This window comes from Dendrobates tinctorius, unplaced genomic scaffold (assembly GCF_039654945.1).
Source record: "Dendrobates tinctorius isolate UK_male_01 unplaced genomic scaffold, ASM3965494v1 ptg000107l, whole genome shotgun sequence".
NCBI classification, from domain to species: domain Eukaryota; kingdom Metazoa; phylum Chordata; class Amphibia; order Anura; family Dendrobatidae; genus Dendrobates; species Dendrobates tinctorius.
Genome location: NW_027361775.1, coordinates 20273186 through 20561543, shown reverse-complemented (window position 1 = coordinate 20561543; position 288358 = coordinate 20273186). Strand labels below are relative to the sequence as shown.

The window sequence follows — 288358 nt, the reverse complement described above, 5'->3', positions numbered from 1 at the left end:
TAAGTGACATCGGTCATGCTTTGTAAATCTCAAATTTAGGTGCTCCACCCATATGATTACAGCCAAACATAAGATATGGAATAAATGGCGCTTTAATAAGAAATAATAATATTTATCAAACCCAGAAAAATAGCAGTATAACTAAGTAGCTATCCTTTTACAGTGGTGAAACTTTGCACAACATATTAGGCACTGACGTGAAAAATGTATAAAAAAATTGCAGATATTACTTTGCAACGGTTACTCACCTGTCATGGCACAAGTGTTGGGCCTGGTTTCCTTCCTCCATGGCTGTCATTCTTTGCATTGCACCCTCTATGCTGGATTTCTCATATAACCTAGCAAGCTCCTCTGACATCGTCACAATAGGCCTGTGGCAGAGGTCAGGTGCTTGTTTATTAAGTAGCGTTGTTTCAGTTGCTTCAAGTTGGTCAGGATATTTCATTTATTTCACTTGGCTGAGTTCCAGCTAGGTGTCAGTTGTCTCCTCTTCTTCTCCTGACTTGCTACAACCAGCTGTTATTCCAAGTTCAATCCAACTTACTAGGTGTTGTCCACAACAGTCTCTCAGCACACAAGAAACTTAAGCCCCCATCTCACATAGCGAGATCGCTAGCAAGATCGCTGATGCGTCACCGATTTTGTGACGCAACAGCGATCTCGCTACATGTGACACATAGCGGCAACTGGCCCCCCTGCTGGATATCGCTGGTCGTGATCAAATGTCCTGGTACATTTTTTCATCGTTGGCGTCCCGCTGGCCAGCATGCATCGCTGTGTTTGAAGCAGACAAGCGACCTCGTTGGTGACGCAGAACTCAGGGACGCAGGCTGGAATCATTCAGAATAGCTGCTGTGTGACAACACACCAGCGATCCTTACAGGTCGCATCGTTGTTGGGATCACTGGTGCGTCGTTGAAGAGATCTGCCTGTTTGGCAGCTTACTAGAGACCATGTAGCGACACACCAGCGATCCCTAACAGGTCATATCGTCGGGATCGCTGGTGCGCCACTATGTGAAACGGGACCCTTACTCCTCGCAACTGTTCTCAATCCTGCTTACACCTGGCCTCTGCAATCAATTTATTGAAGTGTGTCTCCAGACTGCGATTACTTCTATGTTGCTTTGCTGCTATTAACCATTTCTCTGCTGAAAGATATTAGACTGCATTTTCATTTCTGTTACATCACGGCTATTGACCATTGTCCTGCTGTTAGGGCTGGCGGAACGCACCAAATTATAAAATAATAGTAGGTGCGTTCGCAGCCCGGGGTCCACCGTGCAGAGGTGTTACACTGCTGCTAGGTAATGGCGGAAGAATAGAGCGGCATAAAAACAGTCACACGTGGGTTACGTCACCCAATGTGAACAGGTGCGAACTCTGTTAATGCACAGAGTTGCACAACCGCTGAACGTAGATGCCGGAGCCTGTTTAGCTCACAGAGCCCGGCCAAAAGAGCGCACAGTGTACGGCCACAGAACTTTACCACAAGGACACGGGGCTAGAGTCCTTCTAGGCCCATTTTGAGCGCGCGGCATCGCTGCTGCGAGCGCCGCTATGGACGCTGGCTATGAAGTGGAGCATGTGCACTGCGGCGTGCCGAGTCCCTGGTGAGAACTGATGCCTGTGTCAACCTCTGTCCTACCTACACCTAAGCCTGGGCGCTAGCAGGCTAGGCTGCACAACACATGCGTACCAAGGGTAGGGGTTTCTTAATGAGTCATTCACCAGAGACATTCATACGTGCATACATCACTCACTCCACATAGTCTGTAAATACAGTCTATCCTAGCGCATGGCCGAGCGGCCATGCAAACCTTTTATAGCCGCAAGCGTCCAGGACCTTCCTGGCTTCTCGGATGGGCCAATCCGAACACGAGCAGGACCTGAGCACGTGACCTTCGATCTCCAATGGGAGATCACTCCACGGGCATGCTCATTGGTCTGACATGGGGACTTAGTCCCTGGAGAATCTCGCTGCTGAGCAGCATGTATTGCCATAGATGTGCCAGAGGTGGCAGCAGCAAGCAAACCAACAGAGCTTCTCTGGGCAGAGCGCCTGGACCGATGAGTTTGCTGAGCAACCTCCTCTGTGGCTGGAGAGGAATGGGAGACCGCTGGAAGGAAGGCTCGGGAATCTCACTGTGCAGCAACAGAAATCCAACACCTGCTATAATATACCAGACTGCATTTACTTCTCTGTTAGTTAACCATTTCTCTGCTGCAATATACCAGAATATATTTACTTCTTTGTTACATTCATGTTATTAAAGGGAATCTGCCAGCAGTTATTTGTCACCTAATCTAAGAGCAGCAAAATGTAGAGACAGAGACTGTCACGCACAGTGTGGGAAAGACTAAGTGCAACACGCAGGGATGAGTCAAAGGGAGACCAACACTAGGGAAGAAGGGAGTGGAGACCCCTAGGCAGATCAAACTCACCCTTTCTACCCTAAACATCCCTATATAGGTTCTGCACCTATAGCCGAGTGGGAACCTAATCCCTTCCGGACCCTGGCAATAAGCCCTGCTTAGGGAAGGACAAGTTGTGTACTGAACAACCTTACAAAAGCACAAACGACCATAAGTCCCAAGGAAATATTGTTTATTAAGTCATTATAAAAAATAAAAATTATTAAAAACGTTCCATAAAAATAGATGTATGATACATATACTGAACTATTATTCCAAAAAGGGGGTCATGCCAACCAGATATGAGGCATACAATATGTGTAAATAAATATAAAAGAATAAGTGATAATAAACTCAAGTGTTATTGTATTATAATAAGAAAAATGAAAAACAATAATACAGTGCAGAAAAAATATAAAACAACAACAGTGTGTGACCATAAACATAAGTGTGAACCACTGCCACAATAAACCAGTATACATCACAGTATGCCAATATAGTGCATCTATATAATATCAAAAAAAAGGAGAAAGAGGCACAATATGTGTCGCCATAAAATAACAATGCCTACCGACCAGGAAAGGGAAACCAATGTGGAAAAAATATAAAAATTATATGTGGATGTAAAATACAACCTCTCCTGGTCTCCTGGGATAGCTGCCCGGTCCCGACGCGCGTTTCGGCGCTAAGCCTTCATCAGTTTCTGCTGCGTTGTACAGTACCGTTAAAATCAATGGAAATTAAAAACCGCAGTGCAGACAGTGCAGATTTTTCAACACGGAATTGCTGCGGTTTCAAAACCGCAGCATGTCAATTCTTTGTGCAGATTCCGCTGTGGTTTGGCACCTGCTCCATGGCAGGTTTCAAACCGTAGGGGAAAACCGCAGGCGAATCCGCAGAAAAACTGCAGATAAACCGAAAAGACCTGTGGATTTACCTGCGGTTTTTGACAAATCCGCGCGGAAAAATCCGCAGGACAATCCGCAGCGTGTACACACACCCTAAGGTTGTTACAAATTTGTACACATGTATGTAATGTTTGTGGATGTCTTCTGCCTCTTATCAAAGCAATATAACATGTAGCAGGCTTTGATAGTAGAATGATTCCCACTCAGAGATGATGACAGCAATTCAGGTGTACACAGATGACAGTTCAACAACCACAACCACAGTGAGATAATTAGCTTGATGGTTACAGTCTTACATAATGAAAAAAGCTTGGTGGTTTCCAAAGTCTCATAAGAGGCAACAGCTTGGCTTGAACAGAGTTATGAAAACTAACACATACAATGGTGGGTTAACACTTGAGACGCTTTACTGATACTTGCAACACTTTGCTGACACTTTAGGTAGTCTGGATGCAATCTGCTCAGCAGCAACCATAAGAGGTACTCGAATATGCAGTGTCTGCAACTCAGGACTGCCTCAGTGTCATTCTCTATGAAGCTCAGCAAACACTCACAGTGCTTGTTACATTTTCTCTTACTGTCACATACCTTGTAAATACTTATGTCCCAAAAAATTGAGAAAAGTATTCAAGGAGTGATACCTTTTTGGGCTAACCAGAGAAATTACATTTGCAAGCTTTCAGAGCTCAAACGGCCCCTTCATCAGGCTTTATTACAAGTTAAGAGGCCTTTTTTGCTCTGAAAGCTTGCAAATGTAATTTCTCTGGTTAGCCAATAAACGTATCACTTCTTGAATACTTTTCTCTATTTTTTGAGACATAAGTATTTACATTGATTTTTCTGGCTAATGTGGTACCACAATATTATTTTGTATTGTACATTGTCACATACCTTGGCAGCAATCTTTACGCAATCTTGCCACATACTTAGTACAGTTACTGGGTAGCAATACTTTACAAACTGTGGTATAGTGACCACTGTGTCCGCTAGGGGGCACTGTGTGGGTGTCCCAGGACAGGCGTATAAGCATTTCCAGTGTCCTGATAGGAGTAGGATGCTGAATGATCGCAATGTATCTCAAGGTGGGTGGCCTTGAGATGAAGGCTTGCTTATGTGCTGATCAGCAGAGCTGATCTTTCGTTCCAATGTGTCAGGGAGAAGTCTTCAGGTAGCTGGAGAGACGGGCAGATCTAGCTACCTACAAATCCACCCAGGGGTGTGTCTAGAACGCCATACAAAAGAATGTATGAATGCTTGTAGGACCTGTGATGAGGTCATAGCCATGTGACCCGGTGGGTGTGGCTATGGCCCATATAAGGTGGCCAGGGTAGGGCACATGAGTGAATGCTGGGACCTGGTTGGTCCGTTATGGAAGGTCTCACCAGACTGACTGAAGGAAGATGGGTCTGCCTTCCTGTACACATGAGACGTGTGTATGAGAGTTGCCTGGAGGGAATGAATGTCTGCACTGAGAAGCAGCCATGAGGTAAACCCGGACAAGGGATATACAGTAACTCTGAGACTAGAGAGCAGGGCCAGACTGGGACTGAAAATCAGCCCTGGCACACCAACCAAAGCAGCCCACGTGCTATAATAATATTATAATATATATATATATATATATATATATATATATATATATATACACACATACATTTTTTTTTTTTTTTAAATGGGAGGGTATCTTCAATACAACCTTTTCTCTACAGTTTGTTAAATCAGAAATATCTGGGAATTCTACAGATCCACAGAAACATGTTTTACATAGAACAGACGTCTTTAAAGTATGGTCCCACAGGATAGATTCACAACGCTTTTTTTGGTTGCAGGTTTGCGTGTGGTAATTTTGCTTCATATTGCCTTTCTATAAAGGTGGATTGCTCTTACTTGAATCAACCACAAAGCTACCATTTGTAATTATATTAGCATTGCGGAAAAACAAGTGGTGGAAAACATACATGTACATCAAATAGTTTAGTACTGTAGCTGGAACTTCCCATCATAACACACGTGTAATAAACTTAACAGGAAGAAGTCATGATAAGAACAAATTTTTTTTTTATTAAGTTATAGTATTTCCACTACAAAAATTAAATATATAGTGAAAATACAATCTCAAAACATTGAGACAATGAAAAACATTAACCAAAAAAATCTGTGCAATCTTTGAGCAAACTTTGGTCTGCTGATTGAGGTATTTTACGTTATTAATTCACAAGATGAATAAAACATTCATTATTCATAAAAATGCAGCATGTCAGAAAAGATAAATAACATAAGAAAATTGCAATATACAGTGCCTTGCAAAAGTATTCGGCCCCCTGGAACTTTTCAACCTTTTCCCACATATCATGCTTCAAACATAAAGATACCAAATGTAAATTTTTGGTGAAAAATCAACAACAAGTTGGACACAATTGTGAAGTTGAATGAAATTTATTGCTTATTTTAAATTTTTGTGGAAATGCAAAAACTGAAAAGTGGGGCGTGCAATATTATTCGTCCCCTTTACTTTCAGTGCAGCAAACTCACTCCAGAAGTTCATTGTGGATCTCTGAATGATCCAATGTTGTCCTAAATGACTAATGATGATAAATATAGTCCACCTGTGTGTAATCAAGTCTCCATATAAATGCAGCTGCTCTGTGATAGTCTCAGGGCTCTGTTTGAAGCACAGAGAGCATGATGAAGACCAAGGAACACAATAGGCAGGTCCGTAACCGTAATACTGTTGTGGAGAAGTTTAAAGCCGGATTTGGATACAAAATGATTTTCAAAACTTTAAACATCCCAAGGAGCACTCTGCAAGTGATCCTATTGAAATGGAAGGACTATCATACCACTGCAAATCTACCAAGACTTGGCAATCCCTCTAAACTTTCATCTCAAACTAGGAGAAGACTGATCAGAGATGCAGCCAAGAGGCCCATGATCACTCTGGATGAACTGCAGAGATCTACAGCTGAGGTGGGACAGTCTGTCCACAGGACAACAATCAGTCGTACACTGCACAAATCTGACCTTTATGGAAGAGTGGCAAGAAGACAAGAAGAAAGCCATTTCTCAAAGATATCCATAAAAAATGTAATTTAAAGTTTGCAACAAGCCACCTGGGAGACACACAAAATATGTGGAAGAAGGTGCTCTGGTCAGATGAAACCAAAATCGAACATTTGACAACAAAGCCAAACGATATGTTTGGCATAAAAGCAACACAGCTCATCACCCTGAACACACCATCCCCACTGTCAAACATGGTGGTGGCAGCATCATGATTTAGGCCTGCTTTTCTTCAGCAGGGACAGGGAGAATGGTTAAAATTGATGGGAAGATGCCGGATGGAGCCAAATACAGGACCATTCTTGAAGAAAACCTGTTGGAGTCTGCAAAAGACCTGAGACTGGGACGGAGATTTGTCTTCCAACAAGACAATGATCCCAAACAAAGCAAAATCTACAATGGAATGGTTCACAAATAAACGTATCCAGGTGTTAGAATGGCCAAGTCACAGTCCAGACCTGAATCCAATCGAGAATCTGTGGAAAGAGCTGAAAACTGCTGTTCACAAACGATCTCCATCAAACCTCACTGAGCTCCAGCTGGTTGCCAAGGAAGAATGGGCAAGAATTTCAGTCTCTCCATGTACAAAACTGATAGAGACATACCCCAAGCGACCTGCAGCTGTAATCGCAGCAAAAGGTGGAGCAACAAAGTATTAAGTTAAAAGAGCCGAATAATATTGCACGCGCCACTTTTCAGTTTTTGAATCTCTACAAAAATTTAAAATAGCCAATAAATTTTGTTCAACTTCACAATTGTGTCCCACTTGTTGTTGATTCTTCACCACAAATTTACATTTGGCATCTTTATGTTTGAAGCATGATATGTGGGAAAAGGTTGAAAAGTTCCAGAGGGCAGAATACTTTCGCAAGGCACTGTACTTTCAAGGGTTATCCAATACTCAGACAACCCTTTCTCAATTATTATATCTCACCATGTAAAATAATAACAGTCTACACTCCTCTCTGGTGCTGTTGTTCCAGCAACATCGCTACTGAGTCTCCTGGGGCTTGCATGACATTATGTCGCATGAGCCTTGCAGTTAATAGGCTGCTTCACACTTACCTACTTTAGAGTAAACTGACATCCAGAAGAAGTGAGAACTGCTGCTGCTGCCCTCTCTGAATATCAGTTACGTTAGAAAGTAAGAGTTCATTTGCCCATTATCAGCTGCTGACTGGTTGCAGGGCTTATGTGACAAAAGTTTGTTGCAAGCCCCAGGAGACCCAGTGCCGATGTTGCCGATTGGAATGTTGCCAACACCAGAGATGAGTTCAGGCTGTTATTATATTACATGGTGGAATATAGTAATTGAGAAGGGGTTATCTACTAGTGGTCAACCCCTTTAAAAACAAAAGTGCAATGCTTAGTCGTAAACACTCAAAATTATTTAGTCACGTTCCTTGTAAACCACATAACTTAAAACATCTCTGGACACTTATTGCATCAGTGTTCTGACTGTAATACAGTTTAATACACCATAATGCCCAGAAAGTTGCCATTCCCAGCTAACAAAACTTTAACTTTTTTTTTCAGCACTGTGTTTGCTGCTTTAAATTTAAGTCCTCTGTCCATGTTCTTAGACTAGTCACTCTCCTGCGGCTTGTTTTTCAGCACTGCTCCGGTCCTGCGTTGCGATCTTGTGATTGTAACATCTGACTGGTTGGAAGTCAGAACAAGTCATGTCACAAGCTCCCAAAGGCTACTCAGGCAGAATGAGGCACTCGGATATGCATTGATTTGTGACCTCTGGCTCTGGCGCTGAATGTCACACTGGAGCAGCCGGCAGGTCACCACTTCAGAACGGTATTAAAGGACCCTTGCTCCCCAATTATAAACCTATGGCTATGCTGTACCTTTCCAGTAAACTTCATTTCTAAATTTACAGTACATATTAATGTAAAAAAGAAAACCTCCTACAGCTATTGCAGTTTGTTTTCTAATATAACAAACCAAAAAGGAATGGTGATGCCGTTTTAATTACCTAAGGCTTCTTGACAATAGGTTGCTTTTTTCAGCCACTTTGTCAATAATATCATCTCCATCAAGTTTCATCAGTATGTCCTTTTCAGTAGCCATTAACATGAAAGATTCTAGGTGACTTTGATTCATGCTGTTTCTTAATCTGTTTTTTATAAATTTTAATGTAGAGAAGCTTCGTTCACAAGCAACTTGTGTAATGGAGAGACTTAGAAGAAATTTGTATGCCTGTCCAATTATATTGTAAGCATCAGTAAGTAGATTATAGCGCTGTAGTAATTGATAGACACACAAAGAACAGTTCTTGCATGATGAACAGCTTTTCGTCACTAGTTCTGTATCATCAATGGTCTCATCTTGGCTTGTGTCTGTTGCCACTCTAATATTATATTCTTCTAAGGGCGATCTTTTCAATTTCTCCCAGTGCAAAGTCAGGCTGCGCAGCTCACTGCGAAGATTCTCAGGTGTTGCTCTGTCATCAAATTTAATCAAGCGTTTGCTTGTCTCATCCAAAGTAGGGCTATTTAATCCATTTTCTCTTATGGAATTAAAGTTTCGCGGATCAAGGCAGGCAAGGTCTGCATATATTGTTCCATTTGCGGTGAAACGTTGTTCCATGCTTTGTGTGACAGCATCCAAGATGACATTATGAACTTTCACCTTGTATGCGATTTCTGCATTTGCATGTACCTCATCTTGGGCTACTTCACCTGCCATTAGTTTTCTTCTTCTAATTCTTTTCTCAGGCAAAGAATTTTCAATTTCAAAGCTAAATTCTCCATATTTTTCTTGAAGTTGGTCATTTGCCCATTTTACAAAATTATTTGCAGCTTCTTTGACCTCATCAAATGATCGAACATAACTTTTTAGACTCTCCTGCACGTCCATCACCATCCAATAACCTGTTAAAATATCCATGCCAGATGTTTGCAAATACTTAGATAATGGAGAGGTGAGTTCAAATATGCGTAAAAAAATTTGGGCTGTAATGATTGTTTCGTATCTAAGCAGGCAGTCACAGTATCCTTTAGCTTTTGCACGAGCATCAGCGTTATGCTTGCTTGAAGAATAGAAAATTCTAAGCATGACAATGAGACTGACATATAAAGCAGAATCTGGCTTGTCAAAGGATCCAAAAACCTTTTTCAAAGCAACATCTTTTGACCACCAACGTGTTTCAGCTACTGTTGAAAGCCTACGATGGAGTGGGTCCTGGCTTACATTGTCCCACAAATCCATTCGAACATATGAATCTTTAATGAACGTTGCTACATCGTTGAGAAGCATAAATAATGATGCACTTTGCAAAGTTGTCTTGGTGCTCTCTGACAAAACTAGGTTTAGGATATGCGAATAACACCACACATGTATTTGGCCAGGAGAGACAGTTGTTAACCAAGTTGAAAAGCCTTTGTAAGTCCCTTGCATATTAGCTGCCCCGTCAGTGGAATTGCCAATGCATTTTGTAACGTCTATGTGGCATAAAGTGAGAACGTTCATTAGAAGCTGGTGTATTGCTTCACCGGTGGTTAACTTGCAGTCTACTATTGCAAGCAGCCTTTCATGGATTTGGTTAGTGACATAACGGATTATAACGCTCATCTGTTCTCGTGAAGTTATATCTTGTGATGTGTCAATCTGGATGGAGAAAATTCCAGCGTCCCTTACTTCTTTTTCAATAGTAGTTTGAATAAGTTGCTTGATGGCATCAAGGATTCCATTTACAGTGTTTTTTGACAGCAATGTTAATAGTGATCCTCTGCCTCTAGCACCTTTGGAATGCTGCTGTTGGCTTTTTTCAATGCATTCACTTACATGCTCTTGCAGACAAACATCATACTTGCTTAACAGTAGAACTAGTTCCAAAAAATTCCCATGACCTAAAGTCACATTCTTTAACATATATGCTGCTTCAGCTTTGTCCCCTCTGTAGCTGAGTCCACATTTTCCAATCACCTTTATTATGTCTATTACCCTATGAAGTACTTGTCTTCTTTTTCGAACTTGCTCTCGGCGAATTGACATTTGATTATGAAGAAGGCGGCTTCCAATATCTGCACTGGTTGCCTTTAGAAAATATGCTTCAGCACAACCTCTGTGACTATTACTTTTCTCATGTTCCTCTAATCTTTGATAAACGTGCCTTCGATCTTTCAACCCATCTATAAATGGACCAGTTGTAGAAGGCTTTGAAAATGCGAGACAGACAGTACAAAATAATGATTTGTTCTTAATATTGTATGTCAGCCATCTTCTGTTTGATCCATCTTTGCGTAAGAAGACTTTTTGGAAGTTAGGATCTTCTTCGGTATCTTGTTGTGGGTGATTTTTGAAAAATAAAGACAGTTGGCCTGATGAAGGGCGTGCAAAGTAGTTGATGCTTTCTCCAGAGGTGGTTTCTACACTGAAAGAAGCACTATCTGATGGTGAAAACTCAATAGAACATGATGGAACAGATTGAGAAATTGAAGCCACAGGTACAATACTGGATACGGATGTGACTGGCTCTGGCTCCGATCCAGTACACGATGAACAGGCATCTCCTGGTACAACAGTAGTTAATGTAACAACCTCAGCTTCAGTATCACTTGAAGAAGGGTCAAATGCAGGTACCGATTCAGATGTTATTTCGTCTTCCGTCACTGTCTGAGGAATATTAGCTGTTGTAAGTGTTGTGGCTAGAACAGTTGTGCGGGAGAACAAGTCTGATAACTTTGCACATTTTGCTGCATCAGCTTTCAGACTCCTCTTCTTTTTTTCCCTGACCTTCTCTGCACCACCTTTCCTTTTTTTGGCTGTGGTTGTATCCATTTTGCATCAATAACACCAATCTGTGAATTAATGAAATTGCTTTGTGTAGTGTAACCCAAGTTGTAACTCTACAAAAAGTCTAAGCTATATTTTTGTTAGGTTATTTGTGAAATGATGCTGCTTAATAGTAATAACTCATGGTATAATATTTGATGTATTTATTACTTAACCTAAGATCATAAAATATACCTATGTCATGTTGACAGTGAACATCTCTGAGCTCCTATAGGCATGCCATGCATAAATCTGGAGAGAATTCTATATGATGTATAAGTAAAATGTCTCACTTAGGCCCTGTTCACAAGCTTTACTTTGGCCCTGTTCACAAGCTTTACTTTTGCAGTGCATCCTAGGTTTGTCTGTGTTTCTTCAGGGTTCTAACACATTTCAAATACATACTGATAGGGAAATTGTATTGTGAGCCCCAATTGGGATAGTAAAGATAATGTCTGTAAAGTGCTGTGAAATTAGTGGTGCTAAGCGACTAACAAATAAATGCTGTTTGTATAATTTTAACTGTTAAAGGGAACCTGTCAGCTGTTCTGGCCGCTATAAGATGCGGCCACCGCCTTTCAGGGCTGATATACAGTATACTATAATGCTGTAGATAAGCCCCCCCATCCGACCTGCAAGATAAGACAAATAAGTTTTATTATACTCACTCAGACACCTGTGCAGGAGCGCGATGCTGGGTAGACACGAACCAAGCAGGATGGCGACATCGCAAGACGGGAGGCGCCGGACCTGGAGCTGCGACACCCATCGGACCGGACTGCATCGGACCGCCCCCCCAAACTTATTTTTCTTATCTTGCTGCGGCAAAAAGAGGTGACAGGTGCACTTTACTAAAAAGTAGTAAATAAAAATATAAAAACAATACAAAACAAATACAATAACAAAATGTGCATCACCACTCAAATACTCATGAATCCATGTCCACTTTTGAAAATATTTGATGATGCATCCATTTTGAAATTGTATCACAATCCAAATTTTTTCATTCGTTTATGCAAAATAATACTGCAGGAGACCTTTCACTCACCTTCACATGTAGTATAGTGCTCTCTTTCCTGCTTTTTGACCCTTCGGATTTTGGTGTACACATCTAATTAAAACGAAAAAAAATTAAATGACTTTAATTGACGCACACTTCCACCACCACTGTATGTGGAAGGGATTACTTTGGGTGCCATTATTCTGTGTTGGGGAACAGTGTAGGGACCATCATACAGTGTTGGGGTCACTGGAGATCTTAATGTGTGTGTGTATGGGTGGGGACTGTGTGTGGGCATCACTGTGTGTGGGCATTGAATGGGAATCATGCTGTGTATGTGGAGGGTACTGTAAAGGAATTCACTGTGAGAGAGTATCCTGTGTTTGTGGGAAAAATGTGTTGCTTTATGGTGGCCATTAATGGGTTACCATAGTGAGTGAGAACACAAAGGGGGTTCAATAGGGGAAAATTACTTTGTAAGTGCTACAATACAAGTCCCTCTCACTGCCTTTAATATGTGGGAGATTCAGTCTTCTGTGACTGTACCTATAGTATGTGCTGTGACCCCACTGACACTTTTTAGTTTTGTAAGGGGAAACCCCAATTAAGATGTCTGCTAGACCTTTTGCCCCCAGACATGGATTAAGGCGTATGACAGAACGATGGACAGGTATAGTATATTGTTGTTTTTTATTTTTTGTTTTATTTCAGGAGAACGAGGGCTTTGGTGGAATTAGGCATTAGGTGAGTATAACTGTGCTTGTTATCTAATATATAAAGCTCAATGTGTGTGTATGTTTGTATGTATGTGTGTGTGTATGTGTGTATGTCCGGGATTGGCATCTGCACCATCGCAGCTACAGCCACAAAATTTTGCAGTCACACGTCTGGAGCCCGAGAGTGTCCTATGTTGCAAGGCGAAATTTTAACTTCGCGCGTTCCAATTCACCAAACAATTTTGCCTATTCATGTCATTTCTATGGTGTTATTGTCCTTCTGTAAAGCTGGAAATAACATAATTTATTACCGTGCCAACACAGACCACCCTCTGACACAGACTGCAGGGGGAGCCCACAGCCCAGTATCACACAGGATAGGATTAGATACACGGCCCAGCAGTCAGTATCACACAGGATAGGATTAGATATACAGCTCAGCAGTCAGTATTACACAGGATAGGATTAGGTACACAGTTCAGCAGACATTATCACACAGGATAGGGTTAGTTACACAGCTCAGCAGTCAGTATCACACAGGATAGGATTAGGTACACAGCTCAGAAACAGGATGTGGCAAAAGAGAGGACATTTTCATGCCAAGAATTCCACTCATTCCATCTGATTAGTTTTTTGATTTTAAATGCCTCCAGTTTCCAGTTCAACTGCTATTTGCAATGTCTATTAACAAGGCTCAGGGACAGTCCTTTAAAGTAGTAGGGATCGACTTGCAATCTCCATGCTTTTTTCTCATGGTCAACTTTACGTGATCTGTTCAAGAGTCGGAACTGCCAAAAATCTGTTCATCTTTGCACCGAAAGGAAAAAACAAAAATCTTGAATGAGTTGAAAATAAAATACTATCAATACTTGGGTAATCAATTAGTTAATTTGTGTTACAAATCTGTAGTGTTGAATATATGATGTGAAATGTTTTTATGAGCAATATAATCATTATAATTTGTTATAACTAACCAGAGTTGGTTACTATGCTCAGGCAACGCCGAGCTCTTCAGCTAGTTTTTAAATAAAAAAAAGTGTTTTGTTTCATTTATAATAAAGGATTTTTATTTCATATGTATATGGAGGTGCTGGGGCTGATATATACAGGTGCTGGAGTCTGGTGTATATACAGGGGCGGGCTGGTGTATACACAAGTGCTTGTGGAGATACATTGCTGGGGCTAGGTATATACAGGTGCTGGGACTGTTGTATATACAGGACCTGTATACACATCAGCCCCAACAACGTATATCCACCAGCACCTGTGAATACACACCAGACCCAGCATCTACATCCCCCCAGACCTTGTATATACATACACATCAGCGCAGGCAGATGGCGGCCCCCCAGTCCTGCCCTGTATATGCCGTATATATCTCATGCTGGAGGCCGGCCTCAGTTATATATATATATATATATATCTATTAGTGTGCTTCTGTACATGACATCTCTGGGAGGTGAACCTATTCCTCAGCTATAAATCCTGATGAGCAGCGTCCTAGAGACCCCCTGCCCTGTAGGGACACATGAGGCTGCTGTGCCCCATCTGCCCCCTGCCGTGTCCTGTTGGGGTGGGGCTGCCGTGACCTTTTGGGGGGCTGCCGTGTCTTGTCGGGAGGGGCTGCCGTGTCCAGACAGGGGGGGGACTGCCGTGTCCAGTCAGGGAAGCTGCCGTGTCCTGTCGGGGGGCTGCCGTGTCCAGTCAGGGGGCTGCGCTGCCGTGTCCTTTTGGGGGGCCACCGTGTCCTGTCGGGGGGGCTGCAGTGTCCTGTCGGGAGGGGCTGCCGTGTCCAGACAGGGGGGCTGCCGTGTCCTGTCGGGGGGGCTGCCGTGTCCTGTCGGGGGGGCTGCCGTGTCCTGTCGGGAGGGGCTGCCGTGTCCAGACAGGTGGGCTGCCGTGTCCTGTCGGGGGGCTGCTGTGTCCAATCAGGGGGGCTGCGCTGACGTGTCCTTTTGGGGGGCCGCCGTTTCCTGTCGGGGGGGCTGCCGTGTCCTGTCGGGAGGGGCTGCCGTGTCCAGTCAGGGAAGCTGCCGTGTCCTGTCGGGGGGCTGCTGTGTCCAATCAGGGGGGCTGCGCTGATGTGTCCTTTTGGGGGGCCGCCGTTTCCTGTCGGGGGGGGCTGCCGTCACCGTGTCCTGTCGGGGAAGCTGCCGTGTCCTGCCAGGGGGCAGATTGGGCTCAGCACTCAGCAGCCTTATGCTTCTCTGCAGGGGACCGTGAGGTGTGACCACACACTGTTTAATCAGGCAGGGTCTATAGCTGACACAGTGACAGACAGCAGGGCCAGGGTCAGGCGGCCCAGCGCCAGCCCAGGGCAGTATTTTTTTATCAACAGAGAGAGTCACTCACTCACATCATCATGGGCCCGCCACCAGCGCCAGGCAGCTCGGCCCCAGCCCCAGGGCGACTCCGACTCGCCCAGTCCAGACGCCCGCCACCCACGCCAAGCGGTGCCGCTGCCTCATTACAAATGGCCGCGGCCGCCAGGTTTCCTCTGCTCCTGCTGCGGTCCGGGGGCGGGGCCTTGTCAGCGTCACCACGTCGCGTCACGTGTTTAACCCCCGCTGCCTGCCGCCTTGCCAGAAAATTTAAAGGGCCGGCGGCAGGAAAAAAAGAGGCCGATCCGCCGCCGCCGCCAGCGGCCCATCACCTTTTGAAAATGGCGGCCCAGCGGGAAAATGCCCGGTTGGGTAAATGGCCAATCCGGGCCTGCTAGAGAGCCTGTGTACTGGACATTGCACAACATGTGTGACCACAGGATAAGCAGAGTGAAGCTCTGTCATGGACGCTAAGCTGTTGACACGAACTTTCTTTTGCTGTTCCTGGTTTATGATGCCTAATAAACCGCATGGAATTATGCTAAGAAACCCATGCCGGATGTGATTTATTGGCTGCGAAGGGAGTGTCCCCTATCTGAATAACAAGCGTTACCTTACAAAACATACACCAAAACTCGAAAGTTGTGCATTAAAAAGTCTGTGCACAACTAACTAGTATTTCAAGTTTCGATATTATAATACATAACATTCAATATTGAACTTGGAATATCAAATGGATATGCGCAACATTATTCATTTGCAAAAGCTAATCCGAACATTCTGAGCTATTCAATAGCTTTCATAAGGCAGAATAACACCTCAAAATAATTCTCCACAGACAGGCAACCAAGGTGATATCTAAACCACTACAGGTGTAAGGTAACCAATTTTGACCAACACAGGATCTGAAAGTCCTAGAGAGTTCAGAACATAACAGCCGCCAGTACTTGCGACCAGAGCGCTCCGCTGCATAGAAATACGTGCAGCCGCACATTCCGTTCCCGAGTGCCGGCGGCAGTGCTGGGTATTGAGATGCGAGACTAGTGCGAGTTTCTCGCAAGCGTGACCCCGGCCTTAAGGTCCCCATACAGAATACACTAAATTCAGGTGACCTTGCCAATATCAATGGGATCATCTAACAGTTCAATGTGTTTGGAGCTCCTCCAAACTCTCTCTCAGTTAATGATGTCAGAAAAGAGAAGGATCTGGTCAGTTGGATTTCAATGGCAGATCCATTTGTTCTTCCTCAAGATGAGACACCACAAGAAGAGTCTAGTACCGGCTCTCTTACTCACGGGAGTGCTCAGCCGTAATTTCAGGAGTTGGGAGAGATAATCAATGGTCAAAAGATGAACAACAGTTATGGATGTTTGGAGCATCTTCACTTAGCCTTTGGAAGACCACATTTTTTTTCATATATACAAAAGCTTATAAGGATCAGGGCGCTGCAGCTGTGGCAGCTGTGCAGAGCACTGCAGATGTTTTCGGCAGAAAACATGCACTTTGAAGTGCTAAGTGTGATAATCTGTGTACTCTGTTTTCAGTGACACCTTTTAATGCGAGGACATGAAAGTTCTCCTAGGAGATGTTTGTACATGAGATTTCCAGACCTCAAACAACCCAATGTTTGTAAGGATAACCCAGGAGGTCTTGAAATCTCACACTTAAACAACATATTTGCTGAATGTCCCACTCAACACCACCCAGATAACAAACTACCGTATTTCTTATTTCCCCCATATTTCATGTTGCTCAGTTCTTTCCCCACTATTGTCATTATACATTCCCATTTGGATTTGTGTTATTAGATTTTACACTTCTTGATAATTCAAAGGTCGACATTCGCTTGTCAAAACAAAGCTATTTTCAGATACATCTCTGCCAAGAAGGGGATATCAAATGAATGTAAAAAAGATAATTGTCCCTAAATTGTTTCTAAATCCTCTGTCTATATCATAAGCATATCTGTAATTTCTCATAATGTCACAGCCAATGTATCTATAATATGATCACTTAATGCCATGAAGGTGCTGTGGGAGAAAGGGTCCCCGCCGAATGTCCGGGTAGGAACTAAGGGGACCGTCACCTAGGTTCCGGGGGAAACTGTTTCCGGTGGATAGAGTTCAGGGACGGACTGGTACGACTGACAGATGGGCTGGGGGAGGAGCCGGTATAAAAGGGGCGGGAAATGAGAGTCACAGTGAGTCAGCAGAACAGGACAGAAGGAGCAGGAGACCGTGGGAGCAACTGAGACCCAGAGCGACTCACCGGAGCCAGGAAGGAGGCCAGAGACAGGAGAGACACTCCCCCTGGACATCAGTGGGACAGCGCCGAGACAACCGCCGAGAACCGCTGCGCCGCATCGACCAGTGGCCGCTGCCGCCTTACTCCAGCCCACGGCTGCGGCCTGCCCGTGGTCACCAGCAGCCACTGCCGCCTCCCTCCAGCCCGTGGCTGCGGCCTGCCCGTGGTCACTCGCGGCCGTTGCCACCTCGCTCCTGCCCGCGGGTCCCAGCGGCCAGTGCCGCCTCACGTCAGCCCACGGCTGGGGCCTGTCCCCCACCGCCCGCAGCCGCCCCGCTTCTACCCGTGGCCATGGCTAGTTCAGTGCCATTTGCGGCCACCACTCTCCCGCCCCACTCTGCGGCAAGGGCCGCGGGTCCTCCGTTGCAGTCGCTGGCTGTGCCGGTGGCCTGCCTGCCGCCGCCCCTCATCGCCGCTGTTTGCCCCGATCCGGGGGCTGCGGCCCATCTGTCCAAGGACTCTTCCGGGGCCTGTCGTGCCCCTGCCTCACCGGAGCGTCGGAACAGATTTGCAACAGATTCAGCGGCTCGGCCCAGCGGCTGCTATGCCGAAGAACCAAGGTCCGGGACACCGAGGGACGTCGAGCCAGTTAAGTGACACTATATAGTTAAGGACCCGTAGTCGGTCATACCGCGGCCCTATAGTGACCGGCTTTGCCGGACGTAGCCGTGTTCTTATATTTCCGTGTTTGCTTGTATTGAGTCCCTGCGAGGACAATTCCTGTTATCTTGTTTGGTTGCTTAGACTGTCCCTGCGGATAGTTACCTATAAACCTATAAAAGTTGTTACCAAAAACACAAGACCGTCTCGCGTCTCGTCATCCTGCATACCTGCTAGTACCACAGTGCAACAGATAAAAACCCATCCAATGAAGCATATAGCCAAAACTGACAATTAAGGCTATGTTCACATGCAGTATTTTGCTGTGTTTTTTCTGTATCCAAAACCTGCTCTCATGTCAGTAAAAATGCTGCGTTGAAAACACAGGTTTTGCTACATTTTTGCGGCTGTTCTGGGCATATGTCAGCTGTTCAAAACAGCTGACATATGCCGGGAAAGATGTGGGCTCACCGTCGGAGTCCACATCAAAGCGAGGGAGTCAGATGAGGTCGTACTATTATGCCCAACGTCAGAAAGGGGTTAATATAGTTTGTTTTTATTCACCAAAACGTTTTTTGCAGTGTTTTTGGACTGAAAAAATGCTGCTAAAGCGCTAAAAGAATTGACATGCTGCAGATTTCAAAAACATTGCAAAACAACATTTAAAAAAATTCGGTCAGCCAAAAAAAAAAAATGATTTCTGAAATGTCATAACTTTTGCTGCTGCTGTAAAATGCAATTTAGTATTTGCAAAAAAAAAGCTGTAAAAATGCTACATGTTAACATACCCTAATATTCTCTACTAACAAAAATAATCACAATCATGCTCTTTAACCATTTAAATGCTGCTGTCAGTCATAGACAGTGGCACGTGAACAGCTTGTTGGATGCCATCATGAGAAATCGATGGGTTACCATGGCAGTATGGGTCACCTGTTAGTCCTCCTATGACGCCTCAGGCTGGACTTCAAAGGAGAATGTCAGTTACACTATATATTTCAATACTGTTGCCCAGCCCTATAGTATAGTAGGTATACAGTATGAGTGATCAAGCAAATCCCCTAAAAAGGACTTAGTTTACTAAATTGGAGAATGCTACTGTTAGGTTATTGTTCTTCAGAACCTCACATAGTAAAATGAATAGTGCCGTTTACGCTACAACTTGTCCCACAAGTAACAAGCTCTAAAACTGCTATGTCTATGGAAAAATAAAAATATGGCTTTTGAATGAAAAGGAGGAAAAACAAAAGCAAAGGAACCAAAATCGCCACGTTACTTAATATACATATAGGAAATAGTTCCTTTGCTTGGGCTGGTTAAAAACAAACATTTAGCCATTAAGATCTTCATTCTAAACATCTATAAATTGCACAATGGTATTTCCTTCTCTTGTGACCATTATTTCTCATTCACTGGTGTACTGCTCAATCTGTAAAGCTGATGTTTTCTACAATGGTTGTTGTGGGACAGATAAACATGTCTCCCATTCACAGTTAGGTGTCACTTCGGGAGCTCTATCTATTTGTGTCTCACTCATTTTCTTGGTTAAATAAAATGCACTAACTAGCAGAACAGTGGCATAAATAACAGTGTGTAAGTGGCATTGGTTCCCAGGGTCTATTACTTTAAACTTGGGCATACATGTAATATACTGAAATTGATAGCCACAAAAAAGGGAACCTGACAGTACTTTATTTCCTAAACAAATTCACTTTTTTATTGTTATCTCTTAAGAGATAGATACAGTTATAGTTACGTTCAGAAATATTTACTTAGTGACTGAATCTTTGTGATTTGGCCGCTGCGTGCCGCTATCTTTATTTAAAATGAAACAACTGAGATGTCATTGAAGTGTAGACTTTCAGGTTTAATTAACAGGATTGAACAAAAGTATCCTGTGAAATAAGTAAGAATTGCAACGTTTCTTCAAAGTCTCATCATTTCAGGGGCTCAAAACTGGACAAATGAACTTTATCATAAATAAAATTATCATTTTTATTACTTTGTAGAGAATCCTTTGCAGGCAATGATTACCTGAAGTCTTGAAGCCATAGATGTGACTAAACGCTGGATTTCCTCCTTTGTGATGCTGTGCCGGGCCCTCACTGCAGTTGACTTCAGCTGCTGCTTTTTTGTGGGTCTTACAGTCTTAGCTTTTGTCTTAAGCATGACAAATCCATGCTTGATGGGGTTGAGAAGTGGTGATTTGCTCAGACATTGCAGAAAAATCCCCTTCTTTGCTTTAAAAACACCTGGGTTGCTTTCACAGTATGATTTGGGTCATCGTCTATCTGTTTTGTGAAGCGCTGACCGATCAATCTTGCTGCATTTGGTTGAATCTGAGCAAAATGTGTAGCACTTCAGAATTAATCCAGTTGCTTCTGTCTTCAGTCATATTATTAATAAACACTAGTGACCCAGTTCAATTGAAAGCCATGTATACCTATGCTATCAAACTGCCTCCACCATGTTTTACACTGGATGCGGTGTGCCCATGGATCATGAACCATTCCAAGCCTTCTCCAATCTTTCTTCTTCCCATCATTCTGGTACAGGCTGATCTTAGTTTCATCTGTCCAAAGAATGCTTTCTCAGAACTGGACTTGCTTTTTTAGATGTTTTTGGCAATGTCTAACCTGGCCTTCATAATTTTAAGACTGATTAATGGGTTTCACCTTGTGGTGAGCTCTGTAATAGAGTTCACATCTTTTTCACTAAGAATGGTGTGCTGCCTCCGATTTTTTTGATTTCTACATTGAGGTTTGGTCTTTGCCTGGGGGCCCTTGCACACTATTTTGCTATTTGCTTGTGCTGCTCTAGCTCCTTTTCTTTTTTAGATAGATAGATAGATAGATAGATAGATAGATAGATAGATAGATAGATAGATAGATAGATTAATGGAGAGGTCTGTAATTTTTATCGTATGTACACTTCAACTGTTAGAGACAGAATGTTAAAAAATCCAGAAAATCACATTGTTTGACTTTTACATAATTAATTTGCATTCTATTGCATTATATACTGTAAGTATATGATGCAATAGAAAAGCTGAACTTAATATTTGGAACAGAAAACTTTGCTTGAAATTACAGAGGTCAGACGTTTCCTGTAGTTCTTGACCAAGTTTGCACACACTGCAGCAGGGACTTTGGCCCACTCCTCCATACAGTTCTTCTCCAGATCTTTCAGGTTTCGGGGTTGTTGCTGGGCTACATTGAACTTCAGCGCCAAAGATTTTCTATTGGGTTCAAGTCTGGAGGTTGGCCAGGCTATTCCAGGACCTTGAAATGCTTCTTACGGAAGCATTGCTTAGTTGCCTTGGCTGTGTGTTTTGGGTCATTGTCATGCTGGAAGACCCAACCATGACCTATCTTCAATGCTCTTACTGAGGTAAGGAGGTCGTTCGCCAAAATAACATGGCTCCTTCCGCCATTCAATACAGTGCAGTCATCCTGTCCTCTTTGCAGAAAAGCACCCCAAAAGTGTGATGTTTACCCCACTATGCTTCACGGTTGGGATGGTGCTCTTGGGGTTGTACTCATTCTTCTTCAAGTGGAGTTGATAGCAAAATGTTCAGCTTTGGTCTCATTTGACCACATAACCTTCTCCCATACCTTCTCTAGATCATCCAGATGGTCATTGGCCAACTCCAAATGGGCCTGGATATGTGCTGTCATGAGCAAGGAGACCTTGCGTGCGCTGCAGGAATTTAAACCATGACGGCGTTGTGTGTTACTAATGGTAATGTTTAAGACTATGGTCCCTGCTCTCTTCAGATCATTGACCAGGTCCTTCTGTGTAGTTCTGGGCTGATTTCTGACCATTCTCAGAATCATTCTTAGACCATGAGGCAAAATCTTGCATGGAATCCCAGACCATGGAAGAGTGACAGTCATCTCTTGTTTCTTCCATTCTCTAATAATTGGGCCAACCATTGTTGCCTTCTCACCAAGCTGCTTGCCTATTTTTCTGTTGGCCCGTTACAGCCTCGTGCGTGTCTACAATTTTGTCCCTATTGTCTGTAGACAGCTCTTTGGTCTTGGCCATGTTGAAGAGGTTGGAGGGTGATTGAGTTTGGGGACAGGTGTCTTTTATTCAGATAACAAGTTCAAACAGGTGCAATTAATACAGGTAATGAGTGCAGAGTAGGAGTAATTTTTAGATTCTGCCTCTCACAGTTAAAGTCTATCTACGATAAAAATTACAGACCCCTCCATTCATAGGAAAACTTGCAAAAACAACACTGTATCAAATACTTATTTTGCCTGTTGTACATAGATAGGAAAAAAGTAAATAGAAATGCAGCACCAATCCATCAATGCGGGTGCAGACGCCAAAATACAAGTAGCAAAAATCTTGTACGTTATGCATGTCCTTCAATGAAAGTTAGATAAATATTTATTCCATGCCCAAGGTATACGATGTTTATTATTAATAATAATGATAATAATTTAAATAATAATAATTTTATTTCTAGAGCGCCAACATATGCCGCAGCGCTTTACATTTTAGAGGGGACTTGTACAGACAATAAAAGAAATTGCATAATAGCAATTATCACATGAAGCAACAGATAGAGGAGGAATGAGGAACCTGCTCGCAAGCTTACAATCTATGAGGAAATAGGGGAGATATGAAAGGTGGATGGTAACAATTGCTTTCATTGTTCTGATCAGTCATAATGTAAGAATCCAGGTGTTCGTGTAATGCTGCATGAACCGGTTACCAACCAGAATGTGTAAAAGTACAGACACAGAGGGCTATTAATTGCATAAAGCATGTGAGAACATGATATAAGGGTCTTGGTTATGAAGAAAATTTTGAATGGGCAACACAGGGGTAGTGAAATAAGTGAGGTGAGACAGTATGCCAGTCTGAAGAAATCAGTTTTTAGGGCACGCTTAAAACTGTGTGTATTGGGGGATTAATCAAATTTTCCAGGGTAGTGCATTCCAAAGAATTGGTGCAGCATGCGAGAAGTCTAGGAGACAGGAGTGGGAGGTTCTGATTATTGAGGATGTTAACCTTAGGTCATTAGCAGAATGGAGGTCATGGGAAAGGTGGTAGACAGATGAGGGAGGAGATGTAGGGTAGCGCTTTGTGGGTGAGAGTGATAAGTTTATATTGAACTATGGAGTGGATGGGTAACCAGTGCAATGACTGTCACAAGTTAGAGGCTTTGGTGTAACAATTGGTGAGGAATATGATCCTGGCTGCAGCATTCAGGACGGATTGGAGAGGGGAAAGTTTAGTAAGAGGAAGACTGATTAGTAGTGAGTAACAATAGCCCAGACGAGAATGAATAAGAGTAAAAGTAAGCGTTTAATATTTATGATTTCATATTAGTTATCCATAAAATGCAACAAAAAGCATAGGAAACTCACTGCTTAAATGTTTAATACCATAGTAGTCCTTAGTTAAAGAATGTCTTCTTTAGGACACAACACATACACTGCCTGCTAGGATCACAGTGCCAGTGACAAGTACACCGCCAGCAAGCACTGATGAGTCAGCTGACAGTGATGGCACAGGGACAGGAAGAATAAAGGAATTGAAGGGAACCTATCATTTCCCAAGACAATATTTATTTGCGCTATAGTGATGATCTGCAGGTAAATAGTGTTTAAATCATGTCTGGCAAATTTACTGTCCCAGAGGCTAAAGAGAGAAAATAATGTTATATTGTCTCTGTGGCTGCTGATTTTAAGTCATGGTGTAATGTTCCAACACGGTGCTACTATTCAAGGGAAGTTGATTTGTAGATGCTAAATCATAAAATGCAGAAGAAATACGTTATTGTATAAGAAACAACACATTAAATTAGCTTTTTTGCGTATTCTAAGATGTAAATAAGACTTTCTTGAATGAAGCCGTAATTATTCCTCTTTTATTATCTATAGATATCATTGTGGGACATTTTTAGCCTTTGCTTTTAATGTCCATGCACTAATAAAATATTTTCAAAGAAAAGTTTGGCGATCAACGCCTACATAGTTCTCAATAGAAGAAAATTGAGTAAAGTTGAATGAGACTAGTCAGCATGTGACTGCATCTATGAAATCCCATACATGTGGTCTTGAGACCACCCACGGGCATACATGGAAATATTTTCACTGAGTGCATCGCATACTATCTTGATTCAGCAGATTTGTGTCACAGAGTGACTGCAGACTTTTCATTTTCTACTGGAAACCTCCTTCACACATCCACAGCATGCTATTACCATTTTTAGTATATGTTATGAGTATGGATGGCCAGAAGAGGGGGCTCACACTTAACAGTCACCCTTTGTGGTTATTATGTACAGCAGTACACATCATTGCATTACGTCTGTAAGACTCTGTTCACATGTCCATTCAGATATTCTATTGGTCTCTTTACAAAATGGAAGCTGGAAATACGTTGAATGGAAAAGTTAAAAGTAGTCTAATGCTCTGTTCAATTCTGTTTTGGGAGTGAGAGGGAGTGATTGGGTCTGTTCACTAGTTTTAGAACAGAAGGAAAAGTTCTGCCATTTTTATTTTAATTAAATTCTTAATAGCAAACATCAAATGATCCTTATAATAATTACTGGTTCCCTCTGCTTTTTTGCACAACTGATGTAACAGATCACTTATTGTATTTGTCTTTTATTTTAGCATTCAATGTGATTACAGCTCCATCACCCAGATATTACATCTTGAGATTATCTCCAGATCAGGTCCATTTATCTTTAGGTTGCAGTTTTTCAAAGTACTAACAAAAAATAATATTTACGTTTTATGATGCATGTGAAATGCCAGTGAATGGAGAGAGCCCAGGAGCTGAGCTTACGCCACACATGGCACTCCACACACCTCAGCAGCGACCAGAGCTAGCACTGATCACTGCTATTAACCTGATAAATGTCACTGTCAATCCCTGACAACACTTAGGGTACGCTATTATAATGTCATGCCATTTTGGTTGCCTATTGGCAGGGTGCCACTGGGTTGTCATTGCAGTAATGACACTACTGAAGATCCCAATGGCTAAAATATGCCCCCTTCCTTTGACCATTGTTGCCTTCATTTTGCATCGCCTTCATTTTGCATTCTGAAGCTTCCCCACTGCCTTTTATCGGACCGGTTGTTGAGCAAGACCCGCGATACAGGGGGAGCTGAACCAAACCGGGAGCAATCATGCTCCGAGTAGCTTACTGATACCCGCCAGCGCATACGCCACTATGACAATTACTTCTTGTTGGGATAGGACCACCCGGACTCCTCTACGGGTGCGTACTTCCCACTTTTCTCACATGCTGTGACATTTTGCAATTTGGAGCGCAATGACCGAGACTCTAGCCTACCAGGTCATCGTCAGACTTCCTCCTTTCATTCTGGGGTTGTAGTGATACTCAGGACCTGACCTATGGACTGCTGTCTGTTTCAATTCCACACATTTTTTGTCCCTCCAGTTTAAATTAGTCATGGTCGGTGTCTTCTCTGTCACCTAGTACCCGGGACCTGTTGAACATTTGCCATTTTTAATTTAAAAAAAAATAATTTTTTTTTAACATTTCAAACCAACTATATATGCCATACATAGTGTTTACTATACTATGTTTAATACTACTACTTTTAAAGATTTTTCCTCTTAGCATTCTTGAGTAAAGCATAACATTCGTTATATATTTTCCAACAAACATAAACATTGGTGCTCCCCCTTCCTTTCAGGAGAGCACTCCCCCACACGCATCGCCGGCACATCAAGAGTAGGCGTATTTTACCCGCTTTGGGGAAGTAGAACTGTCCCCAGGCTGTACAACAGCGCACAGCAGTCCCGGCAGTCCATTTTGAAGGATACTCCGGGCCACCTCCTGGCGGCCGATGTTTCGCCAGTCAGCAGGGAACTCCACAGCCGCGAAGTCCCCGGGATGCTTGAACTGTTCTGGGCCCAAGTGTCCCTGATGCCCCGGACCCAGGAGTCCTCTTCTCTTTTTATGGGGGCTCATACCCCTCGGGGTAAGCGATGACCACCACCGCATAGTAGCCATGGGGTCAGTGCTCCATGTAGTAGGAGACCAGATCTCCCTCCCTCAGAGCCCGCCCGTGTTTTATAGAAGCCACATTGAGGTAGACTTTGTGGCCGGTTGCGGTGTCCCGGATGAATTCATAGCCTTTACGGTGTAGGTATGCACGAGCTGCCCATACGACCGCAGAGTAGACATGGCTGCCTCCCCCTTCTCGTGCAGCAGCGCCCACACCTCCCGGTCTTTGGTCTTGTTCTGCTCAATGACCTCCGCAACCCAGGTGGATGGTCCGGTGTAGGCTGCAGAGCCCAGCGAGCGGGCTGCGGGCAGAGTCAGCAGCGGGGCAGGGGCGGCCTCAGATGTCACCGCATAGGCCACAGTGGGGACCTGGCGTGGGGCAGAGACGGACATGGCTGTCAACGGGCAGGCTGCGGCTAACACCAAGAGTGGAGCTGGAGCGGCCGCGGAGTAGGCCGCAACCGGGGATGCAGACGGAGCAGCGACGGCCGCGGCTGTCAGCAAGTAGGCCACGGAAGCTAGTGGCCCAGCCACCACGGCGGACTGGAGTGGGATTGTGACGGTGACAGGCCGAGATGGGTAGGCCGCCGTCAGGGTGTGGAGCGCGGCAGGAGTCACCACGGGTCTGTTCCACACCAGCGACACGGGACGGAGCGCCACCGGGCGGGGTGGCCCGGGGTCGTGGACGGGAGCGGAGGTTGGTGTTATGATTTGGTCACCGAGGAGGAGAGCAAGCCCAAGCTAAGCCACAGAAAACCAGAGAGGTTGGTAACTAAGCAGATTGCAGACCCCTGATCCTATCCACACAACTAGCAGTAGCCGTGGAGCGTGCCTACGATGATCCTAGATGCCCAGCAGGAGAGCTAACTAAGCCTAAAGCAAGAAAGGGGAAATCTAAACTGCCCCGGAGCAGAATCCAAAGGAATAGATAGCCCCCAAACATATATTGTCGGTGAGACAAGATGAAAACACAAACTCAGGTAGGAAAATAGACAGAGCAAACGATAGGGCCCACACTGACTAGACAGGACGGGAAAGGAAAGAGACTGTCTGCAATCACACAAAAAACCCTGCAAAAAGGTCCAACATGTCTGATGCAAAAATACTGAAGTTGCACGACTTCGCCCACTATATCAGCACTCTGGTATATTCTGAAAGCAGAGCAAAAAGAGGCAATCTAATAAGGGACAAAAACAAACTGGCACAAGCAGTAACATATGGATAGTGATTCAGCACAGCCCCAGTCGGAGCTGGCTGACCCACACAAAACTGAAATAGACAAAACCAGATCAAATGTGAACAGAATAGCAAACGAACACTTAGCTGAGCATGCAGGGACTGAGCTGGAAACTAAGACCTCAGAAGGCAGGAAAAAATCACCAGCAGGGATAGAGGGAGTTGGCTGTCTTAAATCCAGTGTGAAACCCCCGATCTCCCATCGTCGTCCTCATTATCAGGTGGCAAGCCTCTGTTAATCAGATCAGCTCCATTACCTCCAGTAACCACCAGAGGGAGCCCAGAAAGAGAACTTGCAACCCCTCTGTCAACCTGACCAGCTCCACCACCTTCAGCAGTAACCAGAGGTAGGCCAGAAAGCGAATTCACAACAGTACCCCCCCTTGAGGAGGGGTCACCGAACCCTCATCCACGCCACCAGGCCGATCAGGATGGGCCCGGTGAAAAGCACGAACCAATCTATCGGCATGAATGTCAGAAGCAGAGACACAAGAATTATCCTCCTGGCCATAACCCTTCCATTTGACCAAGTACTGGAGTCTCCGTCTAGCCAAACAAGAATCCAATATTTTCTCTACCTCATATTCCACATTGCCTTTAACCAATACAGGGTCAGGAGGTGCCGCCATAGGAATTACCGGCTCCACAAACCTCTTCAACAGAGATTTATGAAACACGTTATGGATCTTAAATGTAGCTGGAACAGCCAATCGAAAAGAAACAGGATTAAGAATCTCCAAAATCTTATAAGGTCCAATGAATCTTGGCTTGAACTTTGGAGACGCAACCTTCATAGGAATATTCTTTGATGAAAACCAAACCATATCACCCACATTAAACCAAGGACCAATGGTCCTATGCTGGTTGGAAAACCGTTGGGCTTTTTCCTGAGAGAGGGACAACTTATTCACCACTTGGTCCCAAATCTGCTGCATTCTCTTTACCACAGTGTCCACACTTGGGCAGGTCGAAGATTCCACTTGCCCTGAAGAAAATCGAGGATGAAACCCAAAGTTACAGAAAAAGGGCGACATCAAAGTGGCAGAACTAGCTCTATTGTTTAGCGCGAATTCGGCCAAGGGCAAAAATGAGACCCAGTCATCCTGATCAGCAGATATAAAACATCTCAAATAGGACTCCAAAGTCTGGTTTGTTCTCTCAGTCTGTCCATTGGTCTGAGGATGAAATGCAGGAGTAGTAAGATAACTGAATTCCCAGTTTGGAACAAAAAGCTCTCCAAAATCTAGAAACAAACTGGACTCCTCTGTCTGACACAATGTTCTCAGGAATCCCGTGCAACCGAACCACCTGTTGTAAAAACAAGGGCACCAACTCAGAAGAAGATGGCAACTTTGCTAGTGGTACTAGATGGATCATCTTAGGAAATCTATCACAAATCACCCAGATAACAGTCATTCTCTGAGAGACAGGAAGATCGGAAATAAAATCCATTGAAATATGGGTCCATGGCCTCTTGGGCACCGGCAGAGGTATCAACAACCCACTAGAACGAGAAAAGGGTTTGGACCGAGAACAAGTCCCACAGGACTGCACAAAATTCCTGACATCACGAGATAAGGCAGGCCACCAAAAAGACCGACTCACCAAATCTCTGGCACCAAAAATACCTGGATGACCAGCCAACGCGGAGTAATGAATTTCAGACATCACTCTCTTCCTCCACTGGTCAGGAACATACAATTTTCCCATAGGGCAACGCTCAGGTTTGTCCTCCTGAAATTCCTCCAGGGCACGTCTCAAATTTCGAGAGATGGCGGAAAGAACTACCCCCTCACCTAGAATGGCAGTAGGCTCGGTCACAATAAGAGAATCTGAAAAGAAACTCCTAGAAAGAGTGTCCGCCTTAACATTCTTAGTGCCCGGAAGAAAAGAGACCACAAAATTAAAATGCGTGAAAAACAAGACTCACCTAACCTGTCTAGGATTCAAGCGTTTGGCTGATTCAAGATAAATCAAATTCTTGTGGTCGGTGAGGACCACAACTTGATGTCTATCTCCCTCCAACCAATGTCTCCACTCTTCAAATGCCCATTTCATGGCCAACAATTCCCGATTCCCCATGTCATAGTTACGTTCAGATGGGGAGAATTTTCGAGAAAAGAAGGCACAGGGATTCATTTTAGAAGTCACCGGATCTTTTTGGGACAAAACGGCTCCTACACCAATCTCAGAAGCATCTACCTCCACCTGAAATGGGAGTGAGACATCAGGTTGCCGTAGAATTGGAGCAGAAGTGAATCTCCGCTTAAGCTCCTGAAATGCCGAGACTGCCTCTGGAGACCAATTCACCACATCAGCGCCCTTTTTGGTCAGATCAGTCAGTGGTTTGACAATACCAGAAAAATTACTTATAAATTTACGGTAGTAATTAGCAAAACCCAAAAACTTCTGGAGAGCCTTCAAAGAAGTGGGCTGAACCCAATCATAAATGGCCTGTACCTTGGCCGGGTCCATTTCAATAGCCGAAGGGGACAAAATGAATCCCAAAAATGAAATCCTCTGTACACCAAAGAGGCACTTCGATCCCTTAACATACAGGGAATTTTCCTTCAAAATCCGGAACACAGTTCAGACATGTTTCACATGAGAATCCCAATCACTGGAAAAGATCAAACTATCATCCAGATAAATGATCGAAAACTTATCCACAAAGTCCCGGAAAATATCGTTCATAAAAGATTGGAAGACAGAAGGGGCATTAGTGAGCCCAAAAGGCATCACCAAGTACTCAAAATGTCCCTCCGGAGTATTAAATGCCATCTTCCATTCATCCCCATGCTTAATACGAATAAGATTATACGCCCCCCTGAGCGCAAGCTTGGTAAACCAACAGGCACTTTTAACTCTGGAAAATAAATCAGAAATCAGGGGTAACGGGTACTGATATTTAACAGTGATTTTGTTAAGGGAACGATAGTCAATACAAGGCCTTAATGAACCATCATTCTTGGCCACAAAAAACCCCCAGCACCTAAAGGTGAAGAGGATGGTCTAATATGACCCTTCTCCAACGACTCCTTGATATAAGATCAAATAGCATCATGTTTGGGTACCGATAAGTTGAAAAGCCGACCCTTGGGAAATTTACTCCCGGGTATTAACTCAATTGCACAGTCATAACTCCTATGAGGAGGCAAAGATGCAGACTTACTCTTACTAAATTCATCAGAAAAATCAGCCAAATAATCAGGAATATCATTAGATTGAGGAGAGGTGGAGAAAACAGGAGTGTCACTAAGAACACACTGACAACCCCAACTCACCACAGACACAGATTTCCAATCCAAAACAGAATTATGAGTTTGCAACCAGGAAAAACCTAGAACAATAGTATCATGCAAATTGTGCAACCCCAAAAATTTACAATTTTCTTAGTGGTCCGGGGTGAGACCTGCGTTATCACCTGGGTCCAAAACTGGGGTTTATTCTCCACCAAAGGAGTAACATCAATACCCCTCAAAGGGATAGGGGTCCGCAGGGGTATCATGGGAAAACCACAATGTTTAGCAAAGTCTAAATCCATCAGATTCAAAGCTGCTCCTGAATCTACAAAAGCCTTAGCGGAAAATGTAGACAAGGAGCAGATCAGAGTAATTGCCAAAAGGAACTTAGGCTGTACACTGCCCATGGCAAATGTGTGAGCAAAGCGATTTCCTCATTTAGGGCAGACAGAAATAGTATGAGAGGCGTCTCCGCAGAAAAAACACAGCTTATTACGCCTTCTAAACTCCTGACGTTGTGCCCTAGAAAAAACCCTATCACATTGCATGGGTTCAGACGTTCGTTCAAAAGGCGGCAACGCCTCTCGTGTAGTTTTACATTCACATAAACGCCTATCAACTTGAATGGCCAATGACATTGAATCGTCAAGACCAGAGGGAACAGGAAATCCCACCATAACATCTTTTACGGTTTCTGCCAAACCTTTCCGAAAGAGAGCTGCTAGGGCATCGTCATTCCATTTAGTAAGGACCGCCCACTTTCGGAATTTTTGACAATATAACTGCAGAATCCTGACCCTGGTTCAATGCCAATAAGGTTTTCTCAGCTTGATCAGCATTAGGTTCATCATACAACAACCCCAATGCTTGAAAAAATGCTTCCACATTAGTCAGAATAGGATCTCCAGGTGTCAGAGAAAAAACCCAATCCTGGGGATCGCCACACAGCAAGGAGATGACAATTTTAACCTGCTACACAGAGCTCCCCGATGAGTTAGGCTTCAAGGCAAGAAATAGTTTACAATTATTCTTAAAATTCAAAAATTTACACCAATCCCCAGAAAAAACATCAGGAGTAGGGATTTTTGGTTCAACAGCAGATGATTGAGCAAGATAGGAAGAAATTCCCCGCACTTCAGCAGCGAGCTGCTCAACACAATCAGACAATTGCTTAATCTCCATTAAAGAAAAAATCCTCCTACGACCCCAGAGAAAAAGAGGAAAAAATAAAAATATATATAAAAAAATTCTGACACTTTTTCTACAATTCTTTCCTTCTTTTGAGTACCCTAGAATCTGCGGTTTGGGTGGTGATTCTGTTATGATTGGGTCACCAAGGAGGAGAGCAAGCCCAAGCTAAGCCACAGAAAACCAGAGAGGTTGGTAACTAAGCGGATTGCAGACCCCTGATCCTATCCACACAACTAGCAGTAGCCATGGAGCGTGCCTACGATGATCCTAGATGCCTCGGCACAGCTGGAGAGCTAACTAAGCCTAAAGCAAGAAAGTAGAAATCTAAACTGCCCCAGAGCAGACCCCAAAGGAATAGATAGCCCCCAAACATATATTGTCGGTGAAACAAGATGAAAACACAAACTCAGGTAGGAAAATAGACAGAGCAAACGATGGGGCCCACACTGACTAGACAGGACAGGAAAGGAAAGAGACTGTCTGCAATCACACAAAAAACCCTGCAAAAAGGTCCAACATGTCTGATGCAAAACTGATGCAAAAATACTGAAGTTGCACGACTTCGCCCACTATATCAGCACTCTGGTATATTCTGAAAGCAGAGCAAAAAGAAGCCAATCTAATAAGGGACAAAAGCAAACTGGCACAAGCAGTAACATATGGATGGTGATTCAGCACAGCCCCAGCCGAAGCTGGCTGACCCACACAAAACTGAAATAGACAAAACCAGATCAAATGTGAACAAAATAGCAAACGAACACTTAGCTGAGCATGCAGGGACTGAGCTGGAAACTAAGACCTCAGGAGGCAGGAAAAAATCACCAGCAGGGATAGAGGGAGTTGGCTGTCTTAAATCCAGTCTGAAACCCCCGATCTCCAATCGTCATCCTCATTATCAGGTGGCAAGCCTCTGTTAATCAGATCAGCTCCATTACTTCCTGTAACCACCAGAGGGAGCCCAGAAAGAGAACTCGCAACCCCTCCATCAACCTGACCAGCTCCACCACCTTCAGCAGTAACCAGAGGTAGGCCAGAAAGCGAATTCACAACAGGTTGGCCCCGTCAGGGTCACAAAGTCATCCAGAGCTGAGGTCGCGGGAGGGCAGGAGGCCAAGCGATTAGGCCGGGGGCCGATGGCGGGGCCCCAGGGCCTGGCTCGTGCACCAGGCGGGGGAACAGGGGCTGCCTGCGGTGCCGCCGACTGAGCCGGGTGGAACGCTCACCTTCCCCCGGCACCGCGGCTCCCGACAGACCATCCCGCAGCTCCTCCAGCAGCCGATGATCTTCACCCCGCCGTCCAGCAGGGTCAGCCTCCAGGCCCGGTGGTTCCGCGGGGAGTCTCCGTGGCGGTTCTTCCAGCGGCCGTTTCAGCAGGGTCCGGGGTCGCTCCTCTTCCTTTATAGGCGTCCGGGGTTCCCGACAGTGGCTCCCAGGGGCAGCTCTCTGGACGGGACTCGATTTCCTGACGACACTTCCATTCCAGGCGTCTGACGCCACGGCAGCTGCAACGTCGCATCTTGTTCGATGTCCAGAAGCTCAATGGCGCCAAGCACTCGCACCCAGCCTCTCCACCTGGGCAACTCCTGTCCTTGGGTGGGGCATTGGTCGGCCTCTCCACCCATCTTCCAGGGTCCAGCATGAGTTGGCGGCTGTCTCCAGATGTACGCTGCTCCCCCCAGGGGCGGGTTCGACATAGTCCCAGATTGTCCAATGTAGCTGCAAACTCCTGTGATTCTTTCTGTATATGTGATTCTTTCTGGTATATCACAGCCATTCGGTCAAGTTCTTTTCCGCTCCGGATCTGCCTGCTGAAAGCCAACAATCCTGGTCACTGTCCAATTTTGTAATCCACAGGGAAAATCTTCAACCCGTTCAGCTTAGGTCCTTTGGATCTTCGGTGCAGGCTTACTGCTGAAGATGGTGTTTTGGTGGTGATGATCCTGCCGACTACACCAAATGTAGGTAGGGTACGTGAGCCGACTGGGGGGTGGTCCTCCTTCCGCCGCGAGCAGACTGAGACAGAGACTGAAGTGCGTCCAACAGGTCCTCTTTATTGGCCATCCTCTCGACAACCCGCAGCACCACACAGCAGCTGCTCGACTCCACAGCACCACACAGCAGCTGCTCGACTCCGCGCACAGGCCCGGGTACCTTCACTTCCTTCCTTTTCCTAATTGACGTCCCTCGTGGCTCTTTCACTGTGGCTGCCCTAGGCCTACTACCACAGCGCTTCACCCGTCCGAGTCTGTCCGTTTGTGGTACCCCAGGCTGTCTCTGTTCTGCGGCTCCTCCTGTCAGGGCCACCCCCCTGACCGTCCCTCTCACCAGTCCTTCTTGGAGCTTCTTCTTGTCCTGCCTTTCCTTCCAGTCTTCTTCACTCCTGAGCTCCTCTCCCTGGACTGACTTTCTGGAACTCTCTCCAATTATATATATCCCCTCCCTGGGAATTCCCCCTAGAGCTCCTGTAACCCCGCCCACCATGACTTTGTGGTTTCGCAGCCATAAACTGATGTTAAGCCCTGCTCTCACTGCTCCTTGCTCCCATCTCGTTGCCAAACTGCAGTACTACACCTTCCTTCATTTCTGCTGTCCTTGGTCTCCCTCTAGTGGCAAAACCCAGTCCTTCACCACCCTGCTCCTCAGTCTAGCTGTCTCCCACCTTAAAATACAGCAGTCCATGTCCAGCATATTGTACATTAACCCTTCCTGCTGCAGACAGGTCCATAGGTCAGTCCACTTCCCCTACACCGTCACTGGCACAGGCACTGGGCCTCCATACCGCGCAGGTGTCACCAATGCTGGCCCTGCCTAGGGTCCTCATTAAGCCGAAGAACTGGGGTGGTTAAGCTTCGTGTACAGATTCCTAACTGCTGTAGCATTATTATTTATATTTTTAAACCTCCTTTAACTTAGAGTGCTGTATATATGAAAAAGGGGCAGACATTGTTTGTAGTAAATTACATGAGTATGACATAGTAAAAACATTTGCAAGGCAAAGAATGAGAAAAAAATGTTGTGGTGGAAAGCCTTAGGAATCCTATTTTAAAAACTGTAAATATTTTCCTAAAAAGTTCGTACATTTTTAAGATTAGCAGTATTTTGGACATCCAACATAAATTCCGGACATTTAATCACAATGACAAAAGTACCGTAAGTGCATTTCCATTTTCTCTCTGCCTACTAGAGAAGGTGCGGCCTGTTTGTAAGTTGAGTATTAATGCTGCAGCAGAAGAGCTTTCACTTCTATATTTCTATATTGTGTAAAAATATCGGCATTCCCTACTCAGCAAGCTTCGGATGTGGAAAGAATATACAGTTGAAACCAGAAGTTTACATACACTATATAAACAGGCACACATGCTTGTTTTTTCAAATATATGACATGAATTCAGATTAAACCTTTTCGGGTTTTAGGATAATTAGGATTTCCATAATTATTAATATTTGCCAAATGCCAGAATAATAAGAGAGAGACTGTTTTAAGGCATTTTGATTACTTACTGCAAAGTCAAAAGTTTACATACATTTCATTAGTATTTGGTACCATTGCCCTTAAACTGAATAACTTGTGTCAAACGTTTGGGATATCCTTCCACAAGCTTCTCATAATAGTTGGTCGGAATTTTGCCCATTCCTCCTGACAAAACTCTATGAATAGTGACTCCAAAGAATTTGTTGTGTATTTAAAGGGTTATTCTGAAGTTGCGTCTTAAGCAGCACACAGCTCTCCAGTCTCTTTCACTTCCCTGTTGCTAGGGGCGGGTGCTCCTCCTTGAGTGACAGGTCTGTTTCAGCAGCTTTGTCCTATTGCTGAGCTTCTTCCTGTAAGTGTAAATTGTTTCTTCAGAGTGGAAAAGGACTAGAACTCTAGTGCCACCTATAGAAAGTAGCAATCCTAAAGTCAATATCAACTCTCTAACGAGCCTTGTCGTATGATTTAGGATAAAAGCCAAAACTAAAATCTCAATTTGCAGACAGTGTGTTTCAGGATACTGCTCCTCGTCCGTGCAAAGTGTGAGATCTGGTTTGGTTGGGTGAGAGGCATCTGACCAGGATCCAAGGGGTAACATTTCAAGCCTGACATGCCGAGGTGAGGAGACTTTTAAGCCTTCGTGCTCCTCTGGGAAATATGCAAGTTGTCTATCAGAGAGGAAGATGACTAGAACTGTAGCGCCACTTATAGGAAGCAGCAATCATAAATGTCAGTATCAAATCTCTAACGAGCCTTGTCACATGACTTAGGATAAAAGCCAAATATTGTTATTGTGTTTACTGACCGTTTCCTGACAGACACTTTAATTGTCTGTCAGTGCTTGTTCTGAAGTCTACATTGTTATCGCTATATTTGCATATACAGATAACAGGGCATTTGAACAAATGAGCAACAAATAGGATAACTGCTTAGCAAACTTCCAATCATGGTGGGAGGTGGAGGGGTTGGGATTTTGAATGACTGATAAATAAGGGGGAGGTGATCAGCTATTTGCTGTGTAGCAAACAATGGGAACCTGGCAATTGGTTCATGCTACCCAATCCATGGACAGCATGAATCAGAACCTGCAACCAGTTATATTTTTCTCTAAAACGCTCCAACGTTTTGTAGTGCCACTAGAGATGATTGACAGGTCTCTCTTGCTATGTATACACATGACAGAGATACAGTTGTGGCCAAAAGTATTGACACCCCTGCAATTCTGTCAGATAATACTCAGTTTCTTCCTGAAAATGATTGCAAACACAAATTCTTTGATATTATTATCTTCATTTAATTTGTCTTAAATGAAAAAACACAAAAGAGATTGAAGCAAAAAGTAAAACATTGATCATTTCACACAAAACTCCAAAAATGGGCCAGACAAAAGTATTGGCACCCTCAGCCTAATACTTGGTTGCACAACCTTTAGCCAAAATAACTGCGACCAACCGCTTACGGTGACCATCAATGAGTTTCTTACAATTCTCTGCTGGAATTTTAGACCATTCTTCTTTGGCAAACTGCTCCAGGTCCCTGATATTTGAAGGGTGCCTTCTCCAAACTGCCATTTTTCGATCTCTCCACAGGTGTTCTATGGGATTCAGGTCTGGACTCATTGCTGGCCACTTTAGAAGTCTCCAGTGCTTTCTCTCAAACCATTTTCTAGTGCTTTTTGAAGTGTGTTTTGGGTCATTGTCCTGCTGGAAGACCCATGACCTCTGAGGGAGACCCAGCTTTCTCACACTGGGCCCTACATTATGCTGCAAAATTTGTTGGTAGTCTTCAGACTTCATAATGCCATGCACACGGTAAAGCAGTCCAGTGCCAGAGGCAGCAAAGCAACCCCAAAACATCAGGGAACCTCCGCCATGTTTGACTATAGGGACCGTGTTTTTTTCTTTGAATGCCTTTTTCTCCTGTGAACTCTATGTTGATGCCTTTGCCCAAAAAGCTCTACTTTTGTCTCATCTGACCAGAGAACATTCTTCCAAAACGTTTTAGGCTTTTTCAGGTAAGTTTTGGCAAACTCCAGCCTGGCTTTTTTATGTCTCGGGGTAAGAAGTGGGGTCTTCCTGGGTCTCCTACCATACAGTCCCTTTTCATTCAGACGCCGACGGATAGTACGGGTTGACACTGTTGTACCCTCGAACTGCAGGGCAGCTTGAACTTGTTTGGATGTTAGTCGAGGTTCTTTATCCAGCATCCGCACAATCTTGCGTTGAAATCTCTTGTCAATTTTTCTTTTCCGTCCACATCTAGGGAGGTTAGCCACAGTGCCATGAGCTTTAAACTTCTTGATGACACTGCGCATGGTAGACACAGGAACATTCAGGTCTTTGGAGATGGACTTGTAGCCTTGAGATTGCTCATGCTTCCTCACAATTTGGTTTCTCAAGTCCTCACAGTTCTTTGGTCTTCTTTCTTTTCTCCTTGCTCAATGTGGTACACACAAGGGCACAGGACAGAGGTTGATTCAACTTTAATCCATGTCAACTGGCTGCAAGTGGGTTTTAGTTATTGCCAACACCTGTTAGGTGCCACAGGTAAGTTACAAGTGCTGTTAATTACACAAATTAGAGAAGCATCACATGATTTTTCGAACAGTGCCAATACTTTTGTCCACCCTCTTTTTTATGTTTGGTGTGGAATTATATCCAATTTGGCTTTAGGACAATTCTTTTTGTGTTTTTTCATTTAAGACAAATTAAATGAAGATAAGAATAATAAAGAATTTGTGTTCGCAATCATTTTCAGGAAGAAACTGAGTATTATCTGACAGAATTGCAGGGGTGTCAATACTTTTGGCCACAACTGTATCATCACTTGCAGTGGCACAAGAAGAAGCCAGCCAGGGCAAACTTAACATAACTCCAAATCCTACTATTCATGCAATAATGACTCCAGCACCTGCGATGCCTCTAGTTTGTGACTCTGAGTCATATCTCATGGACAAGCGGTGAGTCAGGGTAGTCATGTAGTCTGAGGTCAAGAGCCAAGTGGGTATACAACCTCTAGAATTGAATTGCGCTGGTGAAGCCCTGGTCTGTGGTCTGACTGCCCTGTGTGGGCAGCCAGACCACACTGCTATCATGCTATCAGCGCTGTCTTCACTCCTTATTTCAGTGACCCTGGAGGTCCCTTTTCTGAAGCCCTACGCTGTACAGCTGCCTGTTCTAATTTTGGACGACTCAGTCCACATATGCTTTCCAAACGCCAGCCATTTAACATTTCCACTGGCCATCCAGACTCTCTACTTTGTCTTTCTTTTGGCTACCATTGCAAGGATTTATTTATTTCAGTAAACGAGATCTTTCTGATGAAGGTCCTATGCTGGACCGAAAACGTTTAAACCTTTCTGTCTGGATGCACAAAATAAAAGTGTCTGAATATTTCACATATTGAGTGCCAATATTTTTGTCATTTTTGATTGATGGGTTGGATACCCGACTTGAGCACCAACAACCAAACTATTCCTGAGTGCCGTGCTCTCTTAATAGACAAGCACATCTAGTCATGCTCCTTTTAATGAATTAAATGCCTCTGACTCCACTATACCCCCTTATCAATACTGGCATGAATAACACCGGTCTTCATTAATTGAGGCCAAAAACTTCAATTTTGGCTTTACTTTATGAATATTTTATCAGACAAATTAATTACCTCACTTTTTTTGTCCTTCGTTGGGTGAAGTTCAATTTTTGTGCTTTGTGGATACTATTCTGGTGTCCATGTCATGTGGTTCTACTATATGGTGGTTAATGGGTACTCTATTTAGGTCATTGTGGACATTGTGGACATTGTGGTCATTGTGGTCATTGTGTAGGGCAGCACGGTGGCTCAGTGGTTAGCGCTGCAGCCTTGCAGCGCTGGGGTCCTGGGTTCGAATCCCACCAAGGACAACATCTGCAAGGAGTTTGTATGTTCTCCCCGTGTTTGCGTGGGTTTCCTCCGGGCACTCCGGTTTCCTCCCACACTCCAAAGACATACTGATAGAATGTGAGCCCCATCGGGGACAGTGATGAAAATGTGTGCAAACTGTAAAGCGCTGCGGAATATGTTAGCGCTATATAAAAATAAAGATTATTATTATCTTGGTTACACAGCATGTGTATTGTTATAGGATGTTTCTGCAACAGATAGTCTTTATTATGTAAGCTAATATTTAATTATTACCAGTGGTTAGCACTGCAGCCTTGCAGCTTTGGGTCCTGGGTTTAAATTTCACCAACGACAATATCTGATAGGAGTTTGTATGTTCTCTCTGTGTTTGTAAGGGTTTCCTCCCACATTCTGAAGACATATTGATAGGGAATTTAGATTGTGAGATCCAGGGGGACAGTGATGACGATCTATGTACAGTGTTATGGAATTAATGAGGCTAAATAATTAATAATCAAGTGTAATTTAAAGGTGCACATTTTTTCTCTTTGTAATGAATTTCTTGGTTATTGATACTAGGTATAATATCTTTATGAATCATGGTGTATGTATTTTTATGATCCAATTATAATGTGAGCATTATGAGTTGTTGTTCTGTGCAGTTTTTGGGATCTTTATACCCACTTTGTTTATATATTTATCTAATCATTGTGATATTTTCTTTACTACGCCTTTGTTGGATGTGTACATGTGACCACACGGCACCAATTTGGTTTTACTGTAATTTCTTTTTATTCTGAGGCATTTGCTGAATGTTTTGTTGTGTATAAAGTCTGTAATTTTGCATAACTACGGAGTCATGTTTTTTTTAGTCTATTACATAATAGGTATTATCGGTATTATCATGTGGTTTTGATACTCATTAATGGTTTCATAGTACAATAGTTTATTAGTATGGGCCCTATAGTCCAATATTTGGAATACCTTTAAGTTGTCAGCTTGAAATGTAGCTACTGTGCACACTAGGCCAGGCTCTGCTTGCAACACATTATATACTATGGACAATAAAGCTCTTAAAGCTGGAGATCCACCGAAAATAGAAAAAGCAAGTCAAACGCAAACTTGCTTATTTTCATGCTGTCTGACTAATTATACCAATATCATCACATGAGCATAACCTTTTAACCGTTTTAATGTATAAATGCAGTTAAAATAAGCTGCAAATAAAACTATATCACTTGTCACAATCATTTCACCCCAGACCGGAATCCGTTGTTAAAAATGTAAATCCTACCCCTCATCCCACCCATTTTGACAAATTTATAGTTCAATCCTGCTCATCCAGTTTTTAGAAGGTGGGGCTGCTGTTTCAAAAAGGTTACAAGCATCCTAGGATGTTTCACAGGATCTTAGAATTGCTCTTGCAAGAACTACACACTTCAGACAAATAATTCAGAGTAATTTTTTTTCACTTATACTATTTTACTGTAGGGTGAGTTTCAAACAGTTCTATCATTAAACTGAAAAAAAAACACAGAAAAGAAACACAGAAAAATCCATGAAGAAGAAGAATACTGACTTATTCCCTATTGTCCAATGCAAATACCCAAAGATGAGATGTAAAAATGCAAAGTGAAGGCTGGTGACAGCAGAGTGTTACTGGTACATGGCTGAAAGATCGAGGGTATTTGCATGTATAACTGGTCTGTAGGAGACATTTCTGTGGCTTCAAATTGGATCATTTGTCATCTGAGTGACATTGCTTGCTTGTATACACATGGATATCTTCAAGACCTATTTAGATGAATGAATTAGTGGCACAAATTTCTTCAACAATTCTGCCACATGTCAATAATACATTCTCTGTTGGTAGCTATGCCAAGACTCAAGCTCCCTCTATTCTTCTCACACTAAAGGGCTTAAAAGGGTTTTATATGTCTCTGCTAACATGGCAGCAGCAGTGATGTCATAACTGTAGTACATAATAATAATAATAATTTTAATTCTATAGCGCTGACATATTCCGCAGCACTTTACATTTCAGAAGGGACTTGTACAGACGATAGCTGCTACTCCCAAAAATTGGGCCCAGGGTTCTTGTGAAGTCTAAATAGTGTATATTTTAGGCTCACAAGGTGAGGTGGATCCTCCTAAACCAAGGTCTAGGTGGGCACATGGATATCTGAGGAGCAAACTTGTGAGGCATGCAGGACACGGATAGCTGGGATACTGGAAACCACAGGCAGGCGGGAAACATCCAGGAGGCTGCAGCCAGCTGGGATGCTGTAAACCACAGGCAGACAGGAGACATGCAGGAGACCACGAACATGCAGCTAGAATGCTGGAAACTGCAGCCAGTCGGGAGACGTCAAGGAAACTGCAGGAAGGCAGCAAGGATGCTGGAAACCAGAGGCAGACAGGAGACATCCAGGAGACTGCAGGCAGCAGAGCAGGTCAAGGTGCATCTAAGATTATTAGGAACACTGATGTCTTAATACCAAGACCAAGGTGTGTGTCTTAGTGAGTTTTATATAGGCCCAGGCAGATGATCACATGGGTGCATACCTGGCCATCTGCATAGCGCAATATGGATCACCACAGAGTCTATCAGATCAGTGTGCTCTGCTAATGTCACCAATGATCATTTTTTTCAGTATCCATGCAGTATACAAATGATACCAGATAAAAGTAGTATTAACACAAATATACCCTCTATATATTTCAAGACACAGAGGCACTCATGTATATACTTTCTTCACTTGTATACTGCGTGGACACTGGAAAAAAATGATCATTGGTGACATTAGCAGAGCACACAATAGTGGCTATATCTGAGAATGTAGTGTTAAGTAACCATTACAGTGTACAGGGCTAGTAATGGAGCGATTTTTGGGATAGAAATAAATTGTTATGCTATTCTTCCCACATCTCAAGCATACCAGGCAGGGAACACAGACAATTTTTTTTTTACTTTATTTTTTTAAAATAAAATATAGAAATGAAAGGGAACAAACTACAGGCTTGATGACCCAACTAGTAACAAACCACACCTTTTGTAACAATATTACTTACGTGATAGCAGCAGTATAATCTAACTTTATGTAGGGTGTACCAAAATGTCAGACATCTGAACCATTGTACAAAGCTTTTTATTACAGTATTTACTGTTTTTAAAATAGTTTTCTATACGTAACAAAATTCAAGATCACACAGAATATAATCAGTAAGGCCGAGGTCACACTTGTGAATGTGATGCGAGAAACTCGCATCACTACAAAGCACTGTTGCCGGCACTCGGACCGGAGTGTGCAGCGGCATGTATTTCTATGCAGCTGCACACTCCAGTCCCGAGTGCCGGTGGCAGTGCCGGGTATTGACGCGAGAGACTCGCGCAAGTTTTTCGCATCACATTCACAAGTGTGACCCCGGCTTAACACTAAGATTTGTGCTTTATTAAAGCTGAAGATAGACAATAAGTGTCTGATTGGGGAAAGGGGGGGCTGTGGGAAAAGGAAAACTGGTTGGGAGACTGAAAGCATGCCCAGAAGAATCATGTGCGTAAACAGGAGATTCCTGGACTACTGAGTTTATTTTTCCCCATTTTAATCAAACTTTATTTCACATTTTCACAGCAAGGGAATGAGAGCAGTTGCTAAATGTATTGTAATGTGAATAAAGACATGAATAAAGATATTTTGCTGATGAAAAAATAAAATGGAACAATAAAAGAGTATACCTTTTTTTCATTTGAGACCAGCACAATGTTAATTTTTTTTACGTAGGCAGCTATGGATCTTGTTGTCTTGCTTTGTACTGTATACCATAACAAAAACAGTGATGTTTCTGTCATTCTCTCTTGTTATGTGCTACAAAGTCCAAGGCCTCTAAACACATTTCGTGTACAATTACCCCCTCTTCTGTAAGCTTTTGGTACTACACATAGGCATTTCCTATGACTGTCATCAGTATATTAAAAGAAAAAAAAAGTTTTCATACCGTTGTAAGTAGTTGAAAAAAGATTGTTCTCAGTGGGAGAAACCAAATATTAATCTTGTAGTAAACCCCGAATGGTCTGGGAATATAAATTTATGACAGACATTGATTCCCTCCTCACAGGACTAAATCTGCCAAAAGGATTTATTATGATTTAATACAAAATCTGAGGAATCTGTTCCAGAGACCGTGAGGGCACCAGGTCCCTGATCTTACATGGATATTGGGACAGTAGGACCTGCACACCACTTATTTAAGCTGATGAAGAGTCATTCTTTGATCTCAGTTTGTTTTTTTAAATGTTAATTTATTATGTAATGTTTATGCTCCTTTTGTGCATATATTCGTGTTTCTTCAGATATTTCCTTATACCAAAACTGATGAAGAGACCTAAGTAGTCTGGAAAGCTTGCTTTGCAATATTACTTATTTTTATTAGCAAATAAATGGTATCATAGCTACAAGATTATTATTGTGTTTCTTCCACTGAGAGCACTCAATCTTTTGTCAATATATTGGAATTTTTTTTTACATTTTTAAAACATTATGTCAATATTAAAAGGTGTTAAAAGGCTGATAATGTTTTAAGATAATGTAATAATCATTACTTATCGATTCAAACTCCTGCTGTGATGGTCTCCGCTGATGTCCCATACTAGTATGCATTGAAACGAAGCGAATTACTAGATTCCCTTGTCACATGCCATCCATGAAAACATCACTATTGAGGCCAGTGATTGACAAACATCACTGCAGCTCTGACGGAGACCATTAAAGCAGCCGTGAATTATCGTCAGTCTGTTAGTACAAACAGACGTTATAACTAGTGTTGAGCATTCCGATACTGCAAATATCGGGTATCGGCCGATATTCGCTGTATCGGAATTCCGATACCAAGTACCGATATTTTTACAATATCGGATACCGGAATCGGAAGTTCCCATAATGCAATGAGCCACTGTTGTGGCTGTGATTGGCTGCTGAAATAATGTCATGATGCGCGGTCTGTGCGCATCATGATGCGCGGTCTGTGCGGGCCTGCCGGGGGTCTGTGCGGGCCTGCTGGGGGTCTGTGCGGGCCTGCCGGGGGTCTGTGCCGGCTGCCGGGGGTCTGTACGGACCTGCCGGGGGTCGGTACGGGCCTGCCTGGGGTCTGTGCCGACTGCCAGGGGTCTATGCCGACTGCCAGGGGTCTGTGCGGACTGCCGAGGGTCTGTACGGGCCTGCCGGGGGGTCTGTGCCGGCTGCTGGGGGTCTGTGCGGGCCTGCCAGGGGTCTGTGCCGGCTGCCGGGGGTCTGTGCGGGCCTGTCGGGGGTCTGTACGGGCCTGCCGGGGGTCTGTGCGGACTGCCGGGGGTCTGTGTGGGCCTGCCAGGGGTTGTGTGTGTGTGCAGGCATTGTCCGATGGGACTACAAGTCCCATCGGGCTATGCCTGCTACAATGACAGTGATTGACACATTAGCCAAGGATGGGACAGTAGTAGTCCCATCATAAGGCTAATGTGTTGAATGTAAAAAAAAAAGAAATATACATACTACATACATACTACATATATACAACATACATACATGCTACATACATACTACATATATACAACATTCATACAACATACATACAGTCATATGTTAAAGTTTGAGCACCCCTATTAATGTTAACCTTTTTTCTTTATAACAATTTTGGTTTATGCAACAGCTATTTCAGTTTCATATATCTAATAACTGATGGACTCAGTTATATTTCTGGATTCAAATAAGGTTTATTGTACTAACAGAAAATGTGCAATCTGCATTTAAACAAAATTTGACCGGTGCAAAAGTATGGGCACCTCAACTTAAAAGTGACATTAATATTTCGTAGATCCTCCTTTTGCAAAAATAATAGCCTCTAGTCACTTCCTGTAGCTATTAATGAGTTCCTGGATCCTGGATGAAGGTATTTGTGACTATTCCTGTTTACAAAACAATTCCAGTTCAGTTAAGTTTGATGGTCATCGAGCATGGACAGCCCGCTTCAAATCATCCCACAGATGTTCAATGATATTCAGATCTGGTGACTGGGATGGCCATTCCAGAACATTGTAATTGTTCCTCTGCATGAATGCCTGAGTAGATTTGGAGCGGTGTTTTGGATCATTGTCTTGCTGAAATATCCATCCCCTGCGTAACTTCAACTTCGTCACTGATTCTTGCACATTATTGTCAAGAATCTGCTGATACTGAGTTGAATCCATGCGACCCTCAACTTTAACAAGATTCCCGGTGTCGGCATTAGCAAGTAGCAAGTGTTTTTCTTGGAATGCTGTGTTTTTTAGCCTCCATGTATAACGCCTTTTTGCATGACCAAACAACTCAATCTTTGTTTCATCAGTCCACAGGACCTTCTTCCAAAATGTAACTGGCTTGTCCAAATGTGCTTTTGCATACCTCAGGAGACTCTGCTTGTGGCGTGCTTGCAGAAACGGCTTCTTTCGCATCACTCTCCCATACAGCTTCTCCTTGAGCAAGTGCGCTGTATTGTTGACCGATGCACAGTGACACCATCTGCAGCAAGATGATGCTGCAGGTCTTTGGAGGTGGTCTGCGGATTGTCCTTGACTGTTCTCACCATTCTTCTTCTCTGCCTTTCTGATATTTTTCTTGGCCTGCCACTTCTGGGCTTAACAAGAACTGTACCTGTGTTCTTCCATTTCCTTACTATGTTCCTCACAGTGGAAACTGACAGGTTAAATCTCTGAGACAACTTTTTGTATCCTTCCCCTGAAAAGCTATGTTGAATAATCTTTGTTTTCAGATCATTTGAGAGTTGTTTTGAGGAGCCCATGATGCCACTCTTCATAGGAGAATCAAATAGGAGAACTACTTGCAAGTGGCCACATTAAATACCTTTTCTCATGATTTGATACACCTGGCTATGAAGTTCAAAGCTCAATGAGGTTACAAAACCAATTTAGTGCTTCAGGAAGTCAGTAAAAAGTAGTTAGGAGTGTTCAAATCAAGAAAATGATAAAGGTGCCCATACTTTTGCACCGGTCAAATTTTGTTTAAATGCAGATTACACATTTTCTGTTAGTACAATAAACCTCATTTGAATCCAGAAATATAACTGAGTCCATCAGTTATTAGATATATGAAACTGAAATACCTGTTGCAAAAACCAAAATTGTTATAAAGAAAAAAGGTTAACATTAATAGGGGTGCCCAAACTTTAACATATGACTGTACATGCATATGTGAGTGTCCCACGACTATCTCCTGCACTGCATCACTGAGAGGTTACTATGGTTCACTGGTCTCACTTTATGGCAAAAGCTGCCTGGGAACTTTCTCCCACAGCAATGCCAAAAGTGAGACTAGGGACTATTTTTTTACAGTGGCGGAGGAATACAGTGCGGAAGGATACCTACATCCTGTCATTGGATTCCTGGGGCCCCTAGAGAGTGGTCGCATCAGCTGATGCTGCTGTTCTCCACGGGAGATCGTCGTGGGACACTCGTGGATTTCTGTGGATGAGGGAGTATATTGCTTGCTTGTTTTTTTCATATTTTTATAGATAACACTGGCTTCAGGGAACAAAGTGACAAGTGATGGTGAGTATGTACTCTATGTCTATATGTATGTATTGTATGAATGTATGAATGTATTGTATATAGTATGTATGTTGTATGAATGTAGTATATATGTAGTACGTATGTAGTATGCATGTATGTATGTTGCATGAATGTAGTATATATGTAGTATGTATGTAGTATGTAGTATGCATGTGTGTATGTTGTATGAATGTAGTATATATGTAGTATACATGTAGTATGTATGTAGTATGTAGTATGCACATATGTATGTTGTATGAATGTAGCATATATGTAGTGTGTATGTAGTATGTATGCATGTATGTTGTATGAGTGTAGTATGTATGTAGTATGTATGTATGTTGTATGAATGTTGTATATATGTAGTATGTATGTGTGCTGTATGAATGTAGTATGTATGTAGTATGTATGTATGTTGTATGAATGTAGTATGTATGTAGTATGTATGTTGTATGTATGTTGTATGAATGTTGTATATGTAGTATGTATATATATATATATATATATATATATATTTTTTTTTTTACTTTCAACACATTGGCCGGATGATGGGACTACTACTGTCCCATCATTGGCTAATGTGTCAATCACTGTTATTGTAGCAGGCATAGCCCGATGGGACTTTTAGTCCCATCGGACATTGCCTGCACACACACACAACCCCCGGCAGGCCCGCACAGACCCCCGGCAGTCCGCACAGACCCCCGGCAGCCGGCACAGACCCCCGGCAGGCCTGTACAGACCCCCAGCAGTCCGCACAGACCCCCGGCAGCCGGCACAGACCCCCGGCAGCCGGCACAGACCCCCGGCAGGCCCGTACAGACCCCCGGCAGTCTGCACAGACCCGCGGCAGCCGGCACAGACCCCCGGCAGGCCCGTACAGACCCCCGGCAGTCTGCACAGACCCCCCCGGCAGTCCGCACAGACCCCCGGCAGGCCCATACAGACCCCCGGCAGGCCCGTACAGACCCCCGGCAGGATGTGCAAGTAAAGAAAGGGGTTTTTTTAATTCCGATATTTCTGTCCCATTGACTTGAATGGGACTTCCGGTATGGGAATCGGTGATACCCGATACTTTTTGGGCATCGGCCGATCCAATCCGATATTTCTCAATATCGGATGGTATCGCTCAACACTAGTTATAAGCTAAGCACAAATCCTTGTAGTTAATATAACTGCTATAAAAATGACACTTTTAGTGTTCTAATTGCTGCTATGTTCTGCAGAAACTACAATTTAATCAAACATGGTAATTATAGAGCTCAGTGTACCCTTGGTGTAGCCAAGAGGCTCTGTGCAGAATTCCGTGGACTGATTTTGAATGTCCCCGCCCCGTCATTGGTGATTGAGATTGCTGGCTTGTCTAAGCTTTCTCTGAAGACACTGTCCACTATAGGTAAGCCAGCCATTCAATCACCAAACTTGCATAGACTTATTTTTAACTGGAGAAAAAAATTTGAAGTCAGTTAAAAAAAATTATGGCTTGTGTTGAGACCTGTAATGTTTTTATTTTTCCATCGATGAAACTGTGTGATATTTTGGGAGACACACATGACATTTTGATAGCTTTTTGTTGCATTTTTTTAGGGAGGTATGGTGATTATTCATGAGCGAGTGTGCTCACTACTTGAGTTTTCCGAGCATGCTCGGGTGTTCTCCGAGTATCATGGGTGTGCTCGTAAATTATGTCTGAGTCCCCTTCAGCTGCATGATTTGCGGCTGCTAGACAGCCTGAATACATGCAGGAATTGCCTGTTTGTTAGGGAATCCCCACCTGTACTCAGGCTATCTAGCAGCCGCAAACATGCAGCTACAGGACTCAGACATAATTTATAAGCACGCCCAAGATACTCGGAAAGCACCCGGGCATGCTCGGAAAACTCGAGTAAATCGCACACTCGCTCATCACTAATGGTGACCAAAAAGCTACAATTCTGGTATTTAGATTTTTTTCTATTTACAACATTTATCATATATGTAATTTAATTTTATATCATTGGAGTAGAGAGTTTTAGAGAGCATTAAGGCCATGAAGACGATGCAAGGAAAAACCTTTTTTCTTGTGAATTGGAAGAGATTCGGACCTGAATAAAGATCATGGGAATGTGGCGCCCTGTGTCTTTGCCGCCACAAAATGGTCAAATATTTACTGTTTTGTAATCAATGGGAGTTATGCTTTCCCTGCTAGAGACCACTACACACACACACAATTTTACCTCACTACCTTACTTCCCTGAAGCTTAGAGCTTTGAAGACGTACCCTAACTGGGAGGGGGAGGAGTCGAGTTGTTGTTCTGTGAGGAAGATGGTGGAGAGGAAATGGAGAACGCTCCTGGAAGCCATAACATGTGCTCCCTCCAGCAGCAATGCTAAGAAGAATCAGGGAATCAGCCCCTAGGCCATCTATGCTTTTAGAGCAGGACAGTAAGCTGTGAGACTGTGAGGTTCATACAACCAACAGCAGAGTGTCTTCTCCCAGGAAGACTACAGCAACCGAAGATCAGTGAAGGATTATGCAAGAAGAAACTTGTGCTTCACACAGGATGCAAGCTGCAAGTTGCCAGGGGAGAAAACACAGTGAGTATGAATTGAGGCTTGCAAGAGATGTCAAAAACAATAATAAAGGATTTTGGGGATATGTCAAAAGTAAAAGAAAAGTCAAAGATGCTATAGGATTTTTACAGAATGAAAATGATGAAATGGTAAGACAGGATGTTGAGAAGGCTGAACTTTTAAATTCCTATTTTGCATCTGTTTTCTCTCAGAAAGGAAATGTAACATCAACTGTTATTCACTGTCCTATTAAGGGAATAGAAGAATCCAGGATATCTATAAACAGAAAGATAGTGAGGAAACACTTAGCTAACCTAAATGAATTCAAGTCTCCAGGTCCAGATGAATTACACCCCAGAGTACTGAAGGAGATAGCAGAAGAAATTTTTGAACCCCTCTCCATAATCTTTGAAAATTCTTGGAGAACAGGAGAAGTGCCAGAAGACTGGAGAAGAGCAAATGTTGTTCCTATCTTCAAAAAGGGGAAGAAGGTGGACCCAGGTAACTATAGGCCGGTGAGTCTGACTTCTATACCAGGAAAGATCTTTGAACAAATTATTAAACAACATGTATGTCAATACCTGGATAAGAATGAAGTGATTAAACAGAGTCAGCATGGGTTTGTAACTAATAAGTCATGTCAGACTAACTTAATTTCCTTCTATGACGGTATCACTGATTGGGTGGATCAAGGAAATGCTGTAGATATAGTATATCTTGACTTCAGCAAAGCATTTGACAAAGTCTCTCATACAATCCTTATTGAAAAAATTATGGAATGGACAAGGCAACTGTTAGGTGGATTCATAACTGGCTTAGTGATCGGACCCAAAGAGTGGTCGTAAATGGCTGCACATCCAGTTGGAAGAATGTCTCAAGTGGGGTACCACAGGGCTCTGTCCTGGGCCCTGTATTGTTCAACATCTTTATCAACGATTTAGATGAAGGAATTGAGGGTAAACTGATTAAATTTGCTGATGACACAAAACTAGGAGGGATAGCTAATACTAGAGAAGAGAGAGAGAGGATTCAAAAAGATTTAAATAAACTGGAGAGTGGGCAGCAACTAACAGAATGGTTTTTAACAGGGAGAAATGCAAAGTACTACATCTGGGCAATAAAAATGAAAAAAGCATATATAGAATGGGAGGAATAGGGCTAAGTGACAGCACATGTGAAAAAGACTTGGGTATACTAATAGATCACAGACTGAATATGAGTCAACAGTGTGATGCAGCAGCAAAAAAGGCAAATGCAATTCTAGGATGTATTAACAGAAGCATACAGTCTAGATCACGTGAAGTCATTATTTCCCTCTACTCCTCTTTGGTCAGACCTCATCTGGAATATTGTGTCCAGTTTTGGGCACCACATTTTAAAAAAGACATCAACAAACTGGAGCAAGTTCAGAAAAGAGCGACCAGAATGGTGACCGGTCTGCAAACCCTGTCTTATGAGGAAAGGTTGCAGGATTTGGGAATGTTTAGTTTGCAAAAGAGAAGACTGAGAGGAGACTTAATAGCTGTCTACAAATATCTAAAGGGCTGTCACATTGTAGAAGGATCAACTTTATTCTCATTTGCACAAGGAAAGACTAGAAGCAATGGGATGAAACTGAATGGGAGGAGACACAGATTAGATATTAGAAAAAACTTTTTGACAGTTAGAGTGATCAATGAGTGGAACAGGCTGCCACGAGAAGTGGTGAGTTCTCCTTCAATGGAAGTCTTCAAACAGAGGCTGGACAGACATCTGACTGGGATGATTTAACGAATCCTGCTTTGAGCAGGGGGTTGGACCAGATGGCCCAGGAGGTCCCTTCCAACTCTACGATTCTATGATTCTATGATTCTATGATTCTATGAGTAAATGTTATGATTCCACCACACGGCAGGGGAAGAGGGTGCCACTGAGCTCCACCCACCACTGACCCTACCTACTTGCCGGTCCCACCCTAGCCGGTGGGCGACAACTGGGCGGCGGTCCCTACCTCGGCGTAAGTGCAGGGAGCTACAGTGAGGGTAAACCGAGGGTGGAATGTGTACAGGACAACCTAAGGGAGACAAGCAGCAGCAAGGAGGACTCCTAGAGTGAAACTAAAGAGTGAATGAACCTGAAGGGTAAAGCCACGAAAACCCCAAGCTAACACAAAAAATACTAAGATTACAGCAAAGACCAAAGCGAAAAGCTGGAGTCCCAGAGGTACTCAACGAAAGAGAGACCGGGAGGCTGTCAGAGGTTGTGCCGGACAGCGCTGTAGGGAAGACAGGAATCCGTACCACAGAAGAATCACCGGCAGGGAGTGAGAGCCCTGTGGAGTGCTAAATAGGAAAAAGGCGGGACATAAGCACAGGAAACAGTGAAGCAGCCAATCACCAGAACGGAGGAAGAACAATGAACGAAAAAGAACTAGTTGATCAGAAACTGTATATTACGAAATGGTTGTGTGGCACAGCAAGTAAGGCAGCGAGACTTGCTGTGGAACACAGACTAGACCCCGGTACGAATCCTGACATTACCCCCTCCCTTATGAGGGGCCTCTGGACCCTCACACAGGGAAGGCTTCTCAGGAAAATTGATATGGAACCTCTTACATAACCTGGGAGCATGAACCTCAGAATGAGACACCCACGACCTCTCCTCAGGGCCATACCCCTTCCAGTCCACCAGGTACTGCAGGACCCCACGAACTTTCCTGGAATCCAAGATCTCTTTTACCTCAAACTCGGGGTGACCAAGTACAACAACAGGAGCAGGAGGTGTGTCAGCTGGACAAACTGGAGGTACATAAGGTTTTAAGAGAGCGACATGGAATACCTTATGCACTCTCATCGCCTGGGGGAGATCCAATTTGACAGAAACAGAGTTGATTATCTGAGATATTTTAAAAGGACCAATGTACCGGGGAGCCAGTTTACCAGAGGGGACTCTTAGTTTCAGATTTTTAGTAGAAAGCCACACTTTCTGCCCAACTTCAAAGGAAGGACCTCTCCTCCTTTTCATATTAGCAAAGTGGCATTGTGACTCCTGAGCCTTTTTGATGTTGCTTTGGACTTGCTCCCAAACTGACCGCAGATCAGAGGAAACAATCTCTACCTCAGGATTGTCCGAGGGGTCCTCAGAGAAAGAGCTGGATTTAGGGTGAAATCCCATGTTGCAGAAGAAGGGAGATATCCCTGTGGAAGAGTTTACCCTATTATTTATGGCAAACTCTGCCAGAGCAATAAAAGATGCCCAGGTCTCTTGCTTATCAGCCACATAGCAACGTAAGAATTGTTCAAGGGCTTGATTGGCCCGTTCTGTCTGCCCATTGGTCTCCGGGTGGAAGGCGATGAGAAAGCAAGGGAAACGCCAATTTTACTACAGAAAGCTCTCCAGAATTTGGAGACAAATTGGGTACCCCTATCTGACACAATATTAGAAGGAATTCCATGCAGCCGCACCACATGATTTAGAAACAAGGGGACCAATTGCTTGGCAGATGGCAATTTGGGTAAAGGAATAAAGTGCGCCATCTTACTAAAGCGATCCACCACAACACACAAGGTAGTCATTCCCAGGGAGGAAGGTAAATCAGTAACAAAGTCCATGGAAAGATGGGTCCATGGCTTGGAGGGAACAGGTAGAGGACATAGTTCACCCAAAGGCCGTGAGCGGTTAACCTTAGACCGGGCACAAATGTCACACGCCTTGACATAGGCAGTGGCATCCCGGCGTAAAGTCGGCCACCAAAAATTTCTGGAGATTGACTCCATAGTACCAGAGATACCAGGGTGACCTGAAAGAGGAGAGTTGTGGTGTTCATTCAGCAGTCTCAAACGCAAATGACAGGGAACGAACCATTTATTATCAGGAGAGCCGGACGGAGACAAATGTTGAAATTGCTTAACTTCAGCAAACAAATCAGAGGAATTAGCAGCCAAAAATACTTTATCAGGTAAAATGGGAACAGGTGGGATGTTTGACGGTTGTTCAGTCAAGAAGCTTCTAGATAGCGCGTCTGCTCTGGCGTTTTTGCAGCCGGGTCTGAAAGAAATCACAAAATTAAAACGTGAAAAGAACAACGCCCACCTTGCCTGTCTTGGATTAAGCCGTTTGGTCATTTTGAGATATTCAAGATTTTTATGGTCGGTGAGGACAGTAACAGGATGTTTGGCCCCCTCCAGGAAATGTCGCCATTCCTCAAAGGCCAATTTTATAGCGAGCAGTTCCGTATTCCCAATATCATAATTTTTTTCAGCTGGGGAAAACTTCTTTGAGAAGAACGCACAGGGTTTCAAACGAGTCAAAGACGAAGTCCCCTGTGAAAGTACTGCCCCTACCCCTGCCTCCAAGGCGTCAACCTCAACAATAAAGGGTCTCTCCTGATCGGGCTGGGTAAGAACAGGAGCAGTGGCAAAGCTCTCTTTAAGAAACGTGAAGGCATCCACTGCATCCTTACTCCAGTTTACCAAGTCGGAACCTTTCACAGCAAGATCTGTGAGAGGTTTCACCACAATGGAGAAGTTTTTTATAAACTTGCGGTAAAAATTGGCAAACCCCAGAAATCTCTGAAGAGCTTTCAAAGATGCAGGACGAGCCCAATTAAGAACCGCTTTTACCTTCTCCGGCTCCATTGTGATGGCCTGGGGTGTCAAAATATGACCCAAAAAAGATAGACTTTGGACCCCGAAAATACACTTTTCTTGCTTGGCGAAAAGTTGGTTATTGCGGAGTACCTGGAGAACATCCCTTACATGATTTAAATGTGAGTCCCAGTCAGGAGAGAACACCAAAATATCATCCAGATAGACAATTACATAGCGGCCAATAGCATGTTGGAAAATATCATTGGTGAAATTTTGAAAAATTGCCGGAGCATTGCACAGCCCAAAGGGCATAACCAGACACTCGAAGTGGCCCTCGGGGGTATTGAAGGCGGTCTTCCACTCGTCGCCAGCCTTTACACGAATGAGATTATACGCCCCTCTCAGGTCCAACTTCGAGAACCATCGAGCCCCCTGAACCTGGTTGAACAGGTCCGGAATCAACGGTAGAGGATATTGGTTACGGACAGTTATTTCATTAAGACCTCGGTAGTCTACACACGGCCTAAGTCCTCCATCCTTTTTACTGACAAAAAAGAAACCTGCGGCCAGAGGTGAGGTGGACGGACGGATATGCCCCTTTCTTAGAGCCTCTTGTACATATTCACGTAAAGCTTCTCTTTCAGGAGGTGATAAATTATATAGGCGTTCCTTCGGGAATTTACAATTGGGAACCAACTTGATAGTACAGTCATAGGAGCGATGAGGTGGCAACCGCTCAGACTCCTTCAAAGAAAAGACATCTGCGAATTGGCCCAAAAGATTCTGAAGAGAAGCTTGTACGGAGACGATACCACAAACGTGTGTTAACAAGCATTTCTGTGAACAATCTGCACCCCACTTCTCCAATTCACCAGAAACCCAGTTAATGTTGGGGTTATGGAGCTGGAGCCATGGAAGCCCCAGTATGACACTAGTTGGGAGGTCATGCATAACCAAAAATGACAGCTGTTCCACATGCAGTACACCAACCTGAAATGATAGCAATGGAGTACAGAGACTAATCTCCCCATTTGCTAGTGGGGTGTTATCAATACCAACCAATTTAGTGGCGTGAGCGAGTGGAATTAAAGAAATACCCAATGAGACAGCAAACTCATAACACATAAAATTAGCAGTAGCCCCTGAATCAATCATGGCAACTCCTTCTCCCTTAGAGGTGGTGAAAGCAATAGAAATTGGCACTAAGAGTCTCTTAGAACTTAAAGGAGTTACCTGTCCACCCACAGGCCTGGGTGGTGTATTCCGAGAAGATTCCTGTGGAGTGCCAGGGCGCCGCGGGCAATCCTTTATCCAGTGCCGAGGATCTCCGCAGTAAAAACAGGTTCCAAGTGCGTGGCGTGGACGGCAAGGACTTGGATCTCTGGTAGCTTGCATGGCTCCCAATTCCATAGGTTCGGCAGCTGGCAGATTCGGAACAGCCGGAGTGACCCTAGAGAAAACGGGAACTTGTGCTGCTGCCTGCTCCGATCTCCTCGCCCTTAACCTGCGATCTATTCTGACCATTAAAGCCATCAGCTCCTCCAGAGACTGGGGCAGAGTGTAGTGTACCAATTCATCCTTTAGGGCTGGTGAAAGGCCCCGCTGAAATTGATTCCGAAGTGCGGGATCATTCCAACGGGTAGCTAAGCTCCATCTACGAAACTGGGTGCAATAAACCTCTACCTCCTGATCACCTTGGGTCAGGGAGGTAAGGTTTGCCTCGGCCAGAGCGACTTGGTCAGGCTCATCGTAAATATTCCCTAAGGCTTGAAAGAAGTTGTCTACAGAATCACGGAGATTTGAATCTGGCGGCAGAGAGAAGGCCCACTCTTGGGGTCCCTCCCGTAAGCGAGAGATTATGATACAGACTCTTTGAGCTGGGGGGCCAGAAGAAATAGGTCGTAATTGAAAATATAATTTACAATTTTCTCTAAAAGAAGCAAATTGGCTTCTATCTCCGAAAAATTGCTCGGGTAAGTTAACTCTAGGCTCAGAATTAGTTGTCCCTGCAACGGCAGCTGCTTGAATTTGCTCCTGATGCTGGACCTGCGCAGCAAGATCTTGCACCAGCTGAGTAAGACCCTGCATTTGATTGACTAAAGAGGTCATAGCATCCATAGGGTGGGCCGGTGATTATGTTATGATTCCACCACACGGCAGGGGAAGAGGGTGCCACTGAGCTCCACCCACCACTGACCCTACCTACTTGCCGGTCCCACCCTAGCCGGTGGGCGACAACTGGGCGGCGGTCCCTACCTCGGCGTAAGTGCAGGGAGCTACAGTGAGGGTAAACCGAGGGTGGAATGTGTACAGGACAACCTAAGGGAGACAAGCAGCAGCAAGGAGGACTCCTAGAGTGAAACTAAAGAGTGAATGAACCTGAAGGGTAAAGCCACGAAAGCCCCAAGCTAACACAAAAAATACTAAGAATACAGCAAAGACAAAAGCGAAAAGCTGGAGTCCCAGAGGTACTCAACGAAAGAGAGACCGGGAGGCTGTCAGAGGTTGTGCCGGACAGCGCTGTAGGGAAGACAGGAATCCGTACCGCAGAAGAATCACCGGCAGGGAGTGAGAGCGCTGTGGAGTGCTAAATAGGAAAAAGGCGGGACATAAGCACAGGAAACAGTGAAGCAGCCAATCACCAGAACGGAGGAAGAACAATGAACGAAAAAGAACTAGTTGATCAGAAACTGTATATTACGAAATGGTTGTGTGGCACAGCAAGTAAGGCAGCGAGACTTGCTGTGGAACACAGACTAGACCCCGGTACGAATCCTGACAGTAAATGACTGTACTGGAAGTTTCAGACTCCAGGAAGCCTTGGTCCCTGAAAGGATTAGAACAGCAGGAAGTTTACACTGAGTCACAGCAGAGAGAAGGATAACTCCCATCTTGCAGAGCAGACTGTAACCCTGGTGAGAAAGTTGTATTTTATCCTCTGAACTGCATCTGAACTACAGTAAATGATAAAGTGACTTTCCTTGCCTCCTGCTTTATTACTCCGTGCTATCTACTTCCATCACAATCTCTGGGGGTCAGCCCTGGTTGGAGGGGGTTAAACATCTGCACTACCATCACCATCTACTCCCCATTGATCATCTGCAGTGCCGGCTATCCTACAGTCGAACAATCCAACTGGCGTCACGTACTCTTTTTCAAATTTTTTTTATTTTTACTTTATTTTTCAACCCCCATTTCACTGTCCCTGGAGCACAGGCACCGGGCACAGCTGCCAGCCCCGTGACCTCCTGAATCTATCGCTGCCCGGCGACCTGAGTACCCCGCTGTGGTCGAGACAAAACTTGGTGTCACGAACAGGATCCTGTGTGTCTAAAGTCCTACGGGAGCAATGATCTGCAGCAACTGAAGCGGTGAGTCACACCCCTGTAAGGGTTAACTGGGGGGAAGATGTTTAATCCCAGCAATGCTCAGGGTGCAGCAGCTGCAGCTCCCATATTGCCGCTCACCATGCCTTATATACCGGGTGGGGCATAGCTACCACAGTACACTGGCAAATCGCACACCTTAAGTGACTTCAAAGAGAAGCTGCGCAGCACGTTTGAAATTTACCCTATGTCAGAGGAACAGAAAGTCAGCATACTTACAAGTTAGCTCAGTGGCGCTGCTCAGAGAGAAGTTAAATCTTGGCCAGTGACTGATAAAAAGACTGTAAAAGACATTTTTGCTAAACTAAGGGATACTTTTGAAACCCATACTGATTCAGAAATAAAGATGCGATTTTTCGGCCGCAGACATAAATCACAGGACACTGTTAAGAGACTATGCCCTAAACCTGCAGGAGGCGCTGCAGGCCATTAAACAAATCAATCCGGACAGTGTAAGAGATGAGAACAAAATGCTGAAAGAGCAGTTCATTGAGGGTCTTTTGTCTGATTCCAGTATGGCTCAACTGCGCATGATGTCATTGCAGAACACTGACAAGGACTTTGTTCAGTTTAAGGACAGATCCATGCATATCCTAAGAGAATCTACCCATGTCTGCACTGAGCCAGTTAAACATCCAGCATTTACGTACCACCAGGGGGCAGTATCCTCACCCCAGGTACCTGCAGTGCAGCATGTGCAGACTCCAGTTGATGATTCTATTGCAGATTTACGGCTGCAAGTACAGGAACTGACTAAAAGTGTGGCTGCTTTATGTAAAACTGTTCAGACTCTCCAGACTTGTTTCCCCACAGAGCGGATCCAATTAGCATCGAGCCCGGATGATCTCCCATGGCGACGGCCAAGGAGGATGCCACAACAGCAGCGACGACTGACCCACACCGGCAGGAGATCCACAGACTGATTTGACCCTTCTGTTAGACCTATCTGCCGACGGTGCCATAAGGTTGATCATATTGAAAGAGAATGTCCTTTAAATGGACGACCCCTGGGACCAAAGACCAACCCCCAGGAGTAAGACAATCTGGTCCAAGTTACTGGAGAAACAGGTATGTTGGAGGATGTCCACTTATACCCGTGGTAGTGGATGGTATCCCCTTCACCGCCCTCATGGACACTGGATCACAGGTAACCACAATGCCTCACACACTGTACCAGAGGTATTGGACTGATGCTGATTTCACCCGACTTCCTGATGGTGACTTGTCAATAATAACAAGTAATGGTCAACAACTGACACAGATGGAGGTTGTCATTAAAGTGGGAAAGGTGGAGCTCAAAGCTCAAGGTCTCTTGGTGGACAGAGGAGAGTGTCAACCTATCGTAACATTGGGCACAAATGTGATTGAAAATTGTTTAAGTGAGGTCATCACCATTTTGCAAGACATAGCTGAGTCGGCCCCATACAAAGAACAGCATGCACTCAATAAATAAATCAAGGCCCTTGTGCAGCAACAGCAGGTGGAGTTAAATGGTGGAGAGATTGGTAGCGTAAGGGTGAGTAATCCCAACTACATTATGCTTCCCCCCAGGAGTGAGACTCTCATCTGCTGTAGAGCAGCCATAGGCATCAGAGGACGGGACTACCAAGCTCTCCTTGAACCAGTCTATTCAGATAGCAAACCTACTGTGCTGACGGCCAGGGGAATTGTTGATGTTAAAATGGGCAGGGTCCCGCTACGTGTTCTGAAATGTGGGGAGGAGGAAGCTCTCTTGCCCCATTATGCAATGTAGCCAAACTATTCACAGTCAGCGACAACATTATTCAGGCTGTAGAACCCTTGGATCCGTCCGAAGTGACGGATGGCAATGGCTCTTCGGTTCAGATGGAGGAATGGTTCCAAAAAATACATGTTGGCACCGACTCCATTCCTGTACATCAGAAAAATGGAGTGCAGCGGGTGGTACAAGAATACGAGAGGGTTTTCAGTAAGCATTCCTTGGATTTTGGGCAGGTAAAAGGGTTTCAACATAACATCCCCACCGGAGATCACCCACCTATCAAAGAAAGGTATCGTTCCTTACCTCCAGCTCTTTATCATTGCACAAAAGGTATGCTAAAAGAAATGAAACAAGCAGGAGTAATCAGGGATAGCTACAGTCCTTGGGCAGCTCCCCTGGTGTTAGTCAAAAAGAAAGATGGCACCATGCGCATGTGTGTATATTACAGACAACTTAACAAAATTACTCACAAAGATGCATACCCCTTACCGCGCATAGAGGAGTCTCTAGCAGCATTAAAATATGCTAGGTACTTCTCCACTCTGGACTTAACCAGGGGGTACTGGCAGTTTCCTGTTGCTGAGGCAAAGAAAAAACTGTGTTTACTACCCCTATGGGGCTATGTGAGTTTAATTACATGCTGCTCGGATTGAGCAGTGCCCCTGGGACCTTTTAAAGAATTATGGAATGTTGCCTGGGACATATGAACTTTGAGACCGTGCTATTGTACTTGGATAATGTGATTGTATATTCCAGGACCTATGAGGAACATCTGCAACACCTGGCTGAGGTCTTGGAGGTGTTGCCAACTTCGGCTTAAAGGTAAAACCATCCAAATGTCATCTCCTAAAGCCCAAAGTACAGTATTTAGGCCATGTCATGAGTGCAGAAGGAGTAGCACCCGACCCAGACAAAGTGACTGTCATCAGAAAATGGCAGGTACCCACCAACATCCAAGAGGTCAGACAATTCCTAGGCCTAGTGGGATACTACAGCCACTTTATCAAAGACTATATTATATTGGCAGCCCCCCCTTCAAGCAAGATCTCCTAGTTGGCCAACCCAAAAAGGTCAGAGGCAAGAGTCCCTTGATAGAGTGGAATGCTAGGTTGGATGAGTCATTCAACAGCCTTAAGCAAGCACTTACTGGAGAAGAGATCTAAGCTTATCCAGACTATGATCAGCCGTTTATCCTGCACACCGATGCCAGCAATGTTGGGTTTGGAGCTGTCCTGTCTCAAGAGCAGCAGGGTAAGGAGAAAGTCATTGCTTATACCAGTTGGAAGCTTCATGCTACTGAGAGGAACTCTACTAACTATAGCTCCTTTAAGTTAGAATTCTTGGCTATCGTTTGGGCAGTAACCGAGAGGATCAAGCACTATTTGGCCTCATCTAAATTTACCATCTATATGGACAACAATCCATTAACCCATCTGGAGACCACCAGGCTCGGCGCCTTGGAACAATGATGGATGGTTCGGTTGTCCAATTATGAGTTCGTCATTAAATACTGAACTGGCACTAAAAACACCAATGCTGATGCTTTGTCCCGTATGCCAAATGCTCCTGATCCAGCACAAGATCTAGAAGACCTGGAAGAAATAGAGATGCCAGCATTCCACCGCCACGGTGCCACCCAAGACTCTAATCACGTGACAGGGATAAGTCTTGCCGTTCACGAAGTTTTCCTTAATCCACTACCCCACAATGGTTGGGCAGAGATGCAGAGCAGTGACCCAGCTATATGTGTGGTCAAAGAACTCCTTGGTGAAGCAGATTCGTCTCCAGCTCCTGATGCGCCTTGCAGAAGTCCAACAGTTGTGGAAAGAGAGAATGATGCTGTTCCTTTTTGAAGGCAAGTTGATCTGAAGAGATTTTAACCCACGTTCGCATGAACTGGTATGGCAGATCATGGTCCCCAGAAAAGATGTGCCCATGGTCTTGGAAGCTTACCACAATCAAGCAGGACACTTTGGTTGGAAAAAGCTAGAAGTAGTCATCCACGACCGCTTCTTCTGGACAGGTGTGAGACGGTCCATTGAACAGTGGTGTAGGGAATGCGGCCCATGTAATCTCAGAAGAAAGAATTCTGCCAATCAAAGGGCCCCCTTGCAGCCTATCATCACTTAACAGCCTCTGGAATTGGTGGCCTTAGACCACGTGCAACCATCCTCAAGCTGATCAGGGTATACCTATGCCTTAACAATAGTGCATCACTATTCCCGTTTCCTAGTGGTCGTTCCGGTGAAAGACCAAACAGCAAGAACAGCTGAAAAGGCATTACAAGAGTATTTCTGCAGACCCCATGGCTACCCAGATCAAGTGCTGACAGACAGCAGTCCAGCCTTCGAAGCAGAGGTCTTCCAAGAATTTTGCTCCCTCTGTGGATGTAAAAAGTTCAGAACTACACCATACCATCACAAGGCAATGGTCTTTGTGAAAAACTGAATCATCTGGTGATTAATTTATTTCAGATTCTACCACTAGAAGAAAGGAACCAATGGCCTGAGAAATTTTTGATCGAAATGTACTATCATATCCCAACCAGCTCAACAGGATATGCCCCAGCTTACTTGATGCGTGCACAGCCAGGTAAACTGTCCATCGACCTAGAAATGGGAGTCCTAACTCCTGAAACCATATCCAGCCAAGTGGATACTGATTGGAACTGTTAGGAGTCAGATTTCTGCCATACTATGCAGGAATCTAGACCCTCACACTCTGCAGTCTCCTGCTCATTGTCTACTGCAGAGGATATTGCAGACGAGATTGCCTTGCAGTAACTCTCTCCGGAGGCTAAGTCCTTCTTTCCATCTTCTGAGCATGCTCGTGGAACGAGTCCCCATTGGTGTTCGGATGTCAGGTGCTCAGGTCCTGCTCCTAATCCCATTGGTTCAGCTCAGAGATTTGGAGACTTCCGGAAGGTCCCGTTTGCTATAAAAAGTGTGCATGGCTGTTTAGCCATGCGCTAGTATAGTCATACTTGCTGCTGTGTGTATGTTGATGGATGCATGATCTGGTGAATGACTCATTTGAAACCCCATTCCTATGATATTTCGTCTGTGTGAGGGAATGAGTTATAGCCAGTATTAGCGCCAGCGCGCCATTGCTCCACAAGCACACCTGCTAGCGTCTAACATCGCGCCTGCGTTACTGCGGTGTTATCTTGCGGCAAGTCCCACGCCGCGCTGCTGTAGCAGCTTTAGTGTGCGTTCACAGTTGCAACGCTGTGCTCACGAGTGTTTGCAGTAGGTCTTTGCGGATGTAGTGCCGTCATCTTGAACTTCTCCGGTGACCATTTACCGCTTATGTGTCGCTGAGTCTCTGTGCCTCTAACAGGCTCAGCGCAATTATATTTATTATTTGTATTAGCAGCTCTGTGAGTACAACAGAGATTGCTTTTGTGTACCTGGGTGATATCTAGCCCTGTGCACGCTGCCGCCAGATTGCTCTGCCACCATCTAGCAGCGGTTTTAACACCTACTGCACGGTGGAGCCCGAGTGGCGAACGCACTTTATTTATATTTTTTATTTAGTGCATTCCGCCACTCCTAACAGGAACACAGAAAGACAATTGCAGTATCAAAAAGTTCAGCAATGTGTAGAGGAAAGTCTTGCTCAAGCCAGGCAAAACAGGAAAGAAACTTTAATAGACATGATGTGACAACCCCCTTACCACCAGGTAATCATGTTTTAAAGAAAAAGAGAAGAAACCACAAGTTTGATGACCAATGGGAGGCCCAGCCTTACACTATTCAACCATCTAGTTATGACAACAGCAAAGTGTGTACTATCTCCAAAGACAGCGGAAAAATGTGTACTACCGTGTCCAGAGACAATCTGAAAGTATGTCCAGCACAATTGCGTGAAAGAGTTGAGACTAAGAGTTGTGATACTTGCAAAAGGGGGAGCTACTAGGTACTAACCATGCGGAATGCCCAAACTTTTACATTGGCAAATTTTACTTTTTGTAACTTTTAAAATGTAAAAGATGAAAATATATATTATATAAAGTACTTTTTAGCCTAAAATACAAGGGAAATGTGTTATCTTTAACTTTAGGCCATTTAGAGATCATTTCATCTTCAACTTGCTTAACTGTTTACAATAACAGTGATTTTGACCAGGGGTGCACAAACTTTTACATGCCATCGTAGATAGACTGTACTGTATATATAAAGCATATGGAGTTTTCATCTCTAAATCACTCAGGTTTTGACTTTACTAATTTCAGTGTATGCTATGAGCATGGTTGGCTAGAAAAGGGAGCTCACACACAACAGTCATATCACAAGCAGCTGGTTTCTAAATCTATTCTTTATGCCACAGCAAATATTATTCTACTTAGTTCAGCGTCACACTATCGCATAATACAGCCGAGTGCTATGAGAAAACATCGCATAGCACTCGGCCCAGTGTTAATCTATGGGGCAGCTCACATCACCGTTTATTTTCTCAGGCATATTCAGCGTGCATGTACAATCGCAGCATGCTGAGATTGTCGCCGAGACTCGCCAATGCAAGCCTATGGGTGTGAGAAAAAATCACACAGCACTCGGACCATTCGAGTGCTGTCCGATTTTTACGCACCGGTGCCCTTTGAAAACCCGGCAATTCATGTGCTGCATTCAGTAAAATCACACTGACAGGTTAGAATAGAATAGACAGAATAGCTATATACACATACTGTAGAATACATAGATATATAGATGTATATGATATATGACACACACATATATATGTATTTATATTGCATAAATAGATAGATACAAGAAAAGCCGACAATTCATCTGCCGTGTACTGTAAAATGACTGCAGGAGCAGACAGGATAGAAGAGATGGATTACATACAGTAAACACAAATAGAATTGGTAGATATATAGATGTCAGTGAGTGACAAATACAATTAGTACAGTGTATATGCAGCTTACTGTACGTATATTTATTTAATAAAAGATTATTTTTCTAAAAAAAATGGCATGGGCTCCCACACAATTTTCGTAATTAGCAGAGGGAAAGCCGATGGCTGGGGAGCCAATGTTTATAGCCTGGGAAGGGGGTAATACCCATGGAGCTTCCCAGGCTATTAATATCAGTTCACAGCTGTATACTTAGCCTTTACTGGCTATTAAAATGTGGGACCCTAAAAAATGACAAAGGGTCCCCCTATAATTAATAACCAGCAAAGGCTATGCAGACATCTGCAGACTGATATTAATACCCTAGGAAGGGGCCATGGATACTGACCCCCCAGGCTAAAGATATCATCTCTCAGCCACCCCTGAAAAGGCGCATCTCTAAGATGTGCCAATTCTGGCACTTAGCCTGGCTCTTCCCACTTGCCCTTTAGCGGTGGCAAGTGGGGTGATAGTTGGGGGGTTGGTGTCACCTTTGTATTGTCAGGTGACATCAAGCCCCGAGGTTAGTAATGGAGAGGCATCAATAAGTTGCCTATATTACTAACCCGATAGTTACATTGTAAGAAAATACAGATACCCAGAAAAAAGCCCTTTAATTGAAAGAAAGACATAGACTCCTTTAATAATCGCTGAAAATATGTTAAATTGTTGGTTATGGTAGCTAAAGTAAAATTTTCAATGTCACCCTGAAATTGACATTTTCAGAATGCTACAGTAAATTTTTTTACCACTTTAAATTTTTATTATTTTGGCATTTTACCAATGTGTTGTAACATTGATGTGAAAAGCAACTTTTTTTTTAATTTCAGCATTTCTATTGATTTTACATATTGTGTAGTATAAACTATTACAACTCTTTATAAACTATTTTTTATCAAAAATGAAAATTTATGCACCTTACACAAACATATAAAACATTTACACCCAATTAACAACATAGTGCAACCCTTCCCCTCTCCCTCCAGTGTAATCTATAAGTAGTTCCCGGACAAAAGAGTAAAATTGGTTTACAGTTAAACAACTATCTATTGTAGTGCTTTTAGGTAAACAATGTTTCTGTTTTTACCTTCAGGTGCATATATGAAAAGATTTTGGGGGTTACCCACTCTAGAGCAAGTAACGTACAACTGTCCATGTGAAAAACACGGGCTCTCCAAATTAATGTCGGCTTTAAGTGATTAACCTTGTGCTTTGTTTATAGTCATAGCAAATGCAAGTCGTATTCGGAACTGCAGACGCTTAAAATTGAAGGGCATGTCGCTTGGTACCAAAGGAATATGTGGAATGAAAACATTTGCTCTCTTAAGGTACTGTCACACTTAGCGGGGCTTATTCACCTGCTCCCCCCGCTCCCTGTCTTGCTCTACGCATTTCTTCTTGTGTAGAGCAAGACAGGGAGGGGGGGAGCAGGTGAATAAGCCCCGCCCATCGGACCAGACTGTGGCAGTTTACATACATCTGAACCGATATAAAAAAGGAATTTATGCATGAAAGGTGCTGCGGGGTCAGGGGGAAGCAAAAGTACTAAGAGAATCCTTATGTGACACACAATTGAATGATATCATTATATGATATCTCAAAAAAGGGGTGACAGGTTCCCTTTAAGAACAGGTAATGTCTGGCAGAAGTCACCTGCAAAAATTACAACAATTCCCCCCATTAAACGATCAGTTCCCCGCAGATCTTACAAGGTGCGATCAAGGGCTTCGAACGCTTTCTTGTGCGCCATGGTACATTCATCCCAAAACAATTACTTTGAAAGTTTGTAATACCTTAGTTTCCCAGACCCCTTAGTGATATTACAGACTGGAGTTTCTGACAGCGCTAGATTAAAGGGCAATCCTAGTGCTGAATGAGCCGTGCGCCCTCCATCTAAAAGAATTGCCGCAATCCCAGATGATGCAACAGCCAAGGCAATGTCATTGTTTGAGTGAATTTCTGCAAGCAGCAAATTAATTAAAAATGTTTTACCATTACCTTTTGATTCATCTAGGAAAAATAGTCCCCCATTTCCACTGGAAATCTGAGCCGTAATTGCCATATAGGCCGATCTTTGGTCATCAACCAAAAGAGGCTTATTTAATATGACAGATTCTTTACATTTTTCCAAATCATAGCTTTTTTTTTGTAGAATATCTCTGTTCATAATATCAAAGTCTTGTCGATTTGGTGCTGGTAAACCTAATTCTATTAGAGTTTTACTATTGATAGATATGCACCTTTCTTCTAACATGAAAGAAACACACAGACACTGGGTATAGTATATAGCAATATAATATGATACACCAATCAGTCATTAATAATAATAATAATAATGATAAAATATACCACCAGTGTTCAGTGAAATTAGTGATTGCACACTAGTTAAGATAGATTACACCAACCAACCAACCAATCAAAAGACCTATTAACCATAGAAAACCAGACAGGGTGTACTTATTAAATATTATTTTTATTTATATTATACAAGTGGGTATATAAAACCAATTAAAAACAAAAAAGTGCACGTATAGGAACAATTTAACAAAATTGTAAAATAAATAGGACCCATTTACATATCAAATATGCATACCTCATATATTATAAAGTGACCATTTTCCAAAAGGATCATAAAAAAGTGCAAATGCATAAAAATAATTATAATACCATAACAAAAAATGAATCACAATCATAAAAAGTGCAATGTGATGGGGGTCGGTGATGACGTCATTTCCGGCCCGGCGGCCGGAAATGCTATTTAAATGCCCGCTGTCAGCTGGATTTAACTAGTTAATAGGCGTGGGTGGACGGCGATTCCGCTCGCCTATTGCGGGCACATGTCAGCTGTTCATAACAGCTGACATGTCCCAGCTTTGAAGCGGGCTCAGCGCCGGAGCCCTCATCAAAGTAGGGGAGATTCTGATGAGGGGTTAAGAATAGAGAAAAAAAACTCATGCGTTTTTTTGCGCAAAAAAACGCAAGTGTGAAACCAGCCTTAGCTTTTGGTGCTTGTGTTGTGTGTGTCTAGAGTGGTCTGGTGTTTGTGTGGTGTGTTGTGTCATTTGTGTGGTGTTGCGCTTGTGGGTTGGTGTATGTGTGATGCTTGTATGGTGTTTGTGAAATGTTTGTGTGTTGTGTGTGGTGGTGCAGCCCCTTTAGCAGCGACTCTTTGTCTGTTGTTTTCCCCTCAGCACTTTTACTTTCACCTTCACATGTCTCCATTATATGTATAGGGCCTAACTTCGGGGCCCCAATATCATGACGGGGGACGCTAGAGAGATTTATCGTGCGCAGTATTCTGCTCCTGTGGGTGGAGAGTGGTCATACCAAATGTAGAACTGTGGATTTGTATAGAGCGGGCTACTACAGATTTTGCTTTTTACCTAAGGGTCTCACACATTTCAGTCACTGAATCTGAGTATAAATTCTGTAAGTGCAGTACAATGGTAGTGAAAGGGGTTTTAACAAATCCCATCCACTCCCAAAGTAAAAAATCCACAGCAGAATATTGTTTGCTACAGATTTTTTAATTCACAGCATGCTGTATCTGATGCATTAATGCATAGAAAAGTTGCAACTGAAGGCTGGGCAAAAAGTGTGAGAATTTTGGCATTTTCACACCCAAATCTCCAATAAAGTGGGTGAACCTGGGGTGGGATGGGGGCACTGTAACACCCACTCATCAAAGTCAGCATTCTTTACTCCTCAAGTCTTACTCCAGTCCAAGACATAAGATTTGTGGCGAGGTGCACATGAAGGCACATGCCACTTTGCCTGATTAATGAAAAGGAATGTACCTTGTTCTCCACCACATCCACTGATCAAGTCCGGCCTTAATCTTCAGCTGGAGCAGTGTAACTAGGCAAGCTGCTTGGTTTTGGCTTTGATACTCTTCATGGATAAACGCCAAATACAAACACTTGTGTAGCAACTCAATTCTCCCCTCGTCTGGCTAAAAGGGATTGTTTGGCCTTAAGCTATAAGCCTGCAGTCTCTCTATGTGACTGCAGGCTTCTCAATCCTCATAAAGCGCACTGTGAGGATTCTCCAGTCCCAGATGTGAGAGGTCATGTGACAGCAAGCATGCGATTTGCATTCTTCCGGCCACATTCCATGCTCAATCCACTTGCATTGTGGGGATGCGCCCATTTAGTCGGCATATGACTTCATGTTTACAAATCATATACTTGCAGTCACTGCCACCGGAGAATCCTCACAGTGTGCAATGCACGTGATGTGAGGATTCAAAAGTGTGCAGTCACATAGAGAGCTTAGGATGAGACAATGATTAGTAAGGAGGGAGTCTCTCTCTCCACCTGCTTTGATCTCCTTACACAGGAAGCTGCTTGCTCCAGATGTTGTCTAAAGTATAGCACACTACAATTTCTCAGCCTCTACTGTAGTAGTGGGGGCTTCTGGTGCAGTCTGTGTCTCACAACAGCAAGAGGGTCAATTTACACTTTACAAGCTCACGCCTAATTCCTCAAGCACTGCTAAATACTCCCCTTCTTATAGGCAGAATCAACAGATAGTGGTCGCACCTTACATACTGGCAATCAATAAAACAGCTGGTACTTTTTATTTTCAATATTTTGTTATAATAAAGTCCAGCCTGTAGTGTAAGTTCTTATTTTATATATATATATATATATATATATATATATATATATATATATATATATATATATATACTAGCTATGAACCTGTTCTACACCTGGGTGGCGGGCATTTTTATTGGTATATGGTCTCCCATCCTGGTATGTGCTGCACCCCTCATCCCTATCCCGGTATGTAAGGTACCCTCACCCCCCAATCCTAGTATGCATGGTACCCCCTTATCATATACTGGTATTCATGATTCCTTCACCCCCCAATCCTGGTATGCATGGCACCCCCTCATCCCTATCGTGGTATGCATGGTACCCCCCTCATCCCTATCGTGGTATGCATGGTGCCCTCACCCCCCAATCCTGGAATGCATGGTCTCCTCAACCCCTATCCTGGTATGCATGGTCCTCTCACCCCCTATCCTGGTATGCATGGTCCTTTCACCCCCCAATCCTTGTAAGCATGGTCCCCTCACCCCCCTATCCTGGTATGCATGGTCCCCTCACCCACCTATCCTGGTATGCATAGTCCCCTCACCCCCCCTATCCTGGTGCATGGTCCTCTGACCCCCCTATCCTGGTATGCATGGTCCTATCACCCCCTTATCCTGGTATGCATGGTCCTCTCACCCCCCAATCCTGGTATGTATGGTCCCCTCACCCCCCTATCTTGGAATACATGGCCCCCTCACCCCCCTACCCTGGTATGCATGGTCCTCTGACCCCCCTATCCTGGTATGCATGGTCCTATCACCCCCTTATCCTGGTATGCATGGTCCTCTCACCCCCTAATCCTGGTATGCATGGTCCTCTCACCCTCCTATCCTGGTATGCATGGCCCTCTCACCGCCCTATTCTGGTATGCATGGTCCCCTCACCCAACTATCCTGGTATGCACGGTCCCCTCACCCCCCTATCCTGATATGCATGGTCCTCTCATCCCCCAATTCTGGTATGCAATGTCCCCTCACCCCCCCAATCTGGTATGCATGTTCCCGTCACCCCCTATCCTGGTATGCATGGTCCCGTCACCCCCCTATCCTGGTATGCATGGTCCCCTCACCCCCCTATCCTGGTGCATGGTCCTCTCACCCCCCAATCCTGGTATGCATGGTCCTCTCACCCCCCAATCATGGTATGCATGTCCTCTCACCCCTTATCCTGGTATGCATGGTCCCCTCACCCCCCAATCCTGGTATGCATGGTCCTCTCACCCCCTATCCTTGTTTTCATGGCCCTCTCACCCCCCTATCCCGGTATGCATGGTCCCCTCAACCCCTATCCTGGTATGCATGGTCCTCTCACCCCCTATCCTGGTATGCATAGTCCCCTCACCCCCCTATCCTGGTGCATGGTCCTCTGACCCCCCTATCCTAGTATGCATGGTCCTATCACCCCCTTATCCTGGTATGCATGGTCCTCTCACCCCCCAATCCTGGTATGTATGGTCCCCTCACCCCCCTATCCTGGTATGCATGGTCCTCTCACCACCCAATCCTGGAATGCATGTTCCCCTCACCCCCCTACCCTGGTATGCATGGTCCTCTGACCCCCCTATCCTGGTATGCATGGTCCTATCACCCCCTTATCCTGGTATGCATGGTCCTCTCACCCCCCAATCTTTGTATGCATGGTCCTCTCACCCCCCAATCCTGGAATGCATGATCCCGTCACCCCCTTATCCTGGTATGCATGGTCTTCTCACGCCCCAATCCTGGTATGCATGGTCCTCTCACCCTCCAATCCTGGTATGCATAGTCCTCTCACCCCCCCATCCTGGTATGCATGGTCCTCTCGCCCCCAATCCTGGTATGCATGGTCCTCTCACCCCCCCTTTCCTGATATACATGGTCCCCTCACCCCCCAATCCTGGTATGCATTGTCCCCTCACCCCCCCTTTCCTGATATACATGGTCTACTCACCCCCCTATCCTGGTATGCATGGTACCCCCTCATCCCTATCCTGGTATGAATGGTCCCCTCACCCCCCTATCCTGGTATGCATGGTCCCCTCACCCCCCTTTCCTGGTATGCATGGTCCCCTCACCCCGCTTTCGTGGTATGCATGGTCCCCTCACCCACCAATCCTGGTATGAATGGTCCCCCTCACCCCTATTAAACTGCACACATTAAAAAAAAACATTTATACTCACCTTTCTTCCCTGTGTCCAGCGCTGTCCTGTTTTGGGCGTGTTGTGGTGCTGGACTCGGCGCCTGCGCAGTCCTCACTTTCCGCCTCCATGTTCTTGAAGACACATTCCACAGTCACCATGTTCTTTCTTGCTATTGCAGTGCTGGAACACAGGAGATAAGCAACACAGTGCATCGCCTGAAACCCAATCTGGTCTGGCGGTTCTGCTTTCCGTAACTGCTGGTTTCCTGTGCTCCGCCACTCCGGTAGCAGGAAGGTACATGGCAACTGTGGAGTTCTCAGCATGTTTATATAAGAAAAATCTCATCTCACAAGGACATACTGAGCCAAGGTACAGCTATGATTTTCTTTATGGGCGTTTGATTTTTCGTTATGACGTGACAATGTCTTTATTGGCCAGTGTCATAGATTAGAAATAACAAACACCCACGGAGTTCTGTGGTATACGCCCAGTTCGTTGAAGGGAAAATTTGCATTTTGGATGGTCTTAATTATGATGGGGGAGGGGAAAGGAGCAAAACTTTGCAACAAAGGGGTACAAAACAAAAACTATTTCAGAATAAATGACACAGCAGTGATAATTTTACGAGTTACTCAGTTTAGATTACAAAATCCAGTGAAGGACCCTCTTTAAGCAACAAACTATTGTTTTGGTTGAAATTGTTCATTTTCATTAACTAAAATCTACAGACTATGGTCACCTTTGGATAGGAAATTCAGAGGTAACAGGTTCCCTCTAAATATTTGAGTGACATTAGATTTGGTTACATTCAAATGTTGTAATACTAAATTAAGTAGCGGTGACAACTCCAATTTATACAGCATTCACTAATGTCAAGGAACAAAAATTCTCCAAATCTATATCTACGACTGTCGCTAAAAGCTGTGTAGCTGTGTACAACAAATGCATATTCGGTGACAGAACAGGTCTTCGTGGCAGCCTGTTCCACTCATTGATCACCCTCACTGTCAATTTTTTTTTTAATATCCAATCTGTATCTTCTCCCTTTCAGCTTCATTCCATTGCTTCTCCTGTTTCCATGTGCAAATGAGAATAAGATCCATCTACACTGTTATATCCCTTCAGATATTTGTAGACATCTATTAAGTCTCCTCATAGCCTTCTTTTTGGAAGCTAAACATTCCTAGATCCTTTAAACGTTTCTCGTAGGACATACTTTGAGGTCTGTTTACCACCTTGGTAGCTCTTCTCTGAACTTGCTCCAGTTTTTCATTTTTTTTTTTTTTAAATTTGGTGCCCAAAACTGGACACAGTGTTCCAGATGAGGCCTGACCAAGGAGGAGTAGATGGGGATAATTACTTCATATGAAGTAATTACTTCTCTAAAAACATCCTAGAACTGTGTTTGTCTTTTTTGCTGCTGCATCACTGTTATGAATGGGTCACCGAGGAGAAAAAAAGCAACACACGCTAAGTCTCAGAAAACCAGAGAGGTTGGTAGCTATGCAGATTGCAGATCCCTGATCTTAACACACAACTAGCAGCAGTCGTGGAGCGTGCCTACGATGGTCCTGGACGCCTCGTCACAACCCGAGAGCTAAATAAAGCTAAAGTAAGAAAAGAGGAAAACTAGCTCCCCCAGAGCAGACCCCAAAGGAAAGACAGCCCCCCACATGTACTGACGGTGAAGCAAGATGAAAACACAAACAAAGGCAGAAAAATAGGCTGAGCAAACGATGGGGCCAAACTAACTTGAAAGGACTGGAAAGGAAAGATACTGTCTGCAATCTGCCAAAAAACCCTACCCAAAATAATGTCCAACACTTCTGATAACAAAACTAACCCTGAAGTCACTAGACTTCTCTCAGTATATCAGCACTCTGAAATATTCTGAGACAGAGCAAAAAAGAGGCCAATCTAATAAAGGACAAAAAGGCAAATTGGCAAATACAGATAAATAAGAGTGGAAGTTCAGCACAGCCCAGTCGGGTTGGCTGACCACAAAAAAACTGAGTTGACCAACAAGAGCAAGTGTGAACATTAGCAAAAACAAACTTAACTTGAGAAGACTGGAGCAGAGCTAAAGTCCAAGACCTGAGAAGCAGACTGAATCACCAGCAACTGGATAGGGCGTCGGCTGTCTTATATCCAGTCTGATACTCCAGAGATCCAATCATTATCCTCCTCGTCAGGTGGCAGACCATTACCAATTAAACCAACCTCACTACCTCCTGTCACCACCAGAGGGAGAACGGAAGGAGAACTCCCAGCTGGTGGAGCAGAAAATGAGCTCATTACACATCACACTATTGACTCATGTGCAGTCTATGATCTATTAGTATACCCAAATCTTTTTTTTCAAACGTGCTGTTGCTTAGTTCTGTTACTCCCATTCTTTAAATGTAGTTTTCTTTTTCTTGTCCAGATGTAGAATCTTGCATTTCTCCTTGTTAAATAACATTCTATTAGTCACTGCCAATTGTTGCAGCTTATTTAGATCCTTCTGAATCCTTTCTTTGTCTTCTCTAGTGTTAGCTATCCCTCCTAGCTTTGTATCGTCTTCAAATTTGATTAGTTTACCTTCAGATCGCTAATCTGGGTCATTTATAAAAATATTGAACAACACTGGGGCCAGGACAGAATCTTGTGGTACTCCACTTAAAACACTTTTCCAATTAGATGTGCAAACATTTATTACCACTAGAGTTGAGCGATACCGTCCGATACTTCAAAGTATCGTATCGGATGGTATCGGCCGATCTTTAAAAAAAGTATCGGTATCGCCGATTCCGATACCGGAAGTCCCATTCAAGTCTATGGGACTTCCGGTATCGGAATAAGAAAAACCCTTTCCTGCCCTTGTACAGCCTCTCTGGGGTCTGTACGGGCCTTTCGGGGGGCTGTGCCGGCCTGCCAGGGGGTCTGTGCAGGCTCCGGTGGTCTGTGCCGGCCTGCCGGGGGGCTGTGCAGGCTCCGGTGGGCTGTGCCGGCCTGCCGGGGGGCTGTGCCGGCCTGCCGGGGGGCTGTGCAGGCTCCGGGGGGCTGTGCCGGCCTGCCGGGGGGCTGTGCCGGCCTGCCGGGGGGCTGTGCAGGCTCCGGGGGGCTGTGCCGGCCTGCCGGGGGGCTGTGCCGGCCTGCCGGTGGTCTGTGCAGGCTTCGGGGGTCTGTGCAGGCATCGTCCGATGGGACTACAAGTCCCATCGGGCGATGCCTGCTACCATGACAGTGATTGACACATTAGCCAATGATGGGACAGTAGTAGTCCCATCATCCGGCTAATGTGTTAAATGTAAAAAAAAAAAAAAAAAAAATTACATGCTACATACATACAACATGCATACTACATACATGCTACATTCATACTACATACTACATACATGCTACATTCATACTACATAAATACTACATGCAACATACATACTACATATATACTACATACATACTACATATATACTACATGCATGCTACATACATACTACATGCTACATACTACATACATACTACATGCATGCTACATACATACTACATGCTACATACATACTACATATATACTACATGCATGCTACATACATACTGCATGCTACATACATACTACATATATACTACATGCATGCTACATACATACTACATGCTACATACATACCACATATATACTACATGCATGCTACATACATACTACATGCTACATACATACCACATACATACTACATGCATGCTACATGCTACATACATACTACATATATACTACATGCATGCTACATACATACTACATATATACTACATGCATGCTACATACATACTGCATGCTACATGCATGCTACATACATACTACATACATACTACATACATACCACATATATACTACATACATACAATACATTCATACAATACATACATAGACATACAGTACATATAACATAGAGTAACATACTTACCAATACTTGTCACATTGTTCCCCGAAGCCATTGTCGTCTACGGAATAAATATTAACATAACAAACCACAAAAATACTCACCCACGATCCGAAGCAGTCCACGAGTGTGTCCCACGACGATCTTGGGTAGAGAACTGCAGCATCAGATGATGCTGCCGTTCTCTACGGGCTGCAGGAATCCAATGACGGAAGGTAGGTATCCTTCCGCACTGTATTCCTCCGCCACTTAAAAAAAAAAAAGTCCCTAGTCGCAATGGCATAAAGTGAGACTAGGGACTTTTTTTTTTTTAAGTGGCGGAGGAATACAGTGCGGAAGGATACCTACCTTCCGTCATTGGATTCCTGCAGCCCGTAGAGAACGGCAGCATCATCTGATGCTGCAGTTCTCTACCCAAGATCGTCGTGGGACACACTCGTGGACTGCTTCGGATCGTGGGTGAGTATTTTTGTGGTTTGTTATGTTAATATTTATTCCGTAGACGACAATGGCTTCGGGGAACAATGTGACAAGTATTGGTAAGTATGTTACTCTATGTTATATGTACTGTATGTCTATGTATGTATTGTATGAATGTATTGTCTGTATGTAGTATATATGTGGTATGTATGTAGTATGTATGTAGTATGTATGTAGCATGCATGTAGCATGCAGTATGTATGTAGCATGCATGTAGTATATATGTAGTATGTATGTAGCATGCATGTAGTATATATGTAGTATGTATGTAGCATGTATGTATGTGGTATGTATGTAGCATGTAGTATGTATGTAGCATGCATGTAGTATATATGTAGTATGTATGTATGTATGTAGCATGTAGTATGTATGTAGCATGCATGTAGTATGTAGCATGCATGTAGTATATATGTAGTATGTATGTAGCATGCATGTAGTATATATGTAGTATGTATGTAGCATGTATGTATGTGGTATGTATGTAGCATGTAGTATGTATGTAGCATGCATGTAGTATATATGTAGTATGTATGTATGTATGTATGTAGCATGTAGTATGTATGTAGCATGCATGTAGTATGTATGTAGCATGCATGTAGTATGTATGTAGCATGCATGTAGTATATATGTAGTATGTATGTAGTATGTATGTGGTATGTATGTAGCATGTAGTATGTATGTAGCATGCATGTAGTATGTATGTAGCATGCATGTAGTATGTATGTAGCATGCATGTAGTATGCATGTAGCATGCATGTAGCATGTATGTAGTATGTATGTAGTATGTATGTAGTATGTAGCATGTATGTAGTATGTATGTGGTATGTATGTAGCATGTAGTATGTATGTAGCATGCATGTAGTATATATGTAGTATGTAGTATGTATGTGGTATGTATGTAGCATGCAGTATGTATGTAGCATGTATGTAGTATGTATGTAGTATATATGTAGTATGTATGTAGCATGTAGTATGTATGTAGCATGCATGTAGTATGTATGTAGTATGTATGTAGCATGCAGTATGTATGTAGCATGTATGTAGTATGTATGTAGCATGTAGTATGTATGTAGCATGCATGTAGTATGTATGTAGTATTTTTTTTTTTTTAACATTTAACACATTAGCCGGATGATGGGACTACTACTGTCCCATCATTGGCTAATGTGTCAATCACTGTCATGGTAGCAGGCATCGCCCGATGGGACTTGTAGTCCCATCGGACGATGCCTGCACAGACCCCCGAAGCCTGCACAGACCACCGGCAGGCCGGCACAGCCCCCCGGCAGGCCGGCACAGCCCCCCGGAGCCTGCACAGACCACCGGCAGGCCGGCACAGCCCCCCGGCAGGCCGGCACAGCCCCCCGGAGCCTGCACAGACCCCCGGCAGGCCGGCACAGACCCCCGGCAGGCCGGCACAGACCCCCACAGGGTGCACAGACCACCGGCAGGCCGGCACAGCCCCCCGGCAGGCCGGTACAGACCCCGGGCAGTCCACACAGCCCCCCCGGCAGGCCGGCACAGCCCCCCGGCAGGCCGGCAGAGACCCCCGGAAGGCCCGAAATGACGGCGCATCATGATGCGCACACACCGCGCATCATGATGACGTCAGTCTGTCAATCAACTTTGAACTTCCGATTCCGATGCCGAATTCCGATATTGAAAAAATATCGGAAGTCGGTATCGGAATTCCGATACAGCAAGTATCGGCCGATACCCGATACTTGCGGTATCGGAATGCTCAACACTAATTACCACTCTTTGAGTACAATCTCTGAGCCAGTTATGAATTCACCTAACTGTAGCCTTCTCAATCCCATACTTGGTCATTTTTTCAATAAGGATAGTATGAGATACTATATCTAATGCTTTTTTGAAGTCAAGATATACTATAGCTCTGGCAAAAATTAAGACACCACCACATCAAAACCCTGTCATGGGCAGTCCATTCTCCAGACCTGAACCCCATTGAACCCCATTGTCAGAAGTTTGTAGACTAAAAGAACAATTTACATTTTACTCACAAATATGCCTACAAAGAGAAAAATCAGACAAACTGAATATTTGAAAGTGGTCTCGTAATTTTTGGCAGAGCAGTCTATCTACCGCACTTAACTGATCCACCTAGTCAGTAATTCCATCACAGAACGAAATTAGATTCGTCTGGCATGACTTGTTTGCTATAAACCCATGCTGGCTCTGGTTAGTTACTGTATTTTTATCCAAGCACTTACATACATGCTGTTTAATAATTTGTTCAAATATCTTTCCCACTATATACGTAAGGCTCATTGGCCTGTCATATTCTGGCTCCATCTTCTTTCGCTTTTTTTATAAATTCTTTATTTTTAATAATAATAATAATAATAATAATCTTTATTTTTATATAGCGCTAACATATTCTGCAGCGCTTTACAGTTTGCACACATTATCATCACTGTCCCCAATGGGGCTCACAATCTAAATTCCCTATCAGTATGTCTTTTGGAATGTATTTTTGGAAAATTACAGACATGTCAAAGTTGCAATCATAGGACATAACAGTTTATGGTTGACTGACATGTAGGACAAAGTGTGGGAAGGGATGAGGGAGGGGGGAATTGGGTATGGAAAAGTAGGAAATTATTTTGTTTTTTTGAAGATAGGGACAACATTAGCCCTTTTCCAATCTTCTGGGACTTTTGCTTTCAAGGATTTTTCAAAGATTCTGGCTAGTAGTTCTGCAATTTCCTCTGCTAACTCTTTCAGTACTCTAGGATGTAATTAATCTGGACCAGGAGATTTAAATTCATTTAAATTATCTAAGTGTTCCCTCACCATCTCTGTTTATGGTAGTGTAGATTCTTTTATTCCTTTGATAGCACCGTGAAGATCAGTTGATGTTACAAATGCTTTCTTAGAGAACACAGATGCAAAATAAGAATTTAAAAGTTTGGCCTTCTCAACATCATTTTTGGCCACTTCACCATTTTCATCTTGTAAAAATCCTATAGCATCTTTTACTTTTCTTTTGCTTTTGACATACCTCCAAAATTCCTTTTTACTGCTGTTAATCTCCCTTGCAAGTCTTACGTCACTATTGGCTTTACCTCTTCTAACTTTTGCCCTGCATTGCCTGCAAACAGCATTATATTCTTCTTTAGGCATGCCCACCTTCTTTCCATTTAATATACATTTCTTTTTTCCTTTTAAATAAGAGATTAAATTCTGTGTCCATCTATCCTGGTCTCTTTAAATGCTTCCAATTCTTCCTTCTTTTCAGGATTGTTACCTATTGTGTGGTGAGAATTTCATTTAGCAAAATCTCTCATCCTCCTTGCACATTTCTGTCCTTTAGAAAATCCAGCCATTGGACCTTTCCTACTCTCTTTCTGAGTTCATTAAAATCTGCATTTCTGAAGTCCAACCTGAAAGTCTGAGTCCTTGCTGGTCTTCTTCCTCTTGTAATCCAAAATTTGCCTCCTAAATTCTCAGCCACCTCTACTTCCTCAACCATTTCCTTTCTGTTGGTAAGAATTAGGTCCAAGGTCACAGATCCTCTTGTTCTTTCTTCTACCTTTTGAAAAATAAAATTGTCAGTAAGAGAAGATAAAAATTTTCTGGACCCAGTACTCTAGATGGACACATTTGTATAACCATACAAAAAGTTTGCCCTTAGAAGTAAAAATGCCATAGAAAATATATTCAAAATCTAAGGTTGTTGTCACACAATATTATGGCAAATGTCATTATTATGGAAAGGCAATGGTGTTCCTGTAGGTTACTGTTATTAGTGTATTCATGCAGGTGTGCAGAAATAAAGTTGGGAGTCTAGCCATGGCCTTAATGTTGCCCCTACATATTCAAGAATTCAGGGGGCAAGAATTTAGTTTGTTCCCCCCAATTTGCACACTTAGTCACGTGTTGGTGAGGTGCTCTTCCTAATTCTCTCAATGTTCAGTGAAAAACTGAGAGAAGCAGGAACAAAAGCTCGTTGTAATGGGGCCCTAAGTATGAAAATCGCATATGAGGACGTGGCCATGTGATGTCTGCTGGAACGAGCAAGCAGAGCTGAATCCTGACAGTGAGTTTATTATACTCTTTTAGGATTGCTACAGGGCTTTCATTTGATAATTAAAGGGCTTGTCTAGGTTTTAGATTAACCCCTTCACTACCAAGGGTGGTTTGCACGTTAACTCCCGGGCCAATTTTTACAATTCTGACCACTGTCCCTTTATGAGGTAATAACTCTGGAACGCTTCCATGGATCCCGGTGATTCTGACATTGTTTTCTCGCGACATATTGTACTTCATGTTAGTGGTAAAATTTAATTCATATAACTTGCGTTTATTTGTGAAAAAAACAGAAATTTGGTGAAAATTTTGAAATTTTTGCAATTTTCCAACTTTGAATTTTTATGCCCTTAAATCAGAGAAATATGGCATACAAAAAACTTAATAAGTAACATTTCCCATATGTTTACTTTACATCAGCACAATTTTGGAACCAAAATTTTTTTTTGTTAGGAAGTTATAAGGGTTAAAAGTTGACCAGCGATTTCTCATTTTTGCAACACCATTTTATTTTTACGGACCACATCACATTTTAAGTCACTTTGAAGGGTCTATATGATAGAAAATACACAAAAGTGACACGATTCTAAAAACTGCACCCCTTAAGGTGCTCAAAACCACATTCAAGGAGTTTATTAACCCTTCAGGTGCTTCACAGGAATTTTTTGAATATTTAAAAAAAAATGAACATGTCACGGTCACACGTGACCCTGGATACACCGCCTCCAGTTGGGCGAATTTAAATAATAGGACGTGCAGCAGGATACACCGCCTCCAACTGGTGAATTTAGATATTACACGTATATATAAAGTAGTCTGGAAACCCCGCCTCCAGTAAGGCGAATTTAAATAATAAAGGGGAAACCTGGGTAACATTAACAATGGTGGGCCCTGCAATAGGGAATAGGGAAGTGGAGATCTCCTGAACTCCCTTGAGCCAGTGTCCCTGCACTCCTAAAGTTCCCTATGCCGGTTCCGTACTGGGCGATGCACAGGAACCTAAAAACCCGAGCTCGCCCTGAACCTAAACCCTCACTAGGGAATTGGTCGGTGCGGAAACTAATCCCACCACTGCACTAAACACACATGAGGGAAAATGACAATACTGGGGAAACACCACTTAGCTTTGCTCTGTTGCGTATGCTCCTAGCAACAGAGCCCACCACCTGTGTGCATCTTCTCCTCCACCCGGATCCATCACCATAACTGGATCCTTCACCATAGTGCAGCCTTGGAGCAGAGTCCACCACCAATTGCAGAAGTCCAGTAACAGAGTCCCAAAGATGAGTTCAGCTCCTGCCCAAAAAGTCAAGCATGCTTGAGTCCAGCTCTCAGCAACCAAGTCCCGCATGCTGAGTGCAACTCTCTCCATAGTCGCCACTCCACCAAGCCATGCAAGCACTTCCTGCCGACACCATAAACTGTGACTCCACCATGCCATGCCAGCCCTTCCAGCAGACCACATAGCTGCCACTCGTCCCCTCTGGCTGGGCTGCGCAGGACACATGTTCAGCTCCTTCCTTCACCCAGGCTTCCTTGTGAATGACTAACACACAATATCACCAACCGTGATTGAAACCTGGCTCCCTTTTATAGAGCCTAACACCTGATTTGTAATTAAGTGCACATTAAACCAAAGAAACTAAAGTGCACTACCGCTCACCACCACCGGGGCAACTTAGAATGAACGACACCATGTGTAATAATTCTAATGGCCACCGGGGGCAATCAACCCACTTTGGCACCAAGCCAAAGGGAAAAAAGTTCACTTTGTGCATTTAAACTGTCAGATCCACCTTGGATCATGACAGAACATTTAACTTTTTTTCACAAAAAAAATACTTCAGGTTCAATTTTTTTTATTTTACCAAGGGTAACAGGAGAAATTGGACTGCAAAAATTATTGTGCAATTTGTCCTGAGTACGCTGATACCTGATATGTGGGAGGAACCACTGTTTCGGCGCATGGCAGAGCTCAGAAGGGAAGGCGCGTCGCTTGACTTTTACAATGCAAAATTGGCTGGAATTCAGATCGGACGCCATGTCACGTTTGGAGAGCCCCTGATGTACCTAAACAGTGGAAACCCCCCACAAGTGACCCCATTTTGGAAACTAGATCCCCCAAGGAACTTATCTAGATATGTGGTGAGAACTTTGAACCCACAAGGGCTTCACAGAAGTTTATAACGTACAGCGGTACAATTAAAAAAATCATATTTTTTCCACAAAATGATCTTTTCACCCCCAATTTTTATTTTCCCAAGGATAACAGGACCCTAAAAGTTATTGTGCAATTTGTCCTGAGTATTCTGATACCCCATGTGTAAATTACTATTTGGGCGCATGGCAGAGCTCGGAAGGGAAGCAGCGCCATTTGACTTTTTTGGCTGGAATTGAGATCGGACACCATGTCGCGTTTGGAAAGCCCCTGATGTACCAAAACAGTGGAATCCCCCCACAAATGACACCATTTTGGAAACTAGACCCCCCAAGGAACTTATCTAGATGTGTGGTGAGAACTTTGAACCCCAAAGTGCTTCACAGAAGTTTATAACGCCCAGGCGTGAAAATAAAAAAATCATATTTTTTTTCCACAAAAATGATATTTTTGCCCCCAATTTTTTATTTTCCTAAGGGCAACAGGAGAAATAGAACCCCAAAAGTTGTTTTGCAAATTGTCCTGAGTAGGCTGATACCCCATATGAGGGGGTAAAATACTGTTTAGGCGCATGGCAGAGCTTGGAAGGGAAGGAGCACCATTTGACTTTTTCAACTCAGAATTGGCTGGAATTGAGATCAGACGCCATGTTGCATTTGGAGAGCACCTGATGTGCTCAAATAGTGGAAACCCCCAATTCTAACTCCAACCCTAACCCCAACACACCCCTAACCCTAACCCTAGCCCTAGCCCTAATGGGAAAATGGAAATAAATACATTTTTTAAATTTTATTATTTTTCCCTAACTAAGGGGGTGATAATGGGGGGTTTGATTTACTATTTATGGCGGTATTTATATTTGGCAGCTGTCACACGCTAAAAGACGCTTTTTATTGTAAAAATAGTTTTTGCATCACCACATATTGAGAGCTATAATTTTTCCATATTTTGACCCACCGAGTCATGTGAGGTCTTATTTTTTGTGGGACGAGTTGACATTTTTATTGGTACCATGTTCAGGCATGTGACATTTTTTGATCGCTTTTTATTTCATTTTTTGGGACGCAGAATTTACAAAAACCAGCGTTTCATGAATTTCTTTTGGGTGGTGCGTTTACGCCGTTCCGCGTACGATAAAATTGATAAAGCAGTTTTCTTCTTCGGGTCAGTACGGTTACAGCGATACCTCATTTATGTCGTTTTTTTATGTTTTGGCGCTTTTATGCAATGAAAACAATTTTATATAAAAATAATTATTTTTGCATCACTTTCTTCTGTGAGCTATAACTTTTTTATTTTTTCGCTGATGATGCTGTATGATGGCTCGTTTTTTGTGGGACAAGATGACGTTTTCAGCGGTACCATGGATATTTATAAGCGTCTTTTTGATCACGCGTTATTGCATTTTTTGTTCGGCGGTATGATAATAAATCATTATTTTTTGCTTCGTTTTTTATTTTTTAAGGGGTTCGCTTAAGGGGTTAACTAATGGGACAGTTTTATAGGGTTTGTCGTTACAGATGCGGCGATACCAAATATGTGTACTTTTATTGTTTTTTTTTTTATTTCCAAAAAATGAATTTATTGGGAAATATTTTTTTTTTTTAATTTATTTAGCGATTTTTTTAAAATTATTTTTACACTTTTTTTTTTTACTTTATTACAATGTCCCAGGGGGGACATAACTGTCACATCACAGATCGCTGTGACAGATCAGCGATCTGTCACAGGCACTGCTGCAGGCTTTCTCATGCCTGCGCTCTGCGGGCAGTGAAGAAGCCAGCTTCCTGCAGCCCCCCGCTGGTCCCCGCCGCCATATTGGATCCGGGGACCTGCAGGAAAGGAGCCCCATGCAGCAGCGCTGCACATTGTGCTGCCGTGGGGAGCTCAGGGAAGCACGGAGGGAGCCCCCTCCCTGCCGATGCTTCCCTTTAACCCCCGGTACAACGCGATCGTGTTTGATCGCGGTGTACAAGAGGTTAACGTGTCGGGGGCGGTCCGTGACCGCCCCTGACACATTGTGCCGGGTGTCAGCTATGATAATTAGCTGACACCCGGCCGCGATAAGCGGCGCTCACCACTCACCACGTGGGCGCCGCTTATAGCTATGACGTAATATTCCGTCCATGGTAATTAGGGCCCAGGGCACATGGACGGAATATTACGTCCAATGAAGGAAAGAGGTTAAAGTCTACAGTCACACTTGGCTGCAATCTTGTAAATTCTCACAGCACATGCAGTGTACATTTTTAGGATTATCCCTTGGTATTGGGAAGAGTGGACGGTCATGTCAGCAAAAGTATGTGATTTGTATACTTCTGGCCATGTTCCGACTAGATGTGTCCGGCCTCGCTCAATTAATTTTCATTGAGTGAGGCCATGCATGTCTAGTCAGCTTGTGACTGCATGCATGCAAATCGCAGACACCAGAGATTCCTGACAGTGTGCAGTGCGCACTGTGAAAATTCACAAATCTGCAGTCACATACAATGACTACAGACTCATCACAAACTTGGGCAACTCCTTTAATGCTCCTAACATTAAAAAATGATAATTAGTCAATATCACAAAACAACACTTACATTCAGGTACCTGTTAAATGACACTGTCTCTGGTTGTCCTGAGTCGTTCTTTCCTTTCTTCAGCTTGTACAGATGCTATGATGACTTTTCACAGCCACAGCCCTTTACTTCAGATTGCCATCTTAATAAAAATAATAATCTTTATTTATATAGCGCCAACATATTTCGCAGCACTTTACAGTTTCAGACACAACAGCCATAAGTAACAACATTAACAATAATACAATAATTAAAGCAAAATAAAATGACCCTGCTCATGGGAGTTTACAATCTACAATGAGGTGGGGGAGATACAAAGTACAGGTGTGTATTTAAAATGATGGTCCAGCCATCTTGAGGGCGTGGGGGATAGATAGAGATAGTTATTGGGCTACACACACACACTTACCTAAAAAATTACTTTGATTGGGGAACGTGATAGGCTGCTCTGAACAAATATGTTTTGAGGGAGCGCCTAAAACTGTGCAAGTTGTGACTGGTCCTAATTTATTGGGGTAGAGCATTCCAGAGGATTGGCGCAACGCAGGAGAAGTCTTGAGTCTGGAGTGGGATGTACAGATTAGTGCAGAGGTTAGTCAAAAGTCGTTCGCAGAGCACAACGATTGGCTAGGCCAATATACAGAAATGAGGGAGGAGATATAAGGGGGTGCCACACTGTGAAGAGATTTGTGGGTGAGAACAAGTACTTTGAATTGGATCCTATAATGAATGGTCAGCCAGTGTAACGACTGGCAAAGAGCGGACGCGTCCGAGTACCGATTAGCCTGATGGACGACCCTGGCTGCTGCATTAAGGATTAAAGATGGACTGGAGAGGGGAAAGTCGAGTGATGGGGGGCCAAATAATAGAGTGTTACAGCAGTCCAGGCGGGAGTGGATCAGGGCGACAGTGAGGGTTTTTGTTGTTTCCATGGTGAGAAAAGGGTGGATTCTAGAGAAGTTCTTTAGCTGTAAGCAGCAAGAGCAGGCAAGAGATTGTATATGGGAGGTGAAGGAGAGATTGGTGTCAAACATAACACCCAGACAAAGTGCCTGCTGCTGGGGTTTTATTATGATGCCACCCACAGAGAGGGAAATGTCAGATTTAAGGAGGTTAGTAGACGGCGGGAGCAGAAGAAGTTCAGTTTTGGAAAGGTTAAGTTTCAGATAGAGCGCGGACATGATGTTATAGACTGCGGACAGAGTCACTAGCGCTCTGTAGGAAAACGGGGTAAGGTCAGGGGATGACGTGTATAGTTGTGTGTCATCAGCATAAAGATGGTATTGAAAGCCAAATCTGCTGATGGTCTGTCCAATTGGGGCTGTGTAGAAAGAGAAGAGAAGGGGGCCAAGGACTGAGCCCTGATGTACCCCAACAGTGAGAGGAAGAGGAGATGAAGTGGAGCCAGCAAACAAAACACTGAAGGAGCGGTCAGAAAAGATAGGAAGAGAACCAGGAGAGAGCAGTGTCCTTATTGTCTAGTGACTGGAGCCTAGAGAGTAGGAGATGGTGGTCAACAGTATCAAAAGCTGCAGAAAGGTCGAGAAGAATGAGCAGAGTAGTTCACTGTTACATTTTGCTGTCAGAAGGTCATTGGTTACTTTGATGAGTGCAGTTTCTGTCGAATGTAGGGGCAGAAGCCGGACTGTGAAGGGTCTAGGAGGGAGCGAGTGGAGAGGTAACGAATAAGGTGGGAGTAGACCAGGCGCTCCAACAGCTTAGAGATTAAAGGGAGATTGGAGACTGGTCTGTAGTTGTTTGTGCAGGATGGGTCGAGAGTGGGTTTCTTTAATAATGGAGTAATAATAGAGTGTTTGAAGGAGGAGGGGAAAATGCCCGAAGAGAGAGAGAGATTAAATATTGTAGTTAGTTGAGTTGTGATGACTGGAGAGAGAGACTGGAGGAAATGTGAGGGAATGTGGTCAGTAGTGCATGTAGTCAGATGAGAAGAAGAGAGGAGCCTGGAGACTTCATCTTTTGTGATGGGATCAAATGTGCAGAGTGCGTCAGGGGAAATTCAGGGAGGAATGGAAGTCATGGCACCTGGTGGCTATGAGCGGATTTCCTGACGGATATTATCTATTTTCTCTAAAAAGTGGGAGGCCAGGTCATCAGCACAACTGTCTGTGATAGGGGCTTGTGCTTTTGGCTAGAGGAGAGTGTGGAAGGTGTCAAAAAGTTTCTTGGGGTTGTTGGATAGTGAAGAGTTCAGGGTGGAGAAGTAGGTCTGTTTGGCAAGGTGAAGAGCAGAGTTATAGGTTCTTAAAATAAATTTGTAGTGGATGAAGTCTGCTGGTGTGCGAGTTTTCCTCCATAAGCGTTCAGCACTCCTAGAGCATTGCTGGAGAAATCGAGTTTGCGATGTGAGCCAAGGCTATTTTACTCTGTGCTTGGAGGTTCTGAGGGTGGGGGGTGCTACCTGGTCAAGGGTGCTTCTAAGAGGGTTGTTGTAGTGATGTACAGCCAGATCAGGACAGGAAAAAGAGGAGATTAGGGAGTCTGAGAATGTATGAGGGTTAGTAGCTTGTAGATATCTGAATGTGTGGTAGATAGGAGTGTGCTGGCTTGGGCAAGGATTTGTGAGCATGAAGGAGAGAATGTTGTGGTCAGAGAGGGCAAGCAGTGACTTATCTAGGTAGGAGATTGAACAGAGCTGGACAAAGACCAGGTCAAGGGTGTTATCTTTGTGTGTTTCAGAGGTTGGAGCAGTGAGAGGCCTAGAGAGGTGGTTAGTGATAGAAGCTGGGATGCAGATGTGGAAGTAGGGCTGTTAATGGGGATGTAGAAGTCTCCCAGGATAAGAGTTGGTAGTTCTGAGGACCTGAAGTGCGGCAGCCAGGCTTAAAAGTGGTCAAGGAAGTGGGTGGGTGAGCCTGGGGGCCGGTATATGACTGCTACTCTGAGGGACGGAAGAGCCTGATGGTGTGGACCTCAAAAGAAGGGAATGAGAGTGATGGAACTGGGGGATGACCTGGAAAGTGCACTGTGGGGACAGGAATATGCCAACTCCACCACCAAGTCTGTTTGTGGGTCTCGGGGAATGGGATAATTGTAAGCCACCATGGGAAATGGCAGCAGGGGAGACAGTGTCAGAATCCTGAATACAGATTTCAATGAGGGCGAATAGATTAAGAGAGTTGTTTAGAAAGTAATTGTGCAGGAAAGTAAGTATGCAGACTGTGGATTTCAGAGGGCACAATTAGAAGAAGGAGTGCGACTAATATTAACCCCTTACTTACAATGGACGTAATATTCCGTCCATGTGACCCTGGACCTAATTACCATGGACGGAATATTACGTCACAGCGATCAGCGGCGCCCACGTGGTGAGCGCCGCTGATTGCGACCGGGTGTCAGCTGATTATCACAGCTGACACCCGGCACAATGTGTCAGGGCTGGTCACGGACCACCCCCGACACGTTAACCCCTTGTACACCGCGATCAAACGCGATCGCGGTGTACCGGGGGTTAAAGGGAAGCATCGGCAGGGAGGGGGCTCCCTCCGTGCTTCCCTGAGCCACCCACAGCAGCGCAATATGCAGCGCTGCTGCAGGGGTCTCTTTCCCTACAGGCCCCTGGATCCAAGATGGCGACGGGGGCCTTCGGGGGCCTGTAGGGAGCTGACTTCCTCACTGCCGGCAAAGCGCAGGCATGAGGAAGTCTGCAGAACTGCCTGTGACAGATTGCTGATCTGTCACAGTGATCTGTGATGTGAAAGATCAGCGATCTGTCACAGGACAGTGATGTCCCACCTGGGGCAAGGTAATAAAGTAAAAAAAAAAAAAAGTGTTAAAAATAATTTTTAAAAAATCGCTAAATAAATTAGTAAAAAAAAAAAAAATATTCCCCAATAAATCCATTTTTTCAAGATAAAAAAACCGAAACAATAAAAGTACACATATTTGGTATCGCCGCGTCCGTAGCGACCCGGCCTATAAAACTGTCCCATTAGTTAACCCCTTTAGCGAACCCCTTAAAAAATAAAAATAAAAAACGAAGCAAAAAATAATGATTTATTATCATACCACCGAACAAAAAGTGCAATAACGCGCGATCAAAAAGACGCATATAAATATCCATGGTACCGCTGAAAACGTCATCTTGTCCCGCAAAAAACGAGCTGCCAAACAGCATCATCCGCAAAAAAATAAAAAAGTTATAGCTCGCAGAATAAAGCGATACAAAAATAATTATTTTTCATATAAAATTGTTTTCATTGCAAAAAACCGACAAAACATAAAAAAACGACCTAAATGAGGTATCGCTGTAGCCGTACTGACCCGAAGAATAAAAGCGCTTTATCAATTTCACCGCACGCAGAACGGTGTAAACGCACCCCCCCAAAAGAAATTCATGAAACTCTGGTTTTTGTTCATTCTGCGTCCCAAAAATCGGAATAAAAAGCGATCAAAAAATGTCACGTGCCCGAAAATGGTACCAATGAAAACGTCAACTCGTCCCGCAAAAAATAAGACCTCACATGACTCGGTGGGTCAAAATACGGAAAAATTATAGCTCTCAATATGTGGTGATGCAAAAACTATTTTTACAATAAAAAGCATCTTTTAGCGTGTGACAGCCGCCAAACATAAAAACCGCCATAAATAGTAAATCAAACCCCCCGTTATCACCCCCTTAGTTAGGGAAAAATAATAAAACTAAAAGAAAATTTATTTATTTCCATTTTCCCATTAGGGTTAGGGTTAGGGCTAGGGTTAGGGCTAGGGTTAGGGTTAGGGCTAGGGTTAGGGCTAGGGTTAGGGCTAGGGTTAGGGCTAAGGTTAGGGCTCAGATTAGGGTTAGGGGTGTGTTGGGGTTAGGGTTGGAGTTAGAATTGGGTGGTTTCCACTGTTTGGGCACATCAGGTGCTCTCCAAATGCAACATGGCGTCTGATCTCAATTCCAGCCAATTCTGCGTTGAAAAAGTCAAATGGTGCTCCTTCCCTTCCAAGCTCTGCTATGCGCCCAAACAGTGTTTTAAATTCCAAAACATCTTTTGGGGTCCAATTTCTCCTGTTACCCTTAGGAAAATAAAAAATTGGGGGCAAAAATATCATTTTTGCGGAAAAAAATGATTTTTTTATTTTCACGCCCAGGCGTTATAAACTTCTGTGAAGCACTTGGGGGTTAAAAGTGCTCACCACACATCTAGATAAGTTCCGTGGGGGGTCTAGTTTCCAAAATGGGGTCACTTGTGGGGAGTTTCAATAGTTTAGGCACATCAGGGGCTCTCCAAACGCACATGACACCCGCAGACCAATCCATCAAAGTCTGCATTCCAAAACGTCACCACTTCCCTTCCGAGCCCCGACGTGTGCCCATACAGTAGTTTTCTCCCACATATGAGGTATCAGCGTACTCAGGACAAATTGGACAACAACTTTTGGGGTCCAATTTCTCCTGTTACCCTTGGGAAAATAAAAAAATGGGGACTAAAAGATGATGTTTGTGGAAAAAATACGATATTTTTATTTTCACGCCCGGTCGTTATAAACTTCTGTGAAGCACTGGGGGGTTCAAAGTGCTCACCACACATCTAGATAAGTTCATTAGGGGTTCTAGTTTCCAAAATGGGGTCACATGTGGGGGGTTTCCACTTTTTAGGTACATCAGGGGCTCTCCAAAAGCAACATGACACCCGCAGACCATGCCATCAAAGTCTGCATTCCAAAACGTCACTACTTCCCTTCCGAGCCCCGACGTGTGCCCATACAGTAGTTTTCTCCCACATATGAGGTATCAGCGTACTCAGGACAAATTGGACAACAACTTTTGGGGTCCAATTTCTCCTGTTACCCTTGGGAAAATAAAAAAATTGGAGACTAATTGATCATGTTTGTGGAAAAAATACGATTTTTTTATTTTCATGCCTGGGCATTATAAACTTCTGTGAAGCCCTTGGGGGGTTAAAAGTGCTCACCACACATCTAGATAAGTTCATTAGGGGGTCTAGTTTCCAAAATGGGGTCATTTGTGGGGGTTTCCACTGTTTAGGTACATTAGGGGCTCTCCAAAGGCAACATGACACCCGCAGACCATTCCATCAAAGTCTGCATTCCAAAACATCACTACTTCCCTTCCGAGCCCCGACGTGTCCCCATACAGTAGTTTTCTCCCACATATGGGGTGTCAGCATACTCAGGACAAATTGGACAACAACTTTTGGGGTCCAATTTCTCCTGTTACCCTTGGGAAAATAAAAAAATGGGGACTAAAAGATGATGTTTGTGGAAAAAATACGATTTTTTTATTTTCACGCCCGGGAGTTATAAACTTCTGTGAAGCACTGGGGGGTTCAAAGTGCTCACCACACATCTAGATAAGTTCCTTGGTGGGTCTAGTTTCCAAAATGGTGTCATTTGTGGGGGGTTTCTACTGTTTTGGTACATCAGGGGCTTTCCAAACGCGACATGGTGTCCGATCTTAATTCCAGCCAAAAACGTCAAATGGTGCTGCTTCCCTTCCGAGCTCTGCCATGCGCCCAAATAGTGGTTTACCCCCACATGTGGGGTATCAGCGCACTCAGGATAAATTGCACAATATCTTTTAGGGTCCTGTTACTCTTGGAAAAATAAGAATTGAGGGTGAAGAGATCATTTTTGTGGAAAAAATATGATTTTTTAATTGTACGGCTGTATGTTATAAACTTCTGTGAAGCCCTTGGGGGTTCAAAGTTCTCACCACACATCTAGATAAGTTCCTTGGGGGGTCTAGATTCTAAAATGGTGTCACTTGTGGGGGGTTTCCACTGTTTTGGTACATCAGGGGTTTTCCAATCGCGACATGGTGTCCGATCTCAATTCTAGCCAAAAACGTCAAATGGCGCTGCTTCCCTTCCGAGCTCTGCTATGCACCCAAATAGTCATTTACACCCACATATGGGGTATCAGCGTACTCAGGACAAATTGCACAATAACTTTTAGGGTCCTGTTACCCTTGGAAAAATAAAAATTGGGGGTGAAAAGATCATTTTTGTGGAAAAAATATGATTTTTTAATTGTACCGCTGTACGTTATAAACTTCTGTGAAGCCCTTGTGGGTTCAAAGTTCTCACCACATATCTAGATAAGTTCCTTGGAGAGTCTAGTTTCCAAAATGGGATCACTTGGGTTGGTTTCCACTGTTTAGGTAAATCAGGGGCTCTCCAAACGCGACATGGCGTCCGATCTGAATTCCAGCCAATTTTGCATTGAAAAAGTCAAACGTCGCTCCTTCCCTACTGAGGTCTGCCATGCGCCGAAACAGTGATTCCCCCCCACATATCGGGTATCAGCGTACTCAAGACAAATTGCACATTAACTTTTGCAGTCCAATTTCTCCTGTTACCCTTGGTAAAATAAAAAAAATTGAACCTGAAGTATTTTTTTTGTGAAAAAAAGTTAAATGTTCATTTTCTTTTTAAATGTTCAAAAAATTCCTGTGACGCACCTAAAGGGTTAATAAACTTCTTGAATGTGGTTTTGAGCACCTTAAGGGGTGCAGTTTTTAGAATGGTGTCACTTTTGGGTATTTTCTATCATATAGACCCCTCAAAGTGGCTTCAAATGTGATGTGGTCCCTAAAAATAAAATGGTGTTGCAAAAATGAGAAATCGCTGGTCAATTTTTAACCCTTATAACTTCCTAACAGAAAAAAATTTTGGTTCCAAAATTGTGTTGATGTAAAGTAAATATGGGGGAAATGTTATTTAATAAGTTTTTTGTGTGCCGTATCTCTGTGATTTAAGGGCATAAAAATTCAAAGTTGGAAAATTGCGAAATTTTCAAAATTTTCGCCAAATTTCCATTTTTTTCACAAATAAACGCAAGTTATTTGAATGAAATTTTACCACTAACATGAAGTACAGTATGTCACGAGAAAACAGTGTCAGAATCACCGGGATCCATGGAAGTGTTTCAGAGTTATGACCTCATAAAGGGACAGTGGTCAGAATTGTAAAAATTGGCCCGGGAGTTAACGTGCAAACCACCCTTGGTAGTGAAGGGGTTAATAAGGTTAGTATGGCTTCGATGTGAGGTAGGGTAGGGGCTGAGGGATGGTTGACCAGGGGGGAGATGTCCCCCGAAATCAGTAGGAGTAGGAAGATAAAGAGCAAGTAGTTATTGGAATTGTAAGAATTTTTTTTGTGTGATGTGTTTCGGCAAGATGGGCTGAGGTTTTTCAGGAAGGTGAGAAGTGCATGGGAGAGGGAAGTATAGAGGGATTTATGTATATGAGTCGTGATGGAGGAGGGATGGGGAGGTGAATGTGGATGGCAAGGAAACACAGGAGGATAGAAATAAAGCACATGGCTAAAAGTGAGAGCAAAGTGTGGATTACCTGTCTCCTGCCCTGACTAACTGCCATGGATTAACTGCTTCTTCTAGATGCTTAGCTGCTGGGATGCTTTGCTGAGGGGATGCATGCATACACCTCGCACTGCGTGCACACCTTAAATGCTTCTAAATTTATTAGGCCACACTACAGGGTCAGGAGAGTCGGATTGTGGGAGCTGGTTTGGGATAAATAAACAGCTACTCAACACACCATGGGGTGGATAGATGATCAAAGACACTAGTCCTGGCACCATCTCTATGCTATAACACCTTTTCCAAGATAATATCTACAGTGACCCCAGCCATGGATATACAGCAGTGAGTATTGAGTACAATGCAACAGATGAATTATAACAAGGATTCAGCAAGCAGAGTTCTATACCATTAAAATTGTTGCAGGAAAACAAGGCAGTAGATGATAGACAGCAAGCAGAGTTCAACATCTGTGTGAAGAGAGAAGATGGATGTTAATTCCTTGCCATGGATTAACTGCTTCTTTTAATTGCTTAGCTGCTGGGATGCTTTGCTTAGGGGATGCGTGCATGCACCCCACACTGCGTGCACCCCTTAGAATGCTTCTAAATGTTATCTTATCCCATCTTGTGCAGCACACCTCAACACACTGCCCTTAATGATAGCAGTGTCATTATAATGCTCCTGAATAAAAATATCTACCCTATAATGAGCCCCAGAACAAATAGTTACCCTTCACTTTATTTCCAGCACAAAATATGACCCCACACTGTCCTTCCTATGATACATACCCTCCACACTGTCCAGGTCCCCTCTTTACACTGTCCTTTCACAGTGTTCCCCCTATGGGGCCCAATCTCTAAACTGTGCCCTCTCATCACACTCGCCCTTCCTGGCATACTGTCCCCTCCTTAGGGTCAAAGATCAGCCCTTCCATTGGTCCACTCTCCGGGAGACATTTTTTAGTCTGCTGTCCCAGTTTTTCCAGGGGTGACAGCTATGAACTGAATCAACCATCATTAGATAAAATTTTAAAACATTAATATGATAAAATTCATTTTATCCTCAAATAGGGTAAAGCTGGAACTAAATATTGCTTAATACAATAATCACACTATAACATAATGGAAGAATAAATACAAATAAAACACACAAACCTTCAAGTATTTACACAATGAAGCCTCTCTGTTAGGATCATACCTTAATTCTGCACAGCCTCCATAGTTTGTACTTAGTGCCTACTATGCTTGTACAGATCTACTGTATCAAGAAAAGAGAAAAAGCATCACTGTATGATATGCACACAACCAATGTTATCATAAAAGGGAAAAGATTATTAACACACACTGGACAGTTAAAACATAAGTAAAAAAAATATGGGTCCGACCCTTAATGTGAACAGTCCATACAGAGTACATACAATTCATAAACAAGGAGATTGCATATCCCCAATATGTGCATACACCATCGAAATAAATACAAAAGCACAATAAACGTGGTGGTCAATATGTCAAATACATGGAACATCCAAGGTCCCACATACCATCTAACCTGCATGTTGTTTGCTCCAGTGGAAGGAGTGTCCAATAAACAGCACCTGGACAGACCTAGAAAGTGCTAGCCCTGTAGTACATGTGGACCATGATACCACCGCTAAGTACAATTGCCCCCCAATGACCCACAGTATGCAAGTGAAAAAAATCTCTGTAATGAAAGTGCTGAACCAGCACATGGACCGGACCTCATAAAATAAGCCCTTGAAAGTAGATAATGATAAATAAAAGGCAACTTGAGACCCGTCCAGGCTGGAGGACATGAGAGGGGGACCGTTCAAGCCCCATGCGTATCGCTGAGCTCTCAGACGGGGTAGCAAAAATCTGGTAACAGATTCCCTTTAATGGAGCCCACAGTTTATGCGAATATACAGGGTGGTCCAAAAGTAGGTGAACAGAAAATAATAATATTTAATTTGATTTATATATAAAATTATATTTACTAACACAAGCATAATATTGACAATTACATTTTATTCTGAACAATAATACAAAAGCCCTTAAATTTTATCAACGCAGGTGCTCAAACTGTTTTCCATCACAATTTGCACAGCTTTGAAGTCTGCCTCTTACTCTTTGACAAATATTTTTGCACAAGTCTCTTCGGGTATTAATTTCTTGAAATGCATCTCTTATGTAATTTTTCAAATCACTGACACTTTTTGGTTTTCGACTATAAACTTTGTCCTTGAGTACTCCCCAAAAGAAAAAATCCATTGGGGTCAGGTCTGGTGAACGTGCCGGCCAATCAAGTGGGCCTCTTCGGCCAATCCATTTATTAGGAAATGTTTCATCAAGATACTCACGGACTACTCTTGAATAAAGTGGAGGGGCCCCATCTTGTTGGAAATAAAGATCATTTGAATTAGGCTGTTGCTGTAACTGGGGAACAACTTGATTCATTAGAATTTCAAGATACTTATCTCTTGTGACTGTTCCATCAAAAAAATAGTCCAAAAAACACCAAAACTTGAAATACCACCCCAAACATTGACACCAGGCTCATTTAGTTGTTGCTCTAATGTTAAATGCATGTTCTCATTATACCAGTGAATACAATTCTGTCTGTTAATATGGCCAGATAATTTGAAAGAAGCTTCATCACGCCACATGTTATCTAGAATTACTGGATTTTCTTCAATTTCGTTAAGCATAATCTCACTAAATTGCAGCCGCCTGTCTGGATCATCCTCCAATAAACCATGAATTAGACGTGGACGATAAGCTTTCCACCCAATAGATTTCGGTATTCGCATGATGGAAGCTCGTGAAATTCCCTTTTCTAAAGAGACTCTTCTGGTGGACTGTTTTGGACTCTGAACAAATGCTTCAGCAACAAGTTGTTTATTACTTTCTGTACAGGCTGTTTTGGGTCGACCAGTTTTTGGAACATTAAGGATTGAGCCAGTGGCATCGAATTTGTCACGAATGCAGTAAATGGTTTGTCTCTTTGAGGTTTGAGTACCAAATGTTTCAACCCAATTTGCTCTAACTGTTTCAGCATTTTGAGATTTCCAATACTTTTAAAATCCATTTTCTTTGATCTGTATTTAAATTATTTGCCATTATGGGTTATCTGAATTATCTGAAAAGAAAACAGATTTGGGGGAGAATTATCTGTGAAAACTGGATCTGTGAAACTGACTCAGTAGTCCTTAGCAACCAATCAGATTCCACCTCTCATTTTCCAAAGAGTCTGTGAAGAATGAAAAGTGGAATCTGATTGGTTGCTAAGGGCAACTGAGTCAGTTTCACTTTACACCTTGTTTGATAAATCTCCCCCTTCATAACCCTATTACACATACTGTCCACCTACTTTTGGACCACCCTGTATATTTTGTATATGTTCTGCGAACAATTTCTTAAATATGAAATTAAAATACCATATATATTCTTCAGGGTTATACATAGCTCTCTTTAGGGAGCATGGCTAGAACAAGCCTGTACTTTCCGAACACCTCCAGGATGCAAATAACAGTGAGCTGGACTATATGTCTCAACATTGACATATACAAATTCTTTTAGCTGTTATATGTGCTTCAGGTCTGAACATAAATTGTCATTCCTTGTTAAATTTTATGGGAAAGAAACTGATTTAAGTTCCCAATATATAGTTATTAATAAAGACAATAATTCGATGGGATACCAAATTTCTCCTTGGATGGTGACAATTGTATCTTGCTACACCTGCATCATGAAGAACATTGTGTGCTATAGAATAGAATAATATGCAAATTGCCTCTTCAGAAAGAAAGAGGACTTTTACTACAGCGCCACCTATTGGTAGTAGCGATCCTACAAGTCACAATCAACCCTTTAACGAGTCTTGCAATATGACTTAGGATAAAAGCCAAATCAGAGTCTCAATTTGCAGACAAGGTGTTTCGAGCTATTGGCTCTCGTCAGTGCAAAGTATGAGATCTGATTTGGCTAGGTGAGAGGCTCTGGACTGAGGTCTAAGAGGTAAGGTTTCTCCTTGCGGAGAGTGACATGCCAGCTCTGGCTTGTCAAGGTAAGGAGACTTATAGAATAGAATAGAAATTGATACAGTAAATGGCCTTCTTTCCTCCTTTTGTTCCTCCCCCAGTATCATGACAGCCGGAATGTCTCTGAGATCTGTTTTCTGTCACACATAGGACCACAGTCTCATTTTGCCCAATGCCCTGATATCTTTCAGAACAACAGGATGTGAAGATTTCTTTTCCTTGGCAAGGATTTGGGACTGAGTTTACTTAGTTTCTTATTAGACTGAGACCCTGACACATTTCTTCATCCCTTACCTGCGGTTGCTGTCAGCATTACATCTGACCTTATTTGAAGACTGTTAATTGTATTTTTCAAATCTTTCCTTTGGGAGTTTTATGAACGAAACCTCCTCAATGTTACAATCTTTTCCATAAATAAGATCTTTTCCAAATTTACCACTCCACTATCTTCTAAACTAGTTCTCTCTTTTACTATATAAATGGACCTGGGACATGGATATATGTGCTTCCAACAACTGAACAATGGGAACAATGTAAGAACTGGCTGGGGATGGATGTAAATCGTAAGTATTGCAGAATCATCTAATTTTCTGTCTGTAAGATTTACTGTAGATGCTTTCGAATTTGCATCATCACTGTTTTATATCAAGAAGCTACACTATAAATTACTACTAAATGAATAATTTTTATAGTAATCCATGTCTTTGCTTTTCAGCGATGTGGGCCTAATAAAGTCCACTTCATATACTTTTTTGCTACATTTTCAGTGTTGCTTCCCATTTTTTTGTTCTTAGATAGATAGATAAATAGATAGATGATTTATAATAGATAGATGGTTAGATAGATAGATAGATAGATAGATAGATAGATAGATAGATAACAGCTTTAAATAAAATATTATTTCTTCCGAACTTAAGGGTTATTTTGGTCCGAACATCTCTGCCATTACAGTAATGCATACTTTGCCAGAATTGCAAGTTCTACCATGTTTTTGGCCCATCTCATCAATGGATCTAATAAAAGAGAGCATGTACTGCAGATTTTTTATATTTTTGCTGTATGTCAGGTTGCTTCTGTCATTTTAACAATTGCCAGAGAAAAATTAGCGATCAAATTTGACTTTTTCTGAGTTTGCAAATGTTTAGATGTGAGTTTAAAAAGTTTATTCATAAGAATTTGATGTAAATGGATGGATTTGGCAAAGTATCAATTGCAATTTTGATATTACTGATTATTCCCTAAGGCCTGTTTCACATTTCCGTTTCTTGATGGAAGGCCAAATCTGCCAGAGCTGTTAAAAATGGATCCGCTGCCGTTGTGGGCCAAACAGTCGTCACTGGATCCGTGTTATGTACGGATCCGCTGGAGTCGGCATGTGGGCGAAATTTAAAGGAACCGCGGTCCGGGAAGATGAGAGAGAGAGAGAAAGAAAGAGAGAGATTTTTTTCGGCGCTTCCACAATGGTATTTAGGGTTAATATGCTCGGCAGGGGAAATCTGCCGGGCATGAGCACTATAAAATAGCGGACCGTCGCTGGGAAAAAAAGTTGCATCATTTGTCTCTTCCGCCCGGGAGCCGCTAAAATTTTCACGGATCCATCAAAAAACGGATCTGACAGACGAACTTCAGTCAAAATTCGCCGCTAATGCAAGTCTATGGGGGAAAAAACGGATCCGCCAAAAAATGGGCGGATCCGTTTTTTTCTAAAAGTGGCGGATTTTGAATGACGTCAAAAAAATGAAGTGTGAAACAGGCCTAAGTCAATACTTCCCAGATCTCTAACAAAACATATTGCAAAATTAAACCTGAAATAGGTATAGATATAGAACGCTAGCTCTCAAAAATGGCAATAAAACTGGCTGGATGCAGCTGATAGGAGTGAGTCCTGGTAATAAATAAGTGAATAAACTGATAGTATTGACCTAAACACCTAGGAAAATGGGGCATAGAAAAAATCAGAGCCTACATAAAATACAATGCATGATTCAATACAAAATTGCAAAATAAGCTAAATACTGTCTGTTTGGATGTGACAATTGAGAAATTAACACTTGATGGATGATAAATTAAATGAGTAATTTTTGGTTAAATGTTCCAAGTCATCACAGGCCAACTTCAATGGAGAGTACAGTTTGATATGTAGTTAGGAATTAAAGGGAATGCAAGTTATTTGCACTAATCAAAACTAAAAAAAATAGTTACCATACATAGGTTTTTTTAAAGATTTTGTAGATTGTTTTTTATTTTATTTCTGTGGGTTTGGGGTGACTATCTTGTTAGTGCTGTTCCTAGGTGAACAATGGTTCAGATTTACTTTACAGCAGAGACATGAACAGAGGAAACTGATGTCTGCAGATGACTCATTGATTTCAATGGGAAAGTTTTGTGTGCATACTCCATGACCTTTGCTATCATTCATTCTGTTGGTGGTCTATTATATAGGTCCAGGAGAACCACTTTAATTACTGTAAATTAAGCTAAAATAGATGCTGATGTGCCGAGAATAAACTTCATGGCCAATAATTGCCAGATGTGGCATTACCCTTGGATGAGACAAGGCATAGAAGCATTATAGTATCGGCACATTGCTTAAAAATGAAACAAAATCATGAGAAAAATAATATTTGTCCCACAAATAATATTTTCACATTGAGCAGGATGTAGTGCTCAGAGGAAAGCCTCACTTGTTCCGTGTACTTATGCACACTAACCGCTAAAGGTCAATGGAAAGATAAGCAGCATCCGCTTATAGAAAAGAATGGGATCAGAAAGCAAATCTTAAGAATTTCATTCAGCTTCAATCTCTAAACCAGAAAAATTAACAGGTTTAATCAAATGAGAAGAAGGTAAGTAGGCAGAGGTGCAAATTTTCTGGACAGGCTGGTTGCTCACGGGCCATATATATATTTAGAGATTTGCTATAAACACTATTAAATTGAGAAGAATATGGTAATGTCCTGGTGTGAACTTGTCAAGTTGTGCAATGCTATAGCAACGACATGGGTACTATACTTAAAGGGAACCTGACAGCAGAATCTACCCCTGTATTATGAGTGGTATATCAGCCTCTCCTTCATGCTCTCCCTGCACACGCTGCAATGTCAATCGCGCCGCTTTGTGTGTGTGATACCAGATCACTGTTGGAATAATTGACAGCGGTCCTGGACTAGTCCACTACTTGAACCTAAGATAAAAACACAATGTGACATAATGCTAAAAACTACACCCCTCAAAGTCCTCAAAACTAATTTCAAGCTGTTTATTAACCGTTCAGGTGCTTCACAGGAATTAATGCAATGTGGAAGGAAAAAATGAACATTTTACTTTTTTCACAAAAATGTTATTTTACCCCCAATTTTTTAATTTTTACAAGGATGTGACGAAAACGTGAAGGAGCCACACCTCACCACCCCGGCTGACTCCAATATTACCTCAGCGGGATCACGTGGTAAGGTCACCCCACTTGTACCAAGGTGACGTTCCACACTCCCTAGGGACACGTAAGGTCAGCTTGGCACAATTTTTCACAGACCCCCCTGTCCACATGGGACAGGAAGGTACAGGGAGTGAAAGAAGGTGGCTCATGTCACCACACACTTGCCCACAACCCTGAAAGGTTGAAAGGCCCCTTTCACTAGCCCCAGTAAAACAGCAACCTTATCAGCCTGGTAAGACTGCCACCAGTTCCTTGTTCAATAAATGCCTGGTCCGTTAACAGATTTATATCGGGGCATGGACCAGCCCCCCATTAGCATGTGAGATTAGGCTGAGAAATGGAAGAGTGGATTATTGGATCGAGGTAACAGAGTAGCCCAAGGATAAATTATATATTTAGTCGCCTTAAGGGCACACTAGACAATACACTGTATATACATAATGGTTATATATGGTACCGGGCCGGTCTCTCACAGGGGAATGTCACAGCAGTGGTGACCCGGTCCGTGGCCCTGGGCACCAATGTAAAAGGGGTTAAGTGATGGAATAAAGTTTATGAGTGAATGATTCGTGATGCCACCTGTGGTGTTCGGCAATGAAGATGTTAAGCCGACGCTGCAGACAGTTCCTCTGGGACAGATGGTGTGGTGCAGTAATGATGTTGTGGCCCTCCACAGGTAGGGCAGTAGTCCCAGGGCAGTGTAGGTGAAGAGGTAGGGGAGAGACGTGGATGGTGCAGTGTCAGGCACAGAGATGTAGCAGTGTTGAGGGTGTTGCAGAAAGAAGGCACGGACACAACAGGGTGCAGTTTCTTTACCTTTACTTTGCTTGGCAAATGCAGTCCAGGGTCCAGATTACAGATGGCACAGGAGCTGGCTAGCCTGGAAGCAACTTAGGAATCTCTCTATGCAGATGGGTTGTGTAGTCTCCTTCCTAGCGCTTATTTTTAGATACTTGCAGTATTGTGTTACACTGAAGTTCCACTTTCTTATTCTCTTTAGAACTCCCTCGCATGGCAGACAGCTGTAGCCTTCTTCTTCTGGCTCACACGTCACTGTTGTGCCTCTGAGTCTTATGTGGGAATAGAGCATTTACAGCTTCCTATTCCTCCGGTTTCTGTTGCAGGACCATCAGTGTCCGTACAGCCTTGGAGACCAGGCTCCAGATCATGCACTATAGCTGGGAATGAGCCTGAACTCTCTGCTCAATCTCCCAGCTCTTCTCCTCCACGTCCACACACGTTGCCCTCCTCACACGAACTCCTCTAATTTTCCTTCCTGGCCCCCAGAGAGTAGCTCCTCCCCCAGTTTTGGTTCAGAGCTCCCTCTGCTGACCTGGAGTGGAAACTGTGTTGTGTGTTGTGGTTAACTGCTAGAGAGATCCTTTATTGCTTCCAAGCATGACATCACACTCCCTAGGAAGAAGGCAATGCCACTGTGGCGACCATAATCCTGGGGGGCCACATTCCCCCCTAGTGCAATTCAGTACTCCCGAACTGAAGAGAAAACATGTAAACATATTAACAATTATAAATATAACAAGATTTTCAAAAGTGAAAAATACAAAAAACACAAAAAGAAAAAACCCAAAGCTCAAAAATAGTCCTGATGATGATTAGTCCAAGCGTCAATGTCCATTGAAACAAAATAAAATATCCAAAAAGTCTTACAGAATCTCTGTAGGCACAAAACTTGAAACGTTGCATATTTACAGATTAACATTTACAAAACTTATCTATATGCAGAACCTTAGGGGTGGAATACCTTGGGTACTACGGATAGACCTACGCAGCACTGGTATGGGTAAACTGGGTAGTAGCTGTCTGCGAACTCTTAGACTCGCTGTGGGTATGACAGATTCACCACTGGCAGGGCGAAGATTCTCTGACTCCACTGCTGGTGTGGCATCCACTGCCTGAACTTCCTGATTTTCAGAGTTGTCTTGAGTCCTACTTCAGTTGCAGTAGGCTGGGGAAAGATTAGGACAGGAACTACGATGGCTTGATCCATTCTTGTCCAGTTTGCAGGAAATTCTCAGAGTACAGTGCTGACCTTTTCTTCTTCTTCTTGGGGTTGAAGGTTGTTTTGTTCTCCCATCCTTTCCTTTAGCTGGTCAGGGCACAATTTCAGATGATCCCTCAATACTGCTGATGAGGTTTCTCCTCCATCCTTACTGATAAGGCACACTTTGGTGTTGTCGAAGTTTGATGGTAAGACGGTGTAGGGTTCAGCTTCCCATTGGTCATCCAATTTATGCATCCTTCTTTTCCTCTTTAGGACTTGTTCTCCTGGTGACATGGGAACTGCAGGTGCATGTTGATTGTAGTTCTTTTCCTGCTTTTGTCTCGCCTGAGCTAGACTCTTTTCTACACACTCTTGTACTCTACGGTACTGTTGCTGCCGCTCTGTATCCCAGTGAGCATCTGGTGATGTTACCTCAGGTGTAAGGACTCCAATATCCAAATCAATAGGCAACTTGCCAGGCCTCACTCTGATTAGGTAGGCTGGAGTGTAGTTGGTGGCATTCACAGGAATGTGATTGTAGAGGTCTACCAGATCTGGCAACTTCTCTGGCCACAGAATCCTCTCTTGCAAAGGCAAAGTCTTCAGTAGGTTGATCACCACCTGATTCATCTTTTCACACATGCCATTGGTCTGTGGATGGTACGGTATTGTCCTGATCTTCTTGCAACCGTACAAGTTACAGAATTCCTGGAACACTTCTGCCTCAAAGGCTGGACCTTGATCTGTAAGCCTTGCTCGGGATATCCGTGTGGTCTACAAAAGTACTGTTGGAATGCTCTGGCTGCTGTCCTCGCTGTTTGATCCTTGACAGGCACGACTACCAGGAATCTCGAGTAATGGTCAACGATGGTAAGAGCATAAACGTAGCCTGAATGGCTTGGGACCAGCTTCACATGGTCCAGGGCGACCAACTCGAGTGGCTGTTTGGTTATTATTGGTTGCAAAGGAGCTCGCTGGCTGTTACGGTCCTTTCTGTGGAGGTTGCATTGTCCACACTCCCGGCATCAATTTTCAATGGCCTTCCTCATTGCAGCCCAGTAGAATCTCTCCCGGAGCAAGGCTTCCAACTTCTTCCATCCGAAGTTTCCAGCTCCATTGTGATAGGCTTCTAAGACCATTGATGCCTCCCTCTTTGGGACTACCACTTGCCAGACCAACTCATGAGTGCAGGCATTGATACTCCTCTGACACAGCTTTCCCTCATAGATGAACAGCCGGCCTCTTTACTTCCACAACTGCTGGGTTTCTTAAGGAGCATCTGGATCTGGGAGTGAGTCAGCTTGTGACAGTAGCTCCCTTACCAGGTGGATGGCGGGGTCGCTATCCTGCATTTCTGCCCAGTCATGGTGAGGCAATGGATTTAGCGTGGCCTCTTTCATGATAGACCGTCTGTTTCTTACTCCTTGGGCACATTGAGCCGCAATTGGCCGGTGGAAGGCAGGTAACTCTATTTCTTCGAGTGCCTCAGGGTCTTCTCCTGCATCAGGCAGATTAGGCATTCTGGACCGCGCATCAGCATTGGCATTCTTGTGCCCCGCTCGGTACTTGATGGTGAATTCATAGTTAGACAGCTGGGCCATCCATCGCTGCTCCAGTGCACCTAGTTTGGCAGTTTCCAAGTGAGTCAACGGCTTTTTGTCCGTGAAGATGGTAAACTTGGCTGAAGCTAGGTAATGCTTGAATCGTTCAGTCACAGCCCAGACTATGGCGAGGAACTCCAGTTTGAAGGAACTGTAGTTGTCAGGGTTCCTTTCAGTGGGACGAAACTTCCTGCTGGCGTAGATCACTCTTTCTTTGCTATTCTGTACCTGTGACAGTACTGCTCCCAGTCCCACGTTGCTGGCATCAGTATACAACACAAATGGTTGGTCATAATCTGGGTAGGCCAGAACTTCATCTCCTGTGAGAGCCATTTTCAGTCGAGTGAAGGACCTCTCCAGTTCCTCATTCCAATCAAATGTAGTACTCTTCTTCTTTGCTTTTTTGGGCTGGCCCACCAGAAGATTTTGCATAGGGGTGGCTATCTCAGTGAAGCATTTGATGAACCTTCGGTAGTAGCCTACCAACCCGAGGAATTGACGTACCTCATGGGGGTTGCTGGGCTTCTGCCAGGCCCGGATGACAGTGACTTTGTCAGGATCCAGTGCCACACCTTCTGCACTCACTACATGATCGAGGTACTGTACCTTGGGCTTCAGGAGGTGGCATTTGGATGGCTTCACTTTCAGGCCAAAGTTGGACAAGGCTTCAAACACCTCAACCAGGTGCTTCAGATGGTCTTCATAAGTCTTGGAGAAAACAATGACATCGTCAAGGTATAACAGGACTGTCTCGAAGTTCTTGTGTCCAAGACAGCACTCCATTAACCGTTGAAATGTCCCAGGGGCGGTGCAGAGCCCGAATGGCATGTAGTTGAACTCACAGAGACCCATTGGTGTAGTAAACGCTGTTTTCTCCTTGTCTGCCTCTGCCACGGGAACCTGCCAATACCCACTAGTGAGATCTAAGGTGGAAAAATAGTTAGGAGTTTTAAGTGCGGCTAATGACTCCTCAATTCTGGGTAATGGGTAGGCATCCTTATGGGTAATGCTGTTAATTTTTCTGTAATCAACACACATGCTCATGGTACCATCTTTCTCTTTCACATCGCTGTTGTGCCTCCGAGTCTTATGTGGGAATAGAGCATTTACAGCTTCCTATTCCTCCGGTTTCTGTTGCAGGACCATCAGTGTCCGTTCAGCCTTGGGGACCGGGCTCCAGATCATGGGCTATAGCTGGGATTGAGCCTGAACTCTCTGCTCAATCTCCCAGCTCTTCTCCTCCATGTCCACACACGTTGCCCTCTTCACACGAACTCCTCTAATTTTCCTTCCTGGCCCCCAGAGAGTAGCTCCTCCCCAGTTTTGGTTCAGAGCTCCCTCTGCTGACCTGGAATGGAAACTGTATTTTGTGTTATGGTTAACTGCTAGAGAGATCCTTTATTGCTTCCAAGCATGACATCACACTTCCTAGGAGGAAGGCAATGCCACTGTGGAGACCATACTCCTGGGGGCGCCACATATACATTAGTGATGAGTGAGTATACTCGTTGCTCGGGTTTTCCCGAGCATGCTCGGGTGTCCTCCGAGTATTTTAGCGTGCTCAGAGATTTAGTTTTCGTTGTCTTATCTGCATGATTTACGACTTGTAGACAGGCTGAATACATGTGGGAATTCCCTAACAAACAGGCATTCTACACATGTGTTCAAGTTGTCTAGCAGTCGCAAATCATTCAGATAAGACGAAAACTAAATCTCCGAGCACGCCAAAATACTCGTAGGACACCTGAGCATGCTCGGGAAACCCGAGCAACGACTATACTCACTCATCACTATTATACATATTGTGAGGATTTGCTCTAGTAGGTAATGGCAGGCCTGCAGTAACGAGGCAATACACAAGCTTAAAGTCCAATTTCAGTGGTTTAATGTCACGTTGCAAACAGCAGATTAACAGAAAATAAGGAAAAATATAAATATACTCCAGCTTGGAGAACCCCTGGTCCCAGATTCACCCCTTGCACGGGACGGGCTTAACTAAGTGGCTGCCAGGACCGCGGCATCCGCCAGGTGCCATTCCCAGGGTTCTTGAGAGTCTTGCTGCTATAGTCCTGCAGCACGGGGATCCTGTATACAAGTTCCGGCTAAGTCCAGCCAAGCTCCTGTAACTTCCAGACACACTCGCCATGTGCCAAATACCAACCTCCATTACATAGCCCATAACCCCTCCCACAAGTGAGGTAGACATCACATGGGCTGATCACGTGACCATGACATCATCGCAGGTCCTGTCTTTAGGGAAAAACCCGGCCAAACATTAATCTGCTGGGAGAAATGTATCTCCCATCCAGTAAAACACCCTTTACTGTACCAAAATATATAATGGTCAGATATGCAAATACAATAATGGTAGAACAAAGGTATAAACAGAACATATAGTCAGTTACCAGTTAGATAAAAGGCCTGGCTTGCAGAGGAGAAACTGTCACATGGGAGGCTTGTGTTCCCCTCAGTGTGTGACTTGTCCTCACACGATGACCTCCCAGAGAAAAAGCAATAGGATATGTTGCGCACAAGCATTTAACCCTCTGGGTCACTCCCTGTCTGCCCTCTGGGCTAAGCCTAAATCTCTTCCCTTGGAGGTTTGGAGATAAATCTCCTAAAACCTATTAAAGATCATAACTCCTTTCTGGGTGGTTCTAGGGCACCGGTTCTGGTGCCATCGATCCAACCGAGCCCCTGCTACTCAGAGACTAAGCACAATTTTGCTACCTAGCTGCTAATGGCTGTTCTATGTATCTCCCTTCCTGTGCATGTTAGAATGACTTGAGACACAGAAAGGCATTTGTCCTGGTCTGGGGATCTCGGAAATATATATAGGTTGCCCGCCAGGGCCGTGGGGTACTCGGTACCGGGCCCATTGGTTTCAATAGGAGATGTCACAGTGGCAGTGACCCGGTCCGTGTCCCTGGGCGTCCATGTAAAAGGGGTAGAGTGATGGGAATAAAGTTGTTGAAATGATTCATGACGCCACCTGTGGTTTCTGGTCAGTTTGACCAGCGCTGCAGGGTTGCTTCTCTTGGACAGATGGTGTGGTGCAGCAATGATGGTGTAGCCCTCCACAGGTAGGGCTGTAGTCCCAGGGCAGTGTAAATAGGTGTTGAGGAAGAGGGTGTAGTGTCTGGCACAGAGATGTGGCAGTGCTGAGTGGGTTGGCGCAGAAATAAGCGGAGGACACCAGGGCATGTAGTTCCAAAGCTTTACTCACAGTCTGTTGTGCATACAGGTGCCCGCATCGGTGCTGTGTCCTCCAGGTCAGGGGCCCAGCCAACCTCCAGGCAAGATGAAGTACTCCATTCCAACACTCCGCCAACATATGCCTTTCCTGAACGTCTCCTTTCTAGCGCTTGTAATGAAGTACTTGTGGTTGTGTGTTAAACCCAAGTTCCTCCTTTAAGATGTTCCTTTGAACTCTACTTGTACGGGGACTCCTCGCTACTAAGTCCCAGCTCACTCACGTTGCTATTGTGCCCCCAAGTCTTGTGTGGGAATAAAGTGGTGACAACTTCTATTCCTCCGGTGTCTGCTGCAGGACCATTAATATCCATACAACCTCAGGGACCGGACCCCAGCCATGCACTTAGAACTTGAGGAAGGGTTCCACTCCGACCCTATTCCTTAGTTCTTTTCTTCTCCTTACGTTCCGCACCAAACTATCTTCCTTTTGGAGAATCAGGCTTTCTATATCTCTTTCCCGTGCCAGCAGCTCAAGGTCACAGGAGACTGCTGCAGCACCTCCTTCCATCCATCCCACTCAGGGGATCTCCTCTCACAGACTGACCCTGTCCTAATCATCTCCCGCTCTCTTGTGCAACTAAGCTCCACCCACCTCCCAGCACTCTTCATGTTCCAAGCAGGGAACCACCAAAGGTGCTTTGCTACACTACTATGTTGTGTGGGATGCAGGTGTTGGAGTGTGGTCAGATGTCTCCATCTTACCTGGATGGTGGGGCACCACACCTCAAGAGGAGGTGCAGTACCTCTGTGGCGACTGAACCCTCAGGGGGGCCACATATACGATGTATAGCTAGGACATATAGTATTTCCATAACTCCTTTATGAAATCCTAGCTGGCTGAACAAAGGACTCAGGCCATATGGCTTGGATCCACAGGTCATCTTCCTGCAGAAAGTTGCAAACCAGCTCTAAAGGGGGTGGGAATCTTTTTTTTTGAAGCTAGACAGGTGTCATGTTACTATGGCATGTGCTCCAGGATTTTTTATAACTCCATGCCCAATAGTATACAGATGATTGACATGGAATTATGTCTCCAATATTCTTCACAGCTCACTCCTTTTGAGGGCGATAGTGGGCAGCACTTTCAGTTGTTACCCCGTGCGCTAGTCCGCAACCTCCCCTGGCGGGATAACCCGTTGGCATTGCCATGGTCATGGCCCTTCTTGTGGCGAATGGCGAATTGGTGCTGCTGGAGTGCAATGCTCCAGCATAGCAACCTCCCATTCATTCTAGATACCGTGTGTAACTAGTTGAGTGTGTTGTGGTCTGTTTCCATACTGAATTCGTGTTGTACAAGCATGGCTGCATATGCTTCAGAGCCCACAAAATTGCCAGACATTCATTCTCCATGGAGTAGCCAACCTCCCTTGGCAGGAGCTTCCGTCTCAAGTACAAAAAGGGGTGTTCATGGACTGTAGTGTCAACCTGGCTGAGCACAGCACCGAGTGCAAAGTCACTGCTGTCGGTCTGTGCTTCAAAGGGCCAGGTAAAATCGACTGCCTGTAAGTCCTCAAAATTCCTTTCAAAGTGTTTATTAACCCTTCAAGTGCTTCACAGGCGTTAATGCAATGCGGAAAGAAAAAAATAAACATTTTACTTTTTTCACAAAAAATTTATTTTAGCCCCAATTTTTTTAACTTTTACAAATGGACCATACAATTTGTTGTGCAATTCTCTGGTGTATACCGACACCACATATGTGTTGGAAAACTACTGTTTGGGTGCATGGCAGAGCTCGTAAGGGAAGGAGCGCCAATTGAATTTTGGAACACAAAATTGGTTAGAATAGATAGAGGATGCCATGTCACGTTTGCAGAACCCCTGATGCTCCTAAACAGTGGAAACTCCCAAAAAGTAACCCCATTTTGGAAACTTCACCACTCAAGGAACTTATCTAAAAGTGTGGTGAGCACCTTAAACCCACAGGTGCTTCACAGAATTTTATATCGTTGAGCCGTGAAAATGAAAGAATACATTTTTCCCCAAAAAATATTGCTTTAGACCCATATTTTTCATTTTAACAAGGGTAACAAGATAAAATTAACCATACAATTTGTTGTGCCATTTGTCCTGAGTATGTTGATACCCCATATCAGGTGGAAAACTACTGTTTGGGCACACCGAGCTCAGAAAGTTAGGGGTGCCATTTCTGGAGCGCAATTTTGGCTAGAACAGATTGTGAATGCCTCTGACATGCCAAAATAGCAGAGACCCCGATAAGTGACCCTATTTTGGAAACTACATGTCTTGAGGAATTCATCTCATGGTTTAGTGAGCATTTTTAACCCTCAAGCAAATCAAAGAATTATATAACATTAGGCTGACTCAATGGAAAATTACCATTTTTTTCACTAAAATGTTACTTTCGCCTCAAGTTTTCAATTTTCCAAAGGGATAATAGGAGAAAATGGACCAGAAAATATGTTAGGCAATTTCTCCTGAGTGCACCAATAACTCATATGTGGTTGAAACTACTTTAGAGGCACAGTGCAAAGCTCTGAAGGGAAGGAGCGCCATATTGTAGAGCACATTTTGCTGGAATGATTTGAGGGTGCCATGTCACATTGGCAGAGCCCCTGAGGTGCCAGAATAGCATAATCCCCTTTAAGTGACCTCATTTTGCAAACTACACCTCTCAATTAATTCAACTAGGGGTGCAATGATCCCATTGACACCACGGGTGTGCCACAGAAACTTACACCATTGTACGGTAAAGAGAAAATAATTATAAAAAACCCTAGATCACCCTAAACACAAACGGTGGGATACAGAAAAAACACACACATACATAAACACCCAAAAAGAAAAACCCCTGGTGGGGAGACATAAACTGTCTCATTTGGGAACATGAAAGCGCTAATGTGCTGTAAACTTACCGTATATACTCGAATATAAGCCGAGATTTTCAGCCCGTTTTTTTGGGCTGAAAGTCCCCCTCTCGGCTTATATTCGAGTCATATACACCGGGGGGGTCAGAGGGTGAGGGGGGGCGAGGGTGTCAGGTCATACTTACCCGTCCTGACGCTGTGTATTGAGCCCCCAGCTTCTCCGCGCTCTCTCTTCCTGCCTTCAGCGGTCACGTGGTGCCGCTCATTAAAACTCATGAATATGCGCATATTCATGAGTTTTAATGAGCGGCACCACGTGACCGCTGAAGGCAGGAAGAGAGAGCACGGGGAGAAGCTGGGGGCTCAAGACACAGCATCAGGACGGGTAAGTATAGCGATACTCACCTGTCCTGCGTCCATGGCTGCTTGCTGCTGTCTGTCATCGGTCAGTGACTTCAGACAGCAGAGGGCGCGGTGACGTGATTAGTGCGCGCCGCGCCCCCTGCAGTCTGAACGTCACTGACTGATGACGTGGCAGATAGCGGTGAGCAGCCATGGACGCAGGACAGGTGAGTATCTGACACCCAGCGACGGAGAGGTGAGTATGTCATTTTTCTTATTTTTACATGCTGCAGCAGCGGCAGCACATGGGGGAATAATTTATGGAGCTTCTAATGGGGGCAGTATATGGGGGAACAATATGGAGCTTCTAATGGGGGCAGCATATGGGGGAACAATATGGAGCTTCTAATGGGGGCAGCATATGGGGGAACAATATGGAGCTTCTTATGGGGGCAGTATATGGGGGAACAATATGGAGCGTCTAATGGGGGCAGTATATGGGGGAACAATATGGAGCTTCTAATGGGGGCAGCATATGGGGGAACAATATGGAGCTTCTTATGGGGGCAGTATATGGGGGAACAATATGGAGCTTCTAATGGGGGCAGCATATGGGGGAACAATATGGAGCTTCTTATGGGGGCAGTATATGGGGGAACAATATGGAGCTTCTAATGGGGGCAGCATATGGGGGAACAATCTATGGAGCTTCTTATGGGGGCAGTATATGGGGGAATAATCTATGGAGCTTCTTATGGGGGCAGCATATGGGGGAATAATCTATGGAGCATGTCCCACCCTAGGCTTATACTCGAGTCAATAAGTTTTCCCAGTTTTTTGTGGCAAAATTACGGGGGTCAGCTTATACTCGAGTAAATACGGTATCTCGAAGTCAAAAATATTGTAATATTATAGACTTATCTCGGAGTAAAAAAGGCTGAGAATGCAGCAAAAAAGACATCTCGTAATAGAAAAATGCTTTTATGCTGCAAAAAGACAGACCATAGGGTTAATACCCAAGTAAAAATAAATGACAAAAAATATGCCTCAAAAAACGTATACAGAGAAATCTATCCCTTTGGTAGATAAGCCCTTTAGTAGATAAGCCACAAGATTGAAAACACCTTTAATAAACAGCACTCAAAATATCACTATTCCCCCCAGAATTATAGCGCCCACAAGGTATATTAGTTGGTCCCAGCAAAGCTGAAAATAACAGAATGAGAATACATCAGGATATAATAATTCATCTGGAAAAACACATATGTTGCAACAGTTTAAAGGTGCTTAATACGCCATACCCAGATGAGACAAATACTTCTCACCCAAAAAAAGTCTGTAAACATGTTACAACAACAAAATAGGTCTGTCAGCCATAAATATATAAACAAAGACCAATACTTATCAGCCATAGATGAAAGGAGAACCCGACGCATTTCACCCTCTAGATAATTGAGGGTTCATCAGGGGTTAACAATTGGGGTCTTGTCACCCTCAGGCCGAAAGAACAATGCAGTGTGCGGCGTGTTCCATGCACGTATAACGCCATGATTTAAAGATTCCCCATGGTAAAAAATGGGCGTTACTTCCGATCACATGTGCTAGAATGGAATCCTATGGAATACATCATGCTTTCCAAATACCGTAAGTAGGTCAAATGGGGGGGTTTGGAGCGCCAAATGCATTCCACACAAAGGAAATGTACTCCAAGCTGTTGTCATAGACACTTCCGGTCACATGTGACAGAAAAATATATGTAATGGAACACATCAGCAAAATATAAATGTATGGTGTGGGGAATAGATAGCTCAGCTGGGATCTTTGCTTTGGCACAAGCGTGTGGCTATGAAGTCACTTCAGCAGACTAGCAAGTTCCACATGAATATGGACACGGCATATTTATTGTGCACACTTGTTATTCAATGTTACACATGCCAAACATGAAATAAAACATCTAAGGCCGTCTGGCCACTAACTAACAATAGCAGGCTAACTACAAAATAAACCTATATAACAGCAAACAAGTCCATGTAATCTTACTGTGTCAGCTCCCAGCTCAGCAGACGAGATAGACTGAGAGATCCCAGCTCCTCCTGATTATATCAGCTGGACCAGTCAGGAAACCAAAACCTGGATTGAATAAGTGGAGGGGGAACTACCAGTCCTTTCCATGCTGATCATTAAGGAAACCAGGACTGGATTACAGTGAAATAAACTGGCTTCATCATCAGTACAGGGAGACATATGAAATGAAACGGGGAGAAATATACCTGTTTTCTAGTACCTCTCCCCTTGGCACCTCACACACCCCCCTCCTCTGTTCAAGCCCGTGGGGTCGGACACGACGAGTCACCAAGCAGTGCGTTCTAGACAACGCATCTGCATTTCTGTGCGCTGTGCCCGCCCTGTGCTCAACGGAAAATTTAAATGTAATGCTAAGAACCAGCGTGTCACCCGCACATTGCCTTCTTTTGCCCGGGACATCCACGTTAAGGGCGAATGGTCCGTCACTAGTCTAAACTGGCGACCTAGTAAATAATAGCGCAAGGTGCACAGGGCCCATTTCACAGCCAGGGCTTCCCGCTCAACTACACTGAAGTTCTTTTCTGCTCTCGTAAGCTTTCTGCTTAGATAGGCCACTGGGTGTTCCTCGCCATTTACTTCTTGAGACAAAACCGCGCCAAGGCCCACCCCAGAGGCGTCCGTTTGGACAATAAACTCCCGTTTAAAGTCTGGTGCAACCAACACTGGTTGGTCACAGAGGACTGTTTTCAATCGCTGAAAGGCCTCCTCTGCTTCTGCGTTCCACTTTATTGTGACAGATTTCGACCCCTTAGTAAGATCTATGAGAGGAGCTGCGATGGTCGCAAAATGTTTTATGAACCACCCATAATAACCAACGATCCCTAAAAAAGCTCCAACCTGTTTTTTGGCTACCGGTCGTGGCCAATTTTGAATAGCGTCCACTTTATTGGCTTGAGGCTTCACGACGCCTCTCCCTATGCAATATCCCAGATAGCGAGCCTCTTCCAATCCCAACGTACATTTCTTGGGATTGGCAGTCAACCCAGCTGTTTTTAGGGAGTCTAAGACGGCTTGTACTTTTGACAAATGCGTGTCCCAGTCATCGCTATAGATAATGATGTCGTCCAAGTACGCGGATGCATACTGGCCATGGGGTTTTAGGACAATATCCATTAGACGTTGGAAGGTGGCTGCGGCACCATGCAACCCAAATGGCATATCTCGGTACTGGAATAATCCCTGGGGCGTAACAAAGGCAGTTTTCTCTTTGGCTGATTCCAGGAGGGGAATCTGCCAATAACCTTTTGTTAAGTCAATAGTGGATATGTACCTGGCCGAACCCAGTCTCTCTATCAGTTCATCGACTCTTGGCATCGGGTAGGCATCGAATTTCGATACTTCATTTACTTTCCGAAAATCGTTACAAAATCGGATAGTCCCATCGGGTTTGGGCACCAGTACGATAGGGCTAGCCCAATCACTCCGGGACTCCTCAATGACCCCGAGCTCTAACATCTTCTTCACTTCCTGGGCAATGGCTTGTCTCCGAGCCTCCGGAATTCGATATGGTTTTAGCCGTACCCGTGCCTGTGGATCAGTAACAATGTCATGTTTAATTAGGTGAGTCCAGCCAGGAAGTTCCGAGAAAATATCTGCGTTCCTCTGTATGAACTCCCTGGTCTCTCGTTTTTGGCTTTCGGATAGCGTGTCTGCAATACCCACTTCTGGCGGAGCTACCTGGGGGTCCTTTACCTTAGAAGGTGTTGCCCCTCGAGGCCCATCCTCAAGGGCAGCTCCTGCCACCAGACTCTCCCTGTCCCGCCAGGCCTTAAGCAAGTTTATGTGGTATATTTGTTCGGGTTTTCTCTTGTCTGGTTGGTGTATCTTATAATTTACTTCACCTATTCGTTCCAGCACTTCGTATGGTCCCTGCCATTTCGCAAGAAATTTATTCTCTACGGTAGGCACCAATACCAACACCCTGTCTCCGGGTTGAAAGACTCGTGTTTTTGCCGCGCGGTTGTATACCGTGCTTTGGGCATGTTGTGCGCGCTCTAAACACTCTTTAACTATTGGCATAACTGCTGCAATTCGGTCCTGCATAAGTGTTATGTGTTCAATTACACTGCGATAAGGAGTCACCTCTTGTTCCCAAGTCTCCTTGGCAATATCTAACAGGACTCTAGGACACCGCCCATAAACCAACTCAAAAGGTGAAAAGCCTGTGGAGGATTGGGGTACCTCACGTATAGCGAACAGGAGGTATGGTAGTAGGGCATCCCAATCTCTCCCGTCCTTATCCACCACCCTTTTCAACATTCCCTTTAAGGTTTTGTTAAAGCGCTCCACCAAACCGTCAGTCTGAGGGTGATATACTGAGGTACGCAAATGGGAGATTTTTAGTATTTTACATAAATCCTTAAGTATACGAGACATAAAGGGGGTCCCTTGATCTGTAAGTATCTCTTTCGGAATGCCGGTGCGGGAAAACATATTAACCAGCTCCTTTGAAATTGATTTCGCATTGGCATTCCGCAAGGGCACTGCTTCGGGATAACGCGTGGCGTAATCCAATACTACCAAAATGTACTGATGACCCCTGGCAGATTTAACTAATGGACCGACTATATCCATTGCTATCCTCTCGAAGGGCACCTCTATTATTGGTAAGGGCACTAAGGGGCTTCTAAAATGTGACAAAGGTGTGGTCACTTGACACGTAGGACATGACCGACAGTACTGGGTCACGTCTCCCACTAGACCCGGCCAAAAGAAACGTTGCAGAATACGGTGTTTTGACTTTTCTACCGCCAGGTGTCCTCCCAAGGGATGTTTATGTGCCAACTCCAAAACTACCTGGCGAAAGGACATAGGTACCACTAGTTGTTCTACCACCACCCCTCGCACCTTGTCTATGTGATACAACATATCCTGCTGCACCGCCACGTGTGGGAACTCATTTTGAGCCCCTGGGTACAATGGTCTTCCCTCAGAGACCTTTATGTTTTCCCACGCCCTTGCTAGAGTAGGATCCTGGTGCTGAGCGGTCCCGAACTTACCACGGGCCACCTCAAGATCAGGCATTTCTAAAACATCCTCTAGCTGGTCTGCCTCGCCTGCATACACAGCCAGAGGAGAGTCCGCAGATTCTAGTACTTCCTCTGAGATGGGTTCTCCGTCATCTTGCTGCAATGGTTCAGGGGCTATCTCCGTAGTACCGTCTGTAACTAGAGGGTTCATGCCACTTTTGAAGTTCCACAAGTCACAAAATAAGGGAAAGTCTCTCCCCAGGATTACACTGTGTCCCATAGACTTCATGACTGCCGCCTGATGTCTTTTGGTCCCTACTGGCGTGGCAAGAGTAACCCAAGCAGTGGGGTAGTTCTTAGTATCCCCATGGATGCAACTAATGCCCACGATTAAGTTTGTTAGGGCGCTAGAGTCCACCAAACTGGCATGTACCAAAGTTACTTGACTGCCGGAATCCAAGACGGCATTCACACTATAACCGTCAACCTCGACGTGGCACACGTGTTGTTCATTTCCCGTGAGGGTCTCCGCCACACAGACTGACTGCACATATAACGAAAGGCGCCTCATAGCGTTACAGTCCATTGGCTCTGTAGTCATTGGGCAGTTAGCTGCTACATGGCCAAGCCCGCGACATCGCCAACATTGTATAGGCCCTTGTCTCCTCGATGGAGATCCCAGGCGAGGTCTGCTGGCTTGATGTGAGCCCGTACCACCTCCATAGTCCTTTGTAGGTCTGCTACCCTTCATTGTGACGTTCTCTTCTTTTGAAGATGAAGTAGGTTTCGCAGGACTCTCCAGCGATTTCTTGGGGAGCCAGTGGGGTGCTAACGTCCCTTGGAGTAGGCTTTCAGATGCATTGTAGCGTTCGACCATATTCACCAACTGGTCAGCGGTAGTTGGGTCACCCTGTCCAACTCACCTCTGGATCTTAGCGGGTAAGGACCGCAGGTACTTATCTAGAACAACATGCTCCACCATCTGTGCAGACGTCAAAGCCTTTGGTTGCAGCCATTTTTTTACTAGATGGATGAGATCATGCATTTGTGAGCGGGCTGGCTGATGATCCACAAAATTCCATAAATGCACCCTCTGTGCGCGTACATACGTGTTTACTCCCAGCCTTGCCAGGATTTCGCCTTTGAGTTTGATATAGTCCATAGCATCCGCTCCACTCAGATCGTAATAGGCCTTTTGTGGATCTCCGCTCAAAAATGGAGCAACTACCTCAGCCCATCTGTCCAGCGGTAAGTGCTCACGTTCTGCAATACGTTCAAACACGGTGCGGTATGCTTCCACATCATCGTCTGCGGTCATTTTAAGCAAAGTCTTCTGTACGGCTTTCTGCGCACTAGCAGTGCTTTGTGCACGGTCTCCCTCATCTCGGGGTTGCCGAACCAAGGCCTGTTTTATTGCCTCCAACTGCTCTTGCTGCATCTGGTGTTGCTGCTACAGAGCCTTCTGGAAGCAAGTATTAGTCTGCTGTTGTTGCACATTTGCTTGCAATAACTGCTTCACTAGTTCCTCCATATTACTGGACTCTTGGCTCTTCAAAAGCACAGAAGCTTTCAGCCAGGACATGCACAGCGTTTTCTCTGCAGTCACAGTCCAGCAGCCACAGTTGCCCGCATTCGAAACACCATTTGTGGGGAATAGATAGCTCAGCTGGGATCTTTGCTTTGGCACAAGCGTGTGGCTATGAAGTCACTTCAGCAGACTAGCAAGTTCCACATGAATATGGACACGGCATATTTATTGTGCACACTTGTTATTCAATGAGAAAACTGAGCCTGTATACCCAGAACATGCTCCCTGACACGAACCTTAAGATGCCTAGTAGTTAGGCCAACATATATCAGGGAGCATGGACAGGTGGCATAATAGATCACATTTTTAGTAGTGCACGTAATAAACTTATTTTATATTGACGTGATCCAGTAGAATCAACGAAAGAATTACTGCGCTCGATATTGGTACAGGCCACACAGTGGCCACAAGGGACGCATCCACACCTAGGCACAACCTGACTCTGAAAAATAGGGATAGGGTCAACATTGTAATGGCTATGCACTAATTGATCGCGTAGATTTCTTGCTCTGCGATACGTAATCAGTGATCTAGAGGGGAGTATTTTAGCCAGAATGGGATCTGCCATAAGGATTGGCCATGATTTAAATAGAGAAGTACGTAACTTCTATGATTGGCAATGAAAATCAGTTATGAATCTGATAGGTTCTAAATTATTATCCGATTCAGGACGTTTATAGAGTAATGAGTTCCTAGAATTATATTTGGCCTTATGATAGGCCTTTTTTATAGCTCGATTACTGTGGCCATGATCAATGAGTCGTATTTTGAGTTCATCTGCACGCTTCTCAAAATCTGTTTCAGTGGAACAAATTCGTCGTAGACGAAAGAACTGGCCTGTTACCACCGCACGCACCATATGGCCAGGATGAAGAGAGGAAGCATGCAGTAGCATGTTGGTAGCCGTTGGCTTCCTATAGATGTCAGTCTGTACATACCCCAGGGAGTCCCTCCTTAAAGTGACATCCAAAAACTCAATCTGGTTGGAGTAATATTTAAACGTGAGGTGTATGTTACGGTCATTACTATTCAACTTGGAAATAAATTCATCAAGGGAAATTGGGGTATCCTGCCAGATCAAGAGGATATCGTCGATGTAGCGAGTCCATAGAAGGACACGCTCCATCGACCCCTGTTGATCTGACAGGAAGAGGTCCCTCTCCCACAGCCCCAGGAACAGATTAGCATAGGCTGGCGCAAAGGCCGCGCCCATGGCTGTCCCCTGGAGCTGTAGGAAGAAGGACCCCTTAAAAAATGCTCCCCTCACTCATCACGCCCCAAGATGAAGGAGTAACCCTCCGAAACGATCGTTGGGGTGGATTGCTGACTGCTGGAGCCTCTGCCCGCCATTTCATTAGGTAATTTATGCTTCCTCTCTTATTACTATGCTTCTTAGGCATCATATATCTGTCTAACCATGGTGAATGGTCACCTGCTACCTGATAATGATCTGTGTATCTAGCTGTTTACTTGATGGATGGAGCTGGTATAAAGAGATATATATCTACATATATACTGTTTGGCGGTCTATTCCTAATTGCCATACATTGCCATGCACTATATGCACTCTGTGATAATTTAGTAACTTTATGTATGCTTTGTTACTGCATAGGTTCTGGTTGTACAGCAATCCTTTTTTTATCCATGCGGTGTGTGGTTTCGCACTTTATCGCCCACTCCCCCCCATTTGTATCTGGATGTGTCATAATTAAAATAAAAACTTTTTTGACCTTACTCTGGACTTATAGTCGCTTTTTTGGAGCTTTGCTCAGTTTTCTCTTTAGGTAGTTTGCGATTGTCCTTATCGTCCATTTATTTTCTGTCTGCTATTGAATTATTATGCTGATTTCTTGATATTTAAAATGCAGACACCTGTCAAAGGTACTTTTATTACTTGTTATTCAATGTTACACATGCCAAACATGAAATAAAACATCTAAGGCCGTCTGGCCACTAACTAACAATAGCAGGCTAACTACAAAATAAACCTATATAACAGCAAACAAGTCCATGTTATCTTACTGTGTCAGCTCCCAGCTCAGCAGACAATAGACTGAGAGATTCCAGCTCCTCCTGATTATATCAGCTGGACCAGTCAGGAAACCAAAACCTGGATTGAATTAGTGGAGGGGGAACTACCAGTCCTTTCCATGCTGATCACTAAGGAAACCAGGACTGGATTACAGTGAAATAAACTGGCTTCATCATCAGTACAGGGAGACATATGAAATGAAACGGGGAGAAATATACCTGTTTTCTAGTACCTCTCCCCTTGGCACCTCACACAGGTCATAGAATTAAATGCTCAGAATAAAGTCATATATATCACAAAATCCTGAAAAAAGATAGAGGCTCATGATAATTTCAAAAATAATGCAAAATTTATTAGTATAAATATTGTGACAAACAGAGTGTCTGGGTATGCACACACAAAAGGCAGGGAAAAGGGGAAAGGGGGAAGGAGAAAATGTCCGGGATAAAGATGCAAGGTAACAAAATCACAGCGAAAGTACGGTATCCAGAATAATAAAGTTACATATAAGTTGATATAGTCATTTAATTATACCTTCATGTGAACTGGTGAATTATAAACATATACCGGACATACAAAAATTAAGAGAAAGCAGTCATCTAAGCTCCTAAATAGAAACACACCATAACCATGCAGGATTTAGTAATAATACTGATCCAATGAATCAGAATCCATTTCTGTTAAGCCACCCATATCTCAATGAGGGCATATGTGACTGCATATAGGTCCGCATAATAGAAGGCAAAGCACTAATACAAAAATCACATTATGTGTGTGAATGTATTACCTTCAGACATGGTAGGACGTGAGCGTGGAGACGAGAGCAAGATGGCGCTTCCAAGGGCCTCGATGCGCGTTTCACCACCCTTGTGGTTTCATCAGGAGGCGTGACTATGGTGTCGGCGTCAGGGGCTTAAGTACTCCAGCCTTGATGGGTTGACAAATCGGCGCACGTCCCGCATGTTGCGCCCGCCCATGGGAGGGGAGGACACGTGCGCACTCCAGTGATAGGCAGGAGGATCTGACGATCATCACTACACATCGCATTGGCGCCGCACGCGCCACCCCAACACCATGGCGGGGTCACAGCGCATGCGTGGAGTGCGTCTGTGTCATAATGGCCAGATGAATCGGCACACAGCCGGTATATTTATTACTCCCTGTTGAAAGAGCAGAGGGGCAGATCCACAAATCAACACCGCTCGCCACCCGGGCACTGCATCCAACATCTCAAAGCCCAAAAGGGATCATACTAACATAAAAGTAATATCCAAACTAGGAAAAATAAAGGAATCCTAACTGGGAATGAAAACTAAATAAGAAAATATATGTATGATCAAAACTGTATAACGAATTACTAATACATTGTTAAACAGAGCCATAAAAAGGCCCTGAATCTAGATGCAAAGCGTCATATATACATCTTAAGGATATTAAAGTATAAACGATGCATATAGATATGGATAATTAATGTAGCCATTATTATACCGAACACACAAATTACACACATATGTGAATCATATAAAATATTTGAATTAGACGGGCAAAAAAATGTGTCCATTGTCAAAAATTCTCTAGGACAGAGGATATCTGTGATGACGAGTGGTTCTAATTGGTTGCAACGAAGGATCCGTTCCAAGGCGGAATAACAATCAACATCAAAGGCATGTAGATACTGTAAGGAAAATAAAAAGAAGTTAAAAACCATAAAAATACCCTGACAAAATAGTGAAAGACTAAAAACAAAAAACATGAAGACTAAAGAAAAGGCTTGAAGCTGATGGCCTCATTAAGACCTCTGGGAGAGAGCGTATCAAGGATTGTCATCCATCTGGTTTCTTTTTGAAGCAATTTCTGCTTCACATTGCCGCCACGAATTCCCAAGTAAACATGATCTATACCCCGAACTATAAGACCTTTCGGGTCACAATTGTGTTTTTCAAGAAAGTGTTTGGGAATTGTTTTAAGGAGATGGGGATCGGAACAGTTTGATGCATTTTTAATATCTCTGATATGTTCCTGCATGCGTTTTTTAAGGGGTCTCGTTGTCATACCTATATATATAAGCTAACAGGGGCAGCTAGCATGGTATATCACCGCCTCTGTGTTACAGGTAATGTGATGAACGATCTTGAATTTTTTCTTTTTGGAAGAATCTAAGAATTCCTTAGTCCGCAGAATGTTAGAATAAGCTGAACACTGGCCACATGGGAAACAGCCCCATGGTGGTCCTTTACTGGATGTCAAAAAGGAGTTGTTAATGGGTGGAATATAGTGACTGCGACATAGGATATCACTCAAAGAGGGAGATTTTCGCCATGTAATAGATGGATATGTGGTCAGATGTTGTCGCAAATCTCTATCAGTTAGTAATATAGACCAATGTCTTCTAAGAATATCATTGATATCCTTCCAATTCGAATTGAATTTGGTAATAAATCGTGGTATATGACCGTTACTATCATTCGTTCTTTTGATAGGTTTATGCAAGAGCGTATCTCTGTCGGCACGTGCTGCTCGAGAGAGACCTCTATGAATGTCTCTAATGTTATAACCTCTGTCCTTGAAGCGGCGGGATAGTTCACCTGCTTGATGGCAAAACGTAATTTCATCAGTACAGATGCAGCGCGCTCTCAGAAATTGGCCAATTGGAATAGAACTTTTTAGTTTTGGAGGATGAGAAGATGTGTAATGCAACAAAGCATTAGTAGCCGTACTTTTTTGGAAAATATCCGTATGGAGTAACCCATCATGGCCTTTGGAAATCAAAAGGTCCAAAAAAATCAATTTTTTGTTGACTATACTTCCAAGTCAATCTGATATTATAATCGTTGTTATTAAGATGGCCAAGAAAGGTATCAAGTTGTGACGTGGAGCCCTGCCAAATAAACAAAATGTCATCGATATATCTCAGCCACGAGACAACATGATTATGGCCCGGTGTGTCAAGGACCGTATCCCTCTCCCACAGCCCCAGGAAAAGGTTTGCATATGAGGGTGCACAAGCAGCCCCCATAGCAGTTCCCCGGAGCTGTAGGAAGGGGCAGTCCTTGAACACGAAAAAATTGTGAGTCAAAATAAAAAGTAACAAATCCAATATAAATTGTACCAAGTTGGGCTCCAAGTTAGTCATTTCAAGAAAAAATTTACTAGCTCGTATCCCGTGGCTGTGACATATCGATGAATATAAGGACTCCACGTCGCAAGTGACCAGCCACATATCCTCATCCAAGACAAGGCCATTCAATCTTCTGAGAACGTCTGTGGTATCCCGCACAAAAGAGGTAAGTGTTTCTACACATCTCTTGAGATGAAAATCAATAAATCTGCAAGCTCGTTCACAAAGACCCCCCAGGCCCGAGACGCAGACTTACTCTCACTGAAGACATCAGAAAAATCAGCCAAATAGTCAGGAATATCATGAGACTGGGGAGATATGGAAAAAACAGGAGTGTCACTAAGAACACATTGACAACCCCAACTCACCACAGACACAGATTTCCAATCTAAATCAGGATTATGAGTTTGCAACCAAGGGAAACCCAGAACAATAGTATCATGCAAATTATGCAACACCAAAAATGTACAATTTTCTTGGTGGTCCGGGGAGACCCGCATTATCACCTGGGGCCAAAACTGGGGTTTATTCTCCACCAAAGGAGTAGCATCAATACCCCTCAAAGGGATAGGAGTCCGCAGGGGTATCATGGGAAAACCACAACGTTTAGCAAAGTCCAAATCCATCAGATTCAAGGCTGCTCCTGAATAAACAAAAGACTTAGAGGAAAATGTAGACAAGGAGCAGATCAGGGTATTTGCCAACAGGAACTTAGGCTGTACACTGCCCACCGCAAATGTGTGAGCAAAACGCTTTTCTCGATTAGGGCAGAGAGCAGTAGTTTGAGAGGCGTCCCCACAGAAAAAACACAACTTATTACGCCTTCTAGACTCCTGACTAGAGATGAGCGACTTTGCATTTTTTAGAGTCGAGTCGGGTTTCATGAACCCGTCTTTCGCAAAAGTCGGGTTGAACGAAATCGGCCGAATACAGGGAAAAGTCGGAGGCCGACTGAAACACGAAACCCAATGCAAGTCAATGGGGAAGCAAAGTCGGCAGGGAGTGGAGGACAGTAAACACACCTACAGTGCCCATTTCAATGCCAAAAACGTCAATTCTTATTACTGAAGCTTGTGAACCTTAATTTAATTCATAATAATAGTTACGCATTGAAAACTGGGGGTTATTTGACTAACGTTGTGGGGGGGTAGGGCTGGCTCCAGGTTTTCGTGTGCCCTGGGCCAAAGAGTGTCAGTTCGCCCCTTTAATACATACCACAACTCATGATGCTCCGATACAGCACAGAAATATCGGTATAGTACAATGACAAATACTTCACTGCTTACATGACATGACTGATCTATTTTAAATTGTACAATAGCTCAAAAAAAGGACAGCATATTACTCCATACAGTATTATGGCCACCACATTGTGCGCCATACAGAATAATGAGCCCCATATATTTCTCCATACAGAATAATTGGTCATTCACATATAATGTTCCATACAGTATATGATGAGCTACACATAATGCTCCAGTATATGATGGGCCTCATGGATGATGCTCCAGTGTAATATGGGCCCTAATAATGCTCCATATATAATGGGCTCCATTTCTAATGCTCCAGTGTATAATGGGCCCCATAAATGCTGCTCCAGTGTCTGATGTCCCCAATCTGGAATGCTCCAGTATATGATGGGCCTCATGGATGATGCTCCAGTGTATGATGGGCCCTAATAATGCTCCACATATAATGGGCCCCATTTCTAATGCTCCAGTGTATCATGTGCTCCATAGATGCTGCTCCAGTGTCTGATCTGCCTCATTTATAATGCTCCAGTATATGATGGGCCTCATGGATGATGCTCCAGTGTTTAATGGGCCCCATAAATGCTGCTCCAGTGTCTGATGTCCCCAATCTGGAATGCTCCAGTATATGATGGGCCTCATGGATGATGCTCCAGTGTATGCTGGGCCCTAATAATGCTCCATATATAATGGGCACCATTTCTCATGCTCCAATGTATAATGGGCCCCGTAAATGCTGCTCCAGTGTCTGATGTCCCCAATCTGGAATGCTCCAGCATATGATGGGCCTCATGGATGATGCTCCAGTGTATCATGGGCCCTAATAATGCTCCATATATAAATGGCCCCATTTCTAATGCTCCAGTGTATCATGTGCCCCATAGAAGCTGCTCCAGTGTCTGACCTGCCCCATTTATAATGCTCCAGTATATGATGGTCCCCATGGATGATGCTCCAGTGTGTTATGGGCCCAAATAATGCTCCATATATAATGGGCTCCATTTCTAATGCTCCAGTGTATAATTGGCCCCGTAAATGCTGCTCCAGTGTCTGATGTCCCCAATCTGGGATGCTCCAGTATATGATGGGCCTCATGGATGAGGCTCCAGTGTATGATGGGCCCTAATAATGCTCCATATATAATGGGCCCCATTTCTAATGCTCCACTGTATAATGTGCCCCATAGATGCTGCTCTAGTGTCTGATCTGCCCCATTTATAATGCTCCAGTATATGAGGGGCCTCATGGATGATGCTCCAGTGTATCATGGGCCCAAATAATGTTCCATATATAATGGGCTCCATTTCTTATGCTCCAGTGTATAATGGGCTCCGTAAATGCTGCTCCAATGTCTGATGTCCCCAATCTGGAATGCTCCAGTATATGATGGGCCTCATGGATGATGCCCCAGTGTATGATGCACCCTAATAATGGTCCATATATAATGGCCCCATTTCTAATGCTCCACTGTATAATGTGCCCCATAAATCCTGCTCCAGTGTCTGATCTGCCCCATTTATAATGCTCCAGTATATGAGGGGCCTCATGGATGCTGCTCCAGTGTCTGATGTCCCCAATCTGGAATGCTCCAGTATATTATGGGCCTCATGGATGATGTTCCAGTGTATGATGGGCCCTAATAATGCTCCATATGTAATGGGCCCTATTTCTAATGCTCCAGTGCATAATGGGCCCCGTAAATCCTGCTCCAGTGTCTGATGTCCCCCATTTGGAATGCTCCAGTATATGATGGGCCCCATTTTTAATTAACCCAGGCCTGGTATGTGAAAAGCACTCCATGGAGTAATCTGAAGTGTGTGCTGCTGCATCCTTCACTTTTGGGGTGGGTGAAGGACACAAGGAAAGGGGTTGCTCCTGACCAGAAGCCAGCACTTACGACTCAGTGCTTGCATTTTTTTAAACTTCAAAAGAGGAGGTGATAGAGCTGGAGGCTGTTTCAGCAATGTAAGGCAAAAACAGTTCCTGATGCCCTGGCTTTAAAAGCAGTCTACCTACTCCCAGGAAATGGAGCCTTACAGGCCTTCCAGAGCGACACCATGGCGCAGGCTCAACACCTCCTGCCTTAGCTGCTATTGTGTTTTTGGCACAACAATCAGATGCACCACCACCAACATCAGTACCAGGTGGCCCCCCCACGCCCACGTCCACATCCTCTTCCACCATACTTCCTCATGTTTTGGAAAATGGACCCAAAATACCAGCAGATATATGGTACTGTATCAGAAGCGTACAGCTCTATACAGTCTATGGATAACAGTAAATCTCCGTATATATTTCATGAGTCATTCACAGATGCTCACAGGCTCAGTATGGATTACCCAATAAAATAAAAAGTTGAAAAAGGGTTCAGTATCACCAGATACAAGGTATATATAGTATAGTGTAAACATTCTGAATCTCCGTATACATTGCAGGAGGCAGACACAAATGCTCTCAGGCCCAGTATGGATTACACAAGAATATGAAAAGCTGTAAATGGGTAATGTAACACCAGCGTACAGCTGTATACAGTTTTGGGGTAATCTTAAAGTTCCTAATATATTGCCAGAGTAACAGACAGACGTTCACAGGCTCATTATGGATTACACCAGAATCTAAATAGCTAAAAAGGTTACTGTATCAGAAGCGTACAGCTGTATACAGTGTTGGCCAAATTTGAAATCTCGGTATATATTTCCGGAGTCACCCTCAGATGCTCACTCAGTCTGGGTTTGACCATAATAAAAAATGTTGTAAAAAAGGTACTGGATAGCAAGATAGCAAGTACATATATTATGGGGTACAATTGAAATCTCTGTATACATAGTCCCGTATTCACTCTCAGATGCATACCCAGTATGGATTTAACCGTAATACTAAATGTCGAACAAAGGTACTGTATAACAAGATACAAGCTGTATCGTGTATAGGGTAAAAATTGGTATCTCCGATTCACCGTATATATAGAAGGCGTAAACCACACACGCTCACTCACTATGGATGATACTGTAATACAAAATTTTGAACAAAGGTACTGTATCAGCACATACCAGGTGTATGCAGTCTAGGGGTAATTGTAAATTTCCATCTATACTTCCGGAGTCAGACACAGACACTCACAGGCTCACTATGTATTACACCAGAATTTAGAAAGTAGAAAAAGGGAAAGGTAGTCGAAGCGTACAACAGTATACAGTGTTGTGGTACTTTTAAATCTTCGTATATATTTCATTCTTAGTAAGCCAGTCCAGACTCTCCGCTACTGGAAACTACATGGATGCAAGTACAGACAGAAAGTCGAGTGTTAGCAGAAATTTGGGAATTACTCATCGCGGGAAAACCTCCCGGTACATGCTTCAAAGGCGCGATGCAGACCCTCAATTACTGTGTCTGTGGAGACAGCAAAAACGGTTCTTTATGAAGAAAGGATTGCTTTATCGCAGTAGCGTGGATCACATCACCGTTACTCGTCTCCATCAAATTGTGATCACAGGGAGTGATGTAGACATGGTCCTCACTGCCTATCATGATTTGTCTGGTCATTTTGGAGTGCAAAAGACAGAAGCCACAGGCCGTAGGCGATTCTATTGGATTGGCATGAGAGGAGACATTGAAAAATGGTGGCAGGAATGTCACACGTCTGTGACTATCACAACTGTGAAAGGTGATCATAAAGCAAGACTGCATCCGCTTTTAAGTTGACGTCCATTACAAATGGTAGCCATTGATCATCTGAAGGTAGAGGCCAGCAGGACAGGCCATAGCTACATCTTAACAATCATCGATCGATACACCAAATTTCTAGTGGCCATCCCTGTGAAGGATTTAACTGCCCAGACTACACAGCGGTGGAGCAGGGAGAGGTAAGTATTGCAACTTGCAAGTGCTGTGGCCATGACCAAGCAAGGGGGGCACACTCATGGTAGACGGTACTGGCACAGGGCCCCTGATAGTACGCTGGTGTGTCTGATGGCGAGTGGGCCCCCCACCATAAGAGACACTGTATTGTACTATGAGGGGCCCTGTGCCAGTGCCGTCGGCCATCAGTGGGCCCATCCATCTGTTCAGAGCAACAGCACTTGCCCGGGTGCGCCAGGTGTTGACCCCAACCATTGGAGGGTGGGTGGGCAGCCCACTTAGGGAGGTTTAAAAAATGGCATATGTTTATGTGTTGGCTGGACATTCAGCTGCTGCAAAGGGCAGAATTGGGCAAGTCCGAGGAAGAGGAGGACAAAAGCGAGGCAGTTTTCTGGCAACCTATGTGTCATCAGGGGAAGGTGGGACAAAATCCTTTGAAACCCATGCATGGTTCATTTTAATGAAGGTTAGATCATCAACATTTTGGGTCGACAGACGGGTCCTTTTTTCTGTCAGGATTGATCCAACAGCACTGAAGACTCTTTCAGATAACACACTAGCAGCAGGGCAAGCGAGCTCCTATAAGGCATATTGTGCCAATTCAGGCCAGGTGTCCAGTTTAGAGGCCCAATAGTCAAAGGGGAATGACCTGTGAGGGAGAACATCGATATGGGAGGAGAAGTAGTTTGTAACCATAGTTGACAACTGCTGTCTCCTGTCACTTTTAATCGATGCAGCATTAGCAGTCGTGTGAGCGGTACTTGAGAAATCTTTCCACAACATGGTCATTAAACCCCTGTCTCCAACGCCACTTCGGCTGTGTGCACCACGAACACCTCTTCCATTGTGCCCACTATGGCTCGTGGGAGAACCAGCACCACTGCTCTGTGCTGGGAAAGCCTCAAACAAACGGTTTACCAGAGTTGTTTGTTTGTTAGCCAATATTATCTCTAGGTTCTCCTGTGGCATGATGTTGTGTAATTTGCCTTTGTAGCGTGGATCGAGGATGCTGGCCAGCCAGTAGTCATCATCCCTCATCATTTTGGCAATGCGGGGGTCCCTTTTTAGGATCCTCAAGGCATAATCGCACATGTGGGCCAATGTTCCAGGTGTTAATGATGCACTGCTACTGCCGGGTGGAGGAGCACTTTCTGGCAAATCCACATCTCTACAGTCACGCACAAACATTGTACCTGACCTTGGAACACCAACATTTTCTCTTGCCCCCTGAGAAGCATCCTCCTGCCCAAAATAATCATCCCCCTCCTCCTCCTCCTCCTCCTCTTCCTCTTCTTCCTCCACCTCGTCCAGGACTGTTCCCTGACCAGACAATGGCTGACTGACATCAAGGCTTCCCTCCTCCTCCGCTGCAGATACTTGATCCTTAATATGCGTCAAACTTTGCATGAGCAGATGCATATGTGGGATGCCCATGCTTATGATGACGTTGTCTGCGCTTACCAGCCGTGTGCATTCCTCAAAACACTGAAGGACTTTACAGAGGTCTTTCAGCTTTGACCACTGCACACCTGACAATTCCATGTCTTCTCTCAAACTGCCTACCTGTGTATCCTCACACAAATGCATTACAGCCTGCCTCTGTTCGCACAGCCTCTCAACCATTTGCAGGGTGGAGTTCCACCTTGTTGCAACGTCTATGATTAGGCGGTGCTTGGGGAAGTGGAGCAATCGCTGCAGCTTCTGCATACGAGTGGAATGGATGTTTGAGCGACGGATGTGCGAGCACAGTCTTCGCACCTTATGGAGCAGGGATGTTAACTCCGGATAATTATTAAGGAGGCACTGCACCACCAGGTTCAAAGTGTGAGCCAGGCAAGGTATGTGTGTGAGTTTTGCACGGGCTATGGCTGCCACAAAATTACAGCCATTATCACTGACTACCTTGCCTGCCTCAAGATGTAGACTGCCCAGCCATGACTCAGTTTGTCACTGCAAGTAGTCGGCCAGTACCTCCGCGGTGTGTCTGTTGTCATCCAAAGACATCATCTTTATCACAGCCTGCTGATGCTTACCACTAGCTGTTCGATAGTGGGACACCTCGTGTGCAACACTGCCAGCTGCGGATGGAGTGCTCGTGCGACTGTGCTCTGTTGGACGAGTTTTCGCTGATGGAGGAGGAGGAGGGTCGAAAGCCTACAGCCAACTGTTTCCTATATCGTGGGCTAGGCAGCACTGTTCCACCGCCGCTATCCCCTGTGGAGCCTGCATCCACCACATTAACCCAGTGTGCAGTGATGGACACGTAACGGCCCTGGCCATGCCTACTGGTCCATGCATCTGTTGTGAGGTGCACCTTTCCACTCACTGACTGTTTTAGTGCATGGACAATGCGGTCTTTCACATGCCGGTGGAGGGCAGGGATGGCTTTTCGAGAAAAGAAGTGCCGACTGGGTAGGTCATAGCGTGGGACAGCGTAGGCCATGAGCTCGTGGAAAGCTTCGCTTTCAACCAAACGGTATGGCATCATCTCTAATGAGATTAGTTTGGCAATGTAGGCGTTCAAACACAGTGTACGCGGATGAGAGGATGAGTACTTTCTTGTCCTACTCAGAGTGTCTGGTAGGGTGAGCTGGACTGGAGAGCTTCATATGGGGGAAGTAGCAGCTGACCGGACGGAGTGAGAGGGGGTTGGTGATGGTATTGGTGGTGATGGCCTAGATTCAGTGTTGTGTTGCAAAATCATTGTGATTCCCTGAGTGCTTTGGCCTTGCAACAACACCTCCACATTTAGTGCTGGTGGTGTGCTTAACGGTGGCCGTGGTCTTACAGTGGGGGAAGCGATGAAGCGTTGCTGGCTACCTTCAGTCGGAGCAGGTGCACATATGCTACCTGAGGTTTTGTAGTCTGTCCACGCTTGCAAGTGCATGCTGATTAAATGTCTAAGCATGCAACTGGTATTCAAATTTCTGAGTTGTTTACCTCGGCTAAAGGTCCTTCCGCACTTCTTACAGGTAACCTTTGCCTCATCAGTAGGATTTTGGACAAAGAAGTGCCACACTGCACTCTTCCTACTATGATATACATTTTCTGGCGTTGCATGCTGTGCTAAGTTGACCGTCTGGCCAAGCTGTCCGGTAACTCTTTTAGTTTTTGGTCCACATTTTTGGACAGCTACGGGCCTGCCAGCTAACCGCTGCTGCGATGTCAATGTCTGCTGCTGATCCTTCTCCTTATCTGAACTATTGCCAGCACCACCTTCCTCCCCCAATGGATGCCAATCCGGGTCAAGAACTGGGTCATCCATCACCTCCTCTTTAAAGTCATCTGCACCTTCCTCTTTACCTTCCTATGTGTCACAGTGTAAGGTGGTATAGTATGCGGGAAGGGGCACCTGAGTTTCATCAGAGTCAGATTCTGGCTCAGTAGACTGCAAGGGCAATGTAGTGGTCTGGGTCAATGTACCAGCAGAATCATCTAGCAGTGGCTGTGCATCAGTGCACTCCATGTCAGATTCATCTTGGACTGGGGAATTCAGGATATGACTGGCTAAGGCTACTTTCACACTTGAGATTTTTGCTGTGCGTTTTTTGCTCACACAAACGCAAGAGAAAAAGCATCATGCGTTTGTGTCTGTTTTTTGCGGGTTTTGGTGCGTTTTTTTGCGTATACGTATGCGCACCCATAGACTATAATGGGTGTTTTGCTGTAAAAAAAACGCATTGCGTGCGCATGCTTTTTTTGGGGCAAATCGGACGCACAAAAAATGCAACAGGATGCATTTTGTGCGCCCGAGCGCACACTACAAAAAAACGCATGTGCATACAAACGCGTACAAACGCATGTGTATGCGCACCTATGCGCACCCATGTTAAAGTATAGAAAAAAAAACGCATGCTTTTTTTGTGCTAAAAAACAGCGCAAAAAAACTCAAGTGTGAAACCAGCCTAACCAAGGCATGGTATGTGAAAAGAGCTCCATAGAGTAATCTGAAGTGTGGGCTGTCGCATCCTTAACTTTGGGTGGGGGTGAAGGATACAAGGAAAGGTGTTTTTCCTGACCAGAACCCTGCACTGACGACTCCGTGCTTGCAGGTTTCGAACATTCAGAAGAGGAGGCAATAGAGCGGGTGGCTGTTTCGGCAATGTACGCCAAAACCTGTTCCTGATGCTCCGGCTTTAAAAGCGGTTTTCCTACTCCAAGAAAAGGTAACCTTACAGGCCTTCTTGGGTCAAATGATGACGCAGGCTCAACACCTCCTGCCTTAGCTGCTATTGTGCTTTTGCTAGAACCAGCCGATGCACCACCACCATCAGTACCAGCTGCGCCCCCCTGCCCACGTCCGCGGCCTCCTCCACCATACTTCCTCATGTTTGGGAAAATGTACCAAAAATACCAGCAGAGAGATGGCACTGTATGAGGAGCGTCCACCTGTGTAAGATGTATTAAAAAAATTAAATCTACGTACAGTATATATTTTGTTAGTCACAGATGCTCTCACAGTATGTATTTGACCGTAATCCAACAAGCAGATATACGGAACTGCATCAGAAGTGTACACAGCTGTATACGTTTTTTTGTGTAACTAACAATATCCGTATATGTGTCACACAAACACACGCTGACTCTGTATAGATGTGACTGTAATGCGAACGGCAGATATACAATTCTGTTTGAGAATCGGACAGCTCTATACGGTGTGTGTATGGAAAATTGTCAATCTCCGTCTATTTTTATACGGACTGACACACGCTGTCTCTGTCTAGTTTTGACCTTAATCAAACAGTAGATATACGAAACTGTTTGAAAAGCGGACAGCTCTCTAAGGTGTAGGTCTGGAAAAATGGAAAATCTCCTCGGCTTGTTTTTTCAGAGTCACCCCCAGATAGCTTCTATTTGTCCGTGATACCAGCCGGTACATGGTAGTGTGTGAGGAGCGTACACCGCTATTCAGTGTGTGTATGGAAAATTGACAATTTCCGTCTATTTTTATATGGACTGACAGACGCTGTCCCTGTCTAGTTTTGACCGTGATCAAACAGCAGATATACAAAACTGTTTGAAAAGTGGACATCTCTCTAAGTTGTAGGTCTCGAAAAATGGAAAATCTCATTGGCTTGTTTTTCCAGAGTCACACACAGATAGCTTCTATTTGTCTGTGATACAAGGCAGTACACGGTAGTGTCTGAGGAGCGTACACCACTATACGGTGTCTGTATGGAAAATTGTCAATCTCTGTCTATTTGTATACGGACTGACACACGCTGTCTCTGTCTAGTTTTGACCGTCATCAAACAGCAGATATACAAAACTGTTTGAAAAGCGGACAGCTCTATAAGGTGTAGGTCTGGAAAAATGGAAAATCTCCTCGGCTTGTTTTTCCAGAGCCACCCCCAGATAGCTTCTATTTGTCCATGATACCAGCCGGTACACGGTAGCGTGTGAGGAGCGTACACCGCTATACGGTGTGTTTGGAAAAAAAAATTGTCAATCTCCGTCTATTTTTATACGGACTGACACACGCTGTCTCTGTCTAGTTTTGACCGTCATCAAACAGCAGATATACGAAACTGTTTGAAAAGAGGACAGCTCTCTAAGGTATAGGTCTGGAAAAATGGAAAATCTCCTCGGCTTGTTTTTCCAGAGTCACACACAGATAGCTTCTATTTGTCCGTGATACAAGGCGGTACACGGTAGTGTCTGAGGAGTGTACACCGCTATACGGTGTCTGTATGGAAAATTGTCAATCTCCGTCTTTTTGTATACGGACTGACACGCGCTGTCTCTGTCTAGTTTTGACCGTCATCAAACAGCAGATATACGAAACTGTTTGAAAAGCGGACAGCTCTATAAGGTGTAGGTCTGGAAAAATGGAAAATCTCCTCGGCTTGTTTTTCCAGAGTCACACCCAGATAGCTTCTATTTGTCTGTGATACCAGCTGGTACACGGTAGTGTGTGAGGAGCGTACACCGCTATATGGTGTGTGAAAAAATGAACGCTCAGTAACTCACGTCACCAGAACAAAATAATAAAAGATGGAGTGCTTTGAAAAAAGCAGTTTGAACAGCAGTGTGCACACAGGAATGCAGCTAGCAGGTAGCCTTAAAAGGCAGCCCAATCACCACCAGTGCTGCTGCACATAACAAAAATCCTCCCCTTTCACTGCACACTAACTGTACAGTGAAAAGCACTATCGGCAGAAGCAATTTTGTTTTTCTTCTTCCCTGTCTAACGCTCTCCCTATTCAGAATCAGCAGCAGCAGCAGCACCTCTCCCTATTCTAAGATCGGCAGAAGAAAGATGGCGGTCACGGCCTTTTATACCCACTGTGGCGCCACACAAAGCCAGCCAATCACTTCAATGCCCTTCTCTAAGATGGTGGTGGCTGCTGCCCATGTCATCGCTTTGCCCACAGTGTGCGTCCTCCATCATTGGCTGAGAAAAGGCGCTGGAAGCATTATTTGAAACGCGACTTTGGCGCTCTGATCAGCGACCTCATGGCCGACCTCACGCTATGGTCGGGTTTCGATCGGCGAAACCAAACTTTAGCTTAAGTCGGCTATTTTTGAATTTGACCGACCCGTTTTGATCAACTCTACTCCTGACGTTGCGCCCTAGACAAAACCCTATCGCATTGCATGGGTTCAGAAGTTCGTTCGAACGGCGCCTCTTGTGTAGTTTTACGATCACGTAAACGCCGATCAGTTTGAATGGCCAATGACATAGAGTCGTCAAGACCAGAGGGAACAGGAAATCCCACAATAACATCTTTTATGGTTTCTGCCAAACCATTCCGAAAGAGAGCTGCTAGGGTATCGTCATTCCATTTAGTAAGGACCGCCCACTTTTGGAATTTTTGACAATATAACTCTGCAAAATCCTGACCCTGGTTCAATGCCAATAAGGTTTTCTCAGCTTGATCAATAGCATTAGTTTCATCATACAACAACCCCAAGGCTTGAAAAAATGCATCCACATTAGTCGGAATAGGATCTCCAAGTGTCAGAGAGAAAGCCCAATCCTGGGGATTGCCGCGCAGCAAGGAGATGACAATTTTAACCTGCTGCACAGAGCTCCCCGATGAGTTGGGTTTCAAAGTAAAAAATAGTTTACAATTATTGTTAACATTCAAAAATTTAGACTGATCCCCAAAAAACACATCAGGAGTAGGGATTTTTGGTTCAACAGCAGATAATTGAGCGAGATAGGCAGAAATTCCCCGCACTTCAGCAGCGAGCTGCTCAACACGATCAGACAATTACTGAGTCTCCATTTAGTAAAAAATATCCTCCTACAGCCCCAGAGAGAAAAAAAAGAGAAAAAAAAATATATATAAAAAAATTCTGACACTTTTTTTTTTATTTCTTTCCGTCTTTAGAGTACTCTAGAGTCTACAGTTAGACTGGTGATTCTGTTATGATAGGGTCACTGAGGAGGTTAGCAGGCCCAAGCTAAGCCACAGAAAACCAGAGAGGTTGGTAACTAAGCGGATTGCAGACCCTTGATACTGTCCACACAACTAGCAGTAGCCGTGGAGCGTACCTACCATGATCCTAGACGCCTCGGCACAGCCGGAGAGCTAACTACGCCTAAAGCAAGAAAAGGGGAAATTTAAACTGGCCCGGAGCAGACCCCAAAGGAATAGATAGCCCCCAAACATATATTGTCGGTGAGACAAGATAAAAACACAAATGCAGGCAGAAAAATAGACTGAGCAAACGATGGGGCCCACACTGACTAGACAGGACAGGAAAAGAAAGACACTGTCTGCAATCACACAAAAAACCCTGCAAAAGTCCAACACGTCTGATGCACAAAAACACTGAAGTTGCACGACTTCGCCCCCACTATATCACCACTCTGGTATATTCTGAAAGCAAAGCGAGACCAATATAGCAGGGGACAAAACAAACTGGCACAAGCAGTAACATATGGGCGGTGATTCAGCACAGCCCCAGCCTGAGCTGGCTGACCCGCACAAAGCAGAGATAAACAAAACCAGCTCAAATGCAAAAAGAGTAGCAAATGAGCCACTTAGGTGAACATGCAGGGACAGAGCAGGAGACATCAGACCTCAGGAGGAACAGGAAGAAAATCACCAGCAGGGATAGAGGGAGTCGGCTGTCTTAAATCCCAATCTGAAAACCCAGATCTCCAATCGTCTTCCTCATTATCAGGTGGCAAGCCTCTGTCAATCAGATCAGCTCCACTACCTCCAGTAACCACTAGAGGGAGCCCAGAAAGAGAACTCGCATCCCCTCTGTCAATCTGACAGCTCCACTACCTTCAGTAATCACCAGAGGGAAGCCAGAGAGAGAATTCACAACAGTTACCAGACAACATCCTTGTCAATGAAGACCATTATGTCCTCCCACCAACCCAAGAGCAAGTTAGCGTAGGTTGGGACACAAGGGCTCCCCATTGCTGTGCCCCTGAGTTGGTGGTAGTACCTGCCATTAAACAATGGTATCCCACCATTTGTGTTTAGGGTGATCTAGGGTTTCTTAGGGCCACCGACATTGAGCGGGGGCGCCACATCGTCAACAACTAGGTCGCCAACCTCCGCAGTCAGGCAGGGCCTCTGTTAGGGCCCATTAGGGTGAGATTAGTTTCCCCTATTTAACTTATCTATACTTTTGAACTGGATACTTGTTTGATCCTAGCTTTCTTGCACTTTGGATAATCTATTATGATGTTTTAATTATTGAATTAAAATGTATTTTTAATTGTTATTTTTTGTTTTTCTTGGTTTGTTTTTTGAGTTTTTGACCTCAGTATTTCTTCTAGAGGTTTGTAATTAATAGTATGGCTGGGTTCTTGTCGGGACCCATTGATACAAAAAAATGGTTAGATGATGCAAGAGAGGAGAGGTCTTTTCAGAAGCAGAGTCCGACTCCCTCTCGTCTGTGGGTCCTTCACTTAGAACATTGTTCTCTGAACTCGTTGAGGCATTTAAAGAAAACATCAAATCTTGGTGGGAGGTGCAATCACTTGAAAATTATAATAAAACAAAAAATTGTCCCACGTGGTCTGAGAATTCATCTGACCCCAGCTGTCAGATGCAGAACTCCAACACTGTTGAACAAGTGGGAGGAGGAACTGACTGCATCCTCATTGCGCTTTACGAAAATATTATTGGATGAGGAGAAACGTACCTTGGAGAGAACCTCCCTAAAAGTAAAGGAACTCACGGAAAATACTCTCAAATTTTAAACGGCTGCGGATTTCTCTATTAAGGAAGAAAATGTAAAAATTGCAGTTGAAAAGTATCAACTCTATATTATATCATTTTTTGAGGGACACTACTGAATTTAAGGACAGAAGAGCTTATCTAGCATTATCCGTGAATAATAATACTCCAACAGATATCTCATCCTTGGACATTGAGTCCTCGGAGGCTGAAGGTAATTCGAAGTACCCTATATCATGGACATACTATAAGAATAGAGGACGTGGACTGAGGGGTGGTTTTAGAAGATGGCAAGAGACAGATCGTTTCTATGCAAGAACAAATACAAAGATGCAAGGAACAACTCCTCCTACGACCATGAATTCATCCTCTTCCTCTGCCTGCTCGTCATCATCTTTTTTAGAAACCAAGGGGCTGGCCCCGTACAAATTACAGGAAGGAACCAACCAGACAAACCCGAAATGAGTGTAGAATTGGGAGGGGTAAGAGGCAGAGGCAAAGATAATCAGATCATTAATTTGTCATCTTATGTCCTGTCTGATGTGGAGAAAAGAGTCCTTAATAGGGGACTTTCTTTTGTTCCGACCACCAGATTTGATCCTTTTGAATGGATAAAGGATATTAATTTGTTTACATGGAATTTAAAATGGAAAAATTTTTTTGCCCTTAATGATGAAACCAAGTGTCAACAACTTGGGATATCAATTGAAGAACTCCTCAATGTATTACTTTTGGCTGACCTGGCGGAAGAGGGACAAAGGGAGATTGGGGTCAGACCTTTCTCTGACTTAAAGCCTAAGGCTAATTTCACACTTGCTTTTTTTTGCAGCGCGTTTTTCCGGCATTGAAAAAACGCATACAAACGCATACAAATGCTGCGTTTTTTTTCAAGCATTTTTATGAGCATGCATGAAAAAAACGCAGCGTTTTTATGCGTTTGTATGCGTTTTTAGTGCGTTTTTACCGCGTTTGCGTTTTTTTCCAACATTAGGTGGCCCCTCACACTAACCCAAACCATGACTTTACTAACCCTAACCCTAACCCTAACCCTGACCCTAACCCTGACCCTAACCCTTAACCAAACCATACTAACCCTAACCCTAACCCTAACCCTGACCCTAACCCTAACCCTTAACCAAACCATACTAACCCTAACCCTAACCCTGACCCTAACCCTGACCCTAACCCTAACCCTTAACCAAACCATACTAACCCTAACCCTAACCCTAACCCTGACCCTAACCCTAAACCCCCTTAACTGACCCTAACTCTAACCCAAACCCCTAAATTCCATTGTCAAACTAATGGTAAAAAAAACGCATGCGCAAAAAAACGCATACATAAGCATGCCAATGCGCACATATGCGCACCCATAGACTTTTAATGGGTGTCCTGCTGTAAAAAAACGCATTGCGCGCGCATGCGTTTTTTTGAGGCAAGTCGGATGCCCAAAAAATGCAACAGGATGCATTTTGTGCGCCCGAGCGCATACCGCAAAAAAACGCATGCGCGGAAAAATGCATACAAACGCATGTGTATGCGCACATAAGCGCATCCCATGCAAAGTATAGGAAAAAAAACGCATGCGTTTTTTAGCGCTAAAATCCCGCGAAAAAAACGCAAGTGTGAAACCAGCCTAAGAGCAGTAAAATGCCTCCGGTAGGTGAAACGGGGAGTATTAATATTATTTTACTCTTGGTCTCGGATGAGATCCGTAAAATTAATCCAGAAACTGAACAGGCCTTACCCTATCTACCGTACCGTGAGAGGAAAGCATTGTAGGGACTAAAGAACAACAATCAGATTGTATTAAAACCCTCCGACAAGGGGGTAATACAGTCATTTTGAATAGGGATAAATACATTGAGATGTGTCTCACTATTCTGTCTGATCATTCCACCTATGAGGTACTGATGAGGGATCCTACTAAGGATTATAGCCTCAGTCTTTCTAAAACACTCAAGGAGGCTTTTGAATCTAGACTCATTTCTAAAAATGAATTTAATTTTTTGTTACCGAAATGGCCTCTTACTGCACCATTTTATGCACTGCCTAAAATACATAAGGGCATCAGTCCCTTGAAGGGTAGACCGATAGTATCAGCCCTCTGCCACAATTCCAGCATTTACTTGGACAAATTATTGAGGCCATTTGTGTTTGCACTTCCCTCCTACCTAAGGGATACAATGGACCTTCTTAATAAACTTGAAGGGGTATCATTTGACCCTGGCAGTATATTGTGTTCTATAGATGTTGAAGCGTTGTATAGTGACATTAAACACACTGAGGGCCTAAAAGCGGTCACCTATTTCTTTAAGGGTAGGGGTGTACATCTGGGAGCACATAATTACTTTTTGTTTAATGGCAGGTACTACCACCAACTCAGAGGCACAGTGATGGGGAGCCCTTGTGCTCCAACCTACGCTAACTTGCTCTTAGGTTGGTGGGAGGACACAATGGTCTTCAATGACGAGGATGTCATCAGGTCCCCTAGGATTCTATTCTGGGGATGCTACATTGACGACATCCTCGTCTTATGGGCAGGCAGTAAGGAATCTTTTGGATCTTTCGTTGAGTTCCTGAATGCTATTGAAATGGGCCTATTCTTTACCTATGAGGTGGGGGGTAATCAAATTACATTCTTGGATATTAACATTTCTATTTCCAAAGATGGCTCCCTGAAAACATCTCTCTTTCGAAAACCGAAATCTACGAACAGTCTTTTGAGATGGGAGAGCCATCACCCCCCCTTTAAAACACTGTATCCTGAGAGGACAGTTCCTTAGGGTCAGGAGGAACTGTTCAGACTGGAAAGACTTTGAGGTACAATCAAGAGATCTGAGGGGGAGATTTAGAGATAGGAGATATCCTACTGAGGAGATAGAACCTGCCTATAAACACGCAAAACAAATGAGCAGGGCATCTCTATTGGCTCCCAGGGAGAAAGAAGACCATAATAATATGACTAGACTCATAGGCACCTTTGATGATCAGTCTGGGAGGATCATGGAAATACTTAAAAAATATTGGGCAATTTTGAGAACTGACCGTGATATATGTGATCTCATCACCCTAAACCTTAAATTACATACAGAACCCTTGAAAAAAGAAGGAACATGGTTGCAGAATAGAGAAATAGGAACATTTAGAGGTGGACATTGTAGTTTTTGTAAGTTTATATGTCCATCAAAGACATTCTCCAGCACCTATACGAAAATAATTTATAATTTGAATTGCTTTGCAAATTGCAAAGCGATGGGGGTGGTGAATTTGTGTACCTGTTCTTGCCCTCTTGACTATGTGGTTAAAACGAAGTGTAAACTACGTGTCCGTATTGGCGAACATTTGGGGGACATTAGACATGGTAGGGATACTCCGCTTTCCCGCCATGTCAATTTGGTGCATGGGGGTGATGAGAACCAAATTTCTTTCCGTGTTATTGAAAAAATTCAACCCGCAGTGAGACGGGGGATTGGGACAGGAAAATCTTACAGCGCGAGACACGCTGGATCTTCTGGCTCGAATCTCAGAGCCCAAAAGGCCTAAATGAACAGTTGAACTTTACTAGTTATCTATAACAATGCGGTTTCCGACAGACCCAGCATACTCTTCTATGGCTCCTTTGTGAACAAAGACAATTTTGCTATATCTATTATTGATTATAAATTATACATTCATTTTTAATCTTTCCTGGATACATAGATGTATTCCATAGCCATTGTCCTTATTATCATGGGGCTAAGATATTTAATCATGAAATATGTAGGTTACAAATATCTTTCAGCATTACTTATGACCAAATATTGGGATAATGTACTCATTAGCACATTTTTTGTTATTGTTTGGCATATTGTATGCGTTTAAATAGATTATTGATCTCAGGCTTTGAAATTTGAGGTGGCTATTTTTCTTATTGCTGATTGAAGGAGTGTTAAAAATGTCCTATATATTTTTTGCATGTGTTATTATTCCAAGTGGCGTCCATTTGTTAATTCTTTTGATCATTGTAGCACTCTAAATACACCTCCCGTGTTTAAGAGGGCAGTTTGCTCTGCATACCGCTTTATCCTGATACACTTCCGGTCCTTAGAACGCAAGATGCGTTCCATTACATATATTTTTCTGTCACATGTGACCGGAAGTGTCTATGACAAGAGCTTGGAGTACATTTCCTTTGTGTGGAAGCATTTGGCGCTCCAATCCGCCCGATTTGACGTACTTGCGGTATTTGGAACGCATGATGTGTTCCATAGGATTCCATTCTAGCACATGTGACCTGAAGTAACGCCCATTTTTTTACCGTGGGGAATCTTTAAATCATGGCGTTATACGTGCATGGAACACACCGCACACTGCATTGTTCTTTCTGCCTGGGGGTGATAAGACCCCAATTGTTAACCCCTGATGATCCCTCAACTATCTAGAGGGGGAAACGCGTCGGATTCTCCTTTCATCTGTGGCTGATAAGTATTGGTCTTTGTTTATATATTTATGGCTAACAGTCCTATTTTGTTGTTGTAACATGTTTACAGACTTTTTTTGGGTGAGAAGTATTTGCCTCATCTTGGTATGGCATATTAAGCACATTTAAACTGTTGCAACATATGTGCTTTTCAAATGGATTATTATATCCTGATGTATTCTCATTCTGTTATTTTCAGCTTTGCTGTGACCAACTAATATACCTTGTGGGCTCTATTATTCTGGGGGGAATAGTGATATTTGACATAATAGTGATAGTGATAGGAATAGTGATAGTGACATAAGAGACACTCTCACAAATCACTTAACCATCTGCTCACACTTTCTATCCTCCTTCTCCTAGTCGCAGGAGACATTGCTCCCAACTCTGGTCCCCCATGTTATAGAAAGTCAAACCCCCCAACTGCTACACTCAGAAACCCCTCTAATCTTATTAATATTCCCTGCATGCCATCTGTTTCTCTTAATTGTGCACTTTGGAATTCTCGCTCAGTGTGTAACAAACTCTCCTTCACTCATGACTTTTTCCTTTCTAATTCTCTTAACCTCCTGGCTCTTACTGAAACCTGGATCCAGCAGTCAGACACTACCGCTGCTGCTGCTCTTTCATACGGGGGACTACACTTCTCTCATACCCCAAGATCAGACAATAGAGTAGGTGGAGGCGTTGGTCTGCTCCTATCACCAAAATGTACCTTTCAGGTTCAACTACCCTCACTAGTCTTCCCTTCTTTTGAGGTCCATGCCGTCAGACTCTACACCCCCTTCTCCATGCGAGTGGTGGTGGTGTATCGTCCTCCCTGCCCCTCCCATCAGTTCCTGGATCATTTTGCCACTTGGCTTCCACATTTTCTCTCCTGTGACATCCCTACCCTCATCATGGGAGATTTCAACATCCCCATTGCTCTTCCACTCTCCCCATCTGCTACTCACCTTTTATCTCTAACCTCCTCGTTTGGCCTTTCTCAGCTTACTAATTCTTCAACGCATGAAGACGGAAACTACCTCGACTAGGTCTTCTTCTCGGCTTTGTACAGTGGATGATTTTGCAAACTCCCCTCTCCCGCTCTCTGACCACAATCTTCATTCATTCTCTATCAAGAACTGCCAGGCTGCTCAGGTCACCCCCACTGTCCATATTTATAGAAACATACAGGCCATTAACACCCAGAAACTTATGAAGAACTTGCAGTCTTCATTGGCCCCTATCTCCTCCCTCTCATGTCCTGATTCTGCATTGAAGCATTACAATGAAACACTTCAAAGTGCCCTGGATGAATTTGCACCCCCTATAAATAGAACACCACAACACAGACGGCGACAACCCTGGCACACCCTGTAAACACGTTTCCTGCAGCGGTGCTCCAGGTGCGCCGAACGTCTGTGGAGAAAATCCAATCTACACGAAGATTTCATCCATTATAAGTTTATGCTTCGAACATACAACACTGCCCTTCACCTCTCCAAACAAACCTATTTCAACACCCTCATCACCTCACTGTCCAATAGCCCGAAACGTCTCTTTGACACTTTTCATTCTCTACTCAACCCAAGAGTACAGGCCCCATCCACGGAGCTCCGAGCTGACAATCTGGCCAATAACGTCAAAGAAAAAATTGACCAGATTCGACAGGAAATTATCTCCCAATCAACTCATACCACTGTCCTCCCTCCCCCATTGCATCTAGCTCACTCTCTGATTTTGAACCAGTCACAGAAGAAGTTAGCAGGCTCCTTGCATCTTCTCGCCCAACCACTTGCACCAGTGACCCATTTCCGTCACATCTCCTCCAGTCCCTTTCCCCAGCTGTCACCCCTCACCTATCTAAAATATTTAACTTCTCTCTCTCTTCTGGTATTTTTCCCTCCTCATTTAAGCATGCCATCATACATCCACTACTTAAAAAACCATCCCTCGACCAAAACTGTGCCGCTAACTATAGACCTGTCTCTAATCTTCCCTTCATCTCTAAACTCCTGGAATGCCTGGTCCACTCCCATCTTATCCACCATCTCTTTGATAACTCTCTTCTCGACCCTCTCCAATCCAGTTTCCGCTCTTTACACTCTACTGAAACTGCCCTCACTAAAGTCTCTAATGATCTACTAACAGCTAAATCAAATGGTCATTACTCCATGCTAATTCTCTTGGATCTCTCTGCAGCATTCGACACTGTGGATCATCAGCTCCTCCTCACTATGCTCTGTTCCATTAGCCTCAAGGACTCCGTTCTCTCCTGGCTCTCCTCCTATCTCTCTGACTGCTCCTTTACTGTATCTTTTGCTGGCTCCTCCTCCTCTCACCTTCCCCTTACTGTTGGGGTTCCTCAAGGATCGGTTCTAGGCCCCCTGCTCTTCTCCTTGTACACTGCCCCTATTGGTCAAACAATCAGTAGATTTGGTTTCCAGTACCATCTCTATGCTGATGACACCCAATTATACGCTTCTTCTCCTGACATCACGCCAGCCTTTCTAGAAAACACCGGCGATTGTCTAAATGCTGTGTCTAACATCATATCCTCACTATATCTGAAACTGAACCTGTCAAAGACTGAACTCCTTGTGTTTCCTCCCTCTACAAATGTACCTATACCCGACATTGCCATTTCTGTGTGTGGTTCCACTATTACTCCCCAGCAACATGCCCGCTGTCTTGGGGTCATACTTGACCCCGAGCTTTCCTTCGCCCCCCACATTCGATCACTAGCTCGCTCTTGTCTTCTGCACCTCAAAAACATCTCTAGAATTCGACCTTTTCTTACTTTTGACTCTGCAAAAACTCTTACTGTTTCCCTTATTCATTCTCGTCTTGACTATTGTAACTCTCTTCTAATCGGTCTCCCTCTTACCAATCTCTCCCCTCTCCGATCTGTCTTGAATGCTGCAACCAGGATCATATTCCTCACCAATCGTTACACCGATGCCTATACCTTGTGTCAGTCATTACACTGGCTACCCACCCACTCCAGAATTCAGTATAAACTTATTACCCTCACCCACAAAGCCCTCCATGGCTCAGCACCACCCTACATCTCCTCCCTTGTTTCAGTATACCACCCTACCCGCGCCCTCCGCTCTGCTGATGACCTGAGGTTAGCATCCTCAATAATCATAACCTCCCTCTCCCGTCTCCAAGACTTTACACGTGCTGTGCCAATTCTTTGGAATGCACTTCCCAGGTCAATACAATTAGTCCCCAATCCCCACAATTTCAAGCGTGCCCTGAAAACGCACTTATTCAGACTGGCCTATCACCTCAACACATTAACCTAATCTATCCCTGTGTGGCACAGCCAAAAGTTTTACCATAACCAGGTTCCCCGCATCATGTTCCCACATGCTTTATGCATCCATTAGCCCTCTGTGTCTGTACTGTTACACACTTAACATTATGGCTGGTCCATACATTCAGGGCAATTGTTACCACCCACCTTTCGTGTCTACCTCTTTCCTCATAGACTGTAAGCTTGCGAGCAGGGCCCTCATTCTTCTTGGTATTTGTTATAATCTATGTGATTATTGTTATGCTGTAATGTCTATTGTCTGTACAAATCCCCTCTGAAATGTAAAGTGCTGCGGAATATGGCGGCGCTATAGAAATAAAATTTATTATTATTATTATTATTATTTTGAGTGCTGTTTATTAAAGGTGTTTTCAATCTTGTGGCTTATCTACTAAAGGGCTTATCTACCAAAGGGATAAATTTCTCTGTATACGTTTTTTGAGGCACATTTTTTGTCATTTATTTTTACTTGGGTATTAACCCTATGGTCTGTCTTTTTGCAGCATATAAGCATTTTTCTACTACGAGATGTCTTTTTTGCTGCATTCTCAGCCTTTTTTACTCCGAGATAAGTCTATGATATTACAATACTTTTGACTTCGAGATAAGTTTACAGCACATTAGCACTTTCATGTTCCAAAATGAGACAATTTATGTCTCCCCACCAGGGGTTTTTCTTTTCGGGTGTTTATGTATGTGTGTGGTTTTTCTGCATCCCTCCGTTTGTGTTAGGGTGATCTAGGGATTTTTAGGGCTACCGACATTGAGCGGGGGCACCACATCGTCATCAACTAGGGTGCCAACCTCCTCAGTCAGGCAGGGCCTCTGTTAGGGCCCATTAGGGTGAGATTAGTTTCCCCTATTTAACTTATCTATACATTTGTACTGGATACTTGTTTGAGCCTAGCTCTCTTGCACTTTGGATAATCTAGTATGATGTTTTAATTATTGAATTAAAAGGTATTTTTAGGTTTTTTTTCTTTTTTTTTCTTGGTTTGTTTTTGGAATTTTTGACCCCAATTTTTCATCTAGAGGTTTGCATCAAAATATGCCACACAATTTCTGCTGAATGTGGCAATACTCCATATGTGGCTGTCCTGTACTGTCACACAGTGAGGCTCTGGAGGGAAGGAGCGCTCTTTGACTCTTGGATAACAAATAGTAAAAATAGTTTGCGGACTCCATATACAGAGTCCCTAAGTGCCAGAAGAGAAGAACCCTCCCAAGTGACCCATTTTGGAAATTACACCCCTCTAGGAATTTATCTATAGGTGTAGTGAAGATTTTGACTGCATGGGAGTTTGCCAGAAACAAATAGCAGTGAATGTTGCTGAGCGAAAATTGGAAATCTGCCAGTGTAATGCCCAGTACATTGTAGTGCTTGTACATTGTGCCCAGCTCATGCTTCAGGAGACAGGCGGGCTCTCATCACTACAGAAATGCCAAACATGTGGATGCTAACTGCGATTTAGGTACACTGCAGGACTCATAATGAAGGGGAGCATGTGAATTTGTGCAAGGAGAATTCGTTGGATTTCTTTTGGGGGGTGAGAAACCATAGCGCTTTTCCAGAGCCTTTGTACTGCTTGTAACGAGGAAGCCCCTATATTTCCATTAACACGACCGACTTCAGTGGGGGCTTGCTTTTTTGTGTGGATTGAGTTGCAGCTTTTGTTGGGAACATTTTACATAACATTTGGGATCACATTTATCATGTGCTCTTCTCTGAGCACTTAACTTGGGATTTCCATCTAAATCTTCAAATGACGTCATTCAGATTAAACCCCTAAGGGATCCATTCACTATAATGAGGCAGCAGAGTTACTCTGGACTCCGTCTTGCCCTTGTTGAGCTGTCCTTCTTTTTAGACGTGCACAAAACTGTGGTGATAAATGTGAGCCAAGCTTTACTGTGATCTTTGGGAGACAGAATTAACAAATCAATAGCAGTTGAAGAATTGGTTCTATTTATTTTCAACACCATTTCTCATACAGTATAAGTGATTAGGCAACTTTATTCTTTGGGTTGGTGCGATTACAGCGATGCCAGATTTCTATAGCTTTTTAAATTTGGCTGCTGTCATGCACCAAAAAAAGCTATTTTTTTTCGAAAAACAGTTTTTGCATTGTCATATTTTGAAAGCTATAATTTTTCTATATTTTTGCCAAATATGTGGCATGTGAGGGATTTTTTGCAGGTCAAGTTAATGTTTTTATTGGTACTATTTTCGGTTACATAATGCTTTTTGATCGCTTTCTATTCAGATTTTTGAGAGGCAGAATGAACAAAAAACAGCAATTAAGGAATTGTTATTTTTGTTTTTTTATGACGTTCACCTTGTGAGAAAAGTGAAACAACTTTATTCTTTATTCTCTTTCATGAGTTATTTACAAGTTTGTGACCACTTATAAAATGTGTTCAAAGTGCTGTCCATTGAGTTGGATTGTCAATGCAACCCTCTTCTCCCACTCTTGACACACTGATAGCAACACCGCAGAAGAAATGCTAGCATAGGCTTCCAGAACACGTTGCTTCAGATGTTGCACATCTCGTATCTTCACAGCATAGACAATTGCCTTCAGATGACCCCAAACATAAAAGTCTAAGGGGGTCAGATCAGAAGACCTTGGTGGTCATTCAACTGGCCCTTGATGACCAATCCACTTTCCAGGAAACTGTTCGTGTAGGAATGCATGGACCTGACACCCATAATTGATGGTATGGTGTGGTATATGGGATACAAAGATAGTGGGGCCATTCTTCATCAATGGAAGCCTCAATGCCACTGGATTTCTGAAATTGCTACATGATGATGTGTTGCCCTCCTTATGCACTGAAGATGGCACGTTCCCTGAGTTTTTCCAGCAAGATGGTGCACCACCACATTATGGGTGTCAGGTCCGAGCATTCCTACAAGGAACCTGACCCCCTTAGACTAGTATTTCTTCTGCGGTGTTGCTATCATTGACAGAGATATGAGGCATTGTTTTTGCATTTAATGTTGGATATTTGAAAGACACTATTGACTTTACCATTTAATAAACAGGAAAATGTTGTTTTTATTAGTTTTTTTAAGTTTAATTTTTATATTAAAGAACCATTCCCATCTAAGTTTTTTTATCCATTTATAAGATATTGCAATCATCTTATTATACAGCACTATGTACTTACAATTGCTCATGTTGTTTGCCCACCCAGTTAAATTTTCTCTGTTGAAACAGGAAGTGTCTTTTCCCTGCAGAAATCATTCCCCTCTTCAACTCTGACCCAACTGGTCCACTCCACCCCCTGCCAGGGACTTTTACAGTGATGACTCATGCAGGGAAAAGAGACATCCTTTTTCTACATTGAGCTTAGAAGGATAATAATAATATTAATAATAATAATCTTTATTTATATAGCGCCAACATATTCCTCAGCACTTTGTAAAGTTTAACAGTTTCAAAACACAATTCATAAGTAATAACGTTAACAATACAGTAATTAAAGTAAAATAAGACGACCCTGCTCCTGAGAGCTTACAATCTACAATGAGGTGGGGAAGATACAGAGTACAGGTGTGTATTTACAATGGTGTATTTACAATGATGGTCCAGCCATCTTGAGGGAGTGAGGGATGGATGGCGATAGTGAATGGGCTACACATGCATACTTACATATAGAATGACTTTGATTAGTGAATGTGATAGGCCGCTCTGAACAAATGTGTTTTGAGGGAGTGCCTGAAACTATGCAAATTGTGGATAGTCCTAATTTCTTGGGGTAGAGCATTCCAGAGGATTGGCGCAGCACGGGAGAAGTCTTGGAGTCGGGAGTGGGAGGTACGGATTAGTGCAGAGGTTAGTCGAAAGTCGTTTGCAGAGCGCAGCGGTCGGTTAGGCCCATAGACAGAAATGAGGGAGGAGATGTAGGGGGTTGCTGCACTGTGGAGAGCTTTGTGGGTGAGAACAAGTACTTTGAATTGGATCCTATAATGAATTGGCAGCCAATGTAAGGACTGGCGAAGAGCGGACGTGTCCGAGTACCGATTAGCCAGATAGATGACCCTGGCTGCTGCATTAAGTATGGACTAGAGAGGGGATAGTCGAGTAACGGGGAGGCCAATTAATAGAGCGTTGCAGTAATCCAGGCGGGAGTGGATCAATGCTACAGTGAGGATTTTTGTTGTTTCCATGGTAAGAAAAGGGCGGATTTTAGAGATGTTCTTTAGGTGTAAGTGGCAAGAGCGGCCAAGAGATTGTATATGGGATGTGAAGGAGAGATTGGTGTCAAACATAACACCCAAACAGCGTGCCTGCTGCAGGGGTGTTATTGTGGTGCCACTCACAGAGAGGGAAATGTCAGATTTAGAGCAGTTAGTAGATGGCTAGGAGCAGAAGAAGTTCAGTTTTGGAGAGGCTGAGTTTCAGATAGAGAGCGGACGTGATGTTGGAGACTGCGGACAGACAGTCACTGGCGTTCTGTAGTACAGCAGGGGTAAGGTCAAGGAATGATGTATATAGTTGTGTCTCATCAGCATAAAGATGTTACTGAAAGCCAAATCTGCTGAAGGTCTGTCCAATTGGTACTGTGTAGAGAGAGAAGAGAAGGGGGCCAAGGAGTGAGCCCCGAGGTACCCCGACAGCGAAGGGAAGAGGAGATGACATGGAGCCAGAGAACAAAACACTGAAGGAGCGATCAGAAAGATAGGAAGAGAACCAGGAGAGAGCAGTGTCTTAATGCCTAGTGACTGGAGCCTAGAGAGTAGGAGATGGTGGTCAACAGTGTCGAAAGCTGCAGATAGGTCGAAAAGAATGAGCAGAGAGTGGTCACCATTACGTTTTGCTGTCAGAAGGTCATTGGTTACTTTGATGAGTGCAGTTTCAGTTGAATGTAGGGGGCAGAAGCCGGACTGTGAAGGGTCTTGAAGGGAGTGAGTGGAGAGGTAACGGGTAAGGCGGGAGAAAACTAGGTGCTCCAAAAGTTTAGAGATGAAGGGGAGATTGGAGACTGGTCTGTAGTTGTTTGTGCAGGATGGGTCGAGAGCGGGTTTCTTTAGTAATGGAGTAACGATGGCGTGTTTGAAGGTGGATGGGAAAATGCCCGAGGAATGGGTGAGATTAAAGATTGCAGTTAGGTGAGTTGTGACGACTGGAGAGAGAGACTGGAGTAGATGTGAGGGAATGGGGTCGGTAGTGCATGTGATCAGACGAGAGGAAGAGAGGAGTCTGGAGACTTCTTCTTCTGTGATGGGAAAGTGAGCCAGGGGAGATTCATGAAGGGATGGGAGTCACAGCACTTGGTGGTTGGGAGCAGATTTCCTGACAGATATTATCTAGTTTTTCTGTAAAGTGGGAGGCCAGGTCATCAGCACAAATATCTCTGATAGGGGCTTGTGCTTTCGGCCTGTGGAGGTAGTGAAAGGTGTCAAAAAGTTTCCTGGGGTTGTTGGCTAGTGAGGTGATCAGGGTGGTGAAGTAGGTCTGTTTGGCGAGGTGAAGGGCAGCATTATAGGTTCTTTAGGTTCTTAACATAAATTTGAAGTGGATGAAGTCTTCTGGTGTGCGGGTTTTTCTCCATAGGCGTTCAGTACTCCTAGAGCATCGCTGGAGAAGTTGAGTTTGCGATGTGAGCCAGGGCTGTTTTACTCTGAGCTTGGAGATTCTGAGGGTGAGGGGAGCTACTTGGTCAAGGGTGCTTCTGAGAGTGTCGTTGTAGTGATGAACAGCCAGACCAGGACAGGAAAAAGAGGAAATTGGGGACAGTGATGAGTGTAGGGAGTCTGAAAGTGTCTGAAGGTTAATGGCTTGTAGATTTCTGACTGTGTGGTAGGTAGGAGTGAGCTGGAGTGGGCGAGGATTTGTGAGCGTGAAGGAGAGAATGTTGTGGTCAGAGAGTGGAAGCGGTGAGTTATTTTGGTGGGAGATTGAACAGAGCCGGACAAAGACCAGAGCAAGGGTGTTACCGTCCTTGTGTGTCTCTGAGGTTGAAAGCTGCGAGAGGCCTAGAGAGGTGGTTAGTGATAGAAGCTGGGATGCAGATGTGGAAGTAGGGCTGTTAATAGGGATGTAGAAGTCTCCCAGGATAAGAGTTAGTAGTTCTGAGGACCTGAAGTGCGGCAGCCAGGCTGAAAAGTGGTCAAGGAAGTGGGTGGGTGAGCCTGAGGGCCGGTATATGACCACTACTCTGAGGGAGAGGAGACGGAAGAGCCTTATGGTGTGGACCTCAAAAGAAGGGAAATGAGTGATGGAACTGGGGGAATGACCTGGAAAGTGCATTGTGGGGACAGGATTATGCCGACTCCACCACCATGTCTGTTTATGGGTCTCGGGGAATGAGAGAATTGTAAGCCACCATAGGAAATGGCAGCAGGAGAGACAGTGTCAGAATCCTGAATCCAGGTTTCAGTGAGGGCCAACAGATTAAGAGAGTTCAGAAAGTAGTTGTGCAGGAAAGGAAGCTTGTTACAAACAGACCGTGGATTCCAGAGGGCACAATTACAAGATAGAGATGAGGGAGTGTAAGTAATATTAATAAGATTAGTATGGTTTCGATATGAGGTGGGGTAGGGGTTGAGGTTGGGGGATGGTGGACCAGGGTTGGGGGGAGATGTCCCCTGAAATCAGTAGGAGTAGGAAGATAAAGAGCAGATAGTTGTTGGAATTGTAAGTAGTGTTTTTCTGCGATGTGTTTGGGCAAGTTGGGCTGAGGTTTCTCAGGAAGGTGAGGAGTGCATGGGAGCTGTACATGGGAGAGGGAAGTATAGAGGGGTTGATGTGTATGTCGTGATGTAGGGGGATGGGGTGGTGAATGTGGATGGCAAGGGAGCACGGGAGGATAGAAATAAAGCACATGGATAAAAGGGAGTGCAAAGTGTGGGTTACCTGACTCCTGCCCTGATTAACTGCCATGGATAACTGCCGTTTTCTTGATGCTTTGCTTATGGGATGCTTGCGTGCTGCACCCCACACTGCGTGCTTCCCCTTTGGAACAACTACGTATATAGGCCACACTACAGGGTCAGGAAAGAGGGATTGTGGGAGCGGGTTTGGGATAATTTGGCAGTTGGGGCCAGAACACCAGGGGGTGGTTAGATGATCAAAGGCACTAGACCAGGCTGCATCTATATGCTATAGCACCTTCCACCTGATAAGATCTAGAGATGCCCCAGTCACGGATATAAAGCAATAAGTATTAAATACAGTGCAACAAATGAATTATACCAAAGCTTTAGCAGGCAGATTAAAATATGTTGCAAAATGGTAAAGCAGCAGAAGACAGACAGCCAGCAGAAGTATGGACTTGTACCATTCAGGCTGCTTGCTAACAGTGAATGGAGTGAATACATGCAGGGTGGATCAGTTGATTACCATTTGGATATCTTGCAGCAGAAATGACAGCCAGCAGAGTTGGGGAGTAGTACCTTTAAGGCTGCTTGCTAACAGTGAATGGAGTGAATACATGCTGGGTGGATCAGTTGATTACCACTTGGATATATTGCAGCAGAAATGACAGCCAGCAGAGGTGGGGAGTTGTACCATTCAGGCTGCTTGCTAACAGTGAATGGAGTGAATACATGCAGGGTGGATCAGTTGATTATCATTTGGATATATTTCAGCAGAAATGACAGCCAGCAGAGTTGGGGAGTTGTACCATTCAGGCTGCTTGCTAACAGTGAATGGAGTGAATACATGCAGGGTAGATCAGTTGATTACCATTTGGATATATTGCTGCAGAAATGACAGCCAGCAGAGGTGGGGAGTTGTACCATTCAGGCTGCTTGCTAATAGTGAATGGAGTGAATACATGCAGGGTGGATCAGTTGATTACCTGTGTGAAGATAGAAGATGAATGTTAATTCCTAGCCATGGATAACTGCCGTTTTCTTGATGCTTAGCTTCCGTGATGCTTTGTTTATGGGATGCTTGCGTGCTGCACGCCACCCCACAGGATTCAGCTCTTCTGATGATGTCATAGACCTAATGGAAAAGAGAAGGATTATCTGGGTAGAAAGGCAAAATGAGCAATTGTAAGTACAAAGTGCTATATAATATGATTGCAAAATATTAAGAGGATACAAATTTTAATCAGAGTGCTTATTTAATTGTGCAGTAAAAATGCCCTGGGTATATGATTCTTTTTTACTATTTAGTGGCTTAAAAATTCGGAACTTTTAAAAGAGAAAAATGTAGAAGATTCATTTTTATGTTGTTTTTTTTTTTAATTTTAGTATTTCATTCTCATTTTTTTTCAGTCCCCATAGAGAATTTGAACCTGTGATTGTTTCATCACTTGCACTACATAATGCATAATATACAGTCATAACCTAAGGTGTTGGCACTCATGAAATTGTTCCAGAAATTGAAGTACTTCTCCCAGACAATTATTGCAATTACACATGTTTTGTTATACACGTTTATTTCCTTTGTGTGCATTGGAACAACTCAAAAAAAACAGAGCAAGAAAGGCAAATTGGACATAATTTCCCACAAAGCCCTAAAAATGGTCCGATCACCGTCAACTTAATATTTGGTTGCACACCCTTTGGAATAAATAGCTGCAATCAATCACTTTCTTTAGCCATCAACAAGCTTCTTACATTTTTCAACTGGAATTTTGGACCACTCTTCTTTTGCAAACTGCTTCAGGTCTATCATATTTGAAGGGTGTCTTCACCACTATAATTCAGTGTAGGCATGGTGTTCTTTTCTTTGTAGGCCTCATTCCATTTTCGGCAAAAAGTAGAATGATGTGCTTTACAAAAAAAGCTCTATCTTGGTCTCAACTGTCGCCCAATTGCAGTCTAGCTTTTTTATGTCTTTGTGTCAGCAGAAAAGTCCTCCTGTTTCTCCTGCCATAGCATTTCATTTCACTCGAAGGTCGATGGATAGTTCATGCTGACTCTAATGCACACTGAGCTTGCAGAACAGCTTGAATTTCTTTGGAAGTTGATTGGGGCTGCTTAGCCACCATACAGACTATCTTGTGTTGCAACCTTTCACCAATTTTTCTCTGCCATCCACGTCCAGGGAGATTAGCTACAGTTCAATGACCTGTAAGTTTCTTGATTTTGTTGTGCACCATGGACAAAGGAAAATCATGATGTCTGAACATGTACTTGTAACCTTGAGATTGCTGATATTTTTCAACAATTTTGGTTTTCAAGACCTCTTTATGTTTTCTATACTTAGTGTGACACATAGGGACAATCAATGCAAAGATTGAATCAAAGTCTCCCCTTTTTATCTGGTTTCAGGTGTGTTTTTCATATTGCTCACACTTGTCACTTGTCACAAGTGAGTTTGAATGAGCATCACATTCTTGTATTAACCCCTTTCTGGACGGGATAGTACGTCTAGCGCGATCAGCGGCGCCCACGTGGTGAGCGCCGCTAATCGCGGCCGGGTGTCAGCTGATTATCACAGCTGACACCCGGCACAATGTGTCAGGAGCGGCCACGGACCGCCCCCGACACGTTAACCCCTTGCACACCGTGATCAAACATGATCGTGGTGTACCGGGGGTTAAAGGGAAGCATCGGCAGGGAGGGGGCTCCCTCCGTGCTTCCCTGAGCCCCCCACGGCAGCACAATGTGCAGCGCTGCTGCGGGGGGGCTCCTTCCCTGCAGGCCCCCGAATCCAAGATGGCGACGGGGCCTTCGGGGGCCTGCAGGGAGCTGACTTCCTCAGTGCCTGCAAAGCGCAGGTATGAGGAAGTCTGCAGCAGTGCTGTGATGTGATGTGACAGATTAGCGATCTGTCACAGGCAGAACAGTGATGTCCCACCTGGGACTATGTAATAAAGTTTAAAAAATAAGAAAAAAAAAAAAAAATCCCCCAATAAATCCATTTTTTGGAAATAAAAAAAAAACAATAAAAGCACACATATATGGTATCGCCGCGTCCGTAACGACCCGCCCTATAAAACTGTCCCATTAGTTAACCCCTTTAGCGAACCCCTTAAAAAATAAAAATAAAAAACGAAGCAAAAAATAATGATTTATTATCATACCACCAAACAAAAAGTGCAATAACGCGCGATCAAAAAGACGCATATAAATGTCTATGGTACTGCTGAAAACATCAGCTTGTCCCGCAAAAAACGAGCCACCATACAGCATCATCCGCAAAAAAATAAAAAAGTTATAGCTCGCAGAATAAAGCGATGCAAAAATAATTATTTTTTATATAAAATAGTTTTCATTGCATAAAACCGACAAAACATAAAAAACGACCTAAATGAGGTATCGCTGTAACCGTACTGACCCGGAGAATAAAACCGGTTTATCAATTTTACCGCACGCGGAACGGTGTAAACGCACCCCCCCAAAAGAAATTCATGAAACGCTGGTTTTTGTTCATTCTGCGTCCCAAAAATCGGAATAAAAAGCGATCAAAAACTGTCACGCAAAAAATAAGACCTCACATGACTCGGTGGGTCAAAATACGGAAAAATTATAGCTCTCAATATGTGGTGATGCAAAAACTATTTTTACAATAAAAAGCGTCTTTTAGCCTATGACAGCTGCCAAACATAAAAACCCGCCATAAATAGTAAATCAAACCCCCCGTTATCACCCCCTTAGTAAGGGAAAAATAATACAATTAAAAGAAAATGTATTTATTTCCATTTTCCCATTAGGGTTAGGGCTAGGGTAAGGGTTAGGGCTAGGGTTAGGGCTGAGATTAGGGTTAGGGGTGTGTTGGGGTTAGGGTTGGAGTTAGAATTGGGGGGTTTCCACTGTTTGGGCACATCAGGTGCTCTCCAAATGCAACATGGCATCTGATCTCAATTCCAGCCAATTCTGAGTTGAAAAAGTCAAATGGTGCTCCTTCCCTTCCAAGCTCTGCCATGCGCTCAAACAGTGTTTTACCCCCACATGTAGGGTATCAGCCTACTCAGGACAAATTGCAAAACAACATTCGGGGTCCAATTTCTTCTGTTACCCTTAGGAAAATAAAAAATTGGGGGCAAAAATATCATTTTTGTGGCAAAAAATGATTTTTTTTATTTTCATGCCCGGGCGTTATAAACTTCTGTGAATCACTTGGGGGATCAAAGTGCTCACCACACATCTAGATAAGTTCCATGGGGGGTCTAGTGTCCAAAATGGGGTCACTTGTGGGGAGTTTCAATAGTTTAGGTACATCAGGGGCTCTCCAAACGCACATGACACCCGCAGACCATTCCATCAAGGTCTGCATTCCAAAATGTCACTACTTCCCTTCCGAGCCCCGACGTGTGCCCATACAATAGTTTTCTCCCACATATGGGGTATCAGTGTACTCAGGACAAATCGGACAACAACTTTTGGGGTCCAATTTCTCCTGTTACCCTTGGGAAAATAAAAAAATTGGTGACTAATTGATCATGTTTGTGGAAAAAATACGATTTTTTTATTTTCATGCCCGGGCATTATAAACTTCTGTGAAGCCCCTGGGGGTTCAAAGTGCTCACCACACATCTAGATAAGTTCCTTAGGGGGTCTAGTTTCCAAAATGGGGTCATTTGTGGGGGTTTTCCACTGTTTAGGTACATTAGGGGCTCTCCAAAGGCAACATGACACCCGCAGACCATTCCATCAAAGTCTGCATTCCAAAACGTCCCTACTTCCCTTCCGAGCCACGACGTCTGCCCACACAGTAGTATTCTCCCACATATCAGGTGTCAGCATACTCAGGACAAATTGGACAACAACTTTTGGGGTTCAATTTCTCCTGTTACCCTTGGGAAAATAAAAAAATTGGGGACTAATTGATCATGTTTGTGGAAAAAAAATGATTTTTTAATTTTCATGCCCGGGCATTATAAACTTCTGTGAAGCCCTTGGGGGTTCAAAGTGCTCACCACACATCTAGATAAGTTCCTTAGGGGGTCTAATTTCCAAAATGGGGTCATTTGTGGGGGTTTTCCACTGTTTAGGTACATCAGGGGCTCTCCAAAGGCAACATGACACCTGCAGACCATTCCATCAAAGTCTGCATTCCAAAACGTCACTACTTCCCTTCCAAACCCCGACAAGTGCCCATACAGTAGTTTTCTCCCACATATGGGGAATCAGCGTACTCAGGACAAATTGGACAACAACTTTTGGGGTCCAATTTCTCCTGGTACCCTTGGGAAAATAAAAAAAATTGGTGACTAAAAGATCATGTTTGTGGAAAAAATATGAATTTTTTATTTTCACGCCCGGGCGTTATAAACTTCTGTGAAGCACTGGAGGGGTCAAAATGCTCACCACACATCTAGATAAGCTCCTTGGGGGGTCTAGTTTCCAAAATGGTTTAATTTGTGGGGGGTTTCCACTGTTTTGGTTCATCAGGGGTTTTCCAATCGCGACATGGTGTCCGATCTCAATTCCAGCCAAAAACGTCAAATGGCGCTGCTTTCCTTCCGAGCTCTGCCATGCGCCCAAATAGTGGTTTACCCCCACATGTGGGGTATGAGCGTACTCAGGACAAATTGCACAATAACTTATAGGGTCCTGTTACCCTTGGGAAAATAAAAATTGGGGGTGAAAAGATCATTTTTGTGGAAAAAATATGATTTTTATTTGTACCGCTGTACGTTATAAACTTTCTGTGAAGCCCTTGTGGGTTCAAAGTTCTCACCACATATCTAAATAAGTTCCTTAGGGGGTCTAGTTTACAAAATGGTGTCATTTGTGGGGGGTTTCCACTGTTTTGGTACATCAGGGGTTTTCCAATCGCGACATGGTGTCCGATCTCAATTCCAGCCAAAAGCGTCAAATGGCGCTGCTTCCCTTCCGAGCTCTGCCATGCGCCCAAATAGTGGTTTACCCCCACATGTGGGGTATGAGCGTACTCAGGACAAATTGCACAATAACTTTTAGGGTCCTGTTACCCTTGGGAAAATAAAAATTGGGGGTGAAAAGATCATTTTTTTGGAAAAAATATGATTTTTATTTGTACCGCTGTACGTTATAAACTTTCTGTGAAGCCCTTGTGGGTTCAAAGTTCTCACCACATATCTAAATAAGTTCCTTAGGGGGTCTAGTTTACAAAATGGTGTCATTTGTGGGGGGTTTCCACTGTTTTGGTACATCAGGGGTTTTCCAATCGCGACATGGTGTCCGATCTCAATTCCAGCCAAAAGCGTCAAATGGCGCTGCTTCCCTTCCGAGCTCTGCCATGTGCCCAAATAGTGGTTTACCCCCACATGTGGGGTATCAGCGTACTCAGGACAAATTGCTCAATAACTTTTAGGGTCCTGTTACCCTTGGGAAAATAAAATTTGGGGGTGAAAAGATCATTTTTGTGGAAAAAATATGATTTTTTAATTGTACCGCTGTACGTTATAAACTTCTGTGAAGCCCTTGTGGGTTCAAAGTTCTCACCACATATCTAGATAAGTTCCTTGGGGGATCTAGTTCCAAAATGGGGTCATTTGTGGGGGGTTTCTACTGTTTAGGTACATCAGGCGCTCTCCAAACGTGACATGGCGTCCGATCTGAATTCCAGCCAATTTTGCATTGAAAAAGTCAAACGGCGCTCCTTCCCTTCTGAGCTCTGCCATGCGCCGAAAGTGGTTCCCCCCCACATATCAGGTATTAGCGTACTCAGGACAAATTGCACAATAATTGCTGCAGTCCAATTTCTCCTGTTACCCTTGGTAAAATTAAAAAAATTGAACCTGAAGTATTTTTTTTGTGAAAGAAAGTTAGATGTTCATTTTTTTTTAAATATTCAAAAAATTCCTGTGATGCACCTAAAGGGTTAATAAACTTATTGAATGTGGTTTTGAGCACCTTAAGGGGTGCAGTTTTTAGAATGGTGTTACTTTTGGGTATTTTCTATCATATAGACCCCTCAAAGTGGCTTCAAATGTGATGTGGTCAGTAAAAATAAAATGGTGTTGCAAAAATGAGAAATTGTTGGTCAATTTTTAACCCTTATAACTTCCTAACAAAAAAAAATTTTGGTTCCAAAATTGTGCTGATGTAAAGTAAACATGTGGGAAATGTTACTTATCAAGTTTTTTGTGTGCCATATCTCTGTGATTTAAGGGCATACAAATTCAAAGTTGGAAAATTGCGAAATTTTCAAAATTTTCGCCAAATTTCCATTTTTTCATAAATAAACGCAAGTTATTTGAATGAAATTTTACCACTAACATGAAGTACAATATGTCACGAGAAAACAAAGTCGGAATCACCGGGATCCATAGAAGCGTTCCAGAGTTATGACCTCATAAAGGGACAGTGGTCAGAATTGTAAAAATTGGCCCGGTCATGAACGTGCAAACCACCCTTGGGGGTGAAGGGGTTAAAGTAGTTAACATACATTTTTGTAAAAGTGCCAACAATTTTGTCCAGACCATTTTGTGGGTTTTGTATGAAGTTATATCCAATTTTCCTATTTTTCTTTTGTGTTTTTCCAATATACACAAAGGAAATAAACATGTCTGTAACAAAATATGTGTAATTGCAATAACTTTCTCGGAGAAATGCATAATTTTCTGGAACAATTTCAATCCTGTATGGAGCCTGAAAAAAATTAAGAATGAAATACTAAAGAAATTATTAAAAAAAAGCATAAAAATGAATCACCTGATGCATATTTATCCGATCTACCAAAATATCAAGTTATTTACTGTACATACTCAAGTATAAACCACGTTTTTCAGCACATTTTTTGTGCTGAAAACGCCCCCCTCGGCTAATGCTCGAGTGAGGTGTCCAGAACATTTTGGGGCAGGGGCAGCAGCAGAGCAGAGGTAGGAACCGACTGCTGCGGCTAACTCCAGTGCCCGCTGCTAAAGAGAAATTAATATTCACTGCACTGGCAATGAATAATCATTTCTCTGTAATAGCGCGCACAGTGTCAGCCACAGCAGCCAACTCCTGCAGCTGCCGTGCTAACACTGTGCGCGCTACTTAATACTCACTGCCCTCCACGCACATAGTTCCGATGTGGGGAGCGGTGAATATTCCGGCAGCTGCGCTCTGCTTATGAGCAGTGCATGACATCCCTGCCATGCGCTGTTTACAAGCATAAAGCAGCTGCTGGCACCGGAACAAGATGCTTCGAGGGAGCGCAGGAAGATAAGTGTAATGGTTTGGATTTTTTTAAATGTTTTTTGATGGGGGCCAATAATACCAAGATAAGAATGGGATCATGTATGCATGGATAGGGATGAAGCCACGCATACAAGGATAGCAATGCGGCCATGCATTCAAGGCTAGGGATGGAGCCATGCATACAAATATAGGGATGGGGCCATTTATACAATGATATGGATGGAGCCATGCATACAAGGATAGAGATGGAGCCATGTATACAAGGATAGAGATGGGGCAATGCATACACGGATAGGGATGGGGCCATGTATACAAAGATAGGGATGGAGCCATGCATACAAGGATAGGGATGGAGTCATAAATAGGGATAGGAATGGGGCCATGCATACAAGGATAGGGATGGAGGCCAATCATACCAGGATAAGGATGAGGAGCCTTGCATGCCAAGATAAGGATGAGGAGCTTTGAATACAAGGATAGGGATGAGGAGCCATACATACAAGGATAGGGATGAGGAGCCATGCAGACAAGGAAAGGGATGGAGTCATGAATAGGGATAGGAATGGGGCCTTGCATACAAGGATAGGGATGGAGGCCAATCATACCAAGATAAGGATGAGGAGCCTTGCATGCCAAGATAAGGATGAGGAGCTTTGAATACAAGGATAGGGATGAGAAGCCATGCATATAAGTATAGGGATGAGGAGCCATACATACAAGGATAGGGATGAAGAGCCATGCAGACAAGGATAGGGATGAGGAGCCATGCCGACAAGGATAGGGATGAGGAGCCATGCAGAAAAGGTATGAGGATGCCGTGCATACCAGGATGGGATGAGGGGCCAATGCATACCAGGCTTATACTCTATCTATCTACAGTATATATATATATATATATATATATATATATATACATACAGTGGGGCAAAAAAGTATTTAGTCAGTCAGCAATAGTGCAAGTTCCACCACTTAAAAAGATGAGAGGCGTCTGTAATTTACATCATAGGTAGACCTCAACTATGGGAGACAAACTGAGGAAAAAAAATCCAGAAAATCACATTGTCTGTTTTTTTTTCATTTTATTTGCATATTATGGTGGAAAATAAGTATTTGGTCAGAAACAAGCAATCAAGATTTCTGGCTCTCACAGACCTGTAACTTCTTCTTTAAGAGTCTCCTCTTTCCTCCACTCATTACCTGTAGTAATGGCACCTGTTTAAACTTGTTATCAGTATAAAAAGACACCTGTGCACACCCTCAAACAGTCTGACTCCAAACTCCAATATGGTGAAGACCAAACAGCTGTCAAAGGACACCAGAAACAAAATTGTAGCCCTGCACCAGGCTGGGAAGACTGAATCTGCAATAGCCAACCAGCTTGGAGTGAAGAAATCAACTGTGGGAGCAATAATTAGAAAATGGAAGACATACAAGACCACTGATAATCTCCCTCGATCTGGTGCTCCACGCAAAATCCCACCCCGTGGGGTCAGAATGATCACAAGAACGGTGAGCAAAAATCCCAGAACCACGCGGGGGGACCTAGTGAATGAACTGCAGAGAGCTGGGACCAATGTAACAAGGCCTACCATAAGTAACACACTACGCCACCATGGACTCAGATCCTGCAGTGCCAGACGTGTCCCACTGCTAAAGCCTGTACATGTCCGGGCCCGTCTGAAGTTTGCTAGAGAGCATTTGGATGATCCAGAGGAGTTTTGGGAGAATGTCCTATGGTCTGATGAAACCAAACTGGAACTGTTTGGTAGAAACACAACTTGTCGTGTTTGGAGGAAAAAGAATACTGAGTTGCATCCATCAAACACCATACCTACTGTAAAGCATGGTGGTGGAAACATCATGCTTTGTTGCTGTTTCTCTGCAAAGGGGCCAGGACGACTGATCCGGGTACATGAAAGAATGAATGGGGCCATGTATCGTGAGATTTTGAGTGAAAACCTCCTTCCATCAGCAAGGGCATTGAAGATGAAACGTGGCTGGGTCTTTCAACATGACAATGATCCAAAGCACACCGCCAGGGCAACGAAGGAGTGGCTTCGTAAGAAGCATTTCAAGGTCCTGGAGTGACCTAGCCAGTCTCCAGATCTCAACCCTATAGAAAACCTTTGGAGGGAGTTGAAAGTCCGTGTTGCCAAGCGAAAAGCCAAAAACATCACTGCTTTGGAGGAGATCTGCATGGAGGAATGGGCCAACATACCAACAACAGTGTGTGGCAACCTTGTGAAGACTTACAGAAAACGTTTGACCTCTGTCATTGCCAACAAAGGATATATCACAAAGTATTGAGATGAAATTTTGTTTCTGACCAAATACTTATTTTCCACCATAATATGCAAATAAAATGAAAAAAAACAGACAATGTGATTTTCTGGATTTTTTTTTTCTCAGTTTGTCTCCCATAGTTGAGGTCTACCTATGATGTAAATTACAGACGCCTCTCATCTTTTTAAGTGGTGGAACTTGCACTTTTGCTGACTGACTAAATACTTTTTTGCCCCACTGTACACACACACTTCTACAATTGTTTGTATGACATTCCTCCCGAGACTAACAACTTTACTTCAATGTGAATCTGCACTTTAATCATTTCTTTAATTCTGCATAGTTTACCCACTGCACCTCAGCAGGGATAACCATTTTAACTGTAGAATGAAAGATGTACATCAGTGATTTTGAGACTCCCTGATTCCTGATATAATGCAGTAATGGTTACATGATATATCATATACTGATTTTTCTTCCTGTTTTTGTTGACTGCTGCAGTTTGTAGTTGAGCAATATAATTGACATTTTTTGTGTATATTTTAAAGCAATATTGAAAGCAGGATTTCAATGAATGTTATATTGAGCAATTTTTAAATGTATACATGGACCTCAACCATTGGTGATAGCAGGCATCACTATATTCTGTTTTTAGAATCTGAATTTAAAAAGCTTGATGTCATGCTTTAGAAAAAGTTTAAAATGTCATAATTTGCATAACTTTGACCATAAATGTTTGCATATTATCACAGAAGAATAGGAAAGAGGATACTTGGTGATCTTTAAAAGTTTAGAGGTTTGAAAGGAAACAATTAATCTGCTCATGACCATAGTTTCCTGGAAGAGATATGGTCAGGAAGCTAAGGGGGTGGGAGAAGACACTGCCAGTAATCTTTGTCAAAGACCCCTGTTGTGTCACATATTTCACCTCACAATCAGGCCTGGACGTGAAAATCAAAACAGACAACGTGCATTAGTAGACGTGAGAATGGATTTGTCGCTTACGAGAAATAACAGTGATAGTTCACTTTGGCTAATTTACCAAATATTTGGGGGGGTTATGTCATATAGGAGCAGGAAGCATCCACTGATATGGTACGCATGCATAGCATTCCTATCTGCATACTTCAGGACGGTGATATACACGTATGCAATGGATACTGCTGAAAGCAGCAAAAATAATGGAAAGATTCCAATGTTGTCGTATATTTACTAAACTTCAAGAATCAAATCTATTTAGAATACTTTGTCCCTGCAAAATGAGTATTTTTACATACCATTAATGAAGTCTTAACAATTGCAATGAAGAAATTATTCATATCAATATCATTTCCTGAAAAAAAATCACAGAGGAATCATTTTTTATGGCAGTGCAGTAAAAGTGCCTTTATTTTATGGACCGTTTAGGAATTGATGGATGTATAGCAATCCTGAGATGTGTGCTTGAAGAATCATGCTTATGGTCATGTTGTTTAGAGAGAAAAACTTTGATATTATCTGCAAATTGTGTGTTCAACTAACAAGCTATTTAGTAACCATGTACACACTAAGTTTCAATCACATGTGACACTCTTTGTATGTGTTACTACTCTTACAATGTAAGGGCTAGAACTATAGTTATGGTATAATTTTAATGCCCACAATTTAGGAGCTCCATCTTTTACTTATGATGTGGGCACAGGTTGGTTAAAGGGAACCTGTCAGCAGGATTGTGCTCAGTAACCTACACACAGTGCCAGGTCGGTGCCGTTATACTGATTACAATGATACCTGGAGATGAAATCTGTCTTGTGGTTGTTGTTTAATCTTTATTTTCAGTTTTGAGTTAATGAGATGTTCGTGCTTCGGGGTGGACCTGTGGGGGGTCTTCATATGATGCTCTGCTCAGGTATTCATGTGTATGGCGTCTGACAGGTCACTGATCCCTCACTGACCTGCTCCCCATTTTACATAATGAATATTATATATTTAAAAAAAAAATCAAATTTCCAAGCAGGCATCTGCAATGCAGCATAATTACATCTATAATGTGTATTTAATAATTTTTTTTGATGGTATACATACATTTTTAAAAAATCAGTTTGAAAATGGCACCGGCCGTGCCTGAGCAATAGTAGCTATCAAGATGGCGCCGCTGATGTCTGAACAGTAGCAGCTATCGGATCGCCAATAGCTGCTACTGTGCAGGCACGGCCAGCACCATTTTCAGGCTGATTTTTTTTTTAATTTAAGTATATCATAAAAAAAAATAATTAAATACACATTATAGATGCGATCATGCTGCAGTGCAGGCGCCGCCTGCCCGCAGAAGGTGATTTTTAAATAAAATATATAACATTCTTTATGTAAAGTAGGGGGCAGGTCAGTGAGGGATCAGTGACCTGTCAGCAGTTTGCATTATGAATACCTAAGCAGAGCACCACATGAAGGCCCCCACAGGCCATCCAGAGCACAAGCATATCATTAACGCAAGACTGAAAATACAGATTACACAACCACAAGACGGATTTCATCAACCAAGGTATCATTTTAATCATCATAATGGCGCAGAAAGAAAGAAAGAAAGAAAGAAAGAAAGAAAGAAAGAAAGAAAGAAAGAAAGAAAGAAAGGTAAAGGATCCAGCTTCTGGTATACATAAAACATCAAATTTTGCTTAATCCATTTACAAAAGTGAGAAAGTATACATACTTTGCAAAGGCTGAAGTGAATACCGTCCATAAAAACCAAAGTGTTTCAAATTCTACAGCATTCTTAGTCACATAGTATATATATATTATACCAGAAGTAAGAACACAGTAATGTTCAAAATGAGTTGGTTTTTATGGAGGGTATCCACGTCAAACTTTTGAGGAGCATGTATACTTTTTCATTTTTTTAATGTATTACATAAAATGTGATTTTTTTTTAATGCTTTTTTTATGGACATATCTACCCAAAACACCATGCAGTGGTATGCTTTCCAGGTTTCCCCACTGACTGATTATTTTGGAAAGGGGGAGCTGAAGCATTTTGTTTACTTGAATTTTTAAGTGGGAAGTAACTGCTCCCCACATTGTACCATTATAATGGGGTGCATGAAGGTGTGTAAGTACATGTGATAGTTAACTTAGTGCTTTCAACGCTAAGAGAATATTCTGAATAGTAAATGCAGGTGCCACCTTCTAATTCACAGGCATTATCATTCTTAAAGAGAACCTATCACCAGGTGAAAAGTGGCCGATTTATTCTCTTATAGCAGTCCTACTACTCCACTGAGTAATATCTTTTTTATCTATTTTGATAACTTTGATCGTCTTTACCAAGGGGATGTGGCTCACAGTGTTCACTGGTGGCATGCATTTAGTTTGCTTAGTGAGCCACACCCTCTTGGTAAAGATTATAAAAGGTAGTAATAAATAACAAGGCCCAAATCTCTGTAAGTGTATGGGAAATAAAGAAAAAAAAAGGAATATTCAAGGTAACAGTGTAAATATAAGAACAACAAAATATGGCCACTTTTTGCCTGATGATAGGTCTTTTTTTAACTATGTTGACCTTCTTGGGCTCAACTCCACTGGACCATGGTATAGTTTCCCTAGTATTGGCTTTATTTTTAGATATAAACTAGAAATTTGTCTACTAACCTGTTTAGATATGCTTTTAACATTTCTGTAATATTTATAACTGGCATCGATAAAAGACTATCTATAATTGTACAGTACTTAAATATTATTTTCTAATCTCCCTGTAGGAATCTGTCTTCTCATTATTCTTGTTCTGAGCCCTGGCATGAGTATGACATCCAAGATAATCTGCGATCATCGTTTCATACTGGTTTTTATGAATCGCACCAGAACTATGGAAAGGATGGCGGTGAGAAGAAGCTTGTGTGGACCTCAGTTATATGACAAAAGGGGTGATGATCCAAGCAGTACACCATTAGTGGTATGAATATATTGATAGGAGCAGCACCTTCAGTTCTAGCAGTTATCCATATTATGGATTTATGTTGCCTGGATAAATAATTTGGCACCCATAGTTTTCTATTAGCCCATACATATTATTACATATGAATTAATAAGAAAATAAATTGTAACAGGCTTCAATATATGACATATATTAAATGGACAAAAATAAGAGGACACCTACACATTCAACTTATAAGAACATTTATGACATCCCATTCTACGTCAATAGAAATTAATATGGGTTCTCCACCACCCACCCACTTTACAAATATCCACAACTTCCACTCTATTGAGAAGGCTTTGGTTTGTGTCTGTGAGAATTTTAGTCATTCATCCAGAAGAGCATTTGTGAGATCATACACTGATGTCAGATGAAAGGACCTGGTTCACTGTCTCTGTTGTAGAACATACTAAAGTTGTTTGATAATGATAATGCTAGATAGGGCTGGTTCTGTGCGACCAGTTAAGTTCAATCCAAGCTCACCCAATCATGTTTTTTATGACCAGGCTTTGGGCAGTGGGGTACATTAATGTTAGAAGATAAAAGGACCTTCCACAATCTGTTCTCAAAAAGCTGGGAGAATACAATTGTCCAAATGGCTTAGTATGTTGAAACATTAAGATACAGAGCGGTGGCTGTAACTGTGCCCCCAGCCATGAATGACAGCCTGTCCCAATGCAGAGCCAGAGTCTGTTATGGCTGGGTGCGCGATTACAGCCACTGCTCTGTATTCTCAGAGCAGTGACTGAAGGTTAATAGCATTTTTGCTGGTTACAACTTTCGGGAGAAACTGTTAGGGTCAAGGTTGTTTAGCACTAGAACACTAGCAAAGGCTTCTTTAAAGTGCCGAAAGGCACTCAGACAAGGCTCTGGCTGTCTCCGTTTTGGTTAAGGCAGAGATGGGAGCCATGAGTGAGAAGTGCAATATGATTGTCTGTAGAAGTTGGCGAAACCCATGAACTGCTGGATGGCTAGCAAATCATGGAAACGACACCTGGAGACAGCCATCGCATCCCAGTCTCAGGTTGGACGACTGAGCTGTCAAAGTACTGACAGCTTCAGCATGTCTCTGTGCCAGATTGGACACCTGAGCTGTCAGTAACTGTCAGTCTGCATTCCAGACATACTAATGGATGGAACTGTGACAGGAAGTTGTAGTTGAAGAACTTGGCCCTGATGGATGAACTTGGCAGCAGATCTGGAGTCTAAATGTGCTGTCACAGAAAGAGACCTCTCTCCTCAAATCATGATGATCTCAGTCAATTGTTATGGAGACCAGTCTTTTTCACTTAAACCAACCCTATACTAACCCCAGGTACTGGAGTTTACCGGCCTCAATGAACATTGACGAAAATAGTGCACTTTGCTTCCTCAGCATGTGCACTCGTTCTCTCTATACCTTCACTGTTGCTCTTGTACAGAAAATTTGTGCTGCTCAACTTGCATCAGCTCTATAGCAGGAGGTGTGACTTGCGGCATCGAGGGGCACTGGACCTTTGGGCCAGCCTGGGTGGTCTTTGGACGCTATTAGATACTTGCGCTTGTTCCAGAGCCCATTTGTGGAACCAGATAAGATCTAGTAGCCAGGTGTAGAGGGAAATCCAGGGAGATGGTAACCCTCTGCCTGCCAATTCATCTTTAATACAACCAAACATACCCTGCCAGAAGGCTGCCACCAGGGCTTCTTCATTCTAAGTCAGCTGTACAGTGAGGGTACGGAAGCATACTATATACTAAGCAACAGTGTCTGTGCATTGTCTAAGAGTCAGAAGAGATGAGTCAGCTGAGGAGGTGTGGCATGGTGCCTTGAACACCGATTGGAACAACTCCAAAAACTTTCCGAAAATGCAGATCCTTGGACCTTCATGCTCGCAAATTGGATTTTCCCAAGCCAGGACTTGTCCGGACAAGAGAGAGACCATAAGTGCAATCATGGTTTGGTCCGGTGGAAAAAGATGAGTGTTATGCTGTGAGGCTGGAAACCTCCAGAAGCTGAACCCTCAGGACCGCGACGACGAACCTCCCCTAGGCGAGCTGACCAGGTGGACCACCCCCTAGCGGTGGCTACAGAAGCCGGAGGACGCGCCGGAGAGGTGAGCGTGACAATGAGCATGGAGAGAGAAGTGAATTTGACACTGGTTTACAAAGCCTTGTCTCTTCTTGGGGTCTCCATTGTAGTGGAACGGAAGTAGATGTTAGAGCTTAGCTACTCCCCCTAGGAACAAGAGCCTTAGGCAGATTTCCTGGAGAGGATGTCAATCCTGAGGAAAAATTGCCTGTCATGGATGAGGTGCAGGATAGAGGGGAAACTGAGGTGGACAAATCCTGCAGCTGAGTAACCACCACATTGATTCCCTGCATCAGCTGGTCTTGGTGACCACATTGAGAATGGACCTCCTCATACAGGATTAGTATATTAGACTTGACCTGGGGTTTCTGAGTCCTAATTCATCAGGTCAATGGCCTGAACTTACTATGACAGCGATGAGTCTGGACCAATGTGTGCCGCTTGCCAGGCTTACACTTGAAGGGCATTACTAAGTGACTATCTGGTCTTTACTAGAGCCTTTGATGGTGAGGATAGGCTTGGGTAGTCCCCAGGTGCCACTACAGGGCAGTGCCCAGTACTACACCAGCTGACTTGCAGGTCAAGGCAGAAATGCCTGACAAAGAAAGGAATAAACGGGCACCATCCACAATGGCAATTTAGGTGGGATCACCTTGTGCATATAAATAAATTGACATGAAAACACATGAAGAGAAGAAAGTATATGCACAGCACACAAATAGGGATCACCACAAAAATAAGATAATCAAAAAATATCAATTTTATTTATGGACACAACAAACAAACACTTTGTTTAAAAACAATTAAAAAGTCTGAACAAACAGAAATTCGAGGCACAGAGGACAAAGACAGAGATATGGTCAGACTGTCTGAGGTCAGGGTGTGCAGCACAGGTTCAAAATTTAAAGCAGGCGTCAGGAGCGAAGAGATCAGACAAAACTGGTAAACAAGTCAGGTCAGTAACAGGAAGGACAAAACAAGAATGCACCTTAACAGATTGTTAGAGACGAACAGATACTAGAAACCTAAGTCCGGCAAGTTGTAGATAGAGGAGCTGCCTAATATATCCCCTACTGATAGGGGGTAGGCTAGGGAAGCAAAACTTTGCAGGACACAGCAGGTTAAATTCCTGCAGAGTTCCTTACACTTGCCAGTCCTACTCTAACATGAAAACCTCAAAAAGAGGAAAAAATCCTCCAAAAAAATCAGATACAAACCAGACAGGCCTAAATGCATCTGCACTAATACAGGGTGCAGCGGACCCAAGTAAAATGGCAGCTGCACAGGTGCATAAATACCAAATGAAACAGCCAGCCTACAATCAGGGATTGGCCGTGTGGTACACCAGTGCAGAAGAAACAACCCGCATGTGGCAGCGTTCACACAGGGAATGCAGGGCTTCTGGTTCACAACCTCTCAGTAACACCACACAGGGGGGCTGCCCAGTGCACCCTGTATTAGTGCAGATGCATTTAGGCCTGTCTGATTTGTATCTAAATTCCTGCAGAGTCTGGTTGTGCCACACTATAGTCAGGTGGTGACTCTACAGCAACAGGGGAATGCAGCACTGCTGGAGTGCAGCAAAAGGAGGTTTAGCGCCTATTCCTGACACTGGGAGGAGCAGAGTGGCAAACACAGTGAGTAGAACAGCGCTGAGAATGTGTACGAGTTCCTGGCATGGCAGTGACTTTTATGCACTATGCGCCTCAGCACTCTGAGACCCTGCTCTGTAACTTTACCAGGACTGTCATTGCTTCTGCTTTTGAGTACTACCGTTCAAAGTTATTCATGGAATCTTTAAGATGGAAGTCATTTCCCAACTGACTTGTTGCCACAGTGGCACAGTATTAGACTGTGTTCCCAGTTCAGTATTTGGTCATGTTTTACCTCAGTATTTGTAAGTCAAAATCAGGAGTGGAACAATCAGAGGAAAAGTATAATAGAAGAATATCAACACCACTTCTGCACTTTTCACCCACTTTTGGTGGTGGCTTACAAATACTGGTGTAAGATACTGATCAAATACTGAATGTGTGAATGTGGTCTTACCGTACCAAGTTAAAATTTGTGAGCTCTTTATAATGACACAAATATTTTTAAAGCAAACTGTACTGTATATCTAGGTGCTTTATGTTAAACAGCCGTGGCAATGGGACTGAGTGAAAAACCTGAATTCAATGATAACCAACGTATCCCAATATGTTTGTCCTTATAATGTAGTTTTGGAGTATTGTTTCCTAAAAGTATTTTAAACCTAAAAGAATTTGGAGAAAAACTTTACAAAGTTCATGCACTTTGCTTTAAAGTTCACTTGAACTTCACATAAAAGTAAAAATACCTATGTTTTACTTCTTTGTTCTCACATTACAACTGTATTATTGATCACAGGCTATTTTTCAGAAAATATTACATCTTCACCCCTTTTCTCAAACCATTGCATAATATATTTTATTTAAAGCGGTTATATTATAATCTTAACTTTTCACCTGTTTCCACTGATCACATGAACATGGTTACCAAATCCCCAGTTTTAATGGAAGAGGGATAAATCGTGCACTGCCTGTCCATTTACTCTCCACATCTCTTGGAAATCTTTGTCCGTCCCTTAGCTTTAGCTGCTTAGCTGCTCCATTCACGCCATTGAATGAGACTTCTTGAGATCGAGGGGGCCTCAGGAATCATCAACTGCTTTTCAAAAAGTGAGACTCAGTGAGATATGCTAATTATGCAAATTGTCTCTTCAGAGAGGAAGAGGACTAGAACTCTAGTGCCACCTATTGGAGGTAGCAATCCTAAAAGTCAGTGTTGACCCTTTAACGAGCCTAGTTACATGACTTAGGATAAAAGCCAAACCAGAATCTCCATTTGCAGACACTGTGTTTCGGGGTACTGCCCCTCATCAGTGCAAAGTGTGAGATCTGGTTTGGCTGTGAGAGAGGCGTCTGACCGATATCCAAGAAGTATCATTTCTCCTTGCGGAGAATGACATGCTAAGCATGTCGAGGTGAGGAGACTTAAAGCCGCAATGCTCCTCTGGGAAATATGCTAATTATGCAAATTGTCTCTTCAGAGAGGAAGAGGACTAGAACTCTAGTGCCACCTATTGGAGGTAGCAATCCTAAAAGTCAATGTTGACCCTTTAACGAGCCTAGTTACATGACTTAGGATAAAATCCAAACCAGAATCTCCATTTGCAGACACTGTGTTTCGGGGTACTGCCCCTCATCAGTGCAAAGTGGGAGATCTGGTTTGGCTGTGAGAGAGGCGTCTGACCGATATCCAAGAAGTGTCATTTCTCCTTGCGGAGAATGACATGCTAAGCATGTCGAGGTGAGGAGACTTAAAGTGAGATATGTCAGTGAGATATGTGCATAGGTATTTGAGAGGTAAACTGAGTAGTTCATCTAGTGGACTGGGCTGGTTGGAGATGGCAATTTATATACTGCAGACAAGTAAAAAAAAAACTTTCTGCCTTTACATTTTTCTGATTATCTAACTGATATTGCTAGTTATATAAGTCTCAAAATTTTATCAGGTCTTCTCTTTATTGACAATAGGAAAGTAACATCTCTCACGCTAAACTTTAGGAAGTAGGGTGATGGGTTACATTCTGCAACTGTTATTTAGTGCACCAGGAGAACTTATCAAACTCGTGAACCCACCATTCCCACCATCAATGTTGGTCTATAAAACGCTGTTGTTTACCACCAATATGCCAATATTCCACGCGCTCTATGATTTTATATGGTTACAGTGATCCACTTTTGCTAATTCTACTAACCTACATCCTTTTTTAGAGAACTTGAATTAGTATTTTTTAACTATGAGGGTTATCCACTTTTAGGCTCCAATATTCTAAAAACGTAAACCCTCTAGGCAGCTGTACCACTTGCTCGATGTAGATTTTGTGATTTTGTAGGAATGTTGTATGTAGATCATATTGTTAAGCTTCGAAGAACTACATACTTGATCCTCTGTAAAAAGACATACATCTTGGCAGAGCTATGAGCCTTTGACTAATTTTGAAGGACATAGCTATTTTGAAAAGTATTTGTAAACCTCTGTCAGTTTTTCTTTTGCATTACCTATTTCACTTTGTATATTGTAAGCGTTATTGGCAGGGGCTTTACTGTAAAATATAACATATAAAGATTTTCTAAAGTGAGGAAATATATGAGAAAGTCCCTTGTGTGCCAACCATTTTTTCCATTGGATGGCGATCCTAGGTTTTAATTTGCATCAAGGGATTGCCAAATTCTGGATAGACATGATAATATAGATGTAAATATAGACAGAGTGTATATACTGATCTGTACTCAATTCTGATCTCATTGTAGTTTTTCTTCTCAGGCACAATGTGAAGACCAGAACATACAAGTTACACCTATTATTATTCCAAATGTTGAAGTTAAAGTTGCACACTGGAAGAACATGACGGTGAGTGACACAGATGCTGACATATGCTATGTTAAGTTAGCAAGCCTCAACCTCACGTGGTGCACACAATACCTTGTTAGATTACTATTATATTCGAGCCATTCATTGCTTGTTTACTGTCTTCTTTACACAGGACAACAAAGAATGACGTAGACAAAACGCTCACTAATACAATTGTTTTATGCTCTTATACCATCATGTAATTGGTAGCAGATTTCCTGTTTACATTGGGCGATGTGCTGCCAAGATTGATTATTTCTAGAGTTGAGCGACTTTTGGTTTTTTAGGGTCGAGTTTCGTTTCGTGAAACCCGACTTTTCCAAAAGTTGGGTCGAGCAAGATCGTCCGATTATAGGGAAAAGTCGGGGTCGTCCCGAAACACGAAACCCAATGTAAGTCAATGGGGAATAAAAGTCGGCAGTGAGAGGAGGACAGGAAACACACCTACAGTGCCCATTTGAATGCCAAAAGCATCAATTCTTCTTACTTAAGCTTGTCAACCTTAATTAACTTCATAATACAAGTTACGCACTGAAAAATGGGGGTTATTTGGCTAAAGTTGTGGGGGGGAGGGCTGGCTGCAGGTTTTCATGAGCCCTGGGCGAAAGAGCGCCCCTTTAACACATACCACAACTCATCATGCTCCGATACGGCAGAGAAATAGCGGTATAGTACAATGAAAAATACTTCACTTTTTACATCTCATGACGAGGCCCATCTATTTCTCCATACAGAATCATTGGTCCCATATAATGTTTGAAACAGTATATGATGAGCTCCACATAATGCTACAGTATATGTTGGTCCCCATGGATGAAGCTCCACTGTCTTATGGGCCCAAATAATGCTCCAAACATAATGGGCCCCATTTCTAATGCTCTAGTGTATAATGGGCCCTGTAAATGCTGCTCCAGTGTCTGATGTCCACCTTTGGAATGTTCCAGTGTATGGTGGGCCCCATCTATCATTCTCCAGAGTATAGTGCTCCCCAAAAATTGCTGTCCCAACATTGAAAACAATCAAATAAGTCTCCTCGCTAGGGAATCCCTGTACTTGTCTGGACTCCTCGTCGTCCCCATCTTCCATCTCACTGCACAGTATTTCAACTTTGCAAGTGCTGTGATCCTGAGCAAGCAGGGGGGGCCCACTCGTTGGCGACGGCACTGGCACAGGGCCCCTGATAGTACGGTGGTGTGTCTGATGGCGGGTGGGCCGAACCTGCACTTTCATCTGCAGCTTCCTCTTTGTCACCGTGTAAGATGGAACTGTATATGGGAAGGGTAACCTGAGTTTCATCAGGGTCAGATTCAGGTCGTGTAGCGTGCGAGGGGAATGTAGTGGTCTGGGTCAATGTACCAGCAGATTCATCGAGCAGTGGCTGGGCATCAGTGCACTTGTGTCGCCCCCAGGAGTACGGTCGCCACAGTGGCATTACCTTCTTCCTAGGGAGTGTGATGTCATGCTTGGGAGCAATGAACGATCTCTCTAGCAGGTTAACTGATTGGGCGGCGTTATTCCCACGAGTCATGACCCTCCAAACAGCGTTCATGAAGGCAAAGTGTTTGTTTTACGTGGGCAGTATGGTTGCAAATCTGAACCTTAAAGGAATGTCCAGAAGGGCACCACCAGGAGTGGAGCCTACGGTTAAATTTGACTCCACTTGGGAAACCTCAACCATGCCAGCTACAGAACAGATGCACACATTGCAAGCTTAATTCCGTTAACGAACAAGACTCCGTCATGCCCCGCGGTCCGAGTCCGGCTTACTAGAGGGACACGTGAGGCTCTGGCACATGAGATTGGCCAATAACTGGTGTGTCATGCCCTTACATGTCCGTGGCTGCATGTGCGTTACACTGAAAAGGCCAGCGTTTGTCGCTTACAGGTGCAGATAACCCGCTGAACAATGTTAGTGATGGGGATCACTGATTACAATTATTACCCGCGAACAATGATTTCCCAGTAAGTGCAGGTCAACCGCAGTTCGGGAATTAGGCCTAACCGTCATTCCTGAAAAAATGAAAAACTTACGTGTGCAAACCACAGGTGCTGTAGCTTGCTTAACAGCTCGCCAGCCGTTCTCATGCCCAGTATGGATTACACGTGATTGCACAAAGGTGAGAAAGGGTACCGTATCCCCAGATAACATGTATGGATAGCGTACACATTCAAAATATATGTCTATACATCAGGAGGCAGGCTCAGACGGTGTTAGGCCCAGTATGGATTGCACGTGATTGCACAAAGGTTAGAAAGGGTACCGTATCCCCGGATAACATGTATGGATAGCGTACACATTCAAAATATATGTCTATACATCAGGAGGCAGGCTCAGACGGTGTTAGGCCCAGTATGGATTGCACGTGATTGCACAAAGGTTAGAAAGGGTACCGTATCCCCAGATAACATGTATGGATAGCGTACACATTCAAAATATATGTCTATACATCAGGAGGCAGGCTCAGATGGTGTTAGGCCCAGTATGGATTGCACGTGATTGCACAAAGGTTAGAAAGGGTACCGTATCCCCGGATAACATGTATGGATAGCGTACACATTCAAAATATATGTCTATACATCAGGAGGCAGGCTCAGACGGTGTCAGGCACAGTATGGATTTGACGGCCCAGGATACACAGCGGAGGAGCAGGGAGAGGTAAAGATTGCAAATGCTGGGGCCCTGCCCAAGCAAAGGGGGCCCACTCGTGGGCGTCGGTACTGGCACTGGGCCCCTCATAGTACGGCGGTGTGTCTGACGGCGGGTGTGCACCACCACTGTCAGAGACACTTGATTGCACTATGAAGGACCCTGTGCCAGTGCCCGCGCCCAAGAGTCGGCCTTCCCACCTGTCCAGGTCAACGGCACTCGCATGTTGATGTTGGACATTCAACTGATGCAAAAGGTGAAATAGGTCAAGTCCCAGGAAGAGGTGGACCAAAGCAAGCCATTTTTCTGTCACCCTATGTGTCATCAGGGGAAGGTGGGACAAAATCCTTGGAAACCCATGCGTGGTTCATTTTAATGAAGGTTAGATCATCCACATTTTGGGTTGACAGACGGGTCCTTTTTTCTGTCAGGATTGATCCAGCTGCACTGAAGACTCTTTCCGATAGCACACTTGCAGCTGGGCAAGCGAGCTCCTGTAAGGCATATTGTGCCAATTCAGGCCAGGTGTCCAGTTTAGCGGCCCAATAGTCAAAGGGGAATGACCTGTGTGGGAGAACATCGATATGGGAGGAAAAGTAGTTTGTAACCATAGTTGACAACTGCTGTCTCCTGTCACTTTCCATCGATGCAGTATTACCAGTTGTGTGAGCGGTACTTAAAAAATCAGTCCACAACATTGTCATGAAACCCCTGTCTCCAACGCCACTTCTGCTGTGTGCACCACGAACACCTCTGCCAAGCTGCCCCCGGCCCGTACGGCTCGTGTGAGAACCATCACCGCTGCTGTGTGCTGGGAATGCCTCAAGCAACCGATTTAGCAGAGTTGCTTGTTTATTAGCCAATATTAGGTCAAGGTTCTCCTGTGGCATGATGTTTTGTAATTTGCCTTTATAGCGTGGATCCAGGATGCTGGCCAACCAGTTGTCGTCATCGTTCATCATTTTGGCAATGCGGGGGTCCCTTTTTAGGATCTGCAAGGCATAATCTGACATGTGAGCCAATGTTCCCGGTGTCAATGATGCACTGCGAGTGCTGGTTGGAGGAGCACTTTCTGGCAATTCCACATCCCTCCAGTCACGCACAAACCCTGTACCAGACCTTGCCACGCCAACATTTTCACTTGCCCCACGAGATGCATCCTCCTCCCCTAAGTAATCATCCCCATCATCCTCCTCCTCCTCCTCCTCTTCTTCCTCCACCTCGTCCAGGAGAGGTCCCTGAGCAGACAATGGCTGAATGTCATCAAGGATTCCCTCCTCCTCTTCCTCCTCATCAACATTGGCTGCAGAAGCCTGCTCCTTAAGGTGCGTCAAAGTTTGCATGAGCAGACGCATAAGTGGGATGCTCATGCTTAGGATGGCGTCGTCTGCACTTACCAGCCGTGTGCATTCCTCAAAACACTGAAGGACTTTACAGAGGTCTTTCAGCTTCGACCACTGCACACCGGTCAACTCCATGTCTGCTCTCAAAGTGCCTGGCCGTGTATCCTCCCACAAATGCATTATGGCCTGCCTCTGCTCGCACAGCCGCTCCACCATGTGCAGGGTGGAGTTCCACCTTGTTGCAATGTCGATAATGAGGCGGTGGTTGGGAAGGTGGAGCAATCGCTGCAGCTTCTGCATACGAACGGAGTGTACAGGCGACTGGCGGATGTGCGCGCACAGTCTTCGCACCTTCTGGAGCAGGGCTGTTAACTCCGGATAATTTTTGAGGAAGCACTGCACCACCAGGTTAAAGGTGTGAGCCAAGCAAGGTATGTGGCTGAGTTTTGAAAGGGCTATGGCTGCCACAAAATTACGCCCGTTATCACTAACTACCTTGCCTGCCTCAAGATGTACACTGCCCAGCCATGACTCAGTTTGTCGCTGAAAGTACTCGGCCAGCACCTCGGCGGTGTGTCTGTCGCCCAAACACATCATCTGCAACACTGCCTGCTGACGCTTTCCACTAGCTGCTCGATAGGGGGACACCTCATGTGCAACAGTGGCAGCTGCAGATGGAGTGCTTGTACAATTGCGCTCTGTGGACGAGCTTTCGCTTCTGGAGGAGGAAGAGGGTCGAACGCCTACAGCCAACTGTTTCCTATACCGTGGGCTAGGCAGCACTGTCCCACCACCGCTGTCCCCTGTGGACCCTGCATCCACCACATTAACCCAGTGCGCAGTGATGGACACGTAACGGCCCTGGCCATGCCGACTGGACCATGCATCAGTTGTGAGGTGCACGTTTCCGCTCACTGACTGCTTGAGTGCATGGACAATGCGGTCTTTCACATGATGGTGGAGGGGTGGGATGGCTTTGCGAGAGAAGAAGTGGCGACTGGGTAGGTCATAGCGTGGTACTGCATAGGCCATGAGTTCGCAGAAAGCTGCGCTTTCCACCAACCGAAAGGGCATCATCTCAAACGAGATTAGTTTGGCAATGTGGGCGTTCAAACCCAGTGTACGCGGATGAGAGACTGAGTACTTTCTTGACCTACTCATAGTGTCTGGGAGGGTGAGCTGGACTTGAGAGCTGCATATGGTGGAAGTAGCGGTGGACAGGGCAGACTGAGAGAGGGTTGATGATGGTGATGGAGCTGGTGTTCTTTCTGATGGCCTAGAATCAGTCTTTCGTTGATATAACAGTGGGATTCCCTGACTGCTGTGGCCTTGCAACGACACCTCAACATTTGCTGCTGTGCTAACCGGTGGGCTTACAGTGGGGGAAACAATGTAGCGTTGCTGACTACCTTCGTTGTGATCAGTTGCACATGAGGTTTGGTGTTGTGTCCACGCTTGCAAGTGCATGGTGGTTAAATGTCTAAGCATGCAACTGGTATTCAAATTTTTCAGATTTTTCCCTCGGCTAAAGGTCTTTGCGCACTTCTTACAGATAACCTTGGCCTGATCATTAGGATTTTGTTCAAAAAAGTGCCACACTGCACTCTTTCTACTATGGAAGACATTTTGCGTCCTTGCACGCTGTGCTATTTTGACCGTCTGGCCAAGCAGTCCAGCAACTTTTCGGCTTTTTGTAACCCGTTTTTGGACTGCTCCGTGCCTGCCAGATAACAGCTGTTGCGATGTCGATGCCTGCGGCAGATGCTCCTCCTCCTCTTCTGAGCTATTGGCAGCGGCACCCTCTTCCCCCAATGGATGCCAATCTGGGTCAACACCTGGGTCATCCATCACCTCCTCTTCAATGTCATGTGCACCTTCCTCTGTGTCACCGTGTATGGTGGTATAGTGTGCGGGAAGGGGCACCTGAGTCTCATCAGGGTCAGAATCTGGCTCTGTACACTGCGAGGACAATGTAGTGCTCTGAGTGAATGTACCAGCAGAATCATCCATCAGCGGCTGTGCATCAGTGCACTCCATGTCAGATTCATCTTGGCCTGGGTAATTCACCATTTCACTTGATAATCCAGGCATGGTATGTGAAAACAGCTCCATGGAGTAATCAGTAGTATGGCCTGCGTCATCCTTCAATCTTGGTTGGGGTGAAGGACACAAGGAAAGGTGTGGTTCATGAACATGAGCCTCCAATGACGACTCAGTGCTTTTACTTTTTACAACTGAAGAAGAGGAGGCGATAGAGCTGGAGGCTGAGTCAGCAATGTAAGACAAAACTTTTTCCTGATGCTCTGGCTTTAAAAGCGGTTTGCCAACTCCTAGAAAACTAAGCCTTCGAAGCCTTATGGAGCCAGACGATGACGCAGGCTCAACACCTCCTGCATTCGGTCCTATTTTGCTCTTGCCACTACCATCAGATCCATCACCAACACCATCATTACAAGCTGCCAACCCCCGCCCAATTCCACGGCTTCTTCCACCAGCCTTCCTCATTTTTGGTAAAAATGTAGACAAAATCCAACAAACTATATAGTAATGTAAAACAAGGTACAAGGTGTCTATAGGACAGGGGAGATTTTGAATTTCTGCTCACACTAGTGGACACTGGACACTTTTGGATTGTGTGAGGCCCAATGAATATCTGAGCGCTATGTGACAGGATCGATGGCACAGCTGTGACCAAAGTGACTAGAGGATAAGTGAGATTTTGAATTTCAGCAGACACTTGTGGACACTGGACACTTTTGGATTGTGTGAGGCCCAATGAATATCTGAGCGCTATGTGACAGGCTCGATGGCACAGCTGTGACCAAAGTGACTAGAGGATAAGGGAGATTTTGAATTTCAGCAGACACTTGTGGACACTGGACACTTTTGGATTGTGTGAGGCCCAATGAATATCTGAGCGCTATGTTACAGGCTCGATGGCACAGCTGTGACCAAAGTGACTAGAGGATAAGGGAGATTTTGAATTTCAGCAGACACTTGTGGACACTGGACACTATTGGATTGTGTGAGGCCCAATGAATATCTGAGCGCTATGTGACAGGCTCGATGGCACAGCTGTGACCAAAGTGACTAGAGGATAAGGGAGATTTTGAATTTCAGCAGACACTTGTGGACACTGGACACTTTTGGATTGTGTGAGGCCCAATGAATATCTGAGCGCTATGTGACAGGCTCGATGGCACAGCTGTGACAAAAGTGACGAGAGGATAAGGGAGATTTTCAATTTCTGCAGACACTTGTGGACACTGGACACTTTTGGATTGTGTGAGGCCCACTGATATCTGAGCGCTATGTGACAGGCTCGATGGCACAGCTGTGACCAAAGTGACTAGAGGATAAGGGAGATTTTGAATTTCAGCAGACACTTGTGGACACTGGACACTTTTGGATTGTGTGAGGCCCAATGAATATCTGAGCGCTATGTTACAGGCTCGATGGCACAGCTGTGACCAAAGTGACTAGAGGATAAGGGAGATTTTGAATTTCAGCAGACACTTGTGGACACTGGACACTATTGGATTGTGTGAGGCCCAATGAATATCTGAGCGCTATGTGACAGGCTCGATGGCACAGCTGTGACCAAAGTGACTAGAGGATAAGGGAGATTTTGAATTTCAGCAGACACTTGTGGACACTGGACACTTTTGGATTGTGTGAGGCCCAATGAATATCTGAGCGCTATGTGACAGGCTCGATGGCACAGCTGTGACAAAAGTGACGAGAGGATAAGGGAGATTTTCAATTTCTGCAGACACTTGTGGACACTGGACACTTTTGGATTGTGTGAGGCCCACTGATATCTGAGCGCTATGTCACAGGCTCGATGGCACAGCTGTGACAAAAGTCACTAGAGGATAAGGGAGATTTTGAATTTCAGCAGACACTTGTGGACACTGGACACTTTTGGATTGTGTGAGGCCCAATGAATATCTGAGCGCTATGTGACAGGCTCGATGGCACAGCTGTGACCAAAGTGACTAGAGGATAAGGGAGATTTTGAATTTCAGCAGACACTTGTGGACACTGGACACTTTTGGATTGTGTGAGGCCCAATGAATATCTGAGCACTATGTTACAGGCTCGATGGCACAGCTGTGACCAAAGTGACTAGAGGATAAGGGAGATTTTGAATTTCAGCAGACACTTGTGGACACTGGACACTATTGGATTGTGTGAGGCCCAATGAATATCTGAGCGCTATGTGACAGGCTCGATGGCACAGCTGTGACTAAAGTGACTAGAGGATAAGGGAGATTTTGAATTTCAGCAGACACTTGTGGACACTGGACACTTTTGGATTGTGTGAGGCCCAATGAATATCTGAGCGCTATGTGACAGGCTCGATGGCACAGCTGTGACAAAAGTGACGAGAGGATAAGGGAGATTTTCAATTTCTGCAGACACTTGTGGACACTGGACACTTTTGGATTGTGTGAGGCCCACTGATATCTGAGCGCTATGTCACAGGCTCGATGGCACAGCTGTGACAAAAGTCACTAGAGGATAAGGGAGATTTTGAATTTCAGCAGACACTTGTGGACACTGGACACTTTTGGATTGTGTGAGGCCCAATGAATATCTGAGCGCTATGTGACAGGCTCGATGGCACAGCTGTGACCAAAGTGACTAGAGGATAAGGGAGATTTTGAATTTCAGCAGACACTTGTGGACACTGGACACTTTTGGATTGTGTGAGGCCCAATGAATATCTGAGCGCTATGTTACAGGCTCGATGGCACAGCTGTGACCAAAGTGACTAGAGGATAAGGGAGATTTTGAATTTCAGCAGACACTTGTGGACACTGGACACTATTGGATTGTGTGAGGCCCAATGAATATCTGAGCGCTATGTGACAGGCTCGATGGCACAGCTGTGACTAAAGTGACTAGAGGATAAGGGAGATTTTGAATTTCAGCAGACACTTGTGGACACTGGACACTTTTGGATTGTGTGAGGCCCAATGAATATCTGAGCGCTATGTGACAGGCTCGATGGCACAGCTGTGACCAAAGTGACGAGAGGATAAGGGAGATTTTCAATTTCTGCAGACACTTGTGGACACTGGACACTTTTGGATTGTGTGAGGCCCACTGATATCTGAGCGCTATGTCACAGGCTCGATGGCACAGCTGTGACAAAAGTGACTAGAGGATAAGGGAGATTTTGAATTTCAGCAGACACTTGTGGACACTGGACACTTTTGGATTGTGTGAGGCCCACTGATATCTGAGCGCTATGTCACAGGCTCGATGGCACAGCTGTGCCAAAAGTGACTAGAGGATAAGGGAGATTTTGAATTTCAGCAGACACTTGTGGACACTGGACACTTTTGGATTGTGTGAGGCCCAATGAATATCTGAGCGCTATGTGACAGGCTCGATGGCACAGCTGTGACCAAAGTGACTAGAGGATAAGGGAGATTTTGAATTTCTGCACACACTTGTGGACACTGGACACTTTTGGATTGTGTGAGGCCCACTGATATCTGAGCGCTATGTCACAGGCTCGATGGCACAGCTGTGACAAAAGTGACTAGAGGATAAGGGAGATTTTGAATTTCAGCAGACACTTGTGGACACTGGACACTTTTGGATTGTGTGAGGCCCAATGAATATCTGAGCGCTATGTTACAGGCTCGATGGCACAGCTGTGACCAAAGTGACTAGAGGATAAGGGAGATTTTGAATTTCAGCAGACACTTGTGGACACTGGACACTATTGGATTGTGTGAGGCCCAATGAATATCTGAGCGCTATGTGACAGGCTCGATGGCACAGCTGTGACCAAAGTGACGAGAGGATAAGGGAGATTTTCAATTTCTGCAGACACTTGTGGACACTGGACACTTTTGGATTGTGTGAGGCCCAATGAATATCTGAGCGCTATGTGACAGGCTCGATGGCACAGCTGTGACCAAAGTGACGAGAGGATAAGGGAGATTTTCAATTTCTGCAGACACTTGTGGACACTGGACACTTTTGGATTGTGTGAGGCCCACTGATATCTGAGCGCTATGTCACAGGCTCGATGGCACAGCTGTGACAAAAGTGACTAGAGGATAAGGGAGATTTTGAATTTCAGCAGACACTTGTGGACACTGGACACTTTTGGATTGTGTGAGGCCCACTGATATCTGAGCGCTATGTCACAGGCTCGATGGCACAGCTGTGCCAAAAGTGACTAGAGGATAAGGGAGATTTTGAATTTCAGCAGACACTTGTGGACACTGGACACTTTTGGATTGTGTGAGGCCCAATGAATATCTGAGCGCTATGTGACAGGCTCGATGGCACAGCTGTGACCAAAGTGACTAGAGGATAAGGGAGATTTTGAATTTCTGCACACACTTGTGGACACTGGACACTTTTGGATTGTGTGAGGCCCACTGATATCTGAGCGCTATGTCACAGGCTCGATGGCACAGCTGTGACAAAAGTGACTAGAGGATAAGGGAGATTTTGAATTTCAGCAGACACTTGTGGACACTGGACACTTTTGGATTGTGTGAGGCCCAATGAATATCTGAGCGCTATGTTACAGGCTCGATGGCACAGCTGTGACCAAAGTGACTAGAGGATAAGGGAGATTTTGAATTTCAGCAGACACTTGTGGACACTGGACACTATTGGATTGTGTGAGGCCCAATGAATATCTGAGCGCTATGTGACAGGCTCGATGGCACAGCTGTGACCAAAGTGACTAGAGGATAAGGGAGATTTTGAATTTCAGCAGACACTTGTGGACACTGGACACTTTTGGATTGTGTGAGGCCCAATGAATATCTGAGCGCTATGTTACAGGCTCGATGGCACAGCTGTGACCAAAGTGACTAGAGGATAAGGGAGATTTTGAATTTCAGCAGACACTTGTGGACACTGGACACTATTGGATTGTGTGAGGCCCAATGAATATCTGAGCGCTATGTGACAGGCTCGATGGCACAGCTGTGACCAAAGTGACTAGAGGATAAGGGAGATTTTGAATTTCAGCAGACACTTGTGGACACTGGACACTTTTGGATTGTGTGAGGCCCAATGAATATCTGAGCGCTATGTGACAGGCTCGATGGCACAGCTGTGACAAAAGTGACGAGAGGATAAGGGAGATTTTCAATTTCTGCAGACACTTGTGGACACTGGACACTTTTGGATTGTGTGAGGCCCACTGATATCTGAGCGCTATGTCACAGGCTCGATGGCACAGCTGTGATAAAAGTCACTAGAGGATAAGGGAGATTTTGAATTTCAGCAGACACTTGTGGACACTGGACACTTTTGGATTGTGTGAGGCCCAATGAATATCTGAGCGCTATGTGACAGGCTCGATGGCACAGCTGTGACCAAAGTGACTAGAGGATAAGGGAGATTTTGAATTTCAGCAGACACTTGTGGACACTGGACACTTTTGGATTGTGTGAGGCCCAATGAATATCTGAGCGCTATGTTACAGGCTCGATGGCACAGCTGTGACCAAAGTGACTAGAGGATAAGGGAGATTTTGAATTTCAGCAGACACTTGTGGACACTGGACACTATTGGATTGTGTGAGGCCCAATGAATATCTGAGCGCTATGTGACAGGCTCGATGGCACAGCTGTGACTAAAGTGACTAGAGGATAAGGGAGATTTTGAATTTCAGCAGACACTTGTGGACACTGGACACTTTTGGATTGTGTGAGGCCCAATGAATATCTGAGCGCTATGTGACAGGCTCGATGGCACAGCTGTGACCAAAGTGACGAGAGGATAAGGGAGATTTTCAATTTCTGCAGACACTTGTGGACACTGGACACTTTTGGATTGTGTGAGGCCCACTGATATCTGAGCGCTATGTCACAGGCTCGATGGCACAGCTGTGACAAAAGTGACTAGAGGATAAGGGAGATTTTGAATTTCAGCAGACACTTGTGGACACTGGACACTTTTGGATTGTGTGAGGCCCACTGATATCTGAGCGCTATGTCACAGGCTCGATGGCACAGCTGTGCCAAAAGTGACTAGAGGATAAGGGAGATTTTGAATTTCAGCAGACACTTGTGGACACTGGACACTTTTGGATTGTGTGAGGCCCAATGAATATCTGAGCGCTATGTGACAGGCTCGATGGCACAGCTGTGACCAAAGTGACTAGAGGATAAGTGAGATTTTGAATTTCAGCAGACACTTGTGGACACTGGACACTTTTGGATTGTGTGAGGCCCAATGAATATCTGAGCGCTATGTGACAGGCTCGATGGCACAGCTGTGACCAAAGTGACTAGAGGATAAGGGAGATTTTGAATTTCTGCACACACTTGTGGACACTGGACACTTTTGGATTGTGTGAGGCCCACTGATATCTGAGCGCTATGTCACAGGCTCGATGGCACAGCTGTGACAAAAGTGACTAGAGGATAAGGGAGATTTTGAATTTCTGCACACACTTGTGGACACTGGACACTTATGGATTGTGTGAGGCCCACTGAATATCACAGCGCTATGTCACAGGCAGAAATTGGCTAGTGTATCACAAACTACAAGGTGTATGTAGAATTGGGCAGAATAGGAATCTCCCTAGAGTGCAGGTCTGTAAGAACGGAACATGTCCTCGTTTTATTCTCACAGAGTGACACACTGATAGCTTCACTGTGGCTGTGATAACAGCCGTTACACGGTACTGTGTGAGGAGCGTACACCGCTGTATGGTGTGAAAAAATGCACGCTCAGTACCTCAGCAGGACAAAAAAAAAAAATTGGGATTGCTTTTAAAAAAGCAGTTTGCAGAGCAGTGGGTAAACAGCAATGCAGGAATGTCAGGAAGCCTTAGAAGGCAGCCCAACAACCAACACCACTGATACACCACTATATAGCCTCCCCTTGCACTGCACACACAGTGACTGGTGTGTTGTACAGGCAAAATCGCTAGCAGCAGAAGCAGTTTTTTTTTCTTCTCAGCAGGACAAAAAAAAAAATTGGGATTGCTTTTAAAAAAGCAGTTTGCGGAGCAGTGGGTAAACAGCAATGCAGGAATGTCAGGAAGCCTTAGAAGGCAGCCCAACAACCAACACCACTGATACACCACTATATAGCCTCCCCTTGCACTGCACACACAGTGACTGATGTGTTGTACAGGCAAAATCGCTAGCAGCAGAAGCAGTTTTTGGTGTCTTCTTCCCTGCCTAACGCTCTCCCTACAAAATCATCAGCAGCAGCAGCTCTCTCTATTCTGAGATCAGCATGAGTAACATGGCGGTCGGCGTGCACGCCCTTTTATACCCCCTGTGACGCCCCCCAAAGCAAGCCAATCACTTGCATGCCCTTCTGAAAGATGGTGGTGACCCGTGCCTATGTCATCACGTTGCCCACAGTGTCCATGGATCCTGATTGGCTGAAAAAGAGCGCAAAACAAACTTTTGAAACGCGACTTTGGCGCGTAAGTCGCCGACCTCGTGGCAGACCTCATCCTAGGGTCGGGTTTCGTTTCATGAAACCCGACTTTGCCAAAAGTCGGCGACTTTTGAAATTTTTCGACCCGTTTCGCTCAACTCTAATTATTTCTATTCTCGCAGAAATGATCAAATCAACTGATGAATGAGCGTTTTGCTTGTTCGCTGGGCCACTGGACAGCTAATCAGGCCCTCTCCTCCTGTTCAATTCATCAATACTCAAAGAGGCTAATGTAGTTTTGGTCATATGATCGTGATGACGTAAAAGGTACGTCTACACTTTTATTCTTGGAAACTGAACCAATACTGCAGGACTGGCATTATCAGTGCAGTTTCTGGCTTGAAAAAGATTGAGGCACTTTTGGTAATAGGGGCCCTGGGCAATTGCCCAGTTTTTTTCTCTCCTTTATTTGCATAGAAATATAACATGAGGTCTAAGCAAAGTACAATGTATAGACTGCTATCAATTCAAAATTTCAAACATACAGTAAATGTATGACACATTGTGACCAATATGATAAATGCAGCATATTATAAGTAATTATATCTGCAGTCATGGCCAAAAGTGTTGGCACCCTTGAAATTGTTCCAGAAAATGAATTATTTCTCCAATAAAATTATTGTAATTACACATGTTTTGTTATACACATGTTTATTTCCTTTGTGTTGTGTGTATTGGAACAACACAAAAAAAACAGAAAAAAGGCAAATTGGACGTCATTTCACACAAAACTACAAAAACGGGCCGGATAAAATTGTTGGCACCTTTCCAAAATTGTGGGTAAACAGCTTTGTTTCAAGTATGTAATAATCATTCAAATTCGCCTGTGGCAAGTAACAGGTGTGAGCAATGTGAAAATCACACTTGAAACGAGATAAAAAGGGGAGACTTTGGCTCAATCTTTGCAATGTGTGTTTGTGTGTGCCACACTAAGCATAAAGAACAGAAAGAGGAGACGAGAACTGTCTCAAGGTTACAAGTCCATTTCTTGATGTTCCTTTGTCCCCTGTATGTGGCATATTATGGAAGTGTACAACCCATGGCACTGTAGCTAATCTCCCTGGATATGGACGGCAGAGAAATATTAATGAAAGGTTGCAATGCAGGGCAGTCCGGATGGTGGATAAGCAGCCCCAATCAAGTTCAAAGGAAATTCAAGCTGTTCTGTAACCTCAGGTTGCATCAGTGTCAACGCAAACTATCCATCAAAATTTTAATGAAATGAAATGCTATGGAAGGAGACACATGAGGACCCCAATGCTGACACATAAAAAGCTAGACTACAGTTCGGTAAAATTTACGTGAGTAAGCCAAAATCCTTTTTGGAAAGCGTCTTGTGGACAGATGAGACATAAGATAGAGCTTTTTGGTAAAGCGCATCATTCTACTGTTTATCGAAAATGGAATGAGAAGCAAAGAAAAAAACACAGTACCTACAATCAAATATTGTGGAGGTTCAAAGAAGTTTTGGAGTTGTTTTGCAGCCTCTGGCACTACCTGACTTGTGTCAGGGTCCTCTCAGCGCCGGTGTGCAGCCTCCGCTGAGCAGGGACTCACCCGCACTGTAGGGGGGCCCGGGGTCAGGTACAGCTGGAAAGTACAAACAGGACCTGGGGACGCTGAAGTTTAGCAAGCAGTGAAGGACCTACGGTCATGTGACTGCAAGGGGCGGGGCTTAAAATTCTACTTCCAGAGATGTCAGGACAGTAAACAGAAATATCAGAGTCAGGCAAAACGGAGGTCATACACAGAGATAGCAGTAAAGTACCAGGGATGAGACAGAGCGGATAGTCGGGGCCAAGCAGGGGTCAAAACCAAACAGACATAGAAGGTACCAAGCAGAATCCAACAAGCAATATCCAGAGAACAGACCGAGTCGTACACAGAGTATCAAGCAACCAGAACACAGCACCAACAACCTCAGGGGTCACCACACTATGCCAAGGGCAAAAGTATAACTGACGGGAAAGGGAGCTTCCTGAGGCTATAAGAAGCTTTCCCAGAACCAATGAGAGGCCACCATAATAAGTCCCAGGTGTGCAGGTAAGAGTCTGCACTGAGATCAAAACATTAACCCCAGAAGTGCAGGTCCACCAGCACTGGTATCATGACAACTTGACTGTGTGCAATGCATTATGCAATCTGAAGATTACCAAAGGATTTTGGGTCACAATGTAGTGTCCAGTGTGAGAAACCTGGATTTGCGTCCTAGGTCATGGGTCTTCCAGCAGGACAATGAGTTCAAGCATAATTCAAGAAGCACCCAGAAATGGATGTAACCATAGCGCAGGAGAGTTCTGAAGTGGCCAGCAATGAGTGCGGGTCTAGATCCCATTGAATACCTGAGGAGAGATCTTAAAATTGCAGTTGGTAGAAGACACCCTTCAAAATTGAGAGACCTGGAACAGTTTGCAAACAAAGAGTGATCAAAAATTCCAGTTGAGCGTTATAAGAAGCTTGATGGTTATAGGAAGCGATTGATTGTAGCTATTTATTCCAAAGTGTGTTCAACCATATATAAAGTTGAGGAGGCCAACAATTTTGTCTGAACCATTTTTGCCATTTTGTATGAAATTATGTCCAATTTGACTTTTTTTCCCTTCTGCTTTTTCTGTTGTTGCAGTACACACAAAGGAAATAAACATGTGTATAATAAAACATGTGTAATTGTAATAATTTTATAGGAGAAATACACAATTTTCTGTAACAATTTCAAAGGTGCACACACTTTCGGCTATGACTGCATGCACTCAACAAAAGAGAAATAAACATAATTTTTTTTTTTAAATGTGGGGTTTGTATAGCATGAATTGTACTTGCTACACAGTTCTCCCTAAACATTAAAATGAATTAATTCATAAAATTGGAAGGTATGCATAATTGGTATAGGGGAATCCTGTATTAATATTTTGTTATTCTATGATGCTGTACATTTAGAAAATTGCCACATTATAATTTCAAAACCCACATAGAACAATGATAGATTCTTTATGAAGGATAAATTGAGCTTTGTTTTTCATTGTGTTAACAGGTGTCCCAGCAAGGAAATGAAGTTTTTTCTCACTTAATCCTTTTTCTGAATGTCACACAACATGTAAAGACTACTGCATGCATGTCCCAGCAACTAAAACTACTGACGCGCACCATCAGAGCGGTACAAGGCCTTGTTAATAAGGCATGGAGGCAAACTAATAATGACACGGATCTTGCTCAAGAAGCATCTTTTGTTCCATCAGATGTACCTTCCACTGTTTCTTTAGACATCAAGGACATTTTCCACAGATTTATCAAACTGCTTCAAGGAAAAATAACTTTCCTTTTAAATGGCCTATGTGATGTCAGCTCCAGATGATGGCATCTAAAAAAAAATGCTGCTCATCAATGGACATGTAACTCCATCTCCGCATGAGACTATAAAGAACATTGGATTGCACTTGGGATTGACACTTCACCAACATGTATATATCAGTTTTATTTCTACGACTATAAATTGAATAAAATATTTTATTACTCTAGAATCTTTTAATTGCCTCTATAGATCTAGTATCATGAAACAGACCAAAAGGCTTACAGTTGTGCTCAAAAGTTTACATACCCCGGCAGAGTTTTTGCTTTCTTGGCCTTTTTTCAGGGAATATGAATGATAACACCAAAACTTTTTCTCCACTCATGGTTAGTGGATGGGTGAAGCCATTTATTGTCAAACTACTGTGTTTTCTCTTTTTAAATCATAATGACAACCCAAAACATCCAAATAACCCTGATCAAAAGTTCACATACCCTGGGGATTTTGGCCTGATAACATGCACAGAAGTTGACACAAATGGGTTTGAATGGCTACTAAGGTAACATCCTCACCTGTGACAAATGCCAGAAAAATTGTTCGGTATGCAAAGAAAAACCCACAAATGACATCAGCTGACATACTGGACTCTCTGAAAACTAGCGATGTGGCTGTTTCAAAATGCACAATAAGGAGGCACATGAAGAAAAATGGGCTGCATGGTCGAGTCGCCAGAAGAAAGCCATTACTGCGCAAATGCCACAAAGTACCTTGTGAAAACCATAACATCATTACATACCATGTTCACATATAATGTTTACACACACAAAATAAATATAAGTGAGTATAATTTATACAGTGAGTACGGAAAGTATTCACTTTTTGTTTCATTGCAGCCATTTGGTAAATTCAAAAAAGTTAATTTTCTTTCTCATTAATGTACCCTCTGCACTCCATTGTGACTGAAAAAAACAGAAATGTAAAAATTTTTGCAAATTTATTAAAAAAGAAAAACTGAAATATCACATGGTCATAAGCATTCATTTTAATTAAACACAGCTCTACTCCAATGAAGGAGTAGAACCATCTCAAGGAGGTTCACAAATAAATGGACAGCATGTGACTTAAATATGAGTGTCTGAGCAAAGAGTCTGATTACTTATCAAGCCCATGAATTAGTAATGGAGAAGCGTCAATAAGACACCTATCCATTACTAATCCTATAGTTATATCTAATATATAAAGCTCAAGTGTGTGTATGTATGTATGTATGTATGTATGTCCGGGATTGGCATCCGCACCGTCGCAGCTACAGCCACAATATTTGGCACAGTGACACGTCTGGACCCCGAGAGCGTCCTAGGCTATGTTGTGAGGTGAAATTTTAACCCCGCGCATTCCAATTCACCAAACAATTTTGCCCCTTTCTACATAATGGGGAAAAAGTATGTGTGTGTCAAGCCCTGCCCCTCATTATGATGTCATAATGGTTGCCATGGCGACGCTGATGTCATCAGAGGTTGCAAGCCCCGCCGCTCATTATGATGTCATAATGGTTGACTATGGGATGGAGGATGTGTGATGGGTATATGGGCACTGGACTATGGGATGAAGGATATGTATGACGGGTATATGGGCACGGGACTATGGGATGGAGGATGTGTGATGGGTATATGGGCACTGGACTATGGGATGGAGGATATGTATGACGGGTATATGGGCACGGGACTATGGGATGGCGGATATGTATGATGGGTATATGGGCATAGGACTATGGGATGGAGGATATGTATGATGGGTATATGGGCATGGGACTATGAGATGAAGGATGTGTGATGGGTATATGGGCACTCGACTATGGGATGGCAAATATGTATGATGGGTATATGGGCATGGGACTATGGGAAGGAGGGTGTGTGATGGGTATATGGGCATGGGACTATGGGATGGAGGATACGTATGATGGGTATATGGGCACGGGCCTATGGGATCGTGGATATGTATGATGGGTATATGGGCACGGGACTATGGGATGGAGGATAATTATAATTTGCTATAACTAACCACAGTTAGTTACTATGCCCGGGCAGCGCCGGGCTCTTCAGCTAGAGGTAAATAAAGACACAGCCAGTCTAAAGTCCTTTATTTGAAATAATCACCATACTTACTGCATTGCCTGATCCCTGAATCCCTTGATCTCCTGTAGCAAAAATAAAATAATAAACCAACACAAATACTCCCTGTCTGATGTAGTCCATTTACCAAGTGTCCCACGATGATCTCATGTATAGAACAGTCACATCAGTAGATGTGACTGCTCTACACGGCTCCGGTGATATACTGACAGGAGGTAATATATCACTAAGAGTTCACCGGAGTTCGTGCTCTCACTTTATGGCACTACCGTTGCATAGTGCCGTAAGAATTTTCTCATGCAGCGGTGCTGCAAGTGACAGCACATACTCCAGTGACCTCTGACGGCGGCTCAGTGATACACTGCAGGAGGATCACCTCCTGTCAGTGTGTCACCGGAGCTGTGTAGCACGGTCACATCTCCAGATTTGACTGTTCTACACGTGAGATGGACTACGGCGGAAAGGTAAGTATATGTTGGTTTATTATTTTATTTTTGTTGCAGGAGATCGAGGGCATCAGCGATTTGGTGTTTGGTGAGCATGAATGTGCTTTTTTTGTTTTACAATTGAACACAGTCCACGAATGACGGGACTACTACTGTCCCATCATTGGCTCATGCTGTCACTGTAGCAGAAATAGCTGGATGGGAGTAGTCCCATCAGACAATGCCTGGCTACACACAGATACCCGCAGACAGACACACACACAGACACCTGCAGACAGACACAGACACCTGCAGACAAACACAAGACACCCGCAGACAGAAACCCACAGACAGACACCAGCAGACAGACACAGAGACACCCGCAGACAGACAGAGACACCCGCAGACAGACATGCACATGTTCTGTGCTCACATACATATTCTCCGGTCACACATAGTCTCCACCCATACACATATTCTCCGCTCACACACTCTTCCTCCTTCCTTTCCTCAGTGTTTTTGGCATGCAAATTTGACAGAAAATAAAACACTACAAATCCGTGCAAAATTTTCTGCAGCATGTGCACACCATTTCTGGATTTCCATTGATTAACATTGGTTGGGCAATACATTGCAGATTTGGTGCAATTCCGCGTGGAAAAAACGCTGCGGATCCGCAGAAGAAATTATCAACTTGTGCACATAGCCTAAGGCTGAGTTCACACGTGGCGTTTTTTCGCGTTTCCGTGGCGGTTTTAACTGCGCGATTTTGCTGCGAAAACGCGAAAAATAAGCATCCCATGCATTCCATTGGGATTCCGCAATGCTGTGCTAATGCTGTGGTTTTTACCGCGGCGGAATCGCTTTGCGGTAAAAAACGCAGCATGCTCATTAATTTTGCGGAATCGCGGCAATCCCGCACCCATAGGAATGCATTGTTCCGCTTACTTCCCGCATGTGGCTGTGCACAACATGCGGAAAGTAAGCAGAACAATTGCGGATGGTACCCACGGTCCGGAGGAGAGGAGACTGTCCTCCGGGCTTTGGGTACCATATCCCTGTAAAAAATAGAATTTAAAATAAAAAATATTGTTATTCTCACCTTCCGGCGTCCTGCGCAGCCTTCCCGCTTCTCTCCACGCTCTCGTTCCCAGTAAGCCTTTGCGAAAATGCCCGCGATGGCGTCCGTTCTCGCGGGATCGCAAAGTCTCGCGGTCATTCGCGCGACGTCATCACGAATTACAACGAGACATCGTGATCCTGCGAGAACGGATGCCATCGCGGGCATTTTCACAAAGGATTACTGGGAACGGCTGTGCGGGACGTCGGAAGGTAAGAATAACACCCTTTTTTTTTTTTTACATTCTATCTTTTACTATTGATGCTGCATAGGCGGCCTCAGTAGTAAAAAGTTGGTCACACTTGTCAAACACTGTGTTTGACGAGTGTGACCAACCTGTCAATCAGTTCTCCATGCGATGCTACAAATCGCTTGGAAAACGCTAGCATTCTGCAAGCTAATTACGCTTGCAAAATGCTAGTTTTTCCACGGGAAAATCGCGGGAATTTAAAATGCGATTTTCCCGTGGAATGGAATTCCGGAATTCTCGCGGTAATTTCCGCGAGAGTTCCGTTACGTGTGCACATAGCCTAACTGTAATACATCAATTTCTATATTTAGGTCAGATGTGGAGTTCTTCCGAAGTAGTGCTAGCTCACACTATCCATGGCACAATGGACCTTTAACTCATAAGAGGTCTTATCACTTTTAACATAAAAGGAAAAAATATATTCCCATCAGCTCATCAGATCCGAGTAACAAGTCCACAATGGATGCGGTAAACATAAATAGCCTTGGATTGGTTCCCAGATGAGCAATAATTGAAGAAAAGGGGATATCCAGCTACCACAAAAAGAAGAAAAAAAATATATATATATTTATATAATAATAATTTTTTAACTTAAATGGTGAAAAAAAATCAAAACACTAGGCATATGTGTTTTGACCATTAAAAAGCTCTTAAACATAGCAATTAAATAATAAGACTGAGCATCTTAAACACGTATCTGAAGGGCTTCATGACACACATTCTGGTGAGCGTCCCTATCATGTATTGAAACCAATCATAAAGACAGAAAAGAGGAAAAAAGAAAGGGGCTCACCAAAGATGAAAAACAAACAAAAACCAGACACCTAATGAAAATACAAAAAACTGACCCCCCGCTACCCCTCAAAAAAACGACATATATATATTAAGCAAGGTTAGTATGAAACACCTTAACAATAACGTAATAGATCCATTTTATAACTAAGACACCCGGGAAGCATGAGTCTCCGTACACAGGATCCAGTGTGCACAACAAGGGAAATCAATCCCACCCTCTGGGAGGGCAGTTGACCCTCTCAATACCAAAGACCACCATATTTCTCACATCCCTATCATGTACCTTCAAAAAATTTAATCACAGATGAAGTCCTAAATATTATTCTACCCCTAATTTAAAATACAATAAATCACAAAAATGGGTTCCTAAGAACTAGGCAACACTAAGAGATACCAATAAAAAAATATTTTTATTGAAATACATTAAGAACAAGTAAAAGAAATGGTACTGAAAATACAATTAGGGACATAATGCCATGGAGTACCAACAATGCAAAAAGACGCTGTAGAAAACAGTAATATCATAAGCTGAAAGATGATTAAACCTGCTGCAATAATGGCACAATTCATATATAATAGTCAAAGGATCATTAAGCCCAACACTATAGATGTGGGGTTATGTAAACATATACCCCTATCCTAGACTAAAGTGCTTAAGTGCTCACCTAAATAGATATAGCTATAACCCTATCATGAAACAATGTGCTCGTAGGAAGGGACAGACTAATCCCTATTTAAAGTGCATGGCGATACAAACATTCTAAACAATATAAAAAGACTAAAAAGCCTTTACCAGTATAATGCACGTGGGAATCCCGGCGTCCCTGCTGCCCCGTACACCGGATCCAGTGTGCACAACAAGGGAAATCAATACCACCCTCTGGGAGGGCAGTTGACCTTCTCAATACCAAACATCACCATATTTATCACATCCCTATCATGTACCTTCAAAAAATGTTGCGATACCCCTGAAAGAGAACATTTGTTTGTATTAGAATTGGCTTTTGCTTCTTTAATATGAGAGATGCAGACTCTTATGTGTTGTTCATCCAATGTACCACAAATTTCAAGTCCTACATGTGACGAGATACACAAGATGTATAATGCTACAGTTAATAAATGTTTTTATTGTGAAAGAAGTGACAGTAACAGCAGATGTAATAGAATCGCATTTATGCACTGGTCTACATAAGTCACAATGCGGCATAACACATTTATAACATATTAGACAGTGATCTAGACTTCATGTATTTAAAACCATTGAAAAGATTTAGATTTTTAGATCATTTGGAATCCTGATAAAGAAGTGGTAAATTATTTTTTACTGTTGCTACTATAAAGAGGTTATCCATTGAATAAGGAGTAGAGAAGGTAATTGGTGATTTTTTAATATAAAAACAAACATGTCTTGTCTCTGTTGACACAATATTGTTCTATTGATAGACACATGTGTATCACCAAACTGTGTACTTGGGATTTTTTTAAATTCTCTGGGCATCATATTTTTATCCAAAATTCCCAAAAAATTATTTTCAGGAAATAGTGTTGAAAAATATGAGACATACTTGTTAATTTGTGAGATTAATTCCTTAAGGATGAAGCTACTTTAAATGTTATGCACGCCTCATTTTACAATTATGACCAGAGTCACTTTATGAGTTAAATAGCTGAAGAGCCCGGCGCTGTCCGGGCATAGTAACTAACTACGGTTAGTTATAACAAATTATAATGATTATATCTATACTGTATATATAAAGCTGAGTGTATAGCCCGCCCACTCCGCATAGCCACATTCACTGTAATATCCCACATCATCCCATCAGCCAGAGCTACCGGACTACTACCCCTAATATCCCACATCATCCCGTCAGCCTGGGGTCAAAACCAGAGCACTGAGTGGAATGGCCCTAACTTCCATACCAGGGATCCCTTTAAGAGAGGCCTGGCGTCAGAACCAGAGCGCTGAGTGGATTTGCCATGACTTTCATACCAATGATCCCTTTAATAGAAGCCTGGGGTGAGAATCAGAGCGCTGAGTAGTGTTGAGCGATACCGTCCGATACTTAAAAGTATCGTATCGGATGGTATCGGCCGATCTAAAAAAAATATCGGGTATCGCTGATTCCGATACCAGAAGTCCCATTCAAGTCTATGGGACTTCCGGTATCGGAATAAGAAAAACCCTATTTTTGCCTTGTACAGCCTCTCTGGGGTCTGTACGGGCCTTTCGGGGGGCTGTGCCGGCCTGCCGGGGGGTCTGTGCAGGCTCCGGTGGTCTGTGCAGGCCTGCCGGTGGTCTGTGCAGGCTCCGGTGGTCTGTGCAGGCCTGCCGGGGGGCTGTGCCGGCCTGCCGGTGGTCTGTGCAGGCTCCGGGGGTCTGTGCCGGCCTGCCGGGGGGGCTGTGCCGGCCTGCCGGTGGTCTGTGCAGGCTCCGGGGGGCTGTGCCGGCCTGCCGGTGGTCTATGCAGGCTCCGGTGGTCTGTGCTGGCCTGCCGGGGAGCTGTGCCGGCCTGCCGGGGAGCTGTGCAGGCTCCGGTGGTCTGTGCCGGCCTGCCGGGGGGCTGTGCTGGCCTGCCGGTGGGCTGTGCAGGCTCCGGGGGTCTGTGCAGGCATCGTCCGATGGGACTACAAGTCCCATCGGGCGATGCCTGCTACCATGACAGTGATTGACACATTAGCCAATGATGGGACAGTAGTAGTCCCATCATCCGGCTAATGTGTTGAATGTAAAGAAAAAAAAAAAAAAATTTACATGCTACATACATACAACATGCATACTACATATATACTACATGTAACATACATACTACATATATACTACATGCAACATGCATACTACATACATGCTACATACTACATGCATGCTACATACATGCTACATACTACATACATACTACATACATAATACATATATACTACATGCATGCAACATACATACAGCATATATACTACATGCATTCAACATGCATACTACATATATACTACATGTAACATACTTACTACATATATACTACATGCTACATACATGCTACATACTACATACATGCTACATACTACATACATAATACATATATACTACATGCATGCAACATACATACAACATATATACTACATGCATACTACATATATACTATATATACTACATGTAACATACATACTACATATATACTACATGCTACATACATGCAACATACATACTACATACATGCTACATGCATACTACATACATAATACATATATACTACATGCATGCAACATACATACAACATATATACTACATGCATGCAACATGCATACTACATATATACTATATATACTACATGTAACATACATACTACATATATACTACATGCAACATACACACTACATGCTACATACATACTACATACATACACACTACATGCTACATACATGCAACATACATACTACATACATGCTACATACTACATACATGCTACATACATACTACATATATACCACATGCATGCAACATGCATACTACATATATACTGCATATATACTACATGCATGCAACATACATATATACTACATACAATACATACATATAGACATACAGTACATATAACATAGAGTACATACTCACCGTCACTTGTCACTTTGATCCCCAAAGCCATTGTCCCCTTGACGAATAAATATCAAAATAAAAAAACACCAATATACTTACCCCGATCCGCAGAAGTCCACGAGGGTGCCACGTCCATCTTGCGTGGAGAACAGCAGCATCAGCTGATGCTACCATTCTCTACCAGCTCCAGGAATACAATGACGGAAGGTAGGTATCCTTCCGCACTGTATTCCTCCACCACTTTAAAAAAAAAAAAAAGTCCCTAGTCTCACTTTATGCCATTGCTGCGTGGGAATTTCCCACGCAGCAATGGCATAAAGTGAGACTAGGGACTTTTTTTTTTTTAAAGTGGTGGAGGAATACAGTGCGGAAGGATACCTACCTTCCGTCATTGTATTCCTGGAGCTGGTAGAGAACGGTAGCATCAGCTGATGCTGCTGTTCTCCACGCAAGATGGACGTGGGACCCTCGTGGACTTCTGCGGATCGGGGTAAGTATATTGGTGTTTTTTTATTTTGATATTTATTCCTCAAGGGGACAATGGCTTCGGGGATCAAAGTGACAAGTGACGGTGAGTATGTACTCTATGTTATATGTACTGTATGTCTATATGTATGTATTGTATGTAGTATATATGTATGTTGCATGCATGTAGTATATATGCAGTATATATGTAGTATGCATGTTGCATGCATGTGGTATATATGTAGTATGTAGCATGTATGTAGTATGTTGCATGTATGTAGCATGTAGTGTGTATGTATGTAGCATGTATGTAGTATGTATGTTGCATGTATGTAGCATGTAGTGTGTATGTTGCATGTATGTAGCATGTAGTATATATGTAGTATGTATGTTACATGTAGTATATATAGTATATATGTAGTATGCATGTTGCATGCATGTAGTATATATGTTGTATGTATGTTGCATGCATGTAGTATATATGTATTATGTATGTAGTATGTATATAGTATGTAGTATGTATGTTGCATGTATGTAGCATGTAGTATATATGTAGTATGTATGTTACATGTAGTATATATAGTATATATGTAGTATGCATGTAGTATATATGTTGTATGTATGTTGCATGCATGTAGTATATATGTATTATGTATGTAGTATGTAGCATGTGTGTAGTATGTAGCATGTATGTAGCATGTAGTATATATGTAGTATGTATGTTACATGTAGTATATATAGTATATATGTAGTATGCATGTTGCATGCATGTAGTATATATGTTGTATGTATGTTGCATGCATGTAGTATATATGTATTATGTATGTAGTATGTATGTAGCATGTATGTAGTATGTAGCATGTATGTAGCATGCATGTAGTATGTAGCATGTATGTAGTATGCATGTTGCATGTAGTATGTATGTTACATGTAGTATATATGTAGTATGCATGTTGTATGTATGCAGCATGTATGTAGCATGTATGTAGCATGTAAATTTTTTTTTTTTTTTACATTCAACACATTAGCCGGATGATGGGACTACTACTGTCCCATCATTGGCTAATGTGTCAATCACTGTCATGGTAGCAGGCATCGCCCGATGGGACTTGTAGTCCCATCGGACGATGCCTGCACAGACCCCCGGAGCCTGCACAGACCACCGGCAGGCCGGCACAGCCCCCCGGAGCCTGCACAGACCACCGGCAGGCCGGCACAGCCCCCCGGCAGGCCGGCACAGACCACCGGAGCCTGCACAGACAACCGGCAGGCCGGCACAGCCCCCCGGCAGGCCGGCACAGCCCCCCGGAGCCTGCACAGACCACCGGCAGGCCGGCACAGCCCCCCGGCAGGCCGGCACAGACCCCCGGAGCCTGCACAGACCACCGGACAGTCGGCACAGCCCCCCCGAAGGCCCGAACTGATGGCGCATCATGATGCGCACAGACAGCGCATCATGATGACGTCATTTCGGCAGCCAATCAGAGCCACAAAAGTGGCTCATTGCATTTTGGGCTTCCGATTCCGGTATCCGATGCGAAAAAAGTATCGGTACTCGGTATCGGAATTCCGATATGGCAAATATCGGCCGATACCCGATACTTGCGGTATCGGAAAGCTCAACACTAGCGCTGAGGGATTTACCCTAACTTCCATACCGGAGACCCCTTTAAGAGAGGCCTGGGGTCAGTACCAAAGCGCAGAGTGGATTTGCCCTCACTTCCATACCGGGGATCCCTTTAAGAGGGGCCTGGGATCAGAATCAGAGCACTGAGTGGATTTGCCCTGACTTGCATACCAGTGATCCTTTTAATAGAATCCTGGGGTCAGATTCAGAGCACTGAGGGATTTGCCCTAACTTCCATACAAGAGATCCCTTTAAGAGAGGCCTGGGGTTAGAACCAAAGCGCTGGATGGATTTGCCCTGACTTCCTTACCAATGATCCCTTTAATAGAAGCCTGGGGTCAGAATCAGAGCACTGAGGGATTTGCCTTGACTTCTATACGGGGATCCCTTTAAGAGAGTCCTGGGGTCAGCACCAGAGCGCTGGATGGATCTGCCCTAACTTCCATACCAATGATACCTTTAAGAGGGAAGATATGCCTATGGGATGGAGGATGTGTGATGTGTATATGGGCAGGGAGGGGGGATTCATTTCTGTCATGTGCTCTCTGCTCCTCTCTGGGGGGCAGACAATGGCAGGGAGCTTATGTTCTCAGGGATGCTAGATTTCTCCCACCCGGTCAGTGTTTGCTGAGGTGCTTTCTGGAGTGGGAAAACTGTTGCTCATAGCAACCAATCACAGCTCAGCATCTTTGAAACAGCTCTGGTGAAATGAAAGATGCTTCGTGATTGGTTGGTGAATGCTCCCATACATCCCAGTGATTCTGAGAATGTTTTTTCGTAATACATTGTACTTTATGTTAGTGGTAAATTTTGGTTATTATTACTTGCATTTATTGATGAAAATATTGAAAATTTGCCAAAAAAATTGAAAATTTCACAATTTTCAAACTTTTAATTTTTATGCCCTCAAACCAGATAGATAAATCACACAAACTAGATACTAAATAACATTTACCATGTCTAATTCATGTCAGCATTATTTTTGAAACATTAATTTTTTTTTGTTAGGAAATTATAAGAGTTAAAAGTTTATCAACAATTTCTCATTTTTCCAACAATATTTTCAAAACAAAATTTTTTTAAGGCCTACTGCACATTTGAAGTGACTTTGAGGGGCCTTTGTGACAGAAAATACCCAAAAGTGACACCATTTTAAAAACTGAAACCCCTCAACGTACTCAAAACCACATTCAAGACGCTTATTAACTCTCTTGGTGCTTCACGGGAATTAAAGCAATGTGGAAGGAAAAAATTAACATTTTATTTTTTCCCACAAAATGATGCTTTAGCTCCACATTTTTAATTTTCACTAGGGTAACAGGAGAAAAAGAACCATACAATGTGTTGTGAAATTTCTCCTGAGTACACTGATACCCCATATGTGATGGAAAGCTACATCCCTCAAGGAATTTATCTAGAGGTTTTGTGTGCATCTTGAGCCCACTGAATTTTAAAACATTGATCAGTGAAAACTAACAACTTATTTACCTTCAGAAGACAGTCCCTTTGAGGCAGTGGTGTCAACTGACACAGCTAAAGTCTTTGACAGTATAGAATAGGAGTACTTGTCAGCTGTGATGTCAAATATGGGCATTGGTGAGCTATTTGTCTCTTTGGTTAAGTTGTTGTACTAGGCTCCATGGTGGCCCAGGATAAAGGTAAATGGTTTAACGTCTAGTCACTTCTCTTTATACAAAGGAAAGAGACAGGGATGTCCCATTTCCATACTGTTATTCTCAATAGCGCTCGAGCCGCCGTCGGTGGCACTGAGAACATCACCAATAGCACAGGGTTTTCAATATTGTTCTTTAATTTAGAAAATTGACCTCTACGCGGACATTATGTTGCTATTTCTTAATGAATGGAATGGAGGTAATCTCCATAATAAATTACTTTGGAACCCTTTCAGTTCTCTTAATTAATTAGGATAAGTCCTTCTTTATGACCCTGGGCCCTAAGCCGCCTGAATATGTTGGACTCTCAGACCAAATAAAACTAGTGATGTTGTTTAAATATGCTGGGATTTAAATTAGTGGAAAAATAAGGACTACGAAACATTAAATATTCTACCAATACTAGCCAGGTTCCATAAAAAAATAATGCATGATGAATACTCATGATGTCTGTGATAGGGAGAGGCTATTTAACCAAAATGGTTTTTATGCCGCAAGCTCTTTATATCTTTCTCAATGCCCCAATTTGGCTGCCTCGGCTTATCTTCCAGAAAATAGACAGTATATTTGATATGTAAAACGGGAATACCATATATATTATATATCTTCACAACTACAACACTTGAGAGGCTGGAGCGGGGAGGATGTAACATCTACCTCCTCAATGACCACGTTGAGACACGTGTTAAAGGGAAATAACCTACCGTATATACTCACGTATAAGCCGAGATTTTCAGCCCATTTTTTTGGGCTGAAAGTCCGCCTCTCGGCTTATACGCGAGTCATATACGGCAGGGGGTCGGCCGGAGGGGAGCGGGGGTGTCAGATCATACTGACCCCCCCTGGCACGTCTCTACAGCACCCCCACTTCTCCAGGTCTCAGGCTCCTTCCTTCAGCGGTCACGTGGTACCACTCATTAAAGTCATTAATATGCGCATATTCATGACTTTAGTGAGCAGTATCACGTGACCACTGAAGGAAGGAGCCTGAGACCGGGAGAAGCAGAGCTGCAGAGACGCGCCAGTGGGGGGTAAGTATATGCAATATTCACCTGTCCCCGGTCCATCGCTGTGCGCTACTCTGTCCTCCGCTGTTATGAACTCATTTTCTGCTCCACCAGTTGAGAGTTCTCCATCTGTTCTCCCTCTGGTGGTGACAGAAGGTAGTGAGGTTGGTTTAAGTGGTAGTGATCTGCCACCTGATGAGGAGGATAACGATTGGATCTCTGGAGTATCAGACTGGATATAAGACAGCTGACGCCCTATCCTGGTGCTGGTGATTCAGTCTGCTTCTCAGGTCTTGGACTTCAGCTCTCTTCCAGTCTTCTCAAGTTAAGTTTGTTTTTTGCTAATGTTCACCCTTGCGCTTGTTGGTCAATTCAGTTTCTTGTGTGGTGAGCCAGCCCCTGCTGGGGCTATGCTGAATTTCCACTTCTATTTATCTGTATTTGCCAATTTGCCTTTTTTGTCCCTTATTAGATTGGCCTCTTTTTGCTCTGTCTCAGAATATTTCAGAGTGCTGATATAGTGGGAGAAGTCTAGTGACTTCAGGGTTAATTCTGCTATCAGAAGTTGTCATGATCCAGGACGGGATTTCGCTTTGACCCGTCCTGGTTTAAACTATGGGTTAATTGTGCTGCCTCTCTCTGGCAGAAGGAGGCTATTTAGTGCTCACTGGACCTGGGTCCAGTGTCAGTTATACTCCTGCCCTCAGCTGAGTTAAGTGACCTCTTGTATACGTGTGCCTGTGCCTGATAACTTGTTGCCTGCTTGGTTGTGATCTGGTTCTGTCCCTGTTACGAGTTCTGCCTGACCCTCTTGTACTGCGCTACCTCTCGTGTATGGCTCTCTGCTTGTGACCCGACTTCTCTCTGCTTGTCCCCTTGGTACCACGTCACCCTCTTGTGTATGACCTTTGGCTTTGTCTGACTACCGGTCTGTTTGTCCCTCCTGTACCTCGTTTGCCCGTACTGTTGTGACCTCCGTTTTGCCTGACTCTGAGTTGTTGTATGGTGTCCTGTCATATCTGAAAGCAGGATGCTAAGCCCCGCCCCCTTGCAGTCACATGACCATAGCTCCTGTGCCAGCTTGCTCATTTTCAGTGTCCGCAGGTCCCGTGCCTCTTTACTTTCCAGCGCTGACTGGACCCTGACACTATTAGCTTGAAGCACACCTAGTCACCTCTGCGGCCCTGCTCCCCAGGTAACTCTTAGCACTGCTTCTGTACTCAGGACATGCGCACTGGCTCTATGAGCAAGTGTAGTGCGGTGTCTCTGACATTATAACTGACCCATACCATTTTTTTTTTCTCTCTGCTCCCATTCACCTGTGTGGGTGATGGATCCTATTCACACTCTTTCTGAACAGGTTAAGCACCTGACGCAGATGTCTCAGAAACTCCTTGGAGAACAAAGAGTCCTGGCTCAGTCTCAGCAGCTGATCGCTGACACTGTGCAGGGAGTTCTTTCATTGGGGGCTCGGGACGTTACATTAATTTCCCCGGAATCTCCGGTTAAATTACCCGATACCTTTTCTGGAGATAAAAATGAATTCAGAGTTTTCAAGGAGGGCTGTAAGCTTTTTTTTTCCTTACGACCACACTCTTCTGGGGATGAAAGTCAGAGAGTGGGGGTCATTATATCCCTGTTAAGGGGAGCCCCCCCAAGCTTGGGCTTTCTCCCTTCCTACCACGGCCCCTGAGCGTATGACTGTAGATGCATTTTTTGAGGCCCTGGGGCATATTTATGATGAGCCTGATCGGATGCGTATGGCTGAGGACATGTTGATGAATGTTTGCCAGGGGAAGCACTCAGCCGAGTGGTTTTGCTCAGAGTTTAGACGCTGGGCTGCTGAGGTCTGCTGGAACGACGCCGCCCTCCAGGGGTTGTTCCGTAGAGATTATATAGCGGGGGTGTCTCAAACCAATGTCAGATATTTAGAGGTAGCAAATTGGTATATCATGAACAATAAAACATAACCTTTAATGATTCTTTAAAAACCATACATCAAATCAAAACAAACATGTGCCAAAGTGCAATTGTGCAGTGTTCTATTAAAAACAAACCGTTTTGTACTAAATAAGGTACCATATGGCCCTAGACATTAACGTATTTCTTGTCCAGGTGTTTCAAAACCTGGAATCTCCGACCATATGAGCCTTGTATATTTGTAATTGTGTGCCGACCAGGCCTTTATGTCATCAGAATTAATATTACTCAATAGACATATATCCAGCCCGTATATAAATTAGCACAGCATATGTACAGCATCGGTCAAATGCATAAGCATAAAATCACCTCATGAGCAAATTGTATCCATTTATGATACCACTATAGAAACTGAGACCGCTGTACTTATCTTTAAACGCTTCTATAAAAAACGGATGATCAGGTAAGGTCCATCTGAAAACCCAAAATCGTGACCCGATCTCCAGACTTGTCACCCAACGCGTTTCGTCGATGCCTGACTCATCAGGGGTATTGTGACACCTTCTTCTGGAGCATAGCATGCCCGTTGTAAGATAGCTGCCTTTTATAAATCGCGGCATACCGCGGCTTGTTGCCGTTTCCGGTTGCCCCGTACAGTACTTCCGGTTTGCGCATGACGCCGGCATCTGCTCAGGCAACTTGCCCCACTTCCTGGGTTTTCCTAAACAGGCGCCGCGCGTCATGTTAAGACAGGAACCGACCATACCCTGCCCCACTTCCTGGGCGTAACCGGGCATGTCAGTCTGCATATCAAGATATTGCGTGATTGGTCTAGGCAGTCACCTGACCATCACGTATCAGTAGGAGCCGCTCACTTTATTTTATTGCATCAATCTAATAGTGCGGCTTCATTTAATCAATCATAAATGTTGAATGCGTCCCCCTATCATTATTTATACGGGACCCGAATTGTTAAGTCATTTTATGATTGCATAGGCGTTATGAATCAGTACAAAACGCCAACACCCATATTATGGACATTGTCAGGGATTATCTTGTGAATGAAAACAAATTCTTTACACTCCATCATGGGAAAAGAAGCAGAAAAAAGAATCAGGATACCAACTGCAAAATATGTGTGATGTGGAAATTATTCAATTAATTTTGTTGCATGCATAAGAAGGGGATACCACCAACCTCCATATATCTGTAGGAATTATAGAAAGGGTGCCCGCTAAATCTGGCCCTATAGGTCCCTAACTAGCTGTTCCCTACCTCACGCGGAGGTTGGCACCCTAAATTCCTGCGCAAATGGCGCCCCCACTCCTCGTCGGCTCTCCCTGAACTAAAAAGCCCTATTAAAACTCCCTACAAGAAGGAAGAAAAGGATAGTGTCTCATTCAGTCCTTTGGGATATACAGATTGTAATGAGAAAATCCAATAGGTTTCTCTTTGGAGTATGCGTTTATCCCAATCACCTCCTCTTGGATTTTGGGGGACCTTTTCTATGCCCATGAAACTGACTGCCTTCACGTCACCCTTATGTCTTTGATTGACATGGGTGGCTACCGGTGTATCACGTTTATGAATTATATCTCTATGGTGTTCGCCTACCCTAACCCTCAGCTCCCTCTTGGTCTTGCCGATGTATTCAAGGCCACAGCTACAGGTGATTTTATATACCACTCCTATTGATCTACAATTAATGAATTGACCAATAGGGTAGATCTTTCCTGTGACATTGCTCTGAAATTCTTTGCTCTGTTGAATAGAGGTACAATATTTACAGCTACCACATCTGTAACAGCCTTTCGGCTGTGTACCTAGCCATGTTGAGCTGTATGAGGTTTTCTGGGTATAATGGCTGCGGACCAACCTATCCCTCAAGGAGCGGCCCCTTCTAAATGTAATTTGTGGATTGTCCGAGATCAAGCCTCCAAGATCCTTGTCCATACATAGTATTGGCCAATGTCGGTTCATAATGGCTCTCAGCTCATTTGCCCCATTGGAAAAAGTGGTGATGAACCTTATGATATTGTCTTCATTGGTTTGCTGTTTGGGTATAAGTAGTTCTTTTCTTTCCTTCTCTACCGTAGACTTATAGGCCCCTTTAAGAATGTCATCTGGGTATCCTCGTTCATGAAAACGAGATCTAAGGTCATCTGCTTGTCTCTTAAAGTCTCTCTGATCAGTACAATTCCTTTTCATGCGTAGGTACTGACCTTTAGGAATACCTTTTTTCAAGGGGACTGGGTGACTAGATTCCCATCTTAGAAGGGAATTCGTAGAGGTAGGTTTCCTGTATGTTTCTGTGACTATACGGTCATTTTCTCCCCTCTTAATGACTATGTCCAGGAAGGGTAGTCTGTTGGCACTAACCTCACATGTAAAGCTAAGACCAATATCATTTATATTAAGATCTTTCACCAAAGTTCTAAAACTGTTCTCATCACCTCTCCAAATAACAAATACGTCGTCGATGTAGCGGACCCATAGCACTATTTTGTCCTCCGCCACATCGACCTGCTCACCAAAAACGACATTTTCCTCCCACCAGCCCAGGAGCAGATTTGCGTACGATGGCGCACAGGGGTTGCCCATCGCAGTGCCCCTGAGCTGATGGAAGAACCTGCCATCAAAGAGAAAAATTTTTTTCGTGAGACAGAATTCCAAGGCCTGCATAACGAACAGGTTATGTCTCGTACATTGGACGCCTCTTGTCTTAAGGAAATAGTCCGCAGCCATTAGACCTTTATCATGGGGAATGGATGAATACAAGGCTTCTACATCTATTGAACCCAATATCATATCGGTGTCCAATTCGATGTGGTCAAGTTTCAATAAAAGGTCGGTGGTATCCCTTGTGTAGGAACTAAGTGATATAACAAATGGTCTTAAAATTTTGTCTACATAGATACCCAGATTTTGGGTTAGACTTCCTATACCCGATATAATCGGTCGGCCTTTCAAAGGCGAAAGGCCTTTATGAACCTTAGGCAGAGCATAGAATGTTGCCACAGTCGGGTGTTGTGGAATCAAAAAATCTTTCTCATTTTTATCAATGAGTTTTGCTTGAAAGGCCCCATTCACCAACTTCTTAAGATCATTTAAAAAAGTGTTTGTGGGGTTATGTTCCATTCTTTCATACCCCATAGATCTATCTAACAGTGAATAGCACATGGTTTTATACTGTGCTACATCCATCAACACTATATTCCCCCCTTTATCTGCGGGTTTCACTATTAGAGTATTGTCTCTCTCCAGCTCCAGAAGCCCATCCATCTCAAACTTGGTGAGGTTATGGAATCGTCTTTTTTTCCCATTACCCAGTTCCTTGATATCTCTAGATACCAAGTTGGCAAATATGTCAAGGGCCCCTATATCATTGCTAATAGGTGGCATTTGTTTACTCTTATTTTTTAATTGTGTGAATGGTCCCTCACCCAAATCATTGGGATTCATATCCCCCAAATTGAACAAAAATCTCACATCATTAAGTAAATCTCCCTCTATACCCAATTCTGCGCAGCTTTTTTTATCCATATTTATAAAGTGTTTTTTCCACTTAAGTTTACGGATGAAGAGCTGTAAATCCTTAATCGTTTCAAAACATTCAAAATCAGATGTTGGGACAAAAGACATCCCCTTACTGAGAACCGCCATCTGTTCTTTACTGAGGGATTTCGAGGAAAGGTTAATTATATGATTGTCTATACGGGGTTCCTGCCGTTGAACCTGTTTCTTAATGGGTAGCTTGTGTCTAAAAAATGATCCCTCTGTGGGGAACCTCGACCAGATCCTCTCCCCGCACGTAGACCCCCCCTTCCCCTTACTCTCCCTCTTCCGGGTTTGTATCTCGTTTCTGAATCAGAAAACTCAGCCTCTGAAGATGATATATCAGTCTCCTGCGGTCTATTAGTTTTTCCGTAATATACTGAATATGCTTTATTATCCCTGAATTCTTGTAAATCCCGAATAAAATATTTATGTTTCCTTTCTTTAAGATGATATTGAAATTTTTCTATAATGTTTTGTAGACTAGATTCTTTCACCGTAAACTCGGCCTCTGCAGAAAATTTCTTAGTGACCTCTATCTGATCTCTCAGACGTTCGTTAATATTACTTAACATACACTTCTCCTCCTCAAGGAGTATTTTCATAAGTTTCAACGAACTATCAGTTGCTTCTTTCTCTAATTTGGCCAATAGTGTTGTATTCTTATATCTATAACCAAAGTTAATTGATATTCTAAGATGGCGGGGAACTATTCCTGCTTTTATATAACTTTCCAAGCTCTGTACCTCCCACCACGAAGTAACTTGTTCTTTATAAACCTTGGTCAACTCTTTAAAAGCAGCACTGAAAGAGGGTATATACTTTTTTTGTGTAAAGGTACCATCTGAAAATACGTCTTTCGCTTCATTAATCCACTGATTGGTGTCTATTCCTGTAACAAGGAATCCTGCCATGTCCAACCAATACAAATTATATAGCGGGGGTGTCTCAAACCAATGTCAGATATTTAGAGGTAGCAAATTGGTACATCATGAACAATAAAACATAACCTTTAATGATTCTTTAAAAACCATACATCAAATCAAAACAAACATGTGCCAAAGTGCAATTGTGCAGTGTTCTATTAAAAACAAACCGTTTTGTACTAAATAAGGTACCATATGGCCCTAGACATTAACGTATTTCTTGTCCAGGTGTTTCAAAACCTGGAATCTCCGACCATATGAGCCTTGTATATTTGTAATTGTGTGCCGACCAGGCCTTTATGTCATCAGAATTAATATTACTTAATAGACATATATCCAGCCCGTATATAAATTAGCACAGCATATGTACAGCATCGGTCAAATGCATAAGCATAAAATCACCTCATGAGCAAATTGTATCCATTTATGATACCACTATAGAAACTGAGACCGCTGTACTTATCTTTAAACGCTTCTATAAAAAACGGATGATCAGGTAAGGTCCATCTGAAAACCCAAAATCGTGACCCGATCTCCAGACTTGTCACCCAACGCGTTTCATCGATGCCTGACTCATCAGGGGTATTGTGACACCTTCTTCTGGCGCATAGCACGCCCGTTGTAAGATAGCTGCCTTTTATAAATCGCGGCATACCGCGGCTTGTTGCCGTTTCCGGTTGCCCCGTACAGTACTTCCGGTTTGCGCATGACGCCGGCATCTGCTCAGGCAACTTGCCCCACTTCCTGGGTTTTCCTAAACAGGCGCCGCGCGTCATGTTAAGACAGGAACCGACCATACCCTGCCCCACTTCCTGGGCGTAACCGGGCATGTCAGTCTGCATATCAAGATATTGCGTGATTGGTCTAGGCAGTCACCTGACCATCACGTATCAGTAGGAGCCGCTCACTTTATTTTATTGCATCAATCTAATAGACGTGATACACCGGTAGCCACCCATGTCAATCAAAGACATAAGGGTGACGTGAAGGCAGTCAGTTTCATGGGCATAGAAAAGGTCCCCCAAAATCCAAGAGGAGGTGATTGGGATAAACGCATACTCCAAAGAGAAACCTATTGGATTTTCTCATTACAATCTGTATATCCCAAAGGACTGAATGAGACACTATCCTTTTCTTCCTTCTTGTAGGGAGTTTTAATAGGGCTTTTTAGTTCAGGGAGAGCCGACGAGGAGTGGGGGCGCCATTTGCGCAGGAATTTAGGGTGCCAACCTCCGCGTGAGGTAGGGAACAGCTAGTTAGGGACCTATAGGGCCAGATTTAGCGGGCACCCTTTCTATAATTCCTACAGATATATGGAGGTTGGTGGTATCCCCTTCTTATGCATGCAACAAAATTAATTGAATAATTTCCACATCACACATATTTTGCAGTTGGTATCCTGATTCTTTTTTCTGCTTCTTTTCCCATGATGGAGTGTAAAGAATTTGTTTTCATTCACAAGATAATCCCTGACAATGTCCATAATATGGGTGTTGGCGTTTTGTACTGATTCATAACGCCTATGCAATCATAAAATGACTTAACAATTCGGGTCCCGTATAAATAATGATAGGGGGACGCATTCAACATTTATGATTGATTAAATGAAGCCGCACTATTAGATTGATGCAATAAAATAAAGTGAGCGGCTCCTACTGATACGTGATGGTCAGGTGACTGCCTAGACCAATCACGCAATATCTTGATATGCAGACTGACATGCCCGGTTACGCCCAGGAAGTGGGGCAGGGTATGGTCGGTTCCTGTCTTAACATGACGCGCGGCGCCTGTTTAGGAAAACCCAGGAAGTGGGGCAAGTTGCCTGAGCAGACGCCGGCGTCATGCGCAAACCGGAAGTACTGTACGGGGCAACCGGAAACGGCAACAAGCCGCGGTATGCCGCGATTTATAAAAGGCAGCTATCTTACAACGGGCGTGCTATGCGCCAGAAGAAGGTGTCACAATACCCCTGATGAGTCAGGCATCGACGAAACGCGTTGGGTGACAAGTCTGGAGATCGGGTCACGATTTTGGGTTTTCAGATGGACCTTACCTGATCATCCGTTTTTTATAGAAGCGTTTAAAGATAAGTACAGCGGTCTCAGTTTCTATAGTGGTATCATAAATGGATACAATTTGCTCATGAGGTGATTTTATGCTTATGCATTTGACCGATGCTGTACATATGCTGTGCTAATTTATATACGGGCTGGATATATGTCTATTAAGTAATATTAATTCTGATGACATAAAGGCCTGGTCGGCACACAATTACAAATATACAAGGCTCATATGGTCGGAGATTCCAGGTTTTGAAACACCTGGACAAGAAATACGTTAATGTCTAGGGCCATATGGTACCTTATTTAGTACAAAACGGTTTGTTTTTAATAGAACACTGCACAATTGCACTTTGGCACATGTTTGTTTTGATTTGATGTATGGTTTTTAAAGAATCATTAAAGGTTATGTTTTATTGTTCATGTTGTTCCGTAGAGGCCTGTCTGAGCATCTGAAAGACGCCTTGGCTCTCCACCCCCCACCTGATTCCCAGGAGGAAGCTATGACAAAGGCCGTCCGGATGGATCGCAGGTTACGGGCAAGGGGAGTGATACAAACCGAGACATCATTATTCTCCCAAGGAAGGGGAGTCAGTTCTACATTGAAAATCACGGAGATGGGAACCATCGACCTTAAGGAGGAAGAAAGGAGACAACGGCGCGTGAGAAAATGCTGTTTTCACAGTGGCGAGTCTGGACATTGGAAAAAGGATTGCCCCTCCCGGCCACTAACCAACAAGCGACTGAGCCCGGGTGATTATCGTGGAGGTCACCCAGGCTCTCAGGTACCCTTTTCTGCCTTCTCTAAAATGTTGTTTCAAGTGGAACTTTGTTGTGGGAGTGTCTCCACATCCACTTCTGCCTTCGTGGATTGCGGTTCATCATTGAACTTTATTGACTCTGACTTGGTGGCCAGGTGTAAGTTAGGGACAGTTAGGTTGGAGACTCCGATTCACATTGTTGCTATTGACAAAACACCACTGGTTAAGAATGACATTATGTTTCGTACTGAAGAGTTTCTCCTTAAAGTGAGTTCCTTGCACCAGGAACGTATTTCATGCTTTGTAATGAACAACCTGCCTGCGGGACTGGTGTTGGGGTTCCCCTGGTTACATCTGCATAATCCTGTGATTAATTGGGAATCTCGGGACATTGTTAAATGGGGTCTCTATTGCTCTGAGAAATGTCTTGTTTCTGTGTCTGTGTCGTCCGTGGGTCTAGAAGGTATTCCGGAGTGCCTGATAGATTATACGGACGTTTTCTCCGAAAAAGAGGCTGAGGTTTTACCACCACACCGCCCATTTGATTGTGCCATTGACCTGGATCCAGGTGCTAAATTGCCCAAAGCCCGCTTGTATAACCTCTCTGGTCCGGAACGGGCTGCGATGAAGGAATATATTTCCGAGAGTCTCCGTAAGGGACATATTCGTCCTTCTGTTTCTCCTGTGGCGGCGGGGTTCTTTTTTGTAAAGAAAAAAGACGGTGGTTTGCGCCCATGCCTCGATTTCCGTGAGTTAAATAAAATAACTGTGAGGAATACGTATCCCCTTCCACTTATTCCTGATTTATACAATCTGTTGTCCGGAGCTAAGTGGTTTTCGAAATTAGATCTACGGGGAGCGTATAACCTTATCTGAGTCCGGGACGGAGATGAGTGGAAAACCGCTTTTCTCACTACTGAAGGGTTGTTTGAAAATTTGGTCATGCCTTTCGGCCTGACCAATGCTCCAGCGGTCTTCCAAAATTTCATAAATCATGTGTTCTCTGATTTGATTGGATGTTTTATGGTGGTGTATTTGGATGACATTTTAATCTACTCTCCTGATAAGCAGGCTCACATTGGTCATGTTCGGGCAGTTCTCCAAAGGCTCAGAGAGAACTGTCTTTTTGCTAAACTTGAAAAATGTTTATTTTTTGTTCAGGAACTGTCCTTTCTGGGGTTCATCGTGTCTGCTCAAGGGTATCGCATGGATCCTAATAAGGTGCAGGCCATTGTCGAGTGGGTTCAACCTTGTGATTTGAAGGCTCTGCAGCGTTTCCTAGGGTTCGCTAATTATTATCATAAATTTATAAGGGGGTTTTCACAGGTGGTTAAACCCCTCACAGACATGACTCAAAAGGGGGCCGATATCAAGAATTGGTCAACCACAGCGGTAGCAGCATTTCAGTTTTTGAAAAAATGTTTCATGTCTGCCCCGGTTCTTATTCAACCGGACCCGTCTGAACCATTTATTGTTGAGGTAGACGCCTCAGAGGTGGGAGTGGGGGCAGTATTGTCCCAGGGACCCGCCACTTTGACCAATTTAAGACCTTGCGCCTTTTTCTCAGAGAAGTTCTCCCCTGCGGAGAGAAACTATGATGTGGGAAATCGGGAACTTCTGGCCGTAAAATTGACCTTTGAAGAATGGAGGCATTTTTTGGAGGGGGCTGTCCATCCTATAACGGTAATCACGGACCACAAAAACCTAGCTTACATTGAGTCAGCTAAAAGGTTGACTCCCAGACTGGCTAGATGGTCACTTTTTTTCCCTATTCAACTTCTCGATCACTTTTCGGCCAGGATCCAAGAATATCAGAGCGGATGCGTTGTCACGCAGTCTAGATCCGGTGTCCCCCCCCGGAACCTCCATCCTCCATTCTTCAGCCTGGGGTGGTGGTGGCAGATGTTTCTAATGTGTTGGAGCAGGAGATTCGAGAAGCCCAGTCTCTTGCTCCTCCAGCTAAGCCGGTGGATAAACTTTTTGTGCCAGTTCAGTTTCGTCTCAAGGTCCTCCAGGAGTTCCATGACTCAGTTCTAGGTGGACATCCAGGGATCTCAGCCACCCGGAAGGCCATTGCTAGAATATTCTGATGGTCTTCTTTAGCCTCTGATGTTGGGGAGTATGTGTCTGCCTGTGAGGTTTGTGCCCATGCGAAAACTCCCCATAACCGGCCGGCCGGGGAATTGGTACCACTGCCAATTCCTGAGAGACCATGGACTCATCTGTCCATGGATTTCATCACCAACCTTCCCCCCTCCAAGGGTAATACCGTGGTCTGGGTTGTAGTGGACAGGTTTAGTAAGCAGGCACATTTTGTACCTTTGGCAGCTCTACCTAATGCGGAAACATTGTCCAGATTGTTTGTGGAGCATGTGGTGCGGTTGCATGGGGTACCCTTGAATGTGGTGTCTGATAGGGGAGTGCAATTTGTGTCCAGATTTTGGAGAGCTTTTTGTAGGAGGTTGGGTATTGGTATGTCCTTTTTCATCCGCCTACCATCCAGAGACTAATGGGCAGACTGAGCGGACCAATCAGTCTCTGAAGCAAATTCGGCATTGTTTGACCTCAGTCCGACAGGATGATTGGTGTTCTGTGTTACCATTGGCTGAGTTTGCATTTAACAACCGTATTAACCAGTCTACGGGTACATCTCCACTTTTTTGCAATTATGGGTTTCATCCTCATTTTGGAGAATTTTCTCATTTGAATTCTGGGTGTCCTGGGGCGGATGAGATGATCCAGCGGTTGGGGGAGGTATGGCGGGAGGTCCAGAATAACATTACGAAGGCCCAGGACAAATTTAAATTTTTTGCGGACAAAAAACGATCCGTGGGTCCAGTGTTTCAGGTCGGGGATAAGGTATTGTTATCCACCAAAAATATAAGGCTCAAGGTCCCCTCTGCGAAGCTTGGACCCAAGTTTATTGGTCCCTATGAAATTACTGAAGCAGTTAACCCAGTGGCTTTTCGGTTGAGTCTCCCGCCATCTCTACGGATCCCTAATGTTTTCCATAAGGCCCTTTTGAAACCTGTGAGGTCCGGTGGGGGGGGATCATCATCTTCCCCGCCACCGGTTTTGGTAGACGGGCAGGCTGAGTACGAGGTGGAACGAATTGTCGACTCTAGGTTGGTCCGCCGTGCCCTTCAGTATCTGATACATTGGAAGGGCTACGGTGCTGAGGAACACTCATGGGTTCCTGCTCGATCAGTTCATGTGGATCGGTTGATCCGACCCTTTCACGCCAAGTACCCTGAGAGACCTGGGGGTCCGGTGGCCCCCCATTGAGAGGAGGGTACTGTCATGATCCAGGACGGGATTTCGCTTTGACCCGTCCTGGTTAGACTATGGGTTAATTGTGCTGCCTCTCTCTGGCAGAAGGAGGCTATTTAGTGCTCACTGGACCTGGGTCCGGTGTCAGTTATACTCCTGCCCTCGGCTGAGTTAAGTGACCTCTTGTATACATGTGCCTTGTGCCTGATAACTTGTTGCCTGCTTGGTTGTGATCTGGTTCTGTCCCTGTTACGAGTTCTGCCTGACCCTCTTGTACTGCGCTACCTCTCGTGTATGACTCTCTGCTTGTGACCCGACTTCTCTCTGCTTGTCCCCTTGGTACCACATCGCCCTCTTGGGTATGACCTTTGGCTTTGTCTGACTACCCGTCTGTTTGTCCCTCCTGTACCTCGTTTGCCCGTACTGTTGTGACCTCCGTTTTGCCTGACTCTGAGTTGTTGTATGGTGTCCCGTCATATCTGAAAGCAGGGCGCTAAGCCCCGGCCCCTTGCAGTCACATGAACATAGCTCCTGTGCCAGCTTGCTCATTTTCAGTGTCCGCAGGTCCCGTGCCTCTTTACTTTCCAGCGCTGACTGGACCCTGACACTATTAGCTTGAAGCACGCCTGGTCACATCTGCGGCCCTGCTCCCCAGGTAACTTTTAGCACTGCTTCTGTACTCAGGACATGCGCACTGGCTCTATGAGCAAGTGTAGTGCGGTGTCTCTGACAGAAGTGTTGGACATTATTTTGGTAGGGTTTTTTGGCAGATTGCAGACAGTGTCTTTCCTTTCCTGTCCTTTCTAGTTAGTCGGGCCCCATCGTTTGCTCAGCCTATTTTCCTGCCTTTGTTTGTGTTTTCATCTTGTTTTACCGTCAGTACATGTGGGGGGCTGTCTTTCCTTTGGGGTCTGCTCTGGGGCAGTTAGTTTTCCTCTTTTCCTGCTTTAGGCTTATTTAGCTCTCCGGTTGTGACGAGGCGTCTAGGACCATCGTAGGAACGCTCCACGACTGCTGCTAGTTGTGTTGTTAAGATCAGGGATCTGCAGTCTGCATAGGTACCAACCTCTCTGGTTTTCTGAGACTTAGCTTGTTGTTTTTTTTCCTCCCCGCTGACCCATTCATAACACTCCGCGTCCTCCAGCTGTGATGTTCAGGTCAGAGGGCGTGGTGACGTAGTTAGTGCGCGCCGCACCCTCTGCCTGAACAGTCACTGACAAAGGGACTCAGAAGAGACAGAGCGGGCACAGCAATGGAGCAGGGACAGGTGAATATTGCCAGTGCAGGGGGCCTGACACCGGCAGCTGTCCCCGCCTGCTCAGGTCCCCATAATCTATGGAGCATCCTATGGGGCATAATCTATGGAGCATCTTATGGAGCAGCATATGGGGGCATAATCTATGGAGCATCTTATGGGGAAGCATATGGGGGAATAATCTATGGAGCATCTTATGGGGCAGCATATGGGGGCATAATCCATGGAGCAGCATATGGGGCATTTTATGGGGGCATAATCTATGGAGCAGCATATGGAGCATAGTCTATGGAACATCTTGTTGGGCCATTATTAGCCTTTGTGCAGCATTATATGGGTCATATTTTAATATGGAGCATCTTATGGAGCCATTATTAACCTTTGTGCAGCATTATATGGGGTGTATTTTGTATGGAGCATCTTATGAGGCCATCATGAACTGTATGGAGCATTATATGGGGCTCCTGATTTAATATAGATGTTCCAAAACATTTAACCTACTGTAGTCTCAATTATTTTTACTTTTATTGGTATTTATTTTTATTTTTGAAATTTACCAGTAGCTGCTGCATTTTCAACCCTAGGCTTATACGTGAGTCAATAAGTTTTCCCAGTTTTTTGTGGCAAAATTAGGGGGGTCGGCTTATACTCGGGTCGGCTTATACACGAGTATATACAGTAATTCTAATGCTAGACTCTGGGAGATTCTCAATGGTATTGAAATTGAAATCTGCTCCTATGACACTGCTTGTGAAGAAAACAAACCTCGGTCACAAGGGAGCGCATTAGACACAGGTATGACGTGGTAAATTCAGTCTCCATCTATTTATTATCCACAACGCGTTTCGACAGAACAGCGCCGTCTTCCTCACTGAGCTCTGCTATATCTGCTTGGGACCTGCCAGCCAGTCACACACTCTGCAGATGTGACCCCCCTCACCCCTCCTTCTCTCTCTCTCTGCCTGCTTGTGTAATCCTACATTCCTTCCCCCCTCACTCAGGAATGTGTGTGTATTTCTATCTCCACCCCCTCCTTCCTGCCTGCAACTGGGAAACTGAAAGCAAAAAGCCCTGAAACATGTGTTTCCTTTGTCATAGTACAGGGTTAATTTAGGATCAAAATATAGCGAAGCCCAAGAGCCCTAGAAACCCGAAACTTACACTTTTGAATGGGTACCAGCAGAACCATACCTCAGTGAATTTTCTAAGCTCAGGGACCAGCAGAATCCAAGTAGTGGTTTACTACTTAATCGAGGCACCGAACCAAGCCATGTTTGGATTTAAATGAACACCAACGTCATGCTGAGAAAAATGATACTTTGGTTGTCACTCTATGAGGTTCTCTCCCAAAGATATGAAATTAATAAGGTTTTAGCAAGTTTTAAGTCTTTGCCAAAAGGGGAAGTGCAGTCCATAGCTCTGCCCCTCAGTGATGTCACAAGCAGAGGGTATATGAGAAAGCATATACCATCCATGCTGTGGGCTGAATCCTTGCCTTTGGGAACCCCTCCCCCCACCACATAGCTTACCATGGACTGAGATATCTGTAAGTGTTTATTTCCACCTTTAATCCTTCTTTATTTTGTAATTGCCTGTACACTCTATAATTGTCTCAATTTGTAACATCTTTTCGTATATTTGTAAACACTGCCTACTGTTCTGCCCTCTAAATATAGGGCAGCCTGTTGAGTTATGTGCTCTGAATAAAGCCATCTGTTTGTATTATTGCTGGGTTAATTATAGCACCATCTAGTGGTGGCTTAATTTATAGCTGCATCTTAAACAGCATTCACAGCCTGTGCCTTTAACAGAAGCAATGCACTTTGGGATTGAAGCAATGCACTGTGGGAACTAAGCAGTGTATTCTGGGATGAAGGAGACTCTATTTTCCTTTTGTGGATCTCATAGGACGCACATGTGAATTTTGTCCTCCTGTTAACTTTGTTTTTCCTGTGACTTCTCTACTTGAGTCACTATCTGGTAAAGCATATCTGGTAAGGATCAGTGTTTTCTTGCAATGCAGTGATTTACAGAGGTGTTATTTAGTGTCTAGCAGTCATGAGATGTCATTAACCGTTTAGCTACCAGTTCACAGTGAATGTAATCAGGGACTCATGTATTCTCATGTAATGTTTGCATCACTGTACACTTTCTATAAATGTGTTAGCTTTGTTATCATCTGACGAATCCTTATCTATGTCATTTTGTATTCCTCGTAGTTTTACTGCGCATGTTCTATACTGTTCACCAATAAACAAGTTAGACTACAGAGAACAGTCTGCTTATTTGGAACACAGAACAGTGGTTTATGCTGAATTGCACACCTTGTCAACGTGTATGAAAGCAGAACACCTACTTTTTGGAGTAAAATATAAAATTACTAGCTTCGTTTTCCTTGCTCTAATACATATCCCCATGACCTCCGTGCTAAATTAAGCCAACGCTACTGATCGGGTGGCTGCTGACCCGATCTTAATCAGAACCTGGAGCTGGTGGTGGCGTAGTGTGTTCTGAGCTTTTGGGGGAGACCCTGGCAGTGACGGACGGAGTTTGAAAAGTGTATATCCCGCATGGGACCAGGATTAGTCATCTCCCTCACTGCAGCCTTCCCATTAGCGCATACATGGCGAGGCGGCCAGTCTGGCAACTACTTATCCTAGGAGCAGTTCCCCGAATGACCGGAGGGTAAGTAGGGGTGCCGGAGAGCTACAAGTTCCAAACCGGAACTGGAAAGTGGGATAGATATAAATCCCTGCTGAAGAACTGGGGACAACCAAACACCTCCAGTTTGTGACATATGGATATAGATTAGGATCTCCCAAAAGTGTCTGTTAGCAAGTCACATAGACTTTCCCATCTACTTTTAGTTCATAGAATATATAGGACATCTCTTCTCTTATTTAAAATGGGGGTGAAAATAAATTTATGATGCTGGAAATGTGACATGCTGGGCGCAGAATTAATACATTTAATGTGGAAATGTCCACGTCTTTAGAGGTACTGGAAGGACATGATAGAACTCAGTGTCAGACTGAAGAACATTGGGCCCACCAGAGAATTTGATTCTGAGGGTCCACCTTTCTCCCCCACTGAAGAGTCCCATAGCAACTGCAAGGTTTGCACTATGAACTGTCCTGAAGGAGAAGCCAGGGCCCATCGGAGGATTCTCCGGTTCTCTGGTAGAACTTATAAACTCTGTGCACGACTGTCAGATCTCTCTGGAAGTAATAACAGGGTTAAACAGCAATATACGCCTTGAGAAATATGTGAACCAAAAAGGGGGACATACCAGAAACTTGAAGATATGTGTGCGCTCTGGCTAGACAGACCAACTTTGCCCTGTCTGACTTTAATATGGTCAAGGATACTCTTACCAATGTTTTGAAACTAAGGACAGATTGGATGCCTGGTCTATGACTCTCTACGCACATATATGTCATAATAGATATCTAAGCTTTTATGTTTTCTTAATGCTATTATTACTTACATTGTTATCTGTATATTCTTTGGTTACAGCGGTATATAGACATTGGGGTGGAATGAGGAGCTACATTTATTTATTAATTAAATATTTATTTATTTATAAAAAAAATCCTGAAATATCACATGATCATAAGTATTCAGACCCTTTGCTCAGTATTGAGTAGAAGCACCCTTTTGAGCTTCTTGGGAATGATGCAACAAGTTTCTCACACCTGGATTTGGGGATCCTCTGCCATTCTTCCTTGCAGATGCTCTCCAGTTCCATCAGGTTGGATGGTGAACGTTGGTGGACAGCTACTTCAGGACTTTCCAGAAATGCTCAATTGGGTTGAAGTCAGGGCTCTGGCTGGGCCAGTCAAGAATGGTCACAGAGTTGTACTGAAGCCACTCCTTTGTTATTTTAGCTGTGTGCTTAGGGTCATTGTCTTGTTGGAAGGTGAACCTTCGGCCAAGTCTGAGGTCCAGAGCACTCTGGAAGAGGTTTTCGGCCAGGATATCTCTGTACTTGGCTGCATTCATGTTTCCCTCAATTGCAACCAGTCGTCCTGTCCCTGCACCTCCAAAGCATGATGCTGCCACCAAAATGTTTCACTGTTGGGATTGTATTGGGCAGGAGATGAGCAGTGTCTGGTTTTCTCCACACATACCGCTTAGAATTATCACCAAAAAGTTCTATCTTCATCTCACCAGCCCAGAGACTCTTATTTCTCATAGTCTGCGAGACCTTCATGTGTTTTTTAGCAAACTCTATATGGGCTTTCATATGTCTTGCACTGAGGAGAGGCTGTCGTCAGGCCACTCTGCCATAAAGGCCCGACTGGTGGAGCACTGCAGTGATAGTTGACTTTGTGGAACTTTCTCCCATCTCCCTACTGCATCTGTGGAGCAGAGCCACAGTGATCTTGGAGTTCTTCTTTACCTCTCTCACCAAGGCTCTTCTCCCACGATTGCTCAGTTTGGCTGGATGGCCAGGTCTAGGAAGAATTCTGGTGGTCCCAAACTTCTTCCATTTAAGGATTATGGAGGTCACTGTGCTCTAGGGAACCTTGAGTACTGCAGAAATTCTCTTGTAACCTTGGACAGATGTGTGCCCTGCCACAATTCTGTCTCTGAGCTCCTTGGCTAGTTGAGCTGTGAGGTCTTTTATAGACAGGTGTGTGCCTTTACAAATCAAGTCCTATCAGTTTAATTAAACACAGCTGGACTCCAATGAAGGAGTAGAACCATCTCAAGGAGAATCACAAGGAAATGGATAGCATGTGACTTAAAGGGAATCTGTCACCCCTTTTTGAGATATCATACAATGATATCATTCAATTGTGTGTCACTTAAGGATTCTCTTAGTACTTTTGCTTCCCCCTGACAACGCACCTTTCATGCATAAATACCTTGTTTATATTGGTTCAGATGTATGTAAACTGCCACGGTCCGGTCCGCTGGGCGGGGCTTATTCAACTGCTCCCCCCTCCCTGTCTTGCTCTACACAAGAAGAAATGCGTAGAGAAAGACAGGGAGGGGGGAGCAGGTGAATAAGCCCCGCCCAGCAGACTGAACAGTGGCAGTTTACATACATCTGAACCAATATAAACAAGGTATTTATGCATGAAAGGTGCATTGTCAGGGGGAAGCAAAAGTACTAAGAGAATCCTTATGTGACACACAATTGAATGATATCATTATATGATATCTCAAAAAAGGGATGACAGATTCCCTTTAAATATGAGTGTCTGAGCAAAGGGTCTGAATACTTGTGACCATGTGATATTTAAGTTTTTCTTTTTTTAATAAATTTGTAAACATTTCTACATTTCTGCTTTTTTTCAGTCAAGATGGGTTGCAGAGTGTACATTAATGAGAAAAAAAATGAACTTTTTGGAATTTACCAAATGGCTGCAATGAAACAAAGAGTGAAAAGCTTAAAGGAGTCTGAATACTTTCCGTACCCACTGTTTAGCAGGATATGCTTGGGGTTTAATTGTAATGTTTCTATGAAAATGTTCAATTAAAAGTTTTCTGAATTAAAAAATACAAGGTTAGTTTGGATATAGAATAGGTTCACAATGTTTATTAAGGTTACTTAAAACATAAGTACCGTATTTTTCCGACCTTAAGACGCACTTTTTTCCCCCAAAATTTTTGGGGAAAGTGGGGGGTGCGTCTTATGGTCGCAATACACGGTACTAACCTTCTGGCTGGTGGCTGGTGGCAGCGGGCGGGGCTCTGCGGTGCGGTGTTGGCAGCGGGCGGTGCTCTGCGGTGCGGTGGTGGCAGCGGGCGGCGCTCCGGTGCAGGGGCGGCGGCTCCGCCAGCATTTCTTCGCAGCCCGGAGGCCCCCCGCACTTCCCTTGCTGGCCGGCGCCATGTTGCGGTGGCCTCCGGGAGCATGAACGCCGGGAAGATGGCCGCTGGTCCGGGGACGGCGCATGCGCAGCTTCAGATCTCGTCCCGAGATCTCGGGGGATGAGATCTTGTTGCCGAGATTTGAATCTCGTCCCCCGAGATCTCGGGACGAGATCTGATCCCACGCATGCGCCGTCCCTGGACCGGCGGCCATCTTTCCGGCGTCCATGCTCCCGGAGGCCACGGCAACATGGCGGTGGCCAGCAAGGGAAGTGCGGGGGCCTCCGGGCTGCGAAGAAATGCCGGCGGAGCTGCCGCCCCTGCACCGGAGCACAGCCCGCTGCCACCACCGCACCACAGAGCGCCGCATGGTGCCACCACCACAGAGCCCACCTGCCCCAGCCCCAGCACAGCTGCCCCTGCCTCAGCACAGCTGCCCCTGCCTCAGCACAGCTGCCCCAGCCCCAGCACTGCTGCCCCTGCCCCAGCACAGCTGCCCCTGCCCCAGCACAGCTGCCCCTACCCCAGCGCAGCTGCCCCAGCACAACCAACCTGCCCCAGCACAGAGCCGCCACTGCACGAGCCTGGACCACTGAATGACCCCTGTGACTACTTCTCCACCTGTGCCGGATCCCTTCCCAGGTAAGCTGAATTTGGACTGTAAGACGGACCCCCATTTGACACATTATTTTTTTTCCCCCTATTTTCCTACTGAAAATTGGGGTGTGGCTTATGGTCCGGTGCGTCTTATAGTCCGAAAAATACGGTAAGTAGTCAATAAATATTAAAAACCAAGGAATTAGTCAGTAATCGAATAAGTAATCAACTGTGACTATAAAAAATGCACTAAGTCCTCCCAGTCTTAGCCAACTAATAGGCATCGCAACATACTGTGGTTACAATTCTTAAGGAGAACAAAAATTCTAATGGGCCTGTGAAACTATCTATCCCCCATGCTAACTACTCTACGGGACCGTTTACATTAGTGTCTTACCAGACATTGCTCCTGTTATCTGAATAAAGTCTTCACAAAATGTTTTTGCCTATTTTACACTACATGTGAAGGACCATATATTACTATAGCCTGTAGGGTCATGTGTCCAACTCCTACTACTTTATCTAAAAGAGGAAAAAAGAGGAACGGTCCAACCATAAAGTCCAGGGCAAAGAAATGGGGAAAAAATTTTAATTTTAACTATTATTATTATTTATTATTATAGCGCCATTTATTCCATGGCGCTTTACATGTGAAAAGGGGTATACATAATAAAAACGAGTAAAGTAATCTTAAACAAAGCAAGTCATGACTGGTACAGAAGGAGAGAGGATCCTGCCCGCGAGGGCTCACAATCTACAAGGGATGGGTGAGAATACAGTAGACGATAAGAGGGGAGTAGGGAAGGAGATCTTGTGAGGATCGGAGGTTGCGTGTAGGTAAGTACTGAGAGACTAGGTCGCAAATGTATGGAGGACACAGGTTGTGGATGGCTTTGTATGCCATGGTTAGGGTTTTGAACTGGAGTCTTTGGCTAATAGGGAGCCAGTGCAGGGATTGACAGAGGGGAGAGGCCGGGGAATAGCAGGGTGACAGATGGATTAGTCAGGCAGCAGAGATTAGAATAGATTGGAGAGGTGTTAGAGGGGAGGCAACAGAGCAAAAGGTTTCAGTAGTCAAGGCGGGAGATGATGAGGGCATGGACTAGGGTTTTTGCAGATTCTTGGTTGAGGACTGTACGGATCCGTGAAATGTTTTTGAGTTGAAGTCGGCAGGAAGTGGAAATGCTTGGATACGTGGTTTGAAAGAGAGATCAGTGTCAAGGATTACCCCGAGGCAGTGAGCTTGTGGGACTGGAGAGAGTGGACAGCCATTTACTTTAATGGATAGGTCCGTTAGGGGGTCGAGTGAGAGGGGGAGAGGATGATGAATTGTTATGAGTTCATTTTCTCCTTCACCTCTGATGTCTGATGAACTCCCTCTGCTGGTGAAAGGAGGTAGTGAAATTGATCTGGATGGGAAGAACCTGTCATCTGAACAGGTGGAGTGTGATTGGACATCCGGAATTTCTGAGTGGATATAAGGCAGCTGACGCCCTGCAAAGTTGCTGGTGATCCTTTCTGCTCTGAGCTCTGGCATCCAGTTTAGTTCCTGTCTACTAAAAGCTAAGTTTTTGCTCAGCTATTTTTCCATGAGATTTTGTCTGTTTACTTAGTGTTTGTGTTCAGCCTTCCCTGGTTGGGACGGGCTGAACTCCATTTTTGTCTCTGATCAGTTGATCTCTTTGCTCTGTCTTCAGAATATACCTGAGTGCTGATATAGTGATTTTGAAGTCTAGTGGCTTCAGGGCCTTTTCTATCAGATGTGTTGGACATTATTTTTGGCAGGGTTTTTTGTGTGATTGCAGCCAGCATCTTTTCTGTCCTTTCCTATCTAGTTAGTTGGGCCCCATCATTTGCTCAGCCTGTCTTTCTGTCTGTGTTTGTGTTTTCATCTGTTTTTCACCGACAATACATGTTGAGGGCTGTCTATTGCTTTGGGGTCTGCTCTGGGGCAGTTTAGATTTCCCCTTTCTTTCTTTAGGCTTATTTAGCTCTCCGGCTGTGACGAGGGGTCTAGGGCACCGTAGGAACCCCCCACGGCTACTGTTAGTTGTGGTGAATAGGATCAGGGGTCTGCAATCCGCTAGCTACCAACCTCTCCGGTTTTCTGGACTTAGCTTGTGTTTTTGTTTTTTCCTCCTCCCGTGACTCATGCATAACAATGAATTCTGTTTTGTCCATATTAAGTTTTAGAAATCTAGCGGAGAAGAAGGATGAAATAGCAGACAGACATTGTGGGATTCTGGTTAGTAGGGAGGTGATATCTTGTCCAGAGATGTAGATCTGTGTGTATTTAGCATAGAGGTGATACTGAAAGCCGTGAGATTCTATGAGCTGTCCGAGGCCAAAGCTGTACATGGAGAAGAGCAGGGGCCCTAGGATTGAAGTTTTCGGGACTCCGACAGATAGGGGGTGAGGTGAGGAGGTGGTGTGCGAGTGGGAGATGCTGAATGTCCGGTCTGTTAGGTATGACAAGATCCAAGATAGGGCCATGTCTGTGATGCCAAGAGATGTGAGGGTCTGTAGTAATAGGGAGCAGTCCACAGTGTCAAAGCCAGAACACAGGTCCAGGAGGAGGAGGACAGAGTAGTGTCGCTTGGCCTTTGCGGTTAATAGGTCATTGGTGACCATAGATAGGGCAGTTTCAATGGAGTGGTGCGGCCGGAAGCCAGATTGTAAACGGTTGAAGAGGGAGCAGGAAGAGAGGTGGGCGGACAGTTCAAGATGGACGTGTTGTTCCAATAGTTTTGAGGCATAGGGGAGAAGAGATATAGGGCGATAGTGAGATACAGAGGATGGGTCAAGAGAGGACTTTCTGAGGATAGGTGTGATTGAGGCATGTTTAAAGCTTGAGGGGAAAACAGCAGTTGTTAGTGATAGGTTGAAGAGATGGGTTAGGGTTGGGATGAAGACTGTGGTGAGGTATGGGATGAAGAGGGATGGGTTCAGGTCAAGGGCACAGGTGGTGAGATGTGATCTTGAGGGTAGAGTGGAGAGTCAATCTTCTGTAATGGTGGAGAAGTTGGTTTTGGAGGAGGAGGGCTGGGCAGTTAGGAGGAAAGGCTCTGGGGATTGTTGACCAAAACTGTCTCTGATGTTATCAATCTTCTGCTTGAAAAATGATCCAAAGTCTTCAGCTGAGATGAGTGGAGAGGGAGGAGGTGCTGGGGACGGAGGAGAGAATTGAAGGTGTTGCATAGCTGTTTAGGGTTGTGAGACAGGGAGGGTATGAAAGTAGGTTTGTTTTGCTGCAGCGAGTGTGGCCTTGAAAGTAGTGAGGGACTATTTGAATGTAATGAAGTCCCCATTGGAGTGGGATCTTTTTCATCTCCGCTCAGCAACCCTGGAAGCTCGCCTCAGATATTTGGTCAGGCTGGTGTGCTATGCGAGCTTTGGTATGTGTGGGAGGGGAAATCGATTACAGAGCTTCAGCTATTGGGGTGTTATATAGAGCGGCAGCGGCATCCACATTGTGTAGGGAACTTATGACTGTAAGAGAAAGGAGGGATTCAGACAGTGAGTGTAGTTTGTGGCGTTTAAGATTTCTGCGGGGGTGTGCAAGTTTGTGGGGTGGGGATTGTGCACCTGGAGAATGGAAGGAAGAGAATGCAAGTAGGTTGTGGTCAGAAAGGGGAAGATATGAGTTAGAGAGGTTGGATAGGGAACAGAAGCATGTGAAGATGAGGTCCAGTGTGTTAGGGCTGGCGGAACGCACCAAATTATAAAATAATAGTAGGTGCGTTCGCAGCCCAGGGTCCACCGTGCAGAGGTGGTACACTACTGCTAGATAATGGCGGACGCTCAATATGGCGGTATAATGGCAGAACACACGCGGGTTAAACGTCACCAGGTGTGCACAGGGCGAACTCTGTTGCTTCACAGAGCCGCCAAACCGCTAAACACAAATACCAAGCCTGTTCAAGCTCACAGAGCTCAGGGAGATGAACGCTCAGTATATGGTCACAGGACTCAGGCCCAAGGACACAAGGGCAGCGTCCCTCTAGACCTACTGAGCGTGCGGCGTCACAACCACGAACGCCGCTAACTGAGGCTGACTGCCGCGGAGCGACAGTGACTGCCGCGGTACGATAGTGCCCTATAGTAGGCGACACCATCGGACGCTAGTGCTGTGGACTGATGTGTACTGTGGCCTATAGCTTAGCCACTGACTTGCGCTGACTCTAATACCGATACCCTAACCACATGCGCAATAACCAAGGGAGGGGAATCTTAATAAGTCATTCACCAGGTACATGCATCCGTCATCATCCACACATATAGCAACTAGAGTCTATACTAGTGCATGGCCGAGTGGCCATGCTAGTCTTTTATAGCCGAGACATTCCAGAACCTTCCAGATCCCCTTGATGGACAAATGAGAACTGGAGAAGAACCTGAGCCTGTGACTCTCGATCCCCAATGGGGAATCGTCCCATGAGCATGCTCAGTGGAGCGACGGAAGGACTTAGATTCTGGAGTCTTTTGCTGCTGGCCAGGGTGCATTGGCATACCTGAACCAGAGGTGGCAGCAGCAACTGATCCCACGCTGCTGGTCTGGGCAGAGTGCCGGGACCGACAAGACTGCTGAGCAGGCTCCACTGCGGCCAAAGGAGAATGGGAGACCGCCGAGTGCAAGGCTCTGGATTCCTGCTGTGCAGTGGCAGGAATCCGACGCCTAACATTAACCCCCTCCTAGGGCCCGCTACGCTCAAATGCCGTGATAAGGAGCGGAGCGTGGATGTTCTCCACTGGTTCCCAGGTCCAGGCCTCTGGACCGTGACCCTTCCAGTCCACCAAATAAAACTTTTTACCACGCACCACCCTGCGTCCCACAATGACATTGACCTCAAACTCGTCCGAAGACAGGTCTGATGTCCCGGCAGATGACTTGTAGAACCGGGACATGGGAACAGGTTTAAGCAGGGGCATGTGGAAGGCGTCAGAGATAGCCAAGTGTGGAGGAAGAGCCAAACGATAGACCACAGAGCTGATCCGCTCGAGGACTTTGAAGGGACCAATGTAGCGAGGAGCAAACTTAGTGGACTTGACTCGCAGCCTGATGTTACGGCCGGAGAGCCACACTAAGTCGCCAGGGGAGAAGGGTGGAGCAGGACGCCGATGTGCATCCGCGGAGGACCTCATTCTCTCCTTAGAGGCCCGAATGGCATCCTGGGTGCGATCCCAAATATCACGTGCCTCCACCGCCCAGTCTGCCACCCTAGAGTCACTGGATGACACGGGCATGGGCACAGGGACATGAGGATGTTGGCCGTAGTTAAGGAGGAATGGCGTATGGCTGGTGGAATCGGCCACCGTGTTGTTCAAGGCGAACTCTGCCCATGGCAACAAAGATGCCCAGTCATCCTGCTTGACCGGGACAAAATGTCGGAGATATGTGACCAGGGTCTGGTTGGCCCTCTCTACCAACCCATTCGTCTCGGGATGCTAGGCCGAGGAGAGATTCAGTTCAATACTGAGCAAGCAACAGAGCTCTCTCCAGAAGCGAGACACAAACTGGGGACCCCGGTCACTGACAATCTTGCCAGGTGTACCTTGTAAGCAGAAAACATGTTTGATGAACAGCACTGCTAAACCCCGTGCGGAAGGTAGCAGAGAGAGAGGCACCAAGTGCACCATTTTAGAAAAATGGTCGGTGACAGCCCAAATAACTGTGCTGCCACTGTACTTGGGTAGACCCACCACAAAGTCCATGCCAACCATCTCCCAGCGCCTGTCCGCCACCGGTAAGGGGTAGAGTAACCCAGCAGGTCGTTGCCGGGAAGGCTTATTCTTGGCGCAGGAGACGCATGCCTGTATGTAGTGTTTGACGTCACAAGCCATATGCGGTCACCAGTACGTCCTTGCCAGAAGCTCAACTGTCCACTTGGTACCAAAGTGTCCACCCACCCTGGACGTGTGAGCCCAAGAGAGGACCTCTGGACGCAAGCGGGCAGGGACAAAAGTCTTGCCCGGGGGTACAGACTCAAGGGCGACCGGAGCCACTGTCCTCAGACTCTCCGATGGTACGATTAACCGAGGCTCCTCCTCCGCTGATACCATGGAGCGAGCGAGCACATCAGCTCGGACATTCCTCTCACCGGAAAGGAAATGTAGGGTGAAGTGGAACCGAGAGAAGAAGAGAGACCATTGAGCTTGGCGAGAATTTAACCGCTGAGCGGTTTGGAGATAGACCAAATTTTTGTGGTCAGTGTAAACTTGGAAGTGATAGTGAGCCCCCTCCAGGAGGTGTCTCCATTCAGAAAAGGCCAATTTTATGGCTAGCAGCTCCCTGTCCCCAATGGAATAGTTCCTCTCTGCTGGTGAGAAGGTCTTGGAAAAGAAGAAGCAAGGATGCTTCCGACCTTGAGCATCCTTTTGGAACAGGACTGCTCTAGCACCGACGGACGAGGCATCCACCTCTAAAATAAACGGCTTATCCACATTGGGGCGATGTAAAATGGGAGCACTAGCAAAGTGAGACTTGGTGGAGAGGAAGACCTTAGATACCTCTTCAGACCACAATTTAGGATTTGCTCCCTTCTTGGTAAGGGCAACCAAGGAAGCTACCAAAGTCGAGAAGTGCGGGATGAATTGGCGGTAATAGTTAATAAATCCCATAAAGCGCTGCACCGCTTTAAGGGAGTGAGGCTCCTGCCAATCCATTACCACCTGCAGTTTGGCAGGATCCATGGCCAACCCTTGGGCCGAGATGATATAGCCCACGAAAGGCAACGACTCCTGCTCAAACACGCACTTCTCCAACTTGGCATATAGGGCGTTTGCCCATAGGAGATCGAAGACTTCGCAAACCTCTCTCCGGTGGAACTCCAAATCTGGAGAAAAGATGAGAATATCATCCAGATAGACCACCACCGAACAGGAAAGCATATCTCAAAAGATATCATTTGCGAAGTCTTGGAAGACGGCCGGGGCATTACATAGGCCAAAGGGCCTGACCAGATACTCATAATGTCCATCCTTGGTATTAAAAGCCGTCTTCCACTCGTCTCCCTCACGTATGCGTATCAGGTTGTAGACTCCCCGCAGATCAAGTTTGGTAAAAACTCTTGCTCCCCGCAACCTATCGAACAGCTCCGATATCAGGGGCAGAGGATACTTATTCTTAATGGTGATGGCGTTAAGACCCCTGTAGTCGATGCAATTCACAGCTCTTCTTCTGCACAAAGAAGAATCCCGCCCCTGCTGGTGACACCGACTTCCTTACAAATCCCCTGGCCAGATTCTCCTTGATGTATTGTGACATGGCCTCCATCTCCATGAGAGACAGGGGATATACACGACCCCAGGAAGGCTCTGTACCAGGCAAGAGGTCTATAGGACAGTTGTAGGGGCGGTGCGGTGGGAGAGTCTCTGCCGCTCTCTTGGTGAACACATCAGCGTACTGCTGATAGTGTTTAGGGAGCGAAGAGAGATCTGCGGTAGCCGCAGTGGCGGCAACCTGAACGCAGTTGCTCAGACATCTACCCTCACAGGACTTACTCCAACTAAGAATCTTCCCCGAGGACCACTCAATATGGGGAGAGTGGCAATGCAACCAGGGAACTTCCAGGAGTTCGTGATCGATACCCTCGGGCATAATAAGGAGGGACATTGTCTCGTGATGGTTCCCAACGCAAGTAATGACTAGCCGGGTCTTTCTCCGGGAAGGAACAACCACGGGAAGGGCAGTCTCCAATGAAGGAAACCACCTATGCCAAAACAAGGTATCCATCCACAGATAGCTGTTTCGGGGTATTGCCCCTCAGTGTGGAGTAGGAAACTGGCCAGTAGGAGCAATGCCTAGTAGAAGACTGTGAAAAATAAGGATGAATGAACTCATGGAGATCAACATCCAACACTGCGGAGACACCATCACATGTTTCTCAACGCAGTGATTCTAGAGCAATGCCCCCATCCCTTATGGGAAAAATGTAAAGACATGCAAAACACAAGCCGCGGAGACACCATCACATGTTTCTCAAAGCAAGCAATGACTAGCCAGGTCTTTCCCCAGGAAGGAACAACCACGGGAAGGGTAGTCTCCAATGAAGGAAACCACCTATGCCAAAACATGGTATCCATCCACAGACAGCTGTTTCGGGGTATTGCCCCTCATCAGTGTGGAGTAGGAAACTGGCCAGTAGGAGCAATGCCTAGTAGAAGACTGTGAAAAATGAGGATGAATGAACTCATGGAGATCAACATCCAACACTGCGGAGACACCATCACATGTTTCTCAACGCAGTAATTCTAGAGCAATGCCCCATCCTTTATGGGAAATATGTAAAAACATGCAAAACACAAGCCGCGGAGACACCATCACATGTTTCTCAACACAAGCAATGACTAGCCAAGTCTTTCCCCGGGAAGGAACAACCACGGGAAGGGCAGTCTAGTGGCCGTAGGAGGCGCACACTAGAATCAGCGGCGTTTTCCTCCAAGCTGTCCTTTAAGGGGACACTTGAGTTTGATTCATCCATTCTAGCAGTGGAGGTTTGCGTGGATTCCGGGGCAGAGGGCAATTTTATGTCATCAGCCTTCTCTCAATGGCACGCTATACCCCTGGTTATGATGTCTACACCAGTCACCGTCAGAGTGGTGAAATGCGCCACTCTACCCTCACAGATAACCAACCAGACCGCCCCCTTGTTACTCTCACTGGCTCCATCTCATCAGGAGATGATATCCCTCCACGTCATGCCCAAGGCTATTAACCAGGTACTTCTAGGGGTCCCCTGGTTGCAGTACCATTCCCCCATATAGAGTGGTCCTCCGGGAGGATTATTGGGTGGAGTAAATCATATGAGGGTAGATGTCTGAGGAAGTGCGTTCATGTTGCCTCCACCGAGGTTCCCGCAGATCTCTCCTCGCTCCCCAAACACTATCGACAGTATGCGGACGTGTTCTCCATAAAGGCGGCGGAGACCCTTCCACCGCATCGTCCCTATGACTGTCCTATTGACCTCTTGCCTGGTGCTGAGCCTCCCCGGGGTTGAGTCTATCCCCTATCTCTCCCGGAGACAGAGGCCATGTCTCAATACATCAGGGAGAATCTGGCAAGAGGATTCATTAGGAAGTCAGTGTCACCAGCGGGGGCGGGATTCTTCTTCGTCCAGAAGAAGAGTGGGGAACTACGTCCTTGCATTGATTACAGGGGTCTTAACGCCATCACCGTTAAGAATAAGCATCCTCTGCCCCTGATATCAGAGCTGTTTGATAGGCTACGGGGAGCGAGGGTGTTTTCCAAACTTGATCTGCGGGGTGCTTACAACCTGATCCGCATCCGTGATGGGGACGAATGGAAGATGGCATTTAACACTAGAGATGGGCACTATGAATACCTGGTGATGCCCTTCGGCCTCTGTAATGCCCCGGCCGTCTTCCAAGACTTTGTGAACAATATCTTCTGGGATATGCTTACCACCTCGGTTGTAGTCTATCTGGATGATATTCTCATCTACTCTCCAGATATTGACTCCCACCGGAGAGATGTTTGCAAAGTTTTCGATCGCCTGCGGGCAAACTCTCTCTCTGCCAAGTTGGAGAAGTGTGTGTTTGAGCAGGAGTCCTTGCCTTTCTTGGGCTATACCATCTCCGCTCAGGGATTGGCCATGGATCCTGTCAAGCTACAGACAGTGATGGTTTGGCAAGAACCTCATTCTCTCAAAGCGGTGCAGCGCTTTATGGGGTTCAGAAATTACTATTGCCAATTCATCCCCCACTTCTCGACTTTGGTAGCACCCTTGGAAGCCCTCACCAAGAAGGGTGCAAATCCCAAGTTGTGATCGGAACCGGTCTCCAAAGCCTTCTCCTCCATTAAGTCCCATTTCGCTAACGCCCCCATTCTACATCGCCCCGATGTAGATAAGCCTTTCATTCTGGAAGTGGATGCCTCTTCCGTCGGTACTGGAGCGGTCCTGTTTCAGAAGGACACGCAAGGTCGGAAGCACCCATGCTTCTTTTTCTCCTAGACCTTCACACCGGCGGAGAGGAATTATGCCATCAGGGACAGGGAGTTGCTAGCGTTGAAGTTGGCCTTCTCGGAGTGGAGACACCTCCTGGAGGGGGCTCGCCACCCTTTCCAGGTGTTCACCGACCACAAAAACTTGGTGTATCTGCAAACAGCCCAGCGGCTAAATTCTCGCCAGGCCAGATGGTCTTTGTTCTTTTCCCGGTTCCACTTCACCCTCCATTTTCTTTCCGGGGAGAAGAACGTTCGGGCCGATGCTCTCTCCCGCTCCGTGGTGTCATCGAAGGAAGAGGAGGAGGAGCCTTGGCTGATCGTCCCATCCAAGAGACTGAGAACTGTGGCTCCGGTTGCCCTTGAGTCAGTACCTCCGGGCAAGACATTGGTCCCTGCCCGTCTGGGACCGGAAGTCCTCTCTTGGGCTCATTCGTTCAGGGTGGGTGGACATTTCGGGACAAAACGGACCTCTGAGCTTCTGGCGAGGATGTACTGGTGGCCGCATATGGTCCGTGATGTCAGGGACTATATTCAGGCGTGCGTCTCTTGCGCCAAGAATAGGTCCTCTCGGCAGCGGCCCGCTGGGCTTCTTTATCCTCTGCCAGTAGCGGACAGGCCCTGGGAGATGGTCGGTATGGACTTTGTGGTGGGGCTACCCAAGTCCAGTGGCAGCACGGTCATTTGGGTTGTCACCGACCATTTCTCTAAGATGGTGCACCTGGTACCTCTCTCCCGGTTACCTTCTGCGCGGGGCCTGGCAGTGTTGTTCATTAAGCACGTTTTCCGCCAGCATGGCATGCCGGACAAGATTGTCAGTGACCGGGGTCCTCAGTTTGCGTCCCGGTTTTGGAGAGAGCTTTGTTCCCTGCTCAGCATTGAGCTGAATCTCTCCCTTGCCTATCATCCCGAGACGAACGGGTTGGTAGAGAGAGACAACCAGACCCTGATCACATATCTTCGACATTTTGTCTTGGCCAGGCAGGATGACTGGGCATCCTTGCTGCCGTGGGCAGAGTTCATTTTGAACAATGCTGTGGCCGACTCCACCAGTCAGACCCCATTCCTCCTAAATTACGGTCAGCATCCGCGCGTCCCTGTGCCCATGCCCATGTCATCCACCGACTCCAGGGTGGCAGACTGGGTGGTGGAGGCACGCGACATTTGGGATAGCACACAGGATGCTATCTGGGCTTCCAAGGAGAGAATGAAGACCTCCGCTGACGCACACCGGCACCCTGCTCCGACTTTTGCCCCTGGCGACGTGGTGTGGCTCTCCGCCCAAAACATCAGGCTGCGGGTAGAGTCCGCTAAGTTCGCACTGCGCTACATTGACCCCTTCAAGGTCCTCGAGCAGATCAGCTCTGTGGTCTACCGTTTGGCCCTTCCACCTCACTTCGCTATCTCTGATACATTCCATGTGTCCCTCCTTAAGCCTGTTCACTTGTCTCGGCTCTCCGAGTCATCTGCCGGGACATCAGACTTGTCCTCTGATGAGTTTGAGGTCAATGCCATTGTGGGATGCATGGTGATGTAGGGCAAAAATTTTTATTTGGTGGATTGGAAGGGTCATGGTCCACAGGCTCGGACCTGGGAGCCAGTGGAGAACTTCCACGCTCCACTCCTCATTGCGGCATTTGAACATAGCAAGGCTCAGAGGGGAGGGGGCCCTAGGAGGGGGGGTAATGTTAGGCATCGGGTTCCTGCCACTGCACAGCAGGAATCCAGAGCCTTGCACCCAGCAGTCTCTCATTCTTTTTCGGCCGCAGTGGAGCCTGCTCAGCAGATTCATCGGTCCCGGCGCTCTGCCCAGGCCAACTCCGTGGGTTTGCTTGCTGCTGCCACCTCTGGCACAGCTATAATAATGCATGTTGCTCAGCATCGAGATTCTCCAGGGACTAAGTCCTCATGTCGGGCCACTGAGCATGCCCCTGGAGTGATCTCCCATTGGAGATCGAGGGTCACGTGCTTAGGTCCTGCTCGTGTTCGGATTGGCCCATCCGAGAAGCCAGGAAGGTCCCGGACGCCCGTGTCTATAAAAGGTTCGCATGGCCGCTCGCCCATACGCTAGGATAGCCTGTATTTACAGACTATGTGGAGTGAGTGATGTATGCACGTATGAATGTTTCTGGTGAATGACTCATTAAGAAACCCCTACCCTTGGTACGCATGTGTTGTGCAGCCTAGCCTGCTAGCGCCCAGGCTTAGGTGTAGGTAGGACAGAGATTGAGTCAGGCATCAGTCCTCATCAGGGACTTGGCACGCCTCAGTGCGCGTGCTCCACTTCATAGCCAGCGTCTATAGCGGCGCTCGCGGCAGCGACGCCGCACGCTCAGTGGGCCTAGAAGGACTCTAACCCCGTGTCCTTGGGGTAGAGTTCTGTGGCCGTACACTGTGCGCTCTTTTGGCCAGGCTCTGTGAGCTAAACAGGCTCCGGCATCAACGTTCAGCGGTTATGTGACTCTGTGCATTAACAGAGTTCGCATCTGTTCACATTGGGTGACGTAACCCACGTGTGACTGTTTTTATGCCGCTCTATTCATCCGCCATTACCTAGCAGCAGTGTACCACCTCTGCATGGTGGACCCCGGGCTGCGAACGCACCTACTATTATTTTATAATTTGGTGCGTTCCGCCAGCCCTAACAAAAGGGGTCTACTTTATATTTGCAATGCAACAAATGTTTTGGAAACTATGGATATCTTTATCACCACATTTTAGGCTATTAAGGGTTAGTGTATTAATGTACATGGAGGGAGATTAAAGCTGATGATGAAAAAAGAGCAAATTATATATTTGACACATGGCATCCTTAGTCTGAGTTCAGGTATCTTCTCACCCTGATTAATGAGAAAGTTTTCTTTTTTAAAATCTCCTTCTCTTCTTTTCTGTTTTGACTTTTCCTTTTCTTTATGTCTTTTGTAGGGATTTTCTCTGGTAGGCAATGGCAGGGACGCAGTAATGAGGCAACACACAGGCTTAGAGTCCAACTTCAGTGGTTTAATGTCACTTTAAGACAGCAGGTTAACAGAAAGTAACAAAAAAACAAAAATATACTCCAGCTTGGAGAACCACTGGTCCCAGACTCACCCTTACATGGGATGGGCTTAACAAAGTGGCTGCCAGGTCAGCGACATCCGCCAGGTGCCATTCCCAGGATTGTTTGGAGTCTTGCTGCTATAGCTTTGCAGCACGTGCAGTCCAGCAAACAGATTCAGGCTAACTCCAGCGAAGTTCCTGTATCTTCCACACACACTCACCATGTGCCAAATACCAACCTCCATTACATAGCCCATAACCCCTCCCACAGGTGAGGTAGACATCACATGGGCTGATCACGTGACCCTGACATCATCGCAGGTCCTTGTCTTTAGGGAAAATCCTGGCCAAACATTAACTTACTGCGAGAAATGTATCTCCCATCCAGTAAAGCACCCTTTGCTGTATCACATACCTCCTTCCTATGTTCAACCCTAGGGGGGTGGACACATGACATAGAGTGAACTCTGGACAGGGCATCTGCATTCCCCAGCAGTCTACCTGCCCAATGTTCTACTGAAAATTTAAAATTTTGCAGGCACAGGAACCACCTGGTGACTTGTTCATTCCTCTCTTTAGCTTGACTCATCCACGTAAGAGGGGAGTGATCTGTCACCAAATGAAACGTTCTACCCAGCAAATAATAGCGCAATGACTCAAGTGCCCACTTTATGGCCAGGCACTCTCTCTCCACAATACTGTACCTGGTTTCAGCTGGGTAAGCTTCCCTATCTCAGAGTCATCAGTCTGCACAATGAACTCTCTTTTGAAATTGGGTGTGATCAGAACTGGTGTACCACACAGTACCAATTTTAACTTTACAAAGGCCTCCTCTATCTGATCATTCCAGCGGACCATCACAGACTTCCTCCCCTTTAAGCAGTCTGTTAAAGGTGTGGCCAGGGTTGCAAAGTTGGGAATAAACCACCTGTAACCAGGCTTTTACCTGTTTGGTTGTGAGGGGACGGGGCCAGTTCTGGATTGCCTCCACTTTGCTTACTTGAGGTTTGAGGACTCCTCTCCCAATGACATAACCCAAGTACCGAGCTTCCTCCAACCCAATGGAACACATCTTTGGGTTGGCAGTTAGCCCTGCTTGTCGCAGAGAATCTATCACTGCTTGTACTTTTGGTAAGTGACTTTCCCAGTCTGTACTGTACACCACAATATCATCTAGATAGGCTGAGGCATAGCGGCGATGGGGACGGAGAACAATATCCATTAACCGCTGGAACGTCGCTGGCATGCCATGCAACCCAAAGGGTAAGACTTTATACTGGAACAGCCCCTCGGGTGTTACAAAAGCCGTTTTTTCCCTCGCCGCCTCTGTTAGGGGTACCTGCCAATATCCTTTTGTGAGGTCCAGAGTTGAAAAATACCATGCCTGCCCAAACCGCTCAATCAACTCATCAACCCGGGCCATGAGGTAAGCGTCAAATTTTGAAATTTCATTAAGTTTTCTAAAATCATTACAGAACCTTAGAGTCCCATCAGGCTTGGGTATTAGGACTATTAGGCTGGCCCACTCACTTTGGGACTCTTCAATGACCCCTAACTGTAGCATAGCTCTTACCTCTTCCGAGATGGCTTGTCACCGGGCCTCAGGCATCCGATATGGCTTTAGTCGGACTTTGGCCAGTGGCTCCGTGACAATGTCATGTTGGATTAGGGAGGTGCGTCCAGGGAGCTCTGAAAAAAATCTGTATTTCGGCTAACAAACTCACGGACCTCCTGAACCTGTCTAGGAGACAAAGTATCTGCTATTTTGACTATGGAGTGGGTTTCTCCTGACACACCCAGAAGTAATGGAGCCTTCTCCACCTGAAATGCAGGCAGCGGACTATCCCCACCAAGGTGGTCTCTATCTTTCCATGGTTTAAACAAATTAACATGGTAAACCTGTTCTGGCTTTCTCTGTCCTGGTTGGTGTACCTTGTAGTCTACTGGCCCCACCTTCTCCATGATCTCGTAGGGTCCCTGCCACCTTGCAAGAAATTTGCTATCTACGGTAGGCACAAGCACCAACACCCGATCCCCAGGGCTAAAGGTTCTTACCCGAGCCTCCCGGTTATAGACCCGACTCTGTGACCGTTGTGCTGCCTCCATATGTTCCCGGACTAATGGTAGGACTGTCTCCATTCTTTCTTGTGTTTTTGCAACATGTTCTATCACACTCTTTGGCTATAACGAGTAAGCCCCGTGGATGTCTGCCGTACAATAATTCAAATGGGCGAGAACCCTGCAGACTCCTGGGGCACTGCAAACAACAAATATGTCAATAAGAGATCCCAGTCCTTCCCATCTTTGGAAACTGCTTTTTTTTAACATGCTCTTCAGCGTCTTATTGAACCTTTCTACCAGACCATCTGTTTGGGAATGATAGACCGATGTGCGCAATTGTTTAACATTTAACAAGCGGCAGAGTTCCTTCATAATTTTTTACATAAAGGGGGTTCCCTGGTCTGTTAAAATCTCCTGAGGAATTCCCACTCGCGAAAACAAACCCATGAGTTCCTTTGTTATAAGCTTAGCTGATGTGTGGCACAGTGGAATGGCCTCAGGATACCGGGTAGCATAATCTAGAACTACGAGGATGTGTTGGTGTCCCCTTGCTAACTTATTGACAGGCCCAACCAGACCCATTGCCAATCTTTCGAAAGGTACCTCTATAATTGGTAAAGGCACCAAAGGACTCCAAAAGTGAGGCTAGGGACTGGTTACCTGGCACACTGGACAGGAATTACAGTACCATTTAACTTCTTCATGGACACCTAGCCAGTAAAACCGCTGCAGAATTTGGTCTAGGGTTTTCTTTTGGGCCAAATGCCCACTGAGTACATGCGCATGCGCTAAGTCCATTACCAGCCTACGATATGCCTGAGGTACTAGCTATTGTTATACCATTTCCCCCCGCATTTTCTCGACTCGATACAACAAATCTTGGTTCAGCTCAAAGCGTGGCAACACTGTAGCTGCCCCAGGTTGTTGGGGTTCCCCATTGACAAATAGTACATTTTCCCTGGCTCGTGCCAAAGTAGGGTCTCGGAATTGCGCCATACCAAAATTGTCCCCTGATACATTTAAGTCGGACAATTCAGGTCCCGGCGGCAAGTCTTCCACCTCTCCAGCCAATACTTCTATGGGAGAATTCTTCCCCTCCTCCACTGAAGGGAAGGTTACCCCAACAGCCAGCACTTCTTCCTCTGGGCCACCAGGTTCATGCCCTACCTCTGGAGAATGTAACCTGGTTGCCTCTGGTGCCGGCAGTTGCTCAGTGGGTGGGACAACAGTTGGCCAAAGCACAGAAAATAAAGGAAAGTCTCTTCCAATTATCACTTCATAATGCAAATTAATCACAACCCCCACCTCGTGGCATTGCCTTCCCGCTGGCATGTTTATCACCACTAGTGTGGTAGGATAGTCTTTTAAGTCCTCATGTATACACAACACCCCAATTTTCCAACCAGTATACTCGCTGGTTTGTACCCGGCTGGCTTGTACCAGGGTTACGAGACTCCCTGAGTCTAGTAGGGCCACAGCCGTGGTGCCCTCCACTTCAACCTTACACAAATGTTCCATATGGGGGCCCTTCAGGGTGCCCATTGCACACATCGGTTTGGCATAGTGGGACTGGCGGTACCCAAAATTTGTGTCCATGGGCTCAGCCAGGTGGGGGCAATCAGCTCTCACATGACCTGGTTCCTGGCACCGCCAGCAGATTATGTGGCTCCTTTCTTCCCCAGATAAGTCCTGAGCGGCCGTTCTGGTCTCTGCTCGTTGAGCCAGGGGTGGGGACTTAGGGAACCTTCCTGTCATCTTCCGGGGAGTCACTCTCTGTAGCTCTTTGGTAGCCCCATATCTTTCTATGTGGTCTATCATCTGGAGGGCATTTGTAGGGGATGCCTGTCCGACCCATGTTTGGAGGGAGTGGGGCAAAGCCCTCCAAAATTTATCAGTCACTATGTGGTCCAGCATGGCCGTGGGAGACAATACCTCAGGCTGCAACCACTTTTGTAACAAGTGCACCAGATCGTAATACTGGGACCGAGCCTGCTTGGAGGGGGTAAACTCCCACTGGTGTACTCGCTGGGCCCGATCTAACACATTTACTCCAAGACGTGTCAGTACCTCACCCTTGACGATCATGTAGTCCGCCCTTTGCTCAGTGGGTAGGTCCTGATATGCTTTCAACGGTCCTGGGGCCTGAAACGGAGCGATGATTTCTGCCCACTGGTCACGGGGAAGTTTCTCCCTCTCAGCCACTCATTCGAACATCTCCAGGTATGTCTCAACATCGTCAGACTTCTCCATTTTGGAAACCGCTGTACGAACCGCTTTCCAGACATCAAGGATTCCCCTGGAATTTCATGTTGTCTGCGCTGTCATGATATGCTGTATCAACAGCTGATTGGTTTCCTGCTGCTGCTGATTAAATATCAGCTGCTGCTGTGTAGCCTCTTGCTGCTGTCGCATGGACTCCTGCTGCTGCTGCCACATAGCCTCCTGCTGCTGCATAGCCTGCTGCTGTTGTCGCATGGCCTCCCTAAGCATTTTTACTGCGGTCTCCATTTCTGGAAAGTTCTCCACATGGGTCTGCGGCACTCTTTTCACCCAGGACATAGGCTGGAGTACAGAGCAAAAAACAGCCCAGCCTCCCTGCGTATGCCCGCATTCTCCACCAATTGTAGGGATTTGCTCTGGTAGGCAATGGCAGGGACACAGTAATGAGGCAACACACAGGCGTAGAGTCCAACTTCAGTGGTTTAATGTCACTTTAAGACAGCAGGTTAACAGAAAGTAACGGAAAAACACAAATATACTCCAGCTTGGAGAGCCACTGGTCCCAGACTCACCCTTGCATGGGACGGGCTTAACTAAGCGGCTGCCAGTTCAGCGACATCCGCCAGGTGCCATTCCCAGGGTTGTTTGGAGTCTTGCTGCTATAGCTTTGCAGCACGTACAGTCCAGCAAACGGATTCAGGCTAACTTCCACACATACTCACCATTTGCCAAATACCAATCTCCATTACATAGCCCATAACCCCTCCCAAAGGTGAGGTAGACATCACATGGGCTGATCACATGACCCTGACATCATCGCAGGTCCTTGTCTTTAGGGAAAATCCCGGCTAAGAATTAACTTACTGGGAGAAATGTATCTTCCATCCAGTAAAACACCCTTTGCTGTACCACACTTTGTTCACATAATTTGATATCCTCCACATAGAGGAATGCAACATCAGGTTGTGCGTTATCTATAGACAGAAGTTGTTATTTTTCTGTCATTAAAGAAATGTCCATTTTTGCTCTACAAATCTGATGCCGATGGATGGGGGAATGGCATCAAAGTCATTGAGTGTGCCTTGAAAATTGAAAAGGGTGAAAATCAGGCTCTGATGGACCTCCACAAGATTGCTATGGACCCCGCGTACCCTCATGTATGGGACTTTCCTATAGCATGTACAGTGACTTGTGAAAGTATTCACCCCCTTGGTATTTTTTGTGTTTTGCTACCTCCCAACCTGGAATTTCATTGTTTTAAGGAGCGTTTGCATCAGTTCATGTATAGAACATGCCTAAAACTGTGAACATTTGATTTTCTTTTTATTATAAAGTAAGTAACAAATAGGACAAAAAAAGCTGAAAATTTCAGTGTGCATAACTATTCACCCTCCCTCTAAAGTCAATACTTTGTAGAGCCTCATTTGGAGGCAATTACAGCTGTAAGTCGCTTTGGATAAGTCTCTGTAAACTTTCCACATCTTGCTACTGGAATTTTTGCCCATTACTCAAGGTAAAACTACTCCAGCCCCTTCAATTTAGATGGTTTCCTCTGGTGAACAACAATCTTCAAGTCTGACCACATATTCTCAATTGGATTAAGGTCTAGGCTTTCACTAGGCCACTACAAACATTTACACCTTTCCCCTTAAACCACCCAAGCGTTGCTTTAGCAGTATGCTTTGGGTCATTGTCTTGTTGGAAGGTGAACCTCCGTCCCAGTCTCAAATTACTGACAGGCTGAAACAGGTTTCGCTCAAGAATATATCTGTATTTCGCACCATTCATTTTCCCTTCAACTCAGACTATTTTCCCTGTCCCTGCTGCGGAAAAACATCTCCACAATGTGAAGCTGCCACCAGGAATTTCAGGACCCAATACTGGCATACTGGCAAAGTTTTGGGCCCCTTGAACCTCCACCCAGGCTCCACTCCAGCTCCATCTCCACCTCTCGAACCTTCCACAGTCCCACCAGCCACTCTTGGAAAAGTTCCACTTCTGCACCACGTCCTCACCAATCAAACATTACTAGTTCCCATCAAACACCATATTGCATTCATAGCCATCATCTTTTGTTTTGGCCAAAATATTTTTTAAGTCTGCATTCAAAACAAGGTAGGCTCTTTTGGCCGGGCCCTTCTCTGCTCTAACCTTTATAAAATTTCTTAAAATACCCAATACCCTTTTTAGGTATGTTTCTATTTATTTTTCTTTAAAGGGAACCTGTCAGCAGTTTGGCCGATATGAATTAAGGCGATATAAAGCGTTCTATAATGCTGTATATCTGCCCCCAACCCGACCTGCATATTATCACTACACAGTGACCAAATAATACCACATACAAGGGATAAATACCGCCACACCATGACCAGACCACATATTACCACCAAATAGTGACCACATTATTTCACATACAAAGAACAAATACCACCACACCATGACCAGATCACATATTATCACCACAAAGTGACCGAATACTACAATACTGATCATTAATAAAAAATCACAATACCATTATTACCATAAGAGCCATTATACCCAGGAGCTCTGTACATAGTATACATTGTATAGTGTAAGTGTACAGGTAATACAGTGATCACCGGTTTCATTATACACAGGAGCTCTATAGAGTCAGTGTACAGGTAATACAGTGATCACTGGTGACATTATATACGGAAGCTCTGTATATAGTATACGGTGTATTCTGTAAGTGTTGTGACAGTCACTGGCTTTGAAGAGGAAAGGAGGTACGTGTCACTGTGCTTGCAGTGGTCAGTGATATGAAACCGGAGTCTTTTGTGCTTCCAGCACACTATGTGCTGAGAAGCCGTGTACAGAGTTTTAATGGGTCGATTTTATGTGCGCACACGCAGTGAGGTCAGGAGGGTGCTCACCATACCCTTGTTCCCTGCAGGACCTGCAGGTGTTTGAAGACCTGCAGTGATGTCACGATCACGTGACCAGCCATGTGATGTATACCTGGACCTGTGGTTCAGTCTGGGTGGTGTATTGGGAGAGATGTGGAACTCCCACATGACTCCCATTGGAGCTAAGGATGCTGTGTGCGTTAGCTGCAGTGAAGCCTGCAGTAAAAATACTCTGTGAGACTTTATTTTTGTTTTACCTTTTTGCCAGAAAGGCTTTGTTTGTTTTACTGAACCCTGCAGAGATTTATGCTGTCTAAAATAAACCAGCAGGTGAATTTCTTCTAGGACTGTTCCTGTGTCTACCTTTGTGAAGCAGCAGAGTGAGTCAACTCCTCACAGTGTACAGGAAATACACTGACTCACCGGTAACATCTCTAGTTGAAGCCCTTCATCTTCGCTTTTCTTCATCCAACGCAGACCGCCATCACTTCTTCCAGCCAGGACTCGTCTCTGTAGAAAATAAGACAGTTATCTAGAGCACCATTTCTGGAGCAAATTCCCCAATTTTTCCCCAACTTCTGCACTACGCAGATGATTACAGATGTGCACCCACCATTAATATATAATTAGCTATTATGCAACCAACCATTCCAAATATAAATTGCAATCCACCACTGTGCCCCCACTAACTATAATTAGCCACTTTTCCCATCCAATTAATAAATTAATTAATTAGCGCCTGTACTCTTTCCCCCAAGTCTATACCAGTCACACTCCTGCATCCTCAACGTTCTCCACTCTGTACCTCCCGCTCCCCTGATTCAATATATTTACATGCCCCCCTCTACCCCAATACATTATGTCATCTCTGCCCTCAATTTGTCATCATTTGCTTTCCCCCACACTCAATTCTTCATTTACTCACCCCACCATCAATTATTTGTAGTCCCCCACCATCAATTCATTATTATTTGCTGTCCCCATCCCCAATACTCAATTAATCATCATTTGCTGTCCCCCAAGCCTCAATTAATTATTATTTGCTGTCCCTCACCCTCAATTCATCATTATTTTCTCTCCCCACTCAATTTTTCATACTTATCTCTCATTATCCCCTGCAGGCACAGCTATGTCCACTTCTGGTGAATGGCGCGAGTATGCAATGACGTCATCATAGAATCGTAGAATCATAGAATCGTAGAGTTGGAAGGGACCTCCTGGGCCATCTGGTCCAAGCCCCTGCTCAAAGCAGGATTCACTAAATCATCCCAGTCAGATGTCTGTCCAGCCTCTGTTTGAAGACTTCCATTGAAGGAGAACTCACCCCTTCTCGTGGCAGCTTGTTCCACTCGTTGATCACTCTGTCAAAAAGTTTTTTCTAATATCTAATCTGTGTCTCCTCCAGGCCCGGATTGGCAATATAACCAACCGGGCATTTTCCCGCTGGGCCGCTGTCACGTGGGCCGCGGGCGGCAGCGACCGATCATCTGGCCGCTTGCCAGCTGCTGCGGCCGCTGTTGCTTCTGCCGCCGGCCCTCTGCGGGCATGGCGGTGATAGTTTCCAAGTTCCTCCCGCACTGCAGGGAGATAAGCCGCCACGCCCCTCCCACGCACCCCATCCTCGCCTTAGCATGAGACTCCCTCCCCCCCGCAGCCACTCACAGCGTCGCACTCGCTTGCCTGCTCGCTCTGTTCGCAGGACCTGTGATGAGGTCACAGGAGGGGAGGAGTCAGGGGGTCACATGATCAGGAGCCTTTGTCCAGACCCCCGATCATGTCACCCCTGACTCCGCCCCTCCTGTGACCTCATCACAGGTCCTGTGCGCTCAGCCTTGCCTCTACCGTCTGTAAGACTCTGCTTTGCTGTTGTCATGGTGCTGGTTGAGGTAAGTATGTGTGGGGTCAGGATTTACAGTGTGGATGTAGCAGAGCTGTGTGTGTATGAGGTGTATGGAGCGGAGCCGTGTGTACGAGGTGTACGGAGAGGAGCCGCGCGTGTACGAGGTGTACGGAGAGGAGCCGCGCGTGTACGAGGTGTATGGAGCGGAGCAGTGTGTACGAGGTGTACGGAGCGGAGCCCTGTGTGTACGAGGTGTACGGAGAGGAGCCACGCGTGTACGAGGTGTACGGAGCGGAGCAGTGTGTATGAGGTGTACGGAGCGGAGCCGCGCGTCTACGAGGTGTACGGAGAGGAGCCGCGCGTGTACGAGGTGTACGGAGCGGAGCAGTGTGTACGAGGTGTACGCAGCGGAGCCGCGTGTGTACAAGGTGTACGGAGAGGAGCCGTGTGTACGAGGTGTACGGAGCGGAGCCGCGCGTGTACGAGGTGTACGGAGCGGAGCCGCGCGTGTACGAGGTGTACGGAGCGGAGCTGTGTGTGTACGAGGTGTACGGAGCGGAGCCGCGTGTGTACGAGGTGTACAGAGAGGAGCCGTGTGTACGAGGTGTACGGAGCGGAGCCCTGTGTGTATGAGGTGTACGGAGCGGAGCCGCGTGTGTACGAGGTGTACAGAGAGGAGCCGTGTGTACGAGGTGTACGGAGCGGAGCCCTGTGTGTATGAGGTGTACGGAGCAGAGCCCTGTGTGTATGAGGTGTACGGAGCGGAGCCCTGTGTGTATGAGGTGTACGGAGCGGAGCCCTGTGTGTAAGAGGTGTACGGAGCGGAGCCGTGTGTGTACAAGGTGTACGGGGCGGAGCCCTGTGTGTACGGGGTGTACGGAGTGGAGCCCTGTGTGTATGAGGTGTACGGAGCGGAGCCCTGTGTGTACGAGGTGTACGGAGCGGAGCCGCGTGTGTACGAGGTGTACAGAGAAGAGCCGTGTGTACGAGGTGTACGGAGCGGAACCGCGTGTGTACGAGGTGTACGGAGAGGAGCCACGCATGTACGAGGTGGACGGAGTGGAGCCGTGTGTGTATGGAGTGGAGCCATATGTGTACGGGATGTACGGAGCGGAGCCAAGTGTGTACAAAGCATACAAAGCAGGCTTTTCCCACGGACACAGGAGTACATGGCGGAGCCCCGAGGAGCATTTTAAAACACACACATGACGTTCCACCTGAAGTGATGTGCTGGAAGCTGACCGGAAATGAGATAATTTCTTGAGGAGATTGTGACGGAACCAGGAATGCTTCAGATCCATCACCGTGTCCTCCTCCGACAGCGCAGACAGCAGGATCGCCTTGGAATCGGGGATGCCGGCCATGTGTGCGGATCAAGATAGGTCCTGCACCGGGAGGCTCAGGTGGGCACTACAATGGGAGCCAGGCTGCTATAGTATCTTTGTAGAATTTTTCTTTATTTCTTTCTCTCTTTTTCTTTCTTTCTCTGTTCTTTCATTCTCTGTTCTGTCTTTCCCTCATTTTCTTTCTCTTTCTGTTCTTTCTTTCTCTCTCTAATCTTTCTTTTTTCTCTCTCTGTTCTTTCTTTCTTTTTCTTTCCTCTCTTTCTCTCTGTTCTTTCTCTTCTTTACTTCTTTCTTTCTCTCTCTGTTCTTTCTCTGTCTCTCTCTGTTCTTTCTTTCTTTCCCCTCTTTCTTTCTCTCTCTGTTCTTTCTCTGTCTCTCACTGTTCTTTCTTTGTCTCTCACTGTTCTTTCTTTCTTTCCCCTTTCTTTCTCTCTGTTCTTTCTTCTTTCTCTCCGTGTTCTTTCTTTCTCGCTCTCTCTGTTTTCTTTTTTCTCTCTCTCTCTGTTTTCTCTCTTCCTTAGTGCCAGTCAGTGTGCCCATAATGCCAGCCACTGTGCCCTCAGTACCAGTCAGTGTGATCAGCAGTGCTGAATGGGTGCGATTAGGTGTGGACATGGGTGTGACTAGTTGTGAAATGGGTGTGGCCGGGCGTGGCCAAAATTTGCTGCGCGCGCCGCAGTCTTTGTCCATCTTTCCCTTCTTCAAAAGATGGGAGGTATGATAGGGGCGGCTATGACCAGGGGGTCTGGTTGCCCAATAGAGAGCAGTTCTGCCAGGAATTCTGTAATCATGCATACAAAAGGGGACAGAGATTTGGGAGGAGTACTGTACCTAAAAGCAATAAATAGGACTGAGCTGAAATACTGGGCACAGCTGTGACTACATGTTATATAGTCGTGTTAATCTCCTCTCACTTCTTGTAAACTACAAGTGTACAAAGATATTATATAGTCACCATGTGACTAGTGGCCCTGTGTAACTTCAAATGCCAGGGCTGAATTTTAGTCTCAGTCCGGCCCTGGTCTCCTCCCATTCAGTTTCATCCCATTGCTTCTAGTCTTTCCTTGTGCAAATGAGAATAAAGTTGATCCTTCTACAATGTGACAGCCCTTTAGATATTTGTAGACAGCTATTAAGTCTCCTCTCAGTCTTCTCTTTGGCAAACTAAACAATCCCAAATCCTGCAACCTTTCCTCATAAGACAGGGTTTGCAGACCGGTCACCAATCTGGTTGCTCTTTTCTGAACTTGCTCCAGTTTGTTGATGTCTTTTTTAAAATGTGGTGCCCAAAACTGGACACAATATTCCAGATGAGGTCTGACCAAAGAGGAGTAGAGGGAAATAATGACTTCACGTGATCTAGACTGTATGCTTCTGTTAATACATCCTAGAATTGCATTTGCCTTTTTTGCTGCTGCATCACACTGTTGACTCATATTCAGTCTGTGATCTATTAGTATACCCAAGTCTTTTTCACATGTGCTGTTGCTTAGGCCTATTCCTCCCATTCTGTATATGCTTTTTTCATTTTTATTGCCTAGATGTAGTACTTTGCATTTTTCCCTGTTAAAAACCATTCTGTTAGTTGCTGTCCACTTCTCCAGTTTATTTATATCTTTTTGAATCCTATCTCTCTCTTCTCTAATATTAGCTATCCCTCCTAGCTTTGTGTCATCAGCAAATTTAATCAGTTTACCCTCATGTTGTGAGTTCATTTCCCCTTCACCATTGAGGTCTGATGAACTCCCTGTTCTGGTGAAGGAAGGTAGTGAGGCTGATTACCAAGCACCTGAGCTGGATGATGATGACTGGGTGATGGGAATTGCTGACTGGATATAAGGCAGCCGATGCCCTTCTGCCTGGCTGGTGATTTCTCTGAGGGATTCTAGGAGACCAGTCTGATTCCTGCTCCTCAAAAGCTAAGTTTTCTGCTCTGCTTTTTGCATTTGTGTTTCGGTTTTGTTTCGCATTGTTTTTCTGGATTTCTGCCATTCCCTGCTGGGGTGAGCTGAATTCCTTTTTGCCTTTTTGCTCTGTCTTCAGAAAATACCTGAGTACTGATATAGTCCTTTTGAAGCCTAGCGTCTTCAGGGCTTTTTTTCCCTGTCAGTCTGTTGGCTCATGTTTTGATAGGGTTTTTGTGCGGATTGCAGACAGCAGCTTTTCTATCCTGTCCTTTTTAGTTAGCTTGGGCCCCATCATTTGCTCAGCCTATCTTTCTATCTGTGTTAGTGTTTTTTCATCTTGCTTCACCGTCATTATATGTTGGGGGCTGCCTATTGCTTTGGGGTCTGCTCTGGGGCAGTTTAGATTTCCCTTTCTGTCTTTAGGCTATTTAGCTCTCCGGCTGTGATCGAGGGGTCTAGGGCACCGTAGGAACCCCCCACGGCTACTGCTAGTTGTTGTTGATAGGTTCAGGGGTCTGCAATCCGATAGCTGCCAACTTCTCTGGTTTTCTGGACTTAGCTAGTATTTCTGTAGTATTTTGCCTCCTACGGTGACTCATTCATAACAGAATCACCAGCCATACCGCAGATCCTAGGGTACTCAATAGCAGGAAAGAATTGTAAAAAAAAAGAAAAAAGAAAAAAAAGTGTGTATATTTTTTCCTCTATATCTCTGAGGCCGTAGGGGGAATTTTTTTTTTCTCTCAATGGAGATAAAGCAATTGTCTGATCGTGTGGAGCAGCTCGCTGCGGAAGTGCGGGGAATTTCCGCCTATCTTGCTCATTCACATGCTGCTGAACCAAAGATCCCTACTCCTGATGTGTTTTTTGGGGATCGGTCTAAATTCTTGAATTTCAAAAATAATTGTAAATTATTTTTTGCCTTGAAGCCTAACTCGTCAGGGAGCTCCGCGCAGCAGGTTAAAATTGTCATCTCTTTGCTGCGTGGTGATCCCCAGGATTGGGCGTTTTCTTTGAAACCAGATGATCCTATTCTGACTAATGTGAACGCATTTTTTCAAGCCTTGGAGTTGTTGTATGACGAACCTAATGCTATTGATCAGGCTGAAAAGACCCTGTTGGCATTGAGCCAGGGTCGAGATTCTGCAGAATTGTACTGTCAAAAATTCCGAAAGTGGGCGGTTCTTACTACCTGGAATGATAATGCCTTGGCAGCTCTCTTTCGGAAGGGTTTGTCAGAAGCCGTAAAAGATACTATGGTGGGATTTCCTGTTCCCTCTGGTCTTGACGATTCTATGTCATTAGCCATTCAGGTTGATCGGCGTTTACGTGAACGCAGGACTGCACGAGAGGTGTTGCCACCTGTTGAACAAGTGTCTGAACCTATGCAATGTGATAGAGTTTTGTCCAGGGAGCAACGTCAGGAGTTCAGAAGGCGTAATAAGCTGTGTTTTTTTTGTGGAGATGCCTCGCATATTATTTCTGTCTGTCCTAAACGAGAGAAACGTTTTGCACACACGTTTTCTGTGGGTGGTGTTCAACCTAAGTTTCTTCTGGCAATTACTCTGATCTGCTCCCTGTCCACATTTTCCGCCAAGGCTTTTGTGGATTTGGGAGCAGCCCTGAACCTAATGGACTTGAATTTTGCTAAACGTTGTGGATTTCCTATGACACCTCTGCGGACGCCTATCCCTTTGAGGGGGATTGATGCTACTCCTTTGGCGAAAAATAAACCTCAGTTTTGGACCCAGGTGGTAATGCGGGTCGCCCCAGACCATCAAGAAAATTGCAGATTTTTGGTGTTGCATAATTTGCATGATACCATTGTTCTGGGGTTTCCCTGGTTGCAAATTCATAATCCATTTTTTTATTGGAAATCTGTGTCTGTGGTGAGTTGGGGTTGTCGGTGTGCCCTTAGTGAGGCTCTGGTTTTTTCCACTTCTCCTCAGTCGCATGATGTTCCTGACTATTTGGCAGACTTTTATGATGTATTTAGTGAGAATGAGTCTGCGTCTTTGCCTCCTCATAGGAGTTATGACTGTGCTATTGAACTGAGCCCGGGGTGTAAATTTCCCAAGGGTCGGCTCTTCAATTTATCTATACCCGAGCACGAGGCTATGCGATCCTATATTAAGGAGGCGTTGGAGAAGGGTCATATTAGACCATCCTCTTCACCCTTAGGTGCTGGGGTTTTTTTCGTGGCCAAGAAGGATGGTTCATTAAGGCCTTGTATTGATTATCGTGCCCTCAACAAAATTACTATTAAATATCAGTATCCGTTACCCCTGATTTCGGATCTATTCTCCAGAGTTAAAGGTGCTTGCTGGTTTACCAAGCTTGACCTCAGGGGGGCGTATAATCTTATCCGCATTAAGCAGGGGGATGAATGGAAGACGGCGTTTAATACTCCGGAGGGACATTTTGAGTACCTGGTGATGCCTTTTGGGCTCACTAATGCCCCTTCTGTCTTCCAGTGCTTCATGATTGACATTTTCCGAGACTTTGTGGATAAATTTTTGATTATCTATCTGGATGATATTTTGATCTTCTCCAAGGATTGGGATTCTCATGTGGAACATGTTCGGACTGTGTTCCGGATCTTGAGGGAGAATTCCCTGTATGTCAAAGGATCAAAATGCCTTTTTGGGGTACAGAGGATTTCATTTTTGGGATTTATTTTGTCTCCATCAACTATTGAAATGGACCCGGCCAAGGTACAGGCCATTTATGATTGGGTTCAGCCCACTTCTTTGAAGGCCCTCCAGAAGTTTTTGGGTTTTGCTAATTTTTATCTGAAATTTATAGCAAAATTTTATAGTATTGCCAAGCCATTGACTGATCTGACTAAGAAGGGTGCTGATGTGTTGAATTGGTCTCCGGAGGCTATTTCTTCCTTTCAGGAGCTGAAGCGAAGATTCACTTCTGCCCCGGTTTTGCGGCAACCTGATGTCTCACTCCCGTCCAGGTAGAGGTGGATGCTTCTGAGATTGGTGCAGGAGCTGTTTTGTCCCAAAAGGATCCTGTAACATCTAAAATTAATCCCTGTGCTTTCTTTTCCCGAAAGTTCTCCCCATCTGAACATAACTATGATGTGGGGAATCGGGAACTGTTAGCCATGAAATGGGCATTTGAGGAGTGGAGACATTGGTTGGAGGGAGCTAAACATCAAGTTGTGATCCTCACTGACCACAAGAATTTGATTTACCTGGAGTCGGCCAAATGCTTGAACCCTAGACAGGCTAGGTGGGCCTTGTTTTTTACACGTTTTGATTTTGTGGTCTCTTTTCTTCCTGGCACTAAGAATGTCAAGGCTGACGCTCTCTCTAGGAGCTTCTTTGCTGATTCTCCTGTGGTGACCAAGCCTGCTACCATCTTAGGCGAAGGGGTAGTTCTTTCTGCCATCTCGCCAGATTTGAGACGTGCTCTGGAAGAGTTCCAGGAGGACAAACCTGAGCGTTGTCCCAGTGGAAAGTTGTATGTTCCTGACCAGTGGAAGAAGAGAGTGATGTCTGAAGTTCATTGCTCTGCATTGGCTGGTCATCCAGGTATTTTTGGTACTAGAGATCTGGTGAGTCGGTCTTTTTGGTGGCCCGCCTTGTTTCGTGACGTCAGGAATTTTGTGCAGTCCTGTGGGACTTGCTCCCTGTCTAAACCTTGTTCTCGCTCTAGTGGGTTGTTGATGCCTTTTCCGGTCCCCAGGAGGCCATGGACCCATATTTCAATGGATTTCATCTCTAATATGCCTGTCTCTCAGAGAATGACTGTTATTTGGGTGATTTGTGATAGGTTCTCTAAGATGGTTCATCTTGTACCACTCCCTAAGTTGCCATCTTCCTCTGAGTTGGTGCCCCTGTTTTTGCAACAGGTGGTTCGCTTGCACGGGATTCCTGAGAACATTGTATCTGACAGAGGAGTTCAGTTTGTGTCTAGATTTTGGAGGACTTTCTGTTCCAAGCTGGGAATTCAGTTGTCCTTCTCCTCTGTTTTTCACCCTCAGACCAATGGGCAGACGGAGAGAACAAACCAGACCTTGGAGTCGTATTTGAGATGTTTTATTTCCGCTGATCAGGATGATTGGGTTTCATTTTTGCCCTTGGCCGAATTTGCTTTAAATAATAGAGCTAGTTCTGCCACTTTGATGTCACCTTTTTTTTGTAACTTTGGGTTTCATCCTCGATTTTCTTCAGGGCAGGTGGAGCCTTCTGCCTGCCCAGGTGTTGACACTGTGGTGGAGAGAATGCACCAGATCTGGGACCAAGTGGTGGATAAGTTATCTCTCTCCCAGGAAAAGGCCCAGCGGTTTTCCAACCGACATAGGACCACTGGTCTCCAGTTTAAGGTGGGTGATATGGTTTGGTTATCATCAAAAAATATCGCTATGAAGGTGGCTTCTCCTAAGTTTAAGCCTAGATTTATTGGACCTTACAAGATTTTGGAGATTATTAATCCGGTCTCTTTTCGGTTGGCTCTTCCTGTCACATTTAAAATCCATAATGTGTTTCATAAGTCCTTGTTGAAGAGGTTTGTTGAACCAGTAGTTCCTGGGGTGGCACCTCCGGACCCTGTATTGGTTGAAGGTAACATGGAATATGAGGTAGAGAAGATACTGGACTCCCATCTGGCTAGACGGAGACTCCAGTATTTGGTTAAGTGGAAGGGTTATGGTCAGGAGGATAATTCCTGGGTCTCTGCCTCTGATATTCATGCCAAAAGATTGGTGCGTGCCTTTCATCGGGCTCACCCTGATTGCCCTGGTGGCGTGGATGAGGGTTCGGTGACCCCTCCTCAAGGGGGAGGTACTGTTGTGAGTTCATTTTCCCCTTCACCATTGAGGTCTGATGAACTCCCTCTTCTAGTGAAGGAAGGTAGTGAGGCTGATTACCAAGCACCTGAGCTGGATGATGATGACTGGGTGACGGGAATTGCTGACTGGATATAAGGCAGCCGACGCCCTTCTGCCTGGCTGGTGATTTCTCTGAGGGATTCTAGGAGACCAGTCTGATTCCTGCTCCTCAAAAGCTAAGTTTTCTGCTCTGCTTTTTGCATTTGTGTTTTGGTTTTGTTTTGCATTGTTTTTCTGGATTTCTGCCATTCCCTGCTGGGGTGAGCTGAATTCCTTTTTGCCTTTTTGCTCTGTCTTCAGAAAATACCTGAGTACTGATACCACCATGGTTACTTACCGGTAGCCGGTTTTTCCGGAACCCATGACAGCACCACATGAGAGAGGGATCCGCCCCGCCAGGACAGGAACCTACTGAAACATAAGGGGCGGCACCTCTCCCCCGCTTCAGTTGGATTACAGAGCATTTGAGAGGACTTCCCGGCTAGTTACATATTTATCCAACACCACATCACACAATTACACCCGACTATTGTGCACACCCAAACGGTGAAAAAAGGGGGGGAAATATACGGGTGCTGTCATGGGTTCCGGAAAAACCGGCTACCGGTAAGTAACCATGGTGGTTTTCCCTTCACCCATGACAGCACCACATGAGAGATTCTGGAGACTTCGAACACCTTAGGGAGGGACCACCGCTTGCAGCACCCTTCTACCAAAGGTCAAGTCAGCAGAGGAGGATAGATTTAGTCTATAGTGTCTAAAGAAAGTTGAGGGTGAGGCCCAGGTAGCGGCCTTACAAATTTGCTCTATTGGTACCTCTGCTTTCTCAGCCCAGGAGGTCGCCACAGCTCTGGTGGAATGAGCCTTGATGCCGTCCGGAACCGGGACGCCACTAGCTGAATAGGCTACACTAATGGCCTCCCTAATCCATCGGGCAATAGTCCCCTTTGACACTCCATAACCTTTCCTAGCACCCTGGAAGGCTACGAATAGGGACTGGGACCTCCTCCACTGGCTGGTTATAGACATATACTCTACTAGGGTTCTTTTAACGTCTAGGCTATGAAATTTCTCCTCCCCTGGGTTTTTCGGATTCTCGCAGAAGGAAGGGAGGATAATTTCTTGGTTTCGGTGAAAGTTAGTTACTACTTTCGGCAAGTAAGCAGGGTCTGTTCTCATAACCACCCTATCCTGGTATATCTGGGTATATGGTGGGTTGACTGAGAGGGCCTGCAAGTCACTAACTCTACGTGCCGACGTTAGAGCTACCAAAATGATGGTTTTTTGGGGTGAGATTTTTAGTTGAAATCTGCTGTATGGGTTCAAACGGCTCCTTTGTAAGGGCTTCCAGTACTAGATTTAGATCCCATGGAGCTATTTTTGGTAGGGAAACTGGCCTAGATCTGTGGCAAGATTTTATGAACCTGGCTACCCATCTGTTTGCCGCTATATTGCAATTGTATAATGCCCCCAGCGCTGACACCTGTACCTTGAGGGTATTAACCGCCAGGCCTAGCTGTAGGCCTGCCTGCAAGAACTCCAAGATGGACTCGATTGGGGGTTCTTGACCTAACGGTTTTCCCAGGAATTGTAGAAATTTCTTCCACGTCCTGCCATATATATTGGTTGTTATTGGTTTTCTACTTTTCATTAGTGTAGTCACCAACCCCGGGGAAAACCCTTTATCTCTCAAAAGTGCCCTCTCAAATTCCACGCCGTCAGATGGAACCCCTTGACTTGTTTGTGGAATATCGGCCCCTGAGCTAATAAATCTGGAATTTCTGGCAGTACCCACGGGTCCGAGAGAGACATCATTTGTAGTAGTGAAAACCACGGTCTTTTTGGCCAGAACGGGGCTATGAGGATTACTCTGGCTTGCTCGTCTCTTATCTTTTTTACTACTGCCGGGATTAACGCTACTGGGGGAAAGGCATAGCTCAGTTTGAACAGCCACGGGATTTGCAGAGCGTCTACTGCCCACGGGTTTTCCCCTGGGTTTAATGAGCAGAACCTCCTCACTTGCCGGTTGTTTTTGGTGGCAAAGAGGTCGATCACTGGCTGCCCCCATAACTGTACTATCCTCTGGAATATTACCCGATTTAAGGCCCACTCTCTGTAAAATAATGCATATCCTGTAAAATACTCAGGACTAGTTACCAGATAAAAATATAGTGATTTATTTGCTTACTTCCATCAAAGAAAGGTTATTACAGAAAAACAGGTGAATAAAAATAGGTGAAAGAGAAATTGTCCATTAGATCATGTTCTGAGATCCCACATGGCAAAAGCAACATGTATTCTTCTTCTCTCCGAGATCCTGAATAGCAAATGGCTGCTGTGTCTCAGTTCGGCTTCTCACATCGCCGTCCAGCTGTTATGTCATGTCATCTTGCGTCTGTCTCTCATGATGGTGAGGGAAGAAGACAGCACCCTCTACAGTTAGCCATGAATTATATACGTCTCCTAAAGCACGTGGTCTCTACATATATGGAGCTGTCTTTCTACCATGAGCCAAGCTTAAAAATAGCCTATGTCATGTAAGCTAAAGCATTCTACAGAACTGGGTCTATAAGAAATTAACGGATTATTAATATTTAACAATTCCCCCTTTTGAGGGAGACAGACATTAATTGGAACCCTCAAATATAACGATCTTCTTTCTTCTTTTCTTCTTCTTTGACAAAATAATTTAATATCAATAATAATAATAATAATAATATCAGATTACCGTTATAAGTACTCAATGACATAATTGATGTGAATTCATGTTATGGTAAGTCGTGAACAATATTCATATAAAATATGTATAATTATACTTCCCTAAGTCTAAATTGAAGCATCTCAGGTCCAGTCATCATCATCTGGTGTCATCTGGTCTTCATTTTGATGTCTTCTGTCTTCTTCTTGGTTCTTTTAAAAATACAGTTTTCTTATAGCATATAGATGTGTTGTGTATCAAATCAAAGTCCATAATTTCAAATGTTAATACGAAAACAAAGTCTATGCAGCTTTAATATCTGTGCAGTGTTATCTTTAAAAACCTGGGCTTACATTGGCTCGCCTTGGATATTCTGGAATCCTCCATCGGTACTGGTCTTTGAACAGGTGTGACGTCTTTGGTCAGCAAAGCAAGGGTTAAAATGACTCTTCCTTGCTAAACATAGCACCATAACCAGTCCTTGTCCTAATGCACAGGACATATGTCAGGGTTGTAGCTTCCTGACAATTACCTTCATTGTTCACCAGCTTTCATCGAAGCTTTTCAGGTGATTGAAAACCTCTGGAACTTGATAAGAACGTGATAACACCGTTCATCTCAGCATCATAGGATCATCGTCCTCTGGTTGTCAGGTTAGACACTTTAATTGTGACTGTCAGTGGTGGATACTGCACTTGTGACTGTCAGTGGTGGATACTGCATTTGTAATTAACACAGTCTATTACTCAGTAATCACAGCTTTGTTACCTTCTGGGATTTCTGGATCGCGGCATTCTTCTTCTTGCAACTGATAAAAATCAATGAAGTTTAGAAATGTGAAAAGTCTTTATTAACATAATTTCAGTATCTTGCTTGAAGTCTTCATTCCCTATTCTATACCAAATCTGGTAATTTCCCTATCCCATAATATCACAGCGTACCATAGCAATCAGTAATATCCATATAATTATTATCAGAATTTGTACTGTATATGGATTTCAATATTTGAAATAATAAACCAATAATAAGTGATAATACATTATTATCCATTTTTTTCATGTGATAGAACATTTTTATGTCATAGGTGTAATTACCTTTTTCAACCCATAGGTGTCACTGTGTTTTATGTAACCAGTGTTTTCATCTTTATTAATAAGGAATATATTTATTATACTAATAATATGTAGGAATGTATAGCCATGAACCAAAATAAGAATATATGAGTGAGCGAATGAATGAATAAAAGAATTGTTGCATATAACTCAGAAGTGAAACATTTTCTTAGTAATAGAACCATATAATTGCTATATTTAATGAAGCAATATTCTCAGTAGATATTACTTTACTAAATATTGGTGAAAGAATTAAAAATAATGAAAAATAAGAATAAAAATAAAAATAAGAATAAGGCCTTTATGTTGATGCAGAGTAGTTATGTCTTCAGTAACATATACCCTTAATATTTCCATGATCTGGATTATTTCATAATTGTCATAAACTTGTGTTATCAAAATATTCAAATCATGCAACTTTGCATGTAATTCCTCTTAGTGTAAAGAAATGACTCTTTATAATACTTGTTATTATACCCAATACTTATACCATTGTACCTTATTAATATTTTTTTTATTAAAATGTGTGAAGAAGAGGTATTAATCAAATGTGATTATGCAGTCAGGATAAAAAACATATTTCCCCCTTAATACCAAAAAATATTGTTTCATGAAATAATTCATTTATCAAAACCAAAATTAAAAATAATTAATGTATAAATTATGTGAATTTATACTTGCTTATACCATTATTTGTCTGAAGATGTGTAACCATCAAAATTAATTTGAATATCATAAAATTATCCTTTGGAAAAATTAATTTAAATGTAACACACTTGGACAGAGAAGGAAGGTCCACTATTCCCAGATGCAGCTGGTGAATACCAGGCTCTGTGCTGGTGCCTGTTTAAAAGAGCTAAAGCTGATAAGGAAAGAATAGATTTTCTTCCTAAACTATTTTCTATTTTGTTGTGCGATTGCACTTATCCACAATTAACTAAATCAAGAAATAATAATTACTATAGAAATATAGAAATATATGTTTGTATAGATAATATTTCATTATGTATCTTAATATTCTAATTTCCTAAAGATAAAAGCTTTGGGGTTTTTTTTTTTCTCTCATGCATTCAGGATCCTGAGGTCTCACAAACGTATCACATTACTCGCTCAGCAGCTGCTCATACACTCAGTCACTGTCACTCAGACTGTGTCACATATTAACTTTAATACACGTATTTTAACCCAAATTATCCTAATTATCAATGCATTGTAAACTATTTCAATTTAGTCTCTTAATATTTCTTTGAATATTCCCCAAATACACATGACATAAATATATGTATAGCTATACTTGACATTTAGGCCTGGAAAAAAATTCCATTGCTTTGCAAAAGTTGAGACCCCCTTTAAAATTCTTTTCCTAAGGAACAGGGACATAGTATACTGGTATACTTGTATTATTAGAACAAGGTTCAAATTCCCCTGCTGTGGTTGTCATTCAAACCATGCAGTAAAAAAAACACACACCCAGAACATTTTAAAAAGCAATTGGTTATTTCCTTTTAAGGGTTAGATATATAAAATCATGCAATATTGCAACATCCTGTGTAAATAAAGGCATAAATCCTTGGAAGAGAATTTTTCTCGATTAAGTCCTGCTTTGAAATGAAAATTCTAAGGAAACATAAAAAATAAGGTTAATATCATATAATTCTAAATATTATTACTGATGTAGATTTTAATTTTCATTAAAAAATACAGTTCTACTATTTCTACTTCTACAAACACTCTATATATATATACTGTATGACTATGTATATATCCACAAACCATAAAACTACAGGATTATACTCTATAAAATAATTACATATAACTCACTAATTGTATAACACTGTTACACAATATATATTACTTTTTCTAACCAATTCCTACACCCATACTTATTTCCCTGCAAAAAATATCCTGAAAGGTTCTTGCCATTTTAAAGCTAATAGATTCTTGGAGCAGAGTATTCAGTTTACAGGCCATGATGTCACTCACCACCTGTTTCTGTCTGTTAAATTCGGCCATCTTTGTTACAGAAAGAAAATCAGAACTCATCATTTTTCTTAATTCAATTTGTGTCTTTTCGGTGTTCTTTTGCATCATTCCATATGGCTTATAACAAACATGTGATTTTCTTTTTCTTTCTTCGTAGATTTGATTTTGGGGAAATCTCATTTTAGAAGGCTTTGCTAATACAGGCTTCTGATAAGATTTTACTCTGCCTGTCTTCCCAAAATTAGCACAATTTACTTTCCTCTCACGATTCTCGTGTTTTCTGGCAAAATCAAGAAATTGCGCACATTCAAACAAAGAATCTTTTTGTGACGCAATAACACGAGATGCAGGATTTAGAAACCAAAATTTGCTTACAAAACTCCTTATGAGGGACGGTGTTTTGACATTCTCACTCAGCATTTTGTACAAACGTTCATATATGGACATGAACGTAAAAATACATTCCTTCCGACCAATCCTTAATTTTTGAAGAATATCAATATCTGGATGATTTTCATTTGATGAACAAAAAATGAGAATTTTTAATCTGTCTTTATCAGTTAAATTCTCATGTGTCTCACCAGATAACTTTAAAGACAATCTCCTAGCAAAATTTACAGGGATCCACATTTTGAACAACTGATTCTTCTCCTCGTTAGATAAATCAAAGTTATCAGTACAACTTTCAAAGATCTCAGAGTTTCTATAAACATCTATTTTGTTGTCATAAGCAGGAATTATTTGGCATATTTTTATCAAATTCTTCCTCACGCTACTTCGGATTTGGGCCTGTGAGTCTTCTATTTTTAGTGGTACGTCTTTCCCTTGTACGTCCTCTACGTCAGTTCTGAAGTCTCCTCCTACTTCTCCATCTTGTTCCACGTCTGCAAGGTCACCTTCAATAGCTGCTACTACTTGTAACTGTTTCTCCACATTACAGTGAATCTCGGGAATATCACTATCCTCTACACAATCATTTTTAGATTTCTCTGACACAGATCTATGAAATATATCTACCATCTGTAGAATATTTTTTAATCTCTCTCTTTCTCTATTGAAAAACTTAGAATCTAACCTCTGATTCTCGAGTTCACACTCGGCATATAAACTTAACCATAAAACTTCTGAATTAGAATTGTCTACAGACTTAAATTTCAATTTACTCTGCTTAGCAAGACAATTAATGACATCCATTTTATCTTACCTTGAAATGTCTCAGCTTGATCCCTTTGATGGACAACGCTGGGTTCCTGTCTTTACACGTCTGGCTTACGTCTGGTACTTTTGGCACTTGTAGTACTTCTCAATCTATCTGGTACTTCTTACTTCTAGGTTCTATGTGATTCTTGTAAGTAGTGGAATTCCCGATAACTTGCACATATGATTTGACGTTAGCAAAATACTCAGGACTAGTTACCAGATAAAAATATAGTGATTTATTTGCTTACTTCCATCAAAGAAAGGTTATTACAGAAAAACAGGTGAATAAAAATAGGTGAAAGAGAAATTGTCCATTAGATCATGTTCTGAGATCCCACATGGCAAAAGCAACATGTATTCTTCTTCTCTCCGAGATCCTGAATAGCAAATGGCTGCTGTGTCTCAGTTCGGCTTCTCACATCGCCGTCCAGCTGTTATGTCATGTCATCTTGCGTCTGTCTCTCATGATGGTGAGGGAAGAAGACAGCACCCTCTACAGTTAGCCATGAATTATATACGTCTCCTAAAGCACGTGGTCTCTACATATATGGAGCTGTCTTTCTACCATGAGCCAAGCTTAAAAATAGCCTATGTCATGTAAGCTAAAGCATTCTACAGAACTGGGTCTATAAGAAATTAACGGATTATTAATATTTAACACTCTCCCTGTTTTAACTTGTTGCGGCTTAGAAAGTCGGCTTGAACATTCTCTCTCCCTTTGATGTGTAGGGCCGTCAGGGAGGTTAGATGTTGTTCCGCTTTGAGAAAGATTGTTTTGGCTTCGTCCATTAGGGAGTTTGACCTTGTCCCTCCCTGGTGGTTGACGTACACCACTGCCACCCTGTTGTCTGACATAATTCGGACGTTTTGGCCCTGTAACATGGGAATGAATGCCTCTAATGCTCTGTTTACCGCTCTTAACTCCCTTAAGTTGGAGGAAGCCTTCTGCTCTAGGTGACCCCAGGACCCTTGGACTATTTGTTCTCTCAGGTGTGCCCCCCATCCCGAGGAGCTTGCTTCCGTCAATATTACATCGGACACGGGCCTGTGCCACAAAGTTCCTCCTGCTAAATTTGTGCTGTCTAGCCACCAAGTGAGAGAGTTTTTCCCCTTTTCGGAAAGTTCCAGCTTCCCTTCTAAACGTCCTTTCAATCGTTTCTGGGCTGACAAGATTTCCACCTGCAGTTGTCGGGTATGAAACTGTGCCCAGTTGACCGCAGGGATACAGGCTGTTAGCGTGCCCAACAGGGACATTGCCCTTCTTAGGGTCATGTGAGGATGCTGTATTGCCGTAAGGGTCATTTCTCTCACCTTCTCTAGTTTTTTCTCTGGCAAGAGACAAACTTGACGGTCGGAGTCCAAGATGAACCCTAGAAATGTTTGTTTCCTTAGGGGTTGAAGTTTTGATTTCTTTAAGTTTACCATCCAACCCAGTCTTTGCAGGGTTTCTGTTATTTTCTCTACTTGGTGTGCGCAGTGATGTTCTGAATTGCCAATCACCAGAAAATCGTCCAAGTAAGGCACCATAATCACATTGTGGATTCGAAGGAAAGCTGACATTTCCGCTATTACTTTTGTAAAAATCCTTGGCGCTATGGAGATGCCAAACGGAAGAGCTGTAAATTGAAAGTGCCTGAGGTCGCCCTGGATGTATAGGGCTACCCTCAGGTATTTCTGGTACTCTTGGTGCATCGGGATGTGGTAATAGGCATCCTTCAAATCTATTACGGCCATGAAGCAGTTGTGGTGTAACAGCTTTATGGCTGAAGTCACCGATTCCATTTTGAATGTTTGGTTTATGATCCATTGATTGAGGCGCTTGAGATTTATTATTGTTCTGAAGGAAAGGTCTGGTTTTTTTATTAGGAAGAGGGGAGAATAGAACCCTCTTCTCTCTTGATCTTTTGGGACCTCTATTAGAACTTGTTTCTCCAACAGTCCTAAAATTTCCGTTTCTATGGCTGATTGCTCTCCTGGTTCCTTTCTGACGGGGGTTACCACAAACGAAGCTCTCGGATGCTGGAAGAAAGGGATTTTTAGGCCATTTTTTATAATGCTCAGAATCCAATTGTTGGCCGATATTTTCTCCCATTCTTGAGAAAAGAGCTTCAATCTTCCCCCCACCGGAGGGCTGACGTCATTGCGGGGATTTTTTGGCGGTTGAGGTAGTTCCCCCAAACATGAACCCTGGTTCTTTTTTCCTCTTGTCGTCCCACCTTTTCCGCTCTCCCGGGGGACGGCCCCGATTGAACTTTCCCCTCCGAAAGGGCGGTCTCCTCTGATCACCCATGAATCTGGGGAAGCCCTTCTTTTTATCACCGGCTTTCTCCAGGATGTCATCCAGGTTTTTCCCAAACAGGAACTGCCCATCACATGGTAACGAGCATAATTTCGCCTTAGATTGAATGTCCCCAGGGCAGCCTTTGAGCCATAACGCCCATCTTGCGGCGTTCGATAGTCCCGCTGCTCTTGCCGTTAACCTCATTGAGTCGGCGGAGGTGTCAGCCAAGAAAGCAGCAGCTCCGTGTAGCAAGTACATTTCTCCTAGTATTTTCTCCCTTGGTACCTTGGAGGCTAATTTTTCTTCAAGTTGTTGCAACCAGACCATTAATGACCGGGCTGTGCAGGTGCCGGCTATTGCCGGTTTCAGACCCCCTGCCGCTGCCTCCCAAGTGTGCCTTAGGTATGAGTCCGCTTTTTTATCCAAGGGATCTCTCAAAACCCCTGAGTCCTCCAGGGGCAGGGCCGACTTTTTGGAAGATCTAGACACTGCTGCGTCAATCTTTGGGACCTTGTCCCAGACGTCCGTGTCTTTAGCCTCAAAGGGGTATCTTCGCTTTGAAGAGGAGGGAAGGCTACCTGATTTCTCCGGTTTCTTCCATTCTCTCTCGATTAGGGCCTGAACCTTGTCATTGACCGGAAAGGTACGCTTCTTCCTTTCTTGCAGGCCGCCAAACATTACATCCTCCAGTGATCTCTCTACCTTCTCCTCTTGCAGGCCCATAGTGGACCTGATGGCTTTGAGGAGAGCGTCCGTATCTTCTACGGGAAAGCAAGGTCTGCCCCCGTATCACTGTCTGAGGATGAAGATGACCCGTGCTCAGCTTGATACTCGAAGAGGAGGAGCCTGACGAGGAACTCGGGGAGGCTTTCCTACTCTTGCTCTTCTTCTTTAATAATTTTTTAAGTGAGCCCTGTACCTCAGATTTTATTATCGATCTGAGGTTTGTTGCCAGGCTTGGCACCTCTTCAGCCATAGTCCGTTGGATACAGCTGACACATAAGTCCTTTTGGTAGTCTTTTGCTAAAGGGCTGTGGCATATGGCACATTCTCTATTTTTCTTTTTGCTTATAGCTTTTTTGCCTCCCTAATAAAAAGAAAAGACATAGGAAGGCCTATTATAATATTGTCTAACTTTCACGGAGATCACTCACCACCCAGGAAAGACGGATACCGGGCTCTGGGGCTGCGAAGGAGCGTGCGCTCTGCTCTCTTTTGACCTCGAGGAATCCCTCAATCGGTGACTTGGACGGCTGCTGCTTTTGCCTCTCGAGCGGCTCTTGCGACCAGAAGCTTGCGATGGGGGCAGGGACAATGGGGACGGTGAGCGATCCTCCTGAGACGCCATTGTCACTCCTGCAGCCGCTTCTGCTCCTTCTTTTACCGGTGAGTGAGCCCCTCATTACCCCTCCCCCCCGCGACCGCCAGCCGCTTCTCCTGGCCGGCGTCGCGCCCGGCGCCATGACCGTCGCGTCCTGATGACGTCAGCGGTCACGCTCCCAGAATCCTCTGCGCCGCTGACGTCAGACGCCGGTCTCCGCCCCCGGCTTCCCCTGCATGCAGGCGAAGGAACGGGCGTGCGCGCAGGGGGAGGGCGGCACAGGGAGGAACCTCCGAAGGGAGGACATCGGACCGTGCCCGCATGAACCCGGGGCCCGAATCAGGCAAAACCCCGGGGACTGCGCTACCAGCTGCCGACGGCCGGCGTCGCAGGTAAGCCAGCCCTGCAATTTTTACACGCCGGGACGGCCCTGGGTCTTTTCATCCTGACAGGCACCGCCGCTGTCAGAGAGATTCCTTTCCAGGACAGGAACCCAACTGAAGCGGGGGAGAGGTGCCGCCCCTTATGTTTCAGTAGGTTCCTGTCCTGGCGGGGCCGATCCCTCTCTCATGTGGTGCTGTCATGGGTGAAGGGAAAATAGTCTTTTTGAAGCCTAGCATCTTCAGGACTTTTTTTCCCTGTCAGTCTGTTGGCTCATGTTTTGATAGGGTTTTTGTGCGGATTGCAGACAGCAGCTTTTCTATCCTGTCCTTTTTAGTTAGCTTGGGCCCCATCATTTGCTCAGCCTATCTTTCTATCTGTGTTAGTGTTTTTTCATCTTGCTTCACCATCATTATATGTTGGGGGCTGCCTATTGCTTTGGGGTCTGCTCTGGGGCAGTTTAGATTTCCCTTTCTGTCTTTAGACTATTTAGCTCTCCGGCTGTGATCGAGGGGTCTAGGGCACCGTAGGAACCCCCCACGGCTACTGCTAGTTGTTGTTGATAGGTTCAGGGGTCTGCAATCTGATAGCTGCCAACTTCTCTGGTTTTCTGGACTTAGCTAGTATTTCTGTTTTTGCCTCCTACGGTGACTCATTCATAACACCCTCAATTCCTTCATCTAAAGAGCTGATAAAGTTGTTGAACAATACAGGGCCCAGGACAGAGCCCTGTGGTACCCCACTTGAGACATTCTTCCAACTGGATGTGCAACCATTTACGACCACTCTCTGGGTCTGATCACTAAGCCAGTTATGAATCCACCTAACAGTTGCCTTGTCCATTCCATACTTAGTCATTTTTTCAATAAGGATTGTATAGATACTTTGTCAAATGCTTTGCTGAAGTCAAGATATACTATATCCACAGCATTTCCTTGATCCACCCAATCAGTGATTCCGTCATAGAAGGAAATTAAGTTAGTCTGACATGACTTATTAGTTACAAACCCATGCTGACTCTGTTTAATCACTTCATTCTTATCCAGGTACTGACACATGTTGTTTAATAATTTGTTCAAAGATCTTTCCTGGTATAGAAGTCAGACTCACCGGCCTATAGTTGCCTGCGTCCACCTTCTTCCCTTTTTGAAGATAGGAACAACATTTGCTCTTCTCCAGTCTTCTGGGACTTCTCCTGTTCTCCAAGAATTTTCAAAGATTCCATCAAGACTCCGTCACCTTCGCATCACAGAAGAGGCAGAGGAACTTCCTTAGAGGTGCAGTGTCATTCAGTTTTGACGGCCGTGCAGCACCAGGAAGGTTCCCTGCACCGAGATACAGGTGCTTCTCACAAAATTAGAATATAATCAAAAAGTTAATTTATTTCAGTTCTTCAATTCAAAAAGTGAAACTCATATATTATATAGAGTCATTAGTAGTGTTGAGCGATACCACCCAATACTGAAAAATATCGTATCGGAATGGATCGGCCGATCTAAAAAAAAGTATTGGGTATCGCCGATTCTGATCCCGGAAGTCCCATTCAAGTCAGAAATATCGGAATTGAAAAAACCCCTCTCTTGCCTTGTACAGCCTGTCCGGGAGGGGGAAAGAGTATGGGCGACTTGTAGTCCCATCGGACGATGCCTGCACACACACAAGACCCCCGGCAGGCCCGCACAGACCACCGTCAGCCGGCACAGGCACCCGGCAGGCCCGTACAGACCATCGGCAGCCGGCACAGGCACCTGGCAGGCCCGTACAGACCACCAGCAGCAGGCACAGGCCCCCGAGAGGCCCGTACAGACCACCGGCAGTCGGCACAGACTCCCCGCAGTCGGCACAGACCGCGCATCATGAGGCGCACAGACCGCGCATCATGATGACGTCATTTCAGCAGCCAATCACAGCCATGCCAATAGTTAACATGCCTAACAGGATGTGCCCACACTTCTGAGGATTCTCATTGGCTGAATCAAATCGAGCAGGCTGATAGCTTTATGGGAACTTCCGATTCCGGTATCCGATACGAATAAAGTATCGGAAGTCAGTATCGGAATTCCGATACAGCTAATATCGGCCGATACCTGATACTTGCGGTATCGGAAAGCTCAACACTAGTCATTAGTGCTCTATTTCAAGTGTTTATTTCTGTTAATGTTGATTATTATGGCTTACAGCCAATGAAAACCCAAAAGTCATTATGTCAGTAAATTAGAATAATTAACAAAAAGCACCAGCGTAGGCTTCCTAAGTGATTAAAACGATCTCTTAAGGTACTGTCACACTTAGCGATGTACCAGCGATCCCGACCAGCGATATGATGCGGTCAAGATCGCTGGTACATCGCTAAGTGGTCGCTAGTGAGCTGCCACACAGGCAGATCTCACCAGCGACATCGCAGCGGTCGGGGGTCGCTACTTACCTGTCAGACGAGGCGATCCTGACGTCCTCCCGCCCAGCTCCACGCGTCGCTCGTCATCACAGCAGGAAGCGCCGCAGGAAACTGACAACGAGAAACAGTCCTGGAGGTTCTCGCGCGATCAGCGATAACCAGCGGGGGAGCGGGTTGTAGGTAAGTATCAGACACAGCGATATCGCTAGCAATATCTCTATAACGTCACAAGTTATAGCGATATTGCTAGCGATATCGCTTAGTGTGACAGTACCTTTAGGCTGGTTTCACATTTGCGTCTGTGTGCGCAGTGTTTTATCCGCATAGAGGTGCATGCGTCATGCGTACATATATTTAACATGGTGTATACAGGTACCTGCATTTGCATGCGTTCGCATGTTTTTGTGTACGCATGCGTCGTTTTGCGGTGTGCGGCAGGGCGCTGCTAACGCAACATGTTGCATTTTTTGTGGCATCAAAAATACGTCAAATATGGGCAACCATGCACATACGGATGAGTGCGTTAAGAAACCACATTACTATCTATGGGAACGCATGCGTACGCAAGGACATGCCTACTTCAGAATGAGCAGGTCCAGGAAATGGTTTGATCCACCCTCAAAACAAAGCTGTATATAAAAGGAAGTGTGGAAACTGCAAGGCGATTACTTTCAAGACTCTGGATCTGACAACAACACTGGCTATGTAAGTATAGAACCTTTGAAAATGTCTGTCTCTCACTGTAGTCTGTACTTTGTACTATTTTTTTTCTGTTCCTTTTAGACTGGTTGTCTCCTGGTGCTGGCGTTTATCCTGATGCTGCTGTCTCTCCTGGTGTTGGCGTCTGTCCTGGTGCTGCCGTCCTGGTGAAGTCAACACTGTCTATGTAAGTACAGAAGCTTTGAAAATGTCTGTCTCTCTTAAATGTTTTTTTCTGTTCCTGTTAGACTGGTTGTCTCCTGGTGCTGGCATCTGTCCTGGTGCTGCCGTCTGTCCTGATGCTGCCGTCTCTCCTGGTGCTGCTGTCTCAAGATGCTGCTGTCTCTCCTGGTGCTGCCGTCTGTCCTGCTGCTGCTGTCTGTCCTGGTGCTGCCATTTGTCCTGGTGCTGCTGTCTCTCCTGGTGCTGCAGTCTGTCCTGGTGCTGTCGTCTGTCCCTGTCCTGTGCTGACTGCTGTGCTGTTGGACTACTGCCTGTAATGTATTAGTGTCCTTTTTTTGGTTACATTGTGTTTGTCTCTTAACAAGTTTAATTTTTGTTATCTTTTTATTCTGTAGTGTTTCACTTGACTGCTGCCTGCTCTTCAACCATGTCCTCACGTGAAAAACTGACTTCTTCCCAGGGTGGACCTGACAAAGATTATGTAATCACATTTGCTATACTGATTAGTATGTAGTGACTGGCAATACTATACCTGTGTTAAATCATGGCATTTCTTTACAAGTACCTTCCACTGATGAAGAGCAGGAGCATTCAAGTGGAAATGATTCTTCCCAGGGTCGTCGGGCTCATGTGTCTCAGGAGGAAAGACGGGGTGTAAGTATTCTTTTCTCAGAGTTGTAATTGATTTTTTTTTTCAGTTTTACTTAAAATTGTTTTGTTTTATTTGATCTATAGGTTCCACAACGGGAAGAAGCCAAACAGGACATTGACAACGATCAACTCATTAACCTTGTGCAAGAGTGAGTACCGTTGTGGGACACCCGTGATCGTCAGCACTCTGACACTGTTGTGATTCAACGACTCTGGGAAGAAGTGGCCAGATCGCTATGCCACATACCAGAAATGATTTTTGTTGGTATTGCAATGTGGTGTGATGCGCCATTGAAACTGTAAATGTAGGTCCATTGTTTTACAATTAATTTTCTCCTTTTTTCCCCTTCACAGTGAAGAGAATAATGGTCCATTGGCGCTCGATGAAGGATCACTACAACAAGGACATGAGACAGGAGAACCAGCTTAAAAGTGGTGCTGCTCAAAGGGTAATAAGAAAATACAAATACCATTGTAACTTGGGAAAGGTCAGAGAGGTCCGGCGCCTGCGCACTGCAGTACTCTGCTCTGCCTTCAACAGGGCAGATAAAGCATGCCTGTGCAGGAGCCGAGGGAGAAGCAAGGAGGAGGACATCATCGTATGAAGATGGGAGGCGCCGGACCGGATGGCGACACCCATTGGACCGGACCGAACGCCGGGGTGAGTATAATCTAACTCTTTTTTCTTATCTTTCAGGTTTCATCAGAGGCTTATCTACAGCATTACAGAATGCTGTAGATAAGCCCCTGATGGTGGTGGCCGCAGCTGATAGGGCTAAAATGGGGTGACAGATCCCCTTTAAGGTGCTTGGTGACAGACAAAAGAGTGGGTTCAACCATGTGAACACACTTATACAGGATGTCAACAAACGCTTTGACTGCCTGGAAGCCGACCTTGAGAGACCAGCGCAACATTTTTTTTCAGCAATATAGCGGAAGTGTCAGAAAACCTTACGCCTCAGTTCCAGCTCAACGTCATGCAGGACTGCCAGGCTGCTTATAGCGATGCATTGCAGCAGCAGCAGCCCCAAAGCTACAATGCACAGGCCGGAGGATATTATCAGCAGCCGAACATATACTTTACAACTCCCATTGCACCAAACTATCCTCCGCCACCACCGCCTCCAGTTCAGAGATCCACCACGCTCCCAAGTTCATCATCCCTGCCGCAAGCAGCATCCACCATGCTCCCAAGTTCATCATCCCTGCAGACAGCAGCATCCACCACGCTCCCATGTTCAGCAGCCCTGGAGCCAGCAACATCCACCACGCTGCCCAGTCCAGCAGCACGCCAGAAGAATGCTACAGAGGCCACCACTCCCACTCAGCCAAGAAAACAAAGGACAAAAAACAGATTACCACCAGTACGAAAACCCGGAGGCAAAAAAACTCTGCCAAAATTAGACCCACCACCTCCACCCTCACCTAGCAATGTGTCTCTGCTGTCAAATGTGTCACTACCTTCCCTTATATCTGTACCTTCCAGTTTGTCTAGCCATTCCCATGATTCCATCCATGATCCAATCCTTCAATTTGTTGCCCCTTCCCCTGTAACCCCTTCCTTATCAACTACCACCCAATCCTCACAGCTCCACACTCCCAAGGTCCACCCCATGTCATCCTCAGATAGACCCTAAACCCAATAATTTTTTTTAAATAAAATTTTTATTTTCTTTGCAATATCTGTGTTTTCTTTGTCTCTTTAAGCGCCGCCGCCGCAAGCACACACGTGTGTATTGTATTGTTGAGGGAACATATAGCGGGTGTTTTACTACAGGTATTTTATTATTTAATTCTGGAAACATTACAGGTACATATTAATATTAAAGGTACATATTAACATTACAGGTACATTTTAATATTACAGGTACATTTTACTTAGTGGCTTAAACCATTCCGTCTTGCCGTGCCACACGTCCATTATCAGAAACAAAGTATGCAGCAAACTTATCCCTCATCTGGGCAACTTCCACTGTAGTTCTCAGAGGGTGATCTTGGTAATCATGCAATGTAACAGGTTCCTTAGGTTCTAAGTTGGATCGCTCTTTTGCAAGGATGCAATTGTGCATAACACATGCTTTCACAACCTCATCAATTGTCTCAATTTTTAGATTTATGGCTGTTCCCAAAATGCGCCATTTAGATACCAGCAAGCCAAAGGCACACTCCAGAGTTCTTCGTGCCCTTGTCAGTTGGTAGTTGAAAATTTGTTTGGTGTGATTTAATCCCTACTTGAGTAAAGTTTTAGGAGGTTGGCACACATTTGAAAGGCCTCATCCCCAACCACAACAAACGGCATTGGCGGTCCTTCAGTGTTGGGAAGAGGTTGTGGCTGTGGAAAATTGAAATTATTATGATATAAACATTGGCCCATGTCAGAGTTTTTGAAAGTCTTAGAGTCATTTCCTCGTCCAAATGAGCAAACGTCTACGGCGACAATTCGACATTCAGCATCTGCAATTGCCATGAGAACAGTCGAAAAGTATTTTTTGTAATTAAAAGACTTTGTTCCACTTCCAGCAGGTTTCATAATCTGAATGTGTTTGCCGTGCACAGCCCCCACAGTTAGGAAAATCACAAAGTCCTTGAATTTCTCAGCATTTTCCAGCCAGAGTTCAGTTGTGGCTTGGGGGATGAATTCTTGACGCAGAACGTCAAATCAAGCCCTGCAGGTGTCTCCAACAATCCCAGAAATGTTGGACACGCCAATCTGGAACTGGAAATGGAGAGATGATAAGGTCTCTCTGGTAGCCAGGAATCTGCTAAAGAGAAAGTGGAATTAAAAAATTAATACTATGAACATGTGTTTGTTTTTCACATTTAAGTACCTCAGGCTATGTGCCCACGTATGCAGAAAATTCCTTACTAAAAACCGGACTCCTTCCCAGGAAAAACGTATTTTTTTCCCGTTTTTTTTGCGCATTTTTATGCGTTTTTTCCGGAGCATCCACATTCTCAAAGAATATAATTGGAAAAGCGTTTTTTTCCGCAAAAGTAATGAACATGCTGCGTTTTTTTACTGCGATGCGTTTTTTTTGCAGAAAAAAACGCATCATGTGCACAAAAATTGCAGAATGCATTATAAGAAAGGGATGCTTAATGTATGCGTTTTGACATCCTTGTGTAGTAAAAAAACTTCTGAGGGTTTGCACTCAGCTCGGTGTACAAAGAGTAGTAGGCGCCACGGCTCTCTCGGAGTTTAAGGATGGGGTGTTGCCAGTAGCGACAATGACGACTTCGTAGTCTTTGTTTTCTTTCTTCTTGACAAGCAAAAGCAAAGGCAAGAGTCAATTTCAATTGTAAATCCAGATTATCATAGAAGCTCTCCATGTTAAGATCCATCTTGCAGCTGGATACAGCAGCCAAAGATGAGGATTTCCTCAGTGCAGTGTGTATATATATATATATATACTAGCTGAAGAGCCCGGCGCTGCCCGGGCATAGTAACTAACTGTGGTTAGCTATAGCAAATTATAATTATCCTCCATCCCATAGTCCCATGCCCATATACCCATCATGCATATCCACGATCCCATAGGCCCGTGCCCATATACCCATCATACATATCCTCATCCCATAGTCTCGTGCCCATATACCTATCATACATATCCGCCATCCCTTAGTCCCGTGCCCATATACCCGTCATACATATCCTCCATCCCATAGTCCAGTGCCCATATACCCATCACATATCCTCCATCCCATAGTCCCGTGCCCATATACCCATCACACATCCTCCATCTCATAGTCAACCATTATGACATAATAATGAGTGGCGGGGCTTGCAACCTATGATGACATCAGCGTCGCCATGGCAACCATTATGATATCATAATGAGGGGCGGGGCTTGATACACACACACTTTTTCCCCATTATGTAGATAGGGGCAAAATTGTTTGGTGAATTGGAACGCGCGGGGTTAAAATTTCGCCTCACAACATAGCCTAGGACACTCTCGGGGTCGAGATGTGTGACTGTGCCAAATTATGTGGTTGTAGCTGCGGCGGTGCGGATGCCAATCCCAGACATACACACATACATACACACATACATACATACATACACACACTTGAGCTTTATATATTAGATATAGCAAAGCCATGAGGCACGTCCATTAGGTGTCTGATGTCAAGGAAAAGCTAATGCAAAACATTGGAAATATCGAACGCATGCACATAAATAATGCAATCGCATGCAAAAATGCAACTTTTTTTGCTATCATGCGTAAGATAATGTGGATAAAAAAGTTGCGTATGCATGCGTTTTTGCGGATGATATGCTGCAGACTCAAACACAAATGTGAACCTAGCCTTAGTCTGTTTCAGTAGGCTGCATAATCATGTGGAAGACTACTGACTTGACAGATGTCCAGAAGGCAGTCATTGACACTCTGCACAAGGAGGGTAAGCCACAAAAGGTCATTGCTAAAGAAGCTGGCTGTTCACTGAGTGCTATATCCAAGCATATTAATGGAAAGTTGAGTGAAAGGAAAAAGTGTGGTAGAAAAAGGTGCACAAGCAACCTGGAGAATGCCTTCATTCAAGGATTGTTAAGAAAAAGCCATTCAAAAATTTGGACTACTGCTGGAGTTATTGCTTCAAGAGCCACCAAACACAGACGTATCCAGGACATGGGCTACAAGTTTCGCATTCCATGTCTCAAGCCACTCAAGACCAATAGACAACGCCAGAAGCACCTTACCACAGCCAAGGAGAAAAATAACTGGAATGTTGCTCAGTGGTCCAAGGTGTTGTTTTCAGATAAAAGTAAATTTTGAATTTCATTTGGAAATTAAGGTCCCAGAGTCTGGAGGAAGAGTGGAAAGGCACACAATCCAAGCTGCTTGAGGTCTAGTGTGAAGTTTCCACAATCAGTGATGGTTTTGCGACCAATGTCATCTGCTGGTATAGGTCTACTGTGTTTTATCAAGACCAAAGTCAGCGCAGCCGTCTACAAGGAAATTTTAGAGCACTTCATGGTTCTCTCTGCCGACAAGCTTTTTGAAGATGGTGTCATGGTTAGGACATGGTTAATGTCCTGTTCTGACAGGGTTAACATTGCCGGCCTCTCTTTGGATCTGGGAGGGGTATTTATGCTCACTCCATACTGGCATTCTCTGTCAGTTATACTGCTGTTCTGGTGTGTCTGACCCTTGGTGTGTGTGTACTCTGCATTGTTTGTTTGCTTCCCGTGTATGACCCGGCTTGTTCCTTCACTCTGTACTCCGTCTCTCGTTTTTGGTACCATTGTCTTTTCTGGTTCTGACCTCCTGGCTTGGCTATCGTTACTCCGTTACAGTTTACCCCTATTGTACTGTCTAATACCTGTTCTGGTTTCCTGATCTATTGCTACGTCCTGACTATTATTTCTGTCTAAGCCCTTTGGTATTGTCCTGCTATCTTGTGCTTTGACCTGGCTTGATCTGGTGTCTGTCTCTGTCTATGCTCCTTGGTAACATTGTCCTGTAGTTACCCTTCTAGGAGTTTCCCTGCAGCTCCTAGCTCTGTGGAGCTTAGGCCACGCCCCCAGCAGTCACGTGATTCAGGTCCTGGAGCATGCATTGTCACCACTGCTGCTCGCTCCGCAGGTATCTTTGTGTACAGTCTTTGTACTCAGGTCACGCGCCCTGGCTCAGTGAGCAAGTGCAGTGCGGTGTTCCTGACATTATAACTGACCGTTTCAGTTTTTTTTTCCTCTGAAGGAAAAAAAAAAAAAAAAGTGTGTTATCCTCATGGATCCCATACAAGCCTTGGCTGATCAGGTCAAGCACCTGACCCAAATGTTCCATAAACTCAATGTGGAACAGTGCACGATGGCCCATACCCAGCAACAGTTGGTGGTTACTGTGCAGGGGGCTGTCGATGCTGGGGCTTCTAGTTCTGGGGGTAGGGATGTGTCATTAGCATCCCCCAAATCTCCAGTCAAATTGCCCGATCCCTTCTCAGGGGATAAAAAGGAGTTCAGGTCTTTCAGAGAAGGATGCAAGCTTTTTTTTCTCTAAGGCCCCGCTCCTCCGGGGATGAGTTCCAGAGGGTGGGGGTCATTATTTCCCTACTTCGGGGGGCTCCTCAAGCATGGGCTTTCTCTCTGTCTTCCTCTGCTCCTGAACGTATGTCAGTGAACTTGTTCTTTGAGGCTCTGGGGCACATTTATGACGAGCCTGATAGAGTGCGTCTGGCAGAGGATATGGTGATGAGTGTGACACATGGGAGGCACTCTGCTGAATGGTTCTGCTCAGAGTTTAGACATTGGACCGCCGAAGTATCCTGGAATGACGCCGCCCTGAGGGGGTTGTTTCGCAGGGGCCTTTCTGACCATCTGCAGGACGCTCTGGCATTACATCCGCCTCCTGATACCCTGGAGGACGCCATGATGCAGACAGTCCGTATGGACCGGAGACTCCGTGCTAGAGGAATGATGCAACAAGAGTCTCCCTTGTACCCCAAATTGTGTGACACTTCACCCGTATCTGAGCCCATGAACGTTGGGTCAGTCTCGGTTAAGGAGAAAGAGAGAAGGCACCGCAGAGACAACCTACTATGTTTTTACTGTGGAGCCTCTGGACATTGGAAAAGGAATTGTCCCTCCTGCCCTTCTTCAGAGAAACCTTCAGAGAAACGACTGAGTCTGGGCAACAATCGAGGAGGTTGTCCAGACTCCCAGGTACATTTTTTCTCACGTATAAAAATGGTCCTCCAGGTTGAATTGGAAATTGCTGGCGGTCCTGTTATGACCACCGCCTTTGTTGACTGTGGTTCCTCCATTAATCTGATTGATGCCCAAGTTGTGACTCTTAATAAGATAGGGACAGTCAGGTTAAAAGGCCCTGTTAAAATTGTGGCTGTGGATTCATCCCCTCTTACCCGGGATGGAATTTGTTTTATGTCTGAAGTTTTTTCTATGAAAGTGGGTTCCACTCATGTGGAAAATTTAAGTTGTTTCGTTATGAATAATCTGCCTGCAGGACTGGTATTGGGAATGCCCTGGTTGCAACGCCACAATCCTCTTATTGATTGGGTGAAGAGGGAGATCACCCGTTGGGGATGTAATGATAATGGTCTGTGTTGTAACCCGGTTCCTTTTGTCAATCTGATAAAATCTGTATCTGTGTCATCTGTCGGTCTGGAGGGTATTCCGGAGTACCTGAGAGACCTTAAAGATGTGTTTTCCGAAAGCGAGGCCGAGGCGCTCCCACCACATAGACCATATGATTGTGCTATCGATTTAGTACCTGGAGCCAAATTACCCAAGGCTCGTTTGTTTAATTTGTCCGGGCCTGAGCGCCAAGCTATGAAAGAGTACATTAAAGAAAGCCTTCGCAAGGGGCATATTCGGCCCTTGGTCTCACCCGTGGCAGCGGGGTTTTTCTTTGTAAAGAAAAAAGATGGTGGGTTGCAACCGTGCCTCGACTTTCGAGAACTGAACAAAATTACTCTTAAGAACACGTACCCTCTCCCGTTGATTCCTGATCTATGCAATCAACTCACGGGGGCCAAATGGTTTTCTAAGCTCGATCTACGAGGGGCTTATAACCTTATAAGGATCCGGGAGGGGGACGAATGGAAAACAGCGTTCCTGACAACTGAGGGGCTGTTTGAAAACCTGGTTATGCCCTTCGGCCTCACTAATGCTCCTGCGGTTTTTCAGAACTTTATTAATGTTGTTTTTTCTGACTTGATTGGACGTTATGTAGTCATCTGCCTGGATAACATCTTGATTTACTCTGAGGACAGTCAGTCACACTTGCATCATGTGCGTACGGTGCTTATGAGACTCCGGGAGAACCATTTGTATGCTAAGCTGGAGAAGTGCTCATTTTTTATGCAAGAACTGTCTTTTCTGGGTGTAAATGTATCCGGGGAGGGATTCCGCATGGATCCAGGGAAGTTTCAGGCCATTACAGATTGGGTGCAGCCTCATGACCTGAAGGGGTTGCAGCGATTTCTGGGCTTCGCTAATTATTATAGGAAGTTCATTAAAGGGTTCTCGCAGGTGGTAAAACCCTTGACGGACCTCACTCTTAAAGGGGCAGATGTAAAAATTTGGTCTGTGGCCGCAAAAAATTCCTTCCTGGCATTAAAGAAGTGTTTTACTACAGCCCCTGTGTTGGTGCAACCCGATTCGTCAAGACCTTTTATCGTCGAGGTCGACGCTTCGGAGGTGGGGGTGGGGGAAGTATTGTCACAGGGCCCCTCTACCCTGACTAACCTCAAACCCTGTGCCTTTTTCTCTAAGAAGTTCTCGTCGGCCGAGAGAAACTATGATGTCGGTAACAGGGAACTGTTAGCAGTTAAATTGGCCTTTGAAGAATGGAGGCATTTCTTGGAGGGGGCCGCTCATCCCATTACGGTCGTCACTGATCATAAAAACCTGGCCTATATCGAGTCTGCTAAGAGATTGACCCCCAGACAGGCTCGGTGGGCACTTTTTTTTTTTCTCGATTTCAATTTACCATCACGTTCCGACCAGGGTCTAAAAATGTAAAGGCAGATGCCTTATCCCGAAGTTTTGATTCTGTGTCCCCTCCAGAACCTCCTTCCTCCATTCTTCAACCGGGAGTGGTTGTAGCCAAAATCTCCTCTGAGTTACAGAGAGAGATTCTGGAAGCACAAGCACAAGCTCCCAGGAATAAACCCCCAGGTAAATTGTTTGTACCCGAACAATTCCGTCCCACACTCCTTCAAGAATTTCATGACTCTATGTTAAGTGCACACCCCGGTATTGCAGCTACCCGGGGGGCAGTAGCTAGGAGTTTTTGGTGGCCCTCTATGGGTACTGATATAAAAAGGTTTGTGAATACTTGTGGGGTGTGCGCGCGCTCTAAAAGCTCTCAGGTGCGGCCGGCCAGGGAATTGGTGCCTTTGCCAATTCCGGATAAACCATGGACACACCTGTCCATGGACTTTATCACTAACCTTCCACCTTCCAAGGGCAACTCAGTGGTATGGGTAGTGGTTGATAGATTTTCTAAGCAAGCCCACTTTGTGCCATTACCTGCGTTACCATCTGCTGAAACCTTGGCTCGTTTGTTTATACAGCACATTGTTCGACTGCATGGAGTGCCTGTGAACGTGGTGTCGGACAGGGGTGTGCAATTTGTGGCCAGGTTTTGGAGAGCGTTTTGTATGAAGTTGGGGGTCACGTTGTCATTCTCCTCTGCCTATCACCCGGAATCTAACGGACAAACGGAACGCACCAACCAGTCATTGGAGCAGATTCTGAGATGCCTGGCCTCCTCCAGACAGGAAGACTGGTGTGAGGTATTGCCCATGGCAGAATTTGCATTCAACTGTCGGGTTAATCAGTCTACCGGAAAGCCTCCCTTTCTGGTCAATTATGGGTTTGTTCCGCAGTTTGGGGAATTTTCCCGTATGGATTTGGATTGCCCTGGTGCCGAGGGGATGGTACAACAATTAAAAACCCTCTGGAAGGAGGTACAGGGGAACATCTCCAAAGCCCAGAAGAAGTTCAAACATTTTGCAGACAAGAGGAGGGGGGTGGTTCCTGCGTTGACAGTGGGGGAAAAAGTCTGGTTGTCCACTCGTAACATGAAACTTAAAATACCCTCTATGAAGTTGGGCCCCAAATTTATTGGCCCATACAAGATTGTAGAGGTGATCAACCCGGTGGCATACAGATTACAGTTGCCCACCTCCTTCAAAATCTCTAACGTCTTCCACAGGTCCCTATTAAAACCTGTGGGGACAGTTAGAGAAGATCCCTCATCCGTGGCTCCACCAGTGTTGGTAGAGGGTCAACTGGAGTACGAGATAGGGCGCATCATTGATTCGCGGTGGGTGCGCCGGAGACTTCAGTACCTTATCCATTGGAAGGGATATTCCGTTGAGGATCGATCGTGGGTTCCGGCCAGTTCGGTGCACGCTGATCGACTGGTGCAGGCTTTTCATGCCAGGTACCCTGAGAAACCTGGGGGTCCGGTGGCCCCCCATTAAGAGGGGGGTACTGTCATGGTTAGGACATGGTTAATGTCCTGTTCTGACAGGGATATCATTGCCGGCCTCTTTTGGATCTGGGAGGGGTATTTATGCTCACTCCATACTGGCATTCTCTGTCAGTTATACTGCTGTTCTGGTGTGTCTGACCCCTGGTGTGTGTGTACTCTGCATTGTTTGTTTGCTTTCCGTGTATGACCCGGCTTGTTCCTTCACTCTGTACTCCGTCTCTCGTTTTTGGTACCATTGTCTTTTCTGGTTCTGACCTCCTGGCTTGGCTATCGTTACTCCGTTACAGTTTACCCCTATTGTACCGTCTAATACCTGTTCTGGTTTTCTGATCTATTGCTACATCCTGACTATTATTTCTGTCTAAGCCCTTTGGTACTGTCCTGCTATCTCGTGCTTTGACCCGGCTTGATCTGGTGTCTGTCTCTGTCTATGCTCCTTGGTAACATTGTCCTGTAGTTACCCTTCTAGGAGTTTCCCTGCAGCTCCTAGCTCTGTGGAGCTTAGGCCACGCCCCCAGCAGTCACGTGATTCAGGTCCTGGAGCATGCATTGTCACCACTGCTGCTCGCTCCGCAGGTATCTTTGTGCACAGTCTTTGTACTCAGGACACGCGCCCTGGCTCAGTGAGCAAGTGCAGTGCGGTGTTCCTGACAGATGGAAATTTAATTCTCCAGCAGGACTTGGCACCTGTCTACACTGCCAAAAGTATCAATACCTGGTTTAAAAACAATAGTATCACTGTGCTTGATTGGCCAGCAAACTCTCCTGACCTTAACTCCATAGAGACTGTATGGGGGTATTATCAAGAGGAAGATGAGAGACACCAGAGCCAAAAATGCAGATGAGCTGAAGGCTGCTATCAAAGCAACCTGGGCTTCCATAATACCTTAGCATTGCCACAGGCTGATCAACTCCATGCCATGACGCATTGATGCAATAATTGATGCAAAAGGAGCCCCAACCAAGTATTGAGTGCATTTACTGAACATACATTTCAGTAGGCCAACATTTCGGATTTTAAAATAATTTTTCAAGCTGGTGTTATAAAGTATTCTAATTTACTGAGATAATGATTTTTGGGTTTTTATTGGCTATAAGCCATAATCATCAACATTTACAGAAATAAACACCTGAAATAGATCACTCTGTAATTACTCTATATAATATATGAGATTCACTTTTTGTATTGAAGAACTGAAATAAATTAACTTTTTGATGATATTCCAATTATGTGAGAAGCACCTGTACTTCATCATTCCCTGGGGCTGGTGAGCAGAAGCACAAGAGAGGGGGCCCAGACCCATCTTTACTTTTGCTCACCGGGCCCCATACAATGCCCATATGGCGGCCCTGGCTGTCACCACCATGTTTCATTGTGGGAACGGTGCTCTTGTGGTATAAACTTTGTTGGTTGGTTGCCAGACATAGCGTTTACCTTGTTGGCCAAAAAGTTCCATTTCGGTCTCATCTGACCACAGCAACTTCCTCCATACATTTGGGGGAATCTCTCACATATCTTTTGGCAAACTCAAAAGGAGCCTTACATTTTTTGTGTGCATGTAAAGGCTTTTTTTCTGCCCACTCGTCCATAAAGGCCACCTCTGTGGAGTATACTGCTTGATTTGGTCGTATGGACAGATACTCCAGTCTCTGCTTGAGACCTCTGCACTCCTTCAGGGAGTTTCAGGCTGCTACCTCTCTGATTAATGCCCTCCTTGCCAGGGCTGAGTGGCCATCTCTTGGCAAGTTTGTTGTGGTACCATGTTCATTTCCATTTTATGTGAATGGATTTAATGGTTCTCTGGGAGATCATCAGAGACTGTGATATTTTTTATAACCCAACCCTGACTTGCATTTCTCAACAACTTTGTCCCTGACTTGTTTGGAGATCTCCTTAGTCTTCATGGTGTTTTGTTAGTGGTGCCTTTTGCTTAAAGGAAACCTGCAACCATATGTGGCTGTACAGTACTGCTTAGCCATACGGAGAGTCTCGGTATTGTCAGAAGGGCAGTACTAAGAAATCTCCCTTCCGAGATATGTGCTTCTTTATTCAAGTAAACTTTTTTCCTGTGTGTGTGTCTTTTTATTTAAAAATATGGGGTTAGTAATGGGGGTGTCTGGTAGATCTTATTAGACTGGAAACGGGTCCATATCCCTGGACCTTCCCAGCCTATTAATATTATCCTCTAGCTGCCTGCTTTGCCTTAGCTGGTTCTTAAAAATAGGAGAATCTCCGCAACATTTTTTTTTTGGTCCAACCATTTTTAATAACCAGCAAAGGCAAAGCAGACAGAAGAGGGCTGATATTAATAGGCTGCGAAGGTCCATGGATTTAGGCCCTTTCCCTTGGATGGTTATTAAATAATACGAGGGACCTTATATAATTTTTTTTATTCTTTTTTTTATTTTATACTGTCCCTCACTTGAACAGCGTCCTCTGTCCCTACGGTAGTGAGAGCACAATGACGGCACCACCCATTATCCGGTGTTCATACAGGCTGGGTCACATGTTGCTGTGATGGTTCTGGAAGTGCCCACAGCAGCAAAGCTTGTTGATTGGCTGTTTTGCAGCCTTTCAACAAACTTTATTCGGCACCGAACCTGAACATTAAATAGGACTTCTGGGAAAATGGCCGGAGTTCAGCCGAACCCCAAACTTAACAGTTCAGCTTTGTTCATCCTTGATATTTTTTCATTTTTTTCTTGAAGATGCAGGAAATAGTTTAATATTTAGAATTGAGAGTCCTCTGTGGTGGATAAAATTAAATGGCTAACTGAAAAGATGGTAACAAATTGCAAGCTTTCAAGACTACTCAGGTCTCTTCATCAGGCTAGACTAATAAAAAATCTGAATCACATATTTATAATCAACACAGCAGAGAAATAATGCAGTAGATAAAACAAGTGATGTGAAGCAGAACAATTATTATGGGAGAGGGAGAAATAGTTGTAGCCATAAATAATGGAACAGTTCATAGATAAGGAGGGTGAAACTGTCATTGTCCGGTGATTGAGGTCTGGTCCATGGTCCTGATGCCTCCACAAGATCAGAGGAGAAAATTCCTTAACTGATGTGATTCTTCAGATGTTGTATTAGTCAAGCCTGATGAAGACACCTGAGTAGTCTCGAAAGCTTGCAATTTGTTGCCATCTTTTCAGTTAGTCATTAAAAGATATTAAAAGTGAGACAGGTCTTGGTTTGTCTGCTTAAAGGGAAACTGTCAGTAAGACCTCAAAGAGAGACATATACTGAGATCTGATGTGATAGCCCCTACAGCCCTTTTTTCTCTTTCCCAATGGACAGGCGTGATTCCTATTGTTGTTGAATTAAAAAAAATTTTGTGCACAAAATATTTTATGATGTACTTAAATACAACTTCTCGGAGTGTAGGCTAGGTTATCATACTTATACACATCAATCCTTATAGAGATGCATGTTAATCATAATACTATGGATGCACTAAATTATTGAGAAACCAAGAAACATGGGTTCTCATGGGAAACATGCAGAATCCCACGGAGACCAATGAAAGTGCAATACAACTCCAATATTAAAATCACAAATTTATTCAAATTATTTTAAAACATACTGTTATTTTTATTCTGTTTTGGTTTTTGTATGGTAGATATGAATAATGAAAAAAGGTGAAGTCAAAGATTTTAAAAATACTTATTTCCAGATGGTGTTAGATTGCTGCCAGATGGTGTTGGGTTGCTGCCAGCTGGTATTGGGTTGCTGCCAGATGGTGAAAAGCTGTTGCTAGATGGTGTTGGGTTGCTGCCAGATGCTGCTGGATTACTGCCAGATGGTGTCGGGATGCTGCAAGATGGTGTTGGGTGGCTGCCAGATGGTGCTGGGTTGGTGCCAAATGGTGATAAGCTGTTGCCAGATGGTGTTAAGTCGCTGCCAGATGGTGTTTGGTCGCTGCCAGATGGTGTTGGGCTGCTGACAGATGGTAATGGGTTGCTGCCAGGTGGTGATGGGTTGCTGCCAGGTGGTGTTGGCTGGCTGCCAGATGGTGTTGGGTTGTTGCCCAGATGGTGTTGGGTTGCTGCCAGGTGGTGGTGTGTGGCTGCCAGATGGTGTTAGGTGGCTGCCAGATGGTGTTGGGTTGTTGCCCAGATGGTGTTAGGTTGTTGCACAGATGGTGTTGGGTCGCTGCCAGATGGTGTTGGGTCGCTGCCAGATGGTGTTAGGTCGCTGCCAGATGGTGTTTGGTTTCTGCCAGACGGTGTTGGGTTGCTGCCAGATGGTGAAAAGCTGTTGCCAGATGGTGTTGGCTTGCTGCCAGATGGTGTTGGGTGGCTGCCAGATGGTGTTGGGGTGCTGCCAGATGGTGTTGGGTTGCTGAATGATGGTGTTGGGTCGCTGCCAGATGGTAATGGGTTGCTGCCAGGTGTTGTTGGATTGCTGCCAGGTGGTGTTGGGTGGCTGCCAGATGGTGAAAAGCTGTTGCTAGATGGTGTTGGGTTGCTGCCAGATGCTGCCAGATGGTGTTGGGATGCTGCAAGATGGTGTTGGGTGGCTGCCAGATGGTGCTGGGTTGGTGCCAAATGGTGATAAGCTGTTGCCAGATGGTGTTAAGTCGCTGCCAGATGGTGTTTGGTCGCTGCCAGATGGTGTTGGGCTGCTGCCAGATGGTAATGGGTTGCTGCCAGGTGGTGATGGGTTGCTGCCAGGTGGTGTTGGCTGGCTGCCAGATGGTGTTGGGTTGTTGCCCAGATGGTGTTGGGTTGCTGCCAGGTGGTGGTGTGTGGCTGCCAGATGGTGTTAGGTGGCTGCCAGATGGTGTTGGGTTGTTGCCCAGATGGTGTTAGGTTGTTGCTCAGATGGTGTTGGGTTGCTGAATGATGGTGTTGGGTCGCTGCCAGATGGTAATGGGTTGCTGCCAGGTGTTGTTGGATTGCTGCCAGGTGGTGTTGGGTGGCTGCCAGATGGTGTTGGGTTGTTGCCCAGATGGTGTTGGGTTGTTGCCCAGATGGTGTTGGGTTGTTGCCCAGATAGTGTTGGGTTGCTGCCAGATGGTGTTAGGTCGCTGCCAGATGGTGTTTGGTTTCTGCCAGATGGTGTTGGGTAGCTGCCAGATGGTGTTGGGTTGCTGCCAGATGGTGAAAAGCTGTTGCCAGATGGTGTTGGGTTGCTGCCAGATGATGTTGGGGTGCTGCCAGATGGTGTTGGGGTGCTGCCAGATGGTGAAAAGCTGTTGCCAGATGGTGTTGGGTTGCTGCCACATGATGTTGGGGTGCTGCCAGATGGTGTTAGGTCGCTGCTAGATGGTGTTTGGTTTTTGCCAGATGGTGTTGGGTTGCTGCCAGATGGTGAAAAGCTGTTGCCAGATGGTGTTGATTTGCTGCCAGATGGTGTTGGGGTGCTGCCAGATGGTGATAAGCTGTTGCCAGATGGTGTTAGGTCACTGCCAGATGGTGTTGGGTTGCTGAATGATGGTGTTGGGTTGCTGCCTGATGATGTTGGGTTGCTGCCAGATGATGTTGGGTTGCTGCCTGATGGTGTTGGGTTGCTTCCAGATATTGTTGGGTTGCTGCCAAATAGTGTTGGGTTGCTGCCAGATTATGTGAGTTGCTGTCAGATGGTGTTGGGTTGTTGCCCAGATGGTGTTGGGTTGTTGCCCAGATAGTGTTGGGTTGCTGCCAGATGGTGTTAGGTCGCTGCCAGATGGTGTTTGGTTTCTGCCAGATGGTGTTGAGTAGCTGCCAGATGGTGTTGGGTTGCTGCCAGATGGTGAAAAGCTGTTGCCAGATGGTGTTGGGTTGCTGCCAGATGATGTTGGGGTGCTGCCAGATGGTGTTGGGGTGCTGCCAGATGGTGAAAAGCTGTTGCCAGATTGTGTTGGGTTGCTGCCAGATGGTGTTAGGTCGCTGCCAGATTGTGTTGGGTTGCTAAATGATGGTGATGGGTTGCTGCCAGATGGTGTTAGGTCGCTGCTAGATGGTGTTTGGTTTTTGCCAGATGGTGTTGGGTTGCTGCCAGATGGTGAAAAGCTGTTGCCAGATGGTGTTGATTTGCTGCCAGATGGTGTTGGGTGGCTGCCAGATGGTGTTGGTGTGCTTCCAGATGGTGTTGGGGTGCTGCCAGATGGTGATAAGCTGTTGCCAGATGGTGTTAGGTCGCTGCCAGATGGTGTTGGGTTGCTGAATGATGGTGTTGGGTTGCTGCCTGATGATGTTGGGTTGCTGCCAGATGATGTTGGGTTGCTGCCTGATGGTGTTGGGTTGCTTCCAGATATTGTTGGGTTGCTGCCAAATAGTGTTGGGTTGCTGCCAGATTATGTGGGTTGCTGTCAGATGGTGTTGGGTTGCTGCCAGATGGTTTGGGTTTCTGCCAGATGGTATTATTTTGGTCATATTTTGTTGTTTCCAGATGATGTTATTGCTCCCAGATGTTATTGGTCTTAGATGATGTTATTGCTCCCAGATGTTATTGGTCTTAGATGATGTTATTGCTCCCAGATGTTATTGGTCTTAGATGATGTTATTGCTCCCAGATGTTATTGGTCCTAGATGATGTTATTGCTCCTGGATGATGTTATTGCTGCTAGATGATCTTGTTCTTAGTACATGATGTTGCTGACACATGGAATAATTTCCCTATGTAGAGTGGAGACATAGCAAACAAAAATGTTAACTGGCAGTCCAGTCACTGAATATTGATGAGCTATCCTCAGGACCTATCCCCAAAGATCAGCTGTGATAAGCTGTTCCGGGACCTGATCTGCATTGTCTGGTGATGACAGCAATACATGGATTGGGACGACATATTGGAAGCATATTTCATGGGGTTACACTCAGCTGGAGCTTACAATAGCTGATCAGTGGGGGTGCCGGGTTTTGGGCCCTCACTAATCTGACATTGATGACCCATTCTAAGCATAGGTAATTAATATCTTGTGACGTGACTGGACAACCCCTTTAAGTAACAGACAATCTATATTTTTATGTTTCTTATCTTCTAACCATCCTGGTTAATAATGAATACATTATTTACTACATGAATTGCTAGAACTACAGGGATGTCGTTTAATGCTGGAACCATTCCTGCCTACGATGGCTTAAGGGTACACGATTTTGCAGACAAAAATTAAGGAAATGCCTTTAAAATGATGTGGCCATTGGAAACTGCATTGGCTGAGATTCAATAGAGAGTGTGATTTTTATTATATGTAACAATTCAGTGGTATCTCTGTGTATAGCGCAAAAGCTCACACTATCACATGTTTAATATATCAACACTGTCTATTGCGGTTGGTAGCCGCCAAACAAGAAGAGATTCCAACTAAAGTAATATGATTAAAAATAAATGCTTATTAATGAAAATCAATAAAATATGATACAAAGATAAAAAGACAGGGCAAAAAAACTCCAAAAAATGGGGGGAGAGGAAGAAGCACAATGTTATAGAATAAGAATTAAAGGGATCAAAAAACAGAGTATACTTAGATGATTAGTTAGACCACTCAGACTGGTATCCAATGCACAAAAATGAATATTACTAATGGAAGTAATAGAGATAATATCCAGTACATAAAAGATGAATTTGGTACCAAATGCATCTATAAATGGCGCTATAATAAAAAATAATAATAATAAAAGTCCAACGTTCTAGTATAAGGTGCTGCTAGTGGAGGCATTAGCGGCAATACCATAAGGTAAATATATAGATGATAACAGACCTAGAAAAACTCCTAAAAGGGGTGCAGGGCTGGGTTACATGGATTTATCATTCAATAAATAATCATTCAATAATTCCATACTTTTTAGTTGGAATCTCTTCTTGTCTGGCGGCTACCAAACGCAATAGACAGAGTTGATATATTGAATGTGAAGTGTCTAACGATAGATCCTTTTTGGACACATAGGAATTATCACATGTTTAAGACCATAAAGTGAACTAAGAAATACAGTAAAAAAAATTGAAAAGTTTTAATAAATAAAAAATGCATAAGTTTGAATCACCGCTTTTTATCCTCTATTTAAAAATAAAGATAATAAAAGAAATGCTTCTGTGTTATCGCCATGTCCATAAATGTCAAATCTTCCAATGCCTAAAAATAATGATCCCTTTTAGTAAACAGGAGAGGACAGCAGAAAGGAATATAAAGCTTAACGTTTAATAATATAATAAGGTCTGCACAAGCCTCAAATAACACAAAGAAGACGCATATTAGACAAACAAAAATCTGTAAAAAGCCAGTGTGTGTTAAGTAAGTCAAGAGGTTAGGTCAACTCCGTGTTGAAGCATGAAGAGATGATGTGTGTATATATATATATATATATATATATATATATATATATATATATATATACTGTATATACTCAAGTATAAGTTGACCCGAGTATAAGCCAAGGCACCTCATTTTGCTTGCCATGGAAAACTGGGAAAATGTATTGACTCGAGTATAAGTTGGGTATGCACTATCCCCTCATTCGTGTCCTGGTATGCACGGGTTCCTCATCCCTATCCTGGTATGCATGGCTCCTTATTCCTGTCCTTGTCTGCATGGCTCCTCATCCCTGTCTTAGTATGCATGGCTCCTCATCCCTATCCTTGAATGCATGGCCCCCCATGAGAAAAGCATAAAAAAACCTCCTACTTACCTTCCCTGCGCGCCCTTGCAGCATCCTGTTCCGGCTTCCAGCAGGCTGTAAGCCAGATGTTCTGCATTACCTGTGTGTTAATAATGCCGCGTACAGATTATCATTTTTTGTGCACTAATATACCAAACAGCCACCCCTTGTATGGATTGTCAGGGTGGTTGTTTCATCGGTATGCTGCACCTGTGTTGCCGTCATCTTTAATTGAGTCCACTGCATTTGTTTGGAGTCCTGGGCAGGTAAGCATCTCTGCCTTTTTTCTGGCGTTTTCTGAGAAAACATTTTCGGAGAATTTCTAAGTCCTCTTTTTGTGTCGGTGAGGTATATATAGTGGACTGAATACCTCTAAGTAAGTCACAGTATATTAACTATAATTAATTACTAGACACAAACCAGAAACACAAGGATGCTGTAATCGTGAGAATTGCATATTCAGTGCATCAGCATAAATGTTGTTAGGCACCCATTACAGGGAACCTGTCAGCTGGATCGAGCTCAGTAACCTACAGCCAGTGTCGGGTCGCCGCCGTTATACTGATTAAAATAATACCTTGGTGGATGAAATCCATCTTGTGATTGTTGTTTATTCTTTATTTTCAGTTTTGAGTTAATGAGATTCTCGTGCTCTGGGGCGGCCTGTGGGGGAGGGTCTTTATCTGGTGCTTTGCTTACATATTCACCTGTATGGCTTATGACAGGTCAGTGATCCCTCAGTGACCTGCCTCCGATTTTACATACTGATTATTATATGTATTGAAAACTTGAAAAAAAAATCACCTTCAGCAGGCAGGCACATGATGACATGTATAATATGCATTAACTTGTTTTATTTAGTCATATACCGCATTTTTTGGACTATAAGACGCACCCTAAACTTTCAGAAGGAAAATAGGGAAAAAAATTAATGTGTCAAATGGGGGTCTGTCTTACAGTTCAAATTCAGCTTACTGGGGGGATCAGCAGCGCTGGTGGAGCGTGGTCACAGAGGGTGTTCGATGATCCAGCCGAACCTGCCCCCCAGCCTTGGAAGGAAGTGTGATAATCGCCCTGCAGCGTCAGACCGCCGCAGAATTGCCTCACTTCTTCTGTCACCAAACTATTTGTAAGTATATTCCGACTAAGATGCACTTTTTTCCCAAAATTTTTTTGGGGAAAATGGGGGTGCGTCTTATATAGTCCGAAAAATACGGTACATTGATTCTGAAAAAAATAATCTTTCTTAAAATTGAGCCATTTTGCTAGAGGAAATAAAAAATTGTCTCCACCAAGATGGCACCGACAGTGCATGAGCAGTGGCATCTATCAGCAATCATTGCCGGCGCCATCTCGATGGAGACAATTTTTCATTTCCTATAGCAAAATGGCGCTTCCAACATGGATGAATGAATAGAGCCACTTTTCATAAATCTCATTTTGCTCCACAAATGAGTGAATGGAGTAATCGACCTTGAAGCTGGGTGAGATCAATCCTTTTACAGATTAATTCTATATTATAAATGATTTGCCTTTACAGCAGTATCTTTGATTATATTTCTAATCTATGACCAGCATTGAAATAAGTGAATTTAGTAGAGGCATATCCTGTAGTATTTATTTTGATTCTTAATGGGTACATGACAACATTTATGCTGATGCCCTGGATATGCAATTTTTACGATTACAGCATCCTACTGTTTCTGGTTTATATCTAGTAGTAATTAATCATAGTTGATATACTGTGACTTACTTAGAAGTATTGAGTCCACTATACAGTATATATATATATACACACACACCATCTCTCGATCCTTCAACACGGAGTTGATCTAACCTCTTGACTTGGCTAACACACCCCGGCTTCTTACAGATTTTTGTTTGTCTCGTATATTATATTATTAATCGTTTGTCTCGTATGCGTCTTTTTTGTGTTATTTGGGTCTTGTGCAGACCTTTTTATTATATTATTAATCGTTAAGCTTTGGATCCCTTCTGCTGTACTCTCCTATATATCTATTGGGATTTTTGGATTTCCGGCGGACATTCTGTTGTTGATTTTGTATTCCTTTTGGTAACACCATTAACAGAAAAAAATTGCGTTTTTTGTCGGCCGCAACTCTGTAAAAAATGTAAGAAGTGATCAAAATGTCATATCTATCAAAAATGGTGTGAATAAAAACATGTCACAATAAGTCCTCACACAGCTGTATCGAGCGAAAAATTAGAACTTTACTAGTGTTGGGAAATGGCGACACAAACCCCCTCATCCCTCCCCCAATTTTTCTTCAAATATCTTTGCATAAAGCTACAATTATAAGGAAACTTCAAATTCTGGTTACATAAAATCCACAAAACGGATTTCACCAAAGGTGTCGTTTTAATCAGTATCACAGCGCTAATATGACCATCCGTGTGCTTTACACAACCCTGCTCACAGGTTCTCTTTTAGAGTGAGTTCACACTGAGTCTTTTTCTTCATTCTTTTGAAAGCAAGCTAAAATTTCTAGTTTTTATTTATTTTTATATAGTACTAACATATTCCACAGCGCTTTACAGTTTGCACACATTATCATCACTGTCCCCGATGGGGCTCACAGTCTAAATTCCCTATCAGTATGTCTTTGGAGTGTGGGAAGAAACCGGAGAACCCAGAGGAAACCCACGCAAACACGGGGAGAGCATACAAACTCCTTGCAGACATTCTCCTTGGGATTTGAACCCAGGACTCCAGCGCTGCAAGGCTGCAATGCTAACCACTGAGCCACCGTGCTGCCAATTTTTGAGGAGCTTTGAATTTTTTAACAGGATTTTGGAGTTTCTGTTCCAAAAACTCAGTAAAAAGACTCAATGTGAACACGTCCTAAACCTAAAAATTGGTTACATCATGTGCACGTAAAAGTTTTGATGAGTTTTTCTAAGCAAATCATTTCTAAAAGTAACCTTAAAAATTGTTTCAGAAATTCTAGGAAAGCAATTCCAGTTCATTTCTACGCAAAAATCCACTTTGTTGTTTATATGAGGAGGTTTTTTATTCCCCCCACCCTCCGAAGAGGTTTAGAAAAATACCTGGTAGAAAGAAAGAAATTCCATGTTATTTCTTTGAAGAGGATCCAAGAGGAAACCTCTCCAAACATGGCACTGTCCAATCAGAAGGCAGCAAAAAACGCATATGGAAAAAAACTATTCCAAAATTCTTCAAAACCTCCTAAAAATCAGGTATGTAAGATGTGTGACTGTAACCAATAAATGGCCGCTGTCTGTGCAGATATATACAGTAGTAAGGAATCGTCTACAGCATTATGTCATCTAGAACAGGGTTCCCCAACTCCAGTACTCAAGGCCCACCAACAGATCATGTTTTCAGGATTTCCTTTGTATTGCTCAGGTGATAATTGCTTCACCTGTGCAATACAAAGGAAATCCTGAAAACATGACCTGTTGGTGGGCCTTGAGGACTGGAGTTGGGGAACCCTGATCTAGAAGGTTTGCTCAGTAAATCTCTGCTCTTACATGGTCAGGGTGGTGTTCTGCTCATCTTCCTCAGTTTCGGTGGTCTCCTCTCTATAGTACAAGAAACATATCATCTCGTAAATGTCCAATTAACAGTGCGGATTAGGATCAATATTCACAATGGAGCTGGACCCCCTAGACTCACTGACCCCACAGCAGCTGCATAGTCTGCCGCTATTGGCTGACCGGCCCAAACATGACCGCCTCATAAGCAAACATAAGACTGTTC

General features: G+C 44.4%; 1 protein-coding gene across 1 annotated transcript; it reads left to right on the top strand.

The window, feature by feature from the left end:
- Positions 1-48522: 48522 nt before the first annotated feature.
- Positions 48523-188639, top strand: THPO (thrombopoietin). The gene is made up of 5 exons (XM_073589438.1): positions 48523-48603; positions 61441-61558; positions 164388-164509; positions 171024-171110; positions 187579-188639. Exons 1-5 carry the CDS (start codon positions 48523-48525, stop codon positions 187897-187899), a joined length of 729 nt encoding a protein of 242 aa, XP_073445539.1. The 3' UTR covers positions 187900-188639.
- Positions 188640-288358: the final 99719 nt, after the last annotated feature.

Bases quoted from the DNA above. Each gene is read 5' to 3' on its own strand.
- THPO (XM_073589438.1), top strand. From the start codon at position 48,523: ATGCAGCTACAGGACTCAGACATAATTTATAAGCACGCCCAAGATACT. The intron at 48,604-61,440 runs GTAAATCGCACA...AATTTATTTCAG, and splicing joins GGCATGCTCGGAAAACTCGA to ATTCTACCACTAGAAGAAAG. The intron at 61,559-164,387 runs GTAAACTGTCCA...ATCTCCCTGTAG, and splicing joins CTTGATGCGTGCACAGCCAG to GAATCTGTCTTCTCATTATT.